The 287,220-nt window shown below is 47.1% G+C and overlaps 2 protein-coding genes and 1 non-coding gene across 7 annotated transcripts; 1 reads left to right on the top strand and 2 right to left on the bottom strand.

The window, feature by feature from the left end:
- The first annotated feature begins 43,763 nt into the window (after nucleotides 1-43,763).
- Nucleotides 43,764-215,064, top strand: NEO1 (neogenin 1). 5 transcript variants are annotated; one of them, XM_055130593.1, is made up of 30 exons: nucleotides 43,764-43,894; nucleotides 44,385-44,682; nucleotides 89,440-89,757; nucleotides 96,237-96,512; nucleotides 98,335-98,488; nucleotides 111,731-111,867; nucleotides 129,735-129,889; nucleotides 131,492-131,612; nucleotides 167,361-167,580; nucleotides 172,262-172,416; nucleotides 177,051-177,199; nucleotides 177,550-177,688; nucleotides 180,938-180,987; nucleotides 183,587-183,734; nucleotides 186,310-186,420; nucleotides 187,747-187,941; nucleotides 189,290-189,385; nucleotides 191,254-191,477; nucleotides 191,563-191,701; nucleotides 194,147-194,254; nucleotides 195,155-195,349; nucleotides 196,030-196,062; nucleotides 198,714-198,782; nucleotides 201,666-201,813; nucleotides 202,658-202,896; nucleotides 203,381-203,473; nucleotides 206,780-206,938; nucleotides 210,473-210,736; nucleotides 213,520-213,656; nucleotides 214,277-215,064. In XM_055130593.1, exons 2-30 carry the CDS (start codon nucleotides 44,544-44,546, stop codon nucleotides 214,358-214,360), a joined length of 4,455 nt encoding a protein of 1,484 aa, XP_054986568.1. In that variant the 5' UTR covers nucleotides 43,764-43,894; nucleotides 44,385-44,543; the 3' UTR covers nucleotides 214,361-215,064. The 5 variants fall into 5 exon arrangements, with proteins under 5 accessions (XP_054986568.1, XP_054986564.1, XP_054986566.1 ...); XM_055130589.1 differs by lacking the exon at nucleotides 43,764-43,894 and having other exon boundaries at nucleotides 44,179-44,682; nucleotides 167,421-167,580; XM_055130591.1 differs by lacking the exons at nucleotides 43,764-43,894; nucleotides 196,030-196,062 and having other exon boundaries at nucleotides 44,179-44,682; nucleotides 167,421-167,580.
- Nucleotides 215,065-218,783: 3,719 nt separating this feature from the next.
- LOC129403814 (U6 spliceosomal RNA) lies at nucleotides 218,784-218,888 on the bottom strand. Its single transcript, XR_008629474.1, has one exon. It is a non-coding gene; the product is annotated as a U6 spliceosomal RNA (small nuclear RNA).
- Nucleotides 218,889-225,309: 6,421 nt separating this feature from the next.
- Nucleotides 225,310-275,126, bottom strand: HCN4 (hyperpolarization activated cyclic nucleotide gated potassium channel 4). Its single transcript, XM_055131662.1, has 8 exons — nucleotides 273,547-275,126; nucleotides 248,800-249,223; nucleotides 240,576-240,737; nucleotides 238,756-238,974; nucleotides 235,298-235,444; nucleotides 234,969-235,209; nucleotides 234,538-234,702; nucleotides 225,310-234,418 (listed from the first exon to the last, which is right to left on the bottom strand). Exons 1-8 carry the CDS (start codon nucleotides 274,329-274,331, stop codon nucleotides 233,073-233,075), a joined length of 3,489 nt encoding a protein of 1,162 aa, XP_054987637.1. The 5' UTR covers nucleotides 274,332-275,126; the 3' UTR covers nucleotides 225,310-233,072.
- Nucleotides 275,127-287,220: the final 12,094 nt, after the last annotated feature.

The raw sequence follows: 287,220 nt of genomic DNA, 5'->3' as shown, positions 1-287,220 counted from the left end.
ATGATCAACAATAGAATCAACATTTCAGAAGCGTAGGTTGCTACGCCACACCCAGCACCAAGATGTCGGCATACCTCTATCACTCACTCTGCTTCCTCTCACCCCTCAGAGCAAACTCAATTCTCTAGGGAGGCTCTAAGAATCTGTTTGCCTCAGTCATTGCTAATTCCCTTACTCTGCATTCACAACTCTGCCAACACTCAGTTCTCCTCAACCTAGATCAGTGCTAGTCTTTGCTTGAAATGTTCTGGAGCCAGATTCATACAAAGGAAGGTGCTCGGTGCGGGTCCCTAAGCCAGGCTGGGCTATGCACAGCTCTTTGGCCTAGGCAGGAACTGAGAAAAATGCCAAGTCCTAACCAGGAACATGAGACCCTCTCTGAAAGAAAGAATGTAAGATGAAAACTGTGCGTGCATGCTTCTAGCCAACAAGATGTTAATATGCTCTACCTAGAACTTACAGGTTAGGAACAAGAGCTCATGTTTCAAAGCAGCTCTCAGACAGAAATCAGGTCCTCTGGACTCTGGAAAAGTCCCAGGGGTGGAATTTCTATCTTGGATGGGGCTGAAAATGTTCTGTAAGCAGAGGGCTGGCTCCACTGGGACTAGAGACTCCAATTCTTAAGGCTGAATATCACTTTTTGGCATCCCCTCTCTTTTCACAGAAAACAAACTAAAATGGATTTCTTTTTTTCTGTAATCAGTTCACCAAAATAATGGTTAAACCAGCTATTTATACCTATGTGGTTTGATCCTTCCTTCCTACAGTGCGGTTTCTAAGCATGTTTGAGAACTGTTTGGGGAAGAGTATTGGTATTTCTGTGACTCGACCAAACTTTGAATTTATGTGGAGAGATGGGAAGGCGGAAAAAAGGAGATAAACTCTAGCATCCCTTTCAAATGAATGTTGGCAGTTGTAGGGAGAAGTTCCGCAGCAAGATGAGCGTGAGTGGATGGTCAAGCATGGTGCAGAACAGGCTGCCTATGTCCAGCTTCTCCACTCCAGGTGCGCACTGTGGGTTGACTCTGCTTTGATTTGATTTTCGTGCTCTGCTCAAGTAAGACAGGATCAATGTGAGGAACAGTGCAGGAAAAAGCTCACGGTAGGGGCTGGAGAGATAGCACAGCGGGTAGGGCGTTTGCCTTGCACGCGGCCGACCCGGGTTCGATTCCCAGCATCCCATATGGTCCCCTGAGCACCGCCAGGAGTAATTCCTGAGTGCAGAGCCAGGAGTAACACCTGTGCATCACCAGGTGTGACCCAAAAAGAAAAGAAAAAAAAGCTCATGGTAGAGGTTACACGGGATCCATCTGCATTGTGTGCTGTGCTGCTTGCCTTCTCCTTCTTCTCCCTCCTCCCTTGAGAGAGAAACTTTGTATATATGCATGTGTATGTGTGAATGTGTGTGTGAGTGTGTATGTGTGTGTGTGTCTGAATTGGTTTGCAAACAATGGTGAGAGTCCTGATTTAGTTTTTTGACTTGAGTTGGGGTGTTTTGGGAGAGGGGTGGTCACACCTAGCGATGCTCAGGGGTTACTTCTAGCTCTGCACTCAGAAATTACTCCTGGCAATGCTCAGGGGACCATATGGGATTGAACCTGGGTTGGCCACATGCAAGGCAAGTGCCCTTCCATCTGTGCTGTTGCTCTGGCCCTTGTTTTTTGTTTTTGTTTTTCTTTTTGGGTCACACCCGGTGATGCATAGGGGTTACTCCTGGCTCTGTAGTCAGAAATTACCCCTGACGTTGCTCAGGAGACCATATGGAATGCTGGGAATCAAACCTGGGTCGACCACGTACAAGGCAAATGCCCTACCCCTTATGCTATTGCTCCAGCCCCTTTGGCCCTTGGTTTTGATTTTTAGGCCACACCTGGCAGTGCTCAGGGCTTACTTTTGGCTCTATGCTAGAGAGGAACTCTTGACAGTGCTTAGGTGATTACACGGAGTGCCAGGGACCAAATCTGGACTGGTTATATACAAGGCCAATGCCCCACCCTTTGTACTATCTCTATGACTCCCTGCTTTTTGTGGGTGGGGGGCAGGCAGGGGCTGGTCTGGGCCACACTCAGCATGCTCAGGGTTTATTCCTAGCTCTGTGTTCAGGTATTATTTCTGGTCGTGCTCAGGAGACTATATGAGGTGCTGGGGATCAAACCCAGGTTAGCTGCATGCAAGGCAAATACCTAACCTCTGTCCTATATCTGTTGCCCCAAGAATCTTTATTTTAATGGGGGCCCAGAAAAGCACAGAACTCTTTCTAGAAATTAATGTTTTTTCTTCCCTCCTAAGTAACTAATACCTCTGGAGATAGCCAAAGGCTTCATGGACCTGAAAGATCAAAAACACAATCGGCCTGTCCCAGCTGGAACATGGTTGGCAAAGACCCACCAGGGCGGGCAAAGAGGGAGTCTACGTGGAAACAGAGTCCCCCATGAATTCAAGAGGCATATGACATTGTTTCTTGACAAGTTTTCTCAGATCCTATCCCTGGAGTCTTCCCTGGGAAGGCAAACAAATATAATCTTCCTTATTTGTGGGCATTCCCAAGGGGCTATTTGTTTGGTGGTAAGAACACCATTTTAGAAATGTTAATACACTTCATAGCAGATGAGAGGTCTCTGTTCTGGGAATGCAAATGTTCAATTCTGATTAGTTTAGACATTTCTCGCCCCTGCTTACACACAGGTCAGCAGGCAAAAGGATCTCTGGAGAGTTCTCTCAGATCTATAAACCCTCTGGGTTGGGTAATATTCCAGTCATACACTTTGACATTGCAATAAAGTAAATTAGTGGCAAGTGGCTGTTTATTAGGTGTTCTGCATATATACGTGGGTTATATATGCAAGCTCTATTGTGAATCTGCTTATTTTCTGTTCACTCCCATGCAACATTGTGACCATGAATTTTTAATACTCAAAATACAGTTTTTAAGAATTGTAGGTTTTTTTCGGGATAGCCTGGAGAAATGACCTCTCTATGATGACCATGTCCTTTGTCAACAATTCATTTGAGGGTTTCCCAATGGGCTGCGGTGTAAGAGTTTGTGAAATGCTGCATGTGTAGGGCTGTTTCTGTCTGAGTTTGTGGAGCGGCATGTTGGGAAAGCTGCAGAGTGAGTTGTGGGGGAGGCATCAAAATCCAGAAGGCAGCCAGTAGCACGTCATCCTCAGGCACCCGGAGCCAGGAGACAGAGAGCCCATCTGCCCCGCTGCCATCACAGCTGTTCTGTCTCCTTTGAGAGAACCAGATTTGACGTTTGAGGGAGGAGGCTGGAAAGGCCCTGTCCATTTGTCTTAAACTTCCAAATACCCAGGAAATTAGCAAGAGGCAATGTGAGTTGAAACCAGCAAAAAGAATAGCAACAGCAAGGGCAGAAACAGCAAACCAGAAGAACTGGCATGGAGAAAGGGAAGATGAAGAAATCAGAAGTTAGGTAAAGGGTGCAAGGTATGTGAACTCAAGAGAGCAGAGAAGGAAGAGAAAGGTCCTCTGGGCAGGATGGTCAGATATAAAGAGCTGCAGAAGTGCAGGAAAGGGGCTGGATTCCTATTCTACTCATGAGTTGTTGTTTTTTCAATCTTTGGAAAGTGGTTTATGAAAAATAAATGTAAAGAAAGAGAAAAACAAGAAATCTGAGCACCTGCCATCAGCAAACACTGTATGGACATGATTTCATTTAATCATTCATTCGTATGAAAAATTACTGTGCCCACTTAATAGGTGGCAGCTTAAAAAAATGCAACTTTCCCAAGGATGCTTAAAGGAATTCAGTGCTTTCTCTAAGGTCACTAAACCTGTTGAAGGGGCATTCAAGCATAAGGTCTGGGCTTTTGCCACTGTAAAACAGTCCTGCTCTCTATACCACAAACAGGAGTGCTTGGGAGCAGAGTGTATGTGAAGTTGTCTGACAGCTATGAAAAGCAAAATCGACGGACAGGGCTCTTATTATTTAAAATCAAGTCTCCTAGACAAGCCCACGATGAGACAGTGGAAAATTGTGGTTCAGAGAAGTGCTCTCACTTGCCAAGTCAATGACACTCCTTCCCAGATCACCAACAGTAATAAAGTGAGTTAATGACTAAATAAAGCTTTTAATGGTGGGTTGGGCTACATGACCTCTAAGGTCCTGCCAAGTCAGTATTTCTGAGAATCAGGAATTTTATCAAAGCAGTAGGAATGTAGCTCTGTGCCGAATCTGACCTCAGAGAAAACTGGGAAGTCAGCAAAATGTTTCCTTTTCATCTCTCGTTGCACTTCTCTGCTCCTTCCCCTCATTTGCCAGGCAGTGATCACTCAAGGCCTGCCTCGGCTTCTGTGTACCATGGAGGAAAGGCACTTAATAAATGAATTCAACGGGAGGGAGAGGGTCACATCTGACAACCGGCTCCAGCATTGAGAGCTGTGTTTGCTGGGGGTGGGTCATTTAACTTCTCTGAACTCCAGATAGCTCATCAATAAGATGAGAAAAATCTGCTCTTGAAAATGGTTCACAGTAGGAACCAAAGGGACCGGAAAGAGCTCACACACAGGTTCAACCATCCAAGTCTGACTCTCCTTCCATCTTCTGGCTATAGTTTGAAGAGTGTGATTATCCTCAAAGAGGATGGCGGTGGGAGCGTGCTGGCACCTATTTTTAAAAAACAAAGGTTTTTTATTTTTAAAAAACCTAGAGATGGAAAGCAAGGAAAGGGACATTGAGACAATCAGAAGGAAGGAGAGAAAATGGCATCCACAGAGGACAGTACCTCAGCAGGGCACCAGCCCCACAGAGCAGGCTGGACATGCACAACGTTATGGAATGCCCAGATAGCCCATTGCTGTCAGCTATTGGCTCAAGCCATTACAATCCGTGGGCAGACTATCTATGCAACTTCTTATAGACGGCCTCCCCCCAGCTATATGACTTCAACTGCTTCCGGGAACACAGTCAATCTGTCCAGGGGGTCCATGGCACTGGTGCTTATGCAACTGCTGCTACCGTTAGTACCACAGGTCTTCTATGATACTCAGTCAGCATGTGGCACCCAGCCTGTTTATCCAGCCTCTGGGCATAACTCAGCAACCACCACATTACAAGGCCACAGAATAACAACAAACCCGCTGAGTGAGACTGACCAATCTTAATCTAGCACTGGGAGTTGTGACCAACACATCTGGAGAGAAGAGATAAATTGGAGATAGTGGGAGGGGAATGGTATTTGTATTTTCCTGGGTTTCTCCCAGTGTACTCGCTAACACTTCTTACAGCATTCTCTTGTTAGGACCAACCAAGATTCAGAAATATGACAGTATCTTCTTATTTGCCTCAAGTTGTCTTTGTCATATATATTTTTTCAGTGCTGGGAATTGAATCCAGATCTCATGCATAAAAGGCTTGTGTGTTACCACTGAGCCACATCCCTGGCCCCTTGAGAAAATTTCAATTACTAAAACTACTTTAAAAAATTACCTGAGGGGCTGGAGCGATAGCACAGCGGGTAGGGCATTTGCCTTGCACGCGGCCGACCCGGGTTCGATTTCCAGCATCCCATATGGTCCCCTGAGCACCGCCAGGATTAATTCCTGAGTGCAGAGCCAGGAGTGACCCCTGTGCATTGCTGGGTATGACCCAAAAAGGCAAAAATTAAAATTACCTGCGATATTTACAGCAATGGAATATTTAGCGCAATTCATCAGCAGGAAATTTTCTGCCATGAAAAAGATTACTGCCTGGTTATTGTGTGTTGACAACCAGATACACCTATAAATTTGTTGGCCATTGATACAAACACTCATGGCAGATATGCAGGGGTTCTTTGTCTAGAGCTAGACCATCCATGGTTACCAAAAATGATTGATGGTTTTAGCAAACACAGACTTGGACAGATACAGACTTTGAAGATAAAGATTCTTAGTTCTTCCTTCTAGGTGCCACCGAGCCCCCCCCCCCCAAAAAAAAAATTCAGTCTGACTATGGAAGCATGGATTTCTTTGGATCCTGGTCATCTTTTATATACCGTATTTACTTTTAATACAGTTAAAGTTAAAGAAACTAAGACTTTCTTCCCAAGACTTTAAAATACAGGGGTTGTTCCCTATTAAGGTGAACTGCTACATCTCTGCTGCCTGTAACAGTACCAGGCAATAAACATTTGTGAAACTAATGAATTGTGAAAGTGATATTTACAAAGAGCAATTCTTCAGCTGCAAAATGGATGCATATCCAAGAAAAGGATGTGTTTTAGAAGGCAATTGGCTAACAAAAGCTCAAAAACAGAGTCAGTGTGGCATGATTTCTTTCTTTTCCTCCTAGGCTGAAGGGTACTTAAATATGACTACTAAGAAATCCTATGTGTGATACAAGAATCTCCTGTTACAGGCTTTGCCTTTTTTGCCAATAAACAATAAATAATTCTTTGGAAACATCTGCCCTTTATGGGTAATTGGAGAAATGCTTACTTTGGTGATAGGATGTAAAAGATGTGACCTTTTAACTTTTATTCAGTTAGTGAGGGAAAAATATTACAAAATGCAGAAGACAATATTCTGGCAAGGTTTCAAAATTTTTTTTAAGTATAGTTTATTATCATCCCAATCCTTTGTAGGTTCCAGATCTTTATTGGCAAAATGCTTCTTAGTTCAAATAGAGGAAATTATTAGAAGAATTTATAAGGTTCTTAGATATCAAATAGCACTTTAAAATACATTATGTAAGTAAAAAGAAATGAAAATCGCAATTAAATGTCCTTTGAAATCCATCTGCATTTTAAAGATTAGGAATGAATTAGGAAGACCACATTTTATGTTCTATTTAAAACCAAACATTTAAAGATAGTTTTAAATAGTTGGCTTAGTATACAGTTCTTTTTACATATGTCTCTGATATCCATATTTTCTTCAAAAATGATGTCTTCCTGAAGTCACTATATTTTTACATTAAAAAGAGCTAGAATTTAGTATTCAAAAATATTAATTCCAGTTTATAGTTTTGTTTGTTTGCTGTTCTACAAAAAGCAGCCTTTGGGGTGAGGGTTCCACAGAGAAAGAGGAAATGATATAAGAAGGATCTAAGAGAGTTGTCTATTTCAAATGTTTTCTATTTATGACTTGTGTAGGATTTTAGATACATAATACTTTAGAACTAGTTTGCCTGATATCCTGAAAACATGCCTACTTTAAAACACTTATTGTTACTGTAACTTAATTGAGGATTCAACCCCAAAACACCTGACAAACTGTGATACCTCTGTAAGTTTATAAAGTTCTCTGGAAAGAGCCTTAATGGACATCAGTGGCCAGTGATGTCGGCCAAGCAGGTGCAAGGCCATAACCTCCCCATAGTGGTGCTCAGGCAAGGACACCAAAACCAAAGCAGCATCAAATTTGCTGTTGAGCTGCAAACACTAGGCCCTAGTTCTTGAGGACCACATTTTCAAAACAGATGGAGAGGTGTCAACTCAGCAAGGCTGTGGCACATCCAACTCAGCAAGGAACAGACAAGAACAGGCCAGGAAGAATTCTGGAGTTGGGCTGTGACCAGCCATCTCCTGCTCAGCCCATCCCTGTTGTCAGCCTCTGGGGCCACCAGCGTCCCACCCGTCTGAGCCCAAGGTAGTGGTTGGTGATGCACTTATAAGGTTCTAGGCTCGGCTGGGGCCAGAGAGAAAGTACAGCGGGTAGGGCACTTGCCTTGCATGCGATGGACTAAGATTAGATCTCTGGCATCCCAAATGGTCCCCTGAGCACTGCCAGGAATAATTCGAGTGCAGAGCCAGGAGTAATCCCTGAAACTGTTGGGTCTGGCCCCAAAATAAGCAAACCAAAAAAAAAAGATGCTGTGTTCAGATCTCACCCCAGGACAGTGATTGAGTTCATGTTCACCACCACTCTCAGGCAAGACATAGGCAGCAGGTGTTCTCCACAACAGAGCCTGGGAACAGCTCTGAGCCTGACTGGAGCAAGGCTGCCCACGCAGACTGCTCAAACAGAGCAAGGGAGAGTTCAGGTGAGCCTTGGCTGGGGAGGAGCAGCTGGAAGGAGGTCAAAGAACAGGGGGGCAGAGAAGAGGGGAGTGGGGTTCAAGGTGCTAGGTGTAAAGTAGCCTCAGTGACTCAGGACAAGGAAGCAGAGGAGACTCCATTTATTTATGATTTCCAGCAGGGAGAATATCAGGTATCGGCCAGTCTCTCTTGGGGTCAGGGTGAAGTCCCTAGAGAGCAGCTCTGCATCACTATAAACAGCTACTGACTTGCCTTCCAAACAAGGGTGATAAGTCCATTAATGACAAAGCTTCTATAAAGGAGACTGCAAATTTGGAGATAGGGCTGAATGTAGAGCAAAATGGACCGGGGAATGAGAGTTTGTTCAATAGGAGTGTGTGGGGAAGGGCTGCTTTTCTCCGCAGTGTGGATGCTAACTCGCTCCTTTATTCTTCCTTGCACCCATTGAGCTCCTCTGACAAGTCCCCATCCATTACCAATGCTTTTGTGCCAATGGACAAGAGAGGTGTGGAAGTAATGAATGCTGCATAGGTGGCATCAGAGACGTCTTCAGGGGGAAACAGACACATTCACAGTGACAGTAGGCAGATCAGAGAGATTCCACCCTCTGAGCCCTTCAAGACCATTTCCTTGGGGGGCGACTAGATGGAGTTTCCACCTGTGTACCTGGAAGAAGGTCCAGATGTTCTCTGGGCTAAGGTGGAAAATGAGGTCTCAGAGCCTCTTTTCTATATTCTTCCTCCAAGTCCAGGGAAACAACTAGTTATGGATCACTGGGAATCTGACAACTTTCTCATGAGACTACTAAATTTCTTGGTTCATAGGGACATCTTTGGATTGGTGAGCTGAGTTTGACTAGAAAATGAGATGAACATGGGGTCAGAGAGACAGTCCAGTAGGCAGGATACTTGTCCTACATGTAATCGACCTGTGTTCAACCCCCAGCACTACATATGGTGACCCAAGTACCACCAGGAATGATCCTTGAGCACAAAACCAGGAGTAAAGCCCTGAACACTACAAGGTATGGCCTCAAAACCAAAGGGTAAAAAAGGAAAAAGAAAAAATTAGATGAATATGCCTGGAAAAGGACAACTGGTGTTTTTTAAAAAGTGTGTCTTGAACGACTTTCTTGACTTCAAAGGGCCCACACGAGGCTCCATCAATTATCAGCGTGGACAGTGCCAAGATATGGGTTTTGCTATCATGGAATACAGTGCCGGGTAAAGAGAACAACACAGTGGCGAAGACTTCCAGACCGAGTGGAGGGAGGCAAGCACCAGTCCTTGTTAAGAAGTATGTGATCCAGTGTGAGTGAAGTGGCTTTTCTGTGCCAGCATGTTGTGTTCATCAATCCGAGCAAGAATGTCCCATCCCCCATCGCCTTCTCCTCAGTCCGTGCAAAACAAATTGGAGTGAAACAACACCATCTGCTCACTTCACACTCGCTGAAGAAGCGCAGCATCTCCTTCTCAAGGTTAGAAGTCCAAACTCCAAAAGACACTCTTCTAGCTGGGGGGGGGGGGGAAATAAACTGTCTCCTGAGAGCTGAAACTCCCCAAGCAAAGAAATGTTCAATGTTTCCTAAAGCATGATGTTGCTGGCTTGGTTTGATGAGGGTTTTCAATGTCAAGGACTTTCTTCCAGGGCTATCACTGACTTTTCCTAGGTCTCTTCACCAATGGCATGTCCACAGATTGGGACCTCTGATGTAGATGAGAATTGCTGGAGACAAAGACTACCATTAGGGCCATAATTCTTGCATCCTAGTGCTGAAAGAAGGAGAATGAACATCTTCCAACTTCATCTTTTTCCTCTTAGTAATAGGATGAAAGAACTGTTTTGTTCGGGCATCTTACATCTGTCTTTAGTGTAACAACCAGTTTTTTTTTTAAATCACTTGAAATATAAATTAAACTCCGTTCATCTATTCAAAGATGATGCTTTAGATTAGAGCAAAAAGTGGACTACTTGATTCAGCCTCTATTTATTCTCCCCAGCCAAGCTCTGAGTCCTTGCTAATTCACATTCAGGGACTTGGAAGGAAGGCAGACCTTTGGCTTTGATCACAAATCATAAGCTCCAGACAGTTAGGACTAGTCGCACAGTGCATAAGGCTGCTCCTAAGAAAACTCCTAGAACAGGGCTGGAGTACTAGCACAGCGGGTAGGGCGTTTGCCTTGCACGCGGCCAACCCGGGTTCGATTCCCATCATCCCCCATGGTCCCCTGAGCACCGCCAGGGGTAATTCCTGAGTGCAGAGCCAGGAGTGACCCCTGTGCATCGCCGGGTGTGACCCTCCCCCCAAAAAAGAAAGAAAACTCCTAGAACAGGAATAATCTGAGTTCAGGTTTATCTGAGAGACCAGATACTTGCCATATCACTCTGAGAAGTTCCAAACCTGTGCTCCCTACACCACATTTCTCTGGGATGTATATTGGTATTTCATGATTTCCTGAGAAAAAGAGGACATTAATATAGAAGGTGATATGCTGAAATGGCCAATGAGTATCCATTAGATACAGGAGTCTATATATTTTATTCATAATGTTCTTATACCTAGGTTTTGAGACTCAGTGAACAAGACCACATTAACCTCAATTCATTCATCCATTCAACCATCTGTCAGTGTGTCCATCTGCCCAACAAATGTCTCCCTAGGGCCTCTGGTGCCAACCCTCAGAATTACCAAGACAAAGAAGGCATAGTCCCTGCTCTAGTAAGAGAGGAAGACCCTGCAAATCCTAATATGGCAATAAGTGTAAGCTGAGATATGTATTTAAGATGGATATGAGGAACCACAAGGTTGTTGGGTAGATAAGGATAGGAACGTTAAGATCAGAATTTTGGGGAGGAAAAGCTTCTTGGAGTTGAAGTATAAAAGAGGAGAGAGAACTTACCAGGCATTAACATTCTAATCACAATGCACAGCTTGAGCAGAGGCAAGAAGGCATGAAAAAATCAGGGGCTACCTGCTGTGGAATATTTCTGCAGTTTTGTGTGACAATGATCGGAGATGAACTTGGAGAAGTAAATGCAAGAAAGAGTAGACAGATCTGGTGGACCACATTCAGACACACCCCACTGAAATGGCATCACTGGCAAAGTCTGAGGACATGTGTTTCAAAACCATCTCTAGGAGGGTTATAAGGAGAATGGAGAAGAGGGAAGTAAAATAAGATAAGAGACCCAAGAAGGGCAAATTTTTGCTGTATTGATACCAATCTTTTGTAAAGCTTCAACCCTGTTAGAATGAAAAATTCCAATGACACTCAATCTAGTTGTTTTGTTTTGTCTTTTTTTCAGATCATGGGGCACATAAATACTGGTGATAGTTTTTTTTTTAAGTAACATATTGTCACACATCTCCCTAATACCAAAAGCAAACCGAGACACCACAAAAAAAGAAAAATACAATCTGGAATACCTGAATAGACCCATCAATGTTAAGGAAATTGAAACTGTAATCAAAAACCTCTCCAAAAACAAAAGCCCAGGCCCAGATGGTTTCACTGACGAATTCTTCCAAACATTTAAAGAAGACCTATTGCCTGTTTTCCTCAAACTTTTCCAGGAAATTGAAAAAACAGGAACTCTCCCAAACAGTTTCTATGAAGCACATATCTCCCTAATACCAAAAGCAAACAAAGACACCACTAAGAAAGAAAATTACAGACCTATTTCCCTGATGAACACCGATGCGAAGATCCTCAACAAAATACTAGCAAATAGGATCCAACAACTCATCAAAAAGATCATACATCACGACCAAGTGGGATTCATCCCAGGGATGCAAGGATGGTTTAACATTCGGAAATCAATCAACATAATCCAGCATATCAACAAAAGTAAAGATAAAAACCATACGATCATATCAATAGATGCAGAGAAAGCATTTGACAAGATCCAACATCCTTTCATGATGAAAACCCTCGCCAAAATGGGGTTTGGAGGAACTTTCCTCAAGATAGTCGAAGCCATCTATCACAAGCCTACGGCAAGCATTATCCTCAACGGGGAAAAACTAAGGGCCTTTCCTCTGAGATCAGGCACAAGACAAGGATGCCCACTCTCACCACTCCTCTTCAATATAGTACTGGAAGTACTTGCGATAGCTATTAGACAAGAAAAAGAGATTAAGGGCATCCAGATAGGAAAGGAAGAAATCAAACTCTCACTATTTGCAGACGACATGATACTATATCTAGAGAAGCCTAAAGCCTCTACTAAGAAACTCTTAGAAACAATAGACTTATACAGTAAAGTTGCAGGCTACAAAATCAATACCCAAAAATCCATGGCCTTCATATATGCAAACAATGAGGCAGAGGAAAGGGACATGAAAAAAGCAATCCCATTCACAATCGTGCCCCAGAAAATCAAGTACCTCGGAATCAGCTTAACCAAGGAAGTAAAAGACCTTTACAAAGAAAACTACAAAACCCTACTCCATGAAATCAAAGAGGACATGAGGAAATGGAAACATATACCCTGCTCGTGGATAGGGAGAATCAATGTTGTCAAAATGGCAATACTCCCTAAAGCATTATACAGATTCAACGCGATCCCTATAAGGATACCCATGACATTCTTCAAAGAAATGGATCAAGCAATCCTAAAATTCATATGGAATAACAAACGTCCAAGGATAGCTAAAACAATTCTTGGGAAAAAGACAATTGGAGGCATAACCCGCCCCAACCTCAAACTGTACTACAAAGCAGTAACAATTAAAACAGCATGGTACTGGAACAAAGGCAGAGCCGTAGACCAATGGAACAGGGTGGAATATCCCTACACACAACCCCAAATGTATGATCATCTAATCTTTGATAAGGGAGCAAGAGATGTGAAATGGAGCAAGGAAAGCCTCTTTAACAAATGGTGCTGGCACAACTGGACAACCACATGCAAAAAAAGGGTTTAGACCTCGACCTGACACCATGCACAAAAGTCAGATCAAAATGGATTAAAGACCTCAACATTAGACCACAAACCATAAGGTACATTGAAGACAAGGTCGGCAAAACCCTCCACGATATTGAAGATAAAGGTATCTTCAAAGGTGACACGGAACTAAGCAATCTAGTAAAAACAGAGATCAACAAATGGGACTACATTAAACTAAAAAGCTTCTGCACCACAAAAGATACAGTGACCAGAATACAAAGACTATCCACAGAATGGGAAAGGATATTTACACAATACCCATCAGATAAGGGGTTGATATCAATGGTATATAAAGCACTGGTTGAACTTTACAAGAAGAAAACATCCAACCCCATCAAAAAATGGGGCGAAGAAATGAACAGAAACTTTACCAAGGAAGAAATACGAATGGCCAAAAGGCACATGAAAAATTGCTCTACATCACTAATCATCAGAGAGATGCATATCAAAACAACCATGAGATACCACCTCACACCACAGAGACTAGCACACATCCAAAAGAACAAAAGCAACCGCTGTTGGAGAGGATGTAGGGAGAAAGGGACCCTTCTTCACTACTGGTGGGAATGCCAACTGGTTCAGCCCTTCTGGAAAACAATTTGGACGATTCTCAAAAAATTAGATATTGAACTCCCATTTGACCCAGCAATACCACTGCTGGGAATATATCCCAGAGAGGCAAAAAAGTATAATCGAAACGACATCTGCACATGTATGTTCATCGCAGCACTGTTTACAATAGCCAGAATCTGGAAAAAACCCGAATGCCCCAGAACGGATGACTGGTTGAGGAAACTTTGGTACATCTATACAATGGAATACTATGCAGCTGTTAGAAAAAAGGAGGTCAAGAATTTTGTAGTTAAGTGGATGGGCATGAAAAGTTTCATGCTGAGTGAAATGAGTCAGAAAGAGAGAGACAGATATAGAAAGATTGCACTCATCTATGGTATATAGAATAACAGAGTGGGAGACTAACACCCAAGAACTGTAGAAATAAGTACCAGGAGGTTGACTCCATGGCTTCGAGGCTGGCCTCACGTTCTGGGGAAAGGGCAACTCAGAGAAGCGATCACCAACTATAATGTAGTCGAAGGCCATGCGGGGGAAGGGAGTTGCGGGCTGAATGAGGGCTAGAGACTGAGCACAGTGGCCACTCAACACCTTTATTGCGGGCCGTAGAAGCTAAATAGAGAGAGAGAACAGAAGGGAATGCCCTGCCACAGTGGCAGGGTGGGGTTGGGGGAGATGGGATTGGGGAGGGTGGGAGGGATGCTGGGTTTACGGGTGGTGGAGAATGGGCACTGGTGAAGGGATGGGTTCCCGAACTTTGTATGAGGAAGTATAAGCACAAAAATGTATAAATCTGTAACTGTACCCTCACGGTGATTCTCTAATTAAAAATAAATAAATTTAAAAAAAAAGAAAAATACAGGCTGATATCCCTGATGAACATGGATGTGAAGATCCTCAACAAAATATTAGCAAATAGGATCCAACAACTCATCAAAAAGATCATACACACTACGACCAAGTGGGGTTCATCTCAGGGATACAAGGATGCTTTAACATTCAGAAATCAATCAACATAATCCATTATATCAACAAAAGAAAAGATAAAAACGATATGATTGTATCAATAGATGCATAGAAATCATTTGGCAAGATCCAGCACCCATTGATTATAAAAACTCTCACCAAAATGGGTATTGAAGGAACTTTCCTCAATATAGTCAAAGCCATCTACCACAAACCTATGGCAAGCATTATCCTCAATGGGTAAAAACTAAGAGCCTTCCCTCTAAGATCAGGGACAAGACAAGGATGCCCACTCTCACCACTTCTATTCAATATAGTACTGAAGTACTTGCAATAGGGATTAGGCAAGAAAAAGACATTAAGAGCATCCAGATAGGAAAGGAAGAAAAAAAGCTCTCACTATTCGCAGATGATATGATACTATACTTAGGGAACCCTAAAGCCTCTACCAAGAAGCTCCTAGAAACAATAGATTCATATAGTAAAAATAGCAGGCTATAAAATCAATACCCAAAAGTCCATGGCTTTCCTATACATAAATAATGAGAGAGATGAAAGTGACATGAAAAAAGCAATCCTGTTCACAATCATGCCTCAGAAAATCAAGTACCTCAGAATCAGCTTAACTAAGGAGGTAAAGGACCTGTACAAAGAAAACTACAAAACTCTACTTCACTAAATAAAAGAGGACACAAGGAAATGGAAACATATACCCTGTGCATGGATTGGGAGAATTAACATTGTCAAAATGGCAATACTCCCCAAAGCATTATACAGATTTAATGCGATCCCTATAAGAATACCCATGAAATTCTTCAAAGAAATGGATCAAAAACTCCTTAAATTCATATGGAACAGCAACCCCCCACAAATGGCTAAAGCAATTCTTGGGGAAAAGAAGATGGGAGGCATCACCTTCCCCAACCTCAAATTATACTACAAAGTGGTAATAACTAAAACAGCATGGTATTGGAACAAAGGCAGAGCCACAGACCAATGGAACAGGGTTGAATATCCTTAAATACACCCTAAAATATGTGATAATCTAGTCTTTGATAAGGGAACAAGAAATGTGAAGTGGAGCAAGGAAGCCTCTTTAACAAATGGTGCTAGCAAAACTGGACAGCTACATGCAAAAACATGGGCTCAGACCCCTACCTAACACCATACACAAAAGTCAGATCAAAATGGATTAAAAACCTCTACATCAGACCAGAATCCATAAGGCACATTGAAGACAAAGTTGGCAAAACCCTCCACGACATTGAAGGTAAAAGTAACTTCAAAGATGACATGCTACTGGCCAACCAAGTGGAAACAGAGATAAACAAATGGGACTATCTTAAACTAAGAAGTTTCTGTACCACAAAAGAAAAAGTGACCAGAATACAAAGACAGTCTGCGGAATGGAAAAGGATATTCACCCAATACCCATCAGATAAGTGGTTAATATCAAGAAAATACAAGGCACTGGTTGAACCCTATAAGAAGAAAACATCCAATCCCATCAAAAAATGGGGCAATGAAATTAGCAGAAACTTTTTCAAAGAAGAAATCCGAATGGCCAAAAGTCACATGAAAAAATGCTCTTCATCAATCATCAGGCAGATGCAGATCAAAACAACAATGAGATATCATCTCACACTACAGAGACTGGCCCACATCCAAAAGAAGAAAGCAACCAGTGTTGGCGCAGATGTGGGGAGAAGGGGACTCTCCTTCACTGCTGGTGGGAATGTCGACTGGCTCAGCCCTTTTGGAAAACAGTATGAACGTTTTTTAAGAAATTATAAATTGAGCTCCCATTTCACCCGGCAATACCATTTCTGGGAATATATCCCAGAGATGAAAAAAAGCATAGTAGAAATGACATCGCACTTGTATGTTCATTGCAGCACTGTTTTCAATGGCCAGAATCTGGAAAAAACCTGAGTGCTGTGAACAGATTACTGGTTAAAGAAACTCTGGTATATCTACCCAATGGAATACTATACAGCTGTTAGAAAAGATGAAGTCATGAAATTTGCATTTAAGTGGATCTACATGGAGGGTATCATGCTAAGCAAAATGAGTCAGAAAGAGAGAGACAAAGAGAGAGGGACAGAAAGAAAAAGACTGCACACATTTGTAGAATATAAAGTAACATAATGAGAGACTAACACCCAAGGATAGCAGAGATAAGGACCAAGAAGATTGCTCTATGGCTTTGAAGCTGGCCTCACATGCTGGGGGAAAAGGAATCTCAGATAGAGAAGGGAACACCAAGTAAAGAATGCTTGGAGGGCCCGCTCAAGATGGGAGATGCGAGCTGAAAGTAGACTATAGACCGAACATGATGGCCACTTAATACCTGTATCTCGAACCATAATACCCCAAAGAAAAGAGAGAGAAGGGAATGTGCCTGCCACATAGGTGGGGGGAGTGGTGGGATGGATACTGAGATCACTGGTGTGGAAAATGGGTACTGGTAGAGGGATGACTACTCAGTCATTGTATGATTGAAATGTAAGCATGAAAGTAAGTCTGTAACTGTACCCCACGATGATTCATTAAAAAATAAATTAAATAATAAAGTAACATATTATCATTAGGCTGACCATCAAGTCTGTTTGTGGTCACTTGGCCAGTCCAGAGCTGAGGGGATACCTGTGCTTCCCACTAATACTGAGCTTCCCTTCTAACCCAACAGTGATATCACTTGTGCCTCAGTAGCACTGTGAATCCACCACTCTTAGAAATAGATGAAGTAATAATAAATAAGCTCAACTAGCATAGAGTTGGAGGGCAAGATTTTTTACTATGACTCAACCACATTTCCTCCTCTAACCCACCAGTTCAGTCTCTCAGAACTGACTTTAGGAGAATTACTCTGTCAGGGTAGGGCTGGAGAGATAGCACAGCGGTTGGGCTTTTGCCTTTCACACAGCCAACCCGTGTTCGATTCCTCCGCCCCTCTCGGAGAGTCCGGCAAGCTACTGAGAGTGTGGAGCCCACAAGGCAGAGCCTGGCAAGCTACCCGTGTGTATTGGATATGCCAAAAGCAGTAACAATAAGTCTCTCAATGAGAGACGTTACTGGTGCCCGCTCGAGCAAATCGATAAGCAACAGGATGACAGTGACAGTGACTCTGTCAGGTCACAGAGAAAATGAATCAATTGTCCATAATGGCCATTCAGGCAGAATGCAGCTATTCAGGGCTGACCTCCTAGAGGAAAATCATGTTTGCTCAAAAAATCACCCTTGATAGCACAGTCAGAAAGGGAGAAAAGAAACAAAGTTTATGGTGTTTATGTTACTGTCTATCTTTATTAAGTCCACATAATTATTCATAGTTGATGAATTATCTCTAAAGTCTGTTCCCAGTAGAAAAGAGGGTTTTGGATGACCTGAAAGTCAATAATGAGTCAATGGGAATAGTCAAGTCAGGAACAAAGGTGGTCAGATTCTTTAGGGTCAGATTCTAAAGGACCCTTTTGCCAGGGCTACCCTTTCTTTTTACTTGGAATTTGTGTCTTGATGAAAAGAGATCGTAGTATATTGCTATTTTAATTTGTTCTTTGATCTGTGAATAATTCATTTAAAACAAAATATCAATGAATGTGTTTTGAGCTTATTTTTAGAGCCCTAAGCATTAATTAACTTATCAGCGCCATTTCCCAGCAATCTTCAGGACAGTGTGTTCCCTCTGTCTACACTCTTCCAGTGGGTCCCTTTGACTTCCTATCAAAATGCATTATATTACAAGATTTTGTCCTTGCCATTCACTTTATAATTTCATTCTTAAAAGATATTCTGGTTTTTTTCTCCTTAATGATTGTTCCATTGTGATTAAAAGAGCTAAACTGAGTGTTTTGATGGCATCTGTCAAGTTGGCAGAAATAATAAAAGTTATTTGTCCTCACCTCATTTTTGTCTTCAAAGCACTACATCTAGGACTAAGAAAGGAATGTATGCTGTTGGTAACATTATCCTTCTTAGTTTTCCTGCTGAGACTGCCAACACAGTAGCCCAACAACTGTAATAATTTCTGGAAGGCATTTGTGACATTGACGCTTGGGCCATTATGAACTGCACCAACCCCCTCAAATCATTTCACATGGGTCTGAAAGGCGCTGTCAGTCGATAAGAGCTCTCAATTGTTCCTGACTTGGGCTAGATTTGTGTTCTGACAAATTTCCATTTGCTGTTTGTGTTTGAATTGGAGCAAAGGAACATTTGCACTCTTAAAATTCATTCCATATTTCTTTTCATCAATACAAATCAGAAGCCGTCTCAGACATGCCCTGTTGTCAATACATCTCGCCAAGTTGGAAGTAAATGTCACGTCTTCTGGGGGTTGCATTTTCTCAGTGAAGCACCATCCGGGCATTTAGTTACCTCATTTAGTCAGATTCAGTTCCTCAGTCAGGAAGCCAGGGCCTCTGGCACTAGGCAGAGTCATTTGATTTCTAAGCTGCTAGAAAGGAACTAAAATCCCTTCAAAATGGTAACTCTATATCCTGACAGTAGGCAGGCAGATTTCGACGTTCTTGGTGACCTCGCTGTCGAGGAAATGTGGTGATCTTTGTTACAGACTTCACCTAGGATCAGTACCCCTCACTCTCACTGTCCCTAGAACCTGACTTTCGCCATTAGTCCCCGGGGAATGTGGGGAGGTGATAGGATCAATGATCTTTTTGGAAAGGTAGGTCCTTAAAGTGAGCCTTTTTTTCTCACTGCCTTTAAGCAGGCAAAAAGTACAGGTTGACAGCCAGGGAGACAGCTCTGCAGGACATGTTCCAGAAAGGGATAAGCCATTTGTTATTGGCAAAAGCTATCAATCTGGTCTCTTTCCCCCTCTCTACACCAGAGGCCATGAAACTAATCTAATGCCTCAGGTCTGCACTTTGAAGAGTCTCATTGTGACTGGGACTGCTTTGGACCACAGTTCAGAACTTGTGTTGTCCTGATAAGAGCAAGGAAAAAGGGATCAAGGTAACTTAAACCAATGTATTCGATTCTTCTCTTAATTTTTCTGATAAACTGATCTGACCAAAATAACTGTCACTATCACTGTCATCCCGTTGCTCATCGATTTGCTTGAGTGTGCACCAGTAACATCTCCATTGTGAGACTTATTGTTACTTTTTTTGGCATATCGAATACACCACGGGTAGCTTGCCAGGCTCTGCCGTGCAGGCAGGATACTCTCGGTAGCTTGCTGGGCTCTCCAAGAGGGGCGGAGGAATGACCAAAATAACATCAAAATTAATGTTACTTCTCCAGAGATTATTGCTTATATACTTCTTCTTTGCATTCCCCCTCAAAATTAAATCTCAGCTGTCTTCAAAGGTATGTATTATATTAGCTAGGAATTTCAAGGATCTCATATAACGGAAAAACCATTGAAATTAGCTTGAGAAGATAGGGGCATTTATTGAACCAAGACTAAAACATTTCGCAAAACACGAAAGTTGGTTAACAACCATTATTGTTTAGGTCATTGGTGCCAAGATTATATGGATCAACTTCATTCTATATTGCTGGACATTTTTTCTCCATTTACTACAAAACATAGTCTTAGTCCTTGGTTTAAAATATTTAGAGCTTAGGGGCTGGAGTGATAGCACAGCAGGTAGGGCATTTGCCTTGCACACGGCCGACCCGGGTTCGATTTCCAGCATCCCATATAGTCCCCTGAGCACGGCCAGGAGTAATTCCTGAGTACAGAGCCAGGAATGACCCCTGAGCATCGCTGGGTGTGACCCAAAAAGCAAAAATAAATAAATAAATAAATTTTAAAAATAAAATTAGATGAGAAGAGCAGACCCTCCGCGCCTATAGACTGTGATCCTGAGGTCTCCTAACCCATTTTGGCACCAGAGCGGATTCTTGCAGCCATGCATTTTGACTGTGAACTGAGCTACAACCTCGTGCAGCCCGGGGAGGGATTTTTTTCCCTCTCCACCCCATTTTTCTGAGCGAAAATGGCGGCAGCGGCAGCAGCCACGTGGTGAGAGCCACCCTCTAAGACCCCTCAACCAGGAGGTAGGACTTTCTTTTGTGATGTAGCCTGTAGGTGGTGCTGGGAAGGGGGGGCGTTCCCGGCGCGCCTTCCGCCCAGAGATGAACCGAGAGCCGCGGCACGAGAAGCAGACCCTCTGCGCCTATAGACTGTGATCCTGAGGTCTCCTAACCCATTTTGGCACCAGAGCGGATTCTTGCAGCCATCCATTTTGACTGTGAACTGAGCTAAAATATTAGAAACCCAAAACCGCGAGGCCGTGATAGCGGCAGCGTGGACTCAAAGTCTTCACTCTCAGCAATGAAGAGAAATTATTAGATGATGCCTATTTAGCAGGCCTGATTGTTGGGGGAAATTTCCAATCAATAACAGTGAGTTCTGTATGGAAATATGGAATGTACTCAAGGTATATAGAGAATAATGGGAATATCATTAGCTACTTAGATGGGAGGTGGGGTGGGAGGGGGGTGTATTGGGGTTCTTGGTAGTGGAACGGGTGCACTGGTGAAGGGATGGGGGTTTAATCAGTATTTGACTGTGACTTAAACCTGAAAGCTTTATATATTTTTTTCTTTTTTTCACGGTGGTTCAATAAAATATTTCTTTAAATAAATAAATAAATAAAATTAAATATTTAGAGTTTAAGCCACAAGAAAAAGACTCATGAATGAATACCGGCAGACAGCAGCTCACCAGAGATTTATCGGACCCCTGCTGATCTGATTTCACTGGGGCAGCTCAGCTGGAGCAGGTGTTCTCTCTCCGCCTACTCCAAATGAACCCCAAGCGGCCACAAACTTCCAGAAGAAAAACCCAGGTAAACGGGACCAGAGACTGAAGACTCCTGGCCACAAGGCGGGGGTGGGGGGGAACAGGCCGTCCCTCTCCATTTCCCCACTCCTTCGGGGTCCTGGCTGTCACACCCATGAACTGCCTCCGGGTGCCATTTAAGCGCATTAACAACCTTGACCCAGAGACTCGTGAATTAATCTCGGAACTGATTAACTCTCTGCAGAGATGTCTCTAGACCCCAATTATCTAAAATTTTAGAATTCCAGGAGCAATATCTCATGATATTCATAACAAGCAATAGAAAATAAATTATCTACCATCTGCCTGTGGCAGGCATGCTTGAGTGATTGTGGGAAAATTTGAAATAATGGTGGGAGTGTGTAATGGTGGTGGGATTGGTGTTGAAATATTGAATGTAATCAATTAATATGAACAATCTTATGAAAATTAAATTTAAAAAATAAGCCACACAAAGAGGCTAGTCTTTTTCTCTTCATACACTGTGGCAAGATTCTCTTATGGACCTTATCTAAGTCAAAACCAAATTGACTGTAGTTATTGACAGAGATAGTGACCTGCAAAGAAGCAAAAACTTATTAGGCACAAATAAAGCAAAGCAAGATTCCAGTCAAAAATCATTCACCAGAGAGAATAATTTTATTTTTATATGAAGTGCATTTCAAAATAAAAACATACAGAAATCCTACATCAAGTAATACATCCTAATTAATATATTCTAAATTGACAGACAGGAATAGAGACTTACAAAGCTCAAGTTAGGTGCCCTTACCAAGTCCAATTGTTATATAAATTTTGGATTTCACCTCATGATGTTTGTTGAGCAAATGGACTCCTCCTAGCTTAGCTAAGTAGAAAAATGTTTCTTATCTGTGACAAGTAATGAAGGCAGGGAAACTCATGTTTCAAAGCACTGCCCCTTCTAGTCTCTAGGAGATTATGTTTATAGGAACTGTAGGAGATTGAGTGCAAAAAGAGCAGCTGCTGATTGGTAAGGTCCAGCTCTAATGGCCCCTTGATTGTCCATATGCTGACCATTGTCTCTGTGTCTGTGTCAAGTTATAAACATGTCGAGATTACATTGCTAGTCTGCAAAATGACAGAAACTCCTGCCTGAGGCAGACGTCCTAACATGATAATGAGATTGAGATTACTTGCAAGTCCCTCTGAAGGCTAGTGTTCAGTCACTAGTGGCTTCTGATTATCACTCTGCAAAAGTTCCTGAAAAGAAGAAATTCTATGTAGTAGATCATGAACTACAATTACAAATTCTTTATAGGCATCAATAGGATTCAGGTTAATTCATTACTATGAAGCCCAGATGGCTATGTACCTTTCTAATTGGGACCTGGAGACATTGTTCTTTCTTAGACAACCAACTGTGATCAGAAGATGAGGGTGATGCTCTAGTAAAATGTTGATTCTATTGATAACTGAGTGTTGGAAAAAAAAGTCAAGTGGCAGGCATTTCCTCCGGTGCCTTCTATGTAAAGTTAAAACAAAAGGGGTAAAGTTTTAAAATAGAAGCAAAGACTTACTAGGCACAAAGAAAATGAAGCAAAAAAAGTATAGTCGAAATGACATCTGCACTTATATGTTCATCGCAGCACTGTTTACAATAGCCAGAATCTGAAAAAAAACCTGAGTGCCCTAGAACAGATGACTGGCTGAAGAAACTTTGGTACATCTATACAATGGAATACTATGCAGCTGTTAGAAAAAATGAGGTCATGAAGTTTGCATGTAAGTGGATCAGCATGGAAAGTATCATGCTAAGTGAAATGAGTCAGAAAGAGAGAGACAGACATAGAAAGATTGCTCTCATCTGTGGAATATAGAATAATAGAATAGGAGTCTAACACCCAAGAATAGTAGAAATAAGTACCAGGAGGCTGTCTCCATGGCTTGGAGGCTGGTCTCTCATTCTGGGCAACTCAGAGAAGGGAACACCAAGAAAAATGTGGTCGGAGGTCATGCAGGGGAAGGGTGACGCGTGACGAATGTAGACTAGAGACTGAACACAATGGCCACTCAACACCTTTATTGCAAACCACAACACCTAATCAGAGAGAGAGAACAAAGGGGAATACCCTGCCATAGTGGCAGTGTGGGGTGGGGGGAGATGGGACTGGGGAGGGTGGGAGGGATGCTGGGTTTACTGGTGGTGGAGAATGGGCACTGGTGAAGGGATGGGTTCTCGAACTTTGTATGGGGGAAACAGGAGCACAAAAATGTATAAATCTGTAACTGTACCCTCACGGTGATTCACTAATAAATAATAATAATAATAATAAAAAGATACACTTCACTATGCATTCTGGAAGAGAGTGACCAGAGTCAAATTATGTGATGTGATGAAAAATAAATAAATTAGGAGTTAAACAGTAAAAAAAAAGTCATCCACCAAGGAGAGTAATTTTATTTTTACAAGAAGTGTATTTCAAAATAAAAACCTACAGAAATCCTACAACATCAAGTAATATATACTAAGAAACAGAATAAAACCTTTTAGAAATATAAGAGGAAATGGGCTGTATAGCTATAAATCCCAAAGGAGTCCATTAAATAGCTATTAAAATTGATAAAAAAAGAAGCTCAATAAAATATCGGTATTACATAAATATACAAAAATCAATAGGAAGTTTTTATAACAATAATAATGTATTAAATGTGATGAAAAATAAAACTCGTTAACAGCTTCAAGAATACAAAAATGATTGGGAACAAACTGGGATACATAGTTTGCCAAGCTAGTATAAAATTTACTTGGAAGAAAAAAAACAATAAAGAATAACACAAAGAATACATGTTAAAGATAAGAGTGTCAAGGGAGAATTTGCCCAGCAAGCAATTAGACTGCCATATATAAAACTTAAAACAATTTTGTCTTAAAAAAATAGGTAAGTAAATAGTATAAGTAAACCTAAAACAGATCCTGTGATACTTAAAAGATTAAAATATGTTAACTATGAAAAAAAGAAAAAAATATGTTAACTGTGACTACATAAATCAATGTATAATATATTAAGAAGTTTTGTAAATATTTCTTAAAAATAATTCAGCTAAAAATGTGGGATAGCTGGTAGTTGTTCAAAGAAAGGAACTTACTACCAAACTAACAGGCTTGGTACCAAAGTTGAGTCAACCCAGAGTCTATAAAAGCTATTTGTAGTCAATAGAAGGGTTATTTTCCTACTCTTTAAAGGCTCCTTTGAGGGGGCTGGAACGATTGCACAGTGGGTAGGGCATTTGCCTTGCTTGCGGCCGACCCGGGTTCAATTCCCAGCATCCCATGTGGTCCCCTGAGCACTGCCAGGAGTAATTCCTGAGTGCAGAGCCAGGAGTAACCCCTGTGCATCGCCAGGTGTGACCCAAAAAGAAAAAAAAATAAAATAAAAATAAAGGCTCCTTTGAATCTATACAAAATTTCAGGAAGCAAAGATTTTTTTAAACAATATGAATACCCAATGACCCCCACCTCAAAGCTGGGAATACAAATTGGCACAATCCTTTGGAAAGGAATTAATAATAAGGAATTTCAAAAATATTCTCACTGCTTGACTTAGAATTCTCTTTCTGCCAAACTCTCTTGAGAAAAACTTAAAAAGTATTGTGAAGCAAGTTATTCATAGCACTGTTATTTGGGTCAGCCATAGAATATGAAACAGCTGCCCATTACCTTACCTGCCCTTTTCCCTGTTGTTTTATTTTCATGGCATTTATTATCACCTGACATTTGTTGACTCTCAGTTTGTTCATCTACCATCACCACCACCACTAGAATGGAAGCTCCAAGAGAATTTGTCTACTTTCTTCATCTCTATCTATCTTTCCAAGGTCCATGACCCGCCCAGAGCAGAGTGAGAAGCTGATAGATGTTTGTGAATTGAACAAACAACTCCAGTTGTCCATCAGTAAGAAACTGGCTTAGGGTCCAGGATGGCAGCCCAAAAGACTGGCATGCATGCTTTACATGAGGCTCAATCTCCAGTACCTCATGGTTCCGTAACTAGGACTGGCTTTCAAGTGCTGCATCAGGAATGTCCCTGAAGATTATACGGTGAGTACCTCCCAACCCCGCTTTAAAAGAAAGAAGAAAAAAATAGCTTAGTTCTGATTAACCTATCCAATATAATGTTGCAAAGCCATTATAGTTTTTTAAAAAGTAATTGTGATGAACGAGAAGGACAGGGAAAGAGAAATGGAGGTGGTAAATCAAAAAAGCAGCTGGAAAGTAACAGGGCAGTGGTCAGAGGCCTTGGGCATGTGGACAGGTATAGTGGTGGTTCATCTATATATCTAAACCACAGCACCAACAGCACTGACAGTAGGAGATCCAAATTGCAACAACCAAACTTAAAATGTGCCTGTCCAGAAGGCATGGATGGTGGGAGGAAACCTGGGAACTAATGGAGGGATGTTGACATTGGTGATGGGATTGGTGCTGGAACATCACATGCCAAAAATTCAACTGTGAATAGCTTTTTAAATAGCAATTTACAAAATTTAAATTATTTAAGTAATTATTTGGGCTGCAGCGATAGCACAGCGGATAGGGCATTTGCCTTGCACGCGGCTGACCTGGGTTCCATTCCTCCGCCCCTCTCGGAGAGCCCGGCAAGCTACTGAGAGTATCCCGCCCGCACAGCAGAGCCTGGTAAGTTACCTGTGGCATATTCAATAGGCCAAAAACAGTAACAACAAGTCTCATAATGGAGACATTACTGGTGCCCACTCAAGCAAATCGATGAGCAACGGGATGACAGTGATACAGTAAAATAATTATTTATTTAATTATTTAAATAAAAATTTATTCGAAAATAAAATAGGTTTAAAAATTTTTAATATAAAAATATTTATGATGAGGGGTGGAGTGATAGTATAGCAGGTAGGGCTTTTGTCAGGTATGTGACCATACCTGGGTTTGATCCCTGGCATCATTTGGTTCCCCCAAGCCCTGACAGAAATGATCCCTGAGAACAGAGCCAGGAGTAAATCCTGAGAACCTTTAGGTGTGACTCAACACCCAATCCCACCAAAGAAATTTTAATTAAACAAATTTAAGAAAGCATAAACCTCCTCCTCCTCCTCCTCCTCCTCCTCCTCCTCCTCCTCCTCCTCCTCCTCCTCCTCCTCCTCCTCCTCCTCCTCCTCCTCCTCCTCCTCCTCCTTCTTCTTCTTCTTCTTCTTCTTCTTCTTCTTCTTCTTCTCCTCCTCCTCCTCCCCCTCCCCCTCCTCCTTCTCCTTGTCCTTCTCCTTCTCCTTCTCCTTCTCCTCCTCCTCCTCTTCTTCCTATTCTTCTTATTTTTTGGTTCTTCCTTCCCTTTCTTGCTGTGATGGTGATGGGGGAGGGGAGATGGGAGATGGTTCCCACATCTAGTCATACTCTTTACTTATAGTGTCCATACCTTGCATGTGTGCCTGAGATCCTACAGTCTGTGGTGACACTGGGACCCACTGTATAAATGTGGGTGTCACCAGGGACAGAACTCATGGTCTTCTATTTGCAAGGAAAGCACCTTTGCTTCTCTACTATGCCCAGGTTCCAGAGAAGAATATGTTTTTATGTATATATTGTGATTACAAATGTGCTTACATCATTAAAAAAATAAATTAGAAACGAGTATAAGAATCTACATTAGGAAAGATTATAAATATATGAAAAAGAAACTGGCAAAAAATAAAAATGGAAAGCCAGCTATTAAGAATGAGGGTGGGCACCTGCCTGAGCACCGCCCATCTACCCCTTCGCCACCCTCCAGCACCGCCAGGCCGCTTTGCTCCCTCTTGCTGGTTAGTGAACCGAAACAGGCGCCATCTCCTCTGCTCCTTCACCTCCCCCTCCCTCCTCCCATCTCCTCTCGGACCCTGACTCCCACCCTACCTGAGCACCGCTCATGCTCATCTACCCCTTTGCCAGGCCAGTTTGCTCCCTCCCTGCGGGCACCCAGCCACATTGCGATAGTGGGTGTGGCCTCAACAAAAGCGGGCGTGGCCTCCTTTTGAGCCAGCAGCTGCTTGAGGCTGCACACATTTTCCAAATACCAAGCAGTTTGTCCTTACATTTCAGTGTTCATCACCTATGTCCCCGAGTATCATCTTAGCTATCCCAAAATAGTTGCCAATAGGTTGCTAGCTAATTCCAATTTCTCAAAAGTACCAATGAATATATGCAGCTCTTCAAGCCAAAGGTAAAGGAGCCCATTCTCAAAAAGCATCACTTGAAGCCTCACGTAAAGAATAGAGGAACATCAGAGAGGGACATGTTCTAGAGGGAGTACAGAAGAAACTGACCACCACTGACCAAGCCTATTCAGAATCCTTTTTCGCAACCAGAGGTGATCTTGAAGGTCCCTCTTCCATACCACCACAACAATCTGAAGAAACAGCGCAAATCCCCACCACAAGGAGAGGACGATGAAAGGAGTCCAGAAGCCTCAATAGACGTTTCCTACAAACTTGAGCTCTCCGATAAAGAATTCAGAGTTGAAATCCTGACGATGTTCAATGAACTCAATGGAAAGATTGACAAGTTCAAGGAGGACCTGACAGAAATGATACAACAGATAGCCGAGAACTTACGGGAAGAAATGAGAGCAGAAATAAAAAAACCTACAAAAGGAAATGCCACAAAGGATTCGGTAGATGAATTAAAAAACTCAGTGGGTGCCCTCAACAATAGAATGGCTGCAGCCAAGACAGAATCAGTGAGCTCTTGAAGATGAGCTGCAGGAAGCCTACAGGCAACAACAAACAATGGGGAGAGACCTCAAAATAGTCCTAGGGAGAATCAGAGTCCTAGGGGATGATTTCTAGAGGAACAACATTAGAATCATCGGAGTACCAGAAGGACAGGGAACCAACCCCAATGAAAAACCCACAGTCAAAAAAATCATTGCTTAAAAGTTCCCAGAGCTGGAGAATGCAGACATCCAGATTCAAGGAGCCAGAAGGGTTCCAGCTAAAAGAGACCCTAACAGGAAAACTCCAAGACATATCATAGTTAGGATGATGGACATCATGGATAGAGACATAATACTGCAAGCAGCAAGGTCGAAGAAGAAAACCACATTCAAAGGAACACCCCTTAGATTCACAGCAGACCTATCAGAGGAAACCCTCCAAGCCCGAGGGCAGTGGTGGGATATAGTGAAAAAACTCAATGAAATGAACGCTTCACCAAGAATACTTTATCCAGCCAAACTCATTCAAACTTGAAGGAATGATACACTATTTCGGATAAACAACAACTCAGGAACTTCATAGACTCAAAACCAAACCTAAAAGAAGGACTAAAAGGGCTACTGTAAGACAAGAAAAACAAGAAAAACCCCTACAAGCACAACAAACCCTTACAGAAAGATGGCACAAAACCCTATGACAATAATCTCTCTCAATGTCAATGGTCTTAATTCACCAATTAAGAGACACAGAATGGCAAAATGGATTCAGAGACTGAACCCAACATTCTGCTGCCTGCAAGAAACACATCTGAATAGCCAGAACAAACACAGATTAAAAGTCAAAAGATTGAAAACAATCCTGCAAGCAAAAAACTTCCTCAAAAAACCTAGGGTGGCCTTACTAGTATCGGACAACATAGACTTCAGGTTGAAAAAAATTAGAAGGGATAGTGAAGGCCATTTTTTATTAATCAAGAGATATGTACAGCAGGAAGAAATCACGCTCCTAAACGTGTACGCACCCAATGAGGGTCCAACTAAATACCTACAACAGCTGCTAACAGACCTTAAGAAGGGCATTGCGAGCAACACAATAGTAGTTGGAGACTTCACCCTATCACCTCTGGACAGATCAAGAAGATTAAAACTCACCAAGGAAATACTGGCTTGGAAGGAAGAAATAGAAGAGAGAGGGCTAATAGATCTATACAGGGCTTTATATCCCCAAAAAAGGAATGCACATTTTTTTCCAGTGCACGTTGGAACATTTTCCAGAATAGACCATGCTCTGGGCCACACAACATACCTCAACAGAATCAACAAGATAGACATTGTACCAGCTATCTTTTCAGACCATGATGCACTGAAGATAGAAGTTAATCATGTACAGATGCAGAAAACCAAATAAACACCTGGAAATTAAACAACTCAATGTTGAACAATGAGTGGGTCAGGAAGGAAATCAAGGAAGAAATCAAAAGGTACCTGGAAACAAATTAGAATGAATACATGAGCTACCAGAACCTGTGGGATGCAGCTAAAGCCGTATTAAGGGAAAAATGTATAGCTTTGCAAGCATTTCTCAGGAAGGAAGAAAGGGCCCACATAAATAACTTGATTTCACAGCTCAAGACCTTAGAAAAGGACTAAAAAAAAGGAGCCCAAGCCAGGCAGAAGGAAAGAGATAATAAAACTTAGAGCAGAAATCAACGACATGGAAATCCAAAAGACAATCTGAAAGATCAATGAAACCAAGAGCTGTTTTTTTGAGAAAATAAACAAGATTGATAAACCACTAGCAAGACTCACAAAGAAAGAGAGAGAGAGAGAGAACCCTTATGAACCGAATCAGAAATGAAAAGGGGGGCATCAAAACAGAAACCAAAGAAATTTAAAACATCATCAGAGACTACTTTGAAAATCTGTATGCCATGAAACAAGAGAACCTACAAGAAATGGATAAATTCCTGGATTCCTATAATCTCCCAAGGCTGAACCAAGAAGACCTGGAGTGTCTTAATAGTCCTATTAATATCAAGGAAATTGAAACTGTAATCAAAAGTCTTCCCAAAAACAAAAGCCCATGTCCAGATGGATTCACTAGCGAATTCTTCCAAACATTTAAAGAGGACCGGTTCTTCTCAAGCTTTTCCAGGAAATTGAAGAAATAGAAACCCTCCCAAACAGTTTCTATGAGGCTCATATCTCCCTAATACCAAAAGCAAACAAAGACACCACAAAAAAAGAAAACTACAGGCCAATATCCCTGATGAACACAGATGCGAAGATTCTCAACAAAATATTAGCAAATAGAATTCAACAACTCATCAAAAAGATCATACACCACGACCAGTGGGATTCATCCCCATTATGCAAGGATGGTTTAACATCTGTAAATCAATCAACATAATCCATCATATCAACAAAAGAAAAGATAAAAATCATCAAATCATATCAATAGATGTAGAGAAAGCATTTGACAAGATCCAGCACCTGCTTATGATGAAAACTCTCGCCAAAATGGGTATAGAAGGGACTTGCCTCAATATAGTCAAAGCCGTTTATCACAAGCCTACGGCAAGCATCATCCTCAATGGGGAAAAACTAAGAGCCTTCCCTCTAAGAACAGGGATGAGACAAGGATGCCCACTCTCGGCACTGGTGAAGGGATGGGTTATCAAACTTTGTGGGGGAGAAACATGAGCACAAAAATGTATAAATCTGTAACTGTACCCTCACGTTGACTCACTAATTAAAAATAAACTATAAAAAAAAGAAAAAAAATATATATTTTACCTGAGCAGCCTTTAAATAAGTAGCAACACTTTGCATAGTAAGAAGGGGAAGATACTGTAGAAGCACAGGCAGAGTAAGATTCTAGGGGTGAATAAGCTATAGTTCTGTTATTTATAAGACAGTTGTATAATCAGATTCATTATGGAAGATCTAATAGAAGCCGCCTTTCTCAAACTATCCAAATATATTTAGCTTTTATTATGGGTTTACTCTCCTATTCCAAGGGAGAATATTCATATTTTGTATGATTTAATCACTATTTTGGCAGTCTGGGAATAGTATTAATTTATATGGAAAATTGTTCATGTTCTCAGATTCTAAAAAGAGCCTACTAATTCATACCTAATAGGTATGTAAGAAACCAGGGAAAAGTACAAATAACTTTAATATTTTAAGATTCATGATGATAGAAATTGTAACCAGTCTGCTCACTGCTGTTTCCCTAGTACTTCCTATTGTGCCTGGCAAATGGACACTAAGTGTTTACTAATTTAAAGTTTAAATAGAATGTGACTGCATTATTAATTGACTTAGAAGTGTTAGGTAAAGGATTTTAGTGAGATTCTGACTTATTGTCACTAAGGCAAGTGTTAGGAATGCATTAAAAAGTTATTTGCATTGATCATTTGTGTCTCTGCTTCTCATTAATACAATGAATTTTATAACAACATTGTGTATTTGTCTTGCAAATAAAATTGTCTTGAAATTTGGATACTTTATTAATTTAGAGACTAAATATTGTTATTTTACTAGGTGTCAGTGTATTAGCTATGGGCCTAAAACAGAAGTAATATTTTAAAAAGTTTTGTTCAAAACAGTAAAGCATAAAGTATGAATAAAACTATTTTAAAGTTAAAAAAAAAAGGATGCCCACTCTCTCCACCTCTGTTCAATATAGTACTGGAAGTACTTGCAATAGCGATTAGGCAAGAAAAAGATATTAAGGACATTCAGGTAGGAAAGGAAGAAATCAAGCTCTCACTATTTGCAGATGATATGATACTATACTTAGAGAACCCTAAAACCTCTACCAAGAAACTCCTAGAAACAATAGGCTTGTATATTAAAGTTGCAGGCTATAAAATCAATACCCAAAAGTCCATGGCTTCCCTATGCACAAATAATGAGAGAGAAGAAAGCAACATGAAAAAAGCAATCCCATTCACAATTGTGCCTCAAAAAATCAAGTACCTCGGAATCAGCTTAACTAAGGAGGTAAAGTATTTGTATAATGAAAACTACAGAACGCTACTTCAGGAAATAAAAGAGGACACGAAGGAATGGAAAGATATCCCCTGCTCATGAATTGGAAGAATTGATATTGTCAAAATGGCAATACTCCCCAAAGCATTGTACAAATTCAATGTGATCCCTATAAGGATACCCTTAACATTCTTCAAAGAAATGGAGCAAGCACTCCTGAAATTCATATGGAATAATAAGCCCCCACAAATAGCTAAAGCAATTCTTGGGGAAAAGAAAATGGGAGGAATCAACCTCCCCAACTCCAAACTCTATTATAAAGCAGTAGTAATTAAAACAACATGGTACTGGAACAAAGGCAGAGCTGCCTACCAATGGAACAGGGTTGAATACTCTGACACACACCCCAAATATATGATCATCTAGTCTTTGATAAGGGAGCAAGAAATGTGAAGTGGAGCCAGGAAAGCATGTTTAACAAATTGTGCTGGCAAAACTGGACAGCTACATGCAAAAAAAAATGGGCCTAGATCTCCACCTATCACCATGTACAAAAGTCAGATCAAAATGGATTAAAGACCTCAACGTCAGACCAGAATCCTTAAGGTACATTGAAGACAAGGCCAGCAAAACCCTCCACGACATTGACACCAATGGTATCTTCAAAGTTGACACGTCACTGGCCAAGCAAGTGAAAACAGAGATAAATAAATGGGACTATCTCAAACTAAGCAGCTTCTGCACCTCAAAAGAAGCAGTTACCAAAATATAAAGACAATCTACAGAATGGGAAAGGATATTTACGCAGTACCCATCCAATAAAGGGTTGATATCAAGGATATACAATGCACTGGTTGAACTCCACAAGAAGAAAACTGCCGACCCAATCAAAAAATGGGGTGATAAAATTAACCAAAACTTTCCCAAAGAACAAATCTGAATGGCTGAGAGGCACATGAGAAAATGCTCAACATTACTAATCATCAGGGAGATGCAGATCAAGACAACAATGAGATATTATCTCACACCACAGAGACTGGCCCACATCCCAAAAAACAAAAACAACCGGTGTTGGCGTAGATGTGGGGAGAAAGGGACTCTCCTTCACTGCTGGTGGGAATGCTGACTGGTTCAGCCCTTTTGGAAAACAATATGGACAATTCTCAAAAAATTAGAAATTGAGCTTCCATTTGACCCAGCAATACCACTCCTGGGAATATATCCCAAAGAGGCAAAAAGGTATAGTAGAAATGACATCTGCATTTCTATGTTCATTGCAGCACTGTTTACAATAGGCACAATCTGGAAAAACCAGAGTGCCCCAAAACAGATGATTAGTTAATGAAACTTTCGTACATCTACACAATGGAATACTATGCAGCTGTAAGAAAAGACGAAGTCATGAAATTTGCATATAAGTGGATCAACATGGACAGTATCATGTTGAGTGAAATGAGTCAGAAAGAAAGAGACAGACATAGAAAGATTGCACTCATGTGTGGAATATAAAGTAGCAGAGAGGTACGAGCTTGCAATGATGCAATTTCTGGCAGAAATTTTTCTGGACTTAGTTACTAATATACTAAAATGCAGAAATACAAAACCACATGGCCACTATTGTGGCCGCTCGACTTCATATCTCTTCATTCTCACCAATGGAAAACAAATTATCAAATGCTTCCTTTCCAGCAGGTCCGACTTTGGAGGGAGAAATTCCAAACAACAATAGTGAGTTTTATGTTGAAATAGTGAATGTAATCAAAGTAAAGTGAAAGTAAAGTGAAATTTATCAGCTACACAGGCGGGGTTGGGGGCTGGGGTGGTAGGGGGGTGGGGGAGAGGTATACTGTGATTCTTGGTGATGGAATATGTGCACTGGTGAAAGGATGGGTGTTCAAGCATTGTATAACTGAGACTTAAACCTGAAAGCCTTGTAACTTTCCACATGGTAATTCAATAAAAATAAATAAATAAATAAATAAATACCTAGGGATTATTAAAAAAAAAGAATGAGGGTGGGCAGCATGGGAAAATATTCAGAGTTTAAATAAATGCTTTGTATATGCTTAATTCCTGGCTATGTTGCTTCCCTAGCACTGTATGGTTTTCAGAGCACATTGAGAGTTAGCTCTGAAGGCCCAAGAGCATAGGAGATGCCACTCCTGTTAAAAAAAAATGTAGACTGATGTGTGAAGAAGGGATACATTTCTGTCTTCTAGTTACTTTGGCCATTTTCCTCATGTTCCACAGCATGTAGTCTTTAATATTGGAAAATTTGATAAATTAAACCATCAAATGGATGCTTTTTAGAATAAGAGGGTGTGATTTCAAATTAAAGTTGTAACAAGTAGGAAAAAGAGAAAAGCAAATGTGCTAAAAAGAAAAAGAGAGAGAAACTGTAAGTTAATATTTCAACTTAATATATTTTGTTAAGTTTGGACACAAGATTTTATCGATTTTTCTTTCATAAAGGGGTCTATAAATCTATACATTTCATAAACCTATAAAAGTGGTTATCCTTTGAGTCACTGCTTATTTCTACCACCCAACTGCATCACATCTTTCCGCTAGTCCTAGATAGACATATTGAAGTCCTAAAGCAAGTTTGCAAAAGTACACTTTCCCATCTCTGGGTGTTTCTAACTCAAGAAGACTGGGGTGAAGTGTAGGATCTTTGCTTTTGAAACGAGGCCCCTGAGTGGGTCTATACTTGGGACTCCCTGGGTAACTGGAAGGGAGGCTCCCCTTCTGGGAATGACCGTTTTGGACTTGACAGGGCAGGGAGGTGGGAGAGGAACCTCTCTCTTGTCTATTCTTGGGTCACTCTGCCACTAGCAGTGTCTCCAGAGCTGTCTCAGTTCTTTCTGGCCACCTGAGGGTGTGTGCGGAGAATCCAGATGCTCCCTTACTCTCTTAGGCCTCCAGCTACTAATCACACTCCAAGGGCTAGACAGGGCTCCTCATAGCTCACCATCCTCATCATGATCCTGTGGTTTCCAGTCAGCCTGATTCGGAACCCTCCCCTAATGCTCACTGTCCTGTGGGGTCTTGTTTTATATAATGATCTGCACTTCTCCACTTCTCCTCACTGGTACAAACTCTCCGTGTAACTAAACGTCCTTCCCAACTATTTCCTCTGTTCCCCCTGGAACCCCAGGATTATTATAAACAAACACCTCCATTTCACCAGGCTCTGCAGACATTCCCTTTACCTCCTGCTTTATTTGAAATTCAGCTCTGTGCAGAGGTCACTTCTCTTGTAGTCTTGATTTGTTCAGATCTCCAGTGACCAGTAGGTGGTGTCAATACTCACCTGGGCCCCCAATGCCACTTTCCACTACTTCACTTACATGTCTGGGCAAAGCAAAACAAGTATTCTCTTTGCTTTGGAGAACTGTGGCCTGTAACAAATTGAGCATCTGTGTGTGTGTGTGTGTGTGTGTGTGTGTGTGTGTGTGTGTGTGCTGAGGGAGGAGGGAGCAGGCGAAGGGTGCTCAACTAATGATCAACTTCTGAATCACATCTCAGATATCTTAAATATAAAGACGTCTCTTTATACTCTTTCCCTCTCCAATTTCTCCATTTTTATCTGCTATCTTGGACGTCTTCATTACTCTATTGGATGACCCATTTCTTTTTTCTTTTCATTTTTTTGAGTATTAAAAGTAGGTAAATGGATATTCTTTTTATTATTCTTTTATTCTTTATTTTTATTATTATTGAATCACATGGTACATCGTTACAGGCTTTCATGATTGAGTTTCAGTCACAAAATGATCGAACACCTCTTCTTCTACCATTGTGTATTTTCCACCATCAGGATATATTTACATAGGATGTTATCCCTCCTGCCACCTCCACCCACCTCACCCCACCACCTGTCTCTATGGCAGATAATTTCTCTCTTACTCTCTCTCTACTTTGGGGAATTATGGTTTTCAATACAGATACTGAGAGGCCATCATGTTTGGTCTTTTATCTACTTTTATCACACATCTCCCATCCTGAGAGATTCCTCCTACCATCATTGACTTAGTGATCCCTTCTCTATTCCAGCTGCCTTCTAGAGCAGTCTTCCTGCTCCTTGTGGATGATCCATTTCATAGCCACACTGCCCCTGCTCTAGGCTCTCTCCCTCTTTACCAAGCAGACCTGGGATGATACTGCATAGCCAAACACAAGCAGGAAAATGGCACTCAAAAACAGCATTCCTATCTATTCCTTCTACAGCAGAACTTGGAAAGAGGCACCTCTTTTTACTTGTTTCTCAGCCAGCTGTTAAGCTGGGTAGTACATTCTGGTTTTTTGTTGTTGTTGTTCACTCCGGGCTATGCACAGGGGTTACTCCTGGCTCTGCACTCAGGAATTACTCCTGGCAGTGCTCAGGGGACCATAAGGGATGCTGGGAATCGAACCTGGGGTGGCCGTGTGCAAGGCAAATGCCCTACACGCTGTGCTATTGCTCCAGCCCCTGGGTAGCATATTGTGTTTAGTCGTTTCTTAGTTCAGAACAGCTAGCAACTAGGTCTAAGGACAGTAGGACTAAGAGAAAGGAAGAAAAACTAGGTAGCATCTACATAGGACATAAACTAAAGACACAAATGGAATTCTTCAGATCTTTATGGTGTCCAATTCAATTTCCTAATATTAAAGAGCAGACAGTAGTAGGGGAGGGGTAAGAGGCCAAGACAGTAAATTATAGCTTGGAATAAGGAGCATCATTGTCTTCTGATAGTCTTTTTCTTTTGACTACTTCAAATCCCTTTTAGAAAGTTTCTGGTGTGTGTGTATGTGTGTGTGTGTGTGTGTGTGTGTGTATGTGTGTCCTTGAATGTCTCAATGCCTTGTCCCTTTACTTCTTTGCCCACTCCTAGAAACTATGGTTTGGGCCAGAGTGATAGTATGGTAGGTAGGCTATTTGCCTTGCACGTGGCCAGCCCAGGTTTGATTCTCAGATACCATATGATCCCCGGAGCACTACCTGGGGTGATTCTTGAGTGCAGAGCCAGGAGTAAGTCCCAAGCATAGCCAGGTATGGCTGCCAAAAACAATTTTTAAAAAAGAAAACCTCTTGTTCAATCCTGCGTTTTCTCCTTTTCTACCATGCATTGCCTTCTAAGTTCTAGACAGGGGGTTCCAAAATCACATAAGCCTCATTACTAATTTCAGCTGGTCCCAAATATAGCTCCTGCTCTAATCCCCTCTATGACTCTGAAACATTTAGCACTCCTCTTAAACACCCTACCACTCCCCTTCTCTTCTTGCAGCAGATGGCCTTGCTTCTTACTTCAGGACAACATGAAGACTCTCAAGGATGAATTTGTTAGCTTCCTGCCTGGTATCCTATGTGCATATGTTCATTTTTGCCTCCTTCTTTTCTGGCTTCTCCTGTCTAAGAAAATCTCTTGACCTGATCTCAATTTCCATCCAGAGTTAAACATTTTTTCGAGCCAACTCCTATTTCTTAGACAAATATTTGTTAAGCACCTGCTGACAGGCTTGGAGATTGGGAATAGTGACAAATAGAAGCATTATAACTGCAGTGCCTGCTGGATTATTTGGCACATCTTACCCTGAATTCCATGCTTCTCTTTTACTTATTTGGTTACAGTGGGAGTTGCCAAGCTACTTTCTGGTTGGTTCACACTGTGCCCTAAACAAAACTTGGTGATCAACCCTATCACTGTAAATGTGGGGCTGGCAGAGAGAGAAGTTAAACTGCAACAGGGTGACTTGGAAGTCATGGTCATGTTTTCTTCCTGCCACCAGGACTGGAAAAACCCAGTAAGTCGTTCTGCTGCGGAATGGAGGCAAAGGCAGATTCAGAGAGATGTGTGCAGGAAAAAGAAACTCCAAAAGATTTCCTGGGTTCTTTTTCTTAGAACACCACATTCAGTGATGCTCAGGGGTGCCTAGGACAACCTCCATGGTTACTTGAGAACCACCAGAACTATACCTTGCAGTTCTCAGGGTCATGCTGTGCCAGGCATGGAATTCAGGATTTCACACATGCTAGGTATGTGCTCTGCCACTTGAACTGTATTCTGGAATTATTAATGTTCTCCAGTTTCAAGGCCCATTCCTGAGCTCCAGGCTCCGTCCAATAATATTTCTTTTCCCTTTCTTTCCTTTCATTTCTGGTGGGGGGCGGGGATCACACTTGGCTATCCTTAGGGCTCTGCACTCAGGCATCACTCCTGGAGAGGGCTAGGGGGACCATAGCCGGGGCCAGGGATTGAATCTGGGTGGGCCATGTGTGAGGCAATTGCCCTGCCCACTAGTGGTACTGTCTCTCTGGCCCCTCCAGTAACATTTCTCAAGACAGTACTCTGGGTTAGGTTTCTTTCATTTGCAGCCCCAAAGCAAGATCCTGTCATGCTTGCTGGAAAGCTGGACTGCCTGTTTGTGCTGGCTATCTGCTGAAATACAACCACGTGATCTTTTGAGGACAGAATCCTGAAGGTCTGGATAACAAACATCAGGATGTTGCCTTATTTTCAGTCTTCACAAAGGTATTTCAAGAACAGAAGTTGCTCAAAAACAGCTGAAAGCTGGCTGGAAACCACAGAGGCAAGGGTGGGACTCTTCTCTGAAGTCCTTTTTGCTCACTGCCAGTTTCTTCAGACTACTGAGGTCAGATAATCACGGGCCTTGCTGAATTACAGCTGCCAAATTATCTACTACGCCTTCTCTAAAGCTATCAATTATCCCCTTTCCTTCTTGAATATTCAACACTTCCCTCAATGTAAGCCCCTTATATCAGCATTTCCGTCCACTCCTGTCCTGATGGGATCCAGCTAAATTCCCCCAGTCTTTCTCCCCAATGACATGTAAAAGAAGTTGTTGATACTCAGTGACAAGTCACAGCAATCTGGTGACCTTAGTCTCTGCGGCTGTTGCTTTCGCTTAGGTTGTCCGTGACCACCTTATCGGTAAATCCAATGAGAGTTTCTCAGGTCTTACCTTACTTGGCCTTTCAAAAGCGCACGATTGACCACTCCTGCATTCCTGAAACACTTTCTTTCCTTGATTTCTGTGATAGCACAGCGTTTTGTTTTCTTTATACCTGTTTGCTTGCTTCTTTGCAAGTTCTTTTTCATCCTGTACCTTAAACGTGTGTCTTGAGTTTAAGCCTCAACTCTCCCATTAGTTCTTTTTTCTCGTGATCAATGGAAGTTGGGGGAGTGTATATACTGGGTATTATTCCGGTCTCTGCACGCAAGGATCAGTCCTGGTGGGCTCTGGGGACCCTATGGGGTGTAGGGGATGGAACTGGGGTCAAGTAGGCAAAGGCCCTTACCTGTTCTACTAATGCTCAGGCCTCCCCTTTACTTCTACCCTAAGGGGTCAATCTCAACCAGTTTGGTCAAATTCTTGTTCCCTCTCGTGTCTCTGGTTTCTCCCTTCACCTGCCACTGCAATTAGCTCCCAGAAAACAAGGATGTCCTTCCAAAAACTTGTCTTATTAATTACTTTGAACAATAAAATGTACTTTGGGGAAAGATACACTAGAATGAAATTCTCTTTTTTTTCCTTTTTTTTTTTAATTGAATCACCATGAGATAGTTACAAGCTTTCATGTCTGAGTTACAATCACACAATGATTAAAAACCTGTCCCTCCATCAGTGCACATTCCTACAATCAACATCGGTATACCCCCCTTTCCCACCCTCCCACTGCCTCCATGGCAGATAATAAGGAATGAAATTCTCTAGTTCATATCACAGTCATCTGAAGGAATTAGCAAAAAAGGAAACACAAACATTTAACAAATATTTAGGAATTATTTCTAGGAAAATACCCTCATATTTACCTGCGCTGGATGTTTTTGTAATTTTAAATGGCAATATGATAACTTAATGTGATTATGGGATGAGTACTGTGACTTGGGGCAAAAGTCCCAGTGACAATATCATACACAGAAACAAAATTTTAGGTAGAAGATGATGTGTCATGGGAAACAATGTCAGCAACTCAAAAATGTGATTCTGTTGATGATTAAAACACTGAAGAGCTTCCATAAATTACTTTAAATGATATTTTATATAATCTATAATTTAAAGTATGTAAATATAATTAAATTATGCATCAATTATTATAAGTAGATCCCTGATTATTTTATCTCTATCTTTAAATGTTTATATATGTTCAAGGTGGCCGCCAAGTTTTATTAGCGGGTGGATTGTAATTGGGAAAATGAGGCTCACCCCACATTTAGAGGCATCATATATTTGGGCACATATGGTATACTGATGACTCACATTTGTATTTCGGTTCTCTTGACTAAATTCCATACTCGAATAACAAACAGTTCACTGGTATTTCTACTCAGATGTTCCATAGACACTTAAAGCTTGTCCAGAGTTAAACTCGCATTGCCTCCCATCTGCTCATCTTTCCCAATTTGCCGCTCGTGTGCCTCTACTACTCTTATTCAGCTGCCTGAGCTGAAATCCGAGTCACCTACAACTTCTCTCTCCTACCCACCCTTGTTTCTATCTGCCTCCTAAATCTCTCTCTCTTATCTGTTCACTTCCCTTAATCCATTCTGCTTACTCCAGGCCACGATCTCCTCCCCAGACTGCTCTTAACAAAATCTGAGCTGGTTTTCTTGGTCTGTCTCCTAATTTACACTCCAAGAAAAGCCAAGATTGTGCTTATAAAATGCAAATGTGATGTCAGGTCCCACTGCCTGGGGAGCTAACTTCTACCCACTTCCTCAGTTTAGAGACCAGAGCTGCTTCTTTAATTCCCCATTTCACCTTCCTCCTTTCCCCACAATACAGTCAGGCTAGATGCTCTCACTGTGTTTTCCCACACTCCTTATCTCTCCTAACCATAACACCCTTCACACTTTATTACAATTGTTCATCTTGCCTGAGCAAGAAACCTTGTCTTCCTTGCTCACCACTGCTTTCCCCCAACACAGGGAGACACTGACACAAAAATTATTTATAAATATTAAATGAGCCAATAACTTGGTTACCCCACTACCCACCCAAAATCTTGCACAGAGCTTCTCAACATTTTTTTCTATATTTTTTATTTTTTGCTTTTTGGGTCATACCCGGCGATGCACAGGGGTTACTCCTGGCTTTGCACTCAGGAATTACTCCTGGCGGTGCTCAGGGGACCATAAGGGATGCTGGGAATCAAACCCAGGTCGGCCGGGTGCGAGGCAAACGCCCTAGCTGCTGTGCTATTGCTCTAGTCCCTTCTCGACATTTTTTTTTTGTATTCATTGTTGTTGTGCTAAAGATAGATGCAATATGTCACAAATGAAATTAATATTTTCAGTCTCTGCCCTTAAGAAGCTCTTATCTTCCTTAGGGCTTAAACCTCAGATCTATGCAACAGTGACTTTTGGGAGAGAAAGGGAGGAATAAAAACTCTTACATCGTAGAATGCAAATGACCAAATGGAAAAGATGTTGACATCTATGCAGAATAAAATTATGCTCCTACAATACAGGTAACTTCCAGTTAAATTGTGCTAAGACCTGGACTTCCAGGTCTGTACTGGGTTTTACTAGTCAGGAGGTCAGAGTTTCTCTCTACCTTTTACAGAGCCTTCAGCAAGGGAATCAATGGCAGAAACTAATTACTGCTGGCAGTTAAACACTGAACTTTATTGCCTCTCTAAAGTTGAAAACATAATGCTTTTACTATAGAGAATAGAATTCTTACTGAGTTTTATGTTCACAGGCCCTATTAATTTTTCATTTAATTTTTATATCAAAGTACACTTGGAATAAATTTCACAAGAATATTTGGTCTAGTTTTTTTTTTTTGGCCTGCACTGTGATAACTTATAACAACATACAATGGCCAGTCTGTTTTCTTTGCTCTAAAAGTTTCTTTGTATGCTGTTCCTTGAACTTGAGCCTCAAGTTTTGATTTTATTTAGATGAAAAAGTGTGAATTTCATGATCCGTTTACTATCTTTTCATAGGTTAATAGTTTAGACTCCACAAAATATGTTGATCGGGCAAATAAATGTAGATTAGATTATAAATGGAAAAGGTTCTTGGGAGATGAAAATGATAAAGATACCTAAGAAATTCTCTTCTCAAAGAGCCTCTCCCCACCTCCCCCACAACACACACACACACATTAAACAATGAGAACAATGACTGGATGATGCTTTTTGAAAGCCTATAATCAGAAACAAGGTAAAGGGTCTGAATTTAATGCGTGCCTGGAGTTCCTTATTATGGACTCTTGAACTGCCATAGAATCTGTTGGTTTTGGTTTTGGTTTTGGGGTCACACCCAGCCGTGAACAGGGGTTATACTCCTGTCTCTATACACAGGAATTACTTGGGACCGACTCAGGGATGCCAGGATCTAATGCACAAGGCTGTGTGCAAGGCAAATGTCCTACTCACTGTACCATGTCTCTGGCCCCAGAATCTGTAACAGTTTTGCTCTAACACTACTATTACAAGTCTATTGGAGTGGGTTTGATTAAATATGTGATTTAATCCCAAATAGGATTTAGTTATTCCATCCTACTGAAGGTGCCTTAAACTTTAGGATTAATTCTGATGTACACAGAGGACTAATAAGTGAATATGCCAGTGCATAGAAATCATACGTGAAAATCAGTGTTTAATAGCCATAACTCAGATGATTTTTAAAACGTGATCTTCATTTCAGGAGCCACATGATACAGTTTATAGTTTTAATATAATGAAAAATTTCCACGCTTAGAAAAGAGACCTGAAAGCTAACCATTGGGAGGCAACTCAGTTTTCAAGAAAGTTTTCTCATTCGTTGTCTTCAGAATGCTGAATAATGATGTGATTATTAAGGGTTAATTAAGCAAATACTTGTGAAGTAATTGGGAGGTAATGTATTTCTAATTTAACAGGTCAATGAGGGGTATTTAGGAAACATTTTTGCCAGCTAACAACCCTATCCAAATCAAAGAGGTTTAAACTGTTTCCCTCGTGCAAAACACTCAGCAGCTTTTGTTAGACCCCTTTAAGAGTCAATTGTTTCAAAGTACTCGAATGAAGGTTTCTAACTGCACGTTTTGATGATTTAACAGGATTTCCCAGGCATCAGAACGCCCCCCTCCCCATACTAATATGTTATATTGCTTATTTTGGCTCTTGGGAATGAAAGATCTGAAGAGGTGGTCAGAAGGCAGGAGGGGAGTGGATACCGGCGATATAGCCATCTTCTCATGGGGAGCAATTTATTCCGGTTATTGACTGCACGGAACAGTGAATAAAAATCCAATTCACACGAGCAACCCAACACGACTCTCCAGCACATAATCATACAAAGACGGTTCTTGGAACGACTTTCCCAGGAGTGCAGCTTACAAAAGGATCGGTATTCTCCTGCAAAGTGCTTGTTCTGAACTTCGTGCGGCCGGGGTGCTGCGCCCTCGCTCCCCCAGTATTACCAAGTCTGTGGTTTTTTTTTTTTCTTAAAGCCCATCCCTCTGGCACCCTGTTTACTGATCAAAGACGCGTTTTCCATTTAGGAAACCGCCGAGCGTCCCGCAGAGGCGGAGGTGAAAGGTTCCAGCCGCCGGCGGAGGCTCGGCCGCGGGGAGTCCGGGGCTCGGCCCGCGCCCCCGCCGAGCGGGCACCTTTGTCTGCGCCGGGACCCGCTGGCCCCGGGCCCAGCGGCGCGGGTGGGTGTGCGGGCCCCGGGCCGGGCCGGCCTGGAAGCGGGAGGTCAGAGGCGCGCGGCGGGCCCCCTCCCCGGGGAAGCGTGCCAGGTCCCCGCCAGCGCCGGGCGCGCCGGCTATTGTTTTTGGCGAGCACATAAATCCCCGCGCCGACCCTGGGCGCACCCCGGTTTCCTCCCGGAGGCCATTCGGGTTCCTCCGCGGCCCTATATAGAGGCCCCGCGCGCGGGCTGCGAAGCGCGGTGCGTGCCAGCTCGGCCTCCAGGTCTCGGCGGCCCGAGGAGGTGAGAGTGCGGGGGCTCGCGGGGGCCGAGGGCTGCGGAGGACGGGGAGGCGGCGGCGGCGGGGGCTCGGCTTCTCCGGGGTTTCCCTGACGCCAGCAGCCCGAGCGCCCGGCGCGCGCGCCCCGCGCCCCTCCGCGGCTCCGGGCCGGGGGGGAGGGGAGCGGCCGAGGCGGGCGCGCGGGCCGCGAGGCGGCGGCCGGGATTGGAGCGGGGCTGGGCCGCGCGCGCGCCGGGTCCGGGGTGGCGGCGAGGCCGGCGCGCGCGTGCGCGTGCGCGGGGGCTGCGCGTCCGGGGCCCCCGCCCCCCGCCCCCGCCGCCTGCGGTCTCCGCCCCCCTCGCGCGGGTGTGTGGAGCCGGAGTCGGCGGCGGGTGGCGGCGCCTGGAACCTGGAGCCCGAGCCGCCCCCCCGGCCGCGGAATGTACTGACTGCGCCCCCCCTCCCTCTCCCCCCTGTCTCTCCCCGCTCTCTCCCCTCTCCGCCCCGCTGCAGGAGGGAGGCGCCCCCGAGTCTCCCCTCCCGCGAGAGGGGCCGCGCGGGCCGGGCCGGGCCGGGCTGGAGGCTGCGGCGCGGGGCCGGCCGGGCGCGCCGAGGGAAGCAGGCGCCGGGCTCCGCGGCGCTGCCGCCCGCCGCGGCCGCTGGCGGGGAGAGATGGCGGCGGCGCGGGGCGCCCGAAGGCTCCCGGGCACGTCGTCCCGGCTCCGCCGGCTGCTGCTGCTGCTGCTGCCGCTGCTGCTCGCGCGCCGGGCGCCGGGCGCGGCGGCCGCCAGGACCCCGCCGCAGTCCCCAGGTAAGCGGCGGCCGCGGGGGGCGCGCGGGCCGGGCGGCGCGGGTGGGGGCGGGGGCGCGGCACCCGGGCCCACACCGGCTCCCGCACTCGCGCCGGCCGCGGCGCCGCTTCTGCTGCTTTTTGTTGTTGTTGTTGTTGTTTCGTGGAGGATCCTGCGGGAAACGTGCGGGAACTTCGCGGCTCCCGGGTCGCCCCGGAGGACGGGGCTCGCGCGGGCCCGAGAGGGATGTCGGCGGGGCGGGCTCCGCCGGGGGAGGGGCGGCTCGGGGGCGCGTCGGGGGCTCGGGGGGCTCGTGGCGCGCTTTGTACCCGAGGGCAGGTTCACCCCTCGCCGCGCTCCCCTCCCCCCAGGCTCATCCCACTTGTAAGAGTGGGACATTCTTGTGCGCACACAAGCACCAGTAGAGGCCACTACACACCTCATTAAATAAACAATCTGTACGGCCGATTCATTAATTTCCAGGCGAGGGGGGAGGGGGCCTGTCCTCCGCGTTCTCTGCCCTGGGATTCCCCCGCGGAGGCCCGGGACGAGCTCTCCGGAGGGAATCGTGCACGGACTGGAGCTCCGCGGCTGCAGAAGGAGGGGATGGCCAGAGGGGATACAATTGGCCCCTCGTGGCCGCCGGTGTTGACTTCACGATGGACTCGGAGTGATTATATCTTGTGTTTCCGTTAGGAAAGGTTGCTTCCCTGGGATTCCAGCTCCGTTTCCAGCCCGTTAACCCCTCTTGACCTACCCGCATTGACGGCTTGTACCGTTTTTCAGGTGGCAGTATAGAAATGTTTCAAGTCATTTTCAGAGGTGGGGGGATACTGAAATCAGCATGTAAAGGGGGCCGATTAACAAGCCAAGCTTAGCTGGAAAGACCTTGCTGGACACGCTCAGCAGTGGAAGGAGAAATCAGTGTGTTATCTGTTTGAATTGTTCGACCAAGGTGGCATATCATAAAACTTAGCAAAACTTTCACCTACTTGCAGAGGGATCTGAAATTCTTGCATTTGAAATATTTGATGAGGCGCGTGGCAGCTTCTAAATCACTAAGCCACTGCTTGTTCTCCCTGATTTTTAATGAGATATTTGAAAGCATGCGACAACAGAACTTGGTTGGTAAATTTTCTTTTGATTTTTTATACAGAACATATGTGTGTGGTGATTTTTGCCATGTCAAAAACTCTACAATTTAAGGGCATCATCCAAAGTATTTGCGTAGTATATCAGTCTCTCACTCCCACTCTCCCAGGGCACAGAGAAATACACATTCTCCGGACTGGAGTGATAGTACAGCTGGTAGGGCGTTTGCTTTGTATGTGGCCCACCCGGATTTGATCCCTGGCATCCCATATGGTCCCCCAAGCACCGCCAGGAGTAGTATGCTCTGAGTATTGCCAAGTGTGACCTCCCCCTACCCCCCAAAAGGAAAGAAATATGCATTCCCATCCAGCTCACTCTATTCTCCGTGGATGGGCCAGAAAAATATTTTCGAAGACAAGTTCTCCCAAACTCTCTTGATTTTTGCCTGTCAAGTTTTGTATTTCATATCTTAGGTAATTGGTGGAGTTACTGTTTACAATGTGTCAGTAACTTTGTAAGAACAAAAAAGAGTGTAGTAATTTATGTAGTTAAAAATAATAAACTGTCCGGGGGAGGTGATGGTAACTCCTTGATTCATATTAATGTAACTGATGGACTTTGATTTTGTTCTGATGAGGCGCAAAGCGTTTCTGGAATAGTCGCTCTGCCTTCATGAGGCACACAGTCTGGTGTGTGGGTAGGAATAGTCATTCAGCGACTAATTACTGAATTGGTGATGGTGATAAGGAGAAGGAGTTTGGGGAAAGTGCCTGCTGTTTGGACCTAACCTCTGTGTGTGAGGGCATTTTAGAATAAAATTGGAGGGCTGACTTGAAGTGGAGTGGGGAGACCTACAGCTAATTACTAGTTTCCTTCGGGTATAGAACACAAATCTGAATCTTGCCCTAGTACTTTCCACAAACTATCGTGGTTCATTTTTAAAAGCAAAAGGAGCAACTGCAATAAGGAGGGACTGGTCAGTTCTGGCATAAATTACAGAGAGATCAGGGAATTAAGAATTGAGTGACAACTAAAACAAGTTGTCAGTAAGCCAGATATCATTTATCAGTGGTTCTATTTTTTTTAACTTTTGTAGAAGGTCTTTGCATCCCCCCTCACACCTCCCCCATAGGTGGTTGGTTGCATTAAATAGGTGGATGGAGACATTTGACAGTAAAAGAAGAAAGGTAGGGGTGTAGTATGGCAAGATAAGCGGAATGTTCTTCCAGTTTAGGGTAGGCAGGAGAAGGATCCAGACAAAAGGAATGGCGATAGAACATGGTCAGCAATAGTGGAGGAATGGAAATAATTTGGTTTAAGGAAGGAGAGAGCAGGTTACTAAAGAACATACTTAGGGGACCAGGGGGAACATGGCTTGTGTGAACAACCCAGGCACTGTGGGTCTTTAGTCAGAGCAGAGGGGTTAAGAAATGGCAGAGGGTGTGGGGCTGGGATGCAGAAATGAGAGAGATACTGTTTTTTGTTTGTCCTGACAGGTCTCAGGGGGCCAAATCTGGTCAGCTGTCAGCAAGGCAGGCTCCCTTCCCACTTGTACTATTGTTTTGACTATGAAGCAAGATAGTGTTAATTTCATTTGACACTATCTTGAGTTTGAAATTAGCTTGAATTTGACACAGGGCAGTTATTTATACTCTTTTCTTCAACTTTTAGTACCATAAGAGCTAAACTAGTTCACCGATTTAATCTAATGTTGGTTGCTCATGAGTTTATGAAATGAATGTATATATAGGGACTGAAGTGAGTGATAGCACAGCAGGTAGGGGGTTTGCCTTGCACACCGATGACCCAGGTTTGATTCCTCCTTCCCTTTCAGAGAGCCCAGAAAGCTACCGAGAGTATCCTGCCTGCATGGCAGAGCCTGGCAAGCTACCCGTGGTGTATTTGATATGCCAAAAACAGTAACAACAAGTCTCACAATGAAGACGTTACTGGTGCCTGCTCGAGCAAATTGATGAACAATGAGACGACAGTGCTATGTATATATAGAGTCCTTTAAAAGCCCCAAAATTTATAATAATCTCATGTATTATTGTGATTAGTATTTGACAAAATGACATAATGATTTTAGGGTCAGTCTTGCCCAAGATTTTATAGATGTGCCATGTAGCTATTTTTCTCATTTAATGTAAGAATTCTCTCAGCATCTTGAATAGAAGGCTTTGTCAGCCGGAGTCATTTACTTGATGATGTGATTCATTGCCTCATTAAATGTTCTATTTTGGAATAATTTCTGTTAGTAAACTTGGCTTTACATAGCATGTTTTGGCATCATCCTATCATTATTCCATTTGCTCTCTGGATTTTCTTTCACTCCCTCATTAAATATTGGTATCTAAAGTGGATCTGATTCTGAATTGTTACTGTCAGCTAATGACTCTCCTGGTTCACTCTTCAAGTGTCACTCAGTCACTCAGTGTTGCTGAGTGACACGAGACCAAAGCTAAAATCTACCCTGCTTCCCTTTCCCCTTTCTCCAGACCATAACAGCCGTGTCTTCCCCGGGGCTCTTACACTGAGTGCTTGCAGAAACCCGTCTTCCTGCGTGACCTGCCTTGGGCAGTACCGTTCGCCACTCGCTAGCTGAGATCCGGAAATTATCCTGCAACTTTTCCTTTCCCTCCTTCTCATAGTCACTAGTTCTGTTTGCTTTTTGCCTCCTAGTCTTGAACCTGAAGCTTTATTTTATAATTACCCCGCTAGACTAACAATAGTGAATACATAATGACCATCCTTTCACCACTCTTACCCTCAAGAAACCAGCCCTCCTACTGGAATGAGCTTCCTTCCTTCCTTCCTTCCTTCCTTCCTTCCTTCCTTCCTTCCTTCCTTCCTTCCTTCCTTCCTTCCTTCCTTCCTTCCTTCCTTCCTTCCTTCCTTCCTTCCTTCCTTCCTTCCTTCCTTCCTCCCTTCCTCCCTTCCTTCCTCCCTTCCTCCCTTCCTTCCTCAGTTCTGCCACAGTCTCTTACTAGTGTGCCATAACTTTGAGTATTAGAGCCTAAATCTCTGTCTAGCTTGGAGGTTTTGGTATTCTTTACCACTGATTTCCCCATCTTTGATTTAAAACCTCAGGTCTTGGTACTGCTAATATGTGCCTGATGTTCTAACACTCTGGATTCTGTGCTTTTGCTCACACCGTTTTTCTTTGTTCTTGCCACATCCCACCTTACCTGCTTCTGAAACCCCGCCACATCTGTTGAGTCAAGTTTTTTCTCCTAGCGCTCTCCCCCAAAGAACATTGGCGTCATCGTTCTCTTAGATTCCTGTAGTTTTCTGTGTCTCTGCAGTTCCTTCCTTGTTTCCTCTGCATGGAGAGTAGGTTTCTCTTACACAACTTTGTATACTGAGTGTGGCATTAGCACTCTGGCCCAGAGGAGAAAACCAGTAAAGAATTGTTGAATAGTCTTCATTTTTCTTTGTAACTTTTGGGGCCATATAGCTCCAGTCTGTTCCTTTGTGTGGTGTTTCTTTTAAGTGTCTGGTGACAGAATGTGTCCATGGGTGGGGAGCTTGCAGCTCTTCACTTCTCCTTTCTCAACTACCCTTCATTATTTTCAGTCACTCTGTTTTCCTTAAGAGTTTGTTCATCCTCCCGTGGATATGCCGCAGTTTTGCTGTTTATTGGTTTTGTCATCTTTGGAAAGATAAGTGATCTTAGTGACTAGGGACTAATGCCCAGAACTATCTGCCTAACGCCATGAGGTGCCGTAGTTCTAGGTTTCCAGGGTTATCCGAGGAGGTAAGGAGTATGGGTGCTCTTAGTAAATCATATCCAAGCAGATATGTGGTGTTGAAAAGTGAGAAAAGACTTAAGCTAGGGAGGGAGAGGTTTTGGTATATGATTCATAGTTCTATCCCACCCCATCTATCTGCTGGGGATGTATATTTATCAAGGCAGACAGGAATATTACTTTGCTTACCTAATTGGATTGTCAGTAAAATGAAATGTAATTTTAAAAATTAACTGTAAAACACTATAGCTTTGTAGAATTACTTTAATGTTTCTCTATGAACTTTGTTTTTTGGCCATATCTGGCAGTGCTCAGGCACTGCCCTGAGCTTGGTACTCTGGGTCACTCCTGGGATTGTCCAGGAGACCATGTGGCACTGGGTATTGAACCTGGGCCCTTCACATGCAAAACATCCTTTAAGCTATCTCTCCAGTCCTCTTGACATACTTAAAAAATAGACAATTTAAGTTCATTTTTGGAAAAACATTTTCTTTTTAAATTGATTTAATGATTTTTCTGTGACAGTGAAAAATATTGAGTAACATTAATCTCAGAATATGGAGATTCTATTTATTTAGTTGTGTTCTCCCACCCCATTCTGTTTTACTGGTGACTTCTGTGGGTTAAATACCCCATTAGTAGGTATTTAATATCCCATTAGTAGTTATTTTTGGCTTCTACCTAAAATTGCATCAGCCATGAAATAGGATGAAATGATGATAGGCAAAATCATCTTGACCATAGAACTAAGTGAAATGAGAAAATGTCTTGTATTTAACATTTTAAAAAATGACTCTGGGGGCTAGAGAGAGAGAGTACAGTGTCAGGGACAGTGGATAGGGTATTTGCCTTGCACCGGACAGACCTGAGTTTGATCCTGGCACCATTATGTGATTCTCCCAGCGCCACCAGGAGTGATCCCTGAGCACAGACCCCACAATAGGCCCTGAGCACTGCTAGTGTAGCCTAAAAAATAATTTTCTTTCAAAAAAGGCTTTGTCAGGAAGCAGAGGTGAACAAACAGTAATATTAAAATGTAATTCACTTTTTGAATTCACTTAGAGTGAAAAGAATCTCAATTAAGAATTAAATTTTAAGTAGAGATAAGAAAGTGATTTTGGTGCCTCTCTTCAGGGTGCTTGACATGGCATGTTTTGCATTGAGTCATGGTATGTCTACAACTTTGCAAATGTTTTCACTTAATAGCATGTCTTTTTTGTTGTTGCCACATTACATCTAAGTCACGATTTTAGTTTAAATGTTTATTGAATTAAAATAGTAATTGAAGTACACGAAGGAAAACATTTCATAATCTCTATGAACAGATTTACTTTTTCACCCAGAAATAACCTCTTTTAAGTAACCAGGAAATGGCTCAAAAAATAGCCATGCTTCCCAAGTGAGAGCCCCAGATTTATCCTTGGCACTGTGTAGTTCGCAAGTGTGAATGGGCATCTCCTCTAAGTGCTGTTGGATACTCCCCCAAACCTTTAAAGCCCATTAAACCCACCTTTTGGTACTTTCCCCTCTGAAGTTTATGTATATGCATAGCTTTATGTTTTCACATATCAGCAGCATCAACAACCACTTCTTTTTGTGCAGTAGTAGGTTTGGTTTGTTCTTGGGTGCTGGTGATCACACCTGCCACCATTAGGGATACACACTCAGCACCTGACTCGTGTCAGCGATGTGTGTGCTGCCAAGCCGAATCACTGGTCCCTGTTCACAACTCGCTTCTGTTCCGTGATGTGTGGCAGCTCTTTTTCACTCGGGGACATAGAGAGTTTCCTGTAACCGTTAAGGTGTATGGTATTCCAGTGAATGAAAATAACATTAAATGTGACCAGTAAAAATAGTATTGAATGAACACTGAGGTCCAGGCAGTTGTCACGTTCTTCTACACACATTTACTACTTTACATCCCGGTGAAGATATGAACATGACTCCGTTCTACAGACAAGGTAAATGCATCTCATATATAAAGCGAACTCTTGCCATTGGTCTCAGCTTTCCTGTGGAAGAAGTTGGCATTAGAATCCAGGTCTTCCTTCTTCAAAACCTCCCCTCTTTACTGTATGCTGCTGCTAATTATTTATCCTCTGATGGTGGATTGTGGCATTTTCAATACTTTGACATAGTAAAGAATGTAATAAACATTTTCTGCATATTGTATTTCTCTTCTATGTTGTGGATTCGCTCATATGGGATTATTGATATAAAGACCATTTTTGTGTGTATGTGAGTCAGGATTTCATTAGTCGTTGAAAAATAATGATATCATGAAGACCAGTATTACTGACTCACACTTTTGTAATTTTTTTCTAGATAATTTCATGTTAAAACTATTATTATTATTATTATTATTATTATTATTATTATTATTAGCCACACCTGGCGGTGCTAAGGATTTATACTTGGCTCAGTGCTCAGGGATCACTCCTGGCAGGGCTTGGGAGACCATATGGAATGCAGGGATCTAACCCAGGTCTGCTGAGTTCAAGACAAAGTGTCTTCACTGTGTTGCCCTGGCCCCTTGACGGTATTATCTTAAAATGCATGTCCCACTGCTTTTGTTTCATGTGTAAATTGAATAGGGGAGCTGCCTAAGAGTAGGTAATCTAAAGGTACCTTCTGTGTCGTCTTTCTCTACCTCTGAAAGCTGTGAGATTGAGAGGTAGATCATATGTGCAAAATAGCATCAGAGCCAATTAGAGAGCTGAAGATTTGGCCATCAGAAATCGTGTGATTCTCAAGGTGCTTGAGGTGTGTTGAACATTAGATGTGCAGTCTTAGACTGGAAAAGGTGAAAAGTAAATCAGTCAGGCTACAGACTTTTGTTGAAATGAACAGCTTTTGAGTTCCTTTCTGAGATTCTTGAAGGGATTCATAGTCACCCCCACCCCCAACACAGTGGGGTATTCTCAACTGGCACCAAATTTCAATTCTGTGATTTGCTCAGGCCCAGGACTTGCCCTGAGCAGCCCTTTGGGGCTGAGGGATTTCTCAGGCCGACCTGGGTTCGATTCCTCCAAGAACCCGGCAAGCTCCGAGAGTATCCCGCCCGCACAGCAGAGCCTGGCAAGCTACCTGTGGCGTATTTGATATGCCAAAAACAGTAACAACAAGCCTCACAATGGAGACATTACTGGTGTCTGCTCAAGGAAATCGATGAACAACAGGACGACAGTGCTACAGTGCAATGCTGCCTCTTGCTAAGCTCTGGGAACCATGTTGAGTGCAGGTTGGCTGCATACACAGGCATGCTCCTTAATCCCTTTACTATCCCGTGGCCCTTGAGTCACCTTCTGAGTTCTTAGGCAAAGAAAGAAGGGGAAGGAGAGGCAGAAGAGAAGAGAAAAAGATGTGTCATTTGACTGAAATCAGTATTTTCCTTGTGGAGATGGTAAGAGCAGTTGAGAAGTCTCAAATTTAGATTGCCTTAGCTTTTTATTTTAAAAAGAACCATGAGAAATACCTTTCAGAAACTGTTTTATGGCAAAAAATTATAAATTTAATTTTTCTGTCAGTTGGACAGGTCCTTTTCATTTACTGAAGGTTACATCCGTTTGTTCTCTACTGGTTTTCATCCCTGCATATATTTCATGAATAGAGGTTCACACCTCTCCGAATGCATGTGTCACACCATGCCTACCGGTTCTTTTGTATCTAGGTAATTTTGTCAACTTGTAAACATCTTTGAGGACTAATTATGTACAAAGCTATATATTGTAGAGATACTAAGATGATTTTTTTATTCTTAGGGAAACTTGATTTGTTAGCAAAGGTAAGACATAGCCCTAAATAATAGGCGACTTGGTTTGGGGGGAGAAAATGTCATTACTATTGTAGGAAGAAAAACAAATTACAGGGTTTTTTTGGCATGTTCCTCTTAATCGGATAGTGGCTCTGCTTCCCCTCCTAGATTTGGTTCTACTCTCTCTCCTAATTTAAGTTAGAGCAGTTCTAACTTAGTTTTACCAAGTCAGTAAAACAGAATTCTCAGAGGAAGTTATTTTTCATTTCCTGTAAGTGAAATGATTACTGGAATGTTTGAGTAGATGAGAATTGCTAATAATGGGGTTATCTGGGGTATAGAAAGAAATTGCATGATTTCAGGAAATCCGGAGATTGATTGTACTGGTTTTTCGGCAGTTACTGTTTGTCCGTAATAGCCAGTAAAACTTATGGAGGAATCCAGAACAGAGTGAAAATTTTAAATCATATTACAAAATATTTTTCAGCTACAGATTGAAAAGAAAAAGCCCACCTCATATGCACTTTGTGTGTGTGTGTGTGTGTGTGTGTGTGTGTGTGAGAGAGAGAGAGAGAGAAAGAGAGAGAGAGAGAAAGAGAGAGAGGGCGAGCACGCGCCTGCCTTCTTTTTTACTTTTGACTCTGTGCTTAGGCATCACACCTGGTGGCACTCAGAGCACCATACTCGGTGCCAGGGATGGAACCCTGGTCTGCCTTGGTCAAGGCAAGTGTTTTCTCCACTGTGCCATCGGCCTCACCCTCCCCTGTTTCATTGGTAGCTCTTTACGCTTCCTCTCAGATGGGGGTGGGAGGGTGGGGGTGAGGTGTTTGCCTGGCCTCTCCCTCGGGCTGCACTGTTCACACATTTTCACTGTGGTGCTTGCCAGGCGTCACATGTTTCAGTTCACATGTGGCTTTGTGCAGGGGCTCTCACACTTTGCTGGGTGCTGGGGTCTCAGACAGCTTGGCGCCTGGTGGCACCAGGGAGCAGACCCACAGCCTCGGGTATCTTCTGCCACCGGGCCATCTCCTGGCGTAACCTGCAAAGTCACAACTAAAGTCAGAATCAGTTTGGTTAAATCTTGAAAGCACTTGAAATTTGAGGTGGGGTTATTGCTTGCTTTTAAACTTGCATGGTGGTGCCTATCCAAGGGATTGTGTGTGTTTTCTTGGGGGCAGCATCCCTTTTCAGCAGTTCCTTGCCCACGTCGAACAGTCAGCTCTCAGGCACTCTCCTCTCCAGAAGATTATGGGATAAGAAAAAGAACTTTTAAAGTCTGTGCATCAAATTAGATATATTTCCTGAGCCCTAAAGGTGCTTGTTTTTCTTTCTGTTTGATGTAGTTGTAACAAAGTTTATCACTTGATTTCTAGACCCATGGATGATCAGAAGTGGGCTGTACAACTCTTGTGACAACCTGTAGCTATATCAAGTGTGGCCTTTGTAAGAAGTGTTTTATTCTTAATGTAATTATTAATGTAAGTAAGAAGTTGTTATTGAGCCATAGCTGGAGGCTGGGGGACCATGTGGGATGCCAAGGATCCAACCGGGGTCATCTGCACGCAAGGCAAGTGCCCTACCTGCTGTCCTGTCACTCTGGCCCCTGTAAGAAGATTTAAGCATAGGAAGGCAAAAGTCTTCCCTGAAACAGAAGTCATTAGCTAGGTTAAGGAAAGTGTTGTTCCCTCTCCATCACTGCTAATTGAAATTGCCTGCTTCTGCATCCACGCCCCCTACCCCCACTTTTTTTTTTTTAACAAAACTCTTTGTACCTATAGGTATAGTTGTAATCTAGGAGCAACGTTTTTTCCTCAGAAATCTCTGGAGTCTCATCCCACCTCACATTACCGTGGGTTCAGGTGAACAGGTTGGGTGAGAGGAAGGGAAATGGAAGGTGAGATGGATCCGTTTGGATCCCGTCTGGATCCCCTCTCTGCTGGTGTTTGCCTCTCTAGCCAGGAAGCTGATTTTATTATTTTTTTTAAAAATGGTGGTGAGGTGGCGTGGAAGTTACTATGACATTTCAAACCGTAAGTAAAATAAAAGGTGAATTCATACAGACTCCCACCCTTTTCCCAGGAACAACCACTTACAATAGCAGTGGGTTTTCTGTTTCTTATGCAATTAAGTATTTAACATAGATAGTATACATTTAACAAAATTTAAAGTTCGATTTTGTTGTGTGTATTGTCCTCCATATTGGTTTTAGTTTATTTGTCCATTTGAGTTATACACATTTATCACAGCTGTTTGATAGCCATGTGATATTCCTTTTTCTTCCTGTAAAACAAAATAGTTTTTATCAAGAGAAATTTAGAGAGATTTGTGATGAGAGAGAAGAGGAGTGATGCATGTTCATGAAAGAGCTCTGGCTTCTCCACGGTGGAAAAAGCCACCATGTAGCTTTTTATGGATGCGTCATTATTTAACCAGTTTCCTAATTGGAAGCATATGCAATTTACTCAGTTTTACAAATGTTATGTACATGTTCTGTAGAGTAGAATGTGTTTGTAGATGTGGAATTATAGCATAAGAAAGCCTGTATGTTACCATTTTTGATAATTATTTTCAAATATTCTCCACAAAGCTGATTTGTTCTCTTAAATTTGCTATGGAACAAATGTTTGCTTTCCCACACACTTGCCAGCGTAATATTTTCAGACTTTTAAAATCTTCTCTAGTTTGATGGGAGAAATATGTCTCAAAGTTTCTTCTTTTGAGCAGGGCAGGGGTGGGTGTGGGCCACACCTGGTGGTGCCCAGGACTCACTCCTAGCTCTGCATTCAGGGATTACTCTTGATGGGGCTGGAGGACCATATGGATGGGGGGGGAAGGGGAGTGAACCAGACGAGCTGTAGGAAAGGCAAGTGCCCTACCCACTGTGTATTGCTGTAGCTCCTCAAAGATCCCTGAGTGCAGAGGAAGGAGTAAGCCTTGAGCATCACCAGGTATGGCCCACAAAGCAAAACAAACAACTCTTCCCCCCCAAAAAAACAAAAGCATTCATTAAAAAAAATTTTCTTAATGAGGTTGCACATCTTTTCAGGTGTTTATTGATGGTTTGTGGTGTTTTGGAGAATTTGTACCTTTCTATTCCTTTATCCCGTCTTATATCAAATACTCATAAGTTAAACAATACATAATTAAGAACAGGAACAATGTAAAACTTTGTTCAGGGATTGGAAGATAGTATAGTTAGGGCACATTCCAGGCACACACCCCATCCAGGTTTGGTTCTTGGCATCATATGGTCCCTCACATCACCAGGTGCAGCCCAAGATGCTTCTAAGCACTAACGGGGTGGCCCTGGAGGTCCCCTGCACTGTGTGGACATCCTGGACACTGCAGACCTTGGGCAGCATCATTTCCCAGAGCTCTTCTGCTGCACTCAGAGCCTGCTTGGCTGTGAATCATCTTCAGGGACCCCACACCTCCAGGGCACTGCTTGGGAGGATAAAATATAAGATAAAGTAATTTTGTCAGAGCTCCCATGGCTACTTTCTGGTTTTAGCTAATGAAAGCAGAATCGTGGAGTTGGTCTACACATACAACTTGTTGTTGAACACCGCACATGTTCTCATGATGTGGACCTGTGAGCTTTCGAACAGTACAGCTTTGAAGGAAAAGTTTTAATGTTTTACTCATCGGCTGAGTGAGAAATAGGAATGAAACAGAGGCAGTGCTCTCTTTTAAGATTGGATGGACAGATTTGGTGTAGAGTGCTTACTTCAGTCATTCACTTGGATGCCAGTTTGGCTCAAGGCGTTGAGGTGGTGTAAACTGGAAAATGGATTAACAATATAGCAGGACACACTTGATTGAGGGAAAGGGCATTACTTCCATCCTTGACACTGAGCCCAAGAAGCAGAACATCCTCTCTGAAAAGGTGTCACAGATTTAGGACTCAGCAGAAAAGTCTGCTGAGACCTCTGGCTAGAAATGTAGGTTTAGGAATTATCTGATAGTGGTGATCCTTTGTACCACAAAACTAGATCTTGTCAACAAGGAAAAAAAAAAAAGAAAACCTAGGGCAGAGATTTTGGGGACACTCATAATAGGGTATAAACTAAAAGAAAGAAGTATTACTTTGTCTGCAGGAGAAGATCTGAAACCCCCAAATTAGAGCAATATAAAATGGTAAAACTCATTTCACCCAGGATTTTTTCCTCCAAAGACACCCATATTTATAATTGGGATAATGTTAGTGTTTCCTTTATCCCATCATGAATGGGTGGTCATGGCCAAGGGTTGTTAGGCAAGGGGAGGGGTGTTTTTACAAAGACAACTTGAAGCAGTGCTTTAAATAACATTTATCACCCTTCTGGGTTGAGATATTCAGTGAATGAGTTAATACATGTCTGTGCTTGGAAGAGAGCCTGGTTTATCTTCATCACTCATTACCTGTAAACTGTTCTTGTTTATAATATTATTATAAACTAGATAAGGAAATTAGCTGAAACATATATGTACATTTGCATATATATGTCAGTTTTAGTCTGATGACCATGTATACTTAGGTTGTTAAATGAGTGAAGTTCTGTGGAGAAGGATATAGATTTTGTATAGTTTGTATAGTTTGGAGGGTATAGTTAAATTTCTCAGAGGAAGAAAGTCTGCAGTTGGTTTTGAAGGCATCTGTAGGTTTTTTTAAGACAGGAAGAAATTATTTTTTTGTCCAGAAGGGTACTTTAGGAGTAAAACAGTACTACAGTGGGTAGGGTGTTTGCCTTGCATGCTGCTGACCTGAGTTTGAGCCTTGGCATCCCATATGGCCCCCAGGCACACCAGGAGTGATCCCTGAGTCCCGCTGAGTGTGCCCCCTGCACTACCCACCCCTCAAAAAAAAGTAACACAATTGAATGAAAAAACAAAATTAGCAGAAATATTCTTGGTAAAGTAAACCATTTCTTGGAAGGATGATTATTTGAGATCTAACTATCACTTGTCATAAAATTAAGATTGTGATTGATGAAATCATAGGCCTAATGATCTTTTGAAGTTGTATTGTTACAAAAAATCCTGGAAATAATGCTTGTTTTAATTTTTAATGCTTGGAAATGAGGACTGTCATATTTGGTTTCATTCATGTCCTCTTGATACTGTGGATATCTTTTATGAAACATTGATTTCCTTATGCAGTGATTTTCACATTTGTTTGGCTGTTGGAACATCTGGAAGTAGTAGTGTGCTTTGTGAAGTATTGTGAACTATTAATATCTATAATTACATTAAATAGTTAAATTTTACAAACTGTAAATAAGGCATACATGAATGTAACTTAATTCACTACTTCAAGAAATACTTATTGTGTGCTATAACACGTAATTTTATGATGCAAATGAATCATGAAAGACATAGAAAATGAAATTTTTTGTTTGTTTTTTTAATCCCAAACAACAGTGCTTTATAGCATCTTTTACGATTAGTTGAAGGTTTCAGGGGCTTTAGCTAATGAGCACACACTGAAGTGCTTCTTAAGGTTCAGTCGCTGCTTTCAGGACATCATCGTACATTGACTCAAATAAAATCTGTACTTCAGGGCCCTGAGAATCCACATTTTAGGAAATATATGAGCACTTGCTCATGGCATTTGAGAAATAATCTTAAAAGATGGACTCAAAACAAAACAAAACAAAACAAAAACAGAACACCTGGTCTGCTAGAATACTGCTTCTTGTGTTCTGTTGTGGACCGCACCTGTCAGTGCTTCGGGTTTACCCCTGATTGTGTGTGTAGGGATGACACCTGTTGGTGCTGGGGGATCATATGCAGTGCTGGGGAACGAACCAGGGTTGGCCACATGCAAGACAAGCACCTGTAATCCTTGTACTGTCCAGTCCTCAGAATACTTCTTAATTGAAAAGAAATAAAATTTCTAAGGGAGAATTTAGTTTGCATATAATGGGATAGTTGATGTTTATTCACTTGTATTCTTTTAAAAATGCCTTTTTATAGTTATAAACATTTAGAGTATTGAAAAGAACTGCCATTTCTCTGAAAGTCTTTTAGTAGATTTTGTATAGAAAAAAAATCATATTTAGTAGCTTTTGACCAAACAGTGTCAATAGAATTTGGACTGTATTCCATTAAGGAAATAAGACTTTTGACCAAGGAGGTAAGTAAATACAGTATCTATAAAATTCAGATTTTTGCTATATTTTAAAAAACTTTAGTCTGTCTTTGTTGTTTTAATATTGGAAATATTGCATGAAAAGTTCAATTTTTGTAAAAATTACATTTGCATATGTAATTTTTACAAAAATTTCTTGAAATTGTATTTCAAACTTGTCCAGGAAATCTGTTGTTGAGTACATGTTGCATGCCACAGCTCTGTTTTAGGACCGTAATGGTGATGAAAATAAACTGTGTCCTGGAAAGTTCATTCTTAGTGGAAGAGATAAATGGAAGGACCATGAACAGATAAGTTGTACAGAAAATAACAAAAATATAATTTATGTTTTGCATTCCTTGAGAGACTTTGCATCTTTGGGACAGGCAATTTGATAACCTGGCCGTTGAACTATGTGCATGGAGAAGAAAGTGCATGTGTGGCATTCGCTGGTAGGGATGCTGTGTCCTGTGTGAGGTAGTTTCAGTAACCCGGGCAGGCTGCAGTCATGACGACCTGTATTAGAATGATGAAGGTGGAGAAGAATTTAGGGAGCAGGGAGATAACTAGTGATAAAATAGACTTTGGTGATAGGTTGTATTTTGATGGGGGATTTGTCAAAAGATGATTACTAAATTATTTTAAGACTTGTATAGAAGAATGAATGGTATTTTGTTTTGGGGACACATGTGGTGATGCTCAGGGCTTACTCATGACGGGTTTGAGGGACCAAATGTGGTGCAAGGGATTGAACCCTGCTCGGCAGTCTGAATGGTATTTTCTGGGGAAGAAGTAAACTTCGGAGGAAATTTAAAGAGCCTTATCTCAGTTGCAACATTGTGAATCTGGCAAGCGTTTGCATTATCCAGGGGGAAATTGCTTATGATCTAGAACTTATAGCAGTGGAAGTATGTAGGCTCCAGATTTGTAAGTATGCTTAGAGTATGGTTGAGTGGAGAAGGAATTACCGTTCCAGAGCAGTGAAGAAATAAGAAGGAAATGCTAGAGAGGGTTTGTGTCATCAGTCAAGAGACAATTGCCAGGGTCTGTTTGCAGATTCAGGGATGATGCAGATAGGTTGCAGCCACCCTCCAGTGATTGGTGACCCAAGAGCTTTGTTTGTGGAAGCAGGTTGAGGAACAAGTGGGAAGGGGAAAATTAATTTAAAATTGCAGGAATTTAGCAGAGAATGTATTATAACCATAGTGGATGAAGTCAGCTAAGATTGAATTGTCTGTGCACTTAGTGGGTAATACTCTTGAGTGTACTTAAAAGGAAATGGAAAACTAAGTTTCTTGGGAAGTTTGGGAGAATAGACCTTTAAGCTCAAGTAGAAAGATTTGCATTAGTGGAGAGATTACATTGCTCAGTGTAGGAAGCCTTTTGGTGTTCACGAAGAGGTTTGATAAGCAAGACACAGCTTACAGGAGAGTGTAGAGTTGGATGACCAGAGAACGACTAATGGTAAAAGTATTGCCATGAGACTATACTATAAGATTTAACAAGACTTAAAATTCTATAGGGATAGAACTTTTCTTCTTCTTAGATTTATTTTAGGGGGGCCACATCTAGAGATGCTCAGGGATCACTCCTCTTTTTGCACTCAGGTATTACTTCTGTTGGTGCTCAGGAGACCTTATGGGATGCCAGGGATCGAACCCGGATTGTGCATATGCAAGACAAGTGCCCTACCCACTGTACTGTCTCTGAAGAAAACAATAGCTTTGTTTTCTGTGCCTTTCACCCCGCCTTTTCCAGGAGTCTAGGAGCACAATGAGGATTGTAGGTTCTCAGTAAATATTTATCTTAAACTAGAATCTTAAAAGAAAAATGCTTCAACGGTAACTACTGCTGGCTCACTTAAATTCTGTAGACTAATGATAGAACAAAACCTCTTCCTATAATAGTGTTTAATTCACCATTTCAACAAATCTCTCCCTGCAGCCTACTAAGCTTTGCTCTTTAATTAAGTACCTGATTTACAGAGCAGATCTGCTCATTTGAAGACTCAATCCTTGTCTAAATAGATAACGGTAACAGTTCAGGCATAGTTAAGATACACTGTAAATGCAATCAGAATTTCACCTCAGGGCAATTTACTTTAGACATTTATCTCTAAAATCTGTTGTCTAAAAGTAGGGAGTTTTCTATCCAATTTCCAGTTATTCAGAAGCTAATTATCATGGCTTGCAACACAGACATTGAGAGGCCATCATGTTTGGTCCATTATCTACTTTCGCACTGGTGGAGGGATGGGTGTTTGATTATTGTGTGATTGTAACCCAAACATGAAAGCTTGTAGCTATCTCACGGTGTTTCAGTAAAATAAAATTTTTTTTAAAGTTACAAAAAAATGCTAATTATCTACATTATTTGTTTCAAGATTAGACTTTTTCTTTCTTCTCACTCTCTTCTGCTCTTTCTCTCTGACCATTTTGTTACTACAGATCAGAAGTTCCCAAACTTATTTTGTCTACCTTCTCCTTAAAAACATCACAAACAGCCCCTATAATCTCCCATATTTAAGCAAACAAATAGAAGTGTCTCCCTCCTTCCCCAGTCATTCTCCTACCGCCCTCCCTGGGTTTGTCCAGTGCTCCCTGAGGGTGGCATCACCTATTTTGGGAAACACTGATTAGAACCAAGAGGTAAGAAAGAGAAAACAGCATCCGATCCAAACATTCTCAGAGCCCTAAATTAAATGGAAAGCCAAGCATAGTTTTTCTAGTATAGTTGTTTCTTTGGGTGGGATAGTGATGCCCAGCCCTCCCCACTCTGTTTCCATGCCTGTCTTTCTGGATACTGTGTGTTGTAGGTAGAGAATTGCATGAACTGTAGCTTTTTGCCCTGAAGGAACTTGTCTAATGTAACATGAGACAATTTAAGAATCAGCATGTCTCAAAGCAGGGTATGATTAATGCTAAATGCGCGATACACCTTCATAGATGCCAACTCCGTGAAGTGAAAAAATGCTAATGGTTTCATCCGGGAAGACATGTGTTCAACTACTTTTGTTTGTTTTGGTTTTGTGTTTGGGCCACATCCAGCAGTGCTGCGGGCTTTTGTCCTGGTTCTGTGCTCAGAGATCACTCCTGGTGGTACTCAGGAGACCACATCGCTCTGTGCGAGGCAAGCGCCTTATCTGCTGTACTATCTCTCCAGCCCCTTAGTTGCTTTTCTAGAGGAGATATGGTTTAAGTTGGGGGTCCCTGTGTCTAAGAATACATACTGGTGATTATTGTCTACTTGATGGAGATGATGAAAGTGTTTTCTGTCTATGTAGAAGTTGAGGCTTCTTTTGTGGTGAGTTATACCTTGTCTCAAACTCAGAAATTCATTTAATTAAACTGAGTAATGTTGGCCGGCTGTAAATTTTTTTCAAATGTGTGTTTGTGCATGTGTCATAACTTATAAATTATGTATATTATATATAAATTATATATTTATTTATTTGACTGAAAGGGAGCTTTCAAGACCTTTTGCTTCTCTGGTCCTGAGAGGTTGCATTAACTCTGTTTATCAGATCATAGTATTTGAACTGCAATGGTACTTCACCCCCTTTGTTTGGGGGGATGCATTCTCAGCAATTCTGGGGGTTTGTGTGGTGCTGGAGATTGGGCCTGGGGCTCCTGCACACAGACAATGCACTCCAGCCGTTTGAGCTGTCTCTCCAGCCCATACACTTTTTCCCCCTTGCATGTTATAGCTTAATTTTCTCTCTTTAACTGTCTTTCTTGCTAAGCCATAGCAAAAATGTTGTTCAGACATGAAGTGAATGTCTTAGACTTACACTGATCGGGGGAGTAGTTGAATATAAAGGAGAGAGTATAAATTCGTGGACGGGATGAGTAAATTTAGTTGGGTGTGTGAAGAACCAAGAATGTAGGTACAGTTCTGGTGTCCCTTTAGGTCACTCTTGGTCTGTAATGGTGTAAGTTTGCAATCAGCTGTGCTCTTTTCCTTTTTGTTAGTAGTAGCATAGGGGTCTGAATAGATATGTGATGTATTTTGATATATAAGACACTGTGAAATGGACAATTAGTGTTGCAATATGTAAGCTCAAGGTGTTTGTGATGTAGTTGAGAGATAACTACCTTCAGAAGGTTTACTTCCTGATTGGGGGTTGAAGGTACACAACAATAATTTATATTTGCCCTTTGTGTCAGATGAATGCTCATTACTATTTTCCTGGTGTCTGGGACAGTGTCAGGACCATTGATAATTTCAGCTACGTATTGGTTGGATGGGTAAATAGAATGTCCTGCAGGAGGCAGAGGGAGGAAACTCATGAATGCTTTGGAGAGAGCCCAGTGCAGAGCAAAGTTTACGCCACATTATTTTTTCTAAACTTGTGTTCTCATCTCTCTTATCTCAGCCCTTTGCTCATTTACTGCTTTAAGTCTGTAAACAGTATCTTTCTTTTGATAACTATTTTTTTTTCTTTAGACACAAGCCTCCTCTCACTTTTTATCACTGCTTTGGCCACTGTTTTAACTCTTCCTTTCTTCTGGTTTGGTTCTAAACTGATTGTTCTTAGTCCTGCTTCCTTCTTCCCCTGAAGAAGTGGTGAAGAGATGACTCTGGGAACTACCCAAGTTATCAGAAATGTTTAGGAACATCTTCCATGCTTCATGAAAAGTCTGTAAGCTCGGGAATATCACATAATAACAGCAAATTTTGTGTCACATTTCAAGTAGTGCCATAACTACGTTTTAATTGGCTTCATATTTTGAAACTAAAATTAAGCTAGTTGCTTTCTGCACCTCCCACAATTTTGGCAGTATAAAGACCTGTTTCACAGAGAAGGATGCGTAAACAAGTGAGCACAAGGAAGCTTGTGTGAATGAAGTTCTACTGTATAGCCCAGTGACTTTTCTCTGATTTAAGATGTAGCTCTTGGCAATTTCAAGTAGTTTGTGTCTCTGAGGGAGCAGTCCAGTCTACTTAGCTGTGTTCAGTAAAAGCTAATCATGATCCTCCAATGGGAAATAGACTTTCAGACTCGTTCATTCAACAAGCATTTATTGAGTAGCTACCATGTGTGAAGCACTGTGCTAAGTATTGGGAGATGGGAGGAATGAGTTAGCAGTCTTACATAAAAATAATCAGGATACTGTGTGGAAAGCAGAGTAATAGTGTCATGAAAAGAAAGTGTCCTTGGACTTCAATAAATTAGAAGGTTCTTGCCGAAGAGGAAGAATGATACCAACACTTTAGAAAGAATTCTGTTGTGTACTGTAATTATGTCACATTTCCATGCTAGTGGAAAAATTGTGGCTGTACCAGTGGTCTATGAATTTCATAAGTTGAAATTTGTTGGAGATTTCATACTAATATCATCGGGGATAATTGAAAACCTGCAAGTGTGGGTGCCTGCACTGACTCACTCCCTGCTTGTCAGGCGATAGAGCACTCAATTTAGAGATAGTGCTGCCACCTTTCTGCTGGGTCAGAGAGATAGTACAGCAGGAGGGCACTTGCCTGGCACGCAGCTGACCCTTATTCCCCTAATGAGTAAGTCTCAAGAATTGCCTTATATGACCCCCCAATCCAAAATAAATAATAGACATAAATTCTGCACACAGTAAAAGATTCTTGGGACAAGATGCTGTATGTAGGGTGTGCATCTGTTTGTTACACAATCCAGTAGATGGGTGCCCTGTATCCCTCACATGTTAAGATATAGATGACGTTATTTCCCTGAGGTCTTTTCTGCAAATACCTTCATCACGATCAGTAGGAGCAGTGCTGGGCATTTTCGTGGTTTAAGGACTTGAGGCAAGTTGCTTGATCTCATTGTGCCTCTTTTTTCACATTGTGTAAAGCCTTCTGGGCTAAAGACTTTTTAAAAAGTGGATTACATGTAACACGTCATCTCATCTGTGGCTGTATACCTAGTAAGTGGCAAGCAGGAATTTGAGCCCAGGCCAGGCTGTTAACTGGCTAGCTGTCCTCCACTATTCTGAGTGAACCGTCTGGTTTTCCCTCCTGGAATCTGGAGTGAGAATGTAATTCTTTCTCTTTGCACACTCATCTCAGCCACTTGTGTCGGGTCAGCCCTACTTTCTCTCTTCTAGTGGGAGAGGAAGGAAGCTCTCTTTTGACATGTCAGGAGTGTAGACTGATAATACAGTGAATGCCCAAAAGACTTTTCCTCTGGAATCTTGTTACTGTTAATTGTTTACTGCTCTCCATATCTTCCGCTCCAAAGAGCAGAAGTTTTTTTTATGAAGTTTGGGTTACATATTATGTAATGTTGTTATATGTCATGTTGTTTTACATCATGTTATATATTATTTTACATATTACATATAATATATTATGTTATACATTATGTCATATTATATATAATATGTTATATATTATATAACATAATATTATGTTACATATTATACATTGTGTAGGCATACATGTTGTTATGCCTACAATAAGCCCAAAATTGTGACGCCTTCCCAAATAATACAGATAATGTATGAAATGTGTTTGGGAGTCAAAGAATACAGGTGATTTCTAGAAAACTTCCCCCCTGAGACCTTAGAAAAGAGTACAGTATTTTTTTTGTTAGTGCGTAAAATGGTCCAAACATTAATTTTTTACTGAGGTGTAATATTAAATATAGCTGAAAGGTAGGTGTGGTCACACATGTATACTATTTAGTGAATTTTGATTTAATATTTTTGTGTGATCTTTCAATTGGTATGTGAAAATATATTCTGATTTTAAATCTCTCCCTTTGCTTTTTGTGTCTTTCATCATGAAATTCATACATATTTTCAACTCATGTTTCTCTTACTCATAAATTTGTCAAAAAGTAATCTGCTAGTTGAGGTGATCCTTTTTGGAATAATTTGGAATACGTTAAGTATCCCAGAATAATAAAAGTATTCTGGGATACTTAAACAGTTTCCCTTCAAAAATGGGCTGTTAGTGTTGGAGCTACATGGAGTGAATAAATTTCCTGGGAGGAAACTATAATAAAATATACAGGAAGTTATTAGGAAATGAGCACTTGTGTTCTTTTCACTCAGATAAGCAGTTGTGACCTTTGTTCTATCAAAAACCGTTTGTGTTGGAGGAAAGATTGAGAGATTTGGAGACTTTCTCCTCTTAGTTTTGGACCGTAGTGTCGGAGTGTTTGATGCGTAGTAGAAAGGAAAATTTCCCAAACTAAAGATATCTGAGGGTGTCCCCCGCGCCCCCTCAACTCCTGTTAGGGAAGAAGTGAGAGAGTTTTCCGCAGGTGGCTTGCAGATTAGTCCTGATTTGGGGCGGGGGAGCCCGTAGCACTGTCCCTGAGCACAGGCCTCTGCGGCCCCTTTCTCACCTCAGCTCTGCCAAGGTTTCCCTCCCGGCATTCTCTCGTCATCATTAGACAGTTTTCTGTGGTTCATTTTAGCCCCTTTGTTCTAAGTAACTGTAAACAGCACCTCTCCAGACAGTATTTTTCTTTTACTAGCTGAAATTGGTGTACCAAGTTGTTGTTTTCAACAAACTGGGTTTAGAGGTTTACCCTTTACTCATGGTGCCTTGGTGGCAGAGACCCTCGCCCTTTAAGTTGGTGAGTTTGGCCTGGTTCCCCTTCCCTTCAGGGATTGGGAGAGGTTCTAGCATCATGCTCTATACCTGTACATTTGAGATTTCCTTCCTACTCCCCCACCCCCTTTTTTTTCCTTAAAAAAATAAAATAAAATTGAGGAACTGGAGATCTAGCATAGTCAGCTGAGTTCAATTCTCCCCGATGATATCAGTATGAAATCTCCAACAAAGAGTGGGCAGGGCACTGCCTTACATTCATATGGTTGCCCAAGTCCCTCCAGGAGTGATCCTTGAGCACCATGGGTGTGGCACCCCCACCCCCAAGTAGAAATAAGTGATGCGCTTCAAACCCTACAGACCGCAGGTCAGCACTGATTTATGGTGCAGATTGGGTGTTGTTGCCTAATTACGGCTGACATGGATTTGGTGGGTGGTCTGAAGGACGCCAGGAGGGATGTGTGTGTGAGGCTGGTGTCTCTAGAGTGGCCAGGGACTCCACACTCGGTTCTAGGACCATGGCTGCTTTTCCCGCAGATTAGCCAGAAAGAGGCAGAGGAGGCTGAAATTGGGCTGAAGAGGGGTGAGGGCAGGAGAGGGCGGCAGTGAGGGGAGTAGGAGCCTGACCAGTGCAGAGAGGAGACTGGACCCTGATGTAAAGGATGCGTTTTCAAATAATGTTAGCATTAAAAACAAAAACAAAAAAACCTAGTCATCTCAACATGGTGTCTTTTGTCTTGAAATTTAAGCGTATATTCCTGAAGCTTTTAGAATTATTGAAAAAAATGAGGTCACTTTTATTTAATTGGCTCAAAAATAAAGGTTTTTTTTATCTTATTGATGACAATATGTTGCAGAAACCATTTCAAATGTATTATTTTGGAATAGCCATGACACAGGCTTGGTTAGCTTCCTATCCTCCATTTCTCATATATTTCCCACCTTTCTATCACTTTCTATTGTTTTACTCTTGGATGTAAAGCTTTCTTACATTTCTGAGGATTTTGAATGACTGAATTAAGATTACCACATTTAAAATTTGTATTTTTGTGTTCAGTTTTCTTCAAAAAAAGATTGTGTACTCTCCAAAAAGAAAATTAGAGACAAATATACAGTTAAATGGAAGTGTAGTGTCTGAGAAACAATTTTATCTAACCTGTGATTAACTAATTCAGGTTCAAGTTTGCTTAAATTATTTAACATTTCTTAGAATTCCTTCTCATGCTCTGCCTTCACATTGACAGGAACTTGTCTGTAAAGCTGTGTGGATCTGCCACCTGGTGGTGAGATATTACAGCAACTACCAAATATAGCTTAATTAAAGTCTCATCTTTGTAGGCATCATATTTTGTTTTAGATTCTATTTTGGCTTTTTATGACATTTTCTTACCTTTTATTTTAAGAAAATATTTTTTGAATGTGAGTGTAATAGGAAAATTATGACGGATGTATTTTCTGCTTCATTATGTAGGACTATTTCATGGTTATGAAATTTTTATATTTCTGAGTTGAAATAAACTGTGAATACTTTGAGAACATACTCCCCATACGAGTTTGAAAGTATAAGATTGTTCTTAATTCTAAAAATTTTAATATCAGTAGTTACAGGTCATAAAAAAACAGTGATCACAGGCAGATTTTTGGAGAAAAAGCATTCTCCATAACGTGCCTATGAGCAGACATGCTAGAGCTTTTTCTCTAAACAAACACAAACAAAAATTATTGGAATTTTAAGTTACTTAGCTATATTATTAACACAAATAAGTATTACACACTGGGCACTTTGTGTAGGTAGAAATGATAAACAATACCTGAGTGTTTTCACTTCTTGTGGAGTTGATAGCTTTGCTAGGGAAGTAGGAATCAGGCAACTCCATATAGAAATAATTTACTACGGTGTTGGCAGATGCTATAAAGGACAGGCGTATACCAGAGAAACCTAACCCAAGACAAAGTATCAGGGCAGGCTTCTCGAGGAAGTGACCTTTCAGCTGGGATCCAGTCGCTACAGACCCAGTCAAATGGGCTTGTGTTCCCCTGAAGGAGAAAAGAGGCTGCCAGGTATGAGGGCTTGAAAGAGCAGGGTGGCCGGGGGAGAGAGCAGAGGGGTGGTGGCGTGCACGTTAGCAGGAAAGATAGGTTAGAGTAAATACAGAGTCTTCTTGGGAGTTTCAAGGACTTTGGACTTCCTAAGAGTAACGAGAAGCTATTAGAAGTGTGTAGGCAAGACGGGTGAGAATCAGGTTAATCATGAATGAACTAGAAATGGCGCGAATGAAGGAGAGCAGTGGTTACAGAGCCAAATGGTAGTTCCGGCTTGGACTGGAGTATTCCGTGGGCCAGTGCGAGGCTGATATGTTTGGACTGCATTTGAAGTAGCATAGACCAGACTGGATTGACTGTGGGCGAAGGCTTGAGGGAGAAATCAAGGCATGGCTAAGTTTCTGGCATTAATCTTTTATTAACTACATAGTTTGGTCATTAAAAGGAGTATAATATAACTGAGAAGTACAAGTTTGCAGTGATGCAATTTCTGGCAGATATTTCTCTGGACTTAGTTACTAAAATACTAAAATACAGAAACCCAAAACCTTGAGGCCGCTAGTGCGGTCACTCGACCTCATATCTCTTCATTCTCAGCAATGGAAAACAAATTATCAAATGCTTCCTTTTCAGCAGGTCCGACTTTAGGGGAGGAGAAACTCCAAACAATAGTGAGTTTTGTTGAAATATTGAATGTAATCAAAGTGAAAGTAAAGTGAAATTTATCAGTTACACAGGCGGGGTGGGGGCTAGGAGTGTGTGGGGGGGCTAGGGGTGTGGGGGGCGGGGTGGAGCTATACTGTGATTCTTGGTGGTGAAATATGTGCACTGGTGAAGGGATGGGTGTTTGAACATTGTATAACTAAGACTTAAACCTGAAAACTGTAACATTCCACATGGTGACTCAATTAAAAAAAAAATGTAAAAAAAAAACAGAAAAAAAAAAAGGAGAGAGTTGGGGCCGGAGCGATAGTACAGTGGGGAGGGCATTTTCCTTGTGCATGGCTGACCCAAGTTCAATCCCTGGCATCCCGTATGGTCCCCCAAGCACGGCCAGGAGTAATTCCTTGCCTGCAGAGTCAGGAGTAACCCCTGAGTATCTCTGGATGTGACTCACACACACACAAAAAAAGTAGAAAGTTGAATAACAGTGCTCAATTCATGGTACATATTATTGAACAGTGAGCACAGTGTGTTATATTTTGTATTTATGTTTTATATCTCCTCCATCTGCCACCCTGTTACCATTTTCTTTCTCTCTGCATACTCTGGTAGATTTAATATACCTGGCATATTACTATACCTTCATATATTATAGATGTATTTAATATAGCTGCTTGAATATCAGAAATGTGGAATATGTGCACTGAAGAAGGGATGGGTGTTCGAGCATTGTATAACTGAAAGCTTTGTAACTTTCCACATGGTGATTCAATAAAAGAATAAATTAATAAAAAAATAAAAAATAAAACTCAAAAAAAGAGAAAGAAATATAACATTGAAATGTTTTGTGGATTTTTAATGTCATTTTTGGGGTACATTTTTAGTCTTTAGTCTTCCTGATTTTTAGCTGTATATAAGTTGGATGATGATTTTTTTGTGTTTTGGTTTTTCCATCTTTAAATTAGGAGTAATATTATTGAGATGATGGGGATGTTGGGAGGATTGAATGAGTTTATTTTTGTAACATGTTCAGTTTTTCACCTTTTCCCCCTCTGTTCAACTTGATGCTTTCAGGTTTAATATTTCTAAGGTTTTTTCCCCATGCCTAATTAGTCAGCGCCTTTGATTGCTGAGATAGTGTTTGTAGAGTGCGTTCATTACATTTTACTTAACCTGTTTCCTAGTTTGCTCCAGTTCCCACTGCCACCAATATAAGCAGCATGAATGATCTCTCACATGAACCCTCACTGACTTTTGTGTAAATTTCTCTGAATTACAAACGTGGGAGGGGCTAGTTCCATCCCATGGGTATGTAAATTATAGTTTAAGTATGGCCTGATTTCTAGAGTGTGTGCACTGCGTTCTCCCATCAGCAAACCTAGGGGTTTCCACATCCTTATCTTCTGGATAGGACTTACCTTTTTTCAAACTATTTTGGGCGGGGAGTTAAGAGTTACTTCTTTATTAGTTGAATTTGCAGTTCTGTAGTCACTGCTAAGTCTTGCAGTGGTTACAATCATCTGGTATCTGCTTCTTTAACTTTCTTATTTGTTATTTATTCTTCTATATTTTTGTGGTGCAAGGGATTGAACCCAGGGCTCATACACGTAAGGTAAGTGCCCTGCTTGTTGTAAATTTCGTTGAAATAGTATCATTTCCATTTGAATTTTTGGAAGGGGGGTTCTCCCCTCATTACTCAGGAGTTTATTCCTTGCAGTGCTGGGATGTGGGCGTGTGGGGCTAGGACTGAGACTCAGGGCCACACATATGGGAGGCTTGAGTGTGCTCTGAGACCCATCCCTGGCCCTGTGTCAGTTGATATTTAGACTTAACGACCGTTTTTTTAAAAATAAACTTAAGAACTGCCCCACCTCATTTCCTTCCCATCTCTCTCACAGATAGCTTGATATCCAGTTGTTACCCTATTTGTTGTGTTAATCTTAAAATTTCCTTATCTGCATAACTGAAGGACTGGAGGGGTAGCACAGCAAGTAGGGTGTTTGCCTTGCACGCCGTCAACCTGGGTTCAATTCCGCCATCCCTCTCGGGGAGCCCAGCAAGCTACCGAGAGTATCCCACCTGCACAGCAGAGCCTGGCAAGCTACCCCTGGCGTATTCAATATGCCAAACAGTAACAACAAGTCTCACAAAGCGGGTTACTGGTGCACGCTTGAGCAAATCGATGAACAATGGGAGGACAGTGCTACATAACTGAAATGTTACCTCCCCATCCAGTTACCAATAATCACTCCTCGAATAAACCTCACTGGCTATATAGTACTGACACTGCACAACGCTTTTTTTTTTTTTTTTAAATTTCAGGCCACACCTGGTGGTGCTCAGGGTTAATTCCTGGCTCTCAGTCAGAAGTTGCCCTACCTGCTGTGCCATCATCTCTCCAGCCCCTACAATGTTTTCTTATAATGAGAACTTTCAAGGTCTGTTCCCTGGGTGCCTATCACATGTATAGTACAGTATTGTCAATTAAAGTTTCTCTGATACTATGTGCATCCATATACATATTCTGTTCATGTTTAGTATCATCTCACCCTGCCTTCTCCATTGTATTTTTGAAAATTTGTATGTGTGAAAATTTATGTTATTGTTTCCCTAGCTAAACTTCCTGCCATCAAAATGACCTCTGGAAAGCAAATGTTTTTCTTTTAAGGAATAGTAATGAAAATCAACAGTAAACTTGGCTTTGTATTGAAAGAATTCAAAGACTCTTCCTTAATGAGTGTAGGGGCTCCCAAGCAATGCTCAGGGGGCCCTGTGACATGTCAGTGATACATCAGGCCAGTGACGCCTGATGATTCAATATTCGGCTCTGGTGATCGGCTGATGTGGTGCTGCTCAGATTATGTGATGCTGGAGCCCTCTTGGAACACCCTGGCCATGCTTGGAAGCCAGCCGGTCTCCCCTCTGTGTTGTTAGGGGCCCTGGGACTACGCTTGGAGCCTGGAACAGCCAGGCAGTGCCAGGCATGGGACTTTGGCCCCAGGTCTACTTTTGTGCGTTGATCAGCTTTGTTCTCTCTTAAGGGGCTTGTAAGAACGTTCATAAGTGAACACTTGACATGATTTGTTGATCCTCAGTCAAAGTGCAAAGGTTTGATTATTTGTTCAAATGGAAAATTTTGTAGAGAATTCTTTTTCTTGCCTTTAGAGTATTGTATTTATGTTTATTTTGAAATGTAAAATAACTATTCATATAAAAAGTCCCATTTGTAATTCAGTGGGAGATAGATGGCTCTTTGAAGTTTGTTTCCTCAATCAGTATTATTGCTATTCTTTTATCTTTGGGAGATAGAGTATCAATTTAATAAAGGAACCTAGTCTCAGACAAGTGTCAGCTGCTGTGGTTGGGTTGAAGGAGATAATTAAGAACTTTTTTCTGTTTTTAAAAGCCTGACTGCTATATTCTATTAAAATGAGACTAAAACATAGTTATGCAACAAATAACTTAGAATACTCTTAGCTGTATCGTATTTTTTGATGGCACTTTTGATCTTTCTAGGAAATATTTTTATGACATAGAGGATTTGGTTGATAGCAATCTCTGCAAATATTCACATTGATCTTGAAAGTGGGTGGCATTTGGTTACTTAGTAACCTAGTCTTGCAGTGTTCTTACTATCTTATGCTCATATTTTATTAATTTTGGGCGGCAGTGGTGGAATGTTTCTAAGCAGTGCTCAGGGGCCCTTAGGGCCACACTTGGACCTGCTTTGGCACTACAAGGCTCCTCAGACTCATCTTTCTTCTCCTTCCTTCTGTCCTTTCATCCCTCGTTCCTTCCTTCTGTGCCACACACAGCTGTGCACAAATGTCATTCCTGGTAGAGCTCAGGGGACCCTGGGGGTGCTAGAGATTTAACCAGGGTTGACTGCATGTAAGGCAAGCACCTTACTGGCTGTACTATCTCCCCACTCCCTCAAAGTTGTCTTTCATACTACCCTCCCGGCCCTTGAATTAGCCCTTTCTCCAGTGCTCTACTTCTTTTCATATCTAGATTTTAAATAATAACTTTATTAAAATCAAATTTGCATACCATGCAGTTTACCTCTTTGAAGTGTTCCAGTGAGGTGTTTTTAATCTGTCCCTGGAATTGTGCAGCTAGACCACAATCAATTTTATGATGTTTTCATCACCTCCCCAGAGACATTCTGTCCCTCAGTAGCAGTCTGTGGTCATTCCTTGCTTTTCTTCCCTTCAGCTTTCATCCCGGGTGGCAGTCTCTGTCTTTGGCTTTACCTCGTCTTTTACTTAGCGTCTTTCTGAAGTTTATCAGTATTGTAGTTTCTATATCAGTAAGTCTCCCTTTTCATGCCTAAATACAATTTCTCTCTGTGGCTAGATCATCTTTACTCCGTCTATTCTCATTTGATGCACGTTGGGTTGTTTCCAGGTTGACACCTATTAGGCTATTAGGGATATAATAACTGCATGTTTGCATGTAATAATTTTTAAAGTTTTTGTTCGGTTAAATCAGATTCAAGGTCCACACAAATGGCTGGGGTGTATTTTAAGTTTCTCATAAGCACTAATTACTCCCCTTTTCTTTCCTTTTCTGTTCTAAAGAATTCCTCCCAGTGGAAATAATGTTGATTGTCCCCAGGGTGCGAGTTAACATATTTCCTCTGTCCCTTTTATTTTTTTCTTAATTGGCATTTGGATCTAGAGGCTTGATTCTTTTTAGGATTCTGTATTTGTTTTGTTTCATGGAATTTCCAGGTAGGTGGAGGTGGTGTGTGCTTTCATCAAGAGGCATACATTTGTAACTGGGTCTGTTTTCTGCTGCTTGTTATCTACCAGGGTCCAGTGAACTTCAGCGGCAGGTCACAGCTGGTCTCTGGCCTATTTTGTATTCATACCATGAGCTAATATTGGTTTTTAGATTCTTAAAGTGTAGCTGAAAAACAAAAATTAAGAACAAGAAAGGGTATGTGGCCTGCCAAGCCTAACATACACTCTCTGCCTGGCCCTTTCAAGTAAAGTTCACCAACTCCTATGGTAGAGCCGTTAATGTGTTGAAGTGATACAGATATAGGGACTGCAGAATTCCTTCATCGGAGGGAATCCTGTGAACAGAAATCATTATCAACAATTTTGATGGTTGATAGAATGGTTTCTGGCAATAAACTTGTTGATAAAGATGCTTTATTCTTTGTTATTATTTATTATTTATTCTTTCACAGTACATGGCACTCTAAGAATGACTTTTTACATTTTTGGTTAATTTTGACAGATTTTTTTATATTATCCGAAGTTACTTTCTGTAATGTAGCTGTACCAGTTATTTTGTATGGTTAATTTTGTATCACCAATACATTTAAGTGTTGCTAAAACAAAGTAATACTTCTAAAAAATAGAATAACTTTTTAATAAACATTTTCAAGGTTCTCTCTCTCTCTCTCTCCCTCTCTCTCTTTCTGTGTGTGTGTGTGTGTGTTGGCCATTAATGTAGTGAAATTCAATTTATTGAGATACAGTATTTCAGTTTTTTGTGTTGTCATTAAAGATGCTTATTGTCCCTTGTTTGGCCTTTGAAGAGCCTCTTTAGAATCTTTTGGGATGACCCTGTTAGTCATGGATGGTTTTGTTTTCTGGCACAAGAAGTTCCAGATTTACCTCACATCTAAATTGAAGAAGTTCAATTAATTAATAAGTTCTTATTTTAAAAAGTTTCTTTTGTGTGGAAAATGGTTTTTTAGAATCAAAATCTTGATATGGAAAATAGCCATTGCCACTGGATTGTTACTGTGCCTTTTCAGTGACGTGAGCTAGGAAATACATATTTAGTCAATAGGGTTACAATAGTGTGTAAGTCTATGGTATTGATGTATAAGATTACCACATACCACCCACCCCCAAAGTACCCAGGACCCTCTGTCCTTGTCCTGTGACATTTCCAGACCCACTTTTCTTTCCTCCCACCCTCCCCTTACTATCTGTTGGTTGACCGTCAGTTCATGCGCATCCTGCTACCTACGTCAGCACACCCACGTGCTCCCAACCCTCCACCTGTGTTCCTGTGTCACTTCCAGTCAACCTGTTCATTCCCCCAAACCTGCACTCCCTGGGAAATACATAGAGTAAAAGTAAATATGTTGGGGCCCGAGAGATGGTGCAGTGGGTAAGGTGGTCCCAGTTTGACCCCCAGCATTGCATTTGCTATCATGAGCCCCCCCAGGAGTGATCCCTGAGAACAGCCAACTGTGGCCCCCCAAACCTAAATAAATAAAGTAAGTAAACAAATATGCAAATCATATTGGTAGTAGAATTAGAGGGGAAGGTATGGTTTTTAGCTTACTTTTCACTGGTTTTTACATCTATATCACTTCAACACTGACATATATGCTAAGATTACTGAAATTTTTCAAATTTTGCTTGTTAATTATGTTAAATACTTACATGGACTTAAAGTCAAATACCAGAACAAAATGTATGCAGAAACAGGCGGCCGTAACTCATCTCCTGGTTATATTTGATCTCCCTATGTGGGTTAAAATGTGTGTGTGTATTTGTGTATATATTAGTATCCTGTGTTTATCTGATTTAAATACACCTTGCCAGTTATCTTCAGTCTTTATTTTTCCTTTAATTTATTCCAAATATTACTCCTATATTATTATAGAATATACATAGAGAATATATGCTCTTTATATAGAATTGCAAATATATAAAATCTAGAAAATACATAGGATCGTTTTTCTGTTTTATTTGCAACTGCAAAGTACTTCATTGTATCAGTGAGCCATTGTTTGCTCATTGCATCCCTTTTTGAGGAATAGCTGGATTGATTTGATGCTTTTACAACTGTCTCACTTACACCTATTTTCATATATTAATATTGGCTATTGTATCTTTGGGATAGATTTATAGACCAGTCTGGGACTGCTCAGTCAAGTGGTGAATGTTAGATATTTGTGTTAGATATTGAAATCTTTGCCATTGGTGTTCCATTTTGCATTCCTATCAGCCTGTTTTCCTATACTTTGTTTACAGAGTACAAAGTACTTGGATTTTTGCCAATACAATAGGTGAGAAATTGTAGCTCAGTGTAGTTTTAATTTGCATTTCTCTTAGTATGAGTGATGTTGAGCATCTTTAAAAATAATTACGGTTCATTTACATTTCATTTCAGTAACTAGTTTTACATCTGTGTGAAAATGATATGCAGTTATAATAGTATGGGAAAGTAGTTTATTTTAACAAATGCATGTGCAACTGCTTGGTTATTTTATGTATAGTTTCATTGTGACTGTTGGGGGCTGGTAGCTTATCTTTTTCATATTATTAATGCCTTTCTTGGATTTTAGAGATGTCCTCCTCTTTTTTATTCCCTTACCCCAGAGAGTTTTCATTAGAAGTATGTTATTAAGAAATTAAGAACTCAGTGAATAAAATACAGATTTGTCTTTAACGGTATGACAGCTTACTAATGCAGTATTGAGATAATAAACTTTTTAATTCAGTTCACTCTCACCCAGTAAATAAACTGTTGAGTGACAGAATTCAAGAACCTTGTGAGACTGTGATGTAATTTTTCTAAACATCTTTTTTTTTCCCAGTGGGATCTTGTGTGAGTACAGGGAGAGCTTGTACATGCAAAGCATTCTTTATGGAAAACAGCTCTGGTATCTTAAGATTCATTATTAAGGATTCTTCGTCTAATGCTTATCTTTTGCATATATTTAAATTACTAGTATTTCCTATGGGATTTTATAAATATTACTTCTGTTAGTAAAGCTGCTGACAGCAAAATTGTTCAGTAAATTATTCATGTGCTCTTTGTTTTCTGTGTTCAAGAATTAATGTATCTTTAGTAGGAGTTTTTATTTTAGCTGAACTTGGTAACAATTTGTAGACATATGGTGGTATACTTGAATAAAATGTGTAATGCCGTCTCCTTCTGAGAAAGTACTCTATTAGCCATATTTAGAGCAACATCAGCACTCCACAACATAGCTGATACTGGAAAATAATGGGAAAACAGCTTTAAAAATGTTAGATGATCACTTGCTCCAAAAGAGCTGTTCTCTCAGGCATGGGCCACTGGCTTTTCTCTCTCTCTCCTTCACTCTCAGATGCACTTAACTATTCACTTGTATCATTGAAAACTTCAGTTATTATCATTGGGTTTTTTTTTCCCTTTCAAGCCTGTCATATTTTAGGTAGCCTGAGTGTTTGCTTGGCTTGCATTCACAAGAAGAAGAGTCACATCTTCTTCACATTTCTCACCTCCAGCACCACTCCAAGCAACAGTTTCCATAACTGTCCGCTGGCCATCATTCTGCTGTACCAGAAATATTTTCTTAATTTCAAAAAAGCAGCCCATCTCACCACTATCTCCTTCCAGGTTTCATGCACTATACTGGCACCGTTATTACCCATCTTCGGCCACTCCCATTTATATCCTTTTCTGTTGCCTTGATTCCATTGACTGTCACCTGCTGCTTTCTTGAACCCTCTCATTTCCTTGTCACTTTCTATTCATGCACGTACAACACTTAGTTTTAAGGATCTGCTTTCTATTTTCTTTATGCGCTACAAAATCACATTCTTCTACTGAGACCACCAGTTACCAACCTTCACCTGACTCCCGGTGCCACCCAGGGATCCTGTTCTCCCTTTGGTAGAGCATCTTCTGTTCTGCTGCCGTTGTTTCCATGGTCACCACCTGGCATCCTCTGTCACTTTCTGACACCTTGCGCTTCTCCCTGCACCATCAGCAGAGTGATCAACTCTAATGTCCTTAAAAGATGATACAATTGGCAATAGCTCCTATAACTACCCATATTCTTATTCTTTCTTATAACTAAAAGAAGTATTCATTCCCCCACATTAACCCTGCCTTTTTAAAATTATGGGCATTTGATAGTTGCAGTTTACAGCTAGGCAGTGCTTTATTTAGTACATTTTATGGACTTTGGTATACATGGTGTATTTCCATTTCTTGTTAACAAATAGTTTGTAATTTCTTATTTGATTTTTGGGCTATTCAGAAGCATATAGCTTAATTTCCAAACATTTTAGGATTTCCCAGATACTTGTTACTATGGTCAGAAAACTTTTTTTTGTTTTACTTTTTGGGTCACACCTGGCGATGCTCAGGGGCTACTCCTGGTTCATGTATTCATAAATTACTCCTGGCGGTGTTCAGCGTACCATATGGGATGCTGGGAATCGAACTCGGGTTGGCCACGTGCAAGGCAAACACCCTACCCGCTGTGCTATCACTCTAGCCCCAGAAAACATATTTTGCATAAAGTCCCTTCACATGCATGTTTTTTTTTTTTCAGTGATTCAGGAGGATTTTACTGCAAAATTTAGGAGTCAGTCAGGCTTTTAGAGAGCTAAAATATAGACCAGTAATTAATAAACTTTGTTAGATAAAATAGAATGTTTGGAATATTTGGAATATTTTTCTTAAGAAAGTGGTGCCATTTCAGTATGTTTTCTTTACACATAGATTGGAGAATAAATCTGTAAATTCTCTTGATATCAAGAAGTTTTTAATTGTGAGCATCAGAACTTTTAACTAACTTTAAGATATCCCATGTCATTCCAGTAAGTTAATGTTTTCTGCTTAGGTTGGCATTGACAACTCTCAAAACCCTTTTTCTGCTTCAGTAAAGGTCTAAGATTTTCACCACCTTCATTAAGCTGGTTCCCAGGTAATGTGGTTTTCTCAGGCACAATCATAAATGGGATTGCCTTTCAATTTTCTTTCATTATTTGCCATGAAAAGAAAGATCGTGGATTTCTGCATATTGATTTTTTTAGCCTGCCATTTCACTGTACAAGTATATTGTTATAGGAGCTTTTATTTAGAGTCCTTAGGGTTTTCACAGTATATCATCTTGCAAATGTGAAGAGTATGACTTCTTTCCAATCTGAATGCCCATAATATCTCTTTCTGTAAGTTCTTCCAATATATATGAAGAGTAATGGTGAGAGTGAGAAATCTTGTTTTGTCCCTGACCTTATAGGTGAGGCGTTTAGTTTTTCACCCTCGAGTACTGTATTTGTTGTGGACTTAAAGTAAATTGCTTTAACTATGCTGAGAAAATGAAAGCTTTTTTTAAAATCAAGAATGGCTGTTCTATCTTGTTGAATGCTTTCTTTTCATCTATTGATTGGTTCTGTATTTGCACTTGTTCCCAGGAATCTTTTGATGAATGATCCAGTGGTTGTTCAGTAGTGATTTATTTAATTTTTTTAACCTGAAAAAAGTGTTTCTCTTTGTGATTAACTTCTGTTTTACATGCATCATGCTCTAAGACAATAATTGATATAATTTCTATTCTCAATTTTATGGAGGCATGTTGTGTTGTTTTGGGACCCAACATGTGATCTGTCTCAGAGAATGCCCCATGTGTACTGAAGAAGACTGTGTATTTGACTTGAGGGATGAAAGTGTCCTATATATATTTGCTAAGTCAGTCTTTTCTACTTCTCTCTTTATTTATTTATTTATTTATTTATTTATTTATTTATTTATTTATTTATTTATTTATTTATTTTTTCCACTTCTCTCTTTGAAGACAATTTTTCCTTGTCAGGTTTAGTCTAGTTGATCTATATAGAAGTGATAAAGTGGTGTCAAGTCTCTGACTGCTTTTATGCCACTGTCAATATCTTCTTTCAGGTGTGTTGGTAACTACAAGTATTTTGATATTTTTCAAGTATTTTGATATTTACTCAGTAGGTGCATAAACGTTCAGGAGTGTGAGTTCTTTGTGATGTACCTATCCCTTAATCATTAAGACGGAACCTGCCAACTGAGTGTTGGAAGTAGGTAAAGGAACATACCTGATAAGCTTTCAGTATCGGTACAGCAAACTGTACTGGAGAGAGAGGGGTGGGGGGAGGGGGAAGTGCCTGCCATAGGGGCAGTTGGTGGGGGGAGGCTGAGGGTCAGGGAAACTGGGAACATTGGTGGTGTGAATTGTACACTGGTGAAGGGATAGATATTAGAACATTATATGACTGAAACCCAATCATGAACAGCTTTGTAACTGTGTATGTCACTGTGATTCAATTAAAAATAAATAAATAAAAAGTAACCTGTCCCTGATTACTTTTTGTTTTTCAATTGAAGTCTTTGTTGTCTTAAGTATGGGTACCCAGATTGTTTCAGGGGGTTGTATGCGTGAAATACTATTTTCCAGTGTTTGACTTTGTGCCTGTGTTTCCCCCAACTCATAGGCAGCAGAAAGTTGGGTTTATTTTTTCTGGTACATTCTGCCAGTGTGTGTCTCTTGATAGGTGTGTTTAGGCCATTGACATTGAGTGAAATTATTGATGTAATTTTTTTGTCATTTTTATATAAGCTTGGTGTGTTTGTGAAACTTATCTTTTTTTTATAGAAACCCCTTCAGTGCTTCTTTTAAAGTTAGCTTAAAGGCTATAATGTTTCAGAAGGTCTGTATCATTACTTCAAACCTGAATGGTTGTCTGTGTAGTGTATTCTTGATGAGGTATTCATTTCATTGAGTTTTTTTTTTCAAAGTAACTATACCCCACCATTTTCTTCTGGCCTGCAGTGTCTCACTTGATAAATCAACTGTGAATCTTAAGGAAGCTCCTTGGTGTGGGATTTCCTTCTCTTTGGGGGAAGCGTGGTTTGGGTCACAACTGGTGGTGTTCAGGGCTTACTCCTGGCTCTGTGCTCATGGATCACTCCTGGCAGGCTCCAGGGACCATGTGGGTTTCTGAGGATCAAACCCTGGTTGGCAGCATGCAAGGCAAATGCCCTACTCACTGTTGCTGGAATTTCTTTCTTTGGTTTTGCTATTGCAGTATTCGGTCTTTTGGTTTCATCATCCTGTTTATGATGTGTCTTAGAGTATTTGGGGCTTGTGGAGCATCTCTTTTGACGTGTACTTTTTGGGTCTCTTCAATTTGGGTGCATGCACCACTCAACTCTGGGAAGTTTTCAGTTCTGACTTCTTTGACTAGTGATTCTTAATTGACTATTGATTCTTTCTCCTTAGGAACTCTGATGATTCTTATGTTGTTCCTCTCAAATTTATCCCATAGTTCTCTCATGTGTTTTTCTTTTATTTTGAATCCCTTTTCCCATTTTTTTTGTTGTTTCCTGCATTTCATTTTGGAGCTGGCTGTTTTTTCTCCTCAATTGCTATTACTCTGTTGTCTAGTCCTTCAGTTGATTTCATTAGTTCACCTCCCAAACTCTTTAGTTCTTCCTATAATTCTCTCATTTCTGCCCTCGTAGGTACTTTCTTGTGCTTTGTTGGGTGCCTGTACCATGGTTTCTTTGGGCTCATTAGACCTCCTCACGTTCTCTCTGAAGTCCTCATGGGAGTGGCTATAGTCTTCAGAGAGTATAACCACTGTTACAGAGATAGCTTAGTACTGCTGAGTCTTCTGAGCTCCCTAAGCCTGGTGGGTTTCTGTGTCCCTCCTCTGTGTCTCCATGTGTCTCATGCAGTCTGGAGTTGAGTCTAATTTACCACTTGCCTCCTCCGCCAGGGAGCTCTCTGAGGGAACCAGCTGGGTGTTGCTCTCTTCCTTCTCTGTGGGAGCTATCCTGAACAATGTTGTTATTACTGACTAGTTGTTCAGAGTTTCCTGTGACGATTCCAGGAAGGCTTCCAGTGTCATTGGCCCTGTCACTACTTTGGCTGTTAGTTTAGGGTCCTATGATTTCCTACTTCCGCAACCACCTTTATGCGTTTTTGTGGGAACGGGTAATTGGTGCTTGGGTTAAGTTAGTGTTAGCACAGTGTGGTTGGGGGACGTCATGCCAATTCAGTGTAAGCTCAAGATTCTTTGTGAAACAGTGAAAAGGGGAGTAGTGTGTTGTCACCAAGCTTGCATGGGAGGCTGAGATGGAGGTTACTAGAGTCTGGCTCTTTGGGGCACTGGAGAGGGGATGTGGAGGAATGGCCAGAGGATGGACTATTTCTGACCTCTTCTGCTTAGTTGTTGACCTCTGAGTTCTTTTCAGATGCAGCATCTAGAATCAACAGGGTTGAGTCTTAATGGTAGATTACATGCCCTGCATGTCTGAGTTTGGTTCCTAGTTCTTGCACACAGTTGACATAATTCCATTCTAGACACCACGTAGGACCCCTGCATCCTGTCCTGATACCACATAGGGCCCCCTGCATCCTGTCCCAGCAGCAAGTAGGGCCCCCTGAGTCTATCCTGACATCACATAGGGCCCCCTGAGTCCTGATAGCTTGGTGTTTTTTTCTCATATAATTGCATAGTATGTATATGTGTGTGACAACTTAAAAAACATATAATATTGACTACCTGCCTACTTATTTTACTTGAAAGCCCCATGCAAGGAGTTCTAAGAGCTCATAGATGCACTATTCAGGGCAGACAAGGGCTGAGATTTTGAGCTCAAAGCACTGTTTTATATAGTAAGTCAGGGTACTCTTAATGCGTCTCTTGTTTCAAATGTATAATATTATACAGTTGATTGAACCCTATATGTGTTAAATTATTTTAACTTTCTGGTTTACTTTTTCAGTTACAAGTTGAGCACCTGAACTATTTGGTGAACTTGACACCAAGAGTCAGGAAGGGTAAAATGTAGAATTTTGGATATTTGCTGGATGGGATTGGATGTTACAAAGTTACGCTGTTAATTTGGGAGAGGCTGGCAGTCTTGACGTGCTTGAAGTCTGAGACCACACAGTTATGCTCAGGGGCCACAAGAGCTGCATCTGGTTCTGCTGCAGGCTGTCGTTTGGTGCTAGTGGTTGGACCTTGCACACGCACTGTGTGTGTCCATGTAAGCCTGGCCCTCATATAATGTTATTTAGGAGTTGTATTTCTTTAAAAGATGAAGTCCTTTTATGAGTCCCTTGGCTTATAATAAGAATTTCCTTAGGACGAATGATACACAGAATGCTTACATTTGTAGATATATGAAATGCTTGTTATCTTTCTAACCTGTATTTCTGCTACCAAACTTCGAACATCTTTGTGCAATAAGACAATTAGTTTTTATACTATTTTTTTGTCATTATTAAAATACTGAGTGTCATTTTTTAAAGCCCTGGGTACAATAAAATTTAGATTTATTAGCCATACAGTTAAGGTATAAGGTGAGTCATATGACTTGTTGATATTTGAGGGTAGGAGTTCACAACTGAAACAAATTCCCTCTGGATATTTTCCTTTTATAAGATTGAATTCTATCAAGAAGTGTGAAATATTCCATCAAAAAGTGAGGACTAGTCTATCAAGAAGTGAGAGCTATTCCATTAAGAAGTGAGAAATTTACCGAGACCTGGGAATGTAGAAGCGATCGGACAGGATCATTAAGCCTGCATCAGAATAATTTGCCTAGTACCACTGCTCGTCTCGAACTGAAATTAAGCAAACAAGTGGATGAGGATTCAGGCTCCTGGTGAGACGTACAGGATAGTTTTTATGTAAAGTCACTGTAGGAGTGTCAGTTAATGCTGCTGTTATGGGGACAACAAAAGTGGTTAAAGAATACAGTGATAGATCTTCTTAAAAATGATCCTCTGGAGGCTGGAGCACAGCACAGCGGGTAGGGCATTTGCCTTGCACGCGGCTGACCCGGGTTCGATTCCCAGCGTCCCACATGGTCCCCTGAGCACCACCTGCAGTGATTCGTGAGTGCAGAGCCAGGAGTAACCCTGAACATCGCTGGGTGTGGCCCAAAAAGAAAAAAAAAATTCTCTGTTCCCAGTCAAGGGTTTCTCATCACCAATAGCAAAATGGTCTTTGCTCTTTTGTATTAACAAGAAGCATAGACAACTGCTCATGTTTTAAAAGGCCAGCAGAGTGGGAATCCTTGGAGTGGGAAGCTTCCTCTCTGCACAGGATGTCTTCAAGCAGCTAAGTCCCACCGCACACCCAAGAAGAAAATATTGCTAACTGTTCAGTGTTAATTCTTCTAGACTTTCCCCTACATATTTAAGTTTAAATATATGCACACATATATATATATATATTCAGATGTGTACATGCATTTTAAATATCAGCAGGATCATACGATATGTATGCTAAAGCTTCAGTTCTTTTCATTTAATAAACTATTGACAATCTTTCATTGAGATAATGTTGGTTTACAATGTTGTATATGTTTCAAGGGGCCAGTATTTCAGTCACAATATAGAAATGCATGTCTGGTTTCATGCTGTTCACCTCCTGTTACAGACTGAATGAAAGTAGCATTATTTCTGTTTAAAGCAACAGCACTAATTTTATATAAAATATTCAGACACTACAAAAATTAAAATAAATGAAAGATGGATTGAAACCTCATCACCCTGAAATAATTCCCATTTGGTTGCTGTGTATTCTGTCGATGTTCACACAAGCATAAGCACGTACCCGCATCTGCCACATCCATCCATACATACATAATATGATCTTCACAAACGGATATTAACGTAGATTTATTTCTCGCACAAAGTTTATTTTAAATGCACTGGGGATGTTTCTCCTCTCCCACTTACACACCGCCTTGTCTCTGCTCTTTTCCCTCCAGTTTTTAGTGGTAACCAGCTAATATACACTTTTTTCTTTTTCTTTTTCTTTTTTTTTTTTTTGCTTTTTGGGTCACACCCAGCAATGCACAGGGGTCATTCCTGGCTCATGCATTCAGGAATTACCCCTGGCGGTGCTCAGGGGACCATATGGGATGCTGGGAATCGGACCCGGGTGGGCCGCATGCAAGGCAAACGCCCTACCCGCTGTGCTGTCGCTCCAACCCCTGCACTGGATCCATCCTCCCTCCCTCCCTTCTTTCCTGGTTTGGGGCTATCGCTCCAGCCCCATACACTTTTTTCTTTCTCATTGAATGCCAGTGGCAATCCTCTTGTTACATGAAGTCATACCATTTAGATTTCACCATATTGTCCATTTTTCAAAGAACTTGTTTCACATCTTAAAAAATGTCCCAGGTCAATATAACTCACTTATTGCTGACTAGACATTTAAGACAAAGATCAGTAAACTAGAGTGAATGAGTTAAAGCCATGTGTTGCATTTTTCTGCAGATCCTCTTGAAACATAGTCCTACCCATTTTCTGCAGAACAGTGTAAACTTATTTAAGTTCTGTTTTGGTTATTTGTGATCCATTCTCCCTCAGCTTCTTTTGCTAGGATGCTGCGAAATGAAGAGTGTTGTTTTTTAAAATAACACCATTTTCTCTCTTTAAATTTTTTGTTCCTTGCTGAGAAAGGCTGGCAAGATTGTATTTCTTCCAGATTGAGTTGGTGTAGTGTTTCCTTGTTTATCAAAATAGTTGCATGGCTTTGGAATGTCGAAATTGTAAATATTCATTGTGTATGAAAAAGCATAATAGGTAACCATGCGAACTTCATAACTTAATATACATACCTACACAACTAAATACAGCCATTCTACTGTTATTAGTGACACTTTTGATTGTAGCTTTCTTACTTCTGCTCTCATTGATCCATGGCTGGGAAGCCAGCCGCACAAGCTGGGGGAAAGGGCAGCCCAAATAAGGAAGGGAACACCAAGTGAAGGGAGTCTGGAGGGCCTGCTCAGGATGGGAGAGGCGGGCTGAAAGTAGACTATAGACCGAGCACGATGGCCACTCAATACCTCTATTTCAAACCACAACACCCAAAAGGAGAGAGAACAAAAGGGAATGCCCTGCCAGAGAGGAGGGGTGGTGGAAGGATACTGGGACCATTGGTGTTGGAAAATGGGTACTGGTGGAGGGATGGATACTCGATCATCGTACAACTGAAATGCAAGCACAAAAGTTTGTAAGTCTACAACTTTACCTCGTGGTGTTTCACTAATACAAAATTAAAAAAAAACTGTACATTATTTGGTTGCGTAGATATATGGATAGGACCTACAAGATATGTCAGGTATAAATGCTTGTAATTGTATATGACTTTGCATCATGTGTTTTTCAGTTTTCTATTGTGCACATGTTAAAATAAAAATCTTGGAGCCAAAGAGATAGTACCGGGGATAATGTGCTTCCCTTGCACATGGCCAACCCAGGTTCAGCCCTTGGCACCCTGTGCGGCTCCCTGAGCACAGAGCCAGGAGTAAACCCTGGACACAGCTGGCTGTGGTCCCAAAATAAGAGATAAATCTTACTTTAAAACCCTGGGGAAAAAAATTATCTTCTTTAGCTTTGAGGCATTTCCCACCCTCCCCCCATTTTTTAAAAGGAAAGTCGATAAAAATTGTTTTGCTAAAGGAAATTAAAGGACGGGAGAGAAGGAGAGAGGGAGAGAAAGACGGACTCAAGGGGGAATGTGGCTTCTCCACAGGGAGAGAGCTTAAGGTGCCCCTGAAGTTCAAGAAAAAACACATTTCAGGTGGACATCCTCAAGTTGCCGGCCATCTGAGGTTCCAAACCTGTTTAAATTTTACTAATGTCCTTGTTCCAGAGTTACTCCTATATTTTTTCTGAAATCATAGATCTTTTAAAACAAATTTGGAGTGTATTTTTATGTAAGTCCATGAGTAGCGTTTTAATGTAGTATGGTTAAGATTAGATGAATTTGGTTATTTAACCGTTTGGCTTTGAACATTCCAGTGTTTCATTTTCTCATCTAAAATTAGAATGGGCCAGAGAGATCATATAGGGGCTAACAGCCTTGCTGTGCTTGAGGCCAGCCTCTGGTTCAATCCCCAGAACTATTCCTTGGTCTCCCAGGCACCGCCAGGAATGACTCAGAGCACAGAGCCAGGAGTAAGCCCTTGAGCACAGTGGGGTGTGGTCCTAAAAACAAAATAATTAATGATATGAGAGTAAGAATAATCTGTAAGATATTTGTAAAGATTAAGGAGTTGTAAGTTGTAAAGAATGTTTAGAACATTATCTGATCCATGGACTGGAGAGATAGCACCGCAGGTAGGGCATTTGCCTTGCACGCGGCCGACTCTGGTTCGATTCCTCTGTCCCTCTTGGAGACCCCGGCAAGCTACCGAGACTATCCCACCCACACGGCAAAGCCTGGCAAGCTACCTGTGGCATATTCGATATGCCAAAAACAGTAACAAGTCTCACAATGGAGACATTACTGGTGCCCGCTCAAGCAAATTGATGAACAATGGGATGACAGTGCTACAGTGCTGATCCATAGAAATACATGTATTTATTACTTGTTGTGGGTAGGTGGCTAAATATTTTCCTATGTCAACACCCAGTTGTCCTAGTTGTATTTATAGAGTAATTTCTGTCTGCTTCACTGTTGATTGTGAGTCTTATATAACTTTCTCTGGGGGACGTTAGCTTAGTATATAGCTCTTATTTCTGCCCTATCCTTTCACTTAGTTTTTCTGTTATTTTAATATTTCTTGGTTTTTTCACTCTTCTATATAAGATTTTAAAATTCAGAATTTATGCTGTTAAAGTAAAGTGACATGGGAGAGAGTAATATAGATTGGCTAATAATGGAATGCTGCGTGTGGGCTCATTATTTTAAGCAGGAGGCATTTTCAGACGTGGTCTGTTCACCTAACCCAAAGATTCATGACAAAATACCCACCGTGGTAAGTGGGCATTGGTGAATTTAAACAATGGAGCAAGTGTGTCATCCTAAGGTACTCTGAGATAACCTGAGCACCTGCAGCCTAGGGAGGATATTAGACTTTCCAGGGAACAGCGACATCTGTCGAATGCTGCAAACTTCCAGCTCCAGGCAGTTGTCTCAACTTTGATTGTTCTTCTGCCTTCATTCCAGTGCTGTGGCATCTTTGAGAAGTATCTGCGTTTTTCTACCTTGTGATTAGAAGCAAACATGAGCAGAAGTTAGTTCGACAGGAATTGAAAGTGGCCTGGAATCATTGCAGATGTCTCTAATTTCAATGTCATGAAGAGTTCAAGCCATGTTTTCCTTAATATAATTTATTGTTTCAGGTCTGATATAGAGGATCTTTAATCTATTTAGACTTGACTTTTGTGCATGGTGTTAAGAAAGGGGTTGAATTCAGTTTTTTTTTCATGACTGTTTTCATGAACGTTTCTGTTCCCAGAACCATTTGTTGAAGAGGCTTTCCTTCCTCTACTTCATACCCCCCTTTACCAAAAACACAGTGGAATTCTACTGAAAGAAAAGATAAAATCATGCAAATTGTTGCTCTGTGGATGGATCTGGAGAGTATCTTATATGTGGGATAGAAAGAAACCTAGCAGGGGAAAAACAAATGGCCAAAGGCATCAGAAACTTGGCCACTCGCTATCTGTATTGCAAACCATAATGACCATAAGTAGAGAGAGAGTAAGAGGGAAATTGCCATAGAAGCATGGGGAGGAGTGGGGTGAGGTGAGAGGCAGGGATAATGGGGACATTGGGGTAGAAAGTATACACTGGTGGAGTGATGGGTGTTTGCTTGTTGTATGACTGAAACTCAAACATGAAAGCTTTGTAACTGTAGCTCATGGTGATACAGTAAAAAAATCATAAGTGATACAAAAAAAAAAATACACCACAAAGACAAAGGTACCAGAAACTGAAAATAGGCCTTTAGGAGGAAGCTACCATAGGGAAGGGATGGATGCTAGGAGGTGGACATTTGGGACAGTGGTGGAGGGAAGTGGACATTCTGTGGAGGGCCAGCTAACAAGGAACCCTTCTTTCTAATTCTACAAATGGTCAAGTTTTTATTTTCTAGTAAAAAGCACATATTGCTTACTGACTGTTCATAGTGAAATGACTCTAGGTAATTTATACATGCCAATGCCCAGTGTGGCTTTAGCTCCTGAAGAACCTGATACTTTAAGAATAATCTCTGGACACACACACACACACACACACACACATATTTACAGGAATTGGAGTAAGTTTTGCATGACTTTGTTCTTGTTTTTTAGGAGCCAGCATTCGGACGTTCACTCCATTTTATTTTCTCACGGAGCCAGTGGACACACTTTCAGTGAGAGGTGCTTCTGTCATATTAAACTGTTCGGCTTACTCGGAACCTTCCCCAAAAATTGAATGGAAAAAAGATGGAACCTTTTTAAACTTAGTATCAGATGACCGGCGCCAGCTCCTCCCAGATGGGTCTTTGTTTATCAGCAGTGTGGTGCATTCCAAACACAACAAGCCGGACGAAGGTTACTATCAGTGTATGGCCACCGTGGACAGTCTTGGGACTATCGTCAGCAGAACTGCCAAGCTCACGATAGCAGGTAAGTTTTATTAAGTGCTTTTTGTTTTGGGGTAAGAGGGGAAAATCTTGATTAAAAGTCACATTAATTACTCTGGAGTTTTCATTCAACCAATAACAATGGTCACACTCACTTTGCAAGTATCAGTAGAAAACACTCAGACCTGCTTCTTACTGTAGGGAATACGAGAGGAAATAATTGTAAGAATTGTTTCCCTCGCTTCTTTTTTTAATGATCTAGATGGGGTAAAGTTCATCAGAAGTGTAGCGCTAGTTCTGTTTAACCTGTAAATGGTGGAGGAAGTTGTATAGAAAATTGAGTCATTTTGGTTGCTAACTTTGCCCCTACCCAGTGTGATCATTTAGCATGGCTTTGAAAAATGAGCATTGTAGTCATAATCTTGCTTCCTTGTCTGCCTTAATCAAGAAAATATGATACTTAGTTGGATCGTTTAAAAAATAAGCTATGTTTGGGACTGGGGGAACATGACTCCTAAGTGCTAGGGCATGTACCTAGCATGTGTGAGACCCTAGATTCGATCCCTGGCACCTGGCAGCCCCTTTAGCTCTGCAGGGTGTGGCCTTGGTGCCTGCACATCTTTGAATCCTGAACACTGACCTGGCCCTCAGGCCCTAATGATGCCTGTGCCCCCAGCTCTGCCTGGTCCGACCCCTGTGAAACACGTGGGATATATGTAAAGATACACAGCATAAAATCGTAGAGAGAAAACCAAATGAGTCGGGGCTGGAGCAATAGCACAGTGGGTAGGGCATTTGCCTTGCATGCAGCTAACCAGGTTCAAATCCCAGCATCCCATATGGTCCCTTGAGCACTTCCAGGAGTAATTCCTGAGTGCATGAACCAGGAAAATAACCCCTGAGCATTGCCGGGTGTGACCCAAGGAGAAAAAAAAATTGTGTCCTTTTAGAGCACTCTTATCTGAAGAGTGATGGAAGGTACTTCTTATTGACTAATTAATAATGATTGCTATGTCATTATCGAAGTGGGCATTGATCTCAGGCCCTTGAAATAATCTGGGGAAAATAGGAGCCTTGGGTGCAATTTGAGGTGATATATGTTTGCTTAAAGAAGGCAGATTCTTTTTTTTTGAGGAGGGCCCTAGGAAAATTTTTTTTAATTGAAAATGAAGTGGGTCTGCAAAATAAGTTTGGGAACCTCCAATGGAAAGTGTAAAAAGGCTTCATTTTAGGATGGTGGGCCACACCCAGCAGTGCTCAGACAGGGATTACACCTGACTGTGCTCTCCGGATGATCGCTGGCTGTGCTGTGGGACCATTTGGGGTGCTGGGGATCGAGCCTGGCTGTGCAAGGCAAGTTGCCCGACCCACTCTTCTATCTCTCCAGCCCCTGGAAAATGTAAAAAATTCTTAAGGATCTAAAAGAGTGATGTATTTTCCCTAAATAAAACCTCCATGTTTTTTTTGAGGTGGAGTACACCTGCTCGGAGCTTCCTTCTGGCTGTGTGCTCAGGGATCACATCTGGCAGGGCTCAGGGGACGCTTTATGGTGCCAGGGATTAAACTTGGGTCAGGCGTGTGCAAGGCAAGTGCCCTACCAGCCGTGCTATCTCTCTGCCCCGGTGTCCGCATGTTTTTGATAGTAGAAGCCAGCATCCCTTACATCATTGTTTCCTTGCTTGAGTTCCAGAGAAGTGCAGCTAGTGTTTGATGAGGGGCCTCCTGTGCAGAGATCGTGTTGCCTGTAAGTCCTGTCTTTACTGTCATCCCCTTGGTGAAATACTAGTATGTGAAAACAATCTGGCACGAGTCTCCCAGGCTTTCTCACTGCCTGTTAGTCCTGGCCTCTCCCTCTCCTTATCTCTCCCCTTTCCTGCTCAATTTGTTCATCTTTCCTCTTCCATTTTGCTCAGGAAACATTTACCTGATATCTAGGTGACAGGAGACTGCAGTCCAAGATGATAAACTCCGATAGCTGCAGTTGAGATTGCTTGTATACATGAGAGTTGTTCGACATGCTTTTTGCCTAGATATCAGGAGAAATCAGTATTTAATACAAGAAATCAACAGACCTTTTGATATTTTATCAAGTTCTTTTATTTCTAAGGTTTTTAAAATTTTGTGAATGTACCATGATTTACGAGGTTATTCATAGTTGAGTTTTAGACTCTACTGCCATGTTCTAGCACCAGTCCCGCCACCAGTGTCCCCTGGTTCCCTCCTACCTTCCAACCCCCACCCAGCCTGCCACCTTGACAGGCACATTTCTAAGTCTATTATCATGTTTTCAGCATTGTTGACTCTGGTTTGGCTATTTAACTGTACCACTCCTTTGTACCAGCACTATACCTGAGGCCTCTTGATCCCTGCTACCCATTGCTTCCTTCCTTTTGCCATTTTTAAATAGTTGCAAAGTATCCATTGTACAAATATGTTGTGATTTATTTACACCCATTGTTTATTAAGTTGGACTGGAGTGATAGCAGGACTGGAGGATAGCACAGCAGGTAGGGCATTTGCCTTGCATGCAGCCAACCCAGGTTTGATTCCTCTGTCCCTCTCGGAGAGCCCAGAAAGATACTGAGAGTATCCAGCCTGCCTGGCAAAGCCTGGCAAGCTACTTGTGGCATATTTGATATACCAAAAACAATAACAAGTCTCACAATGGAGACGTTACTGGTGCCCACTCAAGCAAATCAATGAGCAACGGGATGACAGTGATACAGTGACAATGATGATAAATAGACTGATATGTTTTTTGTACTGTGATGAATAACCATTGTCTGTATTTGCTAGAATTAATAATTCTGTTAATGATTGGATCATAATGATTGAATTGTAGGAGATAGTTGTGTGTATGTGTATAATTTTTTAAAAAAATAGCACTAAACTGTGAAATACAGAATTACCATATGACCAGTTAGTTTTATTCCTAGATGACTATCCCAGAGAATTGAAAAGATGTCTGCATAACCACTTATGAATGTTCATTGATGCTTTATTCATAATAGCAAAAAAAAGCAACCTATGTGTTTCTCCTGTGACTAATGAATTCCAATATAATCATATGTTGGAATATTATTTAGCAAGCAGGAATAAGGTATTGATATATGTTACAACATGGATGTCAACAGTATGATAGGTAAAAGAAGCCTGTCACAAAGGACTCCATCCATAGAGTCTGAATGAACTCGTGCATTTTATGGCATATACATTTGCATATATTGCATCTCACCAAATTTATTTTTTAAAAATAACACCAAATTGCCGTTCTGAAAGACTTATTGTTAAGAGTGTTGGTTTGGGTTGTAAGTAAATGGAAACTCACGTTGACCTCGTCAAGCAGGAAGGAGGAATTCTGAAAGAACCCTCAGTAGTTTGCTCACATAATCAAATATGAGGGAACTTTTCCTCTCGCTGTCTCATTTCTCCACAGGGAAAAGTTCTTGCTTTACTATCTGGGCAGTGTCCTGACTGTCAGTGGGTGCCCCAAAGTGTTTGTGTGTGTGTGTGTGTGTGTGTGTGTGTGTGTGTGTGTGTGTGTGTGTGTGGCGGGGGTGTTGGATGCTTTAAATACAGACACTGTTGATGGTGTCTTGTCAGCTCCCGAGTCTCACTCACTCCCACTCTTGTTTCTTCAGCTCCTCTCCAGAGGCTGTAGGACAACTGGCCACCGTCCTGTGCGCACAGGAAGCTGTAGCATTTTCTCTCTCAAATTATCACTGACTAGTTCCTCCATCTGCTTTGTCTCTGGAGAAACTTTGAAATCCCTTGTCTGCTGATTCCCCATATGCTGTTTTGGGTTTTTATTTTTAAAATTATTCATTTTCATGAAACCTCAGGGGAGAATATTTTGACTTTAAAAAAACGGATCCGGCTCTTGGCTCTACTTCATATCCCCTCCTCCCCCTAATCCTTACTAGTTTCTATTTATCTTTGTTAATTCCTTTCTTTTTATTTTTAGGCTTTCTTAAAGGTAGACATTTGATTAATTTTATTCTTCCTTCTTCAAAGTCTTCTCAATTGAAAAAAATGTCACGGTAGACAGCCTAATAGTGTATCATTTATGTTTGAATTAATTTATCATTATAAACCTACAAAACCAGGATTTGTTTCTTACTAAGGTCTGTGTAAATGTTGAAAGACTATTGTCTTTTGATCATGTTAGATTGCTTTTTAGATGCTGTTGTTATTAATTATAGTAATAGGTGCTGGAGGGCTAGTATGGGGGTTAACACACAGCCTTGCATGCGACTGGCCCCACATCATTCCTGAACATTTCCTGGTGTGGCCCTGGAGGCGCCCTGAGCATCACGGGGATGGCCTTGGTGGGTAGGCACCGAAAGGCTTGAAAAGTGCTACACGCTTGAGCTCGTGTTGAACACTGGCCTCGTTGTCTGAGAATTGCAGGTTACCACCCTTTAAAGAAAAGGGGAAAGGTAATAATAGTAGCTAGCACTTTTCAAGTATTCAGGTTCCAGGCAATATGCTATGTATAGATTATTAAGTATTTAATAAATTTGGTGAGGGGCGGATGGTTTGGACCACACCCAGTGGTGCTGGGGAATTACTCTTGGCTCTGTGCTCTGCAGTCACCCCTGGTGGTGTCACGGGACTGAATGGTGCTGCGGACCTGCCAGGACTGGCCGTGTGCAAGCCAGGCACCTGAGCTCTCGAGCCCCAATTCTTATTTTTTTTGCTTTTTGGGTCACACCTGGTGATGCACAGGGGTTACTCCTGGCTCTGCACTCAGGAATCACCCCTGGCGGTGCTCAGGGGACCATATGGGATGCTGGGAATTGAACCCAGGTTGGCCGCATGCAAGGCAAATGCCCTACCTGCTGTGCTATCGCTCCAGCCCTGTCAAGCCCCAAGTCTTTGATCACTTTACCAACCTTCTGCAGCCTCTGCACTTTACCTGTGGAGAAACTGAGGCTTAATGGTCAGGTTTTGTCAGAGCCATGAGGTGGTAGGGCTGGATTTCTGTTCAGATGATATTACTCCAGAATTCATGTTGTTAGCCTCTCTGCGGTATTCATAAAAGGTCTGCCAGTGAACATTTGTGTGATATTTTGTTTCAAAATAACTTGAAACTGTGGAATCATTGCAAGAATTGAACAAAGAAATCTCACATAGTCTTCACTCAGACTACTTGATTATTAACATTTAACCATGTCTGCCTTGTCACACCCCTGTAGCAATAGGACTATGTTAAAATACATACATGCCTACATGAAAATACAGTCTAAGTAAGTTGTATTATAAATCACAGTGCCTAAAATTTTTTTAAAAATCAAAAATTAAGTTGCAGTTGTATTTCTCATTCCTTTTGTATGCCTGAAGTATATATATCCTAAAACCCAGGATATGCTCTTAAATTACCATCCATTAATTTCAGAAAATTAATTTTAATAAAGACTACCATTTAATAAATTCATATATACCATTTAAATATCACTGGTTGTCCCAGTAATATGCTTCATAATCTTTTCTGGTTCATTTTCACATTTTTCTTAGTAATTGTGGCTCTTAAGACTCTTTTTGATTTCAAATGATTCTTAGGTTGTCCTCGTCTTATTTATGGTTTATCTGATTTTCCCCCATGAATAGAATAAGGTTTGTCTTTTGGGGGGAGAATATCATAGAAGTAATAACGAGATTTCATTGCTGGTTATGTTAACTCTAGATACTTAAGATGAATGATTATCTTTTGCCATTGTAAAGTTAATACTTTCTTGTATTAACTTGGTACTTTTATTGATTAATACTAAGTATTGAGAAGAGATCATTTGATACTGTCTAAATATTCTATTCCTCATACAAGTGTTCCCGACTAGTTTTAATACACGTATTATCCTTTAGGGTGTTACCATTATCTATCCCAGAGTTAGCCGGGGGAAGCTCCTTTCAGGATGACTGCTACATCTTTTTGATATGTCATTTGACATTCTGCGGTCCTTCCTTTTACAGTGGGTTCACGATCATCTTCTCCTGTCCCTACTCTAGCCCGAGAGTCAGCCTTTTCTCTAAGGAACATTTGTTCCTGTAGTAGAGGATAGTATCAGAAATCAAAGTAAGGTTACCATATGTACTCATTACTACTTGAGTGTCATTGATTCTGGGTTTCTTCTAGAAAGAAGTAGCATTCTGAATGCGCACATGTATGAATGTATGTGTAATGGCAGTGTATTTCACACATATTTACTTCCTTATTTTCCAGTGTTTGTGTAATGTAACTACATTAAAAAGCTTATACTTTTATCTCTAGCTCAGTACCACGGGATTTTCCCCCTACACTCTGTTTGTCCATATTGGTGTCCTTTTCAACTCTGAGGAATCTGGTACAAGTTATCTCTAGGACATTTGTTTATTTGATCTGTGTTGCTGTGTTTGGCTGACCATCTTCTGGACCCTGTTTCCTCTATAAATGTGACAACACAGAATGACCTGCTTTAGGTTCCTATGATCACATTTGAAATCAATATTTAACATTTGATACCTTTTTTCTCCTTTTTTCCCCAGGTCTTCCAAGATTTACCAGCCAACCAGAACCTTCTTCTGTTTATGCTGGGAACAGTGCAATTCTGAATTGTGAAGTGAATGCGGATTTGGTTTCATTTGTAAGATGGGAACAGAACAGACAGCCTCTTCATTTGGATGATAGAATTATCAAACTCCCAAGTGGAACACTGGTCATCAGCAATGCAACTGAAGGAGACGAGGGACTGTATCGCTGTGTGGTTGAAAGTGGGGGCCCTCCCAAGTATAGCGATGAAGCTGAACTAAAAGTTCTTCCAGGTATTTGTTGTCAGAGCTGATGGTTTTATTAATGGGTAAAATTATTTTTAGGCTGTTTTTAAAAACAGTTCTGTGTTGTGACACTAGTATCAGCACAGAAAGTGTGTTACATACAGGGGGTTAAAAGAAGACATGTCAGTGAAAGGTTATCAGACAATAAAGTTTATTCAGTATATGGCATTCTTCTTGGTTGAAGAAACGTGACTTTTGTATCTCTTGCCAAGCCCTTATTTTTTGCTACCTTCCCAGTGTAGGTTACTTGTTTCTTTCTTTCTTTCTTTGTTTATGGGACTATGCCTGGAGATACTAAGGACTTACTTCTGGCTCTGTGCTCAGGGATCACGTCATGTGGTGCTGGGGATTGAATTGGGGTTGGCTATGTGCAAAGCAGGAGGCTTAACAGCGGTACCGCCTCATTTACTCATAAAGATTTTTCTCTGTTACCTTCCTGTTATAATATGCTTTTTGTAAGAACCAGATATTCGCAAAGGGTAATACATGGAAGCAGCGGTCAGGGTGGTAGCTGTTAATCAGCGGCCCTGGAGATTGGCCAGCCAGAATTCTTGGATATTTATGATGTCTCCTTTCTGAATTGAGTGTTTACAATTTTTTCCCACTATTCTATACTCATTGTTTCTTTTTTATCTTTCCTTCCTCTACCCTTAACGACTTTCTTCATCCTCTTGTATATCACTTCCTCTCATTCATCACAAACACCACAGTGATGTACATAATTTCTTTACTTTTTGCGGCCACCACTGTTATGTGCCTAATTCTTTCCGTATTTCTTATTGTAAGCCTGAGTTTATGAATATACTCAGGCCATCCCTACATTGTTTGGGCAGAACTTTTTATATATGACTACCTAGGCTATTTTCATCTGTGGATTTGAGGTTCCAGGAAGCCGAGCACAGTGCTTTGCATATAGAGTTATTTACGGTGTGTTTGCTGATTCAGATAAAACCTTCTCAGGGGCCAGAGAGATAGGACAGGAATTAAAGTACACATATTGTATGTGGATGAACCAGGTTCAGTGCTCACCACAGCATCCCTGGCACCGCATATGGCTCCCGGGTCCCTGCCGGAGTGATGCCTGAGTGCAGAGCCAGTTGTATGCTCTGAGCACTGCCAGGTGTGGTTCAAACTACCCTGCCCAATAGAGTTTTCTAATGTCACTTTGACTTCAAATACTTTATTTTTTTAAAAAATTTTTAAAATTTTATTGAATCACTGTGAGATAGTTACAAGCTTTCATGTTTAGGTTACAATCCCACAATGATCAACGACCCATTCCTCCACCAGTGCACATTCCCCACCACCAATATCCCCAGGATACCCCCCCTTTCCCACCCTCCCCCTGTCTCCATCGCACACAATATTCCCCATAATCTCTTTCTACTTTTGAGCATTATTGCTTGCAACACAGACACTGAGAGGTCATTGTGTTTGGCCCATTATCTACTTCCAGCACACATCTCCCATCCCAACTGGTTCCCCCAGCCATCATTTTCTTAGTGATCCCTTCTCTATTCCATCTGTCTTCTCCCCTCCACTCATGAAGGAGTCTTCCAGCTATGAGGCCATCCTCCTGGCCCTTTTATCTACTGTCCTTGGGTGTCAGCCTCATGTGATGTTATTTTATACCCCACAAATGAGTGTAGTCCTTCTGTCTGTCCCTCTCTTTCTGACTCATTTCACTTAGCATGATCCTCTCCATTCAGATACTTTATTACATGAAGTCACAGAGACCAAATAGATCACCTGCTGTTCCTTGTCATTAAAGTGGCAAGATGCTTCTCAATTGTGTACTCTTACTTTTCAGATACTGAGGTGGCAACAAACTTGGCATTTTTGAAGCAACCTTCCTCCTTGGTCAGAGTCGTTGGTCAGAATGTGGTGCTGCCATGCGTTGCTTCCGGACTTCCAGCCCCGTCCATACGGTGGATGAAAAATGACGAGGCGCTTGACACACAAAGGTAATGCTGGTGGCCAAACAACCTTTTTCAGTCTTGGGGCTTTGTCTAATTCTATTGGGATGCTTGATTAATAAATTGATTATTTACTTTTTTTTTTTGAGCCACACTCAGTAGTGCCGAGGGCTCACTCCTGGCTCTGCACTCAGGGGTCACTCATGGCAGTGTTCCAGGCACCCTGTGGGATACTGGGGATCAAATCTGGGTCAGCTGCATACAGGCGAGCATCCTACCCACTGTATTTTGCCCCAATTATCTACTTTTAACTTAAACATTTCTTAATGTTCATTTTTAAAAACATACACACCATATGTAACATATAAACATACGGATATTTAAAAGAAAGAACTTTTGAAATATTGGGGATAATTTTTCCACTTGCTTTCTTCCCTAGATTGCTTCCTAAGAGTTTCCCGTCCTGACTGGGCTCATCTTGTTGATAATAGTTTTTTCCTTTACTCAACAGGGAAAAAAATGTATCCCTTACCCTTTTTGTTTTACCTGGTAGACTACCAGGCTTACTGGGGCCTCGGAGACAGCACAAAGTGCTGGACATGCTAACGAGATTCTGGGTTCACCTTCCAACACCGCATGGTTCTCTAGCACCTCAGGTAGTGACCCTGAGCACAGAGCTGGGATTAGCCCCAGCACCACTGGGTGTGGCCTAAAAAACTGAAAAGGAAAGAAAATACCAGCCTTTATGATCACAGTTTTTCCTATTTTTGATTTTGTTTTGTTCAGGGGCCGCATCTGGCTGTACTCAGGGTTACTCCTGGCTCTACTCAGAGATAACTCCAGGTGGCTCCTGGGACCATTTAGGGTGCCAGGGGTTGAACCTCGGTCAGCCATATGGAAGGCAAGCCACCCTACCTGCTGCACCTCTCTTTGGACCCCATGTTTTGTTTTGTTTTGTTTTTTCATACCACAAAAGGGCATAAACTGCACTGGTCATTCTTCCCACCCCCCTCAATGCTCCCTCATGTAATGGGCACTCACTTCTGTGCTGCTCAGAGGTGATGCCATGGTGGTTTGGTACATTTTGCTTCCAGAACAAAGTTTTCTTGTTTGGTACAGAATGTTCAGTAACATCCTGGTTTTATCTATACATGCACGAGCATTCCCAGAGTGTAACAAACAAAACCGTAGAGACATAGATAATACGAGCCATAACTGGGTGGGGCAAAATTGTCCCCTGTTGAAGATTTTGTGCCCAGTACTAGAGTCCCAATCCCCAAAATAGTGGTTAGAGATCCAGATGGTCCTAAGCTGACACTAGTTGAAAAAAATTATTAGGCACCCTTTGCTATCGCTAATCATAACACCTCTGTAAAAGTGATTATTTTAAAAACATTATTATAGCTTTTTATAAGTGCCCTTAGAGTTTATATGTTAATAATTTTGTTCAATATATTTTTTATTTTCTTATTTTTTAATTTTTTGCTTTTTGGATCACACTTGGCAATGCACAGGGGTTATTCTTGGCTCTGCACTCAGGAATTACTCCTGGAGGTGCTCAGGGGACCATATGGGATGCTGGGAATCAAACCTGGGTTGGCTGCTTGCAAGGCAAATGCCCTACCCACTGTGCTATTGCTCCAGCCCTCAATATATTTTTTAAAATCCAAACCAGACATAGCTATTGGAGAGGGTGGTAATAGTGGAAACTTATTCTATTTATTGAGTAGTTTTATTAGTTAATAGGTGAGTTGACACTTGGGTTTTGAGCCATGCCCAATAGAGCTCAAGAGTCACTTTTATTCGGTGCTCTGGGATCCTTTGTGGTAAGAGGGATTGAACCAGGGCCAGCCACATGCAAGGCAAGTGTCTTATTTGGCAGAGGGAGGGTTTTTGCCTTACCTGGTGATACTCAGGGCTTACTCCTGACTGGGTTCAGGGAACTATATGGGGTGCCAGGGATTGAACCTGGGTCAGCCATGTGTAAGACAAATGCCTTACATACTGAACTGTCATGGCCCTGAGGCAAGCATCTTAACCTCTGTGCTAACTTCTGTTAGTATCTATACTATCTCTCTGGCCCCAAGTAGTTTTACTTTAAAGGGGAGAGAACCCAGAAAATATAAATGCTAATGTATAAGGTGAATGACAGCAAAATGTAAATTAGTAATCAAATGTTACCTTTCAGTGGAATGATAGATCACACCGAGTGCAGAAGTTATAAATTAATGTGATTTCAGATGACAGTAATAGGAAAAATTAATTTTTTAAAAAGCAGAAAACTTCCACCTCTGGGACTATGGAGTTGGTGCCTTTTCCACTGTTCTTCCTCCTAGATACAACTAAAACACCCTGGACCTTCTCTGTATAATTTAGTGAAAAAGAACCTAAGAGAACAGAGAGGAGAGAGAGAGGGAGATTGACTGGTAATGAACCTTTCAACCCAGGGACTAAAGATGGTGAATGCCCAGAGTGTAATTTCTGCCTCTTTGCCGACTTGAACAGAAGTAGCCTGGCAAAGTGCAAACGTCCACAGGCACATACATAAAAGCCCTGAGTGAAGTGTGCTTCTCAGGTCAGGAGTGGGGGGGGGGAACACTGGAGAGAACAGTCTTCAGAGTCTAGAGCCCCTCCCACTTCACGGGTAGCCCTCAGGGAACCGTGACCTGCTGTCCGCTCCACCGGGGAAGCCTGGACCCCACCCTCTCCAGGTCTTATCGAGGGGCTCCAGCGTCCCCACTGCCCCATTCAGAAGCTGAGTCAGGCACCGAGATTTCCACCCTGGCCCCTGCTGTGGAACAGACTTAACCCGGGGAGTCTCTGCTTGAGCACACCATGTGCTAAGTGGTGCTTCTTCCCTCCAGGCCTGTACAGGAATGGTGCCGGAGGAGGCCTAGTGGACGGGTGGTAAGAATCCTAGTGGATAGTCAGAATTTTCACCACCCTGCAGGCCCCCTCCGTGCTGTTGCCACGTGGGAAATGAGAGAGAGAGAGAGAGAGAGAGAGAGAGAGAGAGAGAGAGAGAGAGAGAGAGAGAGAGAGAGAGAGAGAGAGAGAGAGAGAGAGAGAGAGAGAGAGAGAGAGAGAGAGAGAGAGAGAGAGAGAGAGAGAGAGAGAGAGAGAGAGAGAGAGAGAGAGAGAGAGAGAGAGAGAGAGAGAGAGAGAGAGAGAGGGAGAGAGAGAGAGAGAGAGAGAGAGAGAGAGAGAGAGAGAGAGAGAGAGAGAGAGAGAGAGCCTGAGGTAAGGTGGGATGCTGCCACACCCGATCATCAACACTGCACAGGGGACTTAGCACCACCATGGGTCACCCCTGAGCATAGCACCAGGAGTCTGAGCACCTCTAGCCCTCTTGGGGAGTAGTGAGGTCTCCCTTCTCCCCAGGTACTAATCAGCACTGAGTGGGACCCTGGAATTCTGCTTCCATTTGGCAGGAATGAGGCACGCCCTCCCCCTCCCCCTTGGACAAGGAGCCAGCTTCTTATCAGTAGATGCCAGCCAAAAAAAAAAAAAAAAGATTTGATAAGACCAGCATGTTGTAACAACATAATGCCCTGGGTAGCCAGACCTCCACTGAAAATCACTCAACATGGAGGGAAATCTCAAATGAAAAGAGAGAATCAATAGATGGCAGAGCTGGCAAGGCAGGTTTTACAGTGATCGAGGTTTTAAAGGTTTTAAAACAGGCACCAGAAAAATGCTTTAGCAAGCACTTATGGACAGTCTTGAAATGAGTGTAAAGATAGGCTATCTCAGGAAGGAAAATAAAAGTCTCCTCCAAGAACTAGAAGATTGAGGAGCAAGTAGACGGCTCGGAGGGCTGATTGGATACCTTGCACGTGGGGGACCAGCCTGGGTTCAGCCCCTGCCATCACACAGTCCCTGACTGATGCTGGGAGCAACTTCTAGACATTGAGCTGGAAGTGGCCGGATCACTACTGGGCATGTCCCCCCTCCCCCCGACAACAGCCGTAACAATAATATAAAACTTTAAAGAACTAGATGGGAAATTTGGAAATCTAGACCATAACAAAATGAAAACCCTGGTGGATGGGCTCAGCAACTGTCAAATGGGACTGAGGAAAGATTCAGTGAGTCGGGGTCGGGGGGAGGGGAGCGGGAAAGATGTCGAAGATTATCAATACTGAATGTGAAACAGGGAATGTCATTGCAGACAGTGCTGGCATCAGAAAGAGGAAATACTATACACAATATGCCTTGTAGATTTGACAATTTACACAAAATAAATGTGATATGTATACATAAATCACATCTGACCTCATATGAAGTATTCATACAAATAGCTCTGAAACTGAAGGAGAAAGGTGCGTTTTTAATATTAAGGAGAGAGGTGCATTTTTTTTCTCTCTCTTTTTTTTGCTTTTTTTTTGTGTCACACCCAGCAATGCACAGGGGTTACTCCTGACTCTGCACTCAGGAATTACTCCTGGCAGTGCTCCAGGAATCATATGGGATGCTGGGAATTGAACCCGGGTCGGCCGTGTGCAAGGCAAATGCCCTACCAGCTGTGCTATCGTTCCAGCCCCACAGAGAGAGGTGCATTTTAAAATTTGTAGTTTGAAAACTCCCAACAAAGAAATCTCCAGGACTAGTTTCTTGTAGAATTTTACCAATGTTTAAAGAAAGAACAACCCCAATTCCCTACCGTCTCACCAGAAATAAAAAGAAGCAGTTGAAAGTTGATACTGCCTGAGATCAAAAGTAGACAAAGATGGTACAAATGGAAAAGGAGGAGAAAGGTAAAACTATATACCAGTATCACAGGGATATAAACATAAAAAATTCTAATAGCATATTAGCGAAAAGCAGTATAGTGAGAAACTGTGTTTTCCATGCCCAAGTCATGTTTATTCCAAGGATGCAAGCCTGACTTATTATTCCAGAATTCAGCAGTGTAAGCCACTGTATAAATAGATTATGAAAAATATCCTCCTGATCAAAGGAGAAAATTTAACAGCATTTAGCCTCCACTTATTATGGTTTTTTTTTGTTTGTTTCATTTTTTGGTCCATACCCAGCAATGCTCAGGAGTTACTCCCTGCTGTGCACCCGGGACTTGGCTCCTGGTAGTGCTTGGGGGACCATGTGGGATGCCAGGTTGACTGTGCGCGAGGCGACACCCTACCCACTGTGCTATCATTTTTGCCCCTCATCGTATTCTTGAATCAGAAAAAGAACATCACCCAAGAAGGAAAAAAAAAAAAAGAGCAAGAAGAGAAGAAAAAAACCCACTAAAGCTAACATTACACTTGACAGTGGGTCAGTGACTACTTTCTCCACAGGATAAGGAAGCCAGTGACAGCTCCTTAGAGTAGAAGTTTTAGCCATTTCAGTAAGGGAAGTAAAAGAAAAGGCACATAATCAGAAAAGGGGGGAATTAGACCTTATTTTCAAGAGATATGTTTGTCAGCAAGGCCACACAGGGTGAGATAAACTTTTAAAAAACAGTTATTTTGTAACAGACAATAAGAAGTAAATTTGTGCCTACAAGGGGGCAGGCTGGGGTGTGGTGGGAGATTGAGGACATCGGTGGAGGGAAGGTCACTCTGGTGGTGGTATTGGTGTTGGAACATTGAATGCCTGAAACAACTGTGTTATGAACAACTTGCTAAATCATGGTGTTACAATAAAAAATTTTTAAAAAGAAAATCAGTTGTGTTTCCTATACTGGTGGTGAACATGTAAAAAATGAAACTGTAAACGATGATAGCATTTCCAGTCACTCAGTAAAAGTTGAAATAGATGTTAGCCTAACAAACCTTAGTTCAGTATACTCGAAAATACAAAATACTAGTGAAAGAAATCAAAGAACTAAGCAAGTGGAGGGCTGGCCACCATCTGTGGATTGTGAATCGGTAAAGATGTCAGTTCAAATTAATACACAGGTCAGCTCAGCCCTTGTCAGAATCCCAGCATGATTTTTTGTAGCTGTAGACATTATTCTAAAATTTATATGTCAAACAAAAATGGGTAGTTTTGGAACACTTTTATAAAGAGAGAAGAATCAGTTTGCCTGACTTCAAAACTTAAAAATAGTTATAGAAATCAAGCTTATGGTGTTGATGAAGAGAAGACAGATACATATATCAGCGAAATGTAATTGAGCATCCAGATATAGACCCACACATAACACTGCCCGGCTAATTTTTGACAGAGGCACAAGAGTAGTTTAATGGAGAAAAGGTTGCCTTTCCAGCAAATGCTACTGAACAGTTGGGTGTCTTTCCACAGACAAGAAAAATGAACCTCACCCCGTCAACTCACACTTTATCTAAAAATTAACTAAAAATGGATCATGGACATAAATGTTAAATGTAAAGCGGCATTTAGAAAAGAACTCCAAGGAGGAAATCAGAATCAAGGACTAGACAAAGAAATCTGATATATTTGATACCCAAAGCCCAGTTTTAAAAAGGGAATGGGTAAATGATATTTCATCAACATTAAACACACAGACACAGACACACACAGACACACACACAGACACACAGACACACACACACACACACACACACACACACACACCTTGCTCTGAAAATGACCCTGCAAAGTGGGTGAAACGATCAGCTGCAAAGCATAAGAAAGTATTTCCAGAGCTGACATGAAGGGTGTGAGAGCCCGGGTCATGCCCAGCACCAGTTCATGGCCCGGCGTGTTGGCCCAAACAGTACCAGCCCGAGCATCACCTGCAGTGGCCCTTGGGCCTCTGAGCACTGTTTGGGAGATACCTCATCCCCACATTATTTTTTCTTAGTTACATCTCTGTTCAAGATCTGGTTCTACAATATACAAAGGTATCTCAAAACTCAACAATTTAAAAAGCATATAATTTGATTAGAATGTGGGAAAAAGACATTAATAGTTTACCCCCTAAGTATAAACATGGTACACAGGCACAAGAAAAGTTCTTTGACATCGTTAGGGAAATGCAAATTAATAACACAATGAGAGTTCACAGGTATAACTAATTTTTTTTGTTGTTGCATCACTAAATATTCTCAAGGCTGTGGAGAAATGAGATCCATCCTTTGATGTTGGGGCCAGGCTGTGATTTGGTACAGCCGTTTTGAAAAGTGGTTTGGCAGTTTCTTGAATGTATGTGATTGCCATGAGCTAACAGTTACAGCCAGGCATTTTACCTAATAGAAATGAAATGTGTACATACAAAACTTGTGTGGTTACAGCAGCTTTATTTATGATATACCTGAAGTAGACACCATCCGCGTTGACTGGTTAAAAAACAGGTACCCCGCAACTGTGATCACTCTCCAGAGAATTATGCTGGAGGTAGGGCGTATAACCCCAAAGGTTACACACTGTGACTCCACATGCCATTCTTCTTGAAGAGACAAAGTTACTTAAGTGGGAAACAAATTAATGGCTGCCAGAGGCTAATGAAGAAATGAGTGTAACAACTAAGTGACAACACAGCTACCAAAATGCAGTCTAATGACTGGAGATGTGGCTCTGTGCTTTGTGTATGAATAAGAAGTCCCTGAGTTGAACCCTCCATACCTTTAAGTGTGTGTTCTTGGGGAGGGGTTATAGTATGGGTCTTTGTAGTGATGGCAATGTCGTCATCCTTCTTTCGATTGCAGCAGTTCAATAAGATCCCAGGAAATGCAGGATAAAGGGTAGAAAGAATCTCTGTCACTTTCTTAGAACTGCATGTGAATATGAGGTTCCCCCAAAATAAGCTTAAAAAGAAAACAAATGAGAGCAGATTTTGTGCCAGAGTATGTAAGACTTAACTTTCACTCCCTTTCCTCCTGTTCTGAGGATGTGTCTAAGCAGTGCCATCCTCTCCAGCCCCTCTAAATCTTACAACATTTCTCCTTTCTTTCTCTCCTCTTTTCTTTATTTTTGAGTCTCCCTTTAGAAACTATAAGCAAAACACCTAAATTCAGTATTTTCCCTTTACTCTCCCAACTGTGAAGGTCTCCCTGGCAGGACTTTCTTACTCATCTGTAATTCTGTCATTTTCCTTTCTTAATCTCTGAAATACATCAATGTTTGCTTCCACTCCATTTCAAGCTATTGCACCTCAGTCATTTTGCCAACCCTACTTTATTCCCATCTGTACTTTGGGCTTCCTTCCAAATGCACCTTCACACATGTGCCAGAGAAGCCCGTTCAAAGCCTAGATCTTACCACCTCATTTTCAACCCCATGCCCACTTTAAAAAACAAAACAAAACAAGACAAAACAAAACAATACTGTTACTGGATTCCCGTAGTATTTAAACTTCCAGTGGTCTGGTTCCACCCTTTCTTCACCCTTTTTTTTTCTCCTGGTTTTATGCTTAGCTGCTGAGGACATTTTCACATTCCCACAGTCATACTTAGGTTGTTTCCGGAGCTTCCAGTGATGCACGGCCTGCTGGGCTGACGGTCACCGCTCAGCTGATGACGTGATGTCACTAGCCCCAGCAGTGCCGGCAGTTCCCAGAGTCTCCTCATGGTACTTGGGGTCTGTAAGATGCCAGGGAACAAACTGCACAGCCCGTGCCCCATCCCTGTGAGCTCTCTCCTTGTTCCTCTGTGTGTGTGTGTGTGTGTGTGTGTGTGTGTGTGTGTGTGTGTGTTTCTAAAGGTCCTCAAACCCAGGGCCTCGCTGAGAGGCATGCATCTAGATCCCTGCAATAGGTTTCTGAAATATTTTTCTCCCTTCTGCCCCAGCAGACGCCCACTGTTACTTAGCGCCTGTGCATTCTTTAGGCCTCAACCAAAGGCACATTTTGGTTAGAAAAATCTCCCCATTTCTAATTGGTGGCATACCATTTCCTGGAGTCAGCCTTTCGTGGCCATCTCTCTCCTTAAGTTGCATTGCAGCACAGTGTTTTTGCTCGCCGCTGCATTCCCAGATGCTGCCTGATACTTCCAGGCACTCAACACTCTTGATGAGTATCTGTCATATGAATGAGTTGATCCTCATCTTACCTGTATCATCTAGCTTTTTAAAAGCATGGTCAATGGGCCGCAGATAAGACAGTGGGTAAGGCACTTTCCCTTGCATGCAGCCAACTTGGATTTGCTCACTGGTACTGCATATGGTCCCCTGTGCCCCACCAGGGGTGATTCCTGAGCACAGCTAGGTGTGGCCCACTAAAACAGTAAAAGCACAGTCACTCTTTACCATGTCCTCTGTGGTACTTCCATAGAGAAAGACTTTCTCTTTTACTCTGAACCATTACACTGATTTTACATAAGCCAAGCTTCCTGCTAATAGTCCTTCCCCCACTCTTCTTGTTTCTTGACTAAGTTATATATTATGGGTCTGCTAGAATCCTTTCCCTGGGGCTAAAAAATACAGCGCCCTAACTGTCCTGGGTTAGTCACTAGCAGGTCTTCAGGGACACAAGCACACACAAACGCACCTCCTGTCCAGCAACATGGGCTGCGCTCTGTGGTCCATGCATACTTTCCACGAGTAGTGTTTCCTTGGGATTGGGGCTCCCAAGCAGTGCTCAGAAGACCTGAGCCCCACTGGTGGTTCTTGAGCAACCAGGCCAGACGTTCAGTCGTCAGCAAGGAACTGAGGATGCAGTGCTTCTTGGGCCCTGCAGAGCCAGGGATACTCAGGCCACCCGCAGTGTTCAGGGGCCTCTGGGGTGTACCCAGCAAGGGTGCTAAAGAGCAAACCTGGGTTGGATGTCCAACCTACTGTTCTTTCTCTCAGCCCACCTCCCCCACCCCCCCTCACCTTTGGAGTTCTGAAGACTAGATCACTATCTTAACTATTGGTGGAGGGAAGTGGACAATGGTGAGGGATGGGTGTTGGAACATTGTATCCTGAAACCCAATCATGAATAACTTTGTACTTCATAGTGATTCTGAAAATAGAAATCATGCAAAAAAGCACAGTAGAAATGACACCTGTACCTGTATGTTCACTGCAGCACTGTTCACAATAGCCAAAATCTGGAAACAACCCAAGTGCCCTAGAACAGATGACTAGTTAAGGAAACTTTGGTACATCTACACAATGGAATACTATGCAGCTGTCAGGAGAGATGAAGTCATGAAACTTGCTTATAAATGGATAGACATGGAGAGTATCATGCTAAGTTAAATGAGTCAGAAAGAGAGGGACAGACATAGAAGGACTGCACTCATTTGTGGAGTATAGAATAACATCACAGGAGGCTGACACCCAAGGACAGTAGAGACAAGGGCCAGGGGGATTGCTCCATAGCTGGAAGACTGCTTCATGAGCGGAGGGGAGAAGGCAGATGGAATAGAGAAGGGATCACTAAGAAAATGATGGCTGGAGGAACCAGTTGGGATGGGAGATGCATGCCGAAAGTAGATAATGGAACAAATATGATGACCTCTCAGTGTCTGTGTTGCAAGCCATAATGCCCAAAAGTAGAAAGTATGGGGAATATTGTGTGTGATGGAGGCAGGGGGAGGGCGGGAAGGGGGGGCATACCTGGGATATCGGTGGTGGGGAATGTGCACTGGTGGAGGGGTGAGTGTTTGATCATTGTGAGATTGTGACCCAAACATGAAAGCTTGTAACCATCTCACATGATTCAATAAAATTTAAAAAAAAATAGAAATCATACAGTTTCTTGAGCAAGTTAAATGGATTCTGTCAAGTGATTGAACATTGTTCCTTCAGACTTCTTTGAGGAGTGTAAACTGTGCTCCATTAAGAAATACTGATTTTACTCAGGGCAAATATAAAGCTCAAGGAGTACTTTTAGAATAATTATTTGGTATCAGTGACTATCTCAACTTCTAAAATACCCATCAACAATGGTTTCAAACATTTTCCTTTTAGCCAAATACTCCCAGCTGAGTATAGTCTATTTCCCACTTGTGAACATTCTTTTCCATTTCTGAAACTTAGTAGTGACTTTTTACCAGTTTAATCAAGGAATTTCCATTTTTGTAAGTTTTTATTTTCCAAAGTACCTGAACACACCTTTATTTTCTTACTCTCCAGTTATTCTTGCTCTGGTCCATTATGTGTGTTCTGTTTCGTCATGTAAAGATGGGGTTTGGAGGTGAGGGTGATCTGGCTCAACATCTGAAAACCCATTGATCACAGAGTTGATTTGGCTGAACTGGCTGGTTGGATGGGTCTCCTTCCTCCCCCACTGCTCCATGTGCACCCCACCTGAAGCTCCATGCTTGGTTGAAGAGAACAGTCTCCCCCAAATACCTTCAGCCCTGCTATAACCTCCATAGAAGCTCTCACAGTCCTTTTGTAGAAGAACGTAGGGTAGTTAAGCTTCCAGGACTCCACATACATCCAAAGGAGGCGCTGCATGTGGCTGTCTGCCTTTTTTTTAAAAAAAAAAAAGAAGAAGAAGACGCCGAAAAAGATGGGATTTGAGGGCATAACATAGATGTTTCAGACCAGGATGCCACATGATTAACTGTAGTCAGGACCTTGCAGGGTATTTCTTAAATATGTTCCAAAACTTTTGGTTTTCCTTTGTTTAGAAACTTAATCTTACATGTCAGATTTAGGAAAACTAATTACCCAACTCACAAGGTACTGAAATACATTTTAGCTAGAATAGTACTTTATTTACTTGGAATGAGAGTTAATAATACATGGAACAAACTGAACAATCATTTTCTCCATCATAAATTTTAAATGAAAAGACAAATTATAACAAAAGCATAATTTGTTGAGCATAGGTAGATGAGAAATGCAAAATGTTAAGATTGAAGAGAAAAAATGTTGCCAGTGAAAACCAATTTAGAGATAGAACCTTAAAATTACAATATGTGAGTCATTGTTATGCTTGAGTTGCTATAAGAATATGGATTGTGTTTAGATTAAGGTGAGGGTCCTGTTACTGTTAAGGTATAGGTTTGGTTTTATTTCAAGTTAAACATCAAAGTCAAGTACAGGGTGATTGTTCAGTTGAGGCCAGGCCAGGGCTTGGGTGAGTTTACTGTAAGGACTTAATAGGATTAGAGTTGGGTTAAGGTTAGGTTTAGGGTATAGGTTCTGTTAAAGTTAAAGTAGAAAGTGAACTTTTGATGCAGGGTGATTGCCCAGTTAAGACAAATAGGTAAATTTAGATGGAGGCTCTGTTAAGGGCTACTATAATATATCATCTGTGAAAGTCAAAAAAAAAATTTAATTCTAGTTGTGAATCAATTACAAGGCTATTTATGATTGGATTTCAGGTATACAATGTTCCAGCACCTGTTCCTTTACCAGTGATAAACTTAGAATTTTGTTTTGGGGCCACCCCCAGTGGTACTTGGAGCTTACTCCCAGCTCGGGTGCACTTTTGGCTATGCTTGGGGGCAGTGTGGTGCCAGCATTGATCTGGGCCCCCCACATGCTGAGCTGTGCACAGGCCGTCTCTCCAGTCCGGAAAGTTGATTTTTAAAGTGTGAGCTTTCTTTAATTTTTAATATTCTTTCAGTGCCAGTCTAGTGCAGAGCCTGACACATGAAAAGGGGTGTTCTTAGACACTGAGCCACACCCCCACCCCTTAAAGTGTTGGCCACGATTCTACATGGCTTCCTAGGATTGAATTGCATCCTTCCCCCCTATATGTTCGACTTAGCTTGTCACTCCAAATTAATTGAACTTGTTCACTTTTAAAAATTCGGTCACAATATAGATTTTGTGATAATCCCTCAAAACAATAGGATTGTCTTGCTTTCTGTTTTTAATACTCTCTCAGGTGGACTGGATTCACGGTGGAGTTGGGCTAGCAGCGGCACCCGGTTGAGGGAGGCATGATGCTGATGGACTCATGCCCAGCTGTCACTGTCAGGCAGCTGCTCCCTGGCACCTGTTTCTCTTCCTTCCTGTCTCCTGTTTCTCTCGCTCTTAGCCAAGAGCCTAGGGGAAACTTCTGGTGGGCACTGCGGCCCCGTGACTTACTGTTAATGAACTGACTCTTGCCCTCATTGTTATCACAATTGTGATGTTGTGATGGGGTGACTCCTAGACTATTTCAGACTTTGAAATTACATAATTCGAAGAAAAAAGAGGGCAGAGTAGGAAGGCAGCGGTGGGCCATAAGGAAATGGACTTAGTCAACAAGTGGCATCCCTTTGGGAATAAGTAGAGGCATTAAAGAGTTCATTATAACACTTGATTTGTTTTTATGATCTCTTTGTGTTGAAACAGGAGCAAAGAAAATTGAACTAAATTAAGTTCTGATAATTTTGTGTTGGTCTTAGTACGGCAGCATAGAAGAAAGAATACTGTGTAAATATTTTCTGTTTTATGTGATGTTTCATAAGTATTTTTTCCTATCCTTGATCTGGTTCGCTGTTTCTTACATAGCTCTGGAAGACTGGCATTACTGGCGGGAGGCTCTCTGGAGATCAGTGAACTCACAGAGGACGATGCAGGGACTTACTTTTGTGTAGCGGAGAGTGGAAATGAGACCGTCGAAGCTCATGCAGAGCTCACAGTACAAGGTATGTGTTTCCTGTATAAGTAAAATATAAAAAATCCTGTGCATTTTTTGTATTTGCTAATTATTTTATATTAGTGTGGGAAAGGCAGTGCAGCATAATCTTCAGAAGCCTGTGCTTTTGAGCCAGACTGCTAGGGTCCAAATTCTGGGTCTTGTCCTTTCTAGCTATGCAACTATAGGAAGTACTTAACGTCTCCGAATCTTATGGTTCTCATTGCTAAAATGAAGGCAATAAGAGTCCTCTCATTGGGGTTGTTTTGAAAATTAAAAAAGTATTAATTGCCAAAAAACCCTATTACTTGTAAAATTCTCCGATTCATGCTGAGGATCGGTTTGAGCCCAGGGTTCACTGTTCTCTGTAGCAGCCGAGTGTGGCAGCGGGTGAGGTGGGGCACCTGGCAGGCTCAGCTCAGCGTTTCTTGTCTCGGAATGCTTTCTCACAAAGACTTTTCTGTTCTCTGAACCAGAACCATGCGTCTCCTAAGCATTGGTGCTCTCTCCATTTGGGTAAATAGATCACCCAGGAAGGAGAGCTTGTGGCTCTAATGGTCCATCTAATTGGTGATTTGATGTTTATTTCTTTCTGTTCAACTAACGCTGATCATCACAGCAAGGTTGGTTGTTCTTCCTTTTTCTCTGTCTCTCTCTTTCCCCACTGAATACAGGTTCTCTTATTTCAAAGTCAGAGGCGGTAAAACATGGCATGCACGCTTGGTTTCTCCTTTTCCCCCATCCCTGGCCAGGGCTCCCTATGGAAATGTAACCCCAGAGAAGTATTTGCTATCACTCCCATGATTTGCCTGCACCCTCATTTGTTTTTGTTGTTGCAATAATAAAAATGTTAGGGCTTCCTTTTCCACTTTCTGAGAAACCCCAACACTGCTTGGATATGCAGGGGACACGTTGACTCATGGTAGTCGTTACCAGCTTGTCCCAAATCGTATTCTAGAGAACACCTCATGCTCTGGATGTGAGTCATATCCTATTTCAGATGAAAGTTTTCTTCTCTTGGTACATTTTGTGGCTTTCAGAATGGAGGTAGAGCAGTCATAGGGGAAGTGTTTGTGTGTGTGTGTGTGTGTGTGTGTGTGTATGTGTATGTTTATTTCCCCTTTGACTTTCCTTTGTGTTGTGATGAGCAGTAGTCACAGACACTTGGTTACATGGCTCTTCTTTTAATTTAGATGCTCAACACACACTTAACTGATTGCAGTGCTCACCAGGGTCACAAACTTGACCGAGGTGCTTTCACATACTATACCAGTGTGCGAAAGACGGTGCTTTGCTGTGGCTCTGGGGATCATATTTGGCCAGTGGGATGCTGCTGGGGATCAGATGCTCAACCTCATGCTGTTTTCCCCAGCCATCATATTGGCAGTGGGTACTTGATCTCCAGCATGTGTGTTGGCGCTCAGAAACAAATTACTCATGTCATCCATCTCACCAACCCAGTCTGGAACTATGCTGCACATCCTTGGGTACTAGGCACTGTTTTCTGAAGTGAAATTTAAGATTCAGCCAAATTTTTGGGATAACCATATTATGAAGAGCAGCCAAATTTACTAACCAAGCCTCGTCAGCTTTCTACTGGGTATCTTCCTCCCTAGTGTCCCTTGAAGACAATGTTTAAAGTGTAAACTCTGATTTCTTCCTTGCTTTTGAAATAGCATCCTATCTGTTAACTTACTTGTTTGCAGTATAATTTCAGAGTGGCTTATGGCTACTCGTTTACATATGTTTGAGACTGTCTGCTGTGGTCTTTGATCCTCAGTAGAGAACTGGGCACTTACAAACCCTTAGAGATCAGGAATCTCTCTGAGCATGTTAGCTACAGGTGGTTTTTTTCTTTTTTCTTTCACCTCAAAGCTTACATAGAATGCCTTAGTTTTAAGGGGGGGAAATGCATTTTCAAAGGTTGTATTTATCCATGAAAGAATTAGATTTTCTTTCTGTACTGTAGAGGCCCTAGGATTATTTTTTTGGTGGTAGCACTGTAGCATTGTTGTCCCCTTGTTCATCGATTTGCTTGAGTGGACACCAGTAACGTCTCCATTGTGAGACTTGTTACTGTTTTTGGCATATCGAATATGCCACGGGTAGCTTGCCAAGCTCTGCCGTGCAGGCGGGATACTCTTGGTAGCTTGCCGGGCTCTCCGAGAGGGGCGGAGGAATTGAACCCAGGTTGGCCTTGTGCAAGGCAAACACCCTACCTGCTGTGCTATGGCTTCAGTCTATTTAAATAATGTATCATTAAATCTTAACTGATCATTTGCTTGCTTTACTTTTCTGAACTGTGTTAGAAGTGCTTAAAATTAAACAGAAGTCTAGAAAGATAGTAAAACGGGTAAAGGTGCTTGCCTTGAACACAGCAGACCCAGGTTCAATCTCAGGAACCTTATATGGTACCTAGAACCCCACCAGGAGTGATTCCTGAACGCAGAGCCAGGAGTAAGCCTAAGGCTGGTCACCACCAGTTGTGGCCCAGAAACCTCTCTTTCTCAACAAAAGTTCTATGCCTCAGATAAAGAAAATAATTTATAAACTGGTTTTAATTTTCTGCTAATCTAGTATGCCCTGTTTTCTCCTGCATCCAAATCAGCTCTGAAAGTGAAGAATGAGGGGAAGCTAGAGGAAGACTAGTCCAGGGTGGGTCCCTGTGCACGTGGGTGAAGGGAGGGAGAGGGGTGGGAACTGCAGCTGGGGACTAAGGGCGACGTTTAAAGGTTTAAAGGGGGAAATCTGAATTCATGTAGCATTTATACTCAGGCAAGATGTGAGACCTAATACCAATTCTTATAAGGCCTCAAAGTTTGCTACATAGGATATACATTGAAAAAAGAGAAACTGCTGTAATAAGAGGCACATTCAGGAAATGCTACAAAAGATAGCAGTGTTTGGGAGGTTCTATTGTTTTAGTTTTAATTGAAAATTTTTATTTTAGGCATCATTCTTGACAATTCTGTTAATGGTAGGACTCTGGTACCACACCCTCTGCTTCCCTCCCCATTGCTCCAGTATCCCCGAACTCCCAGCCACTCCCATCCATGCCTCCCCCCTACACACCAGGGTAAACTTTCTACTGCAAACCAGCTCTTGGTTTCTGTTGCATTTGCACATTTGTAATTTCATTGCTATGTTTATGTGCCACAGTTAAGGGAAATCATTCTGTATCTGTCACTCTGCTGACTTCACTCGCCACGATGCTCTTCGTCTCCTTCCACACGGCCGCAGATGGCATGATCCCACCTTTCCTTGCAGGCAGTCGTACTGTACTCTGCCTTGGTGCCACCATTTCTTTACCTGTCATCTATTCTCGAACACTGAAAAATACTGTGACTGCAGGGCCTTGAGGAATGGGGCAGGGCCCAAGAGCCCCTGCCTGGCAAGCATTCATGGTCCTGAGTCCGAATCCTCTGTGTCCCACATGCACCCTACATAATTCTGGCTCTCTTTGGATGAAGCCTGGAAACATTGCAGAGTGCGATTCCCCGTATCTGGCTGCACCGCAGATGGGGGTGTGTCAGCACTCCAAAAGGGGACGACGTCCCCAGCAAGGAGTGCAGCTGAAAGGGTACTAGCGAGCACTTCTCCTTCTGGTGAGCACTATGTGTGAGCACCCAGCCACTCTCTGGCAAGCACGTGTGTAAGTGCTCTGAAAGGAGAACAGACCTTGGTGAGCACAGCTGAGTGCTCAGGGGCCGCGGCCGGTGGGTGGCCTCTGGGGGGCAGCTGGAGTGAGCCACATCCCCACCAGGCCTGTGGACAGCCCCTGGTCATCACAGCATCGCAGAAGTATATGTTAAATAAATACATGATATTAGAATGCAGCTCATACTGAGTTCTCTTGGATAAGTTCTCAGAAACCGCAGCTGTAAAGCCTGTGATGTAAAATGCGGACAGGCTCTTAAGTAACTTCTCTTGTAAAAAGGGTTAACGGACTTTGTGTTTCCATTATGTTTTCCGCAAAACTGTTCAGCATAGAATTACTTGGGATAAAATGATGTTATTTGAGCACCTGCTCTGTGGTTCCCCAGTTCTTTGACAGGCCTTTCAGGAAGTCGTGGGTCTTGACTTCTTACCCTTAGTTCTGGTTGCCTCAGCTCTCTGAATCAAGAGGGTGTGGCAAACGTGATATGATGACATCACATTCAAAGCAGAGTCTCAGTGTGTTGCAATATTATTATTTTGATTTGTTTCTTTTAAAGGAATAACAACCGGGGGTGGAGAGATAGCCTGCGAGCAGGACACTTACCTTGTACGTGGCCAAACTGGGTTTAGTCCCCCGCATCTTACATGGTTCCTTGAGCACTGCCAGGAGTGATTCCAGAGTGTAGAGCCAGGAATGAGCCCTGAGTCTTGCTGGGTGTGGCCCCGAAACTAAACAAGAGTAACAGCATGGTGGGCCAGAGCGTCGTATAGCAGGTAGTGTGCTTGCAGACAGCTGACCCGATTAGATCCCTAGCACCCTGTGTGGTCCCCTAAGCCCTTCCAGGAGTGACCGCTGAGTACAGAGCCAGGAGTAAGCCCAAAGAACCTTTTGGTAGCCCCCCCCAAATGAAACAAAATAAAATAATATTGACATGCTCGTGATAAAATCAATATTTAACCTGAAGAAAGGACCTCATTGAAATCAAGAATAAAAGACTCCATGCGGCTGTGTCTAAAGCTGCCTAAATTCTTTTTTAATTTTTAAACTGTGAGCTGTTAGGGCTACTTAATGACACATAAAATTATTATGAAATTCATCTTCTGTTCCCAAGGAGTACTGCTGACATGACCATGCTTGCTTGTAGAGCCGTTGGGAGAGAGCGACTGTGATGGAGGCCAGGGGCCCCACAGATCTAAAATACTCCAGTCTGGCCCTTCCCAGAAGAAGTTTCAAGCCCTGGTGTAGATCTGTAAAGAAATTTTAGAGAGTAAGGCAAACAAAGGTAAATGAACCAAGACAGAATGGGGAGAAGTGAGAGAGACGGAGAAGAGATTGCAGTGGGGAGAGAGCAGAAACTGGGGCTTGAATAAGTTGGTGTTAGGACTATGCTTTGATCTGGTAACCTGAGGCTGCTGTCAGGAAGAATTTACTGAACTGCAACAAATACATCTGAGGACACCATGATTGAATTCCTATAAGTATGCTCATCAGAACTGTATGTGTCAGAAAATATTTAAATCAAAACTGAACACAATTTCAGCATCCATCAACAGCAGAAGGGATAAAAAGTGTTTCGATATGGTCAGCAATGAAAATGCAAGGCTGCTGCTGCCTCCACGAGCAGGGGTACCCCTCACGGCCTCAGTGGAAGAAAAGGACACAGGCACAGAAGGGTCCAAACCAGACAAAACTGGGGCTGGAGCCGTAGTCCAGTGCCTCCGAGCAGGGTTTGATCCCCAGATGGTCCCATGAGCCTGCCAGGAGTGATTCCTGAGCACTTTGGGTGTGACAAAAAAAAAAAAAACAAAAACAGGCAAAACTATCTCTGATTGTAGAAGTTAGGATAGGAATTGTCTACAGCTGTTTCCCAGCAGCCTTCTGATGTGCTAATGTTTTGTTTCTTGATCAGGTGATCGTTGTGGCACTTACAGTAGTTCAGGCTGTACTGTTAATGTGTCACGTGTGGGCTGCTTTGTCGTGTCCAGATAAATTGTCATACAGAATAATAGCATTGTGGAAAATTTTGTTTCGACCTCTGGGTCACAACAAAGTTGTTGTTGTTGTTGATTTTTATGGGTAGGGTCGTTTGTGAGAAATAGTTGGATGCTTGTGTGTACAACACACATGCGTGCAGATACACACAATGCTGTATATAGATATGTACCATGCCATTTCTATATATGTGGTCATACTGACCTGAATTGTTATTTTTTTAAGGCATAGCTACAGGAAATGCCATAGTGACTGTTAATACAGAAAAGGTTGTAAGTTCATTCTTCATCTGTTAAATATTTCAGATTTGTTGTTTTATCATTAACTCCTGGGTTCCCTGCACATGCCGTGACGCGAATGAGCCCATGGTGTATTTCCTGTCATTTTAGCGTGTCCATAGCACTTAAAATGGGTCATGAGTTGTTGTTTTTAAATGGGGATTTTCCCTTTTCTTAAAAAAAATTCCCAATAGTTGATGAGACACATCTCTCCCCTCCTCTGAAAGAGAAGAAAAATTTCCATTTGTATTTTTGTGGGACAAATTGGTAAATAATATACGGGTCACCTCTTTAGTCTGGCCCTTACTTGGAACAAACTGCCACTAAAGTTTTCAATCTCATCTTCTTTTCCTGGAGCTTCAGCCCGAGGTCATTTTACTTCTGTTGCCAGCTTTACTCCATCTGGTGTCTCTATTTATTTCCCAAAGTAGTCAACACTGTATTACCCATCCCCCCACCAGGGTACTGGGGTGATCTGGAAAAAGGGGGCAATAGTGGGCTAGGGTACCGCTTTCTACTTCTTTGCTCAAAGGACTGTTAAAGTTTTTCCAGAGGACACAGTGATTTTTCTGAAAGGAAGGTAGTCGGGCAGATAAGACGGGGAACCTCTGGTCTACAGTGCGACGTTACTCTCCCCTCCTAGCGTTATTCCTCACATCACATCCCTTTCCTTAATGATCTGCTGCATTGTACTCCCGTTCGTTAGAACTCTTATTTCTCTTGGTTTAAGACAAAAGCAAATTTTCCAATAGGTACAAAACACAACCCGACCGTCAGGCATACTGAGGTTTTTGTCTGGTGAGCGGAAGGCAGAGCAGAGCAGTCTTTGGAGCCCGCAGGCCCGCGTGGCCCACTTCCGTCCCTCCTCTGTGAACTCGGCCAAGTGTTTAGGCCTTGCCTGTGCTCTGGTTTCTTCCATCATTAAATGAGTTGTTGTAGGGATCCATTGAACTTTCTGACACTCTTGCTGCTGAACCTGGAAGGGAGGTGGCGTATCTCCACCAGACTGCGTCTGAATAAACGGTCTTATTTGATGATTCTGTTCCTGTGCATCCTCTAGTCCCGAGCTAGAATTGATTGCTTTGCCTGACCACTCTGTGAAGCTTTATTAACCATTCCCCGGGCCTCAGATGTAATTATTACATCTCAAAAGAACTCTTACAGCCTCAGATTTTGTTTTGGCAGGGGCAAGGGGCCATCTGTATTACACCTAGTTGTGTTAAGATCTTCCTCCTGGCTCTGTGCTTGGGCATCACTACTAGCAGGGCTGGGGGACCACATGGGGTGCCAGGGATCGAACCCAGGTTGACTATGTTCAAGGCAAATGTCCTATCCACTGTGCTGTCACTCTAGCCCCAAGCCTCAATTTATTTCCCCTAATCTGCCTCTCCCTGCTGCCTCTAGGATAGGATTTTTATCAGCAGAGACTTGCCATAATTATTATGGACTGAGCTAATTTTATCCCAGTAGATTGTTAGGGATAAATGATTATGTGGAATTTTATATTTAAATTGTTAAATGAGACAGTTTGATATCCAAGATTTGTAATTCATGGGTTTTTATTTTTGCACCATGTTTTTCATAGACTACTTTGTGTAGAAAGAAATTAGGATTTTTTAAAAATCTAAATGATTATTTTGAAGGAAGGTGAGCCATTACTCTCATTTGAATGCTGCTTTCATTTGCACATGTTATAAACATGAGAGCTTGTTTGGAGGTTCTAGCAGGGGCAAGCAGCGATAGTGACAGCACAGCGGTTGGGCGTTCACCTTTCACGCGGCCAACCCGTGTTCGATTCCTCTACCCCTCTCGGAGAGCCCAGCAAGCTACCGAGAGTATCGCACCCTCACAGCAGAGCCTGGCAAGCTACTCATGCATATTGGATATGCCAAAAACGGTAACAATAAGTCTCTCAATGAGAGACATTACTGGTGCCCGCTCAAACAAATCGATGAGCAACAGAATGACAGTGGGATAAACATTATAAATACTGCTTCATTATTCTTAGATTTGATCTTTCTATAACTTCCAAAAGTCAAAATAAAAAATTTTAAGTATATGTCATTATAACTTTGCTTCATAGTTAACTTCTTCATCATCCTTAATTGCCATCATGCTCTCTCTTAACCTCATCATCATCCATATTGGCCATCATGGTTCAGGACTGACTGTGTCAAATCCCCCTTTTTTATTCCTAGCAGAGGTTCCACTGCCTTGATCTGCTAGCATCGTAATAGTCTTTTCCTACTTTTTTCTTTTTTTGCTTTTTGAGTCACACCTGGCGATGCACAGGGGTTACTCCTGGCTTTGCACTCAGGAATTACTCCTGGCGGTGCTCAGGGGACCATATGGGCTGCTGGGAATCGAACCCGGGTCGGCCACGTGAAAGGCAAATGCCCTACCCGCTGTTCTATCGCTCCAGCCCCCTCTTACTACTTTTTCTAATGTTTTAATTTGAGGTCATACGCAGCTGTGGTCAGGATCTTTTCCTCAATTTTCTCATTAAAAGACAGTGAATGAGCAAATTGAAAGAAAGATCCTTGTGAAAATAACAAGAAACAGAGAGGAAAATTAAAGTAGGAAGAGAGAGACCAGAGAGATAGTACAGTGAGTAAAGTGCTGGCCTTTTGCCCTGTGACCCAGATTTCCGTCCCCAGCACCACATATGGTTCCCCAAAATGCCCCACGAGGAGTGATCTCCGAGCACAGAGTCAGGAGTAAGCCTTGAGTACCACTGGTTGTGACCCCCAAATTAAAACAAAACAAGTGGAAGGGCGGGGGAAGGGCAGATGGGATGGAGAAGGGACCACTGTGACAGTGATAGTTGGAAGTGATCACTCTGGACAAGAACTGCGTTCTGAAATTAGGTAAAGGGATATACATGATAACCTTTCAGATAGCACAGCGGGTAGGGCCTTTGCCTTGCGCACAGCCGACCCGGGTTCGATTCCTCCATCCCTCTCAGAGACCCTGGCAAGCTACCGAGAGTATCCCACCCACATGATAGAGCCTGCCTGGCAAGCTACCATGGCGTATTCAATATGCCAAAAACAGTAGCAACAAGTCTCACAATGGAGACGTTACTGGTGCCCGCTTGAGCAAATCGATGAACAGCGGGAGGACAGTGCTACCTGTATTGCAAACCATAATGCCCAGAAGGAAGGTGGAGGGGAGGGGGAGGCGAGGCAGGAACAGCAGGAGAGGGTGGCAGGAGGGAAAATGGGGACACTGGTGAAGGGACAGGTATTGGATAACATTCTATGACTGAAACCCAGTCACGAACAACTTTGTAACTATCTCTCAGTGATTCAATAAAATAAATAAATAAAATGAAAGCTCACTAAATTACAGATGCTTCTTACATTAAACATTTTCTTTTTAGGCCAGAGCAGTAGCGCAGAGGTAGGGTGCTTACCTTGCACATGGCCTATCAATCCCCAGCACCCCATATGGTCCCCAAGCTGAGACAGGAGTAAGCCCTGAGTACTGCTGGTGTGGCCAAAACCCAAATCTCTCTCCCCCCTCTCTCTTTCTCTCACTCTCCCCCCTCTCCCTCTCTCTTCTCCTCTCTCTCCCTCCCCCTCTCTCTTTCTTTCACTCTCCCCCCTCTCCCTCTCTTCTCTCCTCTCTCTCCCTCCCCCTCTCTCTCCGTGTCTTTCTTTTCTCCCTCTCTCCTCTCCTCTCTCTCTCCCTGTCTTTCATCTCTCTCTTTCTCTCTTTCTCTCCCTCTCCCCCCTCTCCCTCTCTCCTCTCCTCTCTCTCCCTCCCCCTCTCTCTCTGTCCCAGTCTTTCTTTTCTCCCTCTCTCCTCTTCTCTCTCTCCCTCCCCCTCTCTCTCCCCCTGTCTTTCTTCTCTCTCTCTCTCTTTCTCTCTCTTTCTCTTTTTCTCTCCTTGAGGACAGGATTGTATTTTGATAGCTTTTTTATTCTTTGTACTAAATCTAACAAGTGCTACATATTTGAAACAGATATGTAAAATGGAGTTTTTTACTGTTACTTGTATATGGAGTATTTTGTATTTTACTTTATAAACCTTACACTTTAAAAATCATTGGTATAAATTGGAGAATCCTTTACAATTCTTTAATAGTCCTGTATTAAAACCAACTAATTTTGAATTGCTTTGGAGTTCTTGGATTTTTATCACATCAGTGGTTATATTTGCTTTCAGATAAATCTCATATTTACAAGCTTGAATTAATTTCCTAATAGTTATGCAAATTTATTCTGAACTACAATAGCTTTATATCCAGGGTAACTATGGTAACTCCAGGAAAGAACCTGCAGGTATTGAAAGGAGGAGGAATGTGCACATGGAATAAAACGAAATATGGTGTAGAGGTAGAACCTGGATTCAGGTAGCGTAGTTGCAAGGTTTCTGATGATTGGTGTTGGCAGAATGGAAGAACCGTTCCTGTGCCTGAAGATTGTGCCTAATCTGTTGGTGTCCCGGTCACCCGCGGCGTGAGAAAACATGGTTCTTCTACTACTGTATCCCTGATAAGGAGGAAGCTTCGCAGGGCAAGTAATAAGAATCATGATGTAGGTCCTTAAGTTCTATAAGGCCACTAAGAGACAACCAGTGTTGTGTCTAACAGAAGGGGCATTGCATGACAAAGTGAGCACAAGCATGACCTGATTTCCCAGTCTAACCAGGTGGCTTCTTAACTCAGCCCACTGACGTGAGCTGTCAGTTAAAGATAGGAGTGTCCTTACGGGGGCGCTGCTGTGAAGGACATAGCTAGGACAGCGTCTGACACTGCAGGCACTTCCCAAGTGTGCCCAGGCTAGTCCCTGCTGCAGCTTAAGAACCCTTCCTTTCCGCCTAAACCCTCTTCACGTGATCCTTCCCGAGGGTTGTGATTTTGTACCTGCCTAGATCGTGCGTCTTCATTGAAACTTTGAGACTCCCATCTCGAGTGACTTCCTGGGGCTGGGACTCTCAGGCAGTTCTCAGGGGACCTTGGGGGCCACTGCCTGCCAAACTCAGCCTGGCCTTGTGGACCGCTGGTTCAGAGCCCTCGACCCCACCAGGCAGCAGCACGGCACAGGCCTCCCCACCCTGGCAGTGCTCAGGGGGAGCTAGGGGTGCCTGGGTGCTTGGGAGTCAACTTGGGGACTCGGCCATGCCAGTCATGTGCTCCAGCCCTCGGACTGCCTCCCAGACCCTGCGTTCGGGTTTTGTTCCTTGTCACCGTCCTTCACCACCCTTAATCCGCACTGGAGGCCGGTTGTACTTCAGCCTTGGGAGCGTGGCGGCTTTTCTTGCACTCTCAACCTAAATCTTTCTGCAGATGCCAGGATCCTCCTTGTCTCAGCAGTAGCTCTGACAAAGTATTAGTAAACACTATGCAGTTTTTAGAGCATCAGATTTTTATTTTATTTTATTTGGTCTTGAGTCACACTCAGTGGTGCTCAAGACTTTCTCCTGGTTCTATGCTCAGGAATCACTCCTGGCATTGGAGGACTCCGTGGAGTGCAGGGGGTCCGTGGGGTGCGGGGGGGGGGGGTCAGCCTCGTGTGAGGCCAGTGCCCTACGCACTGCACTATTGGAGTAGCCCTTCTATGCATGGTAATTTCCTAATAGAATGAAAGGGTGGGGGTAAGAAACACCTGATTTCCCCCTCAGCATTTCTGTGTTGAAATTTTTTAGTAATAAGACAATGAAAGAATTTTATGACAAACACCACCTGGAGTCTATAAATAGTCTGCTATAATCGCTGTATCACCTATCCATCAAAATATATATATATGTATATATATCTATATATATATATGTTTCAGAGTGACAGATATCCCAAATATTTCAGTGCTCATGGAATCAGGTAGGGAATGATACTTGACTGGCAAATTTGGGTAGATTTTTTGGGCTATCCAGTGTCTGTGCTCAGGGCTTACTCCAGGCTCTGTGCTCACAGATCTCTCCTGGCAGTGTTCAGAGTACCGTATGGGATGCTGGGAAGTGAACCTGGGTCAAATAACATGCAATGCAAGCACCCTACCCACAGTACTATTCTCCAGCCATATTCTTGCTTTTGTGGTTTTTTTTTTCTGTTGGATTGTATGATCCTGTCTTCCCATTGCAAGACATTCAAATCTTCTTAACAGGTAGTTGCTTTAGAGTTACTGGGCTGTCGATAGTAAATGGATGAGGCAGTGTTGACTTAAGAATGGGAAGAGAGGGGCTGGAGTGATAGCACAGCGGGTGGGGCATTTGCCTTGTACGTGGCTGTCCTGGGTGCGATTCCCAGCATCCCATATGGTTCCCCAAGCATCGCCAAGAGTAATTCCTGAGTGCATGAGCCAGGAGTATCCCCTGTACATCGCCGGGTGTTACCCAAAAAGAAAAAAAAATGGGAAGAGAAGCAGGAAAACAGGGCCTGTGAATCAGGAAAGCTCCTCTAAGCAAGTGTTTGTAGGAAGAACCGACACCGGGGTTTCTTTTGAGCCATACAGGGGTGTTTTAAATTAAGGGAGAGCACCAAGACCAGTGTGTGGATGGAGGGAAGGAAGTATCACAATCTTGTGGCAATTTTCGTAAAATGTTACTTCAGAGATACAGTTTCTCCTGTTGCTCTTGGAGATTAAGGAAAATCTGTTCACTTTCATTGGAAAGAGAAACTTCCTCAAGAAATGATGATTTTTGCTTTGTTGCTTTTTAAAAAATTCTTGGTCATTTTTATTTTGTTTTCTGGATTTTCGTTTTTTGTTTGGTTTGGGTTTGGGGGGGCCATACCCGGTGGTGCTCAAGGCTACTGACTCTGTGATCAGGAATCACTTCTGGTAAGGATTGGGAGCACCATATTCAGTGAAATGAATTGTCTCTCAGGCCAGTACTTAACAGGAGATTTGTGATTGGACAATCAGACAATATCCCAGAAGAGATAACAGGCTGTTAAATGATAGGTTTTTGCTTATTCTTAAAAAGACCTTAAATGTAATTTTGTGAATTATTGAAAAGTTTAAGAACAGCAAGTGTGAAGTTTAACATAAAGTGGATTAAATTGCTCTAGTTCTCTACTTAAAGAGCTTTCAAAGAATTTCAATGCTTAAACCATTACAATCAAACAATAGGAATTCCAGCAATCCTGAGTTAATGTAAACCAAAATGGTTATCTCCCAAATAACAGCATAATAAAGTAACCTTGAAACATAGTTGTTGGTTCTATATTGTTTTCTGTTTGAATTAAGTGGCAATTTCCAGCATTATACAACAGTGATGGAATTAAGTGATATTTCTAGTAAAAGAATTTTGCAAGTATAATATGTTTTAGTACTAGATTCTGCTTGCACATTTAGCAATTAAAATTATTCTTGTAATGATGATGGCATTAGAAGTGATAGGAAGCTGTCAAAGAGAATTTGAAGCTTAATTATCTCTTTGGTAACGAAATGCATAATCTTCTATTACAACAGCTTATTTTCTTATGGTAATTGACTCATTTGCTCTCTGGTTATCAATTTAATTTCCCAACCACAAACATCTGCTCTTACATTGTGTTTAATTGGTGTGAATATTATCTATAGAGAAGTTAAAATCCAGAGAACATTTTATAGGCATTATTTTATAATTAATGAAAGGAAAAGTGACAAATTGAACGTTGCTTTTTTTTTCCTTAATAATCTTTGGAACTCTGTTTACTAAAATGCAGGCTAATGCATTTTTGAAAAATTTAACCAATTGGAGTTTAATTTAAATTGAGGGTTGGTTCATACCTGGTGGTGCTCTGGGCTTGCTCCTGACTCTTTGCACAGATCACTCCTACAAAAGTGCTCAGGAACCACACCGTGGTGCCTGGGAGCAAACTGGGGTCAGCCACACGCAAGGCAGGCAAGCACCCTAAGCCCTATACTCCAGCTCCTTCATGGATTTTTGTGTTTTTTTCAACATTATATAATTAGCCGGAGAAGGAGCCTGTCCTTTGGACAATGTGTCGGTGTTTTAGACCGAGAACTATAGTAATAAAGATTATAGGCTTTTAACAGAAAATAATTTTTTAGTTTGTTACTCTTTTTAAAAAGACGAGTGGAGACATGTGTATGTATGTTCTGGTGTTGGCTCATAGTTTTAAAAAATGGAGAGGAAGTGAAGAGGAGGTAGGGAGTGTAAAAAATAAAGGAAAAATGAATTATAAGGAGTGGAGGAGGCAGGAAGAAGAGGAGGAAGGGAAAAGGAAGCAGTAATGAATGCTCCTTGGGTAGAGTATCAATAAAAATATAATCATTTTAGAACATAGGCCAATTAGTAAAATGTGAAAACTGGATAAGTGATATTAAGAAATTATTATAGATACCAGCATAGTAATGTTACTATAGTTATACTTAGGAGTAGACGTTCCTGTTTCAGAGGAATAATTCATAAATATATGAAATATCATACCCAAAATTTGCTTTAGAAAATCTGAAGATGGGGCTGGAGAGGTAAAAGAAGGATTAAGACGCTTGTCTCACACTTGACTGACCCGGGTCTAACCCCCAGCACCCGATATGGCCCTGAGTCCCTGCCTGGAGCGACCCTGGGCAAAGAGCCAGGAGGAGACCCTGACCGCCACTGTGTCCCTCCCTCAAAAAAAATAGGGAATGGCATAGGTTGGAATATAAACGAAGTAGTAGTTGGTCGTGGGTTGATGCTAATGCTACATGGCAGATAATGTAGGGTTTATTTTTCTATGCTCGTCGGTAAAATAAGTCAAAAGCAGAGTGTGGAGTTTAAATCAGACTGCCTGGGTTAAACATCCCACAGTCACTGACTAAGATACGGGCGCTGCAGGACTGCTTCCCTTCTCTGCGTTAAGGGCTATTTCAGGAAGTACATCTCTCCTATATTCAGAGAAATCTGAAACAAAATAATGTGGCTACCTACCTAGCAAGGTGGTCGTGGGAACTTAATGATAAGTGGGAAACACTAATGAATTTTAGCTATTAATTTTATTGAAAGATGTCAACAGAAATTATATAATTAGTTGATGACTGATCTGGTTATATGCAGGGAGAAGTCTTTTTTTAGCATAGGAGTAATATCCAGGAAAGTTAAACCCAGAGTCAGCAAAGTGACCAGTGGTAGAAGCAACTCAGTTATAGTCCTCTTGACTTTCAGTTCTCAGATCTTCTTTACGGTCAGTCATCATTGACAAATATTCAGGTAAATTAATGAGGTCTTAAGTAGGGAAAACTCAAGACTGCACGGATGTCGTTTGTCCTACACATAAACTATTCTCCAGTTCACATGAAAACTCTAGGCTGCTGTATTTAGCCTTACTTCCTCGTGTCCTTCTTATTCTTGTTTCACTGAGAAGGAACAAAGAAACCTACCCAAAGAGAGTCCAAATACTTCTGGAAAATAAGAAGAACTCAGTCAGGGCCAGGGAGCTGAGTGGCTGGGAGGCAGACTTTGTCCGCAGAAGGCCTCACTCCCATCTCTGGCACTGTACCCCAGTACCCAGGGGTAACCACCAACTGCCCTGGGTGCGCCTCTCTCCCCTAAAAACAAACAAACAAACAAACAAAACTAAAGGAAACTACCTGGTACAGCACTGGGAACCTCAAGTTAAAAGACAAAAGGAAAACTGAGAAAAACTACTGGCAAGAGTGTAACAGAGAGTTAGTAGCTTATTATGACCCAGTCAGGATCACCCATCACATTAGGAATTGGAACAATGAAAAATTTAAAAATTCTTTACTAGTGAAAGGTGTTTGTTAAAAAAAAAAAATAGGTTTCTACAGACCACAGAAACCGTAGTATAAAAATTGGCTACTACATAAAAAGCTGAGGGAGAGAATTTTTTTTAAAAAAGAAAACAAACAGAAGAGGGCACCCCTGCTTAAGGCTGGAATTGAGACTGGAGGGAAAAAGTGAGACAGAAAGAAAGTTTCAGCACACTGGGCCGTAGAAAACCAAGTGCTGCTCTGAATACAGCCGCCTGCTGGGGGTCCTGCTGGGTGGGATGTGGGAAATCGCCTGGAAGGACCTATCGGGTCTGGGCTGATGTTCTGGGTGCTGCCCAGTGGGACACTAAGGGCGGTGTACGAAAAGCCCCGTGCTGGAGGAAACTGGAGGGACTTATCAGTGACCAAGCAGAGTCGTTTCCAGGAGACTCGTCGTGAAGGAGTAGCCCACAAGCCCTCCAGCTGCCTCGCCCAGACAGAGGGCAGTGCCCGCACCCGAGCCCGAGGGAGAAACCCTCTCGTCGGCTTTGTCTTGCAGTGTCCCTCTAGTGGTCCTACATTAACAGAGTCTGGAGTTGTACCAACTTTCAGAAGTCCCTGCCCCTTATTAGGAAGAGGGGTGGGTTTAGGAGTGGGGCTGGGAGACCACTAGCATTATTTTAAGATTTTTTTCTAGAGATAAGGACATTAATCTTTAAAAAAAAATGGTAGAAGACAGGTACAGAAAATTACAGAAGAATAAGTACAAAATTTTCTAACCATTGTTTGAAGGGCATTCAAACTCATTATTAACAGAATTCCCTGATTTTATCTACTTTGCAGACATATATGCATTCATTAGTGTGAATGTATATTGCTTCTTAAGATTATAGTCTATTTCATCCTTGTCTTCTACTGATTGCCTGGTGTCCTGCCAGCTCTTCATACTTCATTTTTTCATTTTCCTAAATTATAAAGATAGTCTGGATTCTCACAAGTGCCTGCCCACTCTAGCCAGTAGTAATAAGCTAGAAAATTTAAAAAAAAAGAAAAAGAGGAAGTGAATTGGAAAGGAAGGCATCATTCTCTCTAGTCATGACAACATAATTGTCTATGTTGATGGTGTGTGTGTGTGCATGTGTGTGTAAACAACAAATGAATTTACTATGATCACAGTTTGATAAAAGAATGACATACCTAAGTAAATTACACCTCTCTGTCTCGCAGTAAGCAATTGGAAATTTGTAAAAAATGTAATGCCACTTAGAGTGGGACCAAAATATCGAAATACTTAGGGGATTTACCTAACAAAGTGTGAACAAGATTTGAGTAATAAGAACTACTTCACAGTGTGAGAAGCCAAAGAGTTAGATAAATGGAGAGATATACAATGATCATGGGAAGACCCAATATTAATTAGATTATCATCCTGCTAAGGATTCAGTACAGTCACAATCAAAATCCTAATAGTCTGAACAACAGTTTGGGAGCAAAAAAGTGTCGTTCTTGTCTTTTGTAGGAAAGGAAAAAGTACAGAGCTAACCCTCGTTGGTTTTGCTTGCTTTGTGATGTGGGAAGTTCCTTGTCTTTTGAAGCTCAAAACAAGGATCAGTAAGACTGTCCTTCTCAAGGGTGTTGTATGTAGAATTAAAACACTAGGTGGGAAATTGGATCTACTTTGTTCCTACTACTTCATGTCAGCAATTTACAACCTCCAGGCCAGGGGAAGGGAGATGATAGAATGTCAGGCATTTGCAAATGCAACTTAACTTTACCCTACATATCCTGTCACTCTTCCTCCCATCCTTAAAATCCATTTCACATCATGAGATCTGTGTTCTGGGAAGGTGGTGTGTGAATGAACTATTTAAGGCTTCTGATGTGATGTGATGTTTGCACTCTCTTTTCTTGGGGTGGGGCCTGGACTGACCAAAAGGAAGAGACTGTCCAGTTTCTCAGCTCTTTTAAGTTTTAATTATGACTCTTCCAGAATGGGATACATGTTTGGGGAAAAGTCTAATTCCCACTTTTAGACAATTTATTGCATTTATATTTTCAACTTCTATATAGTTAGTGAAGACTTCTAACAAGGAAGTTCAGAAATCTTCTTTAGAAATATTCCAGTTACTTAGACCAGAATATCAATTCTTTAAACTACATATTCCTTACATTTAAAAACATGTATTTGTAGACACATTTATAAAATATGTAAAGTCTCAGATTATTTAAATATTCTTTAAGATTACTTGAAATATGATCACCTGTTTTTCATTTTCACTAACGTTTTCATTTTTCTTTTTTAAAGCCGAACCTGAATTCCTGAAGCAGCCTACAAATATTTATGCTCATGAATCGATGGATATTGTATTTGAGTGTGAAGTGACTGGGAAACCAACTCCAACTGTGAAGTGGGTCAAGAATGGGGATATGGTCATACCCAGTGATTACTTTAAGATTGTAGTAAGTACTTTTCGTAGAACATTTACCTCTGAAACCCTCCCACGTCTTCATATGCAGTCGCACAGAGATCAGTTTACATGCCACTGATGGAGACAGGAAGGTTCATATAAAACAGGTTCTCAGGTGTACTTGTCCTGATGACAAAAAGCAGAATGACTCTGTGCACTCCATAGTACAGACAGAAAGTGCTCCCATTCATATCCAAGGCTGCTCTAGCACCCCCACTTGGCATGTGTGAGAACCGGGTCCAATCCCATCCCACAATGACTAACGTGCATACACGTCTGTGTGTGTGTGTGTGTCTCATTGTGTGCATATGTGTCTTCTGGTCAGCTTCATAACTCTATATACAGGAATGGACATCTGTTCTTCCTCTGATGTCAAGACCTTCAAAATAATTATTAAATTGTCTAGTGCTCCATGTAAAGATATTTTTTAAAAGTAATGTTAAAGGCATTTGAGAGTTACTAGCCATTATAACTCTTTATAGTAAATGTTAAGTAAATATGATCTTATGTTATTGCCGTTATCTGATAACCTCATAATAGAATTATCTAGATTTTGATAATAAGGATTAGCAATGTACCTGAAGATGCATGCATACCATTGGTAGAAGTAATGCAATGCTAATTGGTTTGTTAGAAAGCCTAATGTTTCATAATGAATTCTCGTATAAGGTAATTTATTCTTGGTGGACAAATATTATGTTTTTGAAATGCATAATTTCTGTAGCACTGAACCACTGTCGTCCCATTGTAAATCAATTTGCTCGAGCAGGCACCAGTAACATCTCCATTATGAGACTTGCTGTTACTGTTTTTGGCATATCGAACATGCCACGGGTAGCTTGCCAGCCTCTGCCATGTGGGTGGGATACTCTCGGTAGCTTGACGGGTTCTTTGAGAGGGACAGAGGAATCGAACCTGGGTCAGCCGCATGCAAGGCAAACGCCATACCCACGGTGCTATCACTCCAGCCCTGCATAATTCATATGTAATAAAAAGTAATTCACAAATATTTAATTTTAAAACAAAATGTATGACTGAATTAACATTTTTATTATTTTATTAGTGTTTTGTGATTCTTTCAGTTTATAAAATGTAAACTCTTATATTAATTATGATAGTTGGCATTCATCCTTAGTAGTTTTGGGAAAGCTGGTGTATGCGGTGCCATTTAACTTACTGTATGATCTGTTAAAATTATTTGTATTAGAGATAATCTTTAGAAAATGCCTTGAAGAGTTTACAGATTTCATTAGTCACATGGTATTTCATGCCTGATACTCTCTCAAGCAAAAAGTGTGAATTCGCAAACATGGAGGCCATGTATTAGCACTAGGATTATGTTCATTGCTGAAATCACTGAATTGTTCATTGTTCATGAAAGTGCTTCCTTTCCAGCCAAGTTCAGTACTTTATCAAAATGCTCATGTAAAATTGGGTTAATAATTATACAGGTAAATAGTAGTAACTGAATTCTACTGTCTTAATAACTTTTCCCTAAAAAGAGCACATCCTTGAAAAAGTGCATATCCTTGATATATTGAACTAATATTCATTATTTGAATCGCAAGGTTTTATTCATGTTTTTCTTCCTCAGAAGGAACATAATCTTCAAGTTTTGGGTCTGGTGAAGTCAGATGAAGGATTTTATCAGTGCATTGCTGAGAACGATGTTGGGAATGCACAAGCGGGAGCGCAGCTGATCATTCTCGAGCACGGTAAGACAGGCTGACACGTCAGGTGGAAGGGAATTGAGCAGCTAGGACCTCTCATTGCAGAATTCCTCAGAGTTGGAGCCTGTTAATGACTATAAGGATAACTAAGGAAAAAAATAACAGCTTAAATTATTTATGTTGCATAAAGTGACCTGGAAATGCAGTTTGGGATGATACTGAAACTAAATTGGTAGGTTTTTTTTAGGTTGTAGTTGAGGTAGCATGGTCACAATAGTGTTTATCTTGTATTTGTGTTGTGAAAAAATTACTGCCCTAGCACCATACCAGTAATAAGGTTAAGATATTTAAAAAACAAACTTTGTGCACTCTTGTGCATTAGGATGCTTTCAGATTTCAGTTGTTTACATCTCATAGATTTTATTTCTGCACTAAAGATATGAAAGCTTACTTAGAGTAATGTTTGTATTGCATAGACCTTTCCCTTAGTTCTCCCAAGAAAATTATCTTGCCTTTTCTGATTATCACACAAAAAAGGGCTTACTAGAAACTCAGACAATACTGAAAAGCTTAAAACAGAGGGAACCCCACTGTATCAATCTGAGACAGGTGAGGAGGCGAACTCACCATCTTTTGAGCCAAAACCAAGGATTAAGAGGACTTTAATGTAAAGAATCATTATACTGGAGGAGTTTGGAATTACAGGAGATTCTCTGGGAAGAGCTGGTGAGAACACTAATGGAAACAAGACTAGCAGGTTAGGGGCTCTGCTCGAGAGCTGTGGGCGGCATTTCATCCTGGGTGTTCAACTCGAACGCTCGCTGAGGCTCAGGGCAGCACCTCCTGAGGCAGCTCACTGGAAGTCACCAGTGGAAAATCCCTTCCTCTGCAAAAGCAACTTCCTAGAAGTGACCAGGAAGGAAAATCCCGTCTGCAATATCTCTTCAGAACCCTGTATTCTTAAAGTTTAACACGTGTGTCAGCTGACAAAGGGAAAATATATCAAAGGCCTCGCTGCATTTCTGCAGAGCAGGCAGCAAAGGCATTTGGAGCTGTGCAGCATTAAATTTATAGCCGGCACAGACTCCAGACTCGCTGTGTCAGGATGCTACGTGTGCGTGCACTCAGACGATGGCCCATAAACCTCCTAGCCTCTTGCAGTAGCTTACTGCCGACAGAATTTCATGTCAATAAGTATAAACCTTGATCAACATTTTTTTAATTTTTGTTTATTAGTGAATCACCGTGAGGGTACAGTTACAGATTTATACATTTTTGTGCTCATGTTTCCCCCATACAAAGTTCGAGAAACCATCCCTTCACCAGTGCCCATTCTCCACCACCAGTAAACCCAGCATCCCTCCCACCCTCCCCAGTCCCCTCTCCCCCCACTCCACACTGCCACTATGGCAGGGTATTCCCTTTTGTTCTGTCTCTCCGATTAGGTGTTGTGGTTTGCAATAAAGGTGTTGAGTGGCCATTGTGTTCAGTCTCTAGTCTACATTCTGCACGCCTCACCCTTCCCCCACATGACCTCCAACCACATTTTACTTGGTGTTCCCTTCTCTGAGTTGCCCAGAATGAGAGACCAGCCTCCAAGCCATGGAGACAGCCTCCTGGTACTTATTTCTGCTATTCTTGGGTGTTAGACTCCTATTCTATTATTCTATATTCCACAGATGAGCACAATCTTTCTATGTCTGTCTCTCTCTGACTCATTTCACTTAGCATGATACTTTCCATGCTGATCCACTTATATGCAAACTTCATGACCTCATTTTTCTCTTAACAGCTGCATAGTATTCCATTGTATAGATGTACCAAAGTTTCTTCAGCCAGTCATCTGTTCTAGGGCACTCAGGTTTTTTCCAGATTCTGGCTATTGTAAACAGTGCTGCGATGAACATATAAGTGCAGATGTCATTTCGACTATACTTTTTTGCTCCTCTGGGATATATTCCTAGCAGTGGTATTGCTGGGTCAAATGGAAGCTCAACCTCTAGTTTTTTGAGAATCGTCCATATTGTTTTCCAAAAGGGCTGAACTAGTCGGCATTCCCACCAGCAGTGTAGAAGGGTCCCTTTCTCCCCACATCCTCTCCAACAGTGATTGCTTTTGTTCTTTTGGATGTGTGCTAGTCTTTGTGGTGTGAGGTGGTATCTCATGGTTGTTTTGATCTGCATCTCTCTGATGATTAGTGATGTAGAGCACTTTTTCATGTGCCTTTTGGCCATTTGTATCTCTTCCTTGGGAAAGTTTCTGTTCATTTCTTCGCCCCATTTTTTGATGGGGTTGGATGTTTTCTTCTTGTAGAGTTCAACCAGTGCTTTATACACCATTGATATCAACCCCTTATCTGATGGGTATTGTGTAAATATCCTTTCCCATTCTGTAGATAGTTTTTGTATTTTGGTCACTGTATCTTTTGCAGTGCAGAAGCTTTTTAGTTTAATGTAGTCCCATTTGTTGATCTCTGTTTCTACTAGATTGCTTAGTTCCGTGTCATCTTTGAAGATACCTTTATCTTCAATATCGTGGAGGGGTTTGCCGACCTTGTCTTCAGTGTACCTTATGGTTTGTGGTCTGATGTGGAGGTCTTTAATCCATTTTGATCTGACTTTTGTGCATGGTGTCAGGTCAAGGTCTAAGCCCATTCTTTTGCATGTGGTTGTCCAGTTGTGCCAGCACCATTTGTTAAAGAGGCTTTCCTTGCTCTACTTCACATCACTTGCTCCCTTATCAAAGATTAGATGATCATACATTTGGGGTTGTGTGTAGGGATATTGCACCCTGGTCCATTGGTCTGTGGGTCTGCCTTTGTTCCAGTACCATGCTGTTTTAATTGTTACCGCTTTGTAGTAAAGTTTGAGGTTGGAGAGGGTGATGCCTCCCATCGTCCTTTTCCCAAGAATTGTTTTAGCTATCCGTGGACGTTTGTTGTTCCATATGAACTTTAGGATTGCTTGTTGATCAACATTTTTACTGAATGATAGGAGTGCCCTTCATTGCATATCACCAGTTTCTAATTAACTTTTATTTGGGGCTTGGGGTTGAGCGGGGGAGGGGAGTTCACACCTGGTGACCTGGTCACACCTGCCCAGGTGCTCCATCAGCTTGGTGCTCGGGGATGGGCCTGGCCATGCTCGAGGAACAATACAGTACTGGGGATTAAACCCAGGCATCTGGCATGCTAGGCATGTGCTCCAGCCCTTTCATCCATCTCTCTGGCCCTGTAATGGTACTCTTAAATACATTTTCAAGAAACAGCCTATCAGATGCCTATCTATATGCTGTTTCAGTGAAAAGCCTGAGTAGGTTCCGTCTTTGCTAATTAGCTTCCCTGGTAGCCGGTGCACACTCTGGAACTGAACTCAGCTAACTCTCATACCAGAGTAGATGTCTATAGGTTCATCGTTTTCATGCCTTGTAGAGAAATGCAAACTGGGAAATAATCCTTTTTTAAATAAAATACTGCATCCAGTAGGAATTCTCATCCATTTAACAGGGAAATTTTACCCAACAAGCCCAACTTCTAGTGATTTTCATGTGAGAAAATAATGATATAAAGAAATTCAGAGGAGTATTATTCTGAATAGTGAAAAATAGACGGCTTAAATGTTAGCAGGGAGGACCAGGGATGCCTCTTGCTTAAGTCCTGCCTGCCCCAGTAGAGTCCCCAGAGTAGGCCCCAAGCACTGCCAGATGTGAACAAGAAAAAAAAAAAGAATACTCTTCCTCTCTATCTTTCTGTCACTTTATCCCTTTCCTCACTTGCTGAAAAGGACTTAGTTGAAACCTCTTTTCCATGTTGACAAAACACCCAAATATGATTATCAAGTCACTAACAGAATTCGTGAGTTCAGTAACTTTATTTCTTTGTACTAGTTGATGTGATTTTATTCAGTTAACTTCCTGACTTGTAGGATTATTTAAGTGAAAAATAAAGAGAGCTTGGTACATTTGTGTTCGGGGTCACCCTTCTAGACTCAACATATAAAGGATTGGCTATGTTGGGAAGGCTGTAAACTAATCCTAATAGACTTTCCTCTGGCTTGATTAATATAATAATTATATTATAGTTTCTGTATTTTTTGAGACATTTCAAACACAGGTATTTTAGGTGTCGGAAAAATTATCCAGTGATTTTGTCAGGTATGAATTAAAAATACATGGTTTACAGAAAGTTTATAAAGTAAGCCTGCTATATGTTATTAACATCACTTTCTGTTCTTGTTTTAATTTACAAAGTAAATATTTACTTGGGAATGCTAAAAGAACATAACAGTTTATAAGATCTGCTCCCTACCTTTCCAGTTTCCAGCAGTAGAAGAGATGTAAAAGATGTTTATGACTTAAATGCCTGTTTATAGTAAGTTTTATTTTTTTAAGAAAATGTTCCCTTTTCATTTCTTTTGTTGCTGCAATCGTGACTGAGGTTCATGTACTTGACCTCAGTCACTGCTCTGCAGGGGTCACAGACAGTTGTGTTTCTTGGCGCCCACACAGTTTTGCTGTGTTGCTGGAGATTGTGACTAGAGTGGCATTGGAATGGCATGTGGCACGCAGGTGATGCCCGGGATCAGGCTCTGGATCTCAGACCCACTCGAGCTCGCAGCAGACCCCCATAAGGAGTTTCATTATTTTAATACAAACAAAGCAGCAGCACACAGTCCAGAAGAGAGGAATCCTGTCCTTGGCCTGGGGAGTTTTTATGTGGAAAGTGTCCTCTGTGTCAGGTGTCTTGAATGAGGAGGCTTCCAGATGTTACGAGGAGGATGCAGGTCAGTATGGAAGTAGGATAGTTGTTCCTACTTCCATCTTGCTCTTATGGAAGGTGGCCTGTAAAGGCTGCGTAATGCCTTTGATCATGAACTAGAATAAGGCAGTCTGGTGAGGTAGGTTTAATTAGAAGAAGGGAGGAAGCCATGGGAGCACAGTTGTAATGGAGAAACAGATATAAAGGATACTTTAAAACCATGAATGATTTGGCTGATGCTAACTTGAAGAGTTGATTAGATGCTAAGCATGGCTGTAGAGTTTATCTGGGTGAGTGCCAACTGCTGGTGTTGACAGACGTGCAGAAGGGAAGTGACCTGGAGTGGAAGGGGGCGGGGCTTCTGCTTCTGTTCTGTATGTAAGGTATATGCAGAGGTCAGCGCCATCACTGCCATGAAAGCTGAATCATCTGCAAAAAATCATAATTTCTTTAAGCTTTCAGAGAGCCCAGTGTGCAAGACAAGCAGGTAACCCAAATTCCAAAGAAGGATAACTTTCCCCAGACAAGTGGACGCAGGAATTGTTTCACTTTTGACATAGAGTATAGAAAAAGAAATAGCTGCCATGAAAGTAAGTTACATTGATACCAACTGTTGAAGACTCAGTACGGACTAGTTTCGAATATTTGGGACCAGCTAGAATGGGAGCACACATTTGCTTGCAAAGGTTTTCCCTGAGGCACTACAGGATGTTTATAATTAAGGGGTAAGAGACTAGGACAGTCATTTCAGTGATACAGAGGTAAAGAAAGTAATCTGTGCCTGTTGGGGAAAAAGTCTCTCCTACTTACTTTGGAGCAGAATTTCTTAAACCTCAAAGATTTGTGGAGGGATGTGATAATTTATTTCACACATTTCTAGGGAAATAGTCAAAGAAAATCCCTCCTCTGTCCCTAGGACACAAGCAAAGACCAATTACTGATGGGAGAAGGGTTCGAGAGCATAAAACCCTCCACTTTTGAAAGCTACATAGAAAAACGTTTCAGGATATGGGGTTTTCCATTAGTTCAGAGAAGAGCTCTTTTACTCCTGGGGACTAGGAAGCCAGCACTCAAAACGGCCATAAGAGCAGATCTGGTTTTAGCTACCATAGAAAGGGGAGCCCGATAAGGCCTACCTCATGCTGAGACTGGACCAGAACCATTGAAAATTACACCAGCCTCAACCAGAAGCCTAGAACCTGCAAATAAACAAAATCTTTCACTGTTAGGAGAAGGTCAGAAGCACAGGGTGATCCCGTTGTGGAGAGGTGTACAGGAATGGGTCATGATTTGAATCTCGGCACAGGGATAGTCCGCAGTGAAGACTCTGAAAAATGTGTGCTGGAGAGACCTCTCCTAATAGGGAAACTCTTACCTGGGGAGCTTGGCTCTCCTGCTGTCGTAAGACCTTAACAGAAGAGTAAACAGGACAGTTTCCAATCCTAAATAATAGTGATCCCAGTTTGCTGTTCTGAACACTGGTCAGCATCCAGCAAGATATACTGTATATGAGCAAAGCAGAATACAAAAGCAAAGGGAAACTGGCCCATTGTCAAGAGACAAAAGCAATCAACAGAACAAAATTCAAGAAACCCAGATCTTTTTTCCTTTTTTACAAACAAATTTTATTCATTTGCTATTGGTTTACAATACTATAAAATTTTGGAAAGACAGTTTCCATTATACAACTCTACATTTGTATGACTTTTCGCACCCACCATCAGAAACATCACGGTATTAAAGTGAGCCCCCCCACCCTCCTCCCCCCACAGAGGAAGGGAACTATAAAACATACAAAGATCATGGTTTCAGAGATGAATCATTCTTCTCTGAAAAAAAAATGAAAAAAAGGGAACAAGTGGGGCATCTTTGTTGGGGGGTGGGATAGTTGGCCACACTGGCAGTGCTTAGGGTTCATTCCTGGCTCTGCACTCAGGATCACTCCTGGCAGTGCTCAGGGGACCAGGTGGGGTGCCAGAGATTGAACCTGGGTAGCATGGCAAGTGCCTTACCCCTGTACTATCTCTCCAGCCTCAAGAGCATCTCCAGTAGGACATATCAGATGGCGTAAAATAAATCAATTGGTATCTCATAAAGTAAACAATAATAGAGGAAAGCAAATATTTGTGTAGATAATGGCCAAGAATTAAAAATTTCTAAATTAATGAGGTTGTCCCATAGGTCCAAGGACAAGCTCAGGAAGCCCCAGCTAGATTAAAAGCAACAATAATAACAGTAATTATGGCCAAAAAGGAAACCTAGACACCATGTAGCCAAGACACTAAAAACTAAGTGTAATGAGAAAATTTTGAAGGCAGCCATGAATAAAAGGACACACACGGGTGAATAAAGACAAGAATTTTACCAGAAATGGCCTCGCTGGAAGACAATTCAGCAATACTTGCAAAGTTCTGAAAGAAAAATGTCAACCAAATTATATACCGAGCGAAAATTATCTTTCAGAGGGGAAAGTGAAACAAAGGCCCTTTGAGAACAAAAGCTGAGAGTGCTGTGTTCGCACTCTTGTGGGACAAGGCCGTGAAAGGAGGAATCTTCAAGATAGTTTGACAGAAACTCAGAAGAACTTCCCAAAGAAAAGAAACAGGGTAGTGTTTTTTTAAAAGCAATAAAACAACATTTTCTTATTTTTAATCACATAACAAGATCTTTAACCATCTAGAGGGATCTGCAAACTTGCCCTGTGAAGTACCAGGTAATAAGTGGTTGTTTAGACTCTGGGCCAAACATTTCTGCCCATACTCTGCCACTGTAGTATGGAATTGGCAGTGCAAATCAGACAGTCTTGACTGATTGTGTAAATCTTTATTTATCAAACAGCAGGCTTAGCTGGCTCATAAGAACATTAAGAACTTTACAGTTGACAGCACACTAAATAAATATGTGTGACCGTGGGGCCTGAGTGACAGTACAGTGGGTGTAGCATTTGCCTTGCATACAGCTGACTTGGGTTTCACCCGGTACCCAAGAGGGCCCCCTGAGCCCGCAGGAGTGATCCTTGAGCACAGTGCCAGGAGTAGGTCTTGAGGAAAACCAGGTGTGGCCCCGGAACCAAAATATTAAATGTGTGACAGAACAAAGAATTGAAATCTTGTGCAAGGTTCCCATGTGACATATCAAGTTCTACACCACTAAGTCTTTACAGCTACTAGTTCTATGACACTAGTCTTTTTGGTGAAAAGTTTCATATTATCTTGTCCTCTTTCCCTGCTTTCAGAGGAGGGGCTTTTTATCCATGTAAACCCGGAGTAGCCATGAGGTCTTTTGATATTTGACCATGGTAAATTAAAAGTACATATTAAAAGCATAAAAGCCACTTAAAAATTGAGAAAGTTCAGGTTAAGTTAATAGAGTATAGTGGAGATCTTATATTTTAGTCATTTCAAATATAGAAGCAAAACTAAATAAATAAAACACAATTAACAAGATGGTACATTTAAACCTAGTTTTGTCACTTGTCAGTCACATTAAATGTAAGTCATTCTGGGCTACAGAACAGGTCTCAGAACCTGTTAGAGGACTTGAGTCCTCCAAGGTATTAGGGGACCTTCCCAGTTCCGGGGCCCTAGGGCTGCCCACCTGTTGGCCTCTGATGGGCTGCACCAGGCCTGCTGGCTGGGGGTCCCCAGCTATACCCTACAGTATTTAATCTCAGTGTCATCAAATCAGAATTCAGCAGTATGCCTGGAAAGTCCTCAAATATTTTGAAATTTAGCACCCTACAGAATGATCTGTAAAGGAACAAATCACAGGAAATTAGAAACTATTTTGAACTGAATGAAAATGTAACTCATCAAAATGTTCAGAATTGCAACTCATCAGCTACTTTGACAGTTCAAGTAGGATCTTAAAGAAAGCTTTTAAAACTCCATAGAAAGCAAATTAAATCTGAAACATCCGGAAGAAGGAAATTATAACAGAAATATGTGAAATTGAAGACAAAAAGGAAATGAAGAGCCACTCCTTTGAAAAGATTGGAGTATGTTTAAACAGACTGATTAAGGAAGACACACACGTACAAATTGTCTATACACAAAAGTAGAAATCATCAATAACAATATAAAAGTGTGGGTATTGCCCATATTCTTTTGACTTCGAGTGTACAAAGAACTATTATGAAGAAAGTTATGCCAGGAAATATCAAAAGGAAGGCCATAGGACTGGTTTGGTTAGGGAGGCAGAATGATCTGTATCAGTGTGTTGAGTATGGATATAACCAAATGTAAGATAAAAAGGTCTGGGAAAAGGTATTTTGTGATTTGTCAGAGGTTAGGGAAGAAATAGTAAAGGAAGAGAAGAACAGGTTCGGTTTAGATAAATTTTAAGATTTTACTGAAACTTGTTTTGCTATGATTTAAGACAGTTGATTATGGTTTTATTTTCAAATATGTGTAGAGGATATTCTGTTTCTGTATTTTTGTCTCTCTTGTTATTGAAAATATTCCTTTTCAGTTACTGGGATTATAAAGAGTTTCATATTGTCTTGTTCTCTGCCTTCAGAAGAATGCCTTCTTATCCACGTTAGTCCTAAATAGCCTTGAGGTTTCTTGATAATATTTTATCATGTGTTTTCTTTTTAATGGTCAGGATGTTTGTTTTTATTTCTACTTTAAACCACTCTTATTTTTCTGTGGACTTACATGGCTTATGTTATCTATTTTAAAAATAGCAAGTAAGGACACTTGCTTAGAAGTCCTCCTGGCCTAGGGAAGGCTTCCTGCCTTTCCCCTTCTTTCTGTCATCTGTAAAACCTCTTCTGAATAAAAATACATTAAATAACAAGTATTACTTTACCGTTTTTTCCTTCTTACCTCCACTTATTTCACTTATTCACAGTAAAACTTATCCTGACTTTTAAAAGTCTTGTAAAACCTTGAATCTCAGTTTTAAGCACATCATTTTTAAAAACATCATGGCCTAAGGAGCTAGAGAAAGACACTTACAGAGCAGAAGTCATACTTCACAGTTTCTGAATGCCTGAGAGAGAAATAAGTGTGGGTTGGAGGGACTTTACCTTACATGGCATATCAACAGGTAGGTGGTAGTTCGGAAAGAAAGCGCGTACTGTATAGCAGCAAAATATAGGATGGAGTAAGTTTAAAGTCAATCCGAAAAAGATTGAGAGGCAATGGGGTAGGCAGGCCAGAGGGTGTGCTTTGCGTAGAGAAGCCCCAGCTTTGATCCCAGCACTGAGTGGTCCGTGAGCTCTGAGCTCATGAGCGCTGGGCAGGGGGTAATAAGCACCACTTAGTGTCATCTGAGCACAAAAAATTGAAAGATGATAGAAGGTCTATATATTTCTTTTATATAGAGAATAAATACTTTCAAAGTACGGATGAGAACATTGGTATTTTAGGATGTGAGAATCAAAATAGTCTAGATATCAGACATACCTTAAGGAAGAGAAGCATTGTCACCAGAATTGCAGAACTTTGGCATTTTGAATGTCAGAAGACTGTAGACAGTGGATGATAAAATAACTTACTTAAGTATACAGCTCACAGTAGATCAAAGATAAAGAAAATTTGTAAATTCGACAGGTGTTCCTCCTCATTAACAAAGATGGAACATCAGTAAGATGTCATTTTTACCTAATAAGTATTGTCAGTCTTTAGAAGAGTTTTACTTTAGAATGGCTGGTTACGCTGTGATGAAGTTTATGTCTTGAAAATGTGTAAATTGTTAACATCATTTTACTAAAGCCATTTTGATAGTTATATTGTAGAAATTAATGATGTAGCCCACTAATTACTCTTTAGGATTTTTTTTCCTAAAGAAAAAAATCAAAGATTTGGGCAAAGATTATTAATGTCATAATTAGTCATTTATTTTTTTTTAAAATTTTTATTAAATCACCATGTGGAAAGTTACAAAGTTCTCAGGTTTATATGTCAGTTATACAATATTCAAACACCCATCCCTTCACCAGTGCCCATATTCCACCACCAGAAACCCCAGTATACCCCCCGCCCCCGCCCCCTACCCCCTACTGTATAACTAATGAATTTCACTTCATTTTTTCTTTACCTTGATTACATTCCATAATTCAACACAAAACTCACTATAGTTGACATAACTCTCTCTCTCTCTCTCTTTTTTTTCTCTTTTTCCTTTTCCCTTTTTTTTTTTTCTTTTTCCCCCTCATCCCCCTTCCTGCGCCTCATAGTATGGTGTACGCCACGCCACGTCGGCCAGCGTGGGGCTTTTGCTTAGTTCACAGTCCAGAGGTGGCTGCTACATTAAAAACCTTCAATATTTTCAACAAAAAGTTACTGTTATTATTTGGAGTTTCCCCCCCAAGTCAGACCTGTTCAAATGGAACCAATTCACATTGCTGAACAATTATAAATGTTAAGTCGCGCGGACGCGGCAGCGTCCGAGCGGTTTTGGATTTCTGTATAAAGTCCAGGGAGAATTCTGCCAGAAATTACATAGCCCAGCTCACAGTCCCAGTGCACATAATTAGTCATTTAAAAAGAGAAGATAGTGACAAACAATAGGGAATTAATAAATGTCCCAAAATAAAAGAAGGAGTTAAAGTAACTATTGTACTGTTCATGGTAAAAAAAAGTTATGTGGCCACTAAAATGCATGACTTTAAAACATTTCCTGTTGGCGGGGAAATCTCAGGATAGAGTAATAACTAGAAAAGCAAAAAAAAGAAAAAACTGTATACCCAGAAATCTGAATTTATATTTACAAAATTGTACATAAGCCAGAGAGATGGTACAGCAGGTAGGGCACTTGCCTTGCATGAGGCTGACCTAGGTTTGATTGCCTGGAACCCCAAATGGTCCCTGAGCTCTGCCAGGAGTGATCCTTAAGCACAGAACTAGGAGTAAGCCTTGAGCACCACCTGGTGTGGCCCAAAAACAAACAAAAAAAAAAAAGGTACATATATATTTAGAAATTTCCAAACTAAAATGTAAAGAGTGATAATCTTTGGGTAGCATCAGTTTTCTTCATTTCCTAAAATAATCATAAATTATTTCTGTAATCAGTCGAGTTCTTTTTCTAACTTATTGCTTATCTTTCAACCGGTACTGAAATATAGAAAATACTCCAGACTCATCATTTTGAGGATTGTCTGCCAAAAACATAGAAAGAACTTAAGAGTTACTGACAGTTCTCTTCACAAGAAATTTGGATTCTGTTATAGGAAATAAATCAAGCAAATTCTGGTAGATTTTACTGATTTTCATTGATAGGTAAGACAAAACTGAAACTTCAGCAGTGCCAAAGAGGAAGTATGGGAACTTACCGTTTTAGACCTTTTTCCTTTGCATTCATATTCCCAAGAGTAAAAGAAAAATATATACGTACAGCATTTCTCAATTCTTCTTGACAATGAAGTTCTTGTCTTAAAACTAGTGCCATTATTAAGGTATTAAGTTGTGACTCTTAATTCCCAAAGCATGGCTTGGGAAGTGTCTATTAGTTATAGCATAATTCAAGTAAAAATGGACAAGATGAATATTGACAAGTGGTATCCCACAGGTCAAATCCAATCATTGTCCTGATTTTGTGAGTAAAGTTTGATTGGATCACATGTGCTTCTTGTTCAGAAATGATGTCCAAACAATTTTGAGTGGCCGTCTTTGAGCAATGAACAAAGTCTTATTTTTTTTCCTTTTGGGTCACACCCGGTGATACACAGGGGTCACTCCTGGCTCTGCACTCAGGAATTACCCCTGGCAGTGCTCAGAGGACCATATGGGCTGCTGGGAATTGAACCCGGGTCGGCCACATGCAAGGCAAACGCCCTACCCGCTGTGCTATCGCTCCAGCCCCAAAGTCTTATTTTTGTAGAAGGAACTTTCCGAGTGCCGCCCAAGCTGAGCTTGGTTGTCTGTCTGAGTTTCAGCATCCAACTAGTGCTCAGTCACTGCCCAGCAGTGAGTAATTCTGGGGGCCACCAGGACCACCTGGGGGTCTTTGAGACTGCACAGAGCAGCGTTCAGGGGGCCTTGCAGAACCAGAGATCCAATTCAGTTCAGGTCCTCATGCAAAGCTTGTGCCTGAGCTGCCTCACCAGCCCCACAGAATGATTTTGAAGTTTATCATCACCTTTGAATATTGAATAAAATTTCATAGTTACAGTATAAATATGCTTATAAAAGTTTTTAATTTTCAGTTTTGTTCAGATAAAACTGACATTTAACATTGTGTATTTTGTACAAGATGATGATCTATTTACATACATATTGTAAAAATATTTATCATTCTTAAGTTTGATTAGCACTTCCTTTGCTTCACATAATTACCATTTTGTTGTTACAGTGAGAATATTAAATCTCCTTTCAAGTGTACTGTTCTATATAGTGACCAAGCTGTATATTAGACCCCTGAAATTTAATCATTTTGTTGCTAAAAGTTTGTACCCTTTGACCAGTATATCCCCATTTCCCTACCCCTGGGCCCCTGGCATCCACTGTTTCTGTGTATCTCTAAATTGGGACACTTAAAATGTCATTTTTGCAATAACTTTATTTTAATGCAGTTTTAGCAACTGTGATTTTAGAAGGTATGTCTCAAAATATTTAACAGGACATAAGTTTTATTTTTATTTGCTACCATTTCATATTACTATTGCATGCCATCTTTACTAAAATACTTCTATCTCTTATGTTCATTTCTACTTTTTAAGCTCTAGTATGTAAATGATGGCAGATAAATTATAGGTAAGCTAAGAGTAGAAAGGATTAAGGTAAAGTGTGGTTTTATTCCCAGTTTTATTAGTCTTCCTTCCTGTCAGTTTGAATTTAAAAATAGATCCCAGAATTATCTCAGAAAACTGAAATATAAAAGCACAAGTGTGTTTTTTTCTCTGCATTGTTCATATCTTACCTCATAATTGGCACTTCTAGCTCCAACAAGGGAAATCAAGTTGGTGAAAAGGGAGTAACATGAACTTGTTTTTAGTGAAGGAAATTCATACCTTACTCGTTAAATGATTTCTAGGATATTATGGTCATCATAGATAAGGATGCACATTGACCAATCCCTTTTCAAATGACAGAAGAACTTGTAAAAAATTCCATATAGTATCTGAGGTAAATATTGAATAATAAAAGTTCTGGAATAAGTGACTAATGACCTGGCATTATTAAAAGTTGGCTAGATAGCAGGAAATTATTAGTCATTTGTGGAATATTTTAAATCTGAAGCAGTAGGATGTTTCAGATTGATGTTGATTTTAATCACTTATATTTTGCCTTTATGTAGCAGTAATAATAACTTTAAGATATTTTAAACTCGGAACTGTCATGATTAAACTTGACTTTCTAATAATGAAGAACCTTCTAAGATGTTTTTTAAAGGGTATCTAATGTTTTCAATTCTTGTATGGCATTAGTTTGCCAAGTGGCTGGATCAGATACTAAAATTTTGTACTTCGATTTTCTGATTTCTCTATCAAATACAATTGCTTTAGAAATATGTGCATTAAGATTCATTTCAGAAACCATTTATTATAATGAGATGTGGTTTCCAGAAAATTTAATGCGGTGCCAGTTGATTATGTTTCTTGCCATAATGTATATAATTAAACAGTTGTGCTAAAAGTCAGGATATTAGCTTCATGTCCCTGTCACTTACCTCCTTACCTCCTCCGACCCCACCCCCTACCCCCATTCAGAGTGAGTAGTTAAGCTCTCTCTCTGAATATGGGTTTCTTTACCTACACGGATAAACTGTAATCTCTGTACACAATGGCTCTGAGTGGCAAGTAGAACATTAAATGTTAAAGCATTTCATAAAATATGAATATGCTATAAAGTTAGAGTAGTAGTAATTTAAAAGAATGTTTAAAGGCAGAGCGCTTCACTAGGAATGCCGGAGTCAGCAGTCCATTAAAATGAAGACAGAAGATTAGCTTCGTGAAGCAGAATTGGCAGGATTGTTTTTAAAGCAGAAAGCAAACCCCCGTACCCATTTAATATTCAGTCATGTCACTTAAATTTGCAAAACAAATAAAATGTCACCTGTGATCACAAGATATCTGAAATGGCCTGCTTTAAGCTTATGCTGAGATAGTTTAAAATAAATACAGCTCACTAATCACCAGAAATAAGAATGAAGACTTACTGAAACGGGGGCTGTCTTTAAATTTTTTTTTTAATTTTAGTTACAACAATGTTTACCTTCATGCTTATAGTAAAGGTACTTTGAGTCCTTCACCTAATGTCACTTTTTAGAGCTATCCCTTGCTATCAAGCATCGTCTTAAGTATCTAGTCACCAGTGCATTTTGTATGCTATACAAAGTTCTGTTCTCCTCGTAGTGCTGATCGAGTGGGAGTGAAACAGTAAACCTGATCTCTGTCCAGACTGTTCTAGTAGCAGATACAGATGTTAAGCAATTATACAGATAAAACAATGGCATCTTTTTTTTAACTTAGAGGAAATAAAAGCAATGCTTGATAAAGGCAGAGCTCCTCTGGTGTGATATTTGAGACCTGCAGGATTAGAGAAAGCCGCTGTGCATGGTTATTCTTACACATTCACATATAAACTTTGGTTGTGTTTTGAATTTTTGGTTTTTGGACCACACCTGGTGGTGGTTGGGGCTTGCTTCTGGATCTGCACTCAGGGATCACTCCTTGTGATCTTGGGGGACCATATGGGATGCTGGAATTGAACCAGTCTGTCATCAAGAGCAAGGCAAGCGCCTTACCCACTGTACAATCAGTTCAGCCCCTACATACAAACTTTATTTGTGGAAGTGGAATATTTTTGTTACTTTAATAATAAGTATTTTGTTAACACATTCATATTCAAGTTTAATTTTTCATATTGTCCTATACTCATCAGACTGGATGTAAGAAGACCTGTGTTTTTGCATTTTGGGGAAGGGGCCCAGACCCAGTGGTACTCAGGGCTTATTCCTGGCTCTGTACTCAGGGATCATGCCTAGTGGGACTCAGGGAACCATATGTGGTGCATGGGAGTTAAACCTGGGTTGGCCACGTGCAGGCAGGCACCCTACCTTGCTCTTCTACTCTTTAGGTTCCGTTTTTGCTTTCATTAGATGACACCAAGGGTTTGCTTTGAAATACAAAATAATAATAATTTAGAATGTTTTAATAATAATTTAGGATGCTCCAAATAATACTATTAATGATAATTTATCTTGGGGTCAGGGAGATTATATAGGAGCAAAAGGGATCGACCCTGGTCTACACAGTCTCCTAAACATCTCTGGATTCAGCACTGGGGGACCCCGTGCACTGCTAGGTGTGACCCCAGAGATCCCTGATGCCCTTGGGGTGGCTGCTGATGCCCAGGCCCTGTGGGGACAAGCAGTAGTTCATCCTCACGCCCTCACACTGAATCCCCAGCCCAGCTGACCAAGAACCACCAGGATTCACCCCCACCCCAGGCCTCCTGCCCACCCCCAGTAAATTATCTAGCACGTATAACACTCTTCAAATAGATTTATATCAGCCTCAGTGGGCTCAATAAATCTAAGAATCGTGCAATAAAGGGACTGATTCTATGCATGAATGTTTGGGGTAGTTACTTTAAAACGTAAGATCACTCTCATGTATATCCCTTTACCTACTTTCAGAAGAAAGGTGTCTGCCATAAAGGCAGGTGGGGCGGGGGCTGGCGGGGAGGGGTGGGCTCGGGGTTGAAGGAAGGAAGCTGGGGACTTTGGCGGTAGGAAATGTATACAGGTGAAGGAATGGGTGTTGGAATATTGCATGACAGAAACCCAATCATAATTTGATGATTCAATAAAAATTTTTTATAAAGTGAAAACAATTAAAAGATGTAAGTAAGATAGCAATGGAAATTATCCAGTTTTTAGTAAGGCAAGTTTCAGAATGGTGAGCGTCATCTGATTTTATTTTTGGAAAAGCTGAGAGAGAAGACTCTAAATTGGAAGGATGTGATGCTTGTATATTAAGAAGGTTTTATAGGGGCTGGAGTAGGTAAGGTGCTTGCCTTGCATGTGGCTGATCTGGGTTCAATCTCCAGCATCCCATATGGTCCCCTGAGCCTGCCAGGAGTGATCTATGAGCACAAAGCCAGGAATAATTCCTGAGTAAAGCTGGGTATAGCACCTCACACAAACACTCACAAAAAAAAGAGCACATTTTAAAGTTTTATACATGTATACAATGTCCTGTTTATTTATTTATTTTTATTAAACCACCATGTTCCAATACCCATCCCTTCATCTGTGTACATGTCCCACCACCAGTGTCCCCAGTTTTCCTCCTCCCACCCCCTCCACAGCTGCCTTTATAGCAGCCACTTTTCTTCTCTTTCTCTCTCTCCCTCCCTCTCTCTCACTCTCTCTCTATATATATATAATCTCTCTGCCTCTCTCCCTTTTTCTCCCCCCTCCCTCTCCCTCCTCCTTTTCCTCTCCCTTCTCCTCTGCTACTCCCTCCCCTCCCTTTCACCCCTCCCTTCCCCCTTTTGGCATTATGGTCGGAAGTTCGGGTGCTGACAGGTTATCATGTATATCCCTTTACTTCCTTTTAGCACTCAGTTCTTTATGTTTGGTTGGTTTTTTGTTCGTTTGGTTTTCTGTGGTGTTTTTTTTTTTAATTGAATCACTGTGAGATACAATTACAAAGGTTTCACGTTTGAGGTTCAGTCATACAATGATCAAACACTCATCCCTCTACCAGTACGCATTTTCCACCACCAGTGTCCCCAGAACCCCCACTCACCCACCCATCCCAACCTTTCCCCTTCCTCTACGGCAGACAATGTCCCCCGTTCTCTCTGTTTGGGGGCATTATGCTTTGCAGTACAGATACTGTGAGGCCATCATGTTTGGTCCTTTATCTACTTTCACCACACATCTCCCATCCTGAGAGATCATTCCAACCATCATTGACTTAGTGATCCCTTCTCTATCCCAGCTGCCTTCTCGCCCAGCTCGTGAGGCTGGCTTCCAACCGTGGAGCAATCTTCCTGGCCCTTGTCTATACTGTCCTTGCATGTTAGTCTCATATTAATTAACAGTATTTTGAATCACAGAACCTCATTTATTTTTTAAAACTTAAAAAAATTAAAACTTTAAGAAATCCAGCCATAAAATATAATTTCCTCTTTACAGTTTTTTTTAATCTAAAATAACTTTTTAAAGTAAAATATGGGAGTTATGATTTTTCTATTATACTTTCTTTTTTTAATTAGAATTCTCTTGCCCTTGCATGCATAGACAAGAATCACTCCTATTCCTTCTGCAGCCTCTATGGGTGGGCAGTGCTGGAAGTGGGCAGCCCAGGGGGCTGAAGTCACAGCCTCACACTTGCAAGACAGGTGCTGTTTGCTGCTGAGTTGTTCCTCACAGCACTCAGTTCTTGTCTAGAGTGATCATTTCTAATGTGTCCTTTTTATAGTGGGACAACTGAGGAAGAGGTTGAAGATGAAGAGAGGATTATCTATACATGTAGATTTTTTTAGACTGATTGTAAATTAACTTGGGATGTTTCAGTCACATCTACGTATAGTGAGTTTTACTTTGCTCATAGTCATTTAAACTTCTTAGAGTTTTTATCTCTTAAAAATAAAAGTAGAAGAATCAAGGCTGTTGAGAGTATTTGGAAGCATTTGAAACCATTGTTCCTTATGGAAGTATTTCTCTCCTGGAAAATGGATCATGTAAATGGCAAGCTAGCTGACTACAGTTAATAATTAATACTGAAAATAAAATTGTTTTGTTGAAGAAGCAGTTTTTTTATTGAGTACATGTGTAACTAGAGATTTTATTACCCGGCCAACTTTACTGTACAAGTTTCTGAGAGATCACGTAAAAACCATAGGGTTTGGGCTAGAGAGCTACAGTGCAGGATATAAGGTGTTTGTTTTGCACCTGGTTGATGCTGGTTAGAATCCCTGGCACCGTGGGGGCCCTGAGCATTTTGCACAGGTGCAAGTTTTGAGCACAGAACCAGGAGGAAGCACCACTGGGTATGGCCCTGCAACAAACAAATCAGAGACATTAGCTCAAATGGGCCTTGGAGAGTCACTTAGCATCAGAGTCAGAACCTGCATTTTTACTTACAAAATTTACCCTTCTAAATGTTCCAGCTTAGCAGGCCTAGTGTTCTGGAGACAGATCGTTTCCACTCTCTTCATTTTAAATCCACAGCGTGTATAATGCACAGTGCCTGCCTTCACTCTCAGAGGTACGTGGATGTGGAAGGTCTATTCCACAGTGACTCACCTGTTCGTGAATCTACAAGGTTCCCAGTAGTTCTGGGTAGAGGTTTTGGTTTATAATAATGACAGTGAAAACCAGGATAAGTGCTGAAGCACTCGTGTAATTTTAAGTGGGAGCAAGTGGTTTCTGCTAAGTGTAGCAGACAGGAAAATGTCCTTGACGAACATGGCCCTTGAACTGATCCTGGAAGGGTGAGTGGGATGATAGTGGTCAGGCCATCCAGAGCCGAATGAATGATATTTGAGGTGTGGAAGGCTCAAAGTGTATTGGGAGAATAGCAGGAAGCTGAGTTTCACCAACGTTTCAAGAAGTATGAATCTGAAAACAGACAATCTAACGTGTGTCAAGACCAGATAACTTAATAACAAACCTAAGGTTGAGATCTGTTGAGTAATTGGAGGTGGTACAGAGCAAGGACTTGTCTTGCACACAACTGAGCCCTATTTAATCCCTGGACCCTTGAGCACTGCAGGGATGCTCAGCCTTTCTAGTGTCCCCCCAAAATAAATGTGTACTGAATACTCAGCATATAACATGTATATGAAGAAACACAGTACTTTAAGAGAAACATAGTACTTTAAGATAATTAATATATTGGAAGTATGTGAGTAAGCTTAGATTTTTTTTTATATTTAAAAAAATCTGTGATAGACTTTGGAGGATTTTATGCCAAATATGATGCAGTTTTTTCAGACCCTCAATTAGGTAGTGAGAGTGGAAACAAACCCTTTAGGTCTCAGTGGCTCGTGCATGGTAAATATTTATTAATGTTCCTATGGAGGAAGGTAGACAACAACATCTATGAATTTTTTTTAAATTTAAGATACGGAAGAAGAAAATATTTTCAGTGTTCCACTGAACATAAATGGAAGGATTCTCAATAAACATAAAGATCTGATCTCTGTTTTAAAAAGTTGTCCTTGGGTGTAGGACAACTACACCCAAGGGACTACCTTCCTTGCTTGCTGCTGAAAACGGTTTGCCCCGGCACTGTACGTGGTTTCCTGCACACCTCCAGGGGTCATTCCTGAGCACAGTGCCAGGAATGGCCCCTGAGACAACTGGGTGTGGCCCCAAACTCCCAGGGAAAAAGAAGGAAATAAATGCTCTTGTTTTCAAGAAGCAGAAATGTAATTAAAGTGATTATTTTTTAATATTTGCATATTTTATTTTCCAATGTCATGAATTTTAAGACCATAATTTGTTAAGAACTGATAATGACTTAGTCCTCAATTCTTGTTCTTTGGTGTTTAGAAGTTAAAGGAAGTCTGCAAATGACCTCTCTGGACACAAATATGGATTTAGAGATTATCAGAAAATAAGCCTGAATTTGAATTTGATGCTGTTATTTTGTTATGAAGCAAGAATCCATTATGCAGTGCTAAAACACCAGAAGGAAGATAATATGTCTGAATATCTTTTAATTGGTCGCTATATTTAAAAGATGCTAAATTATACAATAAAGTCATTCTTGGCAGAATATCACTTGGGTCTAAAAGATATTACTGACAATCTGGCTGCTTATAAACTTGGTGTCATATAGTTCCAATGCTAGATCAGTATGTTGTTGTTTTTTTAGGTTATAGTGTTAGTATTAAAAATAGCTGGCAATGATATATGCTGAAGCGCTCACAAGAAATAAAAAGTACAGAAAAATTTTGCCTGCACTTTGAGAAATGATTTCCTTTTAGTGCTACTACTGCTATTATTACTATGGTATGGTTCTAATATTTTCTCTATATGCATATTTAAAAAAAAGACTTTGTTTACCGCCCAGAATTACTCTAGGTAATTGCTTACTGTGTGGTATCGAAGACCTCAAATAATGAAGGGTGCATGAGAGACTTTTTAGGTAGAATCCAGATTGATGATGATTTTCTCCTAATTTTTAGAGGTTAAGTTCCGTTTACATTTCTTTCTAAATCTGAGTAGTTGCAGTGTCTGAGAGTTCTGTTTATAATAAAGTTCTCGGTTAGGCCTGTGGAGTTAGGAGTCAAGCTGTTAGTTTAGTTACTGTTTCTTACAAGAACGTTCCCTTTGTCAAAATTCATTGAACTCTTAATAATGGGTGACATTTTCCATATTTATGATATTCTTTAGTAAAAATCAACTTGGAAAAAAAAAACCCTTAGGAAGTGCTCCTTGAATTCTCTTACTGTACTCTGTCCTAGAGAATAGGTTATGATGATCAGTCTGGGCCAGAGAGAGAGCACAGCAAGAAGGACCCACCTGTGTTTGGTTCGTGTCATCACCTCCAGTCGCCCCTCACTGTCAGTGACGGAGGGCAGAGCCAGCAGTTTACCCTGGGCACTGTGGGGTGTGGCTCCAAAACAAACAAGAGTCAATTTCCCTTTTTATTAGTCTAAATGGGTAATGAGCAGAAATACCTTTATACTTTTTTGCCTTCCCTTTCCTCTGGGTTGTTGGTGCCTGGTTGAGGAGACAGTTCGGCTGAGGATGAAAGCAGAAGAGGGTCCTGGGCGGGCTAATCACAGGGTGGGTGCAGTGCGTCAGCGGCCCCGGCACACCTTTGTTAGTGAGGGCGATTAATGTCAGGAAAAAGTCAGATGACTTCCTTTAAACTGCAGCATCCCTCCACATGTAAGAAAGGGAGGAGTGTTTCATGTTCGTTATAGTTTATAACTTCCTCCAATTGTTTGTGTAATCATTTGATTAAACCAACAGTCCCTGTATGGAACCCGTAACAAAACTCTGCAGAATGATTTCCTCTGATTCCAGGTTAATGCTTTCTGCAAAAGGATGCTTTTGGGTTCCTCTGAGGAGGAATTCTGGAGTCTGTAAGATCTTGCACATGTAACTCTTACTCTCTTGCTTTGATGGTCTTTTCTTTTCTGTTTTTTTTGGAGGGGGATCCTCACCTGGCAGTGCTCAGGAGTTAGTCCTGACTGCTCTCTCCTGCCAGTGCTAGCAGTACTGAAGTAGAGTTGGCCACATTCAAAGCAAGCACCCTACCTCCTTCCTGTTGCCCAGTCCTCCCTTGCCTTGAAATTGTTTGAAAACTCAGTGTCTTTGGGCACACTATTTTTGTGAGTTTCTGCTCATATTGCCTATTTTTTTAACCTTTAAAAAAAAACCACTGTGTTCAGCAGATATCATTATGGACATGGTATTTGAGTAACCTTGACTTTTCATTTGGGGGAGTGTATCTTAGACAATTTATTTCTTCTTCTTATATTATCCAGCATTGAATGGTTCCTTTTAGGAAGGGTTACACATCTCTTTAGGTCCAGAAAATAAAATTGATGATGTTATATCTTTTATTATTATTCTAGGTGCTTATTTTGTTATTTCCATTAAAACATTGCTTTTACATGTCACTTTTTATCCTTGAGTGTATTGTTCTGGCAGAATAACTAGAATCACTGTTACACTAGAAGTTCCCAGTTCCACATGGCCTACCTCTCTCTTAGGGGGAAAAGTTTCCAGCACCCACTGGTTGCATCTAAGGCTATTACCAGCTTCCCAGCATCATTCCCCAGGGTTGTGGTGTCTCCCTCAGTACACGAACAATTTCAGCTTTGAGTTCAATTTTATTTTCTGTTGTTGTTTTCCAAATAAGCTTTAAATTTTAGAAGACTTTTAGGTCATCAGAGATACTTCAGTTAGGCTTTTGGTGGTCACACCTGTCCTGAATATACAGATACAGACCTTCACTTAGAATTTGCATCGCATAAAATACTAAAGTCATCAAAACATGGTCATATCTGTGCTTTTTTGTTTGGGGGCTACACTTCATCCTGCTCAGGCTTACTCCCAGTGGGGCTCAGGGGACCATATGGGGTGCCCAGGATCAAACTCAGGTCAGCGCCCTACCTGCCTTACTATGATTCAGGTCCAGATCAGTGATTTTTTTCACCCTGAGGCCTCCACAGATTGCTCTTGGTCTGAGATGCAGAAAGGTTGCAAACCTCTGATTTAGACTTTGTAGCGAGTCTTCAGCCTCTTAGAAATAGGCTGCTCTCTCCACATGTGGGTGGCAGTTCACCTAGTTCTCTGAGACCAGAGCCTAAGAAAAAACATCTACTTTCCATTTTCCCAGGGTTTTCTTATTGTAAGCATGGGAAAAATGGCTTTCAGACTCTTCAGATGCCAGGACTAAAACTGAACATCTCTCCTGCCTGTAGTTTCCATTTCCAGGGTCAGTGAAAGGGTCCCTAGCACTAGCTTTCTCCTGCTCAGTGACAGTCAAATCTTGAATGGTTCTTAACGTCTTCCCTGTTTACTTTAGCTTTGTACAAATCTGTCCTTATCCCTCCTTGTCATTTTTGACCTATGTAGGGTCTGTTCATAAAAGTTTATCCTAAGTAATCATTTTAGGAAAAAGTTTCTAAGTCAAGGAAAAAATGTGACCAATGTGTGACTCAACATTGAATGTGAGTAAAGGAGAATCATCTGGCTCACATATTCTGAGTATAATTATTTAATTACCCATCTGTTTTCTCATGTCTTTAATTTATCTGCTCATTTGAAAACTATTTTTTTGCCATATTTGACTGTAAATTTTCCCTAGTTCTTTGTTATTACGAGACCATCTTTTAAAAAGAATCTATCAACAATTTTAATTTTTAGGCTGGCATCTTTTCATATTTAAGTAGTTTTTCTGTAATTCCAAGAGGTTTTGTTTGGAAGAGAAGGTATGCTTAATCCAACTTGATCCAATCTCAGTTGCTTTCAATTAACAAAATATATTTCATTGTTGTTATGGTCGGGCTAGAGTGATAGCACAGCAGGTAGGGCGTTTGCCTTGCACTCATACGACCCAGGTTCAATTCCTCTGTCCCTGTCAGAGAGCTTGGCAAGCTACCAAGAGTATCCCGCCCGCACGGCAGAACCTGGCAAGCTACTCATGGCATATTCGATATGCCAAAAACAGTAACAAGTCTCACAATAGAGACGTTACTGGTGCCCGCTCAAGCAAATCGATGAACAACTGGACGACAGTGCTACAGTTGTTATGGTAATCGTAAATCAGTAGTAGCACTGTAGCAGTAAATCAGAACTGACCTATTTTTTTTTTTATTTTTGTTTCTTTGGGATTTCGGCCACCCCTAACTGCTCAGGGCTTACTCCTGGCTCTACACTGGGGGATCACTCCTGGCCAGCCTCAAGAATAATACGCGATCCTGGGGATCCAACCTGGGTTGGCTGCATGTAAAGCAAGCACCTTGCCCACCCTGTTATCTCTCCAGCCTAACTTACTACGTTTTATAATGATAAATTTATTAACATAGTGAATTAATATGTATAATTAACAATTTATAATGGAATATCCAAAATGCATTCAATGTATTATATTTTTTAATCACTACATCAACACAGTCAAGTGATGTTGCTATTATTTGCATGTATACTTCAGAAAAGTTAAAAATCATTAAGTAACCTTCCCAAAACACACAGCTATGTATGTGTTGGAGCCAGGTTAGGAGCCTGGCATGACCAAGTGACAGACAGATCTTTCTAAACACTGGGTTGTGGGTATATATCTTCTGTCTCACCAAACTTAATTAACTTCGTTCCTCAGTACTTTAAAATCATGTCATAGAGGTATGATAAAATGCTCATAAAATTGCTCATAAGAGTCAGTTCTCTTCCTTTTTTTTGAGTCAGTTCTCTTCTACAAAGACCAGTTCCTCTGTATCTTTGAAGGCACTGTTTTAAGTGCTATCTCAGCTGCAGTGCTCTTGGGAATTCCAGAGAAGCACATCTCCTACTTTTGTTTCATATCTTATTTATTTCATCTCATTTCCTTCTAGAGTTTCTAGTTTCTGCTTTGAGTGAATGTAGTTATTTGATGCATTCCATTTCTTCCTGCTAAGCTGTTAGTTCCTGAAGAAAAAGACTCGTGCTTATGATCATTCCTAGCCTTGATTTTCATTATCTTTACATTGCCCAGTGTGCACCAGTTCAGTAAATGTTATTAATAATATATTATTTGTCCTATTTTGTCTTCATAAATGCATTATTTTAAATTAATTGACACATCAGGACTGTTGACTGACAAATATTTGTGTGGATTTTATTTAAATATAAGTAGAGATCTTGAGTATATCTCTTTTAATCCTGCTATTGGAATTAATATTTATGACTACCCAGGAGTGGCAAGTGTTTCAGAATTAATTAAAGGATCCTCCTTATACTGGCATCAATAAAGGTATCTGAATTTGCATGAAAATTTCAGGGAGATTTAGAATATTTGGGAGACTTGTATATGCTAGGGATTTTAATATCTCCTCCTAGAAGCTAAATAATGTAATCATATGAAATGTGACATCCAAATCAAAATGAAATATCAAATAAATTTGTAGTTTTGTCATGTACATATAGAAGAAAAATAGCATCTATATGCCAAGACTTAATATACATGTCACAGCTTTACAGAGAAGTTTAACCATAAGGTATCTTTATTAGGATGACAGTGAGATTTGTGTTCTTTCAAAGAAGTCATATGTTGAGTGTGGAATTTCTGAGATTTGATAACAAGATCATTTTTTTTTGTTTCAGAAAATCATAGAATTTTAGGATTACAAGTGTTTCCTTTACAGGATTGTCTTTAAAGTACTGTGATAGGATATCCTTTCTCACAAGACATTCCATTCTACTGTTAAACAGAATTTTACATTTAAAAATTACCCTGGGGTCAGGAGGCTTGCTCCACGGTTGAAAGACTGCCTCGTGAGCTGGGAGAGAAGGCAGCTGGGATAGAGAAGGGCTCACTGAGTCATTGATGGTTGGAGGGATCACTTGGGATGGGAGATGTGTGCTGAAACTAGATAATGGACAAAAAATACCTTTCAGTATCTGTATTGCAAACCATAATGCCCAAAAGTAGACAGAGAATAAGAAGGAAATTGTCTGCCATGGAGGCAGGGGATAGGATAGGAGTGGGTGGCAGGAGGGATATTGGGGACATTGGTGGTGGAAAATGTACACTGATAGAGGGGTGGGTGTTCTATCATTTTATGACTGAAATGCAATCATGAAAGTTTTGTAACTATATCTCGTGGTGATCCAATTTTTAAAAATTACCTTGAGCTGAAAAAGAAATAGGTAGAGTATTTGCCTTGTATGTGTGATGCCCTGGATTGATCCCTTGTATGGATAGATAGATAATATATATTTGGTGATAAATGTGCCTTTAAAATGAAATTGACTTTATTTGCCAAAACTTTCCTCCGATATGCACTTTAAACCTAGAGTCTTTAAAAATCTCAATATTTTCAGCACTGCTCTGTGAGTGGGGCGGGCTCACTCTGCGGGCCTGTGCTCTCCCACAAACACACTTCTCACTTGCTGGTCTCTCGTCTCTGCTGCTCCCACTCTGGAGAAGCCCGTGTTCTCAAACACGTTCTTCCCCTTCCCTCTCCCCTAGCATCTTTCCAAGTAAGTTTAAATAAAAGCTGTCTTGTTTAACAGGACGAGCAGAACAGGGCCTAGGCAGTAGAGCTCTGCTGATCGTACCCTGGGCCCTCTGAGAGGAGATACGTTACAACCAGCTTTGACAGGAGCTGGGCTCTCAGCCTAACTCGCCGTTGTTTGACATTGTCTCTCAGCATCAAGTTTTTTTTTTTAATTCTGTATTATTTTAAAATTAGAAGTAGTGGTACACTGTGTTAGTTTGGGAAAGGGGGATGCATTTTTCTCATTTGCTTCTCACTTAGAAGTGTCTGAAATATGCCTATTCTGTGGAGAGACACCTTTGGGAACAATCGGGATATGGTCTTGAGCAAATCATAACTGTCACAGATTTTTCAGTGGCTCCTTTTTGTGACAGATCACTCTCAGGGGCAAATAATTTTCAGCTCTTCTCCTATCCTGTTAGTGTTTTTATTTTTAATAAAGTACTATGATTAATAGCCTACTGTAATTGTTTTTTTTCCCTGTTGAATGTAAGTGCTTCATTTGAATGTCTTTAGTCTTAAGGAACAGTTGTTTTATTGGACTCTTGTTGTTTTTCTGTGCTTCTCAAGGTTTGGGTTGTTTTTTTTATGACTTTCTTTGAGCTATTTACCGTGGGGGGGATGAACTTCTCTATCAGAATTAATGAGGTAGAACCCAATAGGGAAATTTCAAGGCTGAGTACCGAGATGCTTAAACATTCTTTCATATATCTTTGTGATAATTTCAGAATGGGACAAATGCCTATATTAATTTTGATTGACTTCTCAGTGGCAGCTATAAAAATAGCATGCCTTTTTGGCATATTGGCATTGGGTAGCACTGTTGTGAGATACTACCCGAAATATCTGTGCTTCCACTAAATCACTTTATTTGTAAGTCAGATGTAATGTGAGGGGTAGGGAGAGTTCCCTTTTATCTTTCACTAAATGTAAGCTATAAATACACAGAGCAGGACCCCACAAAGCCGGACAAAGAACATCTCTGTCAGGGAAAGAGCAGTGACTTGAAGAGCTGAAAGATTACTGGACCATATTCAAGGTTGAGAAAGGTTCACATCCAATCAGTGAGCAAAGACACTTGGTTGAATGCGCTAGATATTCAGTGGAATCTATAAAACGTCTTGTCTTAAAACTAGAGCTATGATAGCTCTGGATTCAAGGTTATTTTAGAACCATTTTAACGCATTGAAATGGACCTTGGAGGGAACAAGCCCATCTGTCTCCTTTACTGCAGAACAAGATTTATTAATCTCTGAGGAACCCAACGCAACCCCATCACAATGCAGCATGCAGGATGTCTAGTGGGAAGAGTAGCGCAGAGGGTCGGCCCACCTGCCTCTTAAGAGTGAGGTCACAAGTGTACGTGCCCAGTGGCCCCCAAGTGCCAGACTGACTCCAGGCAGCCCTGTTGTCTAGGAGCCCCTGTGTTGCAAAAGAGAGATCTTGCACCCCAGCCAGTTATGTCTGGGCATCATAGAAGGGGGTGAGCCCCCTAGTGGACACCTTGCCTAAAAAGATGTGCAAGTGCCACCACATGGAGCTTTGACCCCTGGTGTGCACCACAATTTGTGTGCTTCAACCAGACCATGACCGTCAGCAAGCGGTGCCATGCCACCTGGGCCAGGACGCCAGCCCCACAGCCGGGCACGGGGGTCAGCACCAGCAACAGCATGGGAATGGGAAGAGACTGCAGGTATGTGCCTTAGCATGCAGTGACCATAGCTGGACAAGGAACAGTGGGAAATGAAGTGAGAACCGCAAACTGGGGGAACGTCCTCTGGTCAAAAATGAACCAAGAAATGAAAACTCTGAAAGTAGGGGCAAGGAATTTAAAGCAGCTATTATAGAAACATTCAGTGATATAAACAGTGAGGGAACAAATAATAGTCTACGAAAGAAAGGGGGAAATATGAATAAGGAATAGGAATAGGGACTGGAGCGATAGCACAGTGGGGAGGGTGTTTGCCTTGCGCGTGGCTGATCCGGGTTCGATTCCCAGCATCCCATGTGGTCCCCCAAGCACTGCCAGGAGTTAATTCCTGAGTGCAGAGCCAGGAATAACCCCTGTGCGTTGCCGGGTGTGACCCAAAAAGAAATAAATAAAACTTAAAAAAAAAAGAATAGGAAGAAATTCATTCTAGTGTGGAAAAATACAATAACTGCAGTAATAATTGGATTAGCAAGTATTTGCCACAGCGGGAGGGGTGGGGGGAGGAAAATCACTGAAGTTTAAATATTTCTTTTTTAACTCTCCAGTTGAACTGTGCCTAGGAGGTTATGTAAATTATGCTATAATCATAACTAACATCGCTGTCCACAGATGAAACATTCTTACCCTATAACTCTGTCAAAGTGGCATATAATCAATTTCAGACATCTGTATAAGTGTAGTATAGGAAAATAAAACTCTTAGTTGTACTACATGTGGGTAGTGTAATGTCCCTATATCAAAGATTCCAAACTTCATTTTGCAATTACCTGTTCCCTTTACAAAAAAAAAAAAAAACTCAAGGTGCTACTAGATATCTATTTTCGTTTTTTTTCTATTTTCTTAAAGTCAACAAAGCACCCCACCAAATTACCCCCTGGGTTACTACCCCCAGCACACACATCAGGGGCAGAATTACCTACTTTGGGTAACACTACTTCTAGATCACTGCCACTTCAGGAGGATTTACCAGTGTAATATCGATTCCAAGACATTATTTTATCTTTGATTATTAGTGTCAACAGTCTGCTATTGTGTATGCTTTAACCTCTTCATTCTGAAATTTTCTTGAAAGTCTTTAAAACCTATGGAGAACAGAAGAAAGAACTGGGACAATTTTATTGGGAGAGCTACCTTTAAATAATTGAATAGTATAGCTCTCCTTTGGCTATTCATACCTCTGAGTATGATCAAACTTAAGGCATAACTTAAGTTTTCAAAACTTAAGGTTTGAAAGCCCTGCTTGTAGGGTTAGACCTTTTCAAAAACTGTGATAGCATTGAAATTATAAAATGTTACAAAAATAGCCCAGATTTCTTACATACTTTTTATATGTCGTCATCTGCCGTTAACATCTTACATAACCACCGTACCGTAATCAAAACTGAATGTGCCATTGGGTAACTTAGACCGTAACTGTCTGTGTCACCAGTTTTCCCACTTGTTTCCTGTGATGGGACTCAGTTTAGATCTCGCCATGCAGTTCGCTGTCTTGTCTGTCTCCTTCAGTCTGTGAGGGTTCTGCAGTCTTTGCTCATATGATTTGCCCATGACACTTTCAGAAAGTCTTGGTCAAGGACTTGGTAATATGTTTTCAGTTTGCTTTTCTCTGGCATTGCCTCATGATCAACTTATTAGAACGAGCACTGCAGGATGGATGGGCCCTCTTCAGCACACCCATACCTATTGTATGTGACACACTCCATCTTATTATGTGACAATGTCAGTCTTGACATGGGGTTAAGCGGCTGCCTTCCAGATTCCTCCATTGTTAAAGAGAAATTTTATTCTTCTGTGTAATTAACACATTTTTGAAGCTAGTACTTAGAGGCTGTGCTGTATGCTACTGTCCCTTAAACTTTTGGGATGAAGCTTCTTAACTGTTGGGTTTTATTATAAAGCAGTGGGCAATCAGTCTTGCTATAGTTATTGTTACTGGGGCATTACCAGATAGCACCTTTGATGTTCTGGAGGAATCCCTTGGTCTCCTGCCTGGTGGTGGTAAGCTTGGCGTTGGCCTTCCCTCACGAGCCGAGGAAGGAGAGAGGGAGTACCCTATTTTAGTAGGCTCCTCAGTCTCCAGTCTCTAGGCTCCATCTCTGGGCCCAGGAAATCCCCAAGGGCGAGGTGGAGGTTTAATGCCTTCTAGATCTCCCTCTTCACCCCGCCACACCCACCCTTTTCTTATGAAGAGGAGCTGGTCCTCAAGGTCAGATGGTTTGAGTCTCAGGGTCTTATTTTTTTACCCCTCTGGAGTCCTAGATTGACTGTTTTGTCAATTAATATTTTCTGTCCACTTTCTTTTCTTCATCTACTTTGGCTGGAAGTTCTGTCCCTATTGGGACACAAACTTCATTTTTGATGAAACCATATGTCGTTCTCTTTGGGAGTATTAAATCTGGTAGATCCAGATTAAAGGTTCCATCCTAAGTGTGTTTGGGACTTCAGTTTAAAACTGAAGCCAAATTAGCCTTTTGCAAGTAATAGCCAGAATAAATCAATATACAGTGAGAACATCCTAAATGTAAGTAACAAAAAGAGAATTAGTTAGTAATGAGGCCAGAGTCGCAGGACAGCTGGGAGGGCGCTTGCCTTGCATGTGGCACCAGGTTTGATCTCTGACACCCCATATGGTCCCTTGTGCCCTGCCAAAAGTGATCCCTGACTGCAGAGCCAGGAGTCAGCCCTGAGCACAGTAGGGTATGGCCCAAAACCAAAAAAATAATAATAATACAGGAATTAGTTAAATTGTGATATATGTATTATAGCATGCACTAATTAGTAATATTGACGTATGTGTATAGGAATGTAGGAGAGTCCTAAAAACACATTGTATTGGCCAGCAATTTGCAGGAAGACTTCTTTGGTCTTATTCCATGCTCATATAATTAGGGGAAAAAACCAAATATTTGAAAGAACATTTAACACTCGACATTTAACACAACACCAAACATTACGTGGAGGTGATGAAAAGTGCACTTTGAATTCTTTGTGTACTTCTCTATTGCATGAATTTCTTCTAGAACAAGCATTTTTATTTTTAAATAAATATGAGCTAGACTAGAAAAACTGGAGGGGTTCAGGCTGGTGGTTTTTTGTTTGTTTGTTTTTATTGAGCTTATTTCTAGACAGTACCTCAGACATTACTTAGTTTGGGGTGGTCCAAAGTGAATTACTGTTTGCAGGGCCAAACAGTTCGCGATCAGATGAGAAACCGAGAACTGCTTGGTTAACACAGTGAACAGGTTTTTCCTGTAGGAATTGCTGGCGGGCCGGGCGACTCTCCACTGTCCCTCAGCCTGCTACAGACGTCTCTCGGCGGTGCTCCATGATGCGGGGCTCCTCACGCTGCTGTCTGTGGTGCAGCTTGCAGTGCTCTAGAGGACGGAGTTTGACGAAGAGACGAACCGTGAATTCTGAATACCGGAGTTCGGTCCTGCTGCTGTGAGCATTCCCGGGCAGCAGCGGTGTAGAGAGCCCGCGACTGCGGGTGAGGGCACGGCCAGCTACCGAGAACTGTTCCCGAGCTGCACCGCTTTGAAGGCCTTCAGATTGGGAAAGAAATTTCAGAAATGTTTTTCAGAAAAAAGTGAAGAAAAAGAAACAAGGCTGAGTTTCAAACAGAAAACCAGGCCCACTCTTGGCCCCAGAGCTGGTGTGAGTAGGTGTCAGATTAGGGTAATGGGATCCACTTAACCCGAGGCAGCAGTCCGCCCACGGAACTTCAGGTTCTTTCCCAGATACTGTTTCAAGTCCTCGTGTCTATTGGGTAAATTCATAATTAAATGCTGCTAGAAATTATACTTCATCAAGTGCAGATCAAATGCTTATTAAAACTGGAGCCATCAAGCACAGTGGTGAAAGATCTAGAAAGTGATTCCCCCCCCCCAAAAAAAAAAAAAATAGAGCAGCTGCAGTGATCTCCTCAAGTGACTTTAGACCAGATCAGAAGAAACCTGTTCCCGAGTCTCACACCGAGCACAGGAAGGTGAGGAACACGGACTCCAGTTGCCGTGGGCAGTTCCGTAGCTGCCACCAGCCAGCAAGGTTCACACTTACACTCCTTGTAGAAACTGATAAAACATATTTGCACCGAAAATGTTTATATAGCATCATTTTATAAATATATGTGTGTATATGTACATATACACACATATATGTACACACACACATATATATGGGCTGGAGAGATAGCACAGCGGGTAGGGCGTTTGCCTTGCATGCAGCCGACCCGGGTTCGATTCCTCTGTCCCTCTCGGAGAGCCCAGCAAGCTACTGAGAGTATCCTGCCTGCACGGCAGAGCCTGGCAAGCTACCCCTGGCATATTTGATATGCCAAAAACAGTAACGACAAGTCTCACAATGGAGGTGTTATTGGTGCCCGCTTGAGCAAATCAATGAGCAGCGGGACGACAGTGCTATATGTACATATATATGTAATCTATATATAATAACATATATATACACACACACACACACACACACACACACATTGGTTTAGGGGCTACACCCAGCAATGCTCAGGGGTTACTCCTGACCCCTCAGGGGACCATGTGAGATGATAAGGATGAAACCCACGTCAGCCACTTGCAAGGCACATGCCTTGCTCACTGTTCTGTTTGCTTCAGCCCAATATAAATATTATTAACTATGTCTTATGTCAGCTAACTATGTCTTGTGTCAGCTAACAAGATGAAAACCTTCCATTGTATAAGGGAATTCTAGAAACATTTGTCTCCATTGCACTACAACTCTACCATAGTTTCTTCCACTTACGAACTCGATCAATATACATTTATTGAAAACAAAAGTATATAAATTGATGATCAGTGATTCTGAGATAAAGTAGATAATTTTGCCCTTGGGGAGCTTATAGGCTAGTGTGTACAGCACAAGTGTGGAGGCGGGGATAATGAAGTGTTAAATGCCTCTACAAAGCTAATGTTCAGTAAACCAACTGAGTTTTCTGTCTTGGTACGTCTGTCAGTATTTAGTGCTCTCTGCTCAAATGCCTTTGTAATTGTAGTTTTCTATTTGTCATCCATTCACACTCATCATGATAGTGTCTCTTACTTGATAGTCTCCTGGTTGTATCAGCCTGAGGCATGGGTAGGGAGCATTACTAGTTCCGGTCTCCAGAGACGGAAATGGCAGGTCCGAGAGGCTCAGTGACTGCCCTGTCCTAACTTCACATTAGTAGCCAGAGACCGCCTCCACACACAGACTTGTACTTTTGCTTTTTCTGGTCAGTGGTTCCGCCTGGCCAAGAGCAAACTCCCTCTGTGCTCGAGTCAGAGGTGACCGTGGTGAGGTTGTTTCTGGACAGTTAATCATTTCCCTCTTAGATTGTTTTGGGAACTTGCAATCTCACAACTAGAGATCCATCTCTCCACTCACTGCTTCCACAACCTCCCCTGCAGTGGGTCATTACCGTGGAAACACACATTCTAAACCAAGTCCGTCATCTCTGCCATCCCATCTCCCCATTCACAGTCCTGCTTCCCAGCAGTCTCCCAAGCCAGAAACCCGGGGAACTTTCCCAGCAGTAGCCTTGTCCCTTCCATCCTTCCCACAGCACTGGATGAGGAGGCCGACACAGTAACAGAAGCTACCTGACAAAGATCTCTGCAAGCTGGGAAGGAGAGGCTCTGATTTCCTCCTGAGCACTGTATCTGTCGGAGTGTGAGAGGGTGAATGAACCCTCAAAGGCCCTGAACACCAAACTTTCTTAGAGTACTGACGCTTGTGGCAGTAGTGTGGCCTGTATCTGAGCTATCTCCTCACAGTCTTGCATTTCGACAGCTCTCTGCACCTTTGCAGATACTTCCACAGAAGTGGGGCGGGGAGGGATGAGTGGGAGAAAGTGAGTCATTTCCCCAGATGACACCATCAGTAAGTGGCTTAGCCAGGACCCGCCTTTCTGTTGGCTAAATCCAGGCACCCGTTGACATCCCAGGTAGTTTTAATACTGCACGACCCACTTTCCAAGGACCTAGATGAATAGTTTGGGCCCTGTCAGATGCCAGTGTGCATCTAGTCAAGAGCAGTACCTGCCACAGCATTGTTGTCGGGACTGCATGAGTCACGTGAAAAGCCAGAGGACCAATGGCTGTATTCACGGAGCTGTTGGGTCTTATCTTACCTCCTCATCTGAAGACAGGACCAGAGCAATAGTACAGGGGATAGGTCGTTTGCCTTGCATGTAGCCACCCTAGGTTTGGTCCTGGCATCTCATATGGCCCCCTGAGCACCACCAGGAGTGATTCCTGAGTGCAGAGCCAGGAGTAACTGAGCACCACTGGGTGTGGCCCTCCAGCCCCTGAGTAGAGAGTTTGCCTTGCATGTGGCCAACCTGGGTTCAATTCCTCCACCCCTCTCGGAGAGTCCAGCAAGCTACCGAGACTATCCTGCCTGCACAGCAGAGCCTGGCAAGCTACCCGTGGTGTATTCAATGTGCCAAAAACAGTAACAACAAGTCTCACAATGGAGAGGTTACTGGTGCCTGCTCGAGCAAATCGATGAACAACGGGGTGACAGTGCTACAGTGCTACACTCTTCTAGGGAATTTATGCCACCTGTCGAATTTCATTTTAGACTCTCCTGCTGCCCCAGACAGACTTTTCTTGTTCATTGCCCTGACACTTCACTGGGAACCAGGTCCATGGATTTCATGTTTTCCTCTTTGCCACTCTCCTACTAACCTTCCTAGAAAGGCACTCACACATTCTCATGAATTCCTTTCACTGAAAATGACAAGGGGTGGGAATGTGGTTCCTGAGGCAGAACGCAGGTGTCACCTGCAGGGGCAGCCCTGCAGCCCCCAAGCGCCCAGGACCCGATGCCCAGCTGTGCACCACAACAGCGAGTAAGCACTGAGAGCGATGCTCCCGGCCACGGTGTGGAGGAGAGCTCAGGCCGAGCAGCGGGAGGGGACGTCTGGGAGAACTGTCCAGCGGCATGTGCCCCTGCCTGAGGAGGTGGTCACGCACTCCCGCCACGGCGGGCCAGCAGAGCTTGGATTTGATGCGGCTCCACCTGCCCCGTCAGTCTCGGCAGCGAGGCCTGTGGCAGACTGATCAACTTCTGCCTGGGTGTTTCCATGGTCACGGAATTAACTGATACGTCGTTTTAGACTCTTAGTAGTTAAGCACACTGATGCGCGGGCAGAAATGAACTGTCACTCAGTGGCTGGGTGCTGGCCAGTCCCAGTAGCAGAGTTCAGCAGTTCAGCACAGACCAGGTGAAGAGGCAGCTCCCAAACTTCCGGACAGCTGAAGCCAAACTCAGAGGTACCACATCTGACAGAGTAGGACATGGTACCACACGCGAGGCCATCACATGCAGACTGACAGATGTCGTGTGCTCACCTCAGGGCAAAAGACAGTTTCGTGGGCCCTGCCATGTTCTCCCCTGAGGCGTCTTGCTCTCGGTTGCCCCCCTCCCGTCCCTTGCTCGCATCCATCCTAGTGGCCAGAAAGTCTGTTCCTCCCAGCGGTGTGTCTCAGATGCTGCCCGTTAGCCTCCGTAGCTGCCCCCCCTGCATGTCAGCCTTCAGGTTAATGGCCTTTTTTATGTTCATTCATTTGATTTCGTTTCCCATCGTGGTTTTGTTTATTTGGTTTTTTTTGTTCTTTGTTTTTTTCTGTTCTCGTTTGTAAAACCGTCGTGGTTTGCCCTCACATCCCCCAATGTTTGCACATGACAAGATGTTGCCATCCCAACATTACCTCCCACCTCACTGACCAGTGCCACTACTGACCATCTAGCGCCAGCCGCGACGGGGCCACTGCCTTCAGCGCCACGGGACGTCGTGGCCTCCCTGGTCTCCACCCGCTTCATCAAACTGACATGGCGGACGCCTGCGTCAGACCCCCACGGGGACAACCTCACCTACTCTGTCTTCTACACCAAGGAGGGCATTGCCAGGTAAGTGCCGCAGGGCGGGAGCTTGTCTGGCTTGTCTGGCTCAGGCATGTGCGGGGCCTGTAGAGTTTTCAGTTCAGGAAGTAGGATCGCTGAGGTTCACGCGTTCTGCTTGTAGGCCATCAGAAATCAGTGCGCAGCCTGCAGCCCGGAGCTCCTTCCCTGCTTTCTGGGCGGGCTTGGGGAAGGGGAGGTGGAACTGGAACTACAGAATGGCAACCGGAGCTCCTTACTTTTTTCTTTTCCACAAGACACAGTATAGACTATAAGTTAAGGCTTATAAAGAACTTTCTGATATTTTTTTGTAAGCCACAGTACAGCCTACAAGTTAAGGCTTATAAAGAGCCTTCTGTTTCTAGATACTGAAGTAGAATTTATTTATTAGATCCTGTAAGCAGAAAGGAACACTTGCCTCGTCCCCTTCTGTGGCTGCCGAAACACAGCTCTGCCCTCACATCACCGATCTTTCTTTTTGTTTCACTTATTTTTTTAGAGTATGTAACCACTCTAAAATTTTTATTTATTTTTTAAAGGTTATTTATTTATTTTTTTACTTGGTATCATTTTCTTTTTTTAAAATTTATTTATTTATTAATTAGTGAGTCACCGTGAGGGTACAGTTACAGATTTACATGTCTTCGTGCTCATGTTTCCCTCATACAAAGTTCGAGAACCCATCTCTTCACCAGTGCCCATTCTCCACCACAAATAAACCCAGCATCCCTCCCACCCACCACTCTAAAATTTTATAAAACTTCTGGTTTTAGTTAACCTGTTTATTGTGACTGTCCATTAGAACAACCTGACATACAGTAGCAAGAAAGAAGCTTTTCTTAAGTGAATAAATTAATTCCCAACATTGAAAAAATGAATAGGTTCTTAAAGAACTCCTGTTGAGATCATTGCCCATCTGATGAGAAAAATAAAAGTTATAGCTCTTTCTTATATATAATATGTTAAGGAAGGGATTAAGCTATTTTGAAACATGATTTACAAGAAAAGATAAGGACTGTTAATCTTTTAAGTATGAAAGGCCTTTTAAAGAAAGACAAAAGAATTCAGACATCTTAATAGAAAAGATTGAGAATATTTATTATATTACAATATAAAACTGCATGTTATAAAATATTTATAAACAAGATAAAATGATAAAGTAAGCTAGGAAAATGGTAACATTTATATAGTATATGACTAGGTATCTACATAACAGGCTTCTGCAAATCACAAGTAAAAGATATCCCAAGATATGGTATAAATGATTCAAAAAAGTGAGTGGAAATCTCATTAAAATTTAAAAAAGGTTTTCATCACTGGCAACCTTGGAAATACAAATAATAAATAACGCTTTTCACCTATCAGGGTGGCAAAAAATTTAAGTTGATACTATCTAGTGTTAGTTGATAGTTACAGACTAGGAAGAATTCTACTCTAAGTTATTAGTGGCATGATAAATTAAAAATACCTTTTGAAGAACATGATTTAATGGGACTTTTACCATTTTTTTTTTTTTTGCTTTTTGGATCACACCTAGCGATGCACAGGGGTCACTCCTGGCTCCACACTCAGGAATCACCCCTGGCGGTGCTCAGGGGGCCACATGGGATGCTGGGAATCGAACCCGGGTCGGCCGAGTGCAAGGCAAACACCCTAGCCCCTGTGCTATCGCTCCAGCCCCCAGGACTTTTACCATTTTAATGCATATACTCTTAGTAGTTATTCTTCTTAGTGTTCTGTAGATATACAAATACATATATGCATAAGGTACATAGAAAATGTTCACTGTAGCATTGTAAGATTTGGAAGCAAGGAAATAATGTAAATGTCTGTTGACAAAGAAATGGGCGCATACTTAATATGTATATTCATAGGAAGTGTGATGCAGGAAGTTTAGAAAATACTGAGGTGTGTAAAAGCCTAGAGCTATGATTCTCAGCCAGGAAAAAATGTCCCCCGCCCCCAGGAAACATTTGTTAATGTCTGACAACATTTTTGATCATTGCAACTGAGGCAGGAAGGGAGTACTGGTCAGCAGCTGTGAGCAGGAGCCAAGACTTCAGTAAGCATCCTGCAGTGAGTGTACTGGGCAGCCCCCCACAGAGACAGAGCACCCTAAAACCTTAGCAGTGCTGAGGTTGGAAGGGCTGACCTGGAGATATCTGGTACAGTCGGGTTTCGTTTCAGGGTAGGGCAGGTTTTGAGGGGGGAGAGACACCAAGACTTCCACCAATAAAAGTTATTTGGGGGGGCTGGAGCAATAGCACAGCGGGTAGGGCGTTTGCCTTGCACGCGGCCGACCCGGGTTCGATTCCCAGCATCCCATATGGTCCCCTGAGCACCGCCAGGAGTAATTCCTGAGTGCAGAGCCAGGAGTAACCCCTGTGCATGCCGGGTGTGACCCAAAAAGGAAAAAAAAAAGTTATTTTGGAAGAAAACAGTTACATCTGAACTTTGCACTTGAAAGATCATGGTTGAAATAAGTTTAAACCATGAAGCTGGAATTGGGGGGGGGGGGGATTCCGGGAATTCTGTTAAATTGATAGAGGGAATGGAAAGAAGAGATGGAGGAGAAGAATCCAGTTTGATTTGTGTGTCTGATATTCCAAGGATGCGAAAGTGGGGAACTGGCCTGGAGGGGCAGAGGGATGGCTCTCAGGGCCAGAATGCTCCGGCTGGTGTGAGCAAGAGCCCCATTTTGGAGCCTTAGCACCTCATCCTCCCAGCCCAGCACTCCCCTGAGTGATCCCCAAGAACAGACCAGGCGTAGCCCCCAAACCACTGCTCAGCATGACCCGCACCTTTCCAGATGGTCAAGCTTGGGGTAGCAGTTAGTACAAAATAATTGGAGAGCAGATGTTTGGAGCCACACACTGGAGTGCCAGTAAGAATTTAAGTCAAGAACAGGCCATGTGGAGCACTGGACAAGCATGCCCCAGTCACACAATTTAAGTTAAGAACAGGCCATTGTGGAGTGATGGACACGCGTGGTTCATGAGACAGCTGTTACTTGAGGTACTTAAGAGCCTACATGAGATTGGTGGGAAGGACAGAGTCCAGGAGGCCAGCGTAGCATGTGGATCTGTTAATCTGGACGTGGATATGGGCTGGATGGAAATGGGCTCAGTGACCAGCATGGATAGAATGAAGGAGCTCCAGAACTTTTAAAGATTTTTTTTTTGTCCTTTCATTAAGTTTATGATTTCTGATAGAAGCAGTAAAATAGAGTCAAATTAGGCCCTGATTATTTGTGTCATAAATAGAATTGATCGAGGGGTCGGAGTGCTAGTACAGCAGGCACACAGCCCGCCTTGCACACAGCCAGCCGGGTTCCATCCCAGATATCCTGGATGGTTCCGGAGCCTGCCAGGAGAGATCCCTGAGCGTAGAATCAGGAGTAAGCCCTGAGCAGCACCAGGTGTGGTCCAAAGACAAAATCCAGAATCTGTCTGAAATTTTCATGTGCCCAGATTTTCTCATTTGAAAAAATAAGAGTAATAAGTTATCTTCATAGACATGTAATAGCAAATCAGTGTGAGAGAGACTGTGCCAGCCCCTACCTGCATTTACCAGTTCCCCTGCTCCCTGCACAGTCAGCCACCAGGTGGCAGTCTATGCCCGTACCAGGAGCTGTCTTTCATTCGTGTGAGCCAGAAGATCTGGGGTGCTTCCTCTGCCTTTTGAACCCTAACATTTTCAGGCACCCTCATTTATAATATCGTTAACTTAAGCAGTAGAACTTCTCTGATATTATCCACTACAAAAGGAGAAGATCAAGTAAGGTATTTCAAGAGTAGCATTTTAGATGTGCATGGTGAAGCCTTAAATATCTTAGTATCATCCAGGAAATAGCAAACTCTGTGCCCTGGGTTGGATCAGATTTATTTTTATGGCCCAAGAGTTAAGATAGATTTTACACTAACTGCATATTTTCTTGTTTCCTCTTGTCCCAGAAACATTTACCAGTGACAAATCATACATTTATGTAATTATTAACTTATTTAATAGTGGGGTTACGTTTAGGGCTCATTTAAAATTTTAGTGTTTTTCTCCCAATTTCTTTTCTTTAATTCCTTTTTTATTTTGGGGGGTCACACCGGCCGTGCTCAGGCCTTACTCCTGGTTCTGTGCTCTGGGATCACTCCTGGAAGTGCTCAGGGGAGCATATGGGGTGTCAGAGCCCCTATCAGCTGTGTGCAAGGCAGGTCCCCTATCTGCTGTGCTATCACACCAGCTCCACTGCTCCCAATTTTAAAAGTTACTGCCTCTAATTTTATTCCTACTGAGTCTGTTACCTAAAATATCCACAGTACTCTTCAATATTTCCTGTGAAATTTGATTTCACCTGAAGTGAGCTCCAGTTAGTCTCCCTGAGAATCACCTTTGAAAGCCCAGTAATTCCTGAAGCCTGTGAAGTTGGTAACCCACAACTGTACCACTGTCTCTGTCAGATGTGAGAGGAAGCTAGGCTTCTGAGAAAGATGTCAGCACAGTTTAACCAAGAGCAGCAGCCCGCAGTCAGTCATGGAGGGCGTTGCTCTTCAGCCAGAACCATACTGTGGTGCAAGTTCATTTGACGAGGATCACGTGGTCTCTGGACGGGCACTGTGGGGAGGATGAGGGCTACTCTGAACCCTGTAGCGACTTCCTAACCCCTGCTGCTTATTTCCGAATGCTTCTTGGTCCAAAGGGAACGTGTTGAGAACACCAGTCGCCCGGGAGAAATGCAGGTGACCATTCAAAACCTGATGCCGGCCACCGTGTATGTCTTCAGAGTCGTGGCTCAGAACAAGCACGGCTCCGGAGAGAGCTCCGCTCCACTCCGCGTGGAAACGCAGCCCGAGGGTGAGTCCCGGGAACCCGCCTGCCCTCAGTGTGTGTGTGTGCGTGTGTGCATGCGCGCGTGTGCGTGTATGTGTGTGTGTATGTGCATGCACGTGCATGTGTGTGTGTGTGTGTGTGTGCGCGCACATGCACTGCACAGTGGACACCTTTCACTCGGGCCCTCGGGAATTAAGGGGCGAGAAAGTGAGTCAAACAGTCGCAAGTCATACAGGACAGTGTGGTCCTGTCGGTACATGTTCAGATATTAGCAATCCTCTTACAGACGAGCTCAGGTGCCTCGAGCATCTTTCCTCTGATGCAGCCCCACAGGTGTGTCTGCAGTATGATACATGGACCAGGTATTTCCTAGCTGCCCTTGGTGGGAATACCCTGCTCCTCACACACCACACGGTTTAGAATCCCTTCCCGGCTTTGTTTTCGACCTGTGGTCTTCTGTGCAGAATAGCACCAGTTCTCGTGACATTTCTTAAGGCTTTATACAGCTGAGGATTTATGAGGTTGTTTTCTTAACGTCATGTCTATCTAAAAAAGTGGTTGGAAGCTCCAGGCCTGAAATCATAAGATGCAGTAAAATGACAGTGCTTGCTTTCCATTCTGAGACTACCTTCCATTCTCTGGCCTTCTTGGGTCTTACTTGAAAACACATGCCCATGTTTCCTGTGCTCCTTCTCTGATTCCCTCTGACTGCACAGGTTTTTCTGGGTAAGGAAGCACAGGAGAGAGATACAAGGAAACTACCAGTCAGGGAACGAAACAGACCCGTTTCCCCGTGACACTCTGGAAATAATTCAAGGGCTCGCCCTTCTGTACCATGCAGCAGGTCACTCACTCATCAGCCACTGGTGAATACCTTCTAACCAGGTACTGCAGGAAGGCGTGTACACACAGGAGAGGATCAGAACTAGAATTCCCTTCAAGAAGGAGCCACCGGGAGAGGAAGCCATTAGCCAGATCAGCACCAGAGCTCCGAGGTGCGGGATCGCGTCCCGGCGAGCAGAGGGCCATCAGAGAGGGGTTGGCTGTCCGTATAGGCAAGAATGTGAGGTCTCAGTCAGACAGGAGCTGGAGCAGTGTGTGCGGCTCCAAGCTCCATGTCCTTCTGTTCGCTTTTATGTGAATCAGACAGGAGACACTGAGGCAGGACACAAGAAACACCTACTAGGGCCAGAGAGCTGGTACATTGGGTGCTTGGCCTGGTACAGTGGGCGCTTGGCTTTTTTGCAGCCAATCTGAGTTTGATCGCTGGCACCATAAATGGTCCTCAAGCATCACCAGGGGTAATCCCTGAGCACAGAACTAGGAGTAACAGAACCCTTGAGCACTGACAGATGTGGAACAAGAGCCAAAAAAAAGAGAAGAAAGAAAGAGAAGAAAATTACTGTAAAGAGTAAGCAGGCTCAGAGGAAAGGACGGGACCTAATTTTGTCCTCATGCATTTGACTTGGGCTGGAGCGATAGCACAGCAAATAGGGTGTTGGCCTTGCATGCGGCCAATCCGGGTTTGATTCCTCCATCCTTCTCAGAGAGCCCGGCAAGCTACCGAGAGTATCTTGCCCGCACGGCAGGGCCTGGCAAGCTACCCGTGGCATATTCAATATGCCAAAAACAGTAGCAACAAGGGGCCGGAGCGATAGCACAGCAGGTAGAGCATTTGCCTTGCACACAGCCGACCTGGGTTCGATCCCCGGCATCCCATATGGTCCCCCAAGCACTGCCAGGAGTAATTCCTGAGTGCAAAGCCAGGAGTAACCCCCTGGGCATCGCTGAGTGTGACCCAAAAAGCAAAAAAAAAAAAAAAAAAACAGTAGCAACAGGTCTCACAGTGGAGACGTTACTGGTACCCACTCCAGCAAATCGAAGAGCAACAGGATGACAGTGACAGTGACAGCACTTGACTTGCTGAGTGTCTTTGGGAAAGCACATGCATGGCCCAGACCCCAGAAGTAAGATCAGACAGTGATCGTGAAAAGGAAGGCAAAGACCCGTGGATAGGATCTCTCCTCGGGCTCCTGAGGACCTTCTGCAATTACCTGTGTCTGAGAGAGCCCGAGGCTTTGGTTACAGTTTCAGACGTTAGTTGAGACTGTCGGGGATGTGGCGAGGAGGACGGCTGAGACCCGGGAGGGGGGAGCCGGCGTGGGGACGTGCAGCCTGCTTCCCCACGTGTCAGTCTTTGTGCCAGGTGGCCAAGCGGGTGAAAGGACAGAGACTAATATGTTTCAACAGAAGAAACTCTGGTGGGCTGGAGAGATAGTACAGGGGTGAGGCCTGCCCTGCACTCAGCCAACCCTGGTTCCATCCCAGGCTCTGCATATGGTCTCCAAGCGCCACCCTGACACAGCTGAGTATAACACCCCTTACCTCCCCCACCTCCCAGTTGTTTTTTTGTTAATTAAAAAAAAAGCTAGTGGTGAAGGGTTTGTGCTTCATCTGGAGGTATCATCCTTTGTGGGGAGGTCTAAGTATTGGCCCTTGGAAAGTGTTTTGTGTATTTGACTTCACAAGACAGCTTCAAACTTTTCCCATTTATTATGCCACCGTGCAGCTGAAATGAAAGAATTTATTAACACCTTTTTCAGGATCACATTTGCCTACATTTATCCAGTGAATGTACTAAAAGTGGTTTTAAGGGAATCTGGAGACTGTTTTGTTTTTCTTGCCCATTATAAGTTAGAAGAAAGTTTTCCATGGCAGCAGAAGTGTGACAAATCCCACCTGTCAGGCTGCATAGAATATGCTCTTAGCAGTCAGTGAATGACATGATTCATGACTAAATAAAGAAAACAACTGTGAAAAGGACCATATTCAGGTCTCCCTGCTGGCACAACTAACAGGAGGTGGTGGTGCCGCTGCTGCAGAAAGCCCGTCTGCCGCCCAGGTTGCTCCCCCTCTCCTCCGGGCTAATGGATGTCTGCTCAAGAAACACTCACCCCAAGGACCTACTTTTTAAATACACAAGGCCTACCCATGTGTGGGTACAGGCAGCTCCCCAGGGTGTGTGTCTCAATGGGACTGAGACCTCCAGAGAGGAAAGGCACATGTGGGCCGGAGCAATAGCGCAGCGGGGAGGGCGTTTGCCTTGCATGTGGCCAACCCTGGTTTGATCCCAACATCCCATATTGTCCCCTGAGCACCACCAGGAGTGATTCCTGAGTGCAGAGCCAGCAGTAACCCCTGAGTACTGCCGAGTGTAGCCCAAAGACTGAAAATAGAAAAAGAAAAGGCATGTGTGCCATTGAACCCAACAAGCAGTGAATTGGCTCAGAACCAACCAAGTGTCCAGTCTTGGGCCATACACAGCCTGGGTGGGTGGTTGTGGTCTTCCTGAGCCAGCATTTTAGCGCCAGGGGCCGCTCAGGCTCCTGCCCCCATCAATGCTAACTTTCCCTTCATCCGGAAGTGATTCTTGACCTCTAACCACATCTGTGCTTAAGTTTCCAAGTTGTTTATGCAAAGTTATCTGGATGTCATAAAATGCACTTAAAACACTGGGCGCTGGGTGGAAATCATAGCATGGTATTTTTAAAGTCTTTTTTACGTAACCTTGTTCCCTTAGTTTTATTCCATGCACACAGCCGTGTCCTTCCTAAACACAGGGCTGGCCCACGCCCTGTTTCCTGTTCCACACTCTTCAGTCATGACTAAGAATCTGCCGGACAGAACCCAAACCATGTGGCAGGACACCTGAGGCCCGAATGTCTGGTTCTTGTCATTCTTGTCATCCTTCAGCATTCTCCCCACACCTGTTCTCTGTGCTTTGTCACCTGAGCCTCGGGTCACTGTTTTCTGATGCAGCCTCCTTAGTGACTCGGATCCTCTCCTCTGGCAGCCATGCTTTTCCTTTTTTCTTTCTTTGGCAGGGAGTCTCCCTAGCAATGTGATTCTCAGGGCTCCAAAGGGCAGCTGGCTGCCCCCAGCCTCCTGTGTGGCCCTGAATGTTCCAGGCTCGGGGCCTGGCAGTGCAGTTTGGTCTGGGTGTGCCCAGCCATAGGGGCTCTCCCATCTCCCCAGCCCCCTACCTATTCTTCTCCCCCCTCAGAAGCCTTTGCCGATCGAGCCTTTCTCTCCCACCCACCCTCTTGCAGAGATGAAGTGGGTACCCACTCTCTCAGATTTCATCCTGACTCCTCCCAGGCTCTCTCGACACTTACGACACTGTAAGTGCTCACGTCCGACTTCCCTGCTAGACTAGACTGCTGTACCAAGGGCTCTCCCTGCACCCTCACACCTGGCAAAGGAAAACCTTTTTTCTTTTTTCTTCTTCTTTTTTAAATTTTTTTAATTGAATCACCGAGGAAAGTTCTTTTGGTGACAATTGCTTTAATGTGCTGCTTCATCCTACGCACCCTAAAATCAGCATTTTATACACCACAGGGAGAATTTTCCAGTATCCCTCCCCCTCCCCCATTTGACTAAATTTGAAATACTTCACAATTTGGGGTTTTAATTGGAGCCATATAAAGGAAAATGAGTTTGATTATGTTATCCTCAAACCACCTCAGAGAAAAACCCTTTGCCTTCTTAGTATTTGGTGTTTTTAAGCATGACAAATACAGTGTCCTTTTTGAGTGCAGTTGTTGGAGGTGTTCAGGGAATTTCACTCGTCTCTTGCTGTCTTGAACTTTTCTCCATAGTCCAGCTTCCAGGCCCAGCACCTAACATCCGAGCATCTGCAACTTCGCCTACTTCCATCACTGTGACGTGGGGAACTCCTCTCTCTGGCAATGGGGAAATTCAGAATTACAAATTGTACTACATGGAGAAGGGGACGGACAAAGAGCAGGTATAAGCCAAAGCCTTGTTTTCCAACCCACTGATTGGAGTGGTAAAGTTGAGGTGTATTTTCAAAGTCATTGCTTGTCTTTTAAAAAAAATGAGAAATGAAAAGTTGACAGATTCCAATTCTTTTTGTACCATATTCAATGTGAAGTTTTGACTAGCCGTGATCCCTGAACATCAAACATTTCTAAGTAACTGCTTGTGATTAATCAAGTTTGACTGTTAGATTGTAACATTCTGTAAGAGGGGGGTACAAATCCATATTGCGTTCCCAGAATTTGTTTAGTTTCTTCATTGGTGGTATTTCTTTTGACTTGGGTGTGCCCATATAACTTGTTTTATATTTTATTCAAGGATATTGACGTTTCTAGTCTTGCCCACACCATTAACGGATTGAAAAAATACACAGAGTACAGTTTCCGAGTGGTGGCCTACAATAAGCACGGTCCCGGCGTCTCCACTCAAGACGTGGCTGTCCGAACGTTCTCTGACGGTAAGCCTCTCTCCGCCAGGAGCACGTCTCCGTGCTCAGAGCCTCTGGCGGCCCTGCAGTGAGCTAAAGCCTGCTGGTGCAGCATGACCCCGTGGAAACCTTGCTTCTCACTGCGTCTGAGCCTGTTTCCGTATCTGGACACTGAAGTTCATGCCACCTTTACTGGGTCGCTGTAAACATCCAGCGTCGACCATGCCTGGTCCTGAATAGCTTCTCTGTTTCTGTTTTTGTTGGGGTGTGTGTATAATTCACCGTTGTTGTCCATGGCTCAGGTCATTCCAGTGTTTGCTTGACTTAGCAGTCATATATGCATGCCAGAGAGGTGTATGATTCCTCGTGTTTGGGTGATTATCTTATTTCTCATCTATAACTCATCTGTTTGGAGTTTGCAACCAAATAAGCTATGTACTCAATGCTTAAGAGTCGTAGTTTTCAAACTAACTTGTCAATGGGATTGGAAAGATCATGAGCAGCAATTTTTACAGATATTTTTAGGAGCGGAGGGATACCGCTGAGGAGGGCTGAGCACGCTGTTTGCATACAGGAATCCCGGATTCAGGTCAGCTCCCAAGCAGCCTGGGAGCAACCCCCAGGCCAAGCCAGGAGTAGCCCCTAAGCACCCAGGGTGTGGTCCAGAAACAACAGTTGTTTGTAATCTACAACAGAAAACCAGAGTGCTTTTGTACTTGGTATATGTATATGTTATTTCCTAAAATCCAGTGCATGAGAAAAATGTCGTCTAAAAAACTGTTGATGTTTGTGTCTGGATACAGAGCGCCCCCCTCTCTGTAAACGGGCACACTTTATTTTTTTTTTAATTTTATTAGTGAATCACCGTGAGACAAAGTTACAGATTTACAGGTTTTCATGCTTACGTTTCAGTCATACAATGAACGAGTACCCATCCCTCTACCAGTGCCCATTTTCTACCACCAATGGTCCCAGCGTCCCTCCCATCACCCTCACCCTGTCCCAAACAGGCACACTTTAGAAGATGTAGTTTTATTCCTTCAAGCAAGTAGTGAAAGTTATTGCCAGTAAAGGTGCAAACTATGTATGAAAACACATTTAATTTGTATCTGATTATATGATACACCCATATAGAAGGGAATTTTTCAAAAGACTTGAAATGGCTGCAGCTTTTATTATTACTGGTCCCTTTTGTCTCAGGCCCACCCCTGGAGCTCTTTGGGGGGCTAGTCTCAGCTGGTAGCTTAGGGCATCATTCTCTGCATTTCTCAGGAACCTTGATGTGCCAGGGATCAAATCTGAGTGCATGATCAAACCTGCAAAGCATGTGTTTTATATGGCCCTGTGAGCCAGCTCCCCGGATGCCTGGCTGGTGTTCATTTAAAACATACAGGGGCGGAGGGAGTTAGACCCCACCCAGCAGTGCTCAAAGCTTACTCCTGGTTCTGCACTCAGGGGTCCCTCCTGGTGGGGGACATTGTGTGGTGCCAGGAATGGAACCTGGGTCAGCCATAGGCCAGGCACACGCCTAGCCCCTGTACTATCTCTCTGACCCCTGCATTTATAAAAATACTCAAAGGGAAAATGTGATGGCAGATAATTTTGGAATCTAGATTAAGAAGAATATAGACACATAAAATGATACATGGTGTGGCATCCTAGATCTGGGGGTGAAAACAAGGACCGGTGACACTGTTGGGACAGTTAATGTTAGGTACAATATTAGGCAATATTAGATAGCTGTTAGATAATGTAGGTAACTATTAGGATTTCAGAACGTGGTCTTGGCTGACAGTTCTGTTGGAGAATGTCCTTGTTCTCAGGAGGTATGGACTGTTGTATTCGGAGCTCTCTCCAACAACTCAGGAGCTATATGCACTCCCTGCACTTACTTACAGATACATGTGTATCTATAGTGAGAGGAATAAAGCAGCTAACTAGCAAAGCGTCCAAAGAGAGATGTCATAGAGCATTACTGTTTGGTAAATCCAGAATAGATAGTGTTCATTTCGCCATTCCTAGCACTCTTTTCTGTGCAGTTGACTTTTTCAGGATAAAAAAAGAAAATTAGGGGAAATAAATACAAGCCTCTAATTTTTTGGTAAGAAACAACAAGGCAGTTGGTTGGGACTTTAGAGAACAGTTGAGGGGGACAGTTAAGCCTCCATGGGGGCCAACTGTCCCTGCACTAAGCGGCCTGAACCTCCCAGGACCCGCCGTGAGCAGAGTGGGATCAAGGAGAAAACTATCTGGCTCCATACCAGCACATTGGACAGGGACACGCCCCGGACCAAAGCCATGGTTCTCTCCTGCATGAAATCCCGGGAGAACAATCAAGTCTTGTGGGATTTTTGGAGGGCAGGGACTGGTCATGCTGTGCAGGAGCAGGCTGTCCGTCTCGGTGATGGTGATCAAGGGTGGCAAAGAAGAGAAGGGAAAGAAGCAGCAGCATCTTTCTGGATGCATCGGTCGCTCAGGGAGATGGTCAGGACCACCTGCGCTTCAGTGCACACTTGCCTAAACCAGGCCTCTGGCCTCTGCCTTAGCGCCTCTGAGTTGGGGCTGACGCACTTCACTAGCATCTGACACAGCAGCGAGCACACAGTCAGGCTCCCCCTGTCCTCCAGAGTAGGGAGCACAGTGGGTGCGCAGTTGTACCTCTGGTCACCAAGTGTCAGGCAAAGGAAGAGGGAGAGAGAAGGGGAATGAGAAAGGTAGCTCTGGAGAGAAGGGGGGGTAAGGCATCTTGTGGGTGGAGAGAAGTCTAATCAGACACTCCAGATGCTCCATTGCTGGCTTGTTTATAGTCACTACAGAGCCAGCCACACCATGAACTTTTTGAGATGACCCTGGATTGTGACCTGTATGGAGAACTGCTTTCTCCATAGTTAAATTGTTCAGTAATTCAGCACAGACATTTGTTGGAAGAATGTTCCCCAACTTCTCACCTCTAAATGTGTTCTTTGCTGTTAGAGTTGCTTTGGGAAGCCTGATGGACTCTTTACTGGATTTTATGTCACTTTAAAGTCTGTTTGCTCTGCTTAGGGACTTCCTTCCGAACCATCTTAGAACCCCTGCAAGAGAGCCACGCTGTGGTTCATCTGCATCACATTTGGGACCCATAATGACATTAACTAGTTTGGTTACTTGCCATATGATTGAAAATTGGTTGCAGAAAACTTAAGATTTAACATGTGCATGTGTGTAAAGATCTAGCCAAGAGCCCGATGAGTGGATGATTGAAAGAGATGTGTTTTTTTTTTCTTCTTGCCTGTCTAGTTCCCAGTGCTGCTCCTCAGAATCTGTCTTTAGAAGTAAGAAATTCAAAGGTAAAACTTTACATTGCTCTTCCTCGTTTTTATTGGTATATTCTTAGAAAAGTTTATTAAGATGGTTTGTGGGGAAACATAAAAAGAATGCATATGTTTGCTTTTATATATTTGGTTTTTTACTCCTTTGATTGAGATAGGTCTGTCCCACTGTCTAAGGTCAGACCCACTGTCTAAGGTCAGTCTTACTGTCTAAGGTCTGTCCCACCGTCTAAGGTCTGTCCCACCGTCTATGGTCTGTCCCACTGCCTAAGGTCTGTCCCACTATCTAAGGTCTGTCCCACTGTCTGGGTCTGTCCCACTGTCTAAGGTCTCCCCCACTGTCTAAGGTCTGTCCCACTGTCTAAGGTCTGTCCCACTGTCTGAGGTCTGTCCCACTGTCTGAGTCTATTCCACTGTCTAAGGTCAGTCCCACTGACTGGGTCTGTCCCACTGTCTAAGGTCTGTCCCACTGTCTAATCTCTGTCTTACTGTCTAAGGTCTGTCCCACTGTCTAAGGTCTGTCCCACTGTCTATGGTCTGTCCCACTGTCTAAGGTCTATTCTACTGTCTAAGGTCAGTCCCACTGTCTAAGGTCTGTCCCACTGTCTAAGGTCTGTTCCACTGTCTAAGGTCAGTCCCACTGTCTGAGCTGTCTCACTGTCTATCTGTCCCACTATGTGCGACAGACACCGGGATTTGTACAATGTTCTAACAGCATTATGCTTTTCGTGCATACATCATCCCAGCCCCACAGCCATCCACAGAGCATCTGCTTCCTCCTCCAGGGTCCCTGCGCCAGTATTAATAATCCTATGCTAATAGATTATAAATTATAACTTAACTCATAACCCTCAGAGAAATGAAATGGCAATACGCAGTGAAGTTGACATAACAAATTGTCTTGATTTTTCCACTTACTGTTTCTCTGGGACTGAAGCAATAGCACAGCGGATAGGGCGTTTGCCTTATATGCAGCCAACCCAGGTTTGATTCCTCCGCCCCTCTCGGAGAGCCCAGCAAGCTACTGAGAATATCCAACCCACATGGCAAAGCCTGGCAAGCTACTGTGGCATATTCGATATGCCAAAACCAGTAACAAGTCTTACAGTGGAGACGTTACTGGTGCCCGCTCCAGCAAACCTATGAACAACGGGATGATAGTGCTACAGTGCTGATTTTCTGATGCCAAAATTTCCGTCTTGACTTTTCTGCAAAAATATTGCAATGACTATATATGTTCATATATAATGCCGTTCTAGATCTTATTAGTCCTGAAGTGTGGTGGCAGCAAGAGGGAAATGTTGTCTAATTCCTTTGCTCCCTTGTGATGTGTCTGCCTTGGGTTGGAGATGCCTGTCAGGTTGGCTGCAAATGCTGAGTCCCTCCCAGTCACATTTGCTAACCCTGAGGCCATTTCTGCCTCTCAGAGGTCTGGAGGCCTTCCTGGGCACTGGACAGCTAAAGTACTCAGTCCTTTCAAAAAATATTGTGGGGGGAGGCTGAAGTGATAGCATAGCGGGTAGGGTGTTTGCCTTGCACGCGGCCGACCCGGGTTCAAATCCCAGCATCCCATATGGTCCCCTGAGCACCGCCAGGAGTAATTCCTAGTGCAGAGCCAGAAGTAACCCCTGTGCATCGCCAGGTGTGACCCAAAAAACCAAATATATATATATAGTGGGACTCCTCTCCTTACTAAAAGCAGCAGCAGGGGGCCGAGTGATAGTACAGTGGGTGGGGCACTTGCCTTGCACAAGACCAACCATGGTTCCATCCCAGGACCCTGTATAGTCCCCCTGAGCACTGCCAGGAGTGATCCCTGAGTAAGCTAAGAGTAAGCCCTGAGCAGCACAGCCGGGGTTAGGCCCCCAGCCCAAGAGAAACAAAAAACAACTGGGAAAAATGCCGGGGGGGTTGTGATCTGCAACAACCAGTTGATCCCCCCCCTTTGACTCCCCTTTGAAGGATTTTAAATAGAAATTTTTTAACATCAGTTGTCCCAAAGAACTTTTACACTCATTAACAATTTGCTTCCTAACCCATGTGCCTCTGGCCTTATAATTTTCTTCTGAAACCTTTTCTGAGACTTTCTCAGCAGGTTGTCAATCCAGCATAAGACCGAAGAGCTGACGAGCCCGGAGTTTACTGTCCATGACATAATGTCCCTGTTGGGTCACCGGGTGTTTCTGTCATTAAAAAAGCAGCTCTGGGCACTCCCTTCCAGGTTGTCCACACACCCAAATGTGGAGTGCATTGCTCCTTCACTTTATGAGACTCTTATCTCTCTTTCCTCTCTCATATTTCAGAAGTTTCCAGAAGAAAACTGTAAGGTCAGAGACACATGGATTAGGAAGTAAATTGTTACTCAGTGTAAAAGTTCATTACCACCTCCACTTTGGGACAACTGACATTAAACTGTTTCTATCTAAATATGAGATAAATAATACTCATGAGGTAAATAAAACCATTTACCTCACTAAACTGAAGAAAAGGTTCTGCATGTTTATTAAACTTCTTGGTGAAATTCTGTCTGTCCTTCTTCTGTGGCGAATCAGAGTTAGACACTGAGCATTCAGGGCTTTTCTGTATTCTCTCTCCCCGCTACTCTCGTCTCCCTCAGAGCATCGTCATACACTGGCAGCCCCCTCCTCTGGCCACACAGAATGGGCAGCTCACTGGCTACAAGATCCGCTACCGAAAAGCATCTCGAAAGAGCGACGTCACCGAGACCGTGGTGGCCGGGAGCCAGCTGTCCCACCTGGTCGAAGGTAAGCTGCTCCCCGCACGGCATGACCTGCACATGCGCCAGGCTGGACCCGACAAGAGGGACTGAGAGCAGAGGGACTCTGGGTGGGGCACAAAGGATCGAACTCTGACAGGCGCTGTCTTCTCTGAGTGGTGTGACTGGGTTTGATTTTCATTCCTTTGCTTGTATGTCCCTAATTCTCCTGATTTTCTCCTTTACAGTAAGCCTGTCCCTGATCTCCCTTCCACTGTCCCCTCCCGCTTCCGGGTGGGAGCTTACTTCCGTGTCAGAATCCACAAGTCTATTTCCCTATGACGTTGTGACACATGCTTGGTTTCCGTACAGCCTGTGAGGGAGATCAGCCCCTCACTGCTGGCACATTCTGCTTAGCATGCCCCACACACACACACACCACCGCCCAAATCCATCCATGATGAATCAGAGACAACCACCCGTCACTCCTCTCATATGCTTTAAAGGATCATTCACCAAACCCAGGTTCAGCCTGTCTCCAGGCCAGGTCATGTGTATTCTCTCTCAGGTTCTCTGAGTTTCTGTTCCGTGCTGCGGGCCGAAGATTCCGTTGTTTGTTAGAGGGAGGCAGAGTCAGTGTCCACAACTCTTAGAGGACCTGTTCCAATCGCTGGTAGTTAAGAGCTCTAGGAATGTCCGCATGGCAGTCTGTCCGGGGGAGGCTGGGAGTAGCCCAGAGGGCTAGAGCTCGTGTCTGCACGTGGGAGCCCCAGGTTCCATCCCTGGCACCTTATGATCCCCCAAGAACTGCTGGAAGTGACCCCAGTACTGCCAGGAGTGGCCCCTGCACACCTCAGGAGACATTCCCTGTAAATGGTTAGGATAGTCATTGTTCACCTACCCATTTTGACACAATAAATAAATTGCTGTCCATATTGTAACTGTTAATATATGTAGGATTTTGTTGCCTTCAGTACTTTGATAAGTCACTTAGGTAATGAAATATGGAGGGTTACATAACAGAAGATTTATTGTTATATACTTATAGGCTAGGGCTGGAGCAATAGCACAGTGGATAGAGCGTTTGTGTTGCATGCAGCCGACCCAGGTTTGACTCCTCTGACCCTCTCGGAGAGCCCGGCAAGCTACCGAGAGTATCCCACCCGCACGCCAGAGCTTGGCAAGCTACCCGTGGTGTATTTGATATGCCAAAAACAGTAACAACAAGTCTCACAATGGACATGTTACTGGTGCCCGCTCGAGCAAATCAATGAGCAACGGGATGACTGTGACAGTGACTTATAGGCTAAGCAGCTAAGTTGCTAAATATACTTAGCCACATTTTCCATATAAAATCTTTTTTACTATGTTTATGGGGTGGCTCAAACAATAGAGATAACCTGATAGAGTTGAATCTTTGCATTCTTCTCTGGATTTTGATGTCTTTTTTTTTTTTTTTTTTGCTTTTTGGGTCACACCCGGCAATGCACAGGGGTTACTCCTGGCTCATGCACTCAGGAATTACCCCTGGCGGTACTCAGGGGACCATGTGGGATGCTGGGATCCGAACCTGGGTCGGCCGCGTGCAAGGCAAACGCCCTACCCGCTGTGCTATCACTCCAGCCCCCTGGATTTTGATGTCTTTTAAGACCCTGTCTTAGTTCCTTTATTTTAATTTTCTCATTATTTTTTATCTCTTTTGGCCTTTGCTTCCTCCAAAGTGGTCACATTTGGTGGTCTCTAAGATGCTTAAAGCTAAAAGGGAAAATAAGAAAAATACCCATAAGTAACTCAGAGAAGGGAACACCAAATAAAATGTGGTTGGAGGTCATGTGGGGGAAGGGTGAGGCGGGCGGAATACAGACTAGAGACTGAACACAATGGCCACTCAACACCTTTATTGCAAACCACAACACCTAATCAGATAGAGAGAACAAAAGGGAATTCCCTGCCATAGTGGCAGGGTGGGGTGGGGGGAGACGGGACTGGGGAGGGGGGGAGGGATGTTGGGTTTACGGGTGGTGGAGAATGGGCACTGGTGAAGGGATGGGTTATCGAACTTTGTATGGGGGAAGCATGAGCACAAAGATGTATGGATCTGTAACTGTACCCTCACGATGACTCTCTAATTAAAAATAAACTAATTAAAAAAAAAAAAAGAAAAATACCCATAAGGGGTCAGAGCCATAATACAGCAGGCAGGGCACTGACCTTGCATGTGTGTGACCAGCCTTGCATAGATCCTGGGCACCCCATGTGGTTCCATCAACCCACCAGGAGTAAACCCCAAGCACAGAGGCAGGAGTAAGCCCTGAGCACCACTGGGTGTAACCCCGCCCACCCCAATGCCCCCAAAAAATATTGTTTGACTTCTGGTAACTTAACACATTTGTTTTCCTCTGAGAGTATGTAAATTTCAGTCTCTAGAGGTTGGAACTCTTTTTTGCTGAATTTACTTATTGCTTATTTTGTATTAACTTTAAATGAACACTATCAGGATGGTAAAATGTGTACCAAGTTGGTGGATAAGGTATTTATTTAGTGAGAAATTGATCATGTTTGTTTCTCCAAAGCTCTTGTTTCAGCCTCTCTTTCTCTTTATCTTTCTAAATTTTGGATCTCAGGTCTCGATCGGGGAACTGAATATAACTTTCGAGTGGCTGCTCTAACCATCAATGGCACGGGCCCAGCAACTGACTGGTTGTCTGCTGAGACATTTGAAAGTGACTTAGATGGTAAGAACAAGAATCAGCAGGATAGCACCAGCAAGATACTGACTATAGCCAAGTGAGGCTTGCTGGGACGCCACCTGTGGGGAGGGGCGTATTGTTTACATTGGTAAACTTGAATGTACTGTATTGCCGAGAAGCCCACCAGCCCCACCGTGCTTCAGTGCATCAGCATCCTGCACCCCAGCTGGGGACCAGCGGCTGTCACCAAGATGGTAAACTCTAGTGGTTCTCAGCCTTTCTGCAGCGAAGTCCAGCAGAGACCTCTGGACAGCTGGCTGAAGACCACTGTCCTCGGACGTTTCTTGTGTTTGTGGCTTTTAGGGATCTGGTCCTTTACAGAGAACCAGAACTTATGAAGATGGTACAGGTCCTTTATGTCAGTCTTTTTTTTTTTAACCCAGGGCTAGGTAGATAGATGATGAAATATAAGACTTAGCCACACCACATAAATCCTGACTTTGTTTTAGAGTAACATTTCCCTTTTTCTTTAGTGTGAGCCCTTTAGCTCACCTGTTTATTCATTAACTCCAGGTGATTATGTGTGCCTACCTTTTTAAGGGACAGTAGCACTTCAGAGACAAAAATGTGGGCACTGGGGCTAGAGCAACATAGTACAGCAGGTAAGGTGCTTGCTTTGCATGCAGCCAACCTGGGTTTGATGCTCAACATTCTATATGGTCCTCCAAGCACCATGAGGAGTAATTCCTGAGCGTCCAACCAGGAGGAACATCTGGTATGGCCCCAAAAAACAAAATTAAAATAAAATTTTAAACTGTGGGTCCTTATTCTTGGTGTACTGACTTTTAAATTAAGTTAGCAACGTATGCCTTGATTACAAAAGATACTGTCTGCCATCATTTAAGTCAATTTACCAACTATTGACCCTTACCAGGTTACCTGGGGAATAAGTCATGGATGCTGCTCCTGCCCTGTGATTCCTGAGCACCTGTTGAGAGCAGTTGGTGCTCTGCCTCTCTTCACCTGGCAGACTCGGCGAGCGGGCTGTGGCACCAAGAGGAATGGCACTTGGTGTCTCTTTCTCCATTGGGCAGAAGTTCTTGGCATCTGTGTCTTCCCTTCCAAATGAGGTTTCGGCTCTTGGGCCTCGTTTGCCTTCCCAGAATACATGAAACAGTGCACCACACTTCACTGTACTGCCAGGTGCTCTCCAGACTTGGGGGCTTAACGGAAACCAGGTCCCAGGTGGCCACCAGGAGGCAGAGCGCCGTTCCCCAAGTATTCTCTGGCTTGAGAACCTGGCTTCTCAGCACTCGGGCTCGCGTGTTTGGAAGCCTGGGTCTCACCCTGCCCTCCTGTCTTCCTTCCCAGAAACCCGTGTTCCTGAAGTGCCCAGTTCTCTGCACGTCCGGCCCCTCGTTACCAGCATCGTAGTGAGCTGGACTCCCCCTGAGAATCAGAACATCGTGGTCAGAGGCTACGCCATCGGGTATGGCATTGGCAGTCCCCATGCCCAGACCATCAGGGTGGACTATAAGCAGCGCTATTACACCATCGAAAATCTGGGTATGTGTGCCATGAAGTAGCGATACCTGTGATTTCCTCTCTTTCGCTTTTTGTTGAGTGATCATTTAATTCTGTGTAGAAAGCTTTGAGAAGTAGTACAAAGAGGTTCCTTCACCCATATTCCCCAGAAGTTAACATTCTTCCACAGGTGCTTTATCTTTCTTTGCCTTCTTGTATGTACTTATTTTTCTCTCAGAACCATTACAGTAATTTGCAGATAAGCTACTCCTTTGCCTGTTAATACTTTAATGTCCGTTTCCTAAAAACAACTACATTTTCTAACATAAGTATCATCCTTAAAATCAGCAGCATTGGGAGACTATAGACTTTATTCCTATTATAGTCTCATTTATATTCCCTATAATGACAAAACCCCGCAGTTTCCAGGCCAGGATTTAATTACTGTTGTATTTAATTACTAGGCCTTGATGGTTTTCTTTTGTATGGAACAGTTTCTTGGTTTCTCACTGATAATCATGACTGGCATTTTTGAAAGCTGAGACCATTCATGTTCTATAGCACATCCCTCGTGTGATTTCATTCACTTTTCCTCATTGCATTCAACCTGTATGTTCTTGGTAAGAACAGTGTAGAAGTACTGTGTTCTTTGTAACGCATCATATCAGGAGACAGATAAGAGATTACTATTGGGGCTGTTATCTTTAATAAATAGGTTAAATTGGTAACTGCCATGTATTTCCACTATGGAAGTATTTTCCCTTCATAATTTGTACTTGGCGGGGAGATTCCTTACATATTTGGCGAATGTCTTATTTCTCATGAGTTCACTCACTAGTGTTAGTATCTTCAGTAACAGTTATTATATGGGCTCCCAGATGGTAGGTTTTAAACTTGTACTCATTTTCCTAAATCCTGAAAGAATCCACGTGATGGCGAAGTGAGGTTTGGGAGATCCTGGATCTGGAGAGTTAAGGGCCTCTCGGCAGTTTGTCTCCTGTGTCCCTCCTGGACATTGCCAGTCCCTCGTCATGTGGGCGGAAGAGGAATTGTTGAATTCCAGGCTCCACCTTTGCTGGGCTTTTAGCACATGAAGATTCTACGTACATATTTTGATCTCTAAGTCACCATTGAACCACAGACGGCTTAAGGTTCAGCCTCGCTCCTGGTAGTGACCACAGGCAGCTAATCCCAGACAGTTTTTCCTTTCCTGGGCATCGTCCTGCCATCTGCACTTCTCCCCACCTCACAAATAACCTGTGCAAAAAATTTCCTGAAGTCCCTCTCCCCTGACTTTCTCTGTATTAACTGTCATGCTCAGGAGCACTTGAGCTTTGAAATCCTCTGGCAAGGGTCTCTTCTGAGTGTTGCCACCCTCTCTTTCCTGCAGACCCCAACTCGCACTACGTGATCACCCTGAAAGCATTTAACAATGTGGGCGAAGGCGTGCCCTTGTACGAGAGTGCCGTGACCAGGCCCCACACAGGTAAGGTGGGTGGTCTCGGGCCTTGGCATTTCTTCAGCAGCTGGGGTGGGGTGTGACACAATCTGCCCCCTCCGTACCAGCGGAAGGGCAAGTGCAGGCTTCATCGGGAAAGTGGGCTTAGAAAGTCACTAAGTTGATTCCTTTTTTTTTAAATTTGGGTTTTGTTTCTGGGTCACATCTGGTGGCACTCAGGGACTACTCCTGCCTCTGTGCTCTCCCAGCAAAATTCAGGGGACCCCGTGGTTCTGGAGATCGAAGCAGGTGCAGCCCAGGCTCGGTCCACTGAGTTGTCACATCTCCTTGTTTTGCTTTACAAGAAAATATCAATTGTCCTGCCTCATAAACAGTGTTTGTAGATATGTAAGATGTGTTTCTGGTGTTTTAATATGTTAGGATCTAGAAGGCATTGTTTTGAGAGATTTAAAAGTAGTTCTTCGGGGGCTGGAGTGATAGCACAGCAGGCAGGGTGTTTGCCTTGCACACGGCCAACCCGGGTTCGATTCCCAACATCCCATATGGTCCCCCAAGCACTGCCAGGAGTAACCCTGTGTGTTGCTGGGTGTGACCCAAAAATAAAAAGAAAATTCTTCAGAGGCCAGAGAGATGGTGCAGGGGTTAAGGGGCTTGCCTTGCTATAGCGACCCCAGTTCAATCCCCAGCACCACATGATCTTCTGCACACTGCTAGGAGCGACCCCCAAGCAGAAGTGGGAGTAGCCCCCAAGCACACCCTATGGTGTGGTCCAGCTCCTTCAAAATTAATTTGGGGATGGAGAGTTAGTTCAGCGGGTAAGAAACTTGCCTTGCATGCCGCTGGCCCAGGTTGGCATTGGATCCTATGGCACTGCCTTAGAATCGTGGTTCTGACAGTCTTTGCCCTTGTTCTGGCATCTCTTTTGGTGAACGTGGCTGTTGCATTTAGCAGAGGACAGCGCACAAGCTCCCCTTCTGCCATATAAGTAACCTGACTTCTGAAGCATATGAAGGACTGGAGTGACAGGACAGCGGGTAGGGCTGTGCTTGCCTTACCTGTGGCCAACCCAGCATCCCACATCCCAGCATCCCATATGGTCCCTTAAGCCTGCCAGAAGTGATTCCTGAGTGAAGAGCCAGAAGTAGCCCTGAGCATCACCGGGTGTGCCCCCCCCCACCCCTCAAGAAAGCTTCTGAAGATTGTGCCCGTTAGTCCCAGGGTAAGCAGAGCATTTCCCGTATGGCGCTGGAGTTAATCAGTGGTTCGTCTCTGGCCCTCTGAAAAGGCAGCACAGATGTTCTCTCAGCGTATTCACGGTCTATCCTTGTGGAAGGGAAACCCCTGAGTTTCTTTTGCTAGATTTAGATGTGAGCCATATTGCTGTGCCTGCTTCCAGAACACTGACAGATCTGACCCTGACTCTGGGGTGTCAGAGACCCCCAAATTAAGACAGTCTTAGTCACCTCTGACTAAGATGAAGGATTCTGACCGCTAGGACCCTTGCATCTGCCAGCATGCATATTGACAACCCAGGTCTTAGAAATTCAGCCACCGGCACAGAAATGTCAAGCCATGAACTGCTTGTTCAGAAGTTAGATTCTTGGTTTTAAAAAGAAAATCCAATATGAATGTGTTAATCACTGAATTATCATTTTCAGACTTACCAGCAGAATATAGTAGAGATAGTTAAATACTGTTTCTCTGAATATGCTCCTGTTTTTCCCCCTCCTGAAAGAACAGAAGTAGAAATGTGGAATAATGGTCACCTATTAACTCTGGATTCTTTCTTTCTCTCCATTTCTCACCTTTCATTTCATTACATTACCCTACATTTCCCTTTTATTTCTGTTTATGTTAAAAATGCCACTTCCCTTCTTTAATTACGTTTCACCCAGACACTTCTGAAGTTGATTTATTTGTTATTAATGCTCCGTACACCCCAGTGCCAGATCCCACCCCCATGATGCCTCCCGTGGGCGTCCAGGCGTCCATCCTGAGTCACGACACCATACGGATTACCTGGGCGGACAACTCCCTGCCCAAACACCAGAAGATCACAGATTCCCGCTACTACACGGTCCGCTGGAAAACCAACATCCCAGCTAACACCAAGTACAAGGTACTGGAACTTTCCCTCTGGCTGAGAAACGCTAATTATTGGTATGTTTCGTTGGCTCTAACGTTTCCAATTCCTTGGTTTCCAGAATGCAAATGCCACAACTTTGAGTTACTTGGTGACTGGTTTAAAACCAAATACACTCTACGAATTTTCTGTGATGGTCACCAAAGGCCGAAGGTCCAGCACATGGAGTATGACAGCCCATGGGACCACCTTTGAATTAGGTATGATTTCATGTCCTAATTATGTGTCTAGGGCCTTCCTTCTCTCTCAAGGCATGCAAGCCGAGTGGAAGTCTGTGCCGACATTTGTCACATCTCAAGTAGGAAATCTCAGCTGTTCCACTCACCCCAGAAAGGAACTGCAGAGAGTTGAGTGTGTAAACTGCACACAGAGAGAGACAGCAGGCAGCATTCAGTGCTTTCCTGTCATTGTGAAAATCATATTAAGAATATACTTTATTTGCTTGTTTCTGTAGGGTAACATTTCTCCTATTTAAATGAGGTCGGATTCCCTCTGCCTTTCCTAACGTGTAGGTGATTGTGAAGGTGGGGGGGACGGTCGGAAAGTTCAAGGTAAATCATAAAGCACTGTATAGATGTAATTGATTATCGCCATTTTTCCTGCTTGATTGGGGAAATTCAACAGATGACATTGCATGCCTTCCACCGCTGACAGTGCCGTATTTGATAAGAGCCGAGCTTGTCAGGGACCCTCGAGCTTGGGTCATGCAAAGATTAATACAGTGTCTTGGACGACTTCCCCTTGGAGCATCCTTCAAGCTTTAGTCTGTAAACATGGAAGGGAAAAGACAGAAGAGCAAATGAAAGGGAAAGCAGGCTGCCTGGGTGGGGGGTCGGTTTGTCCGGCTCACTGTCCACCTGCCCATCACCTCTTGTGCAGTGGGAGTCAGTGACCTCCAATTTCCCTCTTCTTGTCTATACAGATAATGAGGAATTGGAGTTTGTGCAGCCTCCCTAGGTCGGCCTTGACCCTGATGTCTTTTTGTCTTCTTGCTGCTATAGATCAGAATGCCCTCAGAGAAAGATTGGCTTTGAAGAGCTGGCAGCCGTTCACAAAGCCTCACTAACCCTGTCGCTTGCTTTCTTTGCCAGTTTCCGGCATTCAGATTTACTGTAATCCCAGCCCATTGGCCTGTTCGTGGTACTGTCTCCCTTTTTGCTCGCACTGCACCAGGCTTCCTTCCATTTACACTGGGAAAATTCCAGAATTTTAAGACGCGACTAATCAATTTAAGAATGTACTTTATTTGCCTGTTTCCAGTGGTAACATTAAAAGTTTGCAGCCCGATCGTGGAAATGCAAGAACTGCACCTGCATTTCTATTTTGTTTTCTTGTTCTATAAAACATTTTATCTCAAACGGTTGACTGTTTTCAAGTAAAACTTAACAATAACACCTACAAATTCATAAATAATTTTATTATTTGGAAGGATTTTTCAAATACCATGTTTGGTCTGGAGAACCAGTGATAACAAGGGGGGAGTTATTTATACTTACATACACTCTGACAGAGAGGCCAGGAAGATAGTGCACAGAGCTGGAGTGTGAGCCTCACCAGGCACAGTTCTAGGCTCCACCTGGGGCACTGAGTGCCCCTGCCTGCCCCAGCACTGCCAGGTAGGGACCTGATGGTACCCAGTACCTCTGGGTGGCCTGAGCAGCCATCAGCGCTGCATTACCGAGCCTGAGCATGAAGCAGTTGGGCCATATCCATCTTACCAGACTGAGTACCACAGGCATGCCAGGACCCTCAGGCACTGCTGAGGAGAAACCCCTTCTCCTCCAAACAGACATTCTGTATATTTTTTTTGCTTCTTGGGTCACATCCAGCGATGCACAGGGGTTACTCCTCGCTCTGCACTCAGGAATTACCCTTGGCAGTGCTCAGGGGAACATATGGGATGCTGGGGGATACTGGGATTCGAACCTGGGTTGACCCCATGCAAGGCAAACGCCCTACCCACTGTGCTATCGCTCCAACCCCACATTCTGTATATTTATAGATATATAATATCAAGGGCCAGAGAGGTAGTACAGCATGTAGGGTGCCCACTACCACGTATGGTTCCCCCAGTACCACCCTGAACACAGAGCCAGGAATAAGCATCACAGAGTATGGCTCAAATATCAGAACAATAAAAGACACAATAAATAAATATAATCAGAGTGCAGGGAAGGTGATTCCATTTTAGGTGATTATATAACTTCTTTTTTTTCCCAGTAAAGTTGTCTATAATTTTCCCTGATCTGTAAAGCAGGGGGCGTGATCATATGTATACATACCTTTTAAGGTGCTGTATATATTTAGTGGGATTGCCCGTGTAATGCCTGACATATTCTAGTAGCTGTTTGGTAGCTACAGTAGTTACTGTTTAGTTTTCCTATCCATCTGTCCTGTATATCTTTGATGCCACCCCCGCCCACCAGACAAGTTGCTGTATTCTCTAATATGATAGTTTATCTTTGGTCTTTGCATATTTTTTGAGCGGAGATATTTATAGGTAAGCTGTGAGTTCTTTGAAGCTGAAAAACAATCTTTTTTGCTTTTGTTTTGTCCCTTTATTCTGCCTTATAAATGGAAAGCATTGAGGAAATGGTGAATTAAGTTGAAGCGGACAGAATTATAAACGCATTGTTATTTTGCAGTTCCTACTTCTCCACCCAAGGACGTGACAGTTGTGAGTAAAGAGGGGAAACCTAGGACCATCATTGTGAATTGGCAGCCGCCCTCTGAAGCCAATGGCAAAATTACAGGTAAGAGGCCTTTTGGAGGGCTGGAGCAATAGCACCGCGGGTTGAGTGTTTGCCTTACACGTGACTGACCTAGGTTCAATCCCCAGCATCCCATATGGTCCCCCGAGCAATGCCAGTAGTTCCTGAGTGCAGAGCCAGGAGAAACCCGAGTATCACTGTGAGTGGCCCAAAAAGCAAAAAAATCCTTTCGTGTGTCTGTTCCCTGCTCCCTGCTGGTGGTCTTTGTGTCATTTTGGGGGGCTGTAGGTTTACTCTAACTTAAAATAATTAAGAATGACTTGACTTAAATTACATTTGACTACAGTAACTAGGAATAATGCAGTGCATTTTTGCTGAGGTTATGTAGACTTGTGGTGTGGCTCTTCCAGCTTCATCCTTGGGGATTGAGTGCCCCCTAGTGGAATATCAGATGATCTTTCACCACATCTGGAAGGACTCCGGTACTGTCCACCTCTTGAGAGGTTTTCCCCCGGGAAGTTGCATTGGTCAGAGCTAAAATAGCATTCCAAGCTATTACCTTTTTTCCCAAACTGCATTACTTTGTGAGCTCTTGAAGGATACATTTTCAGATATTAAGATCATGAAATAATTGAACTTTCTTCTTTATATGATTACTTAGCTGCTCCATACGTAACCCATTTTTCTCTTAAATACCTTTAAATACTGCTCCTTTTTCTCTTAAATACGTTTATTCAAATGTGATGTCTATAAAATTGGAAACATGGTAATGTCAAAATGATTATTTTTCTGTTATTATACTTTGTTCTGCATCTTTACCGTGTTCTTCTTTAAAAAAAAAAAATAAGCAACTGGCTCTGTTTATCCTATAACATCCTTGACTTCCTGATTACGCAAAAGAAATAGAAATAACATTTTTTCCCCATAAACTCCCTTGGGCAGGTTACATCATCTATTACAGCACTGACGTGAACGCAGAGATCCACGACTGGGTCATTGAGCCGGTGGTGGGGAATAGGCTCACTCACCAGATCCAGGAGTTAACCCTTGACACGCCGTACTACTTCAAAATCCAAGCCCGGAACTCCAAAGGCATGGGACCCATGTCCGAAGCTGTCCAGTTCAGAACGCCTAAAGGTAAACCTTCCCAAAACAGGGTTTCATTCTCTTTCCTTAGTAGGGCTAAGCGTACACATGGCATTTTAGCTGTGAGGCTGTGGATAATAGGAAAAGCCCTGATGATGAGCTAATGGCCACAGTGTAAAGATCTACTTCAAAGTGACCCCTCCTGCACCCACTCACCCCAAACCTATGGTCCTGCGGTTGTTGGCCTGTACACCTCACAGGCCAGGGAAGTTTGGTTCTCGTCTGTTCGAGACAGAACAGTTGCAGACAGATCGAAAAGTTCCCGCCAGTCAGAGCAGATCAGAGGCACGCACGTCTCAGCTTCCCACTAAGCGTGAGTTTGGGGATGGTTCTCTCCTGCTACATGTAGGCCTTGGTCCAGAAAGACTTACACACAGGCCTCCAGAGAGAGAAAGAGACAGGCAGGGCCCTTTTAAGAAAATTCTGCCCAGGAAAGTGAATTTCTGTTGAATCTGAGTGAGGTTAGGAATAAAAATCAGTCCAGGGCTGAGGATGGAAATACAGGGATGAACGGTGAGGATTTCTTCCTCATGCGTGCTCAAAACAAGACTCAAGTTTGTTTGAAAGTTTGTGGGGGCTTTATTTTTTTCCTTTAAGATTTCTGCCTGTCCCGTCTTCAAAGCTTGTGACCCTTGCTCTTGTGTTTTTCTTCCCTGTGCTTGGCCTGTTAGCGGACTCCTCTGATAAAATGCCTAATGACCAAGGTAAATGAGTCACACGGCCTTTCTCTCTCTGCTCTCTCTTGTGACCTATCACTAGCTTTTTGTTGTTTGGTTTTTGGGATTTTTTTGTTGTTGTTGTTGTCATTTTCCTGAAAATTAGCACCAGGTCTTTAAAAACATGCATCTATTGGCCAAAGTGGAGTGGAGTTCATGTTTGTGGCATTTGGGGTATCTGAAAAGCTGGGGGATCTATTTAGGACCTCAGTTGACCAAAGGGGAAAACCAAGTCAGGCCAGCCACATTCCGCAGCTGTGAGAGATTGGCCTTACCTTCGGAAAGTGGGGGTCAGCCTGTGTGCTATAATACTGAAAATCTACAAAATTCTCCAACCATGATGGGTGTTGGGGCCAAGATGAAAAAAACCTACCAGCTTTCAAATGTATAGCATCCTGGGTTTTGTTAGTAAACCGTAACGAAACATGGTAATAACATGCAGTCTGGACACTCGACAGTAATTTACACATGGTGATTTCTGCCTCAAGTTAATACCTGTTTTCTCCACTAAGAAAGAGCAGTAAAAGTAATTTTAATGGTAGTTTTCCTGGTTTAAAAACACAGACACAGAAGGGTGTGCATGGAGAAATAGTGCAGGCTTAGGGCACTCTCCTTGCACATGTCGGTCTGGGTTAGATGCCCCAACCCCGGCACCACATCTGGTCCCTAAACCCGCCAGGAGTGATCGCCAAGCTAGTGCAGAGTCAGGAGTAAACCGTGAGCACAGCTCGGTGTGGTCAAAAAAACAAAAGGGAGGGATGGGGAGGAGAGAGAGAGACGTTTCTGGGTGTCTGGACTTTGGTGAGGGAGGGTCGGAAGGGTGTTTGGAGGCACTGCCATGGGGAACTGCAGACATGCTTGGGGACAGCACCCTAACCATGGGCAGAGGTCTGACTTGACCATGAGAATGAAAAAGAACACTTGTCTAAAGAGTGATGAATGTTCTGGTGGTTCTCCCCCAACTTCACTCAGAACCAGGGTGTAAGTCGCCACAGCAGCACCACACGTGCTCTGGCATTTGAGATTCCTTACCCAAGTTTATTCTGATGTTTCATTAGTGCTTGTAATGTCTTGCTTTTAATTCAGAGGGGGAGAAAAAAATGTTAGAAAGTACAGGAGTTGAACCAGAGAGCTGGTTTGTTGACCAGTGGTGTTTTCGGCAGTTACGTACACAGTCTGATTCTCTGGATGCAGCTCACTGTGGCTTGCCTGGTAACTAAGCACATTTCAAAGTATTCCAGCACAGCAGCTAGAGAGGACAACCGAGAGAAATCCATGTGTGGCATTTGGGAAGAATAATAGCAAAAGAAATCATGGGATCAGGTGATTAAAGTATGGACAATAGAAAAGGGGTCAGGGATTTGCAAGTTAAAATCTAAAATATTCCCTTTAGATACCCCAATGTGTCTGTGCACTTTGGGAGTTTTCAGCCCCTGGAAACACATCTCTCAGTTGAATAAACAAATCCAGAAGCCTTCAGGTCTTACTTTCTTTCACTTCCGCTAGGACTGATCATTGACAGAAGGCCTTGACGTGTGCGCTGCTGCTGGTCAGAAGCAACACAGTCCAGCTTTGTATCTGTAGAAATCATTCACTTATAAACGTATTCCAAGGCTTCACGCTCTCTTCCTCGGTTAAGGGAGCTACTGGGCTCTTCCCTAGAGGCATTATGCTTGTAACAATAGCAGCTAGCATTCATTGAAAAATTACTGTGTGGCAAGCAGTATGTAAAATATTTTATATCTTATGGGGTAAAGTCTTGTAAGGGAGGAAAACCAAGCCCAGATGGAGCCTGCCCTGAAGTGGAGGCAGTCTGCGCTCAGCCCTCGGGTCCTGTCACTCTGCCCTTCTTTCAGTGCTCTGCTCTGCAGGCCGCCCCGCGCCTGGGGTGAGGACTGACTGACCGCCGTGGCTGAGTTGCATTTTCTAAGCAGCTTTTGCCATAAATGTGAAGAACAGAGTTCAAAACCATATTACAGATCTGTCTTTTAAAAGCCCCACACCCTGACGGCTGTGTGCTCCAAGGCCTGCCTCAGGCTGGCGCCTGCCTTCTGTTCTGGGTCAAGAGCCTGTCCTTCAGGAGCGACGCAGGGGAAGGCTTCATGTTGCTCCTATCATTTACGTGACCAAGTAAGGACGGGGAGCCCAGTATTTGCCTCCCTGCTCCTGCTTGGGGCAGCTCTGTACTGGGGGAGAGAATTCCACAAGTCCTGCCTCCTACAGGGCCAACCCCGTCCCTGGAGCCCTGTTGAAGTCAACCTCACCAGCCCTCGGGTCCTGTAGAGAAGTTGCTTTGACCATGATTCCTAGGAGCATTCCCCCATTCGCTGTGCTTGATCTAGGGGCACAGGTCTGTCCCTGGAGTGCAGACAGTCTGGTCACATGCTAGGTCCAAGTCCGGAACACCCGTGTCATCGCCAGCCTCTCAGATGCCTCATTTCACGGACATGGCGCCTTGCTTTTACTTTGCCAGCCAGGCTGTTTCCACCTGCTGTTTACCTGCTCCTTTGTTTTCTCATGGGCAAAGTCGATCGGGTTTTTTGTTTGTTTGTTTGTTTTTTGGTAGAATCATGTGCTGTGAAGTAGACACGGCGCTCCAAAGTGCTGGGCCCTTACTGACATGATTTCTTCTCCTCCAGCCTCAGGGTCTGCCGGAAAAGGGAGTCGACTTCCTGACATCGGACCCGACTACAAACCTCCGATGAGCGGTAAAGCCTCCCTGTGGTGCGGTGGGCCGGCGGGGGCACGCAGCATTCTGCCCGAAACCTTGAAATGTCTTTCATCTTTGGCTTGTACACCGTGGGTTGTGTTGTGGCATGTGACACCATTCGTAGGCGTTCAGCACTTCCTGACAAACGTTTGCCGAAATACTACAAATCCAGTCATGTATATGATCTAGAAATAAGATGGTTTCTCCGAAAATCAGGTTGATTTTAAACAAAGTACGCTTTTACTTTCAGAATTAAGTCACCTGGAATAAGCTAGCTAATGTGATTGTGAACACGTAGAGCACTCGCCTTGCACACGGCCGACCCTGTTTGATCCCCAACACCCCAGATGGTCTCCCAAGCCCCTCCTGGACTGATCTCTAAGCGTTAAGCAGGAGGAAGCCCTGGGCACCGCTGGGTATGGCCCCCATAAGACTCCACTGAATGAGTATCGCCATCCTCCCCAAGCAAGCAAAGAAACCCTTTAAAATCACAGATCTCTCCCTCCTCTACTTACAGTAGTGTTTTCAGTCTGCTGACAGGCCGGTTAAAACCGGCCTGGGGGCTAAGAAATGGGAGCTTTAGCCTACAGGTGTCATGTTTAAGGTATCTGATGCTGCCAGTACACCGTGGTTTTGGGTGCTAACCCATTGCCTTCCTCTGATGGGGGAATGTGACAGAGCCTGGGCTGGGAGTGAGGGAGTGTGGCCCAGAAGCCGAGGCCACAGTCTGGGGCAATGAGGCTTAATGACTGGGCCCCTGCTCCCTGGGGCAGCTGGCTCCAGCTGAGGAAGGGGCTTTCAGCCCGCTCAGCTATCAGAGCTCACACCTCCTAAGAGGAGAATTTCCCCCACCCCCAATTCTTTTCCTAGAAAGCCCAGTATATTCTCCTTTTATTGACCCCAATTCCATAGTCCTTTCCAAGTATGAAACTGACACTTTATTGAACATCAATATGCAGCATTGGTTTACACTGATGGATGAAAACTGACCAAGCCACATGTAGAAGCAGCAGCTCTTAGCCATAGATGTAACTGATAGCGTGCCCTGTGCAACCTGGATCCCAAAGTTGGGAGATCAGCTAATCCTGTTTTATGAAAGGGATTTCCACAGTAAAGATGGTTTGAAGTAGATCCTAAGTTTGTAAATATATGAGGATCGCTTCGGGAGCTCTTCTGAAACCACTTCCTTCCTGGTCGGAATTTCTTCGTCAGTGCCCCAGACTTGAGGGGGGGCGGGGGACTCCTTGAAGCACTTTAGAGGCCAGGCTCATCAGTTCATGGAGACAGGAAGGACACCAAGTGTCTGTTTAGATGTGCGTGGAGGTTGGCTTTTTCCTGTTTTATAGTATGGACATACATCACTTTAGTAATGAAGAAAGCAAAGAACTAAACTCAGATAAAAGAAAGAACACTGACAATAGCCTTTCCCTCCAGTCCCTCTAAAACAGCTCATCACTCTATCGGATTCTCTCATTTTATTCTTTTCAGTCTTAATTACTAATTTTTTTAATGTTTATTGTCTACCTCTTTTTTTATTAATTGAATCACTGTGAATTACAAAGTTATGAAGATATTTATGATTGGGCCTCAGGCGTACAATGTCCCAGCACCAGTCCCTCCACCGGTGTCCCCAGTTTCCCTCCTGCCCCTCAGCCTGCCTCTGTGGCGGGCACTCCCCCCGCCCCTTTGTCCTCGTGATCCTTTCCCTGTCCTATCCCCACACCGTGCCCCAGTGCAAGCTTCCTGCTGAAGACCAGCATTTTGGCTCATCATTTCTATGGCCGTTGGGTCTCTGCCATCCCCCTGTGAAGTTTCTGTACCTCGGACACCTGAGAGGTCAACCTGACTTATTTTACTCTCCCTCTGGCTGATGGCCCTGAGCTGACACTCCCCAGGCCCATGCACAGAGTGGCGGGTTGCATGACTCCATCTTTCCTCTCATGCCTGTCCCTCTTGCTTCCCAGCATCCATGAGTCCATTACCCTCTGCTCGATTTCTCCCGGGTACCTGAAACCCACCGCGCATGGCCGGCTCTCAGTAGCTGGTTTCCAAGTTCGTGCCCCTGTATGAAACAAGACTTTTAGTAGTGTGGGAGCCTCCCCAGGAGAGCTGCAGGCCCCCAGAACAAACCTGGCCAGGCTTGGGGCCACCAGGACTGCACCAGTGAAGGTGGGGAGGGTGGGGGAGCCGCGTATGGTGCCACCGGTAGACCCAGGGCCCTGCTCATGCCAGGATGCACTTAGCCTTTTGAGCTCGCCTCATCCCCTGAACGTATGTTTTCCTGAATGTGAATAAGAAGATTAATTCTGCATAGACTAGTTGCTTGGTGAATTCTACCCGCACGGCAGAGCCTGGCAAGCTCCCCGTGGCGTATTCAATATGCCAAAAACAGTAACAAGTCTCACAATGGAGACGTTACTGGTGCTCGAGCAAATGGATGAACAACGGAAGACAGTGTTACAGACTAGTTGCTAAACCAGAGGCTGTTTCAAATAAAATATTGTGATCTTAGGCATCAGTAGGTTAGAGAAAACTTTTGCTGTCTTTAAACGGACATGTGAAAGAATAGTTTTGAAATGCAACAAGGTGATTTGCAGAGGGTAGTTTCCCAAGATGAGTGTGTGAGACACCAGCAGGCCCTTTGTTGCCCAGGGAGAGCAACAGTCAGTACAGCTCGAGACGCCGGGCCGGGCCCCACCAGCGCAGCGTGTCCCCGCAGTGCACACGCTGGCGTGTTCAGCATCTATCGAGACACGTTCAAATAAGGCGCGTGACAGAGCAGCTCCCACTGAGTGTCTGCATCCCGGGCAGGTTCCGCCGCCACCTGTGTGCGCGTGTTTCGTTCTCTAACGTGAGCCGACGTGCCCCTTTCCCTCTCTAGGCAGCAACAGCCCCCACGGGAGCCCCACATCGCCCCTGGACAGCAACATGCTCCTGGTCATCATCGTGTCTGTGGGGGTCATCACCATCGTGGCAGTCGTGATCGTGGCCGTCTTCTGCACCCGCCGCACCACCTCTCACCAGAAGAAGTAAGGGCTCCGCGGCACCCACGGGCTTTCCGGCCTTCTTGGCATCTAATATAACTCCTATATTTGGAGTTGTGCACGGAGTGAAAATATTTTTAATGCATATTTCAGTTGGGGGGCGGGATCATACCCTGCCATGCAGAAATTACTCCTAGCAGTGCTCAGGGGAACAGGTGGAGTGCCAGAGTCGAACCCGGGTAGGCTGCGTGCAAGACAAGTGCCTTGCCCACTGTACTGTCTCCCGCCCCCTGCTTTTTCATACTTTTTAAGGAAATGCAACATGTGTTTTGGTCAGGGTCCGGGCAGGAAAGTGGTGGGACCCCCAACAGGAAGAGCTTAACGACCGAACAGAGGTTGAGATGGGGATTGGGCACATCCACCAGGGACTTTCAGGACCAGCCGCAAGGTGGGCCACTGTCCCCCTGGGACTTCGAAGGGCAAAGGTGTCTTTGGAGAAGAGAGAGAGGGCTGCATCCAGAGATGTGGGGCAGGAGAGAGTCCTGAGTCTCTGCACGTGTCTCTAACCTAGCGGGAGCGGGCAGGAGAAGGTCCCTCTAGAAAACAGACCCTGCCAGGCCTGTCCCACCAGAAACAAGGATCAGGGTGGCTGGGGGCCACCCCATGGAGCACTCCCCGTGAGCACAGAAGCGGGGGCCGGATGCCCAGTGAGAAGGACAGAGCCTAAGTTCACACGGGTCATTTTAGCCTGGGTCAGCCACGTGTAAGGCAAGCTCCCTCCCCACGCTGCTGTCACTCCAGCCCCCCAAAGGGCGGTTTATATCTTTTAAGCCAGAGGGTGAAACTAAGAGGGTTACTTGGCTAAAACATCCTCTTCGTCTTGTGCCAGGAAACGAGCAGCTTGCAAGTCCGTGAACGGCTCCCACAAGTACAAAGGGAACTCCAAAGACGTGAAGCCGCCAGACCTCTGGATCCACCACGAGAGACTGGAGCTGAAGCCCATCGACAAGTCTCCAGACCCCAACCCCATCATGACCGACACGCCGATCCCCCGGAACTCTCAGGACATCACGCCTGTCGACAACTCCATGGACAGCAACATCCACCAAAGGCGGAACTCCTACAGAGGTGCGGGTGGCTCTCTCCCCAGACGCCGGGAGACTCTTTCATTTCTAGTCATTTTCCATTCTTTAAGGTTCCTTAAGTGGGCGAGGCCTGTCAGAAGTTGAGTTTAAGTGATACAGATTCAGGCCAGCAGCTTGCCGGCAAGGGGAGGTTCAGGCCGCCTTCTAGGGCTCCCATGTCCCTTCCAGCATCAGCAAGCTGCGATCAAACCTGTGGGCCATCCTAGCTCACATCTTCCTGGTTCGTTCCATCCCTTCACGTGGAGTTGGCTCTCGTGGCGGCGTGGCAGGGTTCACGGCCTAAAGATCCCTGGGGCCTGGGCATCTGTCTGCACCATGCCTCCCACAGGACCTGCAGAGCCCGCAGAAGCACCCGGGCCGCGTTACAAGGCTTGTGACCCCTGAGTCCCCCACTAGCCCAGGGTCCCCGAGGAGGCCTCCCTGTGGCCTGGGATACAGGTGTGCTAACCTCCACATCTGCTGTCTAGGGCATGAATCGGAAGACAGCATGTCTACACTAGCCGGGAGGCGAGGGATGCGCCCCAAGATGATGATGCCATTTGACTCCCAGCCACCCCAGCGTAAGTTGGAACTTTCCTTTCTCCCCAGTGTCTAAGAGCAGCGTGAATGGTCCTTTTGACACCACCGGGCCCCAGCACAGCAGATGCTTGACTGAAGCTTTTGTCCACCCAAGGGAAGACGTAGCAGAGGGGTGTCATGTTCTGTGTCACCACTGTTCCCGACACCCGTCTCTGCACGTTTAGAGTAGCCACGCCAATAAGCCCCTGTGTCCAGTCTCCAGGGCTGGGAAAGGAAGTGCACAGCTCCTCTCGGGAGCAGGGGCCATGGTCCAGGCTTCCAGGGGCACCCTGATGTCACAGTGCTCCTTCGGTATCCCGACATACACACTAAGTGTTGATAAGAACCTCGGAGATTTTTTTTTCTTTTAATTGATAGTCTTTGTGCTGGAAATGAGATTTAGTTTTACACCAGGGAGTTTTCAGAGAGATTTTTCCACTGTAGTTGATTCATGTCTCATGTCTTATTGTAATAAGCACGAGTTACATGGCCTCAGACCCAGGGAGTTAGTCCAGGGATAGAGCACTGGCTCCACCCAGGCGCTGCACCTGGTCCCCCGGGCAGAGCCAGAAGTAAGCCCTGAGCACCACAGCCGAACACAAAGAAAAATGGTCACTGTATGAGTGAAATGCAAATACAAAAGTTCATAAATTTGTAACTGTACATCACAGTGATTCTCTAATGAAAAAATTTTTAAAAAGTGACCCATCCACATGAATTTTAAATATCATTTAAAAAAATTAAGAAGGGGGGGAGCAGAGAGATAGGGCAGTGGGCAGGGTCCTTTTCTCACACACAGCTGACCCAGGTTCGACCCCTGGCACCACATAAGGTTTCCTGAGTCCCACCAAGAGTGATCCCTGAGCACTGCTGGGTGTGGCCCCTGAATCAGAAAACACACACATACACACACACAAAAAAAGTGTGCCAAACCATTTTTTTTTTTGTTAAACTTGTGTGACTTTCCCCTTGGCCCTGTTTCCTCTAGCTGAGAGTTGGACAGAGTACAGTGGGCTCTCGGGCCGGGGGTCTCTGGGCCATGGAGGGTGATGAGAAACCCCCTCCTCCCTCGCTCAGCTATAAAATGCCTGTGGGACGTTGAAATGTTCGCTCCAAGCTGCGCAGGAGGCCCTTGACACCCACGTCTCTGGCTCAACTCTGGAAAATGCCACATCCTGAAAGAGGAACGAAACTTTTCAGTGTGACCTTAATGAACTTCTGAATTTTTTTCCTTTTTTACTACTCCTCAAAACTGCCTCATCTCAGCCATCTCTCTGTCAGCAAGTGACGGAGATTTGAATCATCACAGATTTTCAGAGTGAGGGAGGGCATGTTTGTTAATAGGTCCGGAACGTTCCGCCCAAAGTAATTCAGCGCTCAAGGCTCACCCGTGCCAGGGGTCACAGTGGGGGCTCGGGGATGCCAGGCATGTGCTCCAGTCTCTGGAACTGTATCGTTAGCCACTGGACTTTTCATTTTCAATAAGGAAACTTCTTTTCCTGTGGGTGGTCAGCAGATGGAACAGGCCTGAACACACAGTATTATTTCATCTGTGCCTCAGCCCTTGGAGTGGCAAATAAGAACTTTGAGTTCACTGAGCTGAAGCCTGGTAGTCAGATTTGTAACTTCACAGTTTGAGTTGTCTTTTTTCACAAACTGGAATTCCCCAGAGGCTGTGGCCACAGTCCCTGGCCCGGCCCCAGGAGACACTGGCTGCTGTGGAGATAAGGTGCGAGCCCAGACTCTGGCACCACTAGTGTCAGACTCGAGTTCTGGCTCATCTGCCTGGTTTGGGACTGTGCTCCAGGCTGGTGCTCTCACATGGTCTTACTGTTTTATTTACATAATTTAGGAAGACGGGACGTGTCTTGCAAGGGGGGAAAAAACTTTTTTTTATTATTATTTTTTATGAGAGTCCCCTATAAATAGCTACACCTCCTGCTGTGTCTTCCCTTGCTTAATTCTGGGGAACACTCAGATTCTGAAGCACCCACGTCTGGAAGCACGTCCCTCTCACCCCCATTTTTTCAGAGGAGTCTCAGCCTGCCTTTTCAGGTCTGCCCCTCCAAAGGCCCCCCTGAGCGGCGGGCTCGGAGCAGGGGCTCCTACTATGTTTCCCATTCCCAGCCCTGTCCCAGGGTCCCTGAAGGTCCGGCCACCTGTTTGCCTGCACATGGCCAGACCAGGGGACAGTGAAGAATAAAGGGATGTTTCCCTGACTGGGATTTTTCTTTTCCAAGGTGATGTTTAATGACTCCACAAAAATCTCGGAGACATCCTTGGGGACAAAAGACATTTTAATAGACTCCACAAACTAAGTTTTACCACAGAGTTCATGAAGCCCTTGCTTAGAGAAGAGAGATTGTCTTTATTCTCACTACCTCCTCGAGGGGGGAAAGGGCAATGGCTACGGGCCAATTCTCTCGGTGTTACTCTCTTCAGCTACTCCATACAGAACTCTCTTCCTTAGAGAGTCTGTTCCCAAAATGAGCCTTTGGTTTTGTTCCTTATCTGGGATTTATAATGAAGCCTCATTAAAGCAGTATTTTACCTTCCCAGATGCCTGTTTGTAGGATATAGGTGTGGAAATTTGGGTTCAGTTGCTAAATGCATCAAACCTAATCCTTCACCCACTGTAGGAAGGAAAGAGGCGATTAGGAAAGATTTGTGTACATTTTCAAATATGAGTTGGATGTGCCTTAGCTCTGAGACTAAAAACAGCATGGCATGGTGTCAGGCCTGGGCTTCCTGCTTTTAGTACTGGATTGGACCTTAAGAGTTCCATTCTGTTTGCATCCTTCTACGATATGAAGACTAGACAGTTAGCATTTAAGCCATGCATGGCACAGGCTTCATTTGAAAGAGAAGGCCAAAGAATTGGGTGTGCTCAAGAGGAAACTCCCTTTATTTTGGCAGAAGATAAAATTAAGACCAAAATCATTGTGTTTGCTTATGGATCTGTATTTGTGACATTCAGGCAGGTCCCCCAATAGTCATACTTACCGTAGAAGAATTGAAAACTAGAGGTCAGTCACACCCAAAACACATTTCAAGTTCTGGCCACGGTCCCCACAGGAGAATCACTGCAGCCATTTTATCGTGGTGCCCCGACTGTTTCCTCTGTATGTGTGTACAGGGACTGTGGCTGCTGAACACAAAGGTGGAACCCGCGGCTGACTGTCCAGATCCAGCCAGCTACCCGCAGAGCCGAGGGCACGGTGGTGGTGTGCGGGCGGGGGAGGGACTGGCGGGTCCGTGTGTGTCCGTGCCGCATGCTAAGCATTTCTCTGTCTTGTGTTCATTCGCAGCTGTGGTTAGTGCCCATCCCATCCATTCCCTCGATAACCCTCACCACCATTTCCACTCCAGCAGCCTGGCTTCTCCAGCTCGCAGCCATCTCTACCACCCGGGCAGCCCCTGGCCCGTGGGCACGTCCATGTCCCTTTCAGACAGGGTCAGTTCCACAGGTGAGAGACGGGCGTCCGGCCCGGGGGGATGCCTTCCCTGAGCGCTGGCGGCTTGCTCTGCTGACGAGGCCTGGGATCGCTCTTCACTGTCGTTCATGTGTGTGACTTTCCTCTGACTGACCCAGATTTCTTTCTGTGAATTCACCCCATTGTTCTCTCTGTTGATCTCTCCTGATCCCACTTATATTACTAATAATTGTTTTTGTGAAAAACACGGGAACCCGAATCACGTAACCCTGTCTCTTGTCCCATCAACTTGTATCCTAGTTCAATCCCAGTTTCCGTGGACTTTCGGAAAGTCCTCCCATTTTGATAGGAAAACTGGTTTGAGGTGATTTCTGACTCTGGGTTCCCCGCGGTTGGGAGGAGAGGCCTCTGAGGGGCAGCTGTGAGGGGCTTCTTACGCTGTGCCTCACGTTCGACATCTGCCAGGAACCGAAGAGAAGACAGCACCAGAGGGAGCAAGGCCAAGGGTCTTACTGAGCTCGCACATGTAAACCACAGGCACCTTAGGGGTCACTGGCGTTAGGAAGGGCTGCTCTGAACAGTCCATCGTTGGAAGACGACACTGCTAAACAAGCGTGCCCCAGTGTGGAAATCCTACATAATCAAAACATGATCAAAACCAATTTAAGAAATAGTGAAGGTAAAGGAAACTTTCGAAACAAATAGTGTTGTTTCATATGAATCAAGAGTAATTTCCATATTCTCATACTTAGGATGTAGTTTCAGGGGCTGGAGACAGAGTACAGCAGATAAGGTGTTTACCTTGTGCACGGCTGCCCGAGATTCAGTCCCAGCACCCCTTACGTTCCCCGAGCCTGCCACGCGCGTCTCCTGAGCACAGAGCCAGGAGTAAGCCCTGAGCAGCTGGGAGTGGCCCAAACAGCTTTTTTTCTCAAATGTAGTTCTAGTCATTTTGCATATAGACATCTCCTTTTCTTCCTCATTTAAAACTGTAAATGGAGGGGCTGGAGTGATAGCACAGCGGGTAGGGCGTTTGCCTTGCACGCAGCCGACCCGGGTTCGAATCCCAGCATCCCATATGGTCCCCTGAGCATCGCCAGCCAGGTGTGACCCAAAAAGCAAATAAATAAATAAATATTTTAGAAAAAACTGTAAATGGATAATAGTAGAACAAAGTTTGGGTGGTTCTAGGAAGGGTTTTTGAGTGAATTCAGTGTTAAAACTTGCTGCCAGAGGTTTGGATTGCCCTCAACATCCCTCTCTCCTTTAATTTTTGGTCAGTGATAAATATTCTCTAGTACCAAATGAGGATTAAAGCTTGATGAAGGTATATTTAATTAAACTCCCACAGTCACTGACTTCCCAACCCTTTCCCTGGTTTGGAGAGAGCTGCCTCAGCTCTGCAGGCCCTGGGGTGCGGGGGGCAACCCCCACTGTCAAAGGGAAGGGTCGGCTGGGAAGCAGGTGTGAATCCTGCCCGGGTTCTCTGCTGGGAGGGCAAAGGCGTGTCCCGGGGAGGGGCGCCTGGCAGCCTCTGCTCTGCCAACTCCCGCCCACCGCCTGCACTGCAGAGTGGGCGTGCCCGCCTCCCAGCGGACCGTGTCTAGAGGTTTGGTGTTGGCCCACTGCAGACGGGAGAAAGAGGCAGGGGTCACAGTGTGCATGCTTGAAGGGTCCCGGGACTCAGGAAGGGGGTGGGGAGCAGTGGGGAGTCAGCGCCACCATGGGTCGGGTGGCTCTCACTGACCACATCCCCACCTGGCCCATGGGGTGCCTCATCTGGGTGCACATTCGTGCGTACCTCCCCCGCACTTACTGGGGGCCCGCCACCTGGCCCAGGAGCGGCACTGGCCGCCGGTCACTGAGCACCCTGGCCAGGGCTGAGCTCTGGGTCTGTTCCTCGCGGTCACCCCGCCAGCCTCCTCCCAGAGCAGGACTCGCAGTTACTGTGGCCAGGCCGCCCTCCTCACAGAGGCGACAAGCGTTGGCAGCCCTCCGGGGTCAGTCGGACGTCGCGGGGTGTGTGGCTGCCGCTGGGCTCCCGCTCACGCACGCTGCCTGCTCCGCCACACTTCCTTCCTCTGCCCCCAGCATCTCCTCAGCCCTCAGAGGCACGTGCCCAGGGTCAGCCGCTGTGTGCCCAGGGAGACGGAGTGGGAGGGCCGCTCTCTCCCCCCACCAACCCGTGGCTCCACAGCTGCACTGGAGACGGGCTTGGGCCAGTGAGGAGTGGCCGTCCCTGCCTCCCTGCAAGTGAGGAGCCACCCGGGCTGGCTCCATGTTCAGAGTCAGAGGGGGTAGGGCCACGAGCCCCGTCCCTGGGAGCCCAGTCCCAAGACTCAGGACTGACCTGCGCCGCGGCCACAGAGAGGGGGACAGACACTGCTGCTCATGGGGAAGCTGCGCAGTAGCCCCTCGGGGGGTGGCTGGCCTCGGTCCTCCCACAGTTCTGGGGCCCACGGTCCTGGGCTCACCAGAGCCTCCGGGGGACCATGTGTTGCCAGACTCACACTCCAGCCCCGGGGCTCCCGCACCAGCAGCCAGTGGAGGTGTCCCTCGGTTCCCCAGGCACAGCCCTGTGCCCGGAGCTGGGTGCTCCCCACCAGCCCTCAGTCCCGAGGCCTCGCTGCTGCCATTTCCGCTGCAGGAGCTGGGCAGTTGGTGCCGGAAGTTGACATGGGTGTAAGGCAGCCCAGAGCAGGGGCCGGGAGTCGGGCCCAGGTGCCTGCCCTGTCCTTTCTCACTGTGTCCTCACATCGTGTCCTCTGCGTTACCAAGAGAGTGGGTGGAGCCAAAGCCCTACGCATGGCGCCTGGCTCCGAGGATGCTCTCCCTGGTCCACAAAGGCCCTTTCGGTTATGCTAGCACTGTGACTGTTTTCCTACGTCTTTGATACCTCAGTCCATTTTTTCTTCGCCCTCTTTCTGAGAGATCTGGGCACTGCCGTTCACGCAGATAGCAGGCAAGACTCGAGCCCAGCGTTATCGGACTCCCAAAGCCAGTGCTCCCACTGCCAGCTTCTCTGCCCTCCGAGACAGCTCTGCCCTCCCCTCCACTCTCCACTCCCTCATCTCCCTCTGTCTGCGTCCGTTCGCCCTGCACAAGGCAAGGCATCGCCTTGGAGCCATGCACAGCACTGTGTGCTGTCTGGTTGTCCAGAGCTCACTTGTGCTGTGCGCATAGTCCCCCGAGGACATGCCTACAGGGACGCCCGGAGCCGGTCCCTGTCGGGGCTTAGTTACGTGACCAGCCTTGAGGACTGGGCGGGCTGTTGGGAGAGGCCAGTCTCCAGACAGCGTTTCCTTTCGTGCCGTCACACTGCAGTAGACTCGGGAACCGCGCTCCTTGGCGAGTGCCCAGGACGGCTCAGAGCGTTTCTGACCTCCCGGAGAGGAGCTGGCAGGTCAGTGTCGAGGTCCTTATTCCCAGTCTTGGTCTCAGCTGCGGAACTAAGTCCTGTCCCCAACTCACTCGAAAGCCCTTGGCGCTGGGCCCTTAGAAGTCACTGCCCCCTGGGAGACGCTCAAGCATGCTGGAGGCACTGACGCTTTGCCTTCCCCACCTCAGAATCCGTCCGCAACACCCCCAGCACTGACACCATGCCGGCCTCCTCGTCACAGACGTGCTGCACGGACCACCAGGACCCTGAAGGTGCTACCAGCTCTTCCTACCTGGCCAGCTCCCAGGAGGAAGACTCGGGCCAGAGCCTCCCCACGGCTCACGTCCGCCCTTCCCACCCGCTGAAGAGCTTCGCCGTGCCAGCCATCCCTCCCCCGGGGCCTCCTGGCTATGACCCCGCCTTGCCCAGTACCCCGTTACTGTCCCAGCAAGGTGAGAGTGACCGCTGCGGTGCCCTTGGAGGCGGGTGGTGGGGAGCCTCTGACTTGGGACCGAGGCAGCCTCCCCTCCCCTTTAGAGATCAAGGAGGCCCCCTCAGCTCTTCCCAGCCGGTCCGAGGTCTGGGGGTGGCCACCGCCCCCCTCAGGGAGTGGCTTGTTGGGGACAGTACGCACAGGTGCAGAGGCTGACCTTTGCCGCTAGAGTTCCAGGTGGCAAATTGCTATGTCCAGGTTATGAGCAAGCCCAGCTTCTGAAAGTGTCTTGCTGTGTAAGGTTTTGGGTTATTTGGTTTGGGAGGGTTGTTTGGGTCATACCTGCCAATACCCAGGGGTTACTCCTGGCTCTGCACTCAGGAATCACTCCTGGTGGTGCTCAGGGGACTATATGCAATGCTGGGGATCAAACCTTGCCGTATGCTAGGCAAGCACCCAGCCCACTGTACTATCACCCTGGCCCCTCACCATGTAAGATTTTTATAGGCTACAGTTCAGATAAGCCAAGATTGATGACCTCAGAATGGGGTAAATAACCCCGGCTTCACACAGCTCACACTAGGCCCCAGACCTCACTCCACACCAGCCTCACCACGGTGGTTGGGGTCTGAATGATTCCGTGCTTTTCACTGTGGGCAGCCAGTGTCGGAAGTGGACAAGGGTATAAGGCAGCTTACTCCTCCATGCTTCTTTGAGGCCAGGGCTTCCCACAGGTTGTAACAATCCATGTGAATGATTAAATATCAGAAGCTAATATTGGATAATTATTAGAAGTTAATGCCAAGGAATTTTGTTGGGGTTTATTATAGTTGAGATAATGTCTATAATGCTGCTGACATTTATGAATTTGGTATACACAGTTTCCTTGAATTTTGGGCTTTTAACATTCATTTTAAAGTATGGGGCTGGAGCAATAACACAGCAGGGAATGTGTTTGCCCTGTGCTCAGCTGACCAGATGCAATCCCCAGCATCCTCTGTGGTCCCCCAAACCCATAAAGAGTGATCCCAGAGCACAGAGACAGGAATAAATCCCTGAGCACCCCCAGGTGTGGCCCCAAAACTAAAAATAATTGTATTTTAAAAGATCAGTGAATCTACCACATTAAGATAGTATACTTTATTAAAAACAACTTTTAAAAAACAATTACAGGGCCGGAGCGATAGCACAGCGGGTAGGGCGTTTGCCTTGCACGCGGCCGACCTGGGTTCAATCCCCGGCATCCCATATGGTCCCCCAAGCACTGCCAGGAGTAATTCCTGAGTGCAAAGCCAGGAGTAACCCCTGAGCATCGCTGGGTGTGACCCAAAAAGCAAAAAAAATAAATAAAAATAAAAATAATTACAATCACAGCAGCAGCATCTAGCACAGTGTGAACTGAATCCCTTTACTGTCTGGGCACGGAGAGGGCTGGGTCCGTGCCCACTTCTATGTCCAGTCTGCTGCTGACAGTGGCCCGGTAAAGGGTAAGAAGAAAATCTGGTTTTCGAGCTGCGTAGCTGGAAAGAGGAAGACTGCTTTTAATCTCACTTTCTGTTTCTGGGGGGTGGGGTGGTAGGAATTGAACCCAAGTCCTCAAGCGGGTGAGCACATGCTCTACCACTTAGCTCCATTCCTGACCAGGAAGATACTGTTAATTTATTTCTTTTTGGTTTGGGGCCACTCCTAGCAGTGCTCTCCACTCAGGGATGGCTCCTGGTAGTGCTCAGGGGACTATATCGGTACCGAGTCAAACCTGGCTCATGTTGCCGGGCAAGAGCCCAGCCCGCTGTACTATTGCTCCAGCCCAGGGTGTATTTTTACAGCCTTTTCAGGTAATCGTGTATGTTCCTTTTTTATGTGACAGCAAAACTCTATAAGCTATAGTTCCTCAGTTTGATTTGTAATGTGGAATCAGAAACCATATCCATTAACTCTTACTCTGATCCATGAAAAAAAAAAAATCTGTTCTGTTCTCTGAATGGATGATCTAGAACATCACCCATTGATCTTTTGGGAAATGATCTCAGTTATACAGATCCTGTATCTGGTACCTGAAAATATATTCCATCATCTCACCAGAGTCTGTAAGTGTTGGGAGACTTTCAGGCTCCTGGTGATAGATAATAAGTTTTGCAAAATTCTGATTTTCACTTGAAAGTTGGTTTTATATGATAAAACGTACTGTCCATTGTTTCCCAGACTTAACACTTGGTTTCTCGCCTGTTGGATCTCTCCGTGTGCCCAACTTTCTTTGAGCTAACGTTGGTGAACGTTCCGCAGTGGAAGTGACTCTCACTCCAGCCCAGCCCACCCCTCACAAGGGCCTTCATTACAGCAGTCATCATGCTTTACTCTTGCTCTCCAGCCAGTCGCCAGAACATTTAAGACGTGTACTCAAGACTAAAACATAAACAGTTTCCCACTACTCCTCCACTAAGGATAACTGAGTGAGGGCCTGGCTTTCTCTTGAGAGTCTCGGTGCTTGGTCCATCACCTTCACAGAGCTGAGGCTCCAGCTGCCCTACCCACTGTCTCTTCTCCACCCTCAGTGGAAAGATAAAACGAAAAAAAAAGTCTTAACTACCATTAAAAAGAATTCTGCCTGCAGGGTCCCCCACACTTTGAGAACTCAGGGACTCAGATGGTTTTCCTAAGCCCTGGAGAACATTGCCCTGGGCTCTGGGGTTTTCTGCTCCTGCGCCTTCTCGGGACTGGGCCCTACACTCCGTCCAGGGTGTCCCCTGTGAGGCCTGGGGTCACACCTTGACACAGCTGACACCCGTGCCTTGCATCCCCCAGCTCTCAACCATCACCTCCACGCGGTGAAGACGGCATCCATCGGGACGCTGGGACGGAGCCGGCCGCCCATGCCAGTGGTGGTGCCCAGTGCCCCTGAAGTGCAGGAGACCACGAGGATGCTGGAGGACTCGGAGAGTGTGAGTTCACGGCCACAGCCCGGCCAGGGCCTCGGGTGCTGCCGGGCAGGTCTGCTCGTTGGTCTGCAGGTGTGGGTCGGGCCGGGCACTGAGCAGGTGAACATGCATCTTGCACCCTGCCCGGCTCTGCCTCCGTGCGGCTTGTCACGCCAGCCCAGCCATTGGTTTTTTCCCCTCTCTGCCTGCCCCCTGCCTACCTTTCAGTTCTGTCCAGCCATCTCTTGCCTGGGTTAAATCTGCACACATTCTCCCCAGAGTCAGCCCCGTTCCTGACCTTTTCTGAGCAGGACGCTGGGGGAAAAAGGGTCTGAGCTCTCCGAACCAGTCTCTTGGTTCTTCACTCTCGGCTTCGCCTCTGAAACTGCCTCTTGGTGAGGCCTGAGTTCTCCCTCAGAGGAGATCCCGGGGCCCAGAGAGCCGGACAGACAGTTGGCTATTGTCCACTACAGTGTCCATTGTGCTTGCATTGGCTGGGGGGCCACTTTGCAGAGTAAAGAAATGCTCCCTCCCGGGGGCCATGTGACTGCTGTGATGCCTGCCCCCTCCCGCCGGCCTCCCATCGCCGTCCCTCCCAACAGCCCCCCCGCGAAAGCTCCATGACAGAATTCTCTTGTCCGCAGAGCTACGAACCAGATGAGCTGACCAAAGAGATGGCCCACCTGGAAGGACTCATGAAGGACCTCAATGCCATCACGACGGCATGAGCCCTTCGGCACGGCATGACTTCCGACCTGAGTCAGAGGCATCTCGGGACTTAGCCTTGGCAGCAAGGACCTGTACAGAGTGCGAGAGGACCGCCCCGGGAGCACAGGCGGGCGAGCAGGCTGGGCGGCCCCAGGCCCGGGCACCACGGCCTCCTCCCAGTCGGCTGGCAGGGAGCCTGCTGACATGCGCAGGACTGGGCACCGAGGGCCCAAAGGTCGCATCCAGGAAAGAGGCCAAGAAGCGCCACCGGCATTTCACTCTGTGGCCAGGCCGCGTCTTCGTGCTGCGACTGCATCGCCTTTACGGAGTGTAGACATTGGCATTTATGTACAAATTTTATTTGTGTTCTATTTTACTTTACCGAGAAGCGCTATCAGGACCCGAGGAAGTCTGGGGGGGGCGGGGGTGGTCTCGGGTTCCAGCGGGTGGTTGGCATTTGACCACTTGTTTGAATGGAAAAGTCTTTGACTGTGTGAATTGTTGGGGGGTGGGGCTTTGTATTTTGTTTTTGTTTTTTAAATGAGTCATTGCATCCTCTACCATCTGTCCGGTCCATCACTCGGAGGGGGGTGGGGAGGAAAACGTTGCATTGCTGTTTGTAAGCTTTTTTATTATTTTTTTATTCTAATTATTAAAGGCCTGCCTTTCTCCTCTCAGCACTGTGAGATTACAGATCTATTTGAATGAAATGTAACATGGCAAAGACTTGTTTTCTGTGCAGTTTCAGTATGGGGGGCAGGGCGGGGGGTGTTGGGACTAGGGGTTGGAGGGGCTGCAGAAGTCCTGTGAATGTTCCGGTCATTGTCCTTTCTTTCAGAAGCCTGCAGGGGCAGAAGCATCTTCCTCATCCCCCTTTCCTGCCATGCCCATCCCTGTGGTCACCACACTGCACCTGGAGTTTCGTTTGGATCTAGTTCGGCTCTGCTGTGCGGCCCCTGGGCTCGGGGCTGTTGCTGCCCTGATGGATGTCTTGGTCCAGCCCCGCTGAGAACGTCGTGTCTGGGGCCAGCTGCTGCCTTCCACCCGCAGGTGTGATCGGGTGAGGCAGGAACGGCCTTGACCCTCCAGCCCCACCCCTGCCTGTTCTTACCACAGTGCAGCTGGAGGGGCCAAGGGAGCTTTGTCCTCACGGGCCTCCCTGCCCTGCTCCTGCCTCTCTCCTCTACGTGCCTGAGCCCCTCCAGAACGGCGCCAGCAGGAGGGGCCCAGGGCACCCAGGAGGCCCCGCTGTGTGCCCCAGGTTCATCTCTAAGGAGTGGGACATGGGCCGTTGGAGGGACCCTGCCCTGTCCCCCCGCCCAGAGCCCGGAGGGAGCAGGTTTCTGAGGCCTCGGAAGGTAAGAGCTGGGGCGTGGCCTTGCCTGTAGGGTCTCACTGGACTGGCCCTGGGGCCTCACCCCTGCACCCACAGACCCCAGCCGAGCTGCAGAAGGCGCACTGGGCTCTGCGCCCCCGATGGCGCCCCAGGCTGGGGCAGCTGCTTCGCCTTATGCCCAGGGTCACGTGACTGCCACTCCAGGCACGCTCACGTTTCCTTTCCTGAACAGTGAACTTTGTATTCATCACTTGGGGCAGTGGGAAGGGCAGTGCTGACCGTCACAGGACAGGACAAGTGCAGGTCTCCAGACACCGGCACTGCCCCGAGTCCAGACACGCAGCTCGTTGCCCCAGAAACTGACCTTCCCAGAAAAATGCACACGGTGGAGGCGTTCCCTCCCGTGACCCCTAACTCACCTCAGGGCCTCGGCACCCGGAACCTGCCACAGAACTGGGGCACGGGCGGTGGGCGAGGTGCTATTTTTAAATAAGATTTTCTGTGTGCAAAGTTGGGATTTTTTTTTAAATGAAAAAAAGAAAAAAGACTATTCTGTATTGTACCTTTTCACAACTGAATACATTTTCTTACATTTTCCTGTGATTTTTTTTTAAACAAAACCGTTGTGTGTCCTGTGATGTTTTGGTTGAGCTGCGGCCGGCGGCTTTCTGCAGGGGGACAAACGTGTCTGCTGTCTGTCGCCGGCTGGCGGGGCTGGCGGGGCTGGCGGGCTGTGAGGGGTGGTTTCTGTACACACGTGTTTGGCCTTTTCTGTAGTTGATGCTGTAAACTCTATGGCTTTTTAAAAAAAGGAAAAAAAGAAAAAAGATTCATGTTTTTATTTGGTATTGGAAATCCAATACACTTTTTTAATCCAATCAAACGCGGTCTGGTCAGTTTTCTTCTCTCCCTGAACAGCGGGCCGGGGTCCCCTGCTCCACAGCCTCAGATTGGCTCCATCCTGTCCTCACAGCCGCTGCCGGGACGCGGCGAGTCCTTGTCCCCACCCCTAGCGTGGACGCCTGAGCGGAAGTGGCGCTTGCCAGAGAAGCCAAGTGACCTGGCAGCCAGGGCGGCCCCACAGAGCCCCCTCCCCACCATACACACACATGCCCCTCCCCTGTCCCCTGTGCCAGTGTCCCCGCAGGGACTGGAGTAGCCCCTGAGCACAGTCGGGTGTAGCCCAGAGCAAAGCGGCAAGACCAGCCACCAGGGGCTGGAGCCCAGGGCTTACTCATCACAGGTGCGGGGCCCCAGCTCGGGCTCACGGGGGGCATCTTGGCTGGGCCCAGAGCACACCTGGGGCCTTCCAGGAGCCCCCACCCCACCCCCCTCCCGCCCTGACCCTCCACTTCCAGCGGCCTCCCCTCACCCCGCCCCTGAGGGCCACTCCAACCTCTGGGCCCCAGGACCTCCCCACAGCAGCCTGCGTAGTTCCTGAGCCCCATCTTCCCCACGAGCAACAGTGCTGCACTCACCTCGGGCTGGATTTGGGGGTCCTAAAGGTGAAGCGGGGTCAGGCCCTGGCAGCCTGCCCTCCCCCCGGGCCTGTGCTACCCGCCGAGCCAGCCCGCCTGCCAGCCCCGCTCTGCACACTAGGTGGCGCCCGCAGCACGTGCACAGCCCTGGGCGTCTTTCCCAGCCAGGATGCTCGGGACCCCCTCCTCTCCTCTCGCACCTCTGAGTGCGGATGGGGGAGGGGCAGTTTCTAAGAGCAGTAGACGCCATGGCGGGGGCGGGGGAAAGGGGGCGAGACTCATGAGGATTCAGCCTGGAGTGGAGTGGAAGTTTCCTGCTCACCACTCCTGCAAAACGGGGCCTCCTCGAGGGACCCACCGCGAGGACTCTCGAAGCTCAGAAACATGCTGTATCCTGGGTGCAATGAAGGACCAGGCGCCTGGCCGAGTCAGACATGGCGCTGAGGCCACTGGCACCCGAGGCGTGGCCAGGGACGCCTTCCAGGCTGGTGTAGGTGAACAGAGCAAGCAGCACTCTTGGAGAAGCGAAATGTACACCCCTGTCCACAGGACCCCCGTCCAGCCATGGTCCTGCCAGCAGTGTGGGCCAGGACAGATGAACTCTGCCACCAGGAGCCATGGAGTGGATGGGCAAGGCGACCTGAGTGGGGAGCTCCACTGACCCATATGAAGGGGGACACCTTGGCTTTCCAGCTGCTAACGGAGGGGGGGGGGTTTCACCAGGAGGAGGAAGACGGCTCTAAAAGAGAGAAGCCAAGTCACATTTTCCATAATGTGCACAGGTGGCTGGATGCTATGTAAAGGAGTTGTCTTAAAAGTGGATAATGTGGGGCCGGAGACTTAATACAATGGGTTGGGCGTTTGCCTCGCACGTGGCCGACCCGGGTTTGACCTCTGGCATCCCATATGGTCCCTGAGCACCACCAGGAGTGATTCCTGAGTGCAGACCAGGAGTAACTTGTAATCAATGCCTGGTGTGCCCTGCCCACCACCACCCCACCCCCTCAAAAAAAAAAAGTGGATGATGTTGTTCTTAAGACACATTTTTTTGGTTTTGTTTTGTATGGGAGTCACCCCTGGTGATGCTCAGAGCTTACTCCTGGCTCTGCACTCAGGGATCACTCCTGGCAGGGCTCAAGGAATCATATGGAGTGCCAGGGGTTGAACCCAGGTGAGCTACATGCAAGGCACGAGCCCTAGCCACTGCACTCCCTGGCCCCATGTTTTGTTTTAATTTGGGGTCACACCTGGTGTGCTCAGGACTTACTCCTGGTTCTGCTCATGGCGGACTCCTGGGATTATAAGGGATACTGGAGGTCAAGCCTAGTCCCGGGTACGCAAGTGCCTTACCTACTGTCCTACCACTCAGTCTCTCGAGACTCTTTGTTGTTTTCTGGTGCTTGGGGTTTTGTTGTTATTGTTTTTCTGGCCACACCTGGCAATGCTCAGGGGTTACTCCTGGCTCTGCACTCAGGAATTACTCCCGGTGGTGCTCAGGGGACCATATAGGGTGCCGGGGATTGAACCTCAGCTGGCCACATGCAACGCAAATGCCCTCGCTACTGTACAATCACTCCAGCCCCCTCAAGACACTCTTTTTTTATAGTATGCCTTTATAGAACTTTTTTTTAAAATATGGAACACTTCACGAATTTGCGTGTCATCCTTGCGCAGGGGCCATGCTAATCTTCTCTGTATGGTTCCAATTTTAGTATATGTGCTGCCGAAGCAACAACCTTCAAGACATTCTTGACTCAGCTCGGGACTTGAGTTTTAGAAATGAAGGCCTAGACCTGCAGCTCAGAAAGGGTTAAAGGGAGGTCTTGCTGTGCATCAGAGTAAGGATTTGGAATTTCCTGAAATAACCGGGAAGCAGGAGGTAGCACTGACAGCAGGTATAATTAACAAGATGGCAAAATAATGGAGGGCTATGTGGGAAGGCACCCCCAGTGGGAAATGGTCCCCCCGAGGTGCCCCATAGGACTTTCTAAAAGGAGAAGATGTGAGGGATAATTTGGTGCTGTCTGTTCTCTGCGGGCCCAGGGGAAAGCCCGGACACTCCAGGGTGGCCTCACGTCTGCCTGTGCGCCAGGCCCGAGGGGGTCTCCAGCTACTCCCCTGGCAGACAAATGCAGCCTGACCTTCAGGGGGCACCCATTTGGGAATTGGTCCATGAGGAGATGAATCCAGACCTGAGAGGGGATCTATGGAATCCTGGGGGCATCTAGGCAGAGACCTTTCAAAGGTCAAGAAATAGCAATCCCATGGCGTTGGGGCCGGAGCACGGCGGGAGGGTGCGTGCCTTGCATGTGGCTGACCCACACTCAGACCTGACCCCTCCCAAGCACTGCCAGGAGTGATTCCTGAGCACAGAGTCAGGAGCAGGCCCTGAGCATTGCTGGGTGTGGCCCCCAACGCCCCCCCCAAAGAAAAATCCAAAAATTTCTCTGAATTCCAGGCAGCCTTCTGATTTGAACGGCCCTTTTTTTTTTTTTTTTTTTTTTTTGCTTTTTGGGTCACACCCGGCAATGCACAGGGGTCACTCCTGGCTCTGCACTCAGGGGACCATATGGGATGCTGGGAATCGAAACTGGGTCGGCTGCGTACAAGGCAAACGCCCTACCCACTGTGCTATCACTCCAGCCCCTTGAACGGCCCTTTTATGCTTTACTGATTTCACCCAGGTCTGAGTGGCACTTACTTTGTTTGTCCACTGCCTCCACGTTGGGGTCCTGGAACAGAGCCCTCGGACTGTCTCTGTCTTCCGTGTGTCCCCTGTGTCCCTGCTCCGTGCTCTGTGCCCCTGGCCATGCGATCCTGAGCCTGTCTCCCAGGGGAGTGAACCCTGGCTGTTCCACATTCATCAGCAAATCTTGTCTGCTAGGACTTACACATTCCCCACTTGCTCCTGTGTGTCCTTGGTCAGGCAAGTAGGGAACTTGCCCGCCGTCCACCTAGGGAAGCCCCAGCCATCTAGAGCAGTTTTGCACTCAGAGAACCTGCCTGAGTGTAAATCTACCACTTCTTTGCCTCCGATTCTCTCCTTTCCTGCGGGCCCCATCACTGGCTTTCATCTTCCCTGGGGAATTTTTGGTTTTGTCTGGGGGCGATACCCTGTGATGCTCAGGGCTTACTTCTGGCTCTGTGCTCAGGGATCACTCCTGGAGGGCCTGGGACCAAGGGGTTCCAGGAATAAAAACTGGGTCACCAGACATGTGTGTTAGTGCCCTGGGCCTCAGTTCGGCTTTAAAGGCACAGCCTATCTGCCTGGGGCCCCGGGCCCTTCTGGGTGACATTCCTGTGAGCCCCTGAGAGAAACCCAGCTCAAGGGACACGCTGTCCCAGCACCTCCTCCGAACCCATCGTGGGTCACGAATGAACTGGTCTGGTGAGGCGGATGGAGTCAGGGGGGCCGTGGCCTGTGCAGGGGAGCTGACGGTCACAGCATCTCCTGGGAGAAGAGGGTCAGGGAGGTGGGTAGTGCTGCAGAATGGGCTGAGTTGAGCCTAGCACAGCTAAGAGGTCCAGGAAACTGAACCCAAGTCTGAAGAGCCTCAGAGGCAGAGGTGGGAGGGAGAAGGGGTTGCACCTGAGAATGGGACCCCAGAGAAATCAACCTCCAGCAGAGGAGAGCCTGACCAGCCCTGTGATATTTTAAAGTCACAGTTACTATCATCCCATTGCTCATCAATTTGCTCGAGCGGGCACCAGTAACATCTCCACTGTGAGACTTGTTACTGTTTTGGGCATATTGAATACGCCACAGGGAGCTTGCCAGGCCCTGCTGTGCAGGCAAGATCCTATCAGTAGCTTGCTGGGCTCTCCGAGAGGGACAGAGAAATCGAACCTGGGTCAGCTGCATGCAAGGCAAACGCCCTACCTGCTGTGCTCTCTATTTTAAAAATTAAGTAAAACTTTGGATTTCCCTTGAGATGTATTATGGAATGCTGTTTACATTCACGAGGAATGTTGGGCTGTAGTTTTCTTCTTTGTGGGGGAGGATAATCTGGTTTTATCGTTTGGGTAGCGGTTGGGCCACATGCCGTGGGGCTCAGGGGTCCCTTCCAGTGCTGCTGGGGGCCAGTGTGGTGCCTGTGATGGACCTTGGCCTCCTAAGTGGGAAGCATGGGCCAAGTCCTGGGAGATGGACCCGGTCTAATTTTGGTGTTGGTACAGGACTGGCCTAGTAGGAGCCAGAGAAACAGAACAGAGGTTATGGCACTTGCCTTGCACACAGCTCACCTGATTCTTCCCCAGTACCACATATAGTCCCCAGAGCCCCGCCAGAGTGATCCCTGAGCACTTCTGGGTATAGCCCCCAAAATGCAAACACAAAGGACTGGTCTTGTAAAGGAAGTGTTCCCTCAAAATTGTGTCCATTGGTCCTTAAGCATTTGGTAGAATTCATTAGTGAAACTAGCTGGACCTGGCCTCTTCGTAGGCCATTTTGTTGCTAATTAATCTGCTTGTACACATCTATTCAGATTTTCTATGGTCAGTTCCCTTCTGGTAGTTAGTGTTTTTCCAAGAATCTGTTTTACTTGGGTTTGCTAAGTTGCCAGCATACTGTTATTCATAAAGCTCTAAATATATTTTTTTCTTTTTTTTTTTTTTTAATTTTTGGGCCACACCAGTGCTGAGGCGTATCATGGCTTAAACCTGACAAGCAAATACCTGCCCATCCCTTTGAACTATTTCTCTGGCTCCAGAGTTTCCTCTTTATTTTGTCTGGCGGCTGAGGGGGACTTCCCAAGTGGTACTTAGTGGACCTGAGGGCCAGTCTCAGCAAAAAGCCAACTCAGCCAGTGGTTCAGTGAAGGTCCCACGTCTGTGGGTGGTGGCCCCTGCTGTGTGGGAGGGGAGGGATACTCAGGTCCCCCCAGGGGTGCTCAATGCCAGGGCTGCGGCCAGCCATGCTCAGGATCAGGAGACCTTATGGTGTTCTACTTTATCTCTTTATCTCGGGGCTTCCTTTGTATTTTCTGAAGGTTGGTAGAAATACCCTCACTTCTCTTTTTGTTTTATTTTTTTGTGGGGGGGATCACACCCAACACTGAGGGATCACTCCTGGTGGGGCTCAGAGGACCATATGGGTAATGGGGATCGAAGCCAGGTGACTGCATGTAAGTAAAGTGCCCTACTCTCTACGCTATTGCTATCCTCACCACTTCATGTCATTCTTGATGTTAGCATTTAACATCTCTGAGACATTTACACAGATCTTTGTAAAGGTTATTGATTGTCTGAACAAAAAAATTGCACTGTCAGGTTTGTTTATATAAGAAAGAGAGAAAGAAAGAAGAGAGAAAGGAGGAAGGAAGGAAAGAAAGAAAGAAAGAAAGAAAGAAAGAAAGAAAGAAAGAAAGAAAGAAAGAAAGAAAGAAAGAAAGAAAGAAAGAAAGAAAGAAAGAAAGAAAGAAGGGAAAGAAAGAAAGAAAGAAAGAAAGAAAGAAAGAAAGAAAGAAAGAAAGAAAGAAAGAAAGAAAGAAAGAAAGAGAGAGAGAGAGAGAAGAAAGAAAGAAAGAAAGAAAGAAAGAAAGAAAGAAAGAAAGAAAGAAAGAAAGAAAGAAAGAAAGAAAGAAAGAAAGAAAGGAGAAAGAAAAAGGAGGGAGGGAGGGAAAGAAAGGAAGGAAGGAAAGAAGGAAGGAGAGGGAGGGAGAGAGGGAGGGAGGGAGGGAAGAAATTGTTTGGGGCCATCCCCAGCAGCGTTCAGGGCTTACTCCTGGCTCTGCACTCAGATATGGCTCCTGCTGGGTCTCTGGGAAATGTATGGGGTGCCGGGAATTGAACCTGGGTCACTGCGTGGAAGGCAAATGCCTCACCCACTGTACTCAGACCCCTCGAAATGACAATTATGTCTTAAAGTCATGATTACCAAAGTGTGTGTGTGGCAGGCAATGCAGAATGTTCTCTCAGCTGACTTTGGGATACACAGTGATACTGAACATATCTACTTTATACAAAAGAATGTGCATATTCTTTTTTTCTGTCTCTAGAAATTTCTTGTTCTAGATATCCTCTAGTCTCATCTAATTTTATTCATCTTATTTTTTTGAAGGTTGGTGCTAGGATCAAACCCAGGGCCTCCCACAAGTGACGCAGGTGCTAAACACTATCACATCCCGGACCTGAAGCCCTGAGCATTTCCCCAGAGACAGTGCATGGGGAAATGTACTTTGTACTACCTCATCCTGGAGCCAGCTTGTTGGGTCTCCTAGAGGGTCCATAGACCCTCTCAATGGTCAAAAGGTCACAACTGTGTTTTCAAAGAACAAACTTTCACTTTTCTGATTTCTCTAGTTCATTTATTACTGTCTCATAGTTGTGGTTTCTTCTTTCTGCTGGTTTGGTTTAGTTTGCTTGTTTTTCTTTTTCTTTCTCTCCTTTCATGAAGCAAGATAATTTTTATTGAGCAATATTTACCTTGAAAAAAATGAAGTTAGAGAAAGGGAGGAAATACGGGTTTAAGAGAACTCTGGGCTTTTCAGAGTGGAAAAAGCAAGCAAGCCAAGGTACATGTTCGAGGAAGAACACGGGCTTGCAAGAGCAAGCCTCTTTTTCCTATATTGTAACTTTTGATAGTGCTCAGGGTTTATTCCCAGCAGTGCCAGGGATAAACCCAGGACCAGCCATGTACAAGGCAAACACTTTACCTCCTGCACTGTCTCTGCAGTCCTAGTTTTTACTCTTTGCTTCTTAACACTCTCTCTCTCTCTCTCTCTCTCTCTCTCTCTCTCTCTCTCTTATTGAAGCTTACTACTACTGCACTTTCCTGAGCACTGCTTTTACTGTATCCCTTAAGCTTTGGTATGTTGTACTTTTGTTTCGATCTTGATCGATTATTGAATGATCCTAATGGTTGCTTCCTTGACCCTTTGTTCATCAGTGTATTTTGTTGGAGTCAGGGATGTTGTTCAAGTGACAGAGCAAGAGCCTCAGATGTGTAAGACCCGGGTACCAGCAGGAGTGGCCTTAGCAGCAAAAATAAAATAGTTCTGTAGCACTGTCCTCCCATTGCTCATCGATTTGCTCAAGCAGGCACTAGTAACGTCTCCATTGTGAGACTTGTTGTTACTGTTTTTTGCACATCGAATATGCCACGGGTAGCTTGCCAGGCTCTGCCGTGTGGGTGGGATACTCTTAGTAGCTTGCCGGGCTCTTTGAGAGTGATGAAGGAATCAAACCCGGGTCGGCTGCATGCAAGGCAGATGCCCTACCCGCTGTGCTATTGCTCCAGCCCTATATTTGTAGTGTTCTTTGTTATTTATTTCTAATTTAATTCTGTGATCCTGAGAAATTATACTTGGTCTGACTTCTATTTTTTCAGATATATTGACTTGTTTTGAGAGTTGATGGTATAACTTTGCAGTTGACCCTGGGCTCAATTCCCAGCATCCACATCCCCCATAAAAGACTTGTTTTTAAAAAATAAATTATTTCTTTTTTTTGGAGTGGCCACATTCAGCTGTGCTCAGGGCTTACTCCTGCCTCTGTGCTCAAGAATCACTCCTGGTGGAGATCAGGGAATATGGTGTGCGATGCAGGGGTCAAACCCAGGTCAGCCGTCTGCCGTACTCTCTGGCTCTCCAAAAGAGACTTGTTTTGTGGCCTGTTGTATCCCAGAGACACCTGTTTTTGTACTCACGGAGAACATGCAGTTTGTTATTGTTCAATGCTGTGTTCAAACCTATTAAATGTAGTTGCTTTTCGTTATTTAAAAGATATTTTCTGGGTCCGGAGCAATAGTTACAGTGGGTAAGGCATTGGCCTTGCACGAGGCCAACCCAGGTTCAATCCCCACTACCCCATATGGTGCCCCAGTTCACCAGGAGTGATCCCTGAGCACAGAGTCAGGAGTCAGCCCTGAGAATCACCAGCATGGCCCACCAAAATCTATTTTTACTGATAGCAATACTCCAGGTATCTTTGGTTAATGTCATCCTTTTATCCTACTTATATTACTGAATATAAATTCTCTCTGTAGGTAGTAAATAATTAGAATCTATTTTAACTAATTATATATGTATATATATATATATCAAGAAAGCTTTGGTAAGTTGAACATTATCAAAACAGAAAGTGTTTACTCTTTGAAAGAAAATTAAAAGATAAGCCATACACACTGGGAGAAAAATATTTACAAAACTACATCATAGAAAGGTCTAATATCCTGAATATATTATTTATAATTTAATAATAAAAAGAAAACAAACGAGCCAGTAAAAATAAATGGGTAAAGATCTGAACAGTCATTTTTACCAAAGAATACATGTGGATAGCAAATCAACAGCAGAAAAGATGCCGAGAAATTCCCGTCATTATAGAAATGCAAATGAAAACCAAAAATGAACATTGCACACCCTCTTCAGTGGTAAAAACAGAAGGCTGAGATACCAAGTGTCGCCAGGATGTGGAGTGGTCCTCTCATACAATTGCTGGTGTGAATGCAAAGCAGTGTTCCAGCTTTGGAAAGAGTCAGGTGGTTTCGGAGTGTGAGCTGTGTCACCATCTGGATATGAACTCGGGGTGATGCAAATCCACATCCACATGAATGTTCGTAGGAGCTATATTTGCCAGAACCCCAAGCTGGAAACAGCCCCGATGTTCATCTGTGAGTGTCTAGACAAACTGCCATCGTCCTGGCAAGGCTCTGCTTACCACAGGACACTCGGCAGGGACAGAGTGTAATGACGTCACTAAAGGAAGGAGCCCACACTTTATGATTGCATCTACGTAAAACTAGAAAAGGCAAAACCTCGGAGACAGAAAGCACATTGCCAGGGGTCAGGCCTAGGGGCAGAAGTAGAGGGACGGATGGCATGGGCACAGGAGGAATGATGGAATGTTCTAGATCTTCATGGTTGGGAAGGTGATAGGACAGAGTGAATTTGCCAAAACTCATTGAACTGTACACTGCAAACTGGTGAACTGTGAGATTATAAATTGCAACTTGATAATGAATAGATATGATGAGCAGTAACCACCAAACACAAGGTACTCGGAATAAAGCTCATAAAATGTACAAACCTTCATGAAGAAAACTAAAAAACTATGTGGAAAGGTTTGGCAGAGACAATTAATGCCCAGTGTTAAAGTCACAAACAGAAAGCCCACTGGGCTGATGTGACTCTGCTGCCTCCGTGGCTTATACAGGCAACCCCCGACCTAAGCCTTCAACACCCTAAGGTTATGAAGCCACCCCCGCTTAGAATAGCCTGTCATCAACAGCCTGATGTGGCGCTAAGCGGAAGCCAGGCCCACTGGCACCCCTCTCTGCTGTGGCACTTTCCTCTGGCTCCTGTCCGCTGAGAGCTCCCTGCCTCTGCTTTGGCGCCATGCCCAACTGTGAGTTGAGTTTTGCAGATTAAACCCTTCACGCGTCCCAGGGGCCTTGGTCTGTCTTTCAACACCAGTGAATACGCCATGTGCTCTCCTAGGGACCTGAGTCTCCTTAGTCACAAGGAAGCAGGGACTCCTGTGGGGTGGGGTGGTGACGGGGAGCAGCCATCTGGAATCCTGTCTTGACCGGGCATCGCCTCTCCGCCCAGTGCTGTGGAGGGTTTGAGATGACCTCAGCGGAGTGCTGGCCAGCTGGCCCACAGACGGGTTGAACCTGAGCTGGAATAAACCTCGGTGAGCAGCCTTCTCAACTTTGGACTTTTTTCTTTGGGGGCAGCAGCACTTAGAGTGACGAATACCAGGGATCTGAACAAAGACCAGTCTGCAGGGAGCATCATACCCTGCTCATCCAGAGGCAGTCAGTTCCAAATCACAATGTTCATGTTATTTCAGACAGAAGCCCATGAGATTCTTTATGCATCTTCATACAGTTTGTATAATGTACTTGGTAGTACAGAAAAAAGGGGGGTGGGCAGAAGAGCTGAGTCATTGCTAAGGTAAAGGTGGGCAGGCAATGCTGCTAGATACCAACATGCACAATGAAGCTGGGGTGGTTCAGACAGAGGCTGAGACTGCTAGATCGAGGACAGACAGGTTCTGGAGAGCTTCCACACGGCCCCGGCTAGGATGGAGCCAGTGCACTGCAAATGCGTAGGGTTGAGTGGTCGTACACATGGGGCAAAGGTGAGATGAATTATGCCCTGACACTATGCCGAAATTTAGCCAAAGTCAGGTAGGTTAAGGGCTTAAATGTGAACAGCAAAACTTCACATTTTTTAGGAACTAACTTAGGATATCTTTGTGACATCAGAGTAAAGTAGGTTTCTTAAATAAGCAAAAAAGGCACTAAGGAAGTATTAGACATTTAAGAATATATTGCTAACCTTGACCTCATTAAAATGTAAAACTTCTGCTCATTAAAGAACACACACAGAGAGGGAAATACAAGCCATAAACAGAAAGAAGATATATGCAGTATGTATAAAGAACAAAGGACTCACTTTCCGTACAGATGGGGTGTGTGTGTGTGTGTGTGTGTGTGTGTGTGTGTGTGTAAAACGTGAACCAAGAAGAAAAACAGTAATGGGAGATCAGGCGAAATATCAGACAAAACCTTTTTCAGAAGAGGAAGCATGAATGGCAAATGGATACATGAGAAACATTCAGCCTTACTGGTAATTAGGGATTTGCACATTAAAACACAATTAGCTATCACTAGACTGGGGAAAAATAAGAAAGTCTGATGTTTCCAATTATTGGCAAGAATGGGAAGCAGGAGGACGCCTCAAACGCTGCAGGTGGGAGTATAAATTGTCAGAACTATTTAAAACAGCTTGGCATTATCTTGTAAAGTGAAGATTAATTTGCTCTCTGACTCCGTTATTCCATTCCTAGATACGGGGCCTAATGATCCTTTTACACTGCACTACCAGCGCTACAAACAAGTGTCCGCAGCCGGGCTGCTTGTAATAACAAGAGCTGGCGTCAGTGGAGATGTCTCCTCGAGAAACACACACACGGGCAGAGGATTCTGCACCACCGTCTGGAGCATTGGCCGTGCCTTAACGATGCTCCGAGCAGCCACAGGGTTTCAACGTGACACGAGTGAACAAAAAAGCCAATTACTAAAGAATTCGTGTGCCCCAGTGTAACTTTACATACGTGTAAAGCTCAAGTCTACAAAGCTGACAGTGGGTGACAGGGACCCACACCTGGGATGGCCATCAAAAGGTTGGAGCATTTAAAAGACATTTTAAACAATCATAAAACGGGCAAAAACTCAATCTGCTTGTTATCACCATGCATCAGCAATTCTGAACCATACGGCTGTGGTACCGTCCAGAATCCTGCTCCCTCTTCCCTGCCTGCAGAGACCCCGACTTCCAAACCCAACCTCCCCCCAGACACGCAACCAAGCCCGCCGGTCAGAGCCCACTTCTGAGAGGAGGAGGGTCCCAGGCAGACCCAGGGGGGCCAGATGGATGCTTCTGAGGTCTTCCTCCCTGCCCTGGTCATTAAGCTGCTCAGCATACTTGAACATTTCGCTTGTTCTGTGTGTATATCTTCTTCTGCATGTGTGACAAATCTCCCATCACGGGAAAGAAAGGTTGGAGAAGGTCCAATTGGCTGGGGCAGGATAGGGGGGACCAGGTCCTGTCCTATGGAGCTTGGGAACCTGCAGGCCAGAATGACAGGTGGAAGATGCCTCTGGGAATGTGACGCCTAACCTGCGAGGGGACATCTGGGGGGAGGGGGGCTTCGCCTCCAGGAGAGCCACAGATATGAAAACGATGCCCCCCAAGAAGTGTGTGGGGAGTAAGGAGGTGACCGACATCTCAGGGTGACGCTGAAGAGAAAGCTGGGGCAGTACAGAGGAGCTGGGACCGGGAAGGGGGCAGGACCTGGCAGCACTGGACGCTGGGAAGTGAAGCAGGCCCTGCCCAAGCTGACCTGTCTGCTGAGACCTGGGTGGAGGGAGCTGGGGGCAGGGGAGGACGAAGAGAGGGCTGGATAGCCTGGCGGGCAGTGAGTTTGGCTGTGTGAGAAGCAGCAGCTGGGAAGAGGCTTGGAGCTGTGGGGGGTATTTTTGCTTTTTTGGTTTTGGGTCCTAAGCAGTGCTCAGGGCTCACTCCGGGCGAGCTGTGGAGGACGAGAGACAGTACTGGGGATCAAACCGGGATCAGCCACGTGCAAAGCAGGAGCCTGTACTATCTCTCTGGCCCTGAACTGGGAGAATATTATTAGGCATTTAAAAATGCCCTATTTGAAAAACACACTCACACAACCCAATGTAAGGGCTGGAGAGAGAGCACAGGGGTTCAGATGCTTGCCTGGCCCCCTTTCCCCTTTGATCTCTCACACAGACAGTTCCTGAGCACTTCCCAGGGCACTCACTAGGCACAGAGCCAGAAGTAGGCCCCAGCACCAGAGAACGACCTAACCATGCGCGCACGCGCGCGCGCGAGCGCATACACACACACACACACACACACACACACACACAGTAATAATATTAGGGTGACATCTGGAGTTTAAAAAGCCATTCTAGTCCAGGACTGGGGATGTTGCTCGGCAGCTGAGTACTGGCTCACCCTGCATGCTTGAGGCCCTGGGTTTGATCCCCAGAACTAACCCCTCCCCCAGTAAGGGGGAGCCCCACTAATGCAGGAGGGAGCCGAGCTGAGCAGGATCCCAGAGACTAAAGCCCGGAGTGCTGAGGCATATCTGGAGGGGGAGACACACTCTAGCACAGACACCAAACTGGGGACACGTGACAAGAGCAAAGCAGGGTGTCTCCGCCCGCCCCTGGCAGCTCCACCCCCAGCCTGGGTGCCACTCGTGGGCCCTGGTCTGAATTCCTGGATGCACCCAGTCTCCAGTCAAACGGGGGTGCCTGGGAGGCCCCTATCGCTCTCCGAGCCGTGGTGTCCTTCAGCAGTGGCCCTCTGGAATGACACGAAAGCACAGTGGGCACCTCCTGGGTTTCCTGCACCTTCATGTTACCTCCCTGTGACCCAGGAGGAGCCAGGCCCCACCGGGGTCAGGCAGTGGGTGGCATGAGTCCTGTTTGGGGCTTGGCAGCCTGGCAGCTCATCCCTCCCACCTGTCCCAAAAGGCTTCTCTGGTGGCCCCCAGGCCAGCTTCTGGCATGGGGACACCTGCCTTTCCAAGCTGGGCTGTCCCTAAGGCAGTGCTGCTGCGTGGGCCACCGGGGGCAGTTGTCATGGGGACACCGGCCTCCCAGCTGCCTCCTTAGCAACAGGATTCCCAGACCGGTTCCCATGGCAACAGCATCCGCTCTGCCACCCGCCAGGGACTGGGTACCCCGCCCGCTCTGAGGACATCCCCTGCGTGGGAGCTCCGGGCCTGCCCCTGCCGGCTCCCAGCCACGTCCACACACCGGCGGGACCACTCCACAGTCAGGAATGAGGGGAGCCAGAGGATCTCCAACTTCCAGCAGCACCCCCAACACCCCCAGGCAACCCTCACTCCTGGCCCTGACATGACCTTTGTCCACAGCAGCCAAAGGCCCCTGGAATGAGGCTGACCCCTCCTGATTTGGATGGAGTTCCTGCAGAGAGCACCAAGGGAGCACGGGCAGGTGGAATGTGGCCCGGGGCCCCTCCCCCACACCCCTCTCTCAGAGGCACAGGACTCTCTGCCTCCTTGCTGCTTCTCACCCCCAGGCCTGGGCCAAGACTCTGCTGACCCCATGAGCCTTGCGGCCCCCAGCCCCGGGCACCCAGAGAGGCAGCATCGTAGGGCATCGGGCATCTTTAAAATGTCGTCAAAGCTACACCATGGCAGTTACCTTCCTTGGTCTTAACAAAGGGGCGGGGAAGGGGGAGGCAGGAGGGGATGGAATTACAAACATGCTTACTGGGGCCTGGTCACAGGGTGTGTGCATGTGCTTGTGCGTGCGTGCGTGTGTGTGTGTGTGTGTTTGTGTGTGTGTGAGTGTGAGTGTGTGAGACATGTGGAAGGGTGGAGGCCAGCCCTGGTGCCTGCAGGAACCCTCACCCCCAGCCCTGCCCCCTGGCCCGGCCCCACCCCCAGGACTGAAGCCTGGGATCCTGGATGCAAAACTGCTGTTTAAGTCCCTGCAGCAGAGACAACTGTCTAGGCCCAGAAGAGACCAGCGCCAGGGCCTTCCTCCCTCGGAGACCCCAGGTTCCCTCGCCGCCCTCTCTTCTCTCCTGGGTGACTGAGCCTGCTGGCCCCTGTCCTCCCCTCGCCCCACAGTGGGGGCTGGTGGGGGGGCAGAGGGGCACAACCCCAGTTCTCTGCCTCCGGCCTTGGAGGTGGGGCTGGCTCAGGGCTCCACATGCAGCCAGTCCAGCCCCAGTGGCCCCGAATCAGGCCAATGTCCTCGGCCCACAGGTCGCCCTTCTCCCTCAGGCCTGCAGCTCAGCCCCATCCCCCAGAGCACCTGGCCCACCAGTCTTCCTTCCCTGCTCCCCCCTCCCTGGGGGTTTGTGTGTGAGGCCGGGGCAGAGGCCTGGTCTTCGGGGAACTCCTGCAATGGGTGGCGGTCACCCAACAGGTGCAGGGGGCCTTGTGTGGTCGAACCACAGTCCCATTTTATGTAGGAGGCCACAGATGCAGGAAACTTCAAGAATGTGCCCAGGTCCCAGAGCTACGATGTGGCTTAAAGCCAGGGCCGCCTGCCTCCCAAACCTGCTCTCTTCCCATGCTTAACTGCCACCCTCAGCGGATTTCTTTTTGGTATTGGGGTCACATTCAGTGATGCTCAGATTTTACTCCTGCCTCTGTGCTCCCCAGTAGTGCTCGGGGATTGAACCAGGGTCAGCGGGATGCAGAGCAAGCACCTTAACCTTGGTCCTCTCTCCAGACCCGCTGCACAGATTCCCAGCGGCAGGAACCTCGGCCTGGCCTCACGCAGGACCCGGGTCTCCGCTCAGCCACAACTCTGCCATGTCTCCTGACACGACTCTGGGAAAAGGATCCCCAACTGGTTCCTCCTATGTAAAATGTGTGTGTGCATGTAGGGGGGGGTAATCACGAAACACACACCTCATGGTCGAAAATGAAGGAGCCCACGGAGGTAAAGTGCTCACCCGGTGCTCGGCACCACAGACTCAAGAAATAAAACTAAAACCCCCTTCACTGTGCAGATAAGGGAACTGAGGGCCTGGAATTGAAGGGGGAGGAGTGCTCTAGGCCAGGGGGAGGGGGGAGGTTGAGGAAGAGGAGAGAGGAGAGGGGAGAGGGGCCGTGAAAGGTCAGGAGGGGAGTGGAGGAAGGGCAGGAGGGGTGGGTGAGGGAGGGGAGAATGGAGGGAGATGGAGGGGAGGGGTGGGGGAGGGGCTGGCCTGGAGCGACTATCCTGTGCAGGGAGAGGGTTTGAGATGGGGTGGTGGGGGCTGCAGGTCCTGGGGTCCCCCTCCCTGAGGACACCTCATTTCCTCAGGCCTTGCTTGGCCAGGACAGGTGGCTGGAAGGTGGCTCGGGTGTCCTGGGGACAAGGGGTGACACTAGACGGCACAGTGCAGGCAGTTCTAAGGAGCACTACAGACTCTTACACAGATACCGGCTGATTCCGCCACACATCTGGCTACATTTGCAGCAGGAAAAGTGCAGGACCCGAGGACACAGGCAGCCGAGGGGCAGCCCCATTCCCAGGGAACCCGGGGCCCCCACAGAGGGCTCCCAGTGCCAGGACACCAGGTTGGGGGTGGCTGCCACCCTCAAACAACAAAAGCGAAGGGCAGGCTGCTCTTGGAGCCCCCCACCTGCGAGCAGAGACCCCAGGCGCCCCTCCACGGTTCCTCTGCATCCGGCACTGGGGCCCTGCCTGCTTCCCTCCCCCTCCCTGGAGTATTAAAATAGTCTATAAAAGCCAGTGACCAAAACTGGAGAGCTCTCAGGGTACCTGGGTGTTCCCGGCGCCGCTGCTCAGGTGAGGGCCAGTGTAAGGGTACTGGCGTCTGTCCTAATCACAGTTACACCTGAAGGAAGCCAGAGGCGGGCACGGAGTGGGGCGCGGGCCCCCCCCACTCAGAGATTGGACGGCAGTTTGGAGCGCACCGGCTCCGCTCCAGTCCCGGGGGGGCCCGCAGGGGCGACGGGTCTAGCCCCAAACAAGGAGAGGGGGGGTGGCAGAGAACCTGAGGATGTCTTCCGAGGCAGGGTGACGTGCAGCTGGCCAGGGGCGGCACCATGGGGCCTCCCGGGCACGCCGAGGCCCCCGCTGCTGCCCCCGGCCCTGGGGAAGGGCGGGAAGCCCCCCACTGACTCCCCAGACGAGTGCGGGGACGCCCGGCGCAGAGTCTGCGCCCCGTCCTGGGGCAGGGCCGGCTGGGAGGCCGAGATGAGCTTGAGGTCCTGGGTGAGGCGGCCCCCGGGGGTCAGGGGCGGGGTCCCCCTGCGCTGTGGCACCTGCGGGGGCGGCGGGCTGGAGGCGGGGGGCAGCAGCAAGGAGCCGTGCGAGCCGGAGGCGCGCGGCGGGGGCCCGGGGAAAGTTCTGGGGGGCCCGGGGCTGTGGCCGGCGGGGCTGAGGCCGGCTCGCGGGGAGAAGGCGGCGACGGGCGAGGCGGCCCCCGAGGCCGCCGCCCCGAAGGCCGGGCGCTCGGGCTGCCGCGGGGGCGTCTCCGGGGTGCCCGGCTGCTGCTCCCCGGGGGGCTGGCCCAGCTGCCCGGGGCTGCAGGCCGGGGAGCGGGCGGCGGGCGGCGGCGGCAGGAAGTGCTCCAGGAGTCCGGGCGCGCCGCGAGCCCCGGGCAGCGGCGGCTGGGGCTGGCCGGCCTGCGGGGAGCGCGCGCCAGGCTGCAGCGGCGTGAGCAGGGGCGAGTCGGACGAGGACACGGAGCCGCCCAGCGCCTGGTGGAAGTGGCCGAAGCCCGCGGGCGCGGCGGGCGTGGGCGCGGCGGGGGACGAGGCGCCGGCCGCGGGCAGCAGCGGGCTCAGGCCCGCGGGCGCCGAGAAGCCGGCCAGCTGCTGGATGTGGAAGGACGAGGAGGACGGCGTGTCCAGCTGCGACGGGCTGCTGGCCGGCGAGGCGGCGCCCAGCGTGGCGGGCACGAGCGAGTGCAGGCGCGCGCGGGGCCGCGGCGTGGGGCCGGGCGGCGGGCGGAAGACGGCGGCCGGCAGGCGCGGGTGGTGCGTGAGCGCGATGGCCACCGACGTGGTGGCCGCGGCCGCCTGCAGCGGCGCCTGGATGAGCGGCGTCCAGATGAGCGGCGCGGGCGCGGGCGCGGGCGCCGGGGCGGCCTGGGCGCGGTGCGCGCAGTGCGCCATCTCGCGGTCGTGCTGCACGATCTGCTGGATGATCTCGTTCTCCTGGTAGTTGAACACGCCCGAGTTGAGGTCGTGCTGCACTTTGTGCAGGAGGATGGAGTTCTTCTTGCCTGGAGCACGGGGGTGCGAGGAGCAGAGCGCGCGCTCAGGCCCGGGCGCCCGACGGCCGCGGCCCCCGCCCCGCGCGCCCCCACGCGCCCCAACGCGGCCCCACGCACGGCCCGCTCACCGATGCGGTCCAGGCGGTCCAGCGCCACCGTCTCGAAGGCGCGCCGCATCATGGGGTACTCCTCCAGCACCTCGTTGAAGTTGTCCACGCTCAGCGAGTACAGGCGGCAGTAGGTGTCCGCCCTCACGCTGGCCGTGCGCCGGCCGCGAGTCAGCAGGCAGATCTCTGGGGGCGGGGGGGGGGGGGGGAGGCAGACAGAGGGAGTCAGGGCATGGCGGGGAGGGGTCGCCCGTCTGCGCCTCCTCCACCGGACAGGTTCGCCGGACCTCCTCCCCCGCCTCAGGCTGTGCTGGTCACCATCCCCCCAAAACCAAACCGGGGGTGGGGGGCCTGGCTTTGGGGACATCAGCCCCACCTCCATCCAGGACCACGGAGCCTGGCATCTTAGGGGTCTCTGCAGCTCCCTCTCCACCCGGCTCCTGCTCACTCACCGCCGAAGTAGGAGCCATCGGCCAGCTTGGTCTCCTTGTTGCCCTTGGTGAGCACGCTGACCACGCCGTGCTGGATGAAGTACATCTTCTTGCCGATGGTGCCCTCGCGGATGATGTAGTCCCCGGGCTGGAAGACCTCGAAGCGCAGCTTGGTCAGCATGGATGTCACGAAGTTGGGGTCGGCGTTGGCGAAGAGAGGCATGGAGGCCACCAGCTTGCGGCAGTTGAAGTTGATGATCTCCTGGAACGGGGTTGGGGGCAGGAGAAGGTGTGAGGGCCCCGGGGCAGGTTCCCCGCAACCCCCCCGCCCCCCGCCAGGCCCCGCCTACCTCCCTCAGCGGCTCACTCAGCTCCCCCAGGATGCTCTCCTCATCGAACATCTTGCCCTGGTAGCGGTGCTCGTAGTAGTCATGGATGCGCTGCCTCGTGTCGGGCGGCAGCTTGTGGAATGACATGTACTGCTCCACCTGCTTGTACTGAGGCCAGGGGAGAAGGGACAGGGCGTCACCTCCAGTCCAGCCAGCGCCTCCCCCTGCCCACGCGGCGGGGGTACCGGAGATGCTGCAGTTGGGGGGAGGGTGTGAGGGACGCTCTATCAGTGTTTGTCATCATCATGCTCCCCACAACGGAAAGCAGCCCCGGGTGTGGCAGAGCACAAGGCACAGACTCACAACAGCCCCCGCCTGGGGCAGGCGCCGGTTCGGGGCTGGAGGGGCCCTGCAACACATGCTGGGGGACACAAGATGTGCGAACCCCAGTGCCCAGGGGTCAACCAAATAAAGTTTCTTGCTCCCAGAGCCAGCTGTCCCCGGGCTGGGGTGGAGAGTGGGAATGCTCATAAGCAGGGCAGAGGGCAGGAGGTTGCGACTGGACAGTGAGGGACTGTCCAGCATGCCGGAACCCAGGACCAACCAGAAACAAACATGTCTGCATACACGAGGACGCTAAGGACAGGAGAAGATGCCAACGGTCTGCCCGTGGTCACACGGGCCCACCCAGGGGACAGTGATGGACTGGCTGGTCTCCGGGACCCAGTGAGGCAGGCTGGGGAAGCAGGGTCTGGTGCCTGGAAGAAGCCGCTGGGATGGCCGGGAGGCAGCAGTGGGGGAGAAGGGAAGTGCACACGTGTCAGAGAAGGCTGCAGTGACTCCGGAGGAGCTGCCGAGCTATTAGGTAAGGGCTAACTACAGACAGCACCAGTGGGAACACAGCACCCCAACTAAGCCCTGGAGTGAAGCCAGATACAGTCCTACACTAACCCCTGGTCTGGGTCCCAGATCCTACGCTGTATCTACAGGGAACCCTAACCTGGCACACTTGGAGGCCTGCGTCTGTTACAGGGTCTGATCCTGTAACACTGAACCCTGACCTGTACCACACAGACACACACACACACTCAGAGCCCTGATCCTGTCACACACGTGTGCGCGCACACACACACACTCAGAGCCCTGATCCTGTCACACACACACACACACACAGACACACACGCACACACTCAGAGCCATGATCCTATCACACACATACATACACACAGAGCCCTGATCCTGTCACACACACAGAGAACCCTGATCCTGTCACACACACACATACACACATAGACACACACACACTCAGAGCCCTGATCCTTTCACACACGTGCACGCGCACACAAACACACACTCAGAGCCCTGATCCTATCACACACACACATACACACACACACTCAGAGCCCTGATCCTGTCACTTACACATACACACAGACACACACGCACACACTCAGAGCCGTAATCCTGTCACACGCGCATATACACACATACATACACACAGAGCCCTGATCCTGTCACACACACAGAGAACCCTGATCCTGTCACACATACACCCACACATACACACACACATACTCAGAGCCCTGATCCTGTCATACACATGCACACACACAGGCACACACATGCACACACTTAGCCCTGCTCCTGTCACACACAGACCCCGCTCCTGGCTTCAGAGGCACAGCTGCCCTGGCGCCACGCTCCTGCCCTCGGGGGCCTGAGAATACTCAGTGTCAGCCCTCCCTCTGCCCTGGCTCAGTTCCCCTCAGCCCCCTGGATGCAGCCTCTGTCCTCAGCAGGCTGGCTTATCCCCATAGTGACACCTTCGCCTGTGCCCCTCACAATACCTGCTTCACAGCATCCCACAGACCGCACCTCCTCTGTCCCTCCAGCCTGCCCCGCCTGTCCCGAGCTCTCCTTGCCCAGGGCTTGCACCCGCCCACCATCCGGCCCAGGCGCAGGTGACTCAGCCACGCGGACAAGGCCTCTTGTGGCCAAGATGCAGGAACGCAGTGGGGAGGGCTGACCTGGCCTGGCCTCAAGGACAGGCACGCAGAGTGTGGTGAAGGGGCCACCTGGCGGGGTGGGGGGCTATCTGGCCACAGGAGGCTCCACATGGAGGTACAGTTTAGGCCGAGAATGAAGAAAAGCCCAGGGGTCCAGATAAAGGGGCTCTCCAGCCTAAGGTCCAGATGCAGGAGGGAGCAGGAGCAAGGCCTGAGGGGGCAGGCTGTGGCACGAGAAGGGCAGAGGCCAGGTGGGAGCCAGAGAACAAGGGGGCAAAGCACTTGCCTTGCACACGCTACCCCGGGCTGATCCCCCGCACTGCAAGGCCACCCAAGCACCACCAGAAGTCGTCACCCAGTGCTTCTGGACATGGCTGGAACACCCCCACCCCCAAACCAAAAACAACAGTGAGGACTGACTGCTTCCAGAAGCAATGAGTCCAGAGCAGAGGAGGGGTGGGGTCTGACTCATCTATAACCACGATTTCTTCCTCGCACACGCCAAGATGAGACGCCCCAGTGCCTCCCCCTCACAGCAGAGCTGCTGTGCTTGCCGGCCACATGCCCGTGCTCCCGGCTCGCTCATGGAGGAGCTGGCACAGGACGCAGGCAGAGGCCTGGCAGAGGTGAGCAGGGGCGAGCGTGCACTTATGCTCAAGGGACGCTGATAACGGTCTAGGGATCTGGCGGGGTGTCGTGCTCCTAACCAGACAGGGGGTGGCGCTCTGGAGCCGAGAGCAAGGGGGCCTCTTCTCTGCCGTGTGATGGATGGGATTTTCAAGGAGGCATCACAGAGTACCAGGAGGGGTGAAGGTAGGGTTGACCGTGCCTGCTGGGCCGTGGGCAGCCGCGAAACAGTAACCATCAGGAAAGCAGGAGAGACGGGGCAGAGGCAGGTCCAGACCAGGCAAGAGAGCAAGAAGGATGGGTCAGGGAGCGGGCGAAGCCGAGAAAGCAGAGGTCACTGCGAGGCTGCAGAGAGGCTGGCAAGCGGGGCCTGAGGAGAGGGGTGATGGGACTGGGGTGGGGGTGGGGGGGCTGGCAGGTTTCTTCTGAAAAAGTGTGCAGGAAACAGACATGAGAGCCAGCAAAGCACGAAGATGGTGGAGGGACTAAGGACTAAGGACCGTCCTGGGGTCACCAGGGCCACATGGCGGGGATCTGGCTCGGGCCCCGGGACACAGTGTGTGAGAAGGGCGAGATGGAGCAGGAGCGCACTGCTGGGAAGGCTGTGGAGTAGGGGGGCTGGGGAACCCCGAGTCCAGGGGCGAGACAGACCCTCAGCGGCACCAGCAGGAGAGGTGGGGACGGACGAGAGGACTTGCAGGGGCTGGAGTCTTTCATCCCTAGGAGGTCTCCTTCCTCCACCTCCCCCGGGGGGCCCGGTCAGAAGCTGGGCATGGGAGAGTGTGGCCAGGACACACCCGCGGGCACATGCCCTCCCGAGCGAGCCCGTGCCCGGGCGCCGCCTACCTTCTCCTGGTACTGGCGCCGGGAGGAGTCCAGGGACTGGATGAGTGCGGTGGCGTGGCCGATGAACATGGCGTAGCAGGTGGCGCCCACGATCATGCTGAGCATGGTGAGCCACACGTCCGACATGCCCACGGGCGCCTGGCGCCCGTAGCCGATGCACAGCATGTGGCTCATGGCCTTGAAGAGCGCGTACGAGTACTGCTTCCCCCACGAGTGGTTCTGCAAACAGACAGGCGTGGGATGGGGGGCTGGTGGGCTCCGGCCCAGGGACGGGCAGAGCCTGCTCAATGGGGAACGCACCGGTGTCCTACCCCCCACCTCCCAGTGGCTGGGCTCAGGGCGCCCCCCCTTGCTGCTGGCCAAAGGCCCTGTATGGCCAGGAAGCCGCCAGAGGCCCACTCAGGCTTTTCTCCTTCAGCCCTGAAGCTCCAGCAAAGGCTGGTGAAGCCCCCTGCCCCCCGCACCAGGCCAGGCCTCACCTCTTGAACAGCTCCATTTATTCCCCCACCCCCAGACCCCCCCCAAATCGTGGCCATGGGACCCCTTCCTGCCACGGACCCTGATGAGAAAATCAAATCCTCCAGGGGACAGGGCCTGGCGGGCTTTGCGGGCCCCATTCTGGGCAGGGGGAGTCAAGAGCTCCCCCACCCCATTATCCCTGCCCACATCTGTGTAGCGCACGGCCCCCCAAAGGTGGACAGGCTGGCGCACAAGCCCAGAGGCAGCAGCGGGAGGGAGCACGGCTCCTGGCTATTTTTGTCTCTGAAGCTGGTGTCTCCAGGAAGATTCTATGGGGAGACGGGGTGGGGGGGGTGTGGAACCCTGACACAGAGAGACCTTCCGGATGAGGGGTCGCCCGACGAACCCCAGCATTGACCCCACCCCCTGCACCTCCTGCTCAGGACCAAGCAGAAACCCACCCCAGCCGGGGATGCACAGAATCCCGGAGCCCCGAGGCCGACCAGGTCCCCAGGAGCTCGGCCACGAGGCCAAGCTCATGGATAAGCAGCAGGGACTGGCTGGCAGAGGCAGCAGCGAGCTCAGTGCAGGACTGAGTGGGAGGTCTGCTGAGGGGGCCCGGGGTGAAGGCTGGGCGCCCCCAGCTGTCCGCAGGCAGAGCTTCCAGCCTGGCCACTGGGCCTCTGGGGACAGGGCAATCCAATCCACATGGCCACTTCATTTACACTTAGCCCATCAAAGGCTGCTCCGGAAAGGCCTGTTTGATGCGAAAGATGCCTCGGGGTCTCTCTCAAAGCTGGTTTTCCCTCCCCTGGGGCCCTGGGGATTAGCCTTCACACCAAACCCAACTGCCTGCCAGGGAGGTCCGGACTCTGAGCCTGAGGAAGGACTCACAGATCTGGGTGCCCCCTGTCTGAGCCTGCCCTGTCCATAGGGTGGGGGCCTCTGCCCTGTGTCCCCTCCAAGCCCAGCTTCTGTCACTCACCCCCAGGCTGGAGGGGATCAGGCCACACCTTACCCTCTGAGGCGCCAGAGGTGGGGTAGGGGCGTATGCAGCATGGGGAGTGGGGGGCGGCCGGCAGAGCATCCTGGAGGCCTCCCAGCTCTTGTGCTTGGCTTTTTGTCTTTTTCTCTTTTGGTTTTGGGCACACCCAGCAACGCTCAGGACTTCAGGGCTTACTTGTGACTCTGCAGTCAGGAGTTACTCCTGCTGGTGCTCAGGGGGCCCACATAGGATGCCGGGAATCGAACCTGGGTCAACCAAGGGCAAAGCAAGTGTCCTACCCGATGCACTATTACACCAGGCCCACTGGGGTCTATCTGCCAGGGGAGGGCCCGGGGGGCGCGGGCGCCAGCCTCACCACCATGCCGTTGATGGCCACCCAGCAGTCGTCGGGGAAGTCCTGCAGCATGGGCACCAGGAACTGCAGGCAGCCGTCCCAGTGGCACAGCAGCAGCATCATGCCGATGAGGTTCACGATGCGCACCACGGCGCTCGCCAGGTCGTAGGTCATGTGGAAGATCTGCGGGCACACGGGAGGCGTTGGCCCAGGGAGGACACGCGTGGATGCCAGCCGCCCCTACCCCGGTGCTGCGTGTGGCTTGGCAACTCCGCACAGGCCTGGCAGTCATCTGGCTCAGGCAGGGTCTGGCCACAGCCCGGAGGGAGGGGGGAGGGGGCTGTAGGGAGCCTCCCCATCAGTGCACGCTGTGGGGGGTGGGGGCGGGGCTCCAACAGACAAAGGTGAGCCGCCCCGGAGACCCAGGCAGCCCCCCAGCAGGCAGAAGTGCCTCAAGGAGACCAGAGCCGCCACTGTGAGGCTCCTGGGAGCACCTGGCAAGGGGTCCATCAGGGTTTTCCTAAATCTGTTACTAGGGGCCAGTGGGTTCTGCCTGAGGCCGGGTGGAACCAGGCTCGCTGCAGCCTCGATCCCAGGCAGGCTCTCCCAGAATCCCAGCTTGTGTGGCCTTGAGAAAGTCCCTGCACGTCTCTGCTCGTTTCCTCATCGGAGGGTGGTGATGGAAGCTGGTACCTGAGTGAGCTGTCAGAGCGATGAAGTGCTTGACGCTGGGCAGAGACTCGCCCGATAAATTGCAAACCATGATTCATTGATAAGCTGTTATTAAAAATTCATCTTTATGACTCGCTCCTGTGTGTCGGTGGGAAATCTGTTTGCTATAGTGCAGCTCCGCGAAGGCCCAGCAGGCCCCTCCCCAGCCTCCGGCTGCCTGCAGGGATCCCCGGCCAGTAAGGTGGGAGAGATGCACAGAAGGGGGCGGTGCAGTCTCCATGGAGGTCTCTGGAGGGCCCTGGCCCAACCTACCACTGGTCCTTCCCTCTTTCCCAGGAAGAGACAACGTGGGGAGAGGCCCAAATACACCAACGGCCCCCAAGACCCAGTTGAGGCCCTTCTGAGGGTTTCTGAGACCCCAGAAGCAGACCCTGGATCTTTCCACACCCTGTGTCTGGTCTCTGGGCTGGTGGCAGAGCAGTCCCCTCCTCAGCATCCCCCTCTTGAACATGGGCGAGGTTTTGAAAACCCAAAGATATTCACTGTTAGTCCCCAACCCCCAGCGGCCTTCCCTCGGCGCCTGACCCTGGGTGTTACCATACCTGAAAGGCTGCGGCTTTGGGAAAATCCCTGACAGGTGAGCTCAGGCTCCAATCGCCCAAAACTGAGTGACAAAAATGCCAGACCACGCAACACATCCCCCACCACACCGCGTGGCCCATCTCCCACCACACCGCGTGGCCCGTCTCCCACCAGGCCACATGGCCCAGCTCCCACCAGAACACGTGGCCCGTCTCCCACCAGGCGACATGGCCCAGCTCCCACCAGAACACGTGGCCCGTCTCCCACCAGGCCACGTGACACGTCTTTCCCGCCACGGCATCTCCTGTGAACTCCCGAACCCATTGCCGAGGCCGTGTCCATGGCTCTCCCCGGGAGACAGTACCGGGGCTGGGGCACTTGCCTTGCATGCAGCCTGGCACAGTGTCACCACACCCTGTGTGAGCTCCGAACCCAGGGCCAGGAGTCCTCCCTGAGCTAGATCCCAGCCACCACCACCTCTGGCGCCTCCCTTTTCACCAAAGCTCCAAACGTGGCAGCATTTTCAAGGAGCTGGTGAAAGGTGGATGCCCACTGCCGGCTGGACTGGCTCTGAGAGGGAAGCAGCTTCCTCTGGCTCTATTCTGCAGGTGGACTGGTGCAGGGAGAGTGTAGCCACCCTGTGGCCATCATCACTCAGTGAGCCGGACCCAGGGCCAAGAAGGGCCACGGCGTCTGATTCGAGGACACCCTCACCCGGCGATGAGGCAGGTGCGGGTGAGAGCGGCAGCCCCGGAAGGAGGCCCAGCCTGCGCAGTCAGTGCGCCAGCTCGAGGCTGAGATCCCACATCCAGGGGTGAAGCACAAGGGGGCGGGTCAGCCAGGAGGGGGTCAGGTGAGATGCAGTCTCTGTCCACCCCTCCACTGCTGGTCATTCCCCAAGGTCGAGGTCTGGGGGGGGGGGGAACTCCCCCAGCTCCTCTGACAGCAGCATGGTCAGGTCCTGAGGGAGATCCCACCACGACACGTAGGTCAACACCTCCTTGCCATGGCTTCACACACTTACAGAGCCGGCCACCTGCCCCGACTCCAGGCACAGAGGCGCCTTAGAAATGTCCCCTCCTGCCCGCCCGCCCTCAGCGGCCCTCACCCTGCTGCCACGTCCTGCACCACCAGCTGCCAGGGCCCTGAGTACAGCCCCCAGTGAGAGCCCATGGAGGCGGGGGCCGGGGTGAGGTCACAACGGGAGCCCCTGTATGACCTGAGCAGGGAAGAGAAAGGGGGTTTCTCTCAGGGCTTTCCATCTCTGGGAGCACACGGGCAGGAGAAGGCCAGCTCCGGGGTGTGGGGGGATCTCCTACACCCCCAAAAGGTGGCGGTTCACAGACATAAGGGACCTTGGGGTGCCCCTCGCAGCACATGGACACGTGGGTGCAGCAGCCCGGCTCCCGGCCCTAGAACACGTGGTGGCTGGCTGAGGCCTGGGAACGCGCGCTGGGTCATTCCCACAGCTACACAGCAAACACACACACAGACCGCCAGGGTGCAGGGGGCACACCCTCCCCCCAGGCATCAGCCAAGCACGCCACCTGGGAAAAGGTCCCCCTGGAGGCCAGGCCAGAAGGACTAACAGATGCAGCTTCACAGGCCAGGCCCAGACACTTAGAATTGTGAGTCAACCGCTAAGCCGCACACACGGTGACAAGCCCAGCGCTCCCCTGACCAGACACGCCTGCAGACACCCCACCCCCACCCATTCCCGACCCGGTGAGTGCACAGAGATCTTTGACAGATAACATACAAGTCACACGCCCGAAGGATGATTGCAAGGGCTGAGCCACAGCACTGCCTGGGCCCCCCAGCACCACCCCGAGCTCCGGGCTGGGAGCAGGCCCTGAGCACAGCTACGGGTGGGCCCCCACAAACCCTGGGCACAGCTGCGCGTGGCCCCCCACAAACCCAGTACTATGCGGAGAGAAGTTGGCCAGAAAGACGACTCAGAATGGTCTCTCTCATCTGCGGGATATAAAGAAACGTAGCACGAGAGTCCCAAGTGACCCGAAGCGACAAAATGTACGAACGGCTCCGCAGAGCGGAACTCAGCAGAAGTGTGAGACTTGCGGGGGTGGGGGTGTGAGTGGGGGTGGAGGGGGGATCCGGGGACAATGCTGGAGGGAAGTGACACTGATGGGGGGTGGCGGGGGGGGGTGTGTTGGAATGTTGTATGCATGAAACCCTGCGGTTGACAGTGCTGTGAAACTGTACAGCAGAGTGACTATGAAAACATTAAAACTAAAAACAAACAAAATATCTACATCCCTAAAGCCCATATCACCCCTCGTGCGAAAACTCTCGCTGTCACAGCCCCGCGAGCTCAGCGGGGTAGGTTTGCTTTATTTTTATAAAGCCCTCCAGTACGGAGCAGGGGCTGCCTTGTGGTTCCTGGGGGATGGGCCTCCGGCACGTGCCAGGGAGGTGCTTGGCCCCCCTCCTGCCCTCTCACGTCCTGCTGGCCTTCCTTGTGTCCGGGGAGTCTGGCCCGGCCACCCCAACCCCCCGTCCTGGCTTTGCAGTCTCACCCCCCCCCCCCCAGCCCCAAGGCCCTTTCCCTGAAAGGCTCCAGTGGCTCCTGCCTTCGGGACTGAGCGGTGGCGGGCACGGCACGGCTCACTCACAGACGGCTCTGCGCTGTCCTCTCTCCTGTCCCCTCAGTCGCCCTTTTGTGGCACCTCATTCGCTTCCCGAAGCAGGCTGCTGCCTAATTTTGTCTCTGCTGCCATCTCAGCCCAGACTCCCCGAGAGCACACGGAGCGGCCTGGTGGAGGGTCAAGGCCGGGAAGGCTGTGTGTGTCTGGGGGCGCCTGGTGCGTTCAGGAAAGCCTGTGCCCTGGGCCGACCCTTGAGGGAGGAGCAGCGGCAGGAGCCCCGGTGAGGAGGGGGTGCGGGGTGGGGGGTGCACTGTGCTCAGGCACCCACAGGGAAAGCCAGCGGGGGAGGGCGCACCCCCAGTCCATCCTGGCACCCCAGATGGCGCGGACACTCCCTGTGCCCCACAGCCTGGCCGGGGCCATGGTTACCGAGAGGAGGCTGGACGTTGCTGGGAGAAGGCACCAAACACGGTGCATCCCCAGTGTGGGCTGGGCTAGGCCACTTGGCAAGTCAGCTGCACTGTGCAAATATTTGTCTGGCCCTTGATACCTCATTAAAAGCCCCTTGGAGGAAGCCGGTTCTGGTGTGGGGGGGAGCTGTGGGTCTGGCCCCGGGGCCCCCTGGCCTCTGAGCTCCAGGAGCACTTCCCTCCTGCCCCTCTCAGACCACCTGCCTGCTGGCCACAAGCGCCAGCTCTCACCTGCCCTGCCCTGCCGCCCTCCCCCAGGCACCAGAAGAAAGAATCAATGGCCCAGTCCTGGGGAAACACCAGTCACGGGGGCTTCTGCCCAGGCCCTCTCCCACAGCCGGCGGGGGTGGGGGTGGGTACTTCTTCCCCGGGGAGGGAGAACAAAGCTCTCCCCATCACTCAGACGCATGCAGGCGACTCAGCCAGCAGAGGCTGAGGGAGCAGAACAGGGGACACTGGCAACAGAGGGTCAGGCACCATCCGGAGCGCCAGGCCGTGTCCGTGGGACCACTCCCATGTTGTCCCAGTCCCTGGAGATGGCAAACTCTGATCTGGGTTCTGCGACGGGGGAGGCAGGGAGGGAGGGGCTGGGTCAGGCCCTTAGCTGGGGGCAGTTCCAGGCTCTGCGCTAGGGATCACCCTCGGCAGTGCTGGGGAACCCTGTGTGGCGCCAGAAATGAAGAGAGGCTGGCCTCAGGCCAGGCAAGTGGCTCCCCCACTGTGCGGAGGCCCCGTTCTGAGGGGACGGCAGAGCGAGGCCCAGGTCCCGGCCTCTCCCCCCAGCTTTTCTGGCCCCGGGACGGGAGACGGGTGCAGCCAGAACGTCGGAAGGGGGAACCATCGTTTCTAACAATAGTCTCCATGCCTCTAACAAGCTCGCACCTCCACGGAGGGAGGCTGGGCTGGGAGCAAGCTGACCTAGATCCCCAGGGATGCGAGGTGGGGGCAGGGGGCTCCTTACCCTCACTGCTGAGACCCCCAAGACCCCAACTGCAGAACTGTGGCTGACGTCTGGGGGCTCAGTGATGGGGAGCCTTGGGCCAGCGTTCCTGCCCCTTGCAAGGTGGACAGCCAGCACCGGGCAACGTCCTCCCCACCTTTCACCCAGGCAGGTAGGGATGGGGCTCTGAGAGGGGGTGCAGAGGCTCGAGAGTCGGGGAAATGGAGGCTGAAGAAGAAGAGTCTCGTTGAGCGTGGAACGTGGCACGAGGGGGGGCCGGGGGCAGGTTTTCTTGGCTAAATGTTCCCCCTCCAGCAATACAGCCAGGCTGGGGTCTCACAGGGGCAGCAAAGATGCAGCTAGGAGAAGCCTGGGGCTGGGGCAGGCTTTTATGATGTGGAGAGGAGGTTCCTAGGGCCAGCTGGGAACCCTCACTCCAATCCCAGGGGCCCAGTGAACCGCCTGGCTGGGAGCTGCCGGGCAGAAATGGCTCGAGGCAATTTCCTCCCCAGCTGCTCTGCCAGAGAGAGGGGGCCCTCGGGATCTCCCTCCTGGCCCACGGCAGCAGCTGTTCCCACCCTGCATGGGGAGAGACCACTCTGGGGGGCCCTACCTGACCAGCTATGCTCGGCCATCCCCTGCCCCCAGAGCAGGGGCTGGGCAGCTGGACATGCTGACCCGCCCGAGCTGCTGCCAATGACAGACCAGCTGCAAGGGGACTATGGGCGCAAACCCGGTCCTTCGTGTCCCTGGGGACCAAACACCACACCAGGAGCCTGCCAGCACCGCCCCAACAGGTCCTGTAGAGCGGCCCTGCGCCCACCACACTGGCCCACTCAAGCCACATCTCTCCCGTGTGACCACAGGGTCTCAGAGCCACATTATCACAGACCGGTCACTCCCTCCTTGGTGGTGGTGGAGGAGGGCGTGACCTCCAGCCCAGGAATACAACAAGGACTGATTGCTGTCCTTGGAGCTGTGTGAGAAGGGCAGGAGCCAAGAGACCGGGGTCAAAGGGCACCCTTCCATGGCGGGTGGGGGATGGAGCTAAGGCTTCCAAGCCTTAGTTTCCTCCCCGACAACAGGGATGAGAAAGTCTCTAAGTGTGGGTGAAAAGCGTTTGAGCCCAGCAGTAACACCATTGCAGGAGGAGCTTGGGGGTCGCTGAGACAATCGGGGAGCAGAGAAGTTCTCCAGTCCTTTATGCCAGGCTTCACACTACGGGGGTCACCAGTGCCTCTCATGTCATTCTCCCAGTGACTCATGGAAGGAGGCACCACGTCCCCCCATTTTGCAGATGAAAAGACCGAGGATCAGGCAGACCAGGCGGCACCAAGGTCACGGGGCCAGGCAGCGGGGAGCCGGGATTTTGTTTTTAGCTTAGCTGTGAGCCACACCTGGTGCTCAGGGCTTGCTCCTGGCTCTGTGCTCAGTGATCCCCCGACAACCAGCAGCCCGTCTGGGCGCCTGAGAGAGCCCTCACAGACCACACCTCCCCGCCGCCAGCCCCAACCCCCACCAGGCTTGCCCCACCTCCCCAGACTCACCCAAGAGGAGCTGTGCACTCAGAGTGCGGGCCCCGGCAGATCCCTTAGGGCTGACTGTGTGTTAGGGGCCACACCCAGGGGTACTCAAGGGCTGGTCCTGTCTCCTTGCTGGAGGGATGCTTGGGGCACCAGGAGGAAACTTCCACCTGGCAGCAAGCTGGTGCGCTATTCTCCAGCCCTCCCCTGCCCCCTGCCCTGACCCACCCTAGTGCTCCCCCCTCCCCACCCCTCCTGGCCCTCCCCAGTCCTCCCCTCCAGCTGTCCATGTCCGTCCTGGAGCCACTGCTCTGCCCAGAGAGAACCCAGTGAGCCTGGCAGGATCTGCACAGTGTCCTGCACCCCGGAGCACACCCGAGAGGGCTCGGCCACTCAGCTCTGGCCCAGGGGCCTGCGCCGGGCACTCAGGTGCCTGCCAGCCCCACGGCTGGAGTGAAGAACCCAGGGCCGACAGGACAGAAGGGCTCTGACTAAGGCAAATCCAACATGCAGGATACACTGTCCCCTGAGTCACCCTCTAGGCCTGGGGGACTGTCCCACTCATGCTCAGCCTCCTTTTCTCTGTCCTCCCACAATCCCTCACCTGATTTTCCTGAAAATGACCCACCCCATAGCCTCAAATCTCTTCTGGACCAGGGATGTGGCTCAGAGGTAAAAGATATCTCATGAATGCAAGAAAATAAAGTCACAGGGCTGGAGTGAAAGCACGGCAGGTAGGGTGTTTGCCTTGCACGCGGCCGACCTGGGTTCTATTCCCAGCATCCCAGATGGTCCCTCGAGCACCACCAGAAGTAATTCCTGAGTGCAGAGCCAGGAGTCACCCCGGTGCATTGCTGGGTGTGACCCAAAAAGAAAAAAACAAAAAAGAAAAGAAAGTCACTTTCATACAAACGAGGCCTCAAGATCCCTCCGCAAGAAGACAATCGAAGGTCAATCTGCACAGGAATCCAGCCCAGGTATGACGTCTGGAGGCTTTGCGCTGAGCCCATTTCAACCCGACAGTGAGCAGCCAGGACTGAGCTCCCTCCTGCCAGCCACCAGCCCCTCCCACCCATCACGTCCCCATCTGTAAAGACGGGATTATATGTTTGCAGCCTCTCCAATGCGGGTGCCTCGACTTGACTTTCCAACCCAGGTCCACGGGGGCTGGAGAAATAGTACAAGGGGAAGGCACTTGCCTTGCCCATAGCCAACCCCAGTTTGATCCCCAAGCACTACCAGGCATGATCTCTGAGCACAGATCCAGGAGTCTGCCCTAAGCACTGCTGGTGGTGGCTCCCAAACCAAAATTAAAATACCCTTTTGAAAAAAATGACGATTTAAAAAGAAATACAAAACTGTCCCCCAAAGCAAGGGCGCTCTTCAACTCAGCGTCTGCAGTGCCGGCCAGGGAGAGACCGCGTCCCCCAGGGGCCAAGGGCGGCCACTCACCTCCTCCCACTGGTGGATGTAGCGGATGAGGCGGGAGAGGCGCAGGAGACGCAGCAGGCTCAGGATCTTAGTGAAGCGGACGATGCGCAGGGCCCGGGCCGTCTTGTAGACCTCGGAGTCGATGCGTGTCTCCACGATGAGGAAGATGTAGTCCACGGGGATGGAGGAGATGAAATCCACCACGAACCAGCTCTTGAGGTACTTCATCTTGATCCGCTGCGGGTCCAGGATGATCTCGGTGTTGTCCTCCACCACGATCCCTGTGCGGAAGTTGAGGACCAGGTCGATGAGGAAGAAGGTGTCGGACACCACGTTGAAGACGATCCAGGGCGTGGTGTTCTCATCCTTGAAGAAGGTGATGCCCACGGGGATGATGATCAGGTTTCCCACCATCAGCAGCAGCATCGTCAGGTCCCAGTAAAACCTGCCCAGAGACACAGGGGTCAGCCGCCAGAGGACACAGGAAATGAGGCCAGCCAGGAGGGAGGGTGGACGTCAAGAGGAGGTACCGGGAAAGGTTCCCAAGGGCCTGAGTGCAAGCATGGCCTGCAGGGCCCTGGGTTCAATCCCTGGCACCACCTAGTCCCCCCTTGCCTCCTGAGCACTGATCCAAGAGTAGCCCCTGAGCACTGCGGAGTGAGACCCTGAGCAAAGTGTGGAGAGAGAAGCAGGAGAGGTTCTGGATACTGCTGGAGACAGGTCTGGTGCCCTGGAGGCCAGAAGGGCAGAATGGCGGGGCAGGCAAGCACAGAGAAAGAAGCTTGTCCTGCCCACTCACCCCTGCCCTCCCTGAGCTGCCCCAGCCCAGACCCAGACCCTCCCCAAGTCTTCGGAGAGACCAGCAGCAAAACCACCAGTGCTGGCCACGCAGAGAGAAGCTCGTCAAGGCCTGCCCTGTCCTCCCGTGGACCAGCAGAGGCCTGAGCCGTGCCAGCCTGTGGCCCCAGAGAGCAGGAAGCAGGCCACACACGGCAGACAGAGGGCCCTGGCTCCCCAGCTGCCACCTGTCAGGGCCACACCGGGAGACACAGGTGACACCCCAACTCTGCGCCTGTTAGCCCATCCTGCTCCAAAAACACCTGGCTAACTTGTTCCCCCAAAGTCTGCATGCAGGGCTGGGAAGGCAGGGAAACAGGTTCTGGGGGCCTTGAGCACCAGCACGGTGAGGCACAGCAAGCACAGACCCCCGGAGGCGACTCATTCCCAGGGGCCTCGCGGCTCTCCACACCCCAGATGGTCAAAGTCTGCAGAACTGGAGCTGGGGTTCAGACGCACAGACACCCACATCTCCCCGGAGAAACACCTCCCATCTCTCATGCTCTGCTGTGGGGACGAGACAGGTGTGGGCGCGGCCCAGGGGAGGGCCTGAGCCTGCGAGGGTCACACCAGCATGACCTCACCTGTCTGGGCAGCTCCGTTTGGGACCGGAGGCGGCTCCTAGGGCTAACGCCCTGCTCCGCGCGGGAACCCCAAGCTCGGCGGGTTTGTGTTTTGGTTTTTGTGTGAGAGGCATATGCAGCTGTGCTCAGAGCTCACGCCTGGCCCTCTGGTGCAGCTTGGGGGACCACATGGGACCTGGGTATAGAAACTGGACCAGCTGCGTGCAAGGCAAAGGCCCTCCCTGACTGCACTATCTCTCCAGCCCCAGAATTCCAGCTTTTTGTTTGCCTGTTCTCTTGGGGAGGGGGAAAGCCTCCCAACAGGTGCTCAGCGGCCTGGGGGCCCTCCTGGCAGTGATCCGGGATGGCGTGAGTTCAGAGCCAGAGCAGGGGGTGCTACTCTCAGCGCCAGGGACCACTGGGATCCCTCGGACATGCTTGGGGCCCCCAGGCCACACCCGGTGATGCTCAGGGGGCCTTGTGGTTTGAGCCATAGCCGGGCCCTCGTGCCTGATCTTTATCCTGTTCCCGAGAGCCCCGGGCCTGAGGAAAATGAAGTCAGAGCAAAGTATTTTCTCCACGCGACTCCTCATGGTGTTGCAAAGCAAGGCTCGCTCCACGGGAGGGCACAAGGCTGCGCCCACTCACTGCCACAAATCTGAGAAGGGTCTGGACAGGCAGAGCTGGCCAGTGGCTCTGAAAGCCAAGCCCTCGAGGCCACCCAGGTGTCGCCTGTATCACACAGTATGGGCCTGGTGGGGCTGTGGGGAGCCAGGGTCCTCAAATTTTTGTTTTGGTTTTGGGGCCACACCTGGTGATTTTCAGGGCTTGCTCCTGGCTCTGTGCTCCAGGTTCACTCCTGGTGGTGCTCACAGGACCCTCTGGGATGCTGGGGACTGAACCTGGGATGGCCGCCTGCAAGGCATGCCTGCTGCCTGCTGCATGATGGCTGCAGCCTCCTGGGCGCCTTTCTAGGGCTGGTGCCAAGACAGCGTCAGCTACTTCTCTGACCCACAACCCCCCACCCTTCCCCGGCCCCAGCCCCCTGTCCACCCTGAAAAGCCCAAGCTAAGACCTGTGTCCCACTGCATGAGCAGAGACCATTCTACAGTGACTCTCGGGCACGGCCTCGTCCATGTCCCACCCCACCCTACACATGTCCTCAGGGACAGCCATGGACACTCCTCAGGCACCACACTCTGTCTCCCTACACACACAGTGTGCAAACACTGTGTGGACTCTCGGCCAGCATCCCTTCCACCTAACCTCTGGGGGGAAACGCAATAAAAACAAAAAGAATCGTGGCCTACAGAGGTCACAGAGGGCCCTGGGGCCCTCTGTACATAAAGCTAATAATACCCGGGCTGCAGGAGCTTCTAAAATTAACAGTGCAGGAGCGAGGCCGCGGGGAATGCTGACTTGGGCAGGCCTGCCACTCGGGCGGGTTTCTACACTCTCCCCAGCTCTGCTCCCCTCACTTACAGACCACGTCTGAGATGGTAATTAGCAGGAGAATGTGTGCATTTAGTGGTCTTCATAAAGCCAAATTGCATGAAGCAAAAACACCCATTTCTTTGCATTTTGACTAATTGTTCCCATCCGAGTTTCCAGATGCTGAGAGACACTTCTGGGGCTCGACGGATGTGGGCTTTGGTCGGGGACCAGAGCACGTCTCCTACAAACCCCCATCCTGAGCTCCAGGGAGTAGCTGGGACATGACAGTGCAGCATGGGGCAGAGGGGGATGAAGCAGCGAACGGAGCCTGTTAGCCCACGCCTACATTCTGGTTACATCATCTAGTAGCTTCATCCTTTCATGCCTCAGTTTCCTCATCCGCTCAAGGAGAATCACAGTGGCACTGGACAAACAGTACAGTGAGTAGGGCACTTGCTGAGCATGTGACAGATCCGAGTTTGATTCTTGGCACTCCATAGGACCCCCTGAGCCCACCAGGAGTAATCCCCGAGCATAGAGTCAGGAGTAAGCCCTGAGCACCACTGGGTGTGGCCCAACCTTCCATCCCCAAAGAGAGGATAACAGGATATAATGAGCAGAACCATGCTGAAGAATTATGTGTAAGATGCTCTGACTTGTGCCTAGCCCTAATATTAAATTAATAAATAAGTAATTCAAGTAAACAAAGTCATCATAGGAAGGAGGTCAGGGAAGAAGATAAAATCTCCAGGGAAAGCAGAGGCAGGGTGGGGGTGAGGAGAGTTATAATAGTCTCACAAGAGCCAGCTATGGCATCTGGGGGGACACAATATTCCCCAACTCATCCACCTCAGGATGCTCCTGGCTCAGTCTGAGGACAGGTGAGATAAAAGACAGGTGACTGTGCAGGGCCGGGAGACAGCCCAGGGATCTGCATGTTTAAGGACCTGAGTGCGATCCCAGCACTGCCGGATGTACCTCTCAAGGCCCCTGGCCTTGAGGATCACCAGGGTGTGATCCTGGTGGCCCTCAGCCATGTAGCCGGACCCTGGCATTGAGCTACTTTGTCTTACTACCACCAGGAGTGGCTCCAAGTTTTTGTGAGGACTTTCTGGGAAGCTCCCGCCACACTCCCCCTACACACACCCATCACCACCAAACAAACGGGCTCCCAAGGTAAGAAACCAGCCCACGCAACAGCTGAGGCCCATGGAAACGTGGGCTCCTGATGGTCTCGGAGAAGGAGACAGAAGGTTCTCCTGGCGAAAGGAGTGGGGCTCTGGGAACCGCTTCTGGCCTCCCCCCTCCCACGCCCCACGCCTTACTCTTCTCCAGATGGTTGCACGGATCAAGCACCACATGCGACAAAAAGATGGTGTTCAGCACCATGGACAGCTCCCAGACACTGGCCAGCCCGTCCGGGTCCAGCAGGGGGACTGGCAACCCCCTGGGGCGTTCTCAGCTCCTCACTCCTCCTCACCCCCAGTTCCAGCGATCAGAAGTATCTCAAGCAATTCCTTAATTTTCATGGGCGTCTCCTGAGTGTCGGAAAAGCCTTGCTGCATTAAACCCCTGTGCCTCAGCACACTGTGATTTCACGCGGTCTTGCATCTGACCCCCACACAGCGCTCAGGTGGCAGCTGTCGCTTGTGTTTGTCCAGGTGACAACTCAGGCTGAGAGAAGCATCTGCTCTGGACTGTACAGCTTAGCAAGGAGAGGACCCGACATTCAGAGAGGTCTGTGGGACCCCAGCATCGGCCTCTTAGAATGTGAGAGCCCAGAGGGGCAGTCAGAGGGACAGGGCAGTCTCCGGTGCCTTTGCATTGCTCTTGGAAGATCCCCTGTCACATCCGGGTGGCCCTTGATCCAGATATGAGAGAAGAGAAGGTTGCAAAGTCTGTTTTAAGTGTGACTTTGGGCCACATCCTGCAGCACTCAGGGCTGACTCCTGCTCTGTGCTCAACTACCACCAGGACTCTGGTGGTAGTTGGGGTGCCAGGGATGAAACCGGAGAAGTTTCTTGCCATTGTACTATCTCTCCGGCCTGCAAACAGGCCTTGAGGAGACCTACGGTCCTGATGCCAGGCTATCAAAGACACTTTTTTTTTTTATTAGCTTTTTGGGTCACACCCAGCATCGCACAGGGCTAACTCCTGGCTCTGCACTCAGGAATTACTCCTGGTGGTGCTCGGGGGACCATATGGGATGCTGGGAATCGAACCTGGGTCGGCAACATACAAGGCAAACGCCCTACCTGCTGTGCTATCGCTCCAACCCTTCAAAGGCACTTCTTTAGTGAGGGAAATTGCATACCTTTCGTGTACTAAACAAAGCAATATCAAATGATACACTAGCTATTGACAGTTGGGCATGGTGGCAGCCATCCTATAGTAGGGAAAACGGAGGTCCACAGCAGGTAGGGGACAGTATTACTTCCAAAGCCTCAAGCTACCCACCCATCTCTCTTGGCACCCCGCCAGCCCTAGCTTCATGTCTGACAAAATCCTCCCGTCCAGGTCTTCATCTTCAGAAGCGAGAGCCAGGCCCTGGCAGGCAAGTGAGAAGTGCATGGCTAGAGCGGGCATGTGCCTACATCAGAGGCTCTGTCTCCCCAAAGCCAGGAGACCCTCCCACACCCCGGGTTTCACAAGCTAAGAGGAAGCCAGCAAGAGCTGAGCCGGGCCCAGCCTGTCCTCACACCTACACCTGCCTCCCTCACGGTCCAGCCACTCTGTCCAGGCAGGCAGATGGACCCATACAGGAGGAACAGCTTAAGTGCCAACCTGGAGGAGAGGGTTCCCTGAGCAGAAGAAAAGGACAGCGCGGGGAGAAGCGCCAAAGAGGTGGGCAGGCACTGGCTTGGAGGGCTGGGGGGGTGCTTTGTGGGAGGAGCCCTGGGGCCTCATCCCAGTACCCCGCTGCACCTCAGGGGACAACTTCCTCAAAAAAATAATGAAGTAAGACACTTGTGTGGAGACCCAAGAATACGGCTCAAATGGCAAAGCACAGGCTCAGCACACAGGGCCCTCAGCTCAATCCTTGGCTCCACAGGGCAACCCCCGAACACTGCTGGCTGTCGCCCCCAAATGACAAAACAGAAGGAAAGCCCTTTCCACCGAGGCCTGGACCCTGCTGTGCTCCTGTGTGATCAGAAGATCATGGTCCAAGGGAGCGGAGGGCAGAGATGACCCAGAGTCTCAAGGAGCAGGCGGGGGCTGTGGGGGGGAAAGATGATGTGATGGGGGACAGGGGGAGCAGGCTCCAAACAGGGAGGGCCTCCTTCGGCTGCCTTTTGTCCGCACTTGCTCTGCTGACCCATGTGCCTACATGCATTAACACACACACACACACACATACATGCACACACACATGTATACGCACGCACATGCACTCACTGGAACCTGTTCTTGCACACCGTTCATTCTGCCACGATGCACACACCCACATTCACACATGCATTCTCTTGCACACCCACCTGCACACCAGTTTGACACAAATGAGCTCTGCCAAGCAGGAAGAAGGACATGTCCTTTCATGCCACTCAAATCTCTTTCATTCTCTCTCTTTTTTTTAAGAGTGGGGGCACACCTGGCGATGCTCAGGGGTTACTCCTGGCTCCAGATTCAGGAATCACTCCTAGCGGTGCACAGGGGACCATATGGGTTGCCGGGAATCGAAGTCAGGTAGGCCACATGCAAGGCAAACGCCCTAACTACTGCATTATCACTCTGACCCCCCCAAATTTCTTGTTCTCCAAGAGTCGTGTCCTCCTGGCTCTTCCCAGCCCACACCCACTCAAGTCTCGGCCAGGCTGCGGACAGGAGCTCCCAAACACGGTGTCCCACGTAAGCTGCAGACCCAGGCCCGCCCCGCCCCCGTCAGACAGTGCCCGCTCGGCCGCTCCCCTGGCACGGCGCTGCATCCCCCCAGCCACCCAGAGGGCCTGCGTCTCCCACAACCCACAAACCATGCAGAACTCAGCATCTTCCCCCCCAGAGCCAGACTCACAGACAACTGCAGGCCGACCCCCAGGCCCCACCCCTATGCTCTGCTCTCTCCTCCTGCCACCCCTGCGCCTCCCGAGCAGTGACGAGTCACGTCTGGCATCGCCTGCGGAAGCTCCTGACCATGCGCCTCAAGCAGCTTCTCAGGACTCCTGCATGCCCGCAGAGTCCCTCCTCGGGGCTGGTGCCTGTCGCAGGGCCCCACCGCCACAGGAGAAAGTCTGCACGCCCCGCCCCGCCTGCCCCCCGCTTTCTCTATAGCAGCACCTGCACCCCACCAGACTCCGATTCTGGGTTTGTTTGTTTGTTTGTTTTTAGTTTATTTTTTAAATCCCAAGGCCCAGTGCCACAGCCTCCTGGTTCAGCAGCTTTCCCAGATCACACTATGGGTGTGACAACACTACAGCCAGGCCGCCCATGGCCCACCTCATTGCTGACTCCACTGTCCGTGCCCCAGCAAGTCAGAGAGTCTGAAAACTCAGGAACATCCTGGCTGAGAACAGGACAGGAGCCATCCTCCATGGGTCCCTCAGGCCAGCACAGGTGGCTCTCCGAAGTGACACCAACGCCAACTTCCACATCTGTGGACCATTTGCTCTTCACCAGGCACTGGTGTGAGCGCCTCCTCTGCAGATCTCATTCCATCTCAGAACAACCCGATGAGGTGGCTACTTAATTACGCCCATTTTACAGAGGAGGAGACTGAGGCACCGGAAGTTGAGAAATGTGCTATAGAGCAGGTCCTCCAACAACACAGAACAGAGTATTGGTTCATTACAGAGTGGAAGAGGAAAAAAAAAATCACTCTGGCCAGGGTCAATACACATCTGCCTCGGTTTTCTCTAGGCCCTCTGGCTTCTTCTCACAGACCATGGTGAACTCACGAGGTTCACAAGCCTCGACCCAGCCCAGAGCTGGTGAGACAGGACGGCAGGGAAGGCACTGGCCTGGCTCTTAACCAACCTGGGTTCACCCCCAACCAAGCACGTCACAAGGTCAGTTCCCCGAGCAGCACGAGGCATGGCCCAGGAGCACAGAACCAGCAAGGAGCCCTGAGCACTGCCAAGGTGGCCCCAGAAATAAGAGAGAGAGAAGAAGAGTCCCGTCTGAGGGCGTCAGAGGGAGGTGACGCACCTGTAAAGAAGCTGGTCCCTGTGCCCCAAGCTTCCCTGACAGACTTCAGCCACTCCAGGCCCTGAACTCGACTGAAGAAGGGAATGAATTAATGAATGAATGAATGAGTGAGTGAATGAGTGAATGAATGAGTGAATGAATACACTAAAGCGCTTAGTATGGGGATGCTTGGAGATCCCAGACGCTGGCGATGCTTCTGTGGGCACCTCCTCTCCTCTGGAAGTGAACTGCAGTGCCGGCCAGTCACTTCGCAGCTCCTGAGAGCTCGGGAGTGTTCGGTGAGACACACAGTGTGGAGACCCAGGACCCAGCCCAGGGGAGAGCCTCGGGACCCCAGGGCCCCAGCTGGATCCCCGGCCTTACTGGGCTGAGCAGCGGCACCTCCCTGTATCATCACTGAGACGCCAGGCCTGTCGGGACGACTGCCACCAGGAGTGGCCCCAGGCACTGGGACCCCTCCCTAGAGTGGTTCCAACCGGAGTAGCCTTGCTCCAGAGTCCCAGTTAGAATCATGACAGAGACAGAAGTGAAGTGAGGAGCACTTTCTTCCAAGCTCTGTGCCTCCCCCACCCTGCACTCTCCTTGCCCCCTCTGCATGGCTCCTCTCCTCTTTCTGAGTTGAGCATCGCTGTTCCCTAAAGACATCGGTCTCCCAAGACCCAAGACCTGAGGGTAAGGAGTGGGGGCCTGCCTGGAGGAGGAGTGCTCCCAGACGCTCCTGCAGCCTCCTGCCAGGACGCCTCTGTCACACCTTTCCCCTTCACTCCATATGCCTAGGCCCACAGTCCTCTCTCCTCCCCCTCAGAAGCAGCTTCCTGACTCCCACTCTCCCACACGCCCCTCTAGACCCTCAGCATACCAGCCCCTCGCCCCCGCCTCGCTTCCTCTCGTCCTGTCTTCTTGGGTCCCATGAAGACGCTTCCCCAAAAGACCTTCACGTGCTTCATTCCCTCAGGTCCTGCCTGCCCTCCCTTGCCGGGGGACCGTAGAAAGTTCCAGATTTGCTCTGGCATTCCCCACTCCCTTCCCTGACTTCACAATCCCCTCCCTTCCCCACCAACTCCTCTCCTCCCCTCCTCTCCCCTCTCCCCTCCCTCCTCTCCCCTCTCCCCGCTCTTCTCTCCTGCCTCCCCCTCCCCTCTCCACGCAGGCTTTGGGGTGGGTCTGTCTCCTCTGTACACTCAAGGTTCTTCTATATAAAACCCAACTTCTGCAACTGCCTTGCATTGGTTTGATTCCCTGCCCCATAGAAGACCTCTGTCAAGGGTCACTCCTGAGCACAGATCCAGAAGTATGCCCCGAGCGGCACAGGCTATGCCCCAAACCTCCCCCAATCTAACTTTCTTCCTACTACCCTTGGAGCTCCCTGACCTGACAGCTGCCTCCGCCCACCCCTGTCCCCTCAGCATCCTCCACCTCCTCACAGGCCCACCAGTGTCTCGGGAACATGGGGTGGACACCCACTCCCCACCGTGCTGTCCCGGGGCCATGGAAGCTGTGTAAGGACGCGTGTGTCTCCATGCTGGTGGGTCTCTGCTCTCTGAACCTGACACCGGGACTAAAACTATGCCAATGGACAGATGGGTAGAAGGGAGAGGGAGTGGGGAGAGAGGGAGAGAGAGAAAGAGGGAAAGAGGGAGGGAGGGTGAAGGAGAGAGAGGGAGAAAGAGAGAGGGAGAGAGAGTCTGAGGGGGTGAGAGTGAATGAGTGAAGAAATGGATGAGGATGAATGAGTGAATAAGTGAATGAGTAAGCAACCCAGTTTGTGAATAAATGATAAAGTGAATGAATGAGTGAATGAAGTGAATGAGGGAGTGAGGAGAATGAGTGAATAAGGGAGTGTGAACAAATGAGAAGAATGAGTGAACAATGAGAGAATGAACAAATGAGTGAATAAGTGAAGTGAGTGAGCAGGTGACTGAATGAGTGAGTGAGGGAGGGAGGGAGTCAGTGCGTGAGTGTCTGGGAGGCAGCCCTGTGGCACATGACAAGGGCCCTGAGAAAATTCCTCCTTCCCCAAAGCTTTAGGAGAAAGTTCTCTCCAGGCCCCTGTGACTCCCGAGTGTATGAGTGCACGGGTGTGAGTGTGTGTGAGCGTGTTCCAGCCACGCCCCGAGCAAAGGCCCCTCTGCCCCTACAGCGCACTGAAGATGGAGGGGAGGGAGGAGGCAGATGAGCCGGAGATGGGCCAGGGGAAGTCTGAGAGGGGAGGTCTCCTGGACAGGGGGGGGAGGGCAGGCTGCTGGAGCACTTCACCAGGCAGTGCTCAGCCTGGCTTGCAAGTGTGAGCCCACTGTGAGTGTATGAGTGTGTCAGTGTGTGTGTGTGCGTATATGTGTATGAGTGTGTATATGTGTATGTGTGAGTCTATGCTTGCACGTGTACATAGGTATTGTGAGAATGTGTGGTTGTGTGTGTAAGTATATGAGTGTGTGAGTACATGTGTATGTATGTGAGTGTATGCTTGCATGTGTACATAGGTATGTGTGAGAGCATGTGTGTGTGTGAGTGTGTGTGAGCGTATGTGTGTGAGTGTATGTGTGTATGGTGTATGTGTATGTGTGTATATGTGTGTATGTGTGTGCGCTTGTGCACACGTGTATGTATGTGTGAGTGTGTGCATGCCCACGGAGCAGCCCCCATGAACACAACCACAAGTGTGCTCAAGCAGCACAGCCCAGAGTGCCTGTCCACATCTCAGAAACAGCAGCAAAGCAGGGGTAACGGGTGAGGGAGAGTAACAGGAATAACTGAAAACAGACAAAGAAGAAAGAGGATGCAACCAGGTCTGTTTCCTGCCAGAGGTGGGGGTGGAGGGAAGCAGGGGTGGGGAGTGAAGGGCAATTGGAGGTAGCAGATCCACCCGGTCCTGTGACACCCCTGCCCCTTTGTGCTGTGAGTCCGAGTTTTCCAACCCTGCTAGGGGCTCCTGGCGGAAACACCCTCCTTTCTTCCTGGGAGGGCACAGGGGCTGGGCCAGGGCTGGGCAGGGGAGCGGGAGAGACCCAGTAACAGCCCCCGGCTCTAGAGTGGGCGAGCAAGACCACCCCGGTGGGCTGGGTTCTGTTTCCTCCAAGGTACTTTCCTCTATTTTCAAAGTTTCCCTCCAGGCACAGTATCACTAGGGACAGAAAAATCAACCTCTCTTCCACGGGGCAGAGGCCCTGGGCACGTGTCCGGGAGTGACACACCCAGGCCCTGGGGATCGAGTCCTCAACTTCTGCTGGCCAGAGTCAGGATGGGTGGGTCGAGGCAGGAGGCAGGAGCAGGGGAGGCTGAGTGCAGGGTAGCGGGCACACATGAGGGCCCATGGACCCTTCCTGGCCCCCCCTTCCTCCCTCCCAGCACGAGAGCTGGGTGACTGCAGGATGCCGAGGCACCCCCACCCCAGCCCCCACCAGCCCCCGCCTCTCCCCCTCGAGCAGAGCTGCCCCTGACACCCCCTCTATCCACCCAAAGCAGAGGCTGGCTGTGGGGGTGGGGCAACCCAGCGGGGGCTCAGCCTCCCCCAGCTCTGGCACCCCCCTGCTCTCCTCCCGCTTCCAGCAGCTCCTGTTGACCCTGGGGTCCCCGCCCCCCCACAGACAGCTTGCTCCCTTCCTTCCACCCGCCTGGCCTGGCCACAGGGCGCTATTTTTAACCCACCTGGAGCCTCTGACTCAGAATCACAGGGCTGCCAGGTAGCTGCACCCAGGCCGCCTGAGGCGGGCCGGGCCAGCGCTGCCGGCCAGCACCCGGCTCCCTGCTGGCTGCTGGCACCAGCATCCCTCCCTGCCCTGCTGCCATGGCGCTCCCCAGACTTCAAGAGCAAACCGTGGTGCAGTTTCCAGAGCCCCAGGGCAGGACCCTTCGCTCCTGCCCTTCTGAGATGACTATGGGTCCAGAGCTGAAGCCCCTCGTGCCACAAAGAGGCCAGACTCAGAGGAGGGGACGCCGGCTCTGATCACTCCCCCCAGTACCCATCTCTCAAAGCACTTCTCAAACCGGAACTCATAACCCACCCACCCGCCCTCGGGGGCAGGGGGCCTTGCCCAGCCCATATCTAGACCCTGGGTGTGGGCTGTCCCTGACTACAGTGTAGTTCCCAGGCACTCAGGTGGTGGGCACAGAGGCTGCGGGTACAGGGCCCATACCCTGCATGCCAGGCTCTAGCAACAGGTATGGTGAGGAGAAAGCAAATATTTGGCTTCCTGGCTGTGTGACCTCAGACAAATCACTGCACCTCTCTGAATGGGTTTTTCTCACAAGCAAACTGAGAGTGTGAATGGCCGCTCACAGGATTCTGGTGGAACTGAATGAGGTTATGGGCATAGCACACAGGCCCAAGGATGCTCGGGACATACACGTTAGCATCAGCGTCTGTACTATTTTTGTGTCCACTGAGACATCCCATGAGGTCTGTGCATTGGTCCGGTCTGGAGGGACCCACAGGGAGGAGCATGACCCCAGGCCAGCTCCAGGCCAGCTCCCCTGCTGGGCAGGAGCAGGGGCGGGGTGACAGTCTGGTCCACAGTCTGGTGGCTAAAGGGGCCGTCAGAGGGCTTAGCACGGGGGTGGAGGAGCAGGGGCAGTGGCTGCTGGGCCGGGACCCCAAGGGCAGAGGGCTGGCGATGACCATGAAGGCAGGTGGGGCTGTAAGCACAGAAAGGAGGCCCAGGCCTGACAGGTGACATGGGGCTTCCTGACTCCTGGGCTCCCTGGAGCCACGGTCCCACAAATCTCTGCAGTGCAGAGGCAAAAGAGGCTGGCCAGGGGCCGCGGCCAGCTGGGCGCTCGCCAATGGCAGGGTGCGCCTCCCGGGAGAGCCGGCTGCGCCCCCACCCTGCCCTGACCAGGACATGACACGGGGCTCCCCCACCCTGTCCTGACCAGGACATGACACGGCCCCCCCCACCCCACCCTGACCAGGACACCGCACGGAGGCCAGAGGGTGAGTGAGACTCGTGGCGGGGAAGAGGGGGCCTCAAGGAAGGCGACTGCTCCATCCCGAGACAGTGGGGGCCAGCTTGGCCATGAGGGACACCGAGATACCAAGCCGTTACACCTCCCATGGGCCGGAGACCCGACACATGGTGATCACACATTCGCTCACGTGTGTAACACCCACAGACATTTGTGTGCACACACACACACACACACACACACACACACACACACACACAACTGTCTGCGGTGGCGGCGTCATCTGCTCCCAAAAGGAGTCTCCAGCTGTGTTCCCTCAGGCTTGGAGACTAATCTCTCTGTGCAGGGAAAGACGGGGGCAGAAGTCAGAGACCTGCACCCAGTTGTCTGGAAACAAAGGAGACTCAGAGGAGCTCTCCCTGCTTGCTCAGGAGAATGGGACAAAAATAGCACGCGTGCTGGAGCGCGTGAGCGCCATGCCATCGGGCACTAGGTAGTGGGCCGCAGGAGGGAGGGAGTGGCAGAGTGGGGGGGGGGAACCTTCTCTCGGGGCTCAGGAGTTTGTCTGGCTGGACCCGGGCCGGGCCAGAGGGTTAGTCTGTCTGCTGTGACGGGCTGGGGGCCCGGGGCCAGGGGGAACGGAACCAGACGGTCCCCGCCACCATCCACCAGGCACCGGGACTCACGACTCTCAGCACCAACAACCTGGGGGTCCCCACGGGGCGCCAGGGGGCGGTCTTGGGCTGGGTGGGGAGAGAGAGGCAGGTGCCGATGGCCTTAGGCTAAGGCAGTGGGGGCCGCTACCAGGAAGGAGACTCGGGTTTCCTGCTCACCGGCTCAGAACAGAAACAGAATCACCTCGTGCTCCCCAGAACAATGCCTGTAGGGTTCCCCATGGCCTGGACTTCCTGAGACAACCTTTTCATGAGGCCAGGCCTGACGCAGTCCCACAGCTGGGCTGGGGGCGTGGGCATCTCAACCAGCATTTAGACCGGCCAGCACCCTGGCCCTGCCCTGAAACTGCAGTGACCAGGCAGGATGAGGAGGCCCCAGCGTCCTCACACTCCCTCCCTGACACTGCCCGGCCCGGCCCCACCTGTCTGTCCTGGGACACCCCAGGCCACCACTGGCCAGCTGCGGTGTCCACGGAGCCACCTAGTGACCATTTGCAGGACCAGGCCAGAGACTCAGGGAACTCCTGAGGGGGCTTCTGTGCAGGCATTTCCGAGCCTCTGTCGAACCCCGGGGAATAAGGAAGGAGCCACAGCTCCACTCTGCAGGGAGACTCGCAGACCACACCAATACCACACCACACGCTCAGGAGCCCCTTGTGCTTCCCTGCTCTAAGGCGGCCAGAGCCCGGGCAGGAAGACTCCCGCTGCCTCCTGTTACTGGGTAAGGAGCCTGGGGCATGCTGACTGCTCATCTGCTCGGGAGCACAGGCGCTAAGTCAAGCTTCCGCCTGGCCCGAGGAAGGGCAGCTCATCCGCGCTGCCATGGCAGTGCTCCTCCTCCCCAAGGGCTCAGCTTGCACTAATGGGGTCAGGACTGTGGGTTCAATACCTATTGAGCCAATTAGCTCGGTTCTCTTCCAAGCCTCCCACGAATCCCTGGACACAGAGAGGAAAGGACTTTCCTGAGGTCACAAAGCAGAGCGGGGTGAGGACCAGGAGGACCAGCAAAGCCCCAGGGTGGGGCAGACGTAGGCGTAAGGTAGGAAGAACAGGAGGGACCAGCCTGGGGCTGCAGTGATGGCCCCAAGACAGTCTCCCTGACTGCCCGAGATGCCGGCCAGGGGAGCGGGGGGCAGTGCTAAGGGTCTTCCTGCCGCCCCGGGAAGGGCACAAACTGAGGATGCCCCAGCGGCGGGCTCGAGGCTGAGGGGCTGGAGACTTACATTCATCAGTGACAGTGTCGGTTCCAGCCCCGAGGGGAACCGCAGGGTAATTACTTCTGGGCACCAGGCCACAGGCTCAGGGCTGTGATTGCAGCAGTCACACCTGCCTTCCGGAGAGGGGAGTGCGGTGGGGGCCGGGGCCGGGGCGAGCTCCCCTGGGTTGCGAGACCCGGGGGGAGAGCGAGCAGGGGACATTCACTACTGCAAACTCCCGCACATCCGCTCAGGCAATGTGTGTGTGTGTGGGGGGGGGGGCGTGGGGAGCCCCAGGGGCTGAGTCCACAGAACACGGGAGCAGAGGGCAGAAATGGAGGAAGTGAGATCCAGAGTAAACTGTCGTCAGGCCCAGAGAGCAAGGAACGGGCAAGGCACTGGTCAGGCACGTGGCCAACCTGGGTTCCATCCCTGATACTGTGTTGGGTCCACTGAGCCCGCCAGGAGAGAGTCCAGAGCATAGAGCCAAGAAGAAGCTCTGAATACTGACAGGGGTAGCTCAAAACACAGAGTAAACTGCCCTCTGGGCCACCCACAGCCACGATGGCCAGGACCTCAGCTGCAGTCCCAGACACGCACTGCCAAAAAGGTGGGGTAGACAATTTGACTCTCTCCTTCAGCTCCGGCACAGCTACACTTCCTCCAGGAAGCCCCCCTGGGCAACAATCTGGGATCCTCAGTAGAGCTGAAATTCTGCTCTCCTTTCCCAACGAGTGAAAACAGCCTTGAAATGGGCAGTGTGTTCTCCCGTGAGGCATGACCCCTTTAGTGAGCCCCTCCCCAAATCCCAAAGACATAATATTAGCCGGTCCCATGTAGGCATTAATTTCTGAAAGCCGCATTCACACAGATATAACACGTCCACCCACGTGGATAAATGCTTAGACAGACACAAAAATCATCAGCAGCCAATTATCAGGCCCCGCAGCAGCCCCGGGCGGGCCTGAAGGCTCTGCTGGCCCCACAACTGGGAGAGCCCAGGGCTGGGGGCCGCTGGACTAGAAGGGGGCTCTCTCCCGAGCCCACTCACTGCTCCGCCCAGCCCCAGGCTCCTGGCCAGCTGGGAAGACAGTCCAGGGGGACAGAGAGAGCAGGAGGGGCGGGAGGAGTCAGGGTGCTGTGCTTATTTCTAATCCCTGCTCTACTCCCCCAGAGCCAGAGGTGGTCAGCACAGAGGCCGAGAGGGTGCAGGCCAGGAGCCCCCAGGCAAGCCCGGGTAGCCCCGTGACACACAGAGATGCTCAGGAGACCACACTGAGGAGGGCAGTCTGCCCCTCAGACCAAAGGGCCAGCTGGAGCCTGCTCCCCAGCAGAGCCGGGCCCCAGACTCACCCTCGCCCGGCAGGAGCCCAACCTGTCCAGAGAACGTACCACTCGGGGCCCTGACCTGTCCCACACGGCCCTGACCTGCCCCACACAGGGCCCTGACCTGTCCCACACAGCCCTGACCTGCCCCACACAGCCCTGACCTCTCTCTCTCTCTCTCTCTCTCTCTCTCTCTCTCTCTCTCTCTCTCTCTCTCTCTCTCTCTCTCTCTCTCTCTCTCTCTCACACACACACACACACAGCCCTGACCTGTCCCAGGGAACGTGGACCCTGTCCCACACAGAGTCCAAGTATGTCTCACACAGAGCCCCAAGTCTGTTGTATGTGGGGCCCCAAGCCCACCCCATACGGGCCTATGACCCTGTTCACACTTGCAGCACAACCACTGATTCTCTTGCTTGTCACTTCTCAGGAGGTCACCTGCGGAGACCGGGTAGCACCTGCTTGTCAGTGGCCAGGCACCCCTGGCTCCTGGTCCCTGGATCTTCGGTCACCCCATTCCAGGAGCAGATGCCGCACTGGCGAATCCATGTGGCCCAGGCCCAGGGTCCTCCGTGCCAGTCAGGGAAGAGACGGGCCGGCTCCCAGGAGTCACTCCCGAGCGGGGGCGGGCAGGGCACATCTGCTGTGCCTCCAGAGACCCTCTCTTTGTTTGGGGGGGCCCAGCTTGAGTCCAGACTCAACACTCCATTCAGGCTCCATTCAGTGCTCACAGAGAGTACTGCCCACCTTCCCGTGAGGGCTTCCAGAGGGAACACATTTGTGTTACATTGTTTTTCACAGTGTATTGTTCTAACTGTTGAGATTCCCCTCCCTCCGGGTTTCAGGACTTACTCCTGGCTCTGCACTCAGGGATCACTCCTGGGGGGCTCAGGGGAACATATGAGGTGCTGGGGGGTTGAATCTGGGTTGACCATGTGCAAAGCTGGTGTCCTACCCTCTAGACTATCGCTCCAGCCCCTCTATTTTAGGCTCTATTTGAGTTCTGGAGGTTTCTCTTCGTTTTACTGATACGGGTAGAGCCGAGCCTGGGGTCCGAGGCGGCAGTGCTAGGGGTGCAAGTAGCACGTGGCCTCAGGGACAGAACCCAGGGCATTGCTCAGGCCGGGCACGGCATGCGCTCTCCCCCATGGGCCCGCCCGGTGGCCCTGCCTAGTGTTTTTCATTCTCCCTAAGCCTAACTTGTAAATTCGACTTGATCACAGTCTGTATGTACAGAAACCATGGAGAGACACGGGCTCAGGCTCCGTTGCTCTCTGGAACTTCCAACATCCTGGAAGGTTTCCCTCTGGGGTAAGCAGGGAACCACCATTCTGATCACCTCCAAACCCAAGCATGGCACTGGGGAGACACACAAAGGCTCTGGGGGTCTGAGAGGGAGAGGGGGCTTCTCCGAAAGTCCAGCTGGGAGCAAGGAGTGGGCATGGAGCCTCCCACCTCTGCGGTCAGACCCCAGTCTCCTAGGCTCTGGCTCTCCTCCACCTCTCCCTCTCTCACCCTCTCTCCCTCTTTTCCTCTCTCCCTCTCTCTCCCTGTCTCTGTCCCTCTCTCCCTCTCTCCCAGTCTCTCTCTCCCTCTCCCTCTCCCTCTCCCTCTCCCTCTCCCTCCCTCTCTCTCTCTCTCTCTCTCTCTCTCTCTCTCTCTCTCTCTCTCTCTCTCTCTCACCCTCTCCTGCTCTCTCTCCCTCTCCCTTTCCCTCTCCCGTTCTCTCTTCTGCTCCCAATTTGAATAAAACTTGCAGCAGGCATTTGCTGAGGCCTCTCTACGTCTACTCTTCTGAACCCCAACAGGGTCCTTGGGTCAGCGGCCCACCCTCGTATGATGTTGTCAAATCGTGTCTGTAATATTTTCATTTTCAGAAAAATGTTTTTTTCTTTCTTCTCTTTTTCTTTTTTGCCATCTGGGCCACAACTAACAGTGCGAGGGCATTACTCCCGAGCTCAGGGGTCACTCCAGGCAGGCCCAGGAGGCCAAACGTGGTGCTGCCTGCTGCCCCAACTCTCTGGCCCCGGGAGATGGTCTTCCTGAACTACTTTTGTAACTTGATTTTTAGAAGGTGGTGGAGGAGGAGGAAGACAAAGAGGAGAGAGGGAGGGGAAAGGGAGGGGGAAAGGGAAGGGCGAGTGAGGAAGTGAGGGAGGGGAGGGGGAAACAGGCTTAAGTTCAGCGTCACAGAGATCAAGTTCAAATTCCTGTCCTAGTAATTCACAGCTGCATCGTTTGGGGTAAGTCTTTTTTTCCCCCCCGTCAGCGTCTATTTCCTTATCTGTAAAATAGAGATAATGGAACCAATTTTTCAAGCGGTTCTGAGGAGTGAATGAAACACTAGATGCGATGCTCCCGCACAGTTGGTACCCGGCTGACGGCTCATAAACGGCAGTTATTGTTCTGAGTCCACCTGGTGTTTGACTCAACTGGTTTGTGTCTCAAATTGCAAACACAGAAGTGATAGGGGTCAGGTAGCCAAATATGCAAGAGAGAGGACAAGGCTGGGTGCAGGGCAAAGCCCCTCGACCACAGCTGGCTGAGCTGGACCGACCCAGGGCCCCTCCTGAGCCTGCGGTGCAGGGCAGGTGACGTGACAAGGGGAGGGCAGCCTTTCCCACTTTCCAGAGAAGCTTGGACGCTGTATTTGGACTCTCCCCCTTTCAACTTCCCAGTGCTGTCTCCAAGCTGCTCGGCGCACGGTGCTGGCCAAACAGGACACATCTGGTGCTGTATTTGGTCCATGGGACGCTGCCCAGCAACCTCCGCCCAGCACTGCTCAGCCTCAGCTTGAACCCCCGCCTGCACGGGGAACTCACTACCTCTCTGGGCCTCCTCCCGCGCCCTGTTCTGAGAGCACCTTGGAGGGGCTCCTAGGCGGGGGTCCCAGGTTCTCAGGGCCCCGGCCGTGTTCTCCCAGGCCAGAAGCCTGGACGCTGAGCAAGTCCACAGCCCTGCCACTGGCGGCCATTCTGCTGGGAATGTGTATTCTCCACCAAGTGGCCCCCCGTGGCCCCTCTGTTCACCAGCAGCTGGCAGCAACAGCTTTGCAAGGGGCCTTGAGCTGACTGGGAAAGGGTATTGTGTGCGAATGTGTGAGTGTGTGTGGTGTTTGTATGTATGTGGTATATGTATTTGTGTGTGGTGTGTATGATAAGTGAGTGGTGTGGTGTTTGTGTTCCTGTGTGGTGTATGTGTGGTGTGTGTCTGTGTGTATGGTGTGTCAGTGTATCTCTGGTGTAGTAAGTCTGCGTATGCTGTGTGTATGTGTGCATCTGCATGTGGTGTGTGTCTATATGTGGTTTATCTGTGTGGTGCGTATGTGTGTGTCTGTGTATGTATAACGTGTCTGTGTCTGTGCATCTGTGTGTGTGATGTGTCTGTGTGTCTCTGTATGTGGTGTATGTGTATCTGTGTGTGGTGAGTCTGTGTGTGTGGCTGTGTGTATGTGTCTGGTGTCTGGTGTGTGTGTGGTATGTGTCTGTATGGCTGTGTGTGTCTGTGTGTGATGTGTATGAGTGTCTGTGTACGTGGTGTACGTGTATCTGTGTGTGTCTGTGAGTGTCTATGCGTGTCCTGGCACTGGCTCTCTCCTCGGTCACATGACAAATGCCCTCCTAGCCCAGGTCAAGGGCTGGCCTCCTGCTCAGGGGAATTCCCCCGAGGTAGCCAGGGTCGAGCAGGCATCAGAAGTGTCAGATTTGGAGGACACTTGTCATGGGCTGTGTGTAGACTGGCCTGGGGAGGTGGGCAGGGAAGTGACAGGCTCAGTCCCAGAGCACTGCCCAGCATTTCTGGGGCTGGAGAAGGGCGCTGAGATCTCCACACCCCGTCCACTTCCCTCAGGGCCAGGCAGCTGCTCTGGCTGGAGGCGTCTCCCTCTGTCAGTGCTCCCCCGCCCATTCCCCAGGGTGCCCTGAGCTTCCCAGGAAACTCGCCACTGACAACCCCTGCCCTCTGTCCTCTTCCCGCCCTACAATAGGGGGCCATTCGGTGGGACAGTGCATCCACCCCAAGGATCAGCACCCAGGGACAGCAGGGCCCAAGCAGTGGTGCAGGAAGGGGGAATAGCTGGGAACCCCCTATCCCAAAATCTGGGAGCTGACCCCAGCTTTGTTTCCAGAACTTTCCCTGCTTGCCAGGCTCTGAGTGAGAGTCCACGGGTAGAAGTGGAGTCTCTGGCCTCAGAGCTGGGGTCTCGGGGCTAAGTGTGGCTCAAGCTCAGGACTCCAGGCAGCAGAGTGCCCGGCCCTCCCGAGAGGTGGCCTCACACCCCACCCCGTCCCCAGGAGCTCCCATCAGTATTTTCACAAGCTCTCGGTGACGGGACCGGCACTGTGTAACTGCAGCCACCAGGCTGCGTCCCAATAACAGGAGGGGGTCAGGGAAGGAGAGAGGAAGTCTGGAAGCCAGCATGGCTTCAGCGAGCACCCCTGAACACCCAGGGGACCCTAAAACCTCCCGGGTAACAGACAGGCAGCCCGGGCAGTCTTGTGTGACCTCGCCAAAGCTGCGCGGCTCTCAGCTGCCAAGGGCACAGAGGGGCAGGGCCGGCCAGAGAGACAGTCGCCTCGGCCATTTCCGGTCCCACATGAAGCCTTGCCATCAGGGACAACCGATTCTTTCCCAGGAGGGGGGGCTGTCCCTGCCTTCCTCAGCTTGTTTTTATGCCCCCCACTGCCCTTCGTCCTGCAGGGCGGCTGGTCACCACCACACAGCTCCTGGCAGACCCGTGCCGTCAGGCTGCACCCTGTTCCCGGGACAAATCCGCTGCCCGTGGAGCCAACTCACAGCACCGCCCGGCTACTCACCTTGGCATCCCCTCTGCACCAAGGCCGCCTGTCATGTCACCACCCCGGGCTCGGAGCTGCTGCCACTGCCTCCCAGTTTCCCAGTGAGGAAGAAGCTGCACTCCTGGGAACTGTCCCCCAACCCTGCCAGCTGCCCCCGTTCCTCTCCACCCCCACCCCTGGAGAGTCCCCTGGCTGGAGGGGTAGCAGGGTGCCGCCGGAGGAGACGGCACTAGCCCCCAAACACTCTTCCTGGGGAGCTCGCTCGCTCGCAAGTGCTTTCTGTCAGCAGTGGGTGGCTGGCCAGATGACAGCCCAGGCCAGCACCTGCCCCCCAAGGCACAGACTCTCCTGGAGTCCTCTGGGATGGGGGCGGGAGCCGCTTATGTTGCGTAAGCCTACCGCTCTCAGATGAGAGGGCCCACTGAATCTGGGAGTGGCTTCATGCACCTCTGGGGGAGCGGGCACTCCCAGAAGTACCAGGGGTCCACAGGAGTGATCCAGAGAGTGAAGCCAGGACCCAGGAAATGCTGGGCGGGGCCCCTGTCGCCGAGCCCCAGAGACCGAGCGTTTCTGGAAGCTGCTTTGTGAGGTCTCGGAGGCCCAACACATTCAGAGCCACAGAGCCCAGGACAGAGGCAGCCTGCTCTGCCCAGGCCCAGGGCGGGGTGGGGGGCAGTGTGGTTCCACCAGAATCCCCTCTTCCAGGTGGGGAAAACAACCATCAGAGACAGCTCAGAACCCACGCAGGATGCCCCAGTAGACAGGCTGCAGAAAGGTGCAGGCAGCGATGCCACGTCCGGGCAGGGAGTCAGCTGAAGGCTGCGCCTGGGCCCTACCTACCAGCAGTGGGTCCTGTTTCCGTGAGGGCAGAGTCCCACTGTGTCTAGCCAACGGGAGGACCCTGAGGGAGCTGTGTTCGTGCCCTGCCTCGAAGCTCTCAGAGACTCGAGCGAGGACAGAGAAAGGTCAACGGATGAGAAAGAAGGGGCATCCTGGTGCCTGCTTCTACTCCCCGGGCCATGCCAGGGTTGGGAACACAGGACAGTTCACAGAACCAACAATCCATATAGGCTCTGCCCTGCCAGCCATGCCACACGACACTGCCCAAATCACCTGCTCACTGACACCAGGACACACACACACACACACACACGTGCATGTGGGTCTGATGCTTGAAAGAGGGCCCAGACAGATGCCACCTCATCACTCAGGGCGTTTTCCTCTTTCTCCCGACCCTGTGTTTGGTTGTACCGGTTTCCCACCACCCAGCTGGGATCCCGAGTGAAACAGGAAGCCCGGGAAGGATCCAGCCATGACCCAAGAATTCAAGAGGGCCTGGGCTGGGGGTGGGGGGCAGACAGGGGAAGCTCCGAAAGATCTTAGATGAGACACAAGGCCAGGGAGAGAGGGGTCTCTCCAGCCAGGTCAGTCCTGGGAGAAGCACTGGCCTTCTCAGCCAGGAAAAGGAGATGCCAGAAGTGGCCCGTGAGAGGGAGCCCTGAACCCCAGACCACAAAGCTCTATCGATCATGGCTTGCTGGTGATTCTTTATTAAACCAATTCTGTCGGATCAATGCTTCCTGCCTGTCAAAATGATGAATAAATCCTCCACCAGCCGGAGCAGATCTTGCTGAAGTGCTCATGAAGCCAGAACCGGGCATAGGGACCAACTGCCACACACAGGTCCAAGGCCAGTGGCTGAGATTTGGGGCACTGGCAGGAGGAGTGGGTGAGGCCGCTGAGTGGAGCGGTGAGTTTTCTGCACTTAGAAGACATCACCAGGTCCCAGACTCTTAGAGCCTAGAGGCATGCGGGGGGCATGAGCACCCTCCTTCTTCACACATACACATACACATACACACATACACACACACACACACACACACACACACACACACACACACACACACGCACGCACGCAAGCAGATGGTCTTTCTCTTTCTTGGGGTTCTTTCCTGACAACTCAACCAGCACCGGACAGCGACAGACTGCCTGCTTGCAAGCATGTACACTTCCAGTGACCAGTTCCTGCGGCCACCTGCACGAGCCCACACTCGAAGGCCTGGCTGACCCCTTTACTGTGGCTCAGCCGGCAACCCCGCCTTCATCCCTACCATGCTCACCCTCCACCATGTCCCAGGGAACCGACAGTCAGCGGGCAGTTCCACTGTCGGGGCCAAGGTGGGCAAAGGCAGGGCAGGGTGGACGCAGTCCATCATGTCCTCGCCCTTCACTGCACTGACCCCTGATACCCCGACCCCCACCACAGGCAATGGGAGCAGGGGAACACAGAACACAGGCCTTCAGACAACAAAGAGGCGGGAGCTGAGCAAGGGAAGGGAGAGCCGCCTGGCGGGCTCGGGGGGCACAGAATTCGGTCCACCTGCCAAGGTGTTCCGAGGGAGGGGGAGAAGGGGAAGCAGGAGCCCCGGACACTGGGGGTGGGGGTGCAAGAGGTACACTCCACCCCAGCTCAGGCAGGATCCTAAGGTCCTAAAAGCATGGGGGTGGCGGTGGGTGACACTTCAGAATCTGGCGCCAGCCTTAGTCTGGGGGTGTGGGCTTGGGGGGTCTTGTAGCTGCATGCACACCCTGAAGACAGACCATGGCTGTCTCGGGGTCTGTCCTCTGGGCTCTTCCCTCTGAGAGAGGGGACCCGGGAGAGCATGCCTCCGAACTCAAGGGACGGGACCCTCAGTTCACCTTCTATACTGAGCCACTGAGTCTTGTGTGACTGGTCATTCCCAGCCCCAGAGATGTCGCTCATTGGATGGAGAATGGTTTTGCACTCATTACAAACCCTGCTTCCCTAGAGTTAGCAGAGCGGGCTTGGCATTGGCAAAATGCTCATTGATATTGGCAGGCAGGCAGGGGCTGAAGAGTGTGCATGGCCCAGAGAGAAAGACTGACGCCAGCTCAAACAGAGGCGAATGTCCCCCAGACCCTCACATCCACCCTGGGTACCTGGGCAAGAACAGCGATTCAGAGGTCCCCCACGACCTGGTCTGAAATAGGGGCATCTCTAACCCTAACTTCGAATACAATCTCCAAGCTCCCTCTGCACAGATGTCCCCACACCTGGGTCTGACCCTGGGGCCACACGGAGAGGGCAAGGTCTAACTCCCTGGCAGTCTCTCGGTTGGGCCGGGGAGCCCCAATTGACCCAAGGGAGATGCAGCAGCTGCAGAGGCTGGAGTTACTGGGATGAGGACCAAGCACTGGAAGATTTGGGGTGGGGGAGGAGGGGGGAGGGGTCACAGGACATTACTCATTAACTTGGATACCAGACATCCTCACTGACCATCACTGGCAAGGTCATCCTCTCTTCCAAGACCCAACACCAAGTTCCTTTGGCACCTGGCCCTGACCCACCTTAGCATGTCAAGTGTTCGCACCACGACGCCCAGTAAACTGCATCCTCCAAGGGTCCTGCCCTCCCACCCTAGCAGCAGTTTCAACGTCAGAAGGCAGGTGGGAATGTCCAGGGTGGGCTCCCCCCAAAAAGCCAGCCAGCTGCTCTGAGTTCTTGTCTCGTGGGGAAGTCGGCTGTGCAGCCTGAAGGACCTGGCGCTGCCGGCCTTTCAAGACCCGGGGAGGTGGGAGACGGAGTGAAGGGCTGCCAGGAGGCAGAGATCCAGCCGGACTGCGGCTGGCTGTGCCAGGCCAGCCTCAGAACCACCTTTGCAGCCAGTCTCCAAAGTGGCCTAGGAGGAGAGGCGGCGGACCGGAGCCCCGCGTGCACAGAGGAAAGTTCCCGGCGCGGTGCGGAAGCCTAGGGGTGTCTGGGAGCCCAGAGGCGCCCCACTTCTCTCGGAGCTCCCAGCGCGAGGAAGGAAAGTAAACTCCGGCGGAGAGGCAGGGCCGAGGGAGGACGCGCGGCGCGGCGCGGACCCCTTACCTGAAGTCGCTGTAGGGGTGGATGATCCAGAACCCGGCCGACTTCACCCGCTCCTGCTCGCGCTCCACCGCCTTCTGGCTGCCGAACATCCTCAGGGAGAATTTGTTGACCCCGGGCTGGAGCATGGCCCCGAACTGGCGCTGCATGAAGCCGGTCTGGCCCAGGCGCACCTCGGCCTCGGGGAGGATCTGGTCCCCGGCGGCGGCCGCGCCTCCCTCCACTTTGATCGCGGTGTCCGCCGAGGGCGGCTCGCAGGAGGCGGAGGCCGGCGGCGGCGGCGGCGGCGAGGCGGCGGGCGGCCCCGGGACGCCGGGGCGCTCGGGCTCGCCGGCCAGGCCCGGGGGCGTCCTGTCCTCGCCGGGGGACGCGTCGCCCTCGGCGATGAGCCGCCGCTCCTCCGCGGAGTCGTGCAGGTGCCCGTGGCTGCCGCCGCCGCCGCCGCCCCCTGCGCCGCCCCCCGCGCCGCCGCCCCGGCTGCCCAGCGAGGCCAGACTCCCGCGGAAGCGCCGGCAGTCGCCGTTGGTGCTGGACTTGCCCGCGCCGCGGGCCGGCCCCTCGCCGTCCGCCGCCGCCCCGAGGGCCGCGCCCCGGGGCTCCGCGGCCGCCGCCGAGGGCGAGGGCGAGGGCAGCGGCCGCAGCCGGATGCTCCTGCGGCCGGGGTCCCGGCGGCCGCCCGACGCCTCCTCCTCGGCGTCCTCCTCCTCGTCCATGATCCACGCCTTGGCCCCCACCTGCTGCGGGAGGCTGTAGAGCCGCTTGCGCATGGACGGCGGCAGCTTGTCCATGGCGCCGGGGGCCGGGGCGCGGGTGCGGCGCGGCCGCCCGGCTCCAGGTCCGCGCGCGGGTCAGTGCGCCCGCGGGGACGCGTCCTTCGCCACGGGCACCGCGCGGGCCGCTTCAGGCGCCCATGCCGGGCACGCGGCGGGGGGCGCCGGGCCAGTCCCCGGGCTCGCGCGCTCCGAGGGGCGCGGGGGACCCCGCGCGGCCGCCTCCCTCCCGCCCGCGAGCAGGGGCGCGGCGCGCCGCCCGGCTCCAGGCGCCCCGCCCCCGCGGGAACAATGGGCGCGGGGAGCCGCTCGGGGGCGCCGAGCGCACGGCACCGTCCCGCACACCCGCGGGGCCCGGGGGGCTCTCGCGGCGGTCACTCGGGGGCTCGCCTGCCCTCGGCCGGCCGATCCCGGCGGGCGCGTCCCGGGGCTCCCCGCCGCAGCCCGGCGAAGCCCAGAGAAGCCCGGCGGAGCCCAGCGGAGCCCAGCGGCACGGCCGGGCTTACATCAGCGGCCGCCTCCCCCGGAGCGCCCTCCGGCAGCGCCCGGGCTCCCGCGCCCCGGAATATTCATGAAGCCGCCGCAGCTCGCGGGTTGCCATAGGAGCGGCTCCCGCAGCCGGGCCTGCCTACCTGGGCTTCTTAAAGGGGCAGCGACGCGCGGGCCCGGGGGCTGGCGGGGGGCGGGCCCCGCGGGGGGCGCAGGCCGGACCCTCGGGAGGCGGGCACGCAGGGGCCGGGCCGGGGCGGCCCCGACTCCCGCGCTCGCAGGTCTCCTCCCCGCAGCCGGGCTGGGGGCGCGCCCCGCGCCCAGGGTTCCCTCCGGGCGAATGGTTCCCCACCCCGAGATTTGGGGGGGCGGGGTTTCCCGATCGTGGCTCGGGCGCCGCGCCTCGTTTCGCCGGGTCCCCGCCGGCTCCCGGGAGGCTGCGGCTCGTGTGCACGCGGAGCCCCGGGGCCTCCCCGCGGCGCGCCCCGAGCAGGGGGTTTCCGGGGAGCGCGCTGCGTCTGGGCAGCTCCGGGGGGTTTTCCTGTGGCGCGGGCGGGGGGCGAGCCCCGCGCCGGTCTTGCCCTGCGGAGCCTGGCCAGGAGCGCGCGGGGGAAGCTTGGGGAGGCTCCGGGCGCGCGGGTGGGACCCGGACAGCCCTTCGAGGTAAGACTTCGAAGAAACGCACCCGCGGCGGCCTCGGGCGCGGACCCGACCCCCGCGCGCCGCCGGGGCGGGGCGGATCCGCCGGGGCTGCCCGACCCCCAAGGGGCTGCAGCGGGAAGCCGGCGAGGCGGACTCCGCGGGCGATCCGGTGCGCCTGGGCGAGCTCTGCGCCTCCTGGTCCGTGGGTTTTTATTCCCAGCCTGGGACGCTACGAGGGGGAACTCGGGGAATTCCAGTACCGCAGGGTGGTCCCCGCCCCCCCCCGACCCCGCCCCGCAGCACCCGCTCCCCGCCTCCACCCCAGGCCAGCCGGGGACCCAGTTGCGGCTTCCCTCCCTTCCCTCCCGGAGTAGTCCCCAGCGCAGGGACACGTCCCCCAGAGATGGCAGCTCTCTCCTTTCTCTGCCCTAGGGCAGCCTGACGCCCTGCATTCCACATAGGCCGCCCCTCTCCCCCGGCCTGGGGGGTCCTCAAGGTGGTTCAGAGGTTACACGGGCCAGGTCAGGGCGGACCCCCTAAATGAGCTCAGAAAAGGGGGAAAGGGTCCCCGTCGGAGAGGGGGTGACGGGAAAACCTGAGGTTTGGAGTGGGGGAGGGTCAATGCTGAACCGGATGCTTTGACAAGGGGGCACACACAAAAAAATCTGTCCTGGCCCTGCTCCTCACTGAGGAATAAAGGAAGTTTTTCCTTCAGGGGAATTAAATTCTACTACTTAGCCCACTTGTGACTACCCCCCTGCATCCCATTTAGAGCAGAATCTGGGGGAAGCAGATGTGTGCTGGGGGAAGGTGACTGGACAGTGGCTTGGGGGCTCTACCTATTGGACCTGGGAACTTCTGTGGGGGCAGGGTGGGGGTGGCCGGGGTATGACATCACCCTTGCTGGCACTTCTACTTTGGAGCAGCTCTGAGCTGCCAGTTCTCTGCACAGATGCTGGGAGGCCTAATCCCTGGATGTCCTTGTGTCTCCTTGAGAAGGAGTGTTCTTAATGGGGCGTGAGCGGGCGGGCACCGGGGCAAGATGTCCATGCCACTCTCCTCTCGGGGCTGCTGCGGTGGCCCGCAGTCAGTCAGAGCCTAGTGCCCCCAAATGGCCTCGTTGTTGCCCCGAGGCAGCTGCATACCCTTCTCTTGGAGCTTTTCCTGGACCACTTCATGCTGGCCCAAACCCCCAGCCTGCCCCACCCCTGCGCTGGTTCCCATGGCCCCTAGTGATCACCTGTCAACCTGAGCTCCCAGGGCGCGGTGCAGTGCGCGTTGCCCCGACAGCCTGGAGCTCCCAGGGGAGGACAGGTCGGCTCCTCGCACCAAAGGCAAGGGCAGGCAGAGAGCAGAGCAATCGATGCCCGCTCCCTGGATGAGGGCCCCTGGGGAAGCTGCTGCCCTTGCAGGCAGTGGTGAAGAAGGAGCTGAGTGTCCCCCGAGTTCTGCTTCCTGGGATGCTGCTCCTGCAAACCAAGGCCCCGTTGTTTCTCCTCCTCTACACCCCACTGTCCTCGGTATGCACCCTCAGGACTACCCAGAACCACTCCTGGATGCAGAAATGACAGTTAGGTGATGTGGGTATGTGGGAACCCTCTACGAGGCCTGTCCACCTCTCCTAGCTCCCCCATGTGAAACACCAAGGCTGGGGCGCAGAGGACACCCCAGTCTTGCCCTTGGGCAGGGAAACTAGGCTCGTGCTCAGGAAAGAGGAGAGGCCAACTCGGAGAGAAGAATGGATGTACATCAGGACTCAACCAATGAGAGAGCTGAGGACCCCTCACTCCCCACTCACCGAGTTGGGAGTAGCTCAGGAGGACTTCCGGGAGGGAGGACATCATAAGAACCGTGTTTCCAGCAAATTCCAGCTCACATTCATGTGTTATTTGTCACTCTCCTTTGCCAAAAGTGGTAGTGAGAGTTTTTTACAATTTCATGGGTTCAAGAGTCTCACTCCCATTGATGGGAGAGTGAAGTGTCCAGAGAGGTCTAGTGACTTGCCCAATGACCCACAGCAAGGAAAGGGTGGGGCGGGGACCAAGGACTCCGCTGATCAGGCTCTTCCCCGCTGCCTCACTGACCCCTAGGGTTTGGAGCAGCCTGGGCCAGGCACAGGAGGGAGAGGTGGCTCAGCCCCAGTATTCCGTACCCTCCCCGCTACTCCTCCGGGCATCACCCCCTCTTCCCAGCACCCCTGACAGGCTTGGGGTCTGCTCTGTTCTCTGTTTTAAGGGAGAACCCGAGGCTGCCAGTCAGAGGTAGACCCCGCCTCAAGCTCCAGTTGAAAGACATCCTTTGTTTGCTATTGTTGGGAAGACCACACCCGGAGGTGCTCAGCTCAGGGCTGGCTCCCGGCTCTGCACTCCGGGATCACTCCTAGCGGGCTCAGGAACCCATATAGGGTGCCGAGGTCAAACTGGCACCAGCCTCGAGCCAGAAACCTTCAGCCCAGTACTATCTCTCCAACCTGGGGGAAGATCTTTGTTTTTGCTTTGGCGGGGAGAAGACCTTTGGATCTCAGGAGTGTCCTTGAGCAACCGACTGTCTTAGGGAGACAGATGAGCTTCTCGAAGGCTTATGGGGTGAGGGTGGGGGACTGAGAATTTCTGAAATACAAACCGACCGAAGTTCTGGGTCTAAGAGCCAGGGGCCACCCTGGAATGGATGCTCAGAGTCAAAGGGGCTCCCGAGATCTGTACTCGAGACGCAGAGCTGGTGACACAGGTCCCTTAAACCTCACTTGGTGGGAATTTGGCTGGGCATAGCAGGATGGGAAATACTATGAATTGATTTGCTTGTGGGCCAAGGGTACTATTTGTGTTTGAGGCTCTCACACCCTGGACTACTATGGTGTTAGCGAGAGAGAGGGAGAGAGAGAGAGAGAGAGAGAGAGAGAGAGAGAGAGAGAGAGAGAGAGAGAGAGAGAGAACAATGCAGAGTATTTTAGTGTGAGATTGCCAACTGTCCTTTCTTAGAAGGCTGCCTCTCACATCCAATCCTTGCCACATTTTGTGTTAAAATGTCCTTTTATGAAATCATAGTTGCTGAGAGATGGTTTTGGTTTTTTTTCTCTCTCATTTTTTTTTAATGTCCCTGGCTAAATAAAACTTTGGCATAAGGTTCTGTGTTTGTTCCCAAAAACCATTTTTGAAATGTTGTTGGTCTGTGAATTCCAAAAGTCTGGGATCCCCTGTCGTAAACAGTAGAGCACGAGACTGGGAACAGGCGCTGCTGGAAAAGGAAACACTTCTCGATCTTATACTGCCTGTGCGTGCCTCAGCCTTCCTAGTGTGCGAAATGGGTTTCATAGTCTCCCTCGCATTACCGTGAAGACCAAATAGGACACTGAGTGTGCTAAGCATGGTGTCTCTGTGGTTCCTTCTCCGTGAACACTGGTTGATGGGACCTCGAAGGAAGTCAGAGGGGGGGATACGGCCGTCTCTGGGATCTGTTTGTGGCCACCTACTCATCTTGATGGCTGCTGTTGGCGAAGACTGTTGAAGAGAGAGGGCACTGGCCTTGGATGTGCAAGTTCCACCCTGGCGCAGCCCCTCAAGCACCCGGAGATGTAACCGTGGTGGCGCTCCTTGTCCCCAACATCAAAGTGCCAGACTACACCATCAAGCCCAGTACTGCCAAGTAGTGGCCTCCAGAACCCCAAAGCAGTGCTGGAGGGGCCGCGCCCCACCCCCAAAGGCGGGGAGCTTCCTTGTTAGACGGGGTTCCTTTCTTTGCGTTCTCTCGCTCCCCGCCACCGTGGCTGGGCCTCTTGAAGGCGACTCTTCTCTGGGATGGCCGCTGACCCAAGTGGGTTCTTAGGGAGCCGACACAGGTGCTACACACCTGACCTGATATTCAAGACCCCCATCTCCTTGGGTGTCCTGTCTCAAGGGTTTCTGGTGGAGACACTGGAACTGGCATGGGGCACCCTGGGAGCACGCCTTATTGGAAGGTGGCATAGGGGGGAACAAATCAACCCATCTGGCCTTAAGCCTTTCTGCAGCTGGAGGCAGGAAAGCCAGAGAGGTGACCCAGCTGGTCAAAGCAGTGAGAGGGTCAAAGAAGCCCAGTGCAACAGTGCTTCTGAGTGTGGCCAAGGAGGGCTTCATGGAGGAAGTGGGGAGCAAACTGGGTTTTCAGATCAGTGGAGAGAAAGAGAGAGAGGGAGGGAGAGAGAGAAAAAAAGAGAGAGGGAGGAAGGGAGAGAGAGAGAGAGGGAAGAAGGGAGAGAGAAAGGGAGGAAGGGAGAGAGAGATGAGGAAATGGTGAGGAGAGGAGCCAGGGTTGAAGTCTGCTGTGTTCTCTCCATGGCTAACAAGATGTCATCATAGGACAAGGCTCGGGGAAGCACCCACCCTAGGCAGTCATTCAGCTGTTGCCCTACATTGGCTCTTGGAGAAAGAATGCTGTCCCCAATGAGGGAAGGTACTGGGTCCCCCTGGACCTTCTTTCCAATAACCCCATCCCCAAAGTTGAGCTCCCGAAGACCAGATTCCCTCTCCAGTGACGTCAGAACTCAGTGGAGAGGAGGCCCTGAGGGCCGCCCTGCCACCTGCATCTGTGGCATCAGGAGGGTGAGCGGCTGAACCATCCATTTCCATCGCCCTGGGCAAGAACGCCCATGCGCACCCAGAGCTCGATGGAGCCCCGCCCACTTGATCTGCAGGCCAGCGCCTACACCGTGGCCCCCAGCCCCCCTTTGCTCTCTCCCCATCCTGCTCGAGAGCTCAGCTGGGGCACAGCCAGGGTGCCTCCTGCTCCTCTCGGGAGCAGACCAAGACGTGTTGACAGCTCAGCCAGGCCTGCACTGTGTCTTTGGATCCAACTGGGGCTCCAGGCGTCTGCGCCACCTGGACTTGGAGCCAGGCTAGAGAGAGAGAGGCGCGGGGGGCGGAGGGAGGCCCCCAAGGTGCTGTCTGAGCTGAACTGCCAAGAAATTAGTAGCAGGGTCCCGTGTGCCGAGTCTGGGGTCTGAAGTGAGTTCAAAGAGCAGTGGAGCAGCGGCCTGGGCTAGGGGCTGGAGAGAGGCCAAACAGCGCTTTGGGGGCAATGGGCAGGGTGTGGAGTCATGGGGGGTATGTGTGGAGAGGGGACCCTGTGGGGGCCCGTGCAGAGGTCCAGCCTCCATGACCAAAGGCTCCTTCCGGCCAAGCATTGCCGGTGTGCCCGGCCGTCTTCCTCCCTCCCTGACGTTTTCTTCCCCTGATTTCACTTCATTCTTACTCCTTCAGCTGCTTATGAGCTAAGTGCATAGCCCCTGCTCCACAGCGCTGTGGGAGCACACCCTCAATCTGCACACGTCTCCTCTGGCGGCAAGGAGACGAAACCCCAGAGAAGCCAGGGACAGGGCTCACGAGAGTGGGACTGTAGCTGGCGAATAGGGAGGAGGAGGAAGAACTGGAGTCAGGGAGCAGAGGAGATGCTTGTGTTTGAACTGGTGATCTCATTTTGTTATGTGAGGGGGACATCTGTCTGTTGGGTGGGGGCAGTGGGTGCTGGGCATGTGTGCTCCTACTTGGCCTGGCACAATTCGTTGTTTCTCAAAAAGGGAGACAGAGAGGTAGGACACAGCAGCAAAGGGCACCCTGACAGGAGAGCCAGAGGGAGGGGGTACCTGGCAGGCTGAAATTGGGGATCAGTGAACACAAGGACCCAAGGGTGATTCTAGGCTAGAGGCAAGGGAGCGGGCCTGGCACTGACAAGTCAGGTTAGGAGCTTGGGGACAGCAGGGAGGAGACAGCCAGCTCCATGCTTGACTCTGAGTGGGTGAGCAGGAAAAGAACAAGACACTGTCTCTGCTCTTAAAAGTTCATGCCGGGGCCCTGGAGATTAGAACAACCCTGAAACTGCCCAGTCATCCTGTGGGCCTGGCCCCTGGGCTCCTGTGAGCACCATAGGGTGAGCCACTATCCGGGCTGGCGGCTGGGCTAACCACTCCTGATCCCTGCAAAGCCCGGTTCTGTCCCTCCACAAGCCCTGTGCTGCAGGGTGGCCTGCTAATACGGAGCCTTACTGGCCGCCTGCCAGAGAGCCAGTTCCGCTGTGTAATGAGACCAGGGAGGCAGCGCCCTGAGCACCCAGAGCACAGCAGAGACAGCCAAAGGGCAACAGAGGCCGTGACCAGGCTCTGACAGAGACTGTGACAGAGACCGCAACAGAGCCTGAAACAGACTTGGGCAGAGACTGTGACAAAGAACTATGACAGAGATTGTGACAGAGACTTTGACAGAGACTGTGACAGAGAAAGGAATGGTGACAAGGGTCTATGACAAAGAACTATGACAGAGATTGTTACAGACTGACAGACTGTGACAGGGACTTCGACAGAGACTATGACAGAGAAAGAAATGGTGACAGAGTCTATGGCAAAGAACTGACAGAGATTGTGACACACTGACAGAGACTGTGACGGGGACCTTGACAGAGACTGTGACAGAGAAAGGAATGGTGACAGAGTCTGTGACAAAGAACTATGGCAGAGATTGTGAAGACGGACAGGGACTGTGACAGAGACTGAGATGGAGATTGTGTTAGAGACAGGGACTGTGACAGAGACTATGACATGCAGTGACAGAAACTACAAGAGACTGTGACTGTGACAGATTGTGACAGAGACTGTAACAGAGATGCGACAGACACTATCACAGAAAGTCTGTGACAGACACTGTGGCAGAAACTATGATGGAGATTGTGACAGAGGCTGTGACAGAAACAATAGTGGAGACTATGACAGAGACTGAGACTATATAATAGAGACTGTTATGGAGGCTGCAACATGATATGACAGGCTGTGACAGAGACCGTTACAAAGACTGTCCCGGGGACCATGACAGACACCGTGATAGGAACTGAAATGGGTACTAATCATAGGTCTGTGAAAGGGTGTGGGGGTGTGTGTGACAGAAACTGTGACAGGCTGAGATGGAGATTGTGACAGATGTGACAGAGGCTGTGGCAAAGTCCATGATAGGGGCTCCACAGGGCTGTGAAAGAGCCTGATGTGACTGTGACAGGAGCAGTGGTGAGGCTTTGGGAGAGATAGGAGAGAGACTGCCACAGAGACCAGGACCGAATGTGACTAAGTCTGGAACCACAGTCAGAGTTGGGACAACAGCTTCTGGAGCCCAGGCCCACACTCCCACGGTCTACACAGCAGTTGGCGGTGACAGCAGCAACACAGCAAACACACAGGCCCAGCCAGGCCTAGGCATTTGTGCAAATGCCAGCAGGCTGGAGCTGCCAGAGGAGAGTGTGTGGTGGAGGCCGTGAGGCATGGACTTGCACACACTGTCCTGGCCTCCAGGCCTGTGTCCTGATGGGGGCTGCCTTGTGGAGGCACTGGCCACAGAGTGACATGGGGCAGAGTGGGCTGACCAGGGGTCCCGATGAGGCCCCAAGTCTCCACATTTTCCTCAGACCAGCAGGCGGCCGGCTATAAATAAGTTATGTGCCTTCCACATATAGGAACAACCATTTCCCCCATACGTGGGTGCTATTGTGATGAATAAAACACAACGTTGGTTTAAAGTGTAGCTGAATGCACAGTCACGGTGATAATGAACATTATGATAACCAACAAGCTCCTCCCGGGCACTGTGCCAGGAACAGGGCCCTAGAGCCCTGACAGTGTGTATTCTCCCCATTCTACAGATGGGGAAATGGAGGCTCGGAGAGTTTGACCAGCTCACCCACACCCCACAGCAAGAGGAGAGGTGAGAAGCGAGAGTGACAGCAGCAACATAGCAAACACACAGGCCCAGACTCACCCGGAGTCTCCTCCTGCCATGGCAGCTTTCCCAGTCACAGCCGCTATCAAGTCAGAAATCAAATCTACTTTGGTTTCAATGTCAGAATGTGTGTGATGGGGGTGGTGGTGGTAGTGTGTGTTGTGTGTGTGTGTTGCTGGGGATCAAACGCAGAGTCTCATGTCTCATGTGGGAATCATTTCCCACAAGCTATAAAAACCTGAGCTACATCCCCAGCCCAAAGATTGATATCCTGCATGTACACATACACACACACACACACACACACACACACACACACACACACAGAGAGAGAGAGAGAGAGAGAGAGAGAGAGAGAGAGTTCAATGTCCAATGGGCTGGGCACATGCTTTGCACAGGAGAGAGCAGGGCTCCATCCCTGACACTGCATAATCTCCCAGAAACTGCCCGGAGCAACTCCCGAGCCAACCCGGAGTAGCCCTGAGCACTTCAACTGTTGGCCGCCTTAAAGCAAAAGGAAAAGAGGCCTTCTACTCAGCTTGGCCCACCCTGCTGGGATGTGTGCCTTCTGTCCATTCATTTGTCCGCAGGCCGTGTGGGGCCTCATCTCCACTCCCCTGCCCAGCACTGGGCCGTCCTGGGGGGGCCAGCGGAGCAGGACTCAGTGTCCTGTCTGCCCTCCAGCTCCATTCTGAGTGCTCTGCTGCCATTGTGGGTCTGGCTCTGGCTCTGACAGACCCCGGGGTGGGGGGCGCGGAAAGTGGGGCTCAGAACCTTGCTTCTCCCTCACCCTCCTTCTCTTCCACACCACTTCTCTGAGGCACCCACAGCAGTGCCTTACACCACCCACAGAGCCTTCCCACCAGCGCCCCCAACGCAGTCCTGGAAGAGGGGATTCCCAGGTTCTGGCGTGGCCTCCCATGCCCATGGCCACCGCGTGGAATCTGAAGTTTCCCGTCTGACCACAGCCTCCTCCCGCCCACCCTGAGCCCCTCCCTCCCTCAGCTGAGTCTCCAAGATCCACCGCTCCTCCACCAGCCCAGCACACCCCCATTCCCTGGCATCAGCCTCACAATCCTTTGGACCACTGGCCCTTTCAGATGACAGTGGGGCCCCGGTGGCTGCCAGACAGACAGTGGTGTGTCCTTGCACCTCGTTTTTCAGGGCTGCCTGGCATCCCACCAGCTTTCCCGTCTGCCTGGCCTCAGCTCCCCATCCACTCCCACTGCTCAGTTTCTATCTTTCCCCAGACGACGTTCTCAGATCCTTCCTGTCCAGGACAGGCCTCCCGAAACCCCATGGGCCCTTCTCTCCTTGCCCACCGCAGCTGAGCTTCCTGAAAGTGGGGTGTTCCCTGATTCCCTTTCTCAGGTCCAGTCAATACTGAGAGCCGCATGTGGCGGCTCGGGGAACCTGTGTCTTCAGCGAGACCAAATCTTCCTCTCAGTCCTTTCCTTGCTAGAACTCTGAGCCCCAGGGGATGTGACTATCCCTGTCCCCGTTCTTAAAACACCCTTGACTTCGGGTGCACACTCTCCTGAGTCCTTTCTCCTCCGGCTATTCCTCAGTTTCCCTTCGTGAGCAGGAAAACCTCCTTTGCTGGGTGCCCACCGGCATGGTTCCGATGTGCCCTTTCACTGCTGTGTGACCTCCCTCCTCAGACAACTCAGGCAGGCTCCTGGCTCTGCCGCCATCTGTCCCTTCAGCCCAGACCTCCCTCTCCTCACTCATGGGCTCTAATAGAATCCGTTCACTCAACGATCTCTTGGGTGTCTTAGAAACAAGTCACACCCCAAATGTCTGAACACATACCTTCTTCCGCAAAGACACAGGCTCCCTGCCCTGCCCCTTTCCTTCTGCCACCCAGTCCTGCTGGGTCTTGCCCTTTCTCCTTCACGCATGGCTCTCAACGGTGCTGACTTCTTACCCAGTCCACTGATAACTCCAGATAATTTCTTGCAATGGCAACAGCCTCCCTGCTGGCCTCCTGGCCACCTGCTCTGCCTGACTATAGTCCACTCATCAGTTGTGACGCCACCAGAGTAGTTTCCCCAAATGTCTGCTGGAAACTCCTCAGTAACTTCTTCCACCTTAGGAGTAAAGCCCACACCCTGAAATGCAAACCAGCTGCAGTGTGGTCCTGTGACTCCTTCAGGGCCCCCTTCCCAGGAACACTCCGGAACCTTCCAGCTCAAGCATTTATTGACTTTCTGCACATGGTTCAGGCCATGGGCTCGTCCCTGGCTGCAGTGGTGGAGGATGATGGAGAGAACCACCACCAACCACCAACCATCACACCCCCTTCCCTTTGTTAATGTTGCTGTGTAGACTGGGACCCGACCACACTCTATGGTGCTGCTCACAGGGCTTGCATGTCCAGAAGATGAGCTCAGGCCAGAGGCTGCCCCAGGCCTCCTTCTCTTGGCTGGCAATCTCCAGCTTTGGCCTTCTCTGAGGCTTAGCTCTGTACTACTGAACTGCCATCGGGGCTCTTGGAGTGCTGGACTGGGGTGCTGACCCCAGAAACAGCATATACTTATATCTAGAAGTGGTCAAGAAGGCTGTTTCTCAATTTGGGGAAGCAAGTTTGGGTCTTGAAAGAATGGAGAGGCACAATTGAGAGGCTGATGGAAAGACATTTGTGCTGGTGACAGTCTGGGTTAAGGTTCCCAAGATGATTCCGTAGATGATAATCCTAGGGACCTGAGAACCCTACCTTACCCAACAGAAGTGACCTTGCAGGTGGGATTCAGGATCTTGAACTGGGATATAGCATAATCTAGTAGGTAAGGGGCAGCCGGGGTTGGAGTGATAGCACAGCGGGTAGGGCATTTACCTTGCACATGGCCGACCCGGGTTCGATTCCTGCACCCCTCTTGGAGAGCCCAGCAAGCTACCGAGAGTATCCCGCCCGCATGGCAGAGCCTGGCAAGCTACCCGTGGCGTATTTGATATACCAAAAATAAGACTTGTTTTTGGTATAACAAGACTCACAATGGAGACGTTACTGGTGACTGCTTGAGCAAATCGATGAGCAATGAGATGATAGTGACAGAGACAGTGGCGGGGTGGCCAGAGGCTACCTAGAGTCCTCATGCCAAGGAGGCTGGGAGATTTGAGAGAACAAGAAGGCAAGGTTGCCCCTATAGGGCTTTGCTCCTAGCTTTGAAGATGGATGAAGGGGCCACAGGCCCAGGAACACAAGCAAGGCAGGAACTAGGGTGCAAGGAGCTAGAAAAGGCAAGAAAAGGAACTGTTTAGAATGATGGGGGCTGGGGGTGCACAGCCCACTAACACCTTGATTTCATACCAGTAAAACTGTTTTCAAATTTCTGCTCTCTAGTGCATAAATGTCTGTAGTGTTTGGTTGGTTGATTGGTTGGCGTGAGGTTTTGTTACTTTTGTGGTGGTGGTGGGGGGGGTTACCTGGCAATGTTTAGCGGCCACTCCTAGCTCAGTGCTCAGCAGTAGCTCCCAGCAACGCTTGGGGGACTGTGTGGTACTGGGGATCAATCCCGGGGCTCCTGTGTGCAAGGCATGTGCTCCTCCCCTTGGAGCCTTCTCCTTCGTCCAGTGTGTGTTGATTTAAGCCAATGGGTTTGTGGACACTGGCCCCAACAGCAATCAGAGACGAATCAAAAATGAATAGTCCATCCAGCCCTCCCTGTCTTTCCCCTCTCCCCTTCTAGACTGGGGGGTTCATCCCTCCATGTTAACAGGGGTCCGTGTGCCTCGCCTCCACCTGGGGCCCAGCTCCTCTGCTTCCTGAGAAGGGACATCTTTGCTGGCGCATGCGGGTCACTGGGGCAGCGTCTGTGCGGAATTCCAGGGGCGTTATCTGGGGATTGTGACTGACGGGGTGAGGCGTCAGCATATGTGTGGCTCTCTTTTTGGAACTCCCAGAAATACTTGTGGCGGAGGAGGAGAGGCCAGAGGTCCAGTAGGTGCAAGAAGAGAAACAGCAGGAACTCTGGGCTAGGGATGGTAGCGAGGCTTTATTTATAGAGCAGACGGAGAGGGTCTGTTATCAGGCATGCCAGCCTGCT

Source organism: Sorex araneus, chromosome 3, assembly GCF_027595985.1.
Source record: "Sorex araneus isolate mSorAra2 chromosome 3, mSorAra2.pri, whole genome shotgun sequence".
NCBI lineage: Eukaryota > Metazoa > Chordata > Mammalia > Eulipotyphla > Soricidae > Sorex > Sorex araneus.
Note: the sequence above shows the minus strand (reverse complement) of the source record. Positions and strands in the feature narration are given on the sequence as shown.

Bases quoted from the DNA above. Each gene is read 5' to 3' on its own strand.
- HCN4 (XM_055131662.1), bottom strand. From the start codon at position 274,331: ATGGACAAGCTGCCGCCGTCCATGCGCAAGCGGCTCTACAGCCTCCCG. The intron at 235,210-235,297 runs GTAGGCGGGGCC...ACCCCGTTCCAG, and splicing joins TGAGTGAGCCGCTGAGGGAG to GAGATCATCAACTTCAACTG. The intron at 234,703-234,968 runs GTGAGTGAGCAG...CCCCGCCCCCAG, and splicing joins CGATGGCTCCTACTTCGGCG to AGATCTGCCTGCTGACTCGC.
- NEO1 (XM_055130593.1), top strand. From the start codon at position 44,544: ATGGCGGCGGCGCGGGGCGCCCGAAGGCTCCCGGGCACGTCGTCCCGG. The intron at 129,890-131,491 runs GTAAGTACTTTT...TTTCTTCCTCAG, and splicing joins GTGATTACTTTAAGATTGTA to AAGGAACATAATCTTCAAGT. The intron at 206,939-210,472 runs GTGAGAGACGGG...TCCCCACCTCAG, and splicing joins AGACAGGGTCAGTTCCACAG to AATCCGTCCGCAACACCCCC.